General features: G+C 36.2%; 1 long non-coding RNA gene and 3 pseudogenes across 1 annotated transcript; all 4 read left to right on the top strand.

The window, feature by feature from the left end:
- The first annotated feature begins 67,125 nt into the window (after window positions 1-67,125).
- On the top strand, window positions 67,126-84,600 carry LOC137223006 (kinesin-like protein KIF3C; annotated as a pseudogene).
- A 2,455-nt stretch (window positions 84,601-87,055) lies between these two features.
- Window positions 87,056-221,094, top strand: LOC137223163 (uncharacterized). The gene is made up of 4 exons (XR_010942741.1): window positions 87,056-87,125; window positions 88,683-88,832; window positions 159,768-159,901; window positions 220,920-221,094. It is a non-coding gene; the product is annotated as an uncharacterized lncRNA (long non-coding RNA).
- LOC137224125 (mitotic spindle assembly checkpoint protein MAD2A pseudogene) lies at window positions 121,669-156,240 on the top strand (annotated as a pseudogene).
- Window positions 201,654-203,435, top strand: LOC137223676 (KAT8 regulatory NSL complex subunit 2-like; annotated as a pseudogene).
- Window positions 221,095-288,358: the final 67,264 nt, after the last annotated feature.

The raw sequence follows: 288,358 nt of genomic DNA, 5'->3' as shown, positions 1-288,358 counted from the left end.
CAAGAGATTTCTGTGCATTAATTTTGTATCCTGCAGCTCTACCAAATTCATTGATTAGCTCTAGTAGTTTTCTGGTGGCATCATTAGGATTCTGTACGTATAGGATCACGTCACCTGCAAACAGTGACAGTTTTACTTCTTCTCCAATTTGTATTACTTTTATTTATTTTTCTTCTCTGATTGCCATGGCGAGGACTTTCAAAACTATGTTGTACAATAGTGGTGAGAGTGAATGTCCTTGTCTTGTTACTGATCTTAGAGGAAATGCTTTCAGTTTTTCACCATTGAGAATAATGTTTGCTTTGGGTTTGTCCTATATGGCCTTTATTATGTTGAGGTAGGTTCCCTCTATGCCCACTTTTGGAGAGTTTTTATCATAAATGGGTGTTGAATTTTGTTGAAAGCTTTTTCTGCATCTATTGAGATGATCATATGGCTTTTAAACTTCAATATGTTAATATGGTGTATCACATTGATTGATTTGCATATATTGAAGAATCCTTGCATCCCTGGGATAAATACCACTTGATGATGGTGTATGATCCTTTTAATGTGTTGTTAGAATCTGTTTGCTAGTATTTTGTTGAGGATTTTGCATTGATATTCATCAGTGATACTGGTCTGTAATTTTCTTTTTTTGTAGTATCTTTTTCTAGTTTTGGTAACAGCATGATGGTGGCCTCATAGAATGAGTTTGAGAGTGTTCCTTCCTCTGCAAATTTTTGGAAGAGTTTGAGAAGGATGGTTGTTAGCTCTTCTCTAAATGTTTGGTAGAATTCACCTGTGAAGCCATCTGTTCCTGGACTTTTGTTTGTTGGAAGATTTGTAATCACAGTTTCAATTTCATTACTTGTGATTGGTCTGTTCATATTTTCTGTTTCTTCCTGGTTCAGTCTTGGAAGGTTATACCTTTCTAAGAACTTGTCCATTTCTTCACAGTTGTCCATTTTAATGGCATACAGTTGCTTATAGTAGTCTCTTAGTATACTTTGTATTTCTGTGGTGTCTGTTGTAACTTCTCCTTTTTCATTTCTAATTTTATTGATTTGAGTCATCTCCCTCTTTTTCTTGATGAGTCTGGCTAATGGTTTATCAATTTTGTTTATCATCTCAAAACCAGCTTTTAGTTTTTTTGATCTTTGCTATTTTCTTTTTTTCTATTTTATTTCTTTCTGCTCTGGTTTTTATGATTTCTTTCCTTCTACTACCTTTGGGTTTTGTTTGTTCTTCTTTCTTTAGTTCCTTTAGGTGTAAAGTTAGATTGTTTATTTGAGATTTTTTCTTGCTTCTTGAGGTAGGCTCGTATAGCTATAAACTTCCCTCTTAGAGCTGCTTTTGCTGCATCCTAAAGGTTTTGGATCATCGTGTTTTCATTGTCCTTTGTCTCTAGGTACTTTTTGATTTCCTCTTTGATTTCTTCAGTGATCTCTTGGTTATTTAGTAACATATTGTTTAGCCTCCATGTGTTTGTGTTTGTTACTTTTTTCCCCTTGTTATTGATTTCTAATCTCATAGTGTTGTGGTCAGAATACATGCTTGATATGATTTCAATTTTCTTAAATTTACTGAGGCTTGATTTGTGACCCAAGATGTGATCTATCCTGGAGAATATTACGTGTGCACTTGAGAAGAAAGGGTAATCTGCTGTTTTTGGATGGAATGTCCTTTAATTATCAATTAAATCCATCTGGTCTACTGTGTCATTTAAAGCTTCTGTTTCCTTATTTATTTTCATTTTGGATGATCTGTACATTGGTGTAAGTGAGGTATTAAAAGTCCCCCACTACTATTGTGTTACTGTCGATTTCCTCTTTTATAGCTGTTAGCTGTTGCTTTATGTATTGAGTTGCTCCTATGTTTCATGCATATATATATATAATTGTTATATATTCTTCTTGGAGTGATCCCCTGATCATTATGTAGTGTCCTTCGTTGTCTCTTGTAACATTCTTTATTTTCAAGTCTATTTTATCTGATATGAGTATTGCTACTCCAGCTTTCTTTTGATTTCCATTTGCAGGAGTATCTTTTTCCATCCCCTCACTTTCAGTCTGAATGTGTCCCTAGGTCTGAAGTGGGTCTCTTGTAGACAGCATATATATGGGTCTTGTTTTTCTTTCCATTCAGCAAGCCTGTGTCTTTTGGTTGGAGCATTTAATCTATTCACGTTTAGGGTAATTATCGGTATGTATGTTCCTATGACCATTTTCTTAATTGTTTTGGGTTTTTTGTTTTTGTTTTTCTTTTGCTGCACGCCGGCCTCTCACTGTTGTGGCCTCTCCCGTTGCAGAGCACGGGCTCCAGATGCGGAGGCTCAGCGGCCATGGCTCACAGGCCCAGCCACTCCACGGCATGTGGGATCTTCCCGGACCAGGGCACGAACCCATGTCCCCTGCAATGGCAGGTGGACTCTCAACCACTGCGCCAGCAGGGAAGCCCTTGGGTTTGTTTTTGTAGGTCCTTTTCTTCTCTTGTGTTTCCCACTTAGAGAAGTTCCTTTAGTATTTTTTGTAGAGCTCATTTGGTGGTGCTGAATTCTCTTAGCTTTTGCTTGTCTGTAAAGCTTTTGATTTCTCCATCGAATCTGAATGAGATCCTTGCCGGGTAGAGTAATCTTGGTTGTAGGTTCTTCCCTTTCATCACTTTAAGTATATCATGCCACTCCCTTCTGGCTTGTAGCGTTTCTGCTGAGAAATCAGCTGTTAACCTCATGGGAGTTCCCTTGTATGTTATTTGTCATTTTTCCCTTGCTGCTTTTAATAATTTTTCTTTGTCTTTAATTTTTGCCAATTTGATCACTATGTGTCTCGGCATGTTTCTTCTTGGGTTTATCCTGTATGGGACTCTCTGTTCTTCCTGGACTTGGGTGGCTATTTCCTTTCCCATGTTAGGGAAGTTTTCGACTATAATCTCTTCAAATATTTTCTCTGGTCATTTCCCTCTCTCTTCTCCTTCTGGGACCCCTATAATGCGATTTTTTTTGCTTTTAATGTTGCCCCAGCGGTCTCTTAGGCTGTCTTCATTTCTTTTCATTCTTTTTTCTTTATTCTGTTCCACAGCAGTGAATTCCACCATTCTGTCTTCCAGGTCACTTATCCGTTCTTCTGCCTCAGTTATTATGCTATTGATTCCTTCTAGTGTAGTTTTCATTTCAGTTATTGTATTGCTCATCTCTGTTTGTTTGTTCTTTAATTCTTCTAGGTGTTTGTTAAACATTTCTTGCATCTTCTCGATCTTTGCCTCCATTCTTTTTCCGAGGTCCTGGATCATCTTCACTATCATTATTCTGAATTCTTTTTCTGGACGGTTGCTTATCTCCACTTCATTTAGTTTTTTTTCTGGGGTTTTATCTTGTTCCATCATCTGGTACATAGCCCTCTGCCGTTTCATCTTGTCTTTCTTTTTGTGAATATGGTTTTTGTTCCACAGGCTGCAGGATTGTAGTTCTTGCTTCTGATGTCTGCCCTCTCGTGGATGAGGCTATCTAAGAGACTTATGGTGGGAGTTTTTAAGTCACAGATTCAACTTCAGTACTTGTAATTGGTCTATTCAAATTTTCTATTTCTTCCTGGCTCAATCTTGGGAGATTGTACCTTTCTAAGAATTTGTCCATTTTTTCCTAGGTTGTCCATTTTCTTGACATATTGTTTCTTGCAGTAATCTCTGTATTTCTGTAGTATTAGTTGTAACTTCTCCTTCTTCATTTCTAACTTTATTGATTTGAGCCTTCTCTCTTTTGTTCTTTATGAGTCTGGCCAAAAGTTTATAAATTTTGTTTATCTTTTCAAAGAAACAGCTTTGAGCTTCATTGATCTTTTTATTATTTTCTTAGTATCTATTTCATTTATTTCTGCTCTGATCTTTATGATTTCTTTCCTTCTACTAACTTTGGGTTTTGTTTGTTTTTCTTTCTCTAGTTGCTTTAGGTGTAAGGTTAGGTTGTTTACTTGACATTTTTTTCTTGTTTCCTGAGGTAAGCTTATATCACTATAAACTCTCCTTTTAGAACTAGTTTTGCTGCATCCCATAGGGTTTCGATCACTGTGTTTTCATTTTCATTTGTCTCTAGGTATAGCCAAGACAAGGAAGCAATCTAGCTGTCCACCAACAGATGAATGGATAAAGAAGATGTGGTGTATTTATAAAATGAAATATTACTCAGCCATAAGAGAGTATGAAATAATGCCATTTGCAGCAACATGGATGGACCTAGAGATTCTTGTATGAAGTGTAGTAAACTAGAAGAGAATGACAAATATTACATGATATAGCTTATATGTGGAATGTAAAAAAAATGATACAAATGAACTTATATACAATACAGAAATAGACCCAGAGACATAGAAAACAAACTTATGGTTACCAAAGGGAAAAGAGGGGGATAAATTATTGGTGTGGGATTAACATATACACACTACTATATATAAAATAGATAACCAATGAGGACCTACTGGGAACTATACTCAATATTTTGTAATAACCTATAAGGAAAAGAATCTGAAAAAAAATATATATATGTATGTATAACTGAATCACTTTGCTGTACATCTGAAACTAACACAACATTGTAAATCAAATATATATCAATAAAAAAAGCCAACATTGACATACTGCTATTAATGAAATACATATATATATATATATATATATATATGAATGTAAAAGTGAAAATTCCATCACCCAGAGAAAACCACTATTATTTTGGTACACTATTCCACTATTTTTTCCTGTACACATATGTAAATATGTAATTTACCTAACCTAAAATCTATTCAAAAATGCTTTTTCACTTAACATTATATTGTATTTCCAGGTCATTTTTTTTTAAAACAGAAGGTAAAACTAAGAAAAATTGGTGTTCTATTTGATATGAGATTTCAAAGTGAAGGACATGCCAACTACGATTCCTGGGTTTGCACTTATGGATACATATAAATACCATTCAATAGGCTAGGGACCATTGGAAAATAGGAACAAAGTTATGAAGAGAAATAATATTGTCTGCCATTCCAGTAAATAACGAATGTTGCCCACCATCAAACCATCAGCCACTGCAGCTATCCCTGACAGTGTGCCCTGAGGGAGATTCAGGATGGAGACAAACAGGATAGTGGTCCTAGATAGTTAAGATGCACATCAAAGGAATCATTTGAGCCCAGATTCTTGCATTTTCCCATACACAGAAAACTGGTAAAATTATTGAGATGTCTGTTTTCTGATTAGCAGTAATCTTCTGATGTCTGACTATATATTTTGTTTTGTTTTGTTTTTCAGCAAAAATCTCCTATATATCCTGGCTCCTCCCTTACCTCTTTGGAACAGCTCTTCAGAGCTATCTAAGAGGCTGTCTCCTGGGCTTTAGTCCTCAGTAAGGTCCTGGGATAAAACATAAGTCACAACTTTCAGACTGTGCTTTTTTTTTTTCAGTTAACAGTTATTGGGAGGGGTATAAGAAAGGGAAAGATGGAGTAAATGATTTTTATCATAGAAATGTTTAGATTTGAGGTACATTAAAATATTCAAGTAAATATAAATTTGCTATTCGTGGTTGGAGCTAAGAGTAGAAATTTGGGATGCAGATATAAATTTAGTAGTCATAAATATCTGTATCTTAATTGAAATTATGGATATGACTCACAGAAGAAGGATAGATCTAGAATATTTCAGGCATGACCTCTATTTTTGAAGACATTCTGATTCACCTTGCTGTACACCTGAGACTAACACAACATTGTAAATTAACTGTATTTCAATTTTTAAAAGTTTAAAAAAACAACAAAAAAAACAAAATAAAAAAGTGAAAAAAAGACATTCAACTAACTTTAAAATATTGAATTTTTTGGCTTAAGTTAAATATTCAATAAAAGATCTCCTTTTAAGCCTGGCTTAATGCACAGAGTCACATAATATTCCAAATCTACCTTTTCAGCTCTGACTTAAACTTTGAAGTTTTAATTTTAGGCAGGCATTATGCATTTTTGATGATGTCCTCAGTACCTCCAGGACTACATGTGAAAAGAGGAAAAGAGTTTTCTCTTCAACCAAAACTTTGCACTGGAAAAATAACTGTGGTGACCATGCCAGTTCATGGGGGAATCATGACCTGTTAATTGAAATCTCTACAGATGAGAAGTTCCTCAGAGAATAACTGGCTTGTATTTCCAAAAGACAACAGAAGGTTTGTTGGACAGGGAAAAGCAGACATCTACCACAGATTAATTCAGAATATCAAATTCCATGGGATTATGTGCTTGGGGAATTAGATAAATAGGGCTGGAAACAAACCCTGAGCAACTGGAAATGGTAAAAACAATCATTTATAACAGATTGATATAAATTTTTTATAAAGATCTCTGAATCAATCATTTTACTGAACAAAAAGAAAACTAACTTGATTTGTTCTCGGTGGATTATTCAAAAGGTAGTCTTAATAAATATTTTCAATATCTTTAACAAAATCAGAAATTACTAGTTTTATCAAACTAAATTATGACAGCACTATACTCAAATGATTAATCACAAATTCTGCCTAAAAATGAGGTTACACTAACATTTTTTAATGCTAGCACAATTGTGGACCAGATAAACAAACAAAAATACTGGATAAATACAATAACTGCCCTTTCAGTCTATTGTTGGACTGAAAAGAAAGAAAATCTTCAGATGCCAAAAATTAGAAGTAATTTAAAAGCAGAGTGGTGACCTTAAATTTCAGTTACCCTGCTGATGGCTGAAAATATTGGCTAAAAAGATCTGAAGGTTACACAGAAACCACTCAGGAGAGATAAGTCATTTGGCTCATGCAAAGATGCGGTAAAAGGAATTGAGACTGAGATCCCCTATTTAACGTGGAGACTCCTTGAAGTGCTACATTTTCAGTCAGCTCACAGGCAAAGAGAGATGACAGCTATATTTTTTTACAAAATTCTATGCAGTGAAACAAAAAGATTATCATGTGAGGATTTAAAACAACAGCCTTGTGTTCATGGGGTTTTGAACTATGCATTTACAATACCTATAAAGTCTAGGAATCTTAATCTGGAAAACTTAATTTTTAAAGACCTGTGTTTGGAAGCCTGAGAGGAATAAAAGAAGAGAATAGAGTAATTCACTGTCAATTCAGGCCCTAAGGATTTCTCAAGATTGTATTTACCTTAGGAAATGCTTTGAAGCCTCCTTAGTTATCTCAGACCTTTAACTGTCCTCTCATTAAATCTCTACCTATTTATATGATTGTGTATGACCTTGATCATTTATGTACAACCAGAAAAAGCTAGGTATTTATTCATGACATAGGACAATAATTGAATAGTGTGTAGGAAAGAAGCATTTTCCAGATAGTCTCTCATAACCAAGGTATTCATGATACTCAAACACAGAGACATAGCTGTGTCCCATTTTCTTTCAGTTCAAATTTTCCTTCTTGTAAACTGTGTTTAAAGAAAAGTTCTATCAACTTGTAAACTCAAAAGTGGCTTAAAGCAGTACATTGCATTTCTTCTAATTCCAAATTTAAACTTTTTGATGAATATAAAACAGCAGAGAAAGTTATAATTCCTAACTCAAGTGACAATAATTTTTTAAAGCAGCTCTAGGCTTATTTAATGACAATTGGTATATTATACCATTTAATTTAATTCTCATCTATTGTAAATGTCTTAGCACTAAGTCAAGTGAAGCTACATTGCTCTTTTTTAGCTCCAAACGATAGATAAAAAATAACATCATTCGAATTCATAATAATAGCTGTAATTATAACAGTATGTTCTTCTATGTGAACTAAAATAAGAGATTTATGTGACAATAGAAATGAAGCAGATTTATGAAATAATTTTTCTAAATTAATTTCACTGTGAGATTATTTGAAATGTCATATGTATTTTTATTCAACAAGTATTGTTTTAATCTCTACTATATGTCAGACATTGTGCTAATAAGTGGGACATAGTCTTCTGAATTAAGTCATTACTTGTTTCTTTGCATTTCTTTTAGTAAGCGTATGATTCTGAAATGTCACTGAGGTAATTTAGGTATTATTTCACACCTTTTCAAGTAGGGATCGATTATGGGTTCATCATCCTGCCTTAGCACATATTCAAGTATCAGTAGAAAAGTTTCAATTTGGAAAGCAAGTGCATGCTGCCTGGGTCCATATAAAACAGGGATATCTTAATTTCTGTGCCATAATGTGATACAGATTCACAGGTTAGGAAATTTCACTGTCTGTTACAAAGGTCAAATTTAGTTGAGTCATGAGAAGATTTTGAAGGACTTAATTTGAAAAACATATTCATAATAATTCCATAATGTGTCACCTAAGAATATTCCAAGTTATTAAGTTAAGATAGAAAGTACAATTGGAGAATATTAGATAAGACTGAAATGTGGCTCTGATACTAGCTGGTTCTATTAGTTTCCAATTGCTGCAACAAATTACTACAAAATTAGTAGTTTAAAATAAATTTATTTTCTTAAATTTCTGGAGATTTGAAGTAGAAAGTGGGACTTACAGGGCTAAAATAAAGGTGACGGCAGAGCTGCTTTCTTTTTGGTGGCTGTAGAGGAGAATCTGTTTCTTTACCTTTTCCAGCTTATAGAGGATGTCTATATTCTTAGGCTTGTGGTCCCTTCCTTCATCTTTAAAGTGTAACATCACCAAATCTCTCTTTTCCTCTAATTTCTCCTCTTCTGTAATCACATCTTCCTCCTTCACAGAGCATCTTTCTCTGTCTGACCCTCCTGCTTCCTGTCTTATAAGAATGCTTGTGATTATATTGGATCCACCCAGATAATCCAGGATAATCAGTCCATCTCAGGATACTTAAATTAATCACATCTTTTGCCATAAGATATTCACCCCTTTGCCCTATAAGGTAAATACTCACAGATTCCAGGGATCAGAATGTGAACATCTTTGGGGCATTATTCAGTCTACCACACTGGTTGAACTTGTACAAGCCATTTCAATTTCTGTGGTCTTAATTTTCTTATCACAAAAATGAAGGTATTTAATAGCACTGATGTTTTGAGTAAAGAATGAGGATATATGTATATACACATGTATGTATATCACTGATTACATAGCTATACATATATCTATCTCTCTATTTATATTTCTGTATTCAATATGTCTAGTTAGCTATCTACTGTCTAGCTATTATCTATCATAAAACTGTGCCTGACTCATAGTGTGACCTATGTAATTGTTAACTATTTTTATTAAAAGTTTGAATACATGCTGAATTTTACTTTTAAATAACTGAGGATTTCTCAAAATCAGAAAAAATATTATCTTAACAATAGATTATTTATAAATATGTCTGACTCTGAAAAATAAATTATTCTAATTACTTAATAATGATAATGGCCAGCATCTTGAGCACTTCTGCTTGTATTATTTTATTTGAATACTTTTACTCTTTGTGTCCCATTCCCATCCATCTCCACCACTCCTTATGTATTTAATATTCTTACATTTGTATTTATCCTTGAGATTATATAGCACTGGTTAGAGTGTACATTTATTTTTAGTTTATATAAATGGTACTTCTCTGTAGTTTTCAACATCTTGTTTACATTTTTCACACAAAGCTAGTTTCTTTGAGAGCTGTGATTAAAAGTACAACCTCTGAAATATGACAAAGAGTTTGTAATGATTCTACTTCTTAATAGTCATATAATGCTAGAAAAATTGCATAATCTCTCTGTTACTTGGTATTTTTAGGTTATTTCATCTAACTGCATCCTCAACATTTAACTTGCTTTTTTCTTCTAGTGATGGACACATAAGCCTCCTCTAATTCCCTTTTACCATAAACAATATTATAATGAACCTACTTGTTCATGTTTTATATGAATCTGTGCTTGAAATATTGTGAGATACATACAAAAGAGTGGAACATCATGGCCCTTAACTTCTGTACATAATTTCAGTAACTAATACCAGTTTATCTTCATAATGTTTTCATTAAAAAGACTGGAATTTGATGTCTCCTAATGTCCTGAACAATTTTGATTCTGTAACACTTTTATCCTATGCCAAAATGATAGGTGTACATCGGTGTCATGCCATTATTTCAAATTTGCACTTTACTTACTTCTAGGCAGTTTAAGTAATTAGTCAAGCATTTATTAGCAATTCAGGTGTTTATTTTTGAGATTTGATTGCTTACTATTCATTTTTCTTTTGGGTGTTTCTTCTTTTTTGATGTTGATTTGCAGCAGTTCTTTATATACTGTACACACTAATATCTTTAGAGTCTTGATATTGGTATTCTTTCAGCTTTTTCTATTTATGTTGCCTACAGTTTCTTTTGTAGATCATATCTTTTAATGTAGAAAAAGATATATTCTGATATCATGTGTTGTAAACTTGGTCAATATTAAGCCCTTTCTATAAGGCCACAAAATACTGTAGGTGCAATTTTTTCTATTGACTTTACAATTTTACAGATTTAGTCTTCACCTTTAGGGGTTAGTTTGTTTTTAGTAAGTGGTATGAAGCAGGATTCTGGCTATAGTTCTTTTCCATGAAGACAGAACTTGTCTCAACCATATCTATGAGATAGTCTGTCTTTTTCTAACTATTATATAATGTCATCTCTACATTAATTTCCACTATATTCGTGGATGTATGTCTAGTTTCTCCACTATTTTTCATTGGAAAATTTATTGTAATGTGTTAGTAACTTATTTCTTAAATTATTTTCATTGTTATTACATCTTTGCAGATATAGGGTAAGTCTGTCTCTTCTTGATTTCTCTCAAAGTTCCTTTAGCTATACATGGACATTTATTTTTTCCAACCATAATTCTAATTAGAATAGCATTGAATGCATGGATTGATTTGGGGAGACTTAGCATATTCACAATTAATATATTTAAATATTAGGCCTGAAAAGAGTATATCTCTTCCTGTGTTCAGGCATTTTATGTCCTCAAATAGTTTTGAAAATTTTGTTCACCAAGGACTTAGGAACTTCTCATTAGATAAAAATTAGGCACAATATTTATTTTATTGCTTCTGAGAAAGGCATCTAATTTTCCATTACATTTTCTATTTGGCACTTACCGGCATAGAAGAATGAAATCTATTTAGGAGTTGATTTAATATTATTTTAAATAAATCTTATTAGTAGTTTGTGTGTGGATTTTGTTCTGTTTCTTTGCAGCTGTTATGCAACTTATTCTTATCTTTGTAATGATTTTGGCCAAGTCCTCTCACAATGAAAAAGGAGAGGCAAACCTGATTCCAAAACTTAAAGAAATGTGCCTTAAAAGTGCTCTTTTAAGAATACATATGTGGGGAGAGACCTTCAAGATGTTGGAGGAGTAACACGTGGAGATCACCTTCCTCCGCACAAATACATCAGAAATACAACTACATGTGGAACAACTCCTACAGAACACCTACTGAATGCTGGCAGAAGACCTGAGACTTCCCAAAAGGCAAGAAACTCCCCACATACCTGGGTAGGGCAAAAGAAAAAACAGGGACAAAAGAATAGGGATGGGACCTGCACCTCTGGAAGGGAGCTGTGAAGGAGAAAAGTTTCCACACACTACGAAGCCCCTTCACTGGCGGAGACGGGGGTGGCGGGCGAGGGGGAAGCTTCGGAGCCTTGGAGGAGAGCGCAGCAACAGGGGTGCGCAGGGCAAAGCAGAGAGATTCCTGCACAGAGGATCGGTGCCAACCAGCACTCACCAGCCCGAGAGGCTTGTCTGCTCACCCGCCGGGGTGGGCGGTGGGTGGGAGCTGAGGCTCGGGCTTCGGAGGTCAGATCCCAGGGAGAGGATCGGGGTTGGCTGCGTGAGCACAGCCTGAAGGGGGCTAGTGTGCCACAGCTAGCCAGGAGGGAGTCTGGGAAAAAGTCGGGACCTGCCTAAGAGGCAAGAGAAGATTGTTTCGAAGTGTGCGAGGAGAGAGGATTCACAGCAATGCCTAAACGAGCTCCAGAGACTGGTGTGAGCCGTGGCTCTCACCCCTCCCAGGAGCCGGTGCAGCCTGCCACTGCCAAGGTCCCATGATCCAGGGACAACTTCCCCGGGAGAACACACGGCATGCCTCAGGCTGTTGCAACTTCATGCTGGCCTCTGCCGCTACAGGCTTGCCCCACATTCCATACCACTCCCTCCCCCTGGCCTGAGTGAGCCAGAGTCCCCTAATCAGCTGATCCATTAACCTGTCCTGTCTGAGAGAAGAATAGATGCCCTCAGGTGACCTACATGCAGAGGCGGGGCCAAATCCAAAGCTGAATCCCAGGAGCTGTGCGAACAAAGAAGAGAAAGGGAAATCTACACCCAGCAGCCTCAGGAGCAGCAGATTAAATCTCCACAATCAACTTGATGTACCCTGTATCTCTGGAATAACTGAATGGACAATGAATGATCCCAAAATTGAGGCAGTGGACTCTGTGTGATTATGTCTATATAGCCTAGCTTTTGCCATTTGTCCTAGGCTTCTGTCTGGTATTGTTTTTTTTTGTATAGTTTTTAGCACATCTTATCATTGGTGGATTTGTTTCTTGGTTTGGCTACTTTCTTTCTTTTTTTTATTACTTTTTTTTTTCTTTTTTTTTTTTTTGTGGTATGCGGGCCTCCCACTGTTGTGGCTTCTCCCGTTGCGGAGCACAGGCTCCGGACACGCAGGTTCAGAGGCCATGGCTCATGGTCCTAGCTGCTCTGCGGCATGCAGCATCTTCCCGGACTGGGGCACGAACCCGTGTCCCCTGCATCGGCAGGCGGAATCTCAACCACTGCGCCACCAGGGAAGCCCTACTTTTTAATTTTTAATAATCTTTTTATTTGAATAACTTTCTCTTATTTCCGTTCTTTCTTTCTTTTTCTTTCTTTCTTTCTTTCTCCCTTTTCTTCTGAGACATGTGGCTGACAGGGTCTTGGTGCTTTGGCTGGGTGTCAGGCCTGTGTCTCTGAGGTGGGAGAGCCAGGTTCAAGACACTGGTCTACCAGAGACCTCCCACCTCCATGTAACATCAAAGAGCGAAAGCTCTCCCAGAGATCTCCATCTATACACTAAGACCCAGCTCCACTCAATGACCAGCAAGCTACAGTGCAGGACACACTATCCCAAACAACTAGCAAGACAGGAACACAACCCCACCCATTAGCAGAAAGGCTGCCTAAAATCATGATGAGGTCACAGTCACCCCAAAACACACCAACGGACGCAGTCCTGCCCATAAGAAAGACAAGATCCACCGTCATCCAACAGAACACAGCACCAGTGGCCCCGACCAGGAGGCCTACACAACCCACTGAACAAACCTCAGCCACTGGGGGCAGACACCAGAAACAACGGGGATTATGAACCTGCAGCCCGTGAAAAGGAGACCCCGATAGCAGTAAATTAAGCAACATTCTCTGAGAAGACAGAGAAACACACAGCAGATGAAAGAGCAAGGTAAAAACCCACCAGACCAAAGAAATTAAGAGGAAATAGGCAAGCTACCAGAAAAAGGATTCAGAGTAATGATAGTAAAGATGATCCAAAATCTTGGAAATTGAATGGAGAATATACAAGAAACATTTAACAAGGACATAAAAGAACTAAAGAACACACAAGCAATGATGAACAAAACAATAAATGCAATGAAAAATTCTCTACAAGGAAGCAATAGCAGAATAACTGAGGCAGAAGAATGGATAAGTGACCTGGAAGATAAAATAATGGAAATAACTACAGCAGAGCAGAATAAAGAAAAAAGAATGAAAAGAATTGAGGACAGTCCAGAGAATTCTGGGACAACATTAAATGCAACAACACTCGAATTATAAGGGTCCCAGAAGAAGAAGAGAAAAAGAAAGGAACTGAGAAAATATTTGAAGAGATTATAATTGAAAACTTCCCTAATATCGGAAAGGAAATAGTCGATCAAGTCCAGGAAGCACAGAGAGTACCATACAGGATAAATCCAAGGAGAAACACTCCAAGACACATAATAATCAAACTTTCAAAAATTAAACACACAGAAAAAATATTAAAAGCAGCAAGGGAAAAGCAACAAATAACATACAAGAGAATCCCCATAAGGTTAACAGCTGATCTTTCAGCAGAAACTCTGCAAGCCAGAAGGGAGTGGCAGGACATATTTAAAGTGATGAAAGGGGAAAACCTACAACCAAGATTACTCTACCCAACAAGGATCTCATTCAGATTTGATGGAGAAATCAAAACCTTCACAGACAAGCAAAAACTAAGAGAATTCAGCACCACAAAACCAGCTTTACAACAAATGCTAAAGGAACTTCTCTAGGTAGGAAACACAAGAGAAGGAAAAGACCTACAATAGCAAACTCAAAACAACTGAGAAAATGGTAATAGGAACATACAGATTGATACCTACCTTAAATGTAAATGGAATAAATGCTCCAACCAAAAGACACAGACTGGCTGAATGGATACAAAAACAAAACCCGTATACATGCTTTCTACAAGAGACACACTTCAGACCTAGGGACGTATAGAGACTGAAAGTGAGGGGATGGAAAAATATATTCCATGTAAATGGAAATCAAAAGAAAGCTGGAGGAGCAATTCTCATATCAGACAAAATAGACTTTAAAATAAAGACTATTACAAGAGACAAAGAAGGACACTACATAATGATCAAGGGATCAATCCAAGAAGAAGATATAACAATTGTAAATATTTATGCACCCAACATAGGGGTACCTCAATACATAAGGCAAATGCTAACAACCATAAAACAGGATATGGACAGTAACAAAATCATAGTAGGGGACTTTAACACCCCACTGTTTCCAATGAACAGATCATCCAAAATGAAAATAAATAAGGAAACACAAGCTTTAAATGATACATTAAATAAGATGGACTTAATTGATATTTATAGAACATTCCATTCAAAAACAATAGAATACACTTTCTTCTCAAGTGTTCATGGAACATTCCTCAGGATAGATCATATCTTGGGTCACAAATCAAGCCTTCGTAAATTTAAGAAAATTCAAATCGTATCAAGTACCTTTTCCAACCACAATGCTATGAGACTAGATATCAATTACAGGAAAAAATCTGTAAAAAATACAAACACATGGAGGCTAAAAGAAGTACACTACTAAATAACCAAGAAATCACTGAAGAAATCAAAGAGGAAATAAAAAAATACATAGAAGCAAATGACAATGAAAACACAGTGACCAAAAACCTATGGGATGCAGCAAAAGCAGTTCTAAGAGGGAAGTTTATAGCAATACAATTCTACCTCAAGAAACAAGAAACATCTCAAATAAACAGCCTAATCTTACACCTAAAGAAATTGGAGAAAGAAGAAAAAAACTCCCAAAGTTAAGAGAAGGAAAGAAATCATAAATATCAGATCAGAAATAAATGAAAAAGAAATGAAGAACAGTAGCAAAAATCAATAAAACTAAAAGCTGGTTCTTTGAAAAGATAAACAAAATTGATAACCATTAGCCAGACTCATGAAGAAAAAAAGGGAGAAGACTCAAATGAATAGAATTAGAAATGAAAAAAGGAGAAGTAACAACAGACACTGCAGAAATACAAAGGATCATGAGTGAATACTACAAGCAATTATATGAGAAAAAAATGGACAACCTGAAAGAAATGGACAAATTCTTAGAAACGCACAACCTTCCAAGACTGAACCAGGAAGAAATAAAAAATATAATCAAGACCAATAACAAGCACTGAAATTGAGACTGTTATTAAAAATCTTCCAACAAACAAACGCCTAGGACCAGAAGGCTTCACAGGCGAATTCTAACAAACATTTAGAGAAGAGCTAACACCTATCCTTCTCAAACTCTTCTAAAATATAGCAGAGGGAGGAGTACTCCTCAATTCATTCTAAGGCCACCATCACTCTGATACCAAAACCAGACAAAGATGTCACAAAGAAAGAAAACTACAGGCTAATATCACTGATGAACATAGATGCAAAAATCCTCAACAAAATAGAAGCAAACAGAATCCAACGGCACATTAAAAGGATCATACAACATGATCAAGTGGGGTTTATCCCAGGAATGCAAGGATTCTTCAATATACGCAAATCAATCAATGTGATAAACCATATTAACAAACTGAAGGAGAAAAACCATATAATCACCTCAATAGATGCAGAAAAAAACTTTTGACAAAATTCAACATCCATTTTTACTAAAAACTCGCCAGAAAGTGGGCATAGAGGGAACTTACCTCCACATAATAAAGACCACATATGACAAACCCACAGCTAACCTCATTCTCAATGGTGAAAAACTGAAACCATTTCTTCTAAGATCAGGAACAAGACAAGGTTGTCCACTCTCACCACTATTATTCAACATAGTTTTGGAAGTTTTAGCTGCAGCAATCAGAGAAGACAAAGAAATAAAATGAATCCAAAATGGAAAAGAAGTAAAGCTGTCACTGTTTACAGATGACATGATCCTATACATAGAGAATCCTAAAAATGCTAACAGAAACCTACTAGAGCTAATCAATGAATTTGTTAAAGTAGCAGTATACAAAATTAATGCCCAGAAATCTCTTGCATTCCTATACACAAATGAGGAAAAATCTGAAATAGAAATTAAGGAAACACTCGCATTTACCACTGCAACAAAGACAATAAAATACCTAGGAATAAACCTACCTAAGGTGATAAAACACCTGTGTGCAGAAAACTATAAGACACTGATGAAAGAAATTAAAGAAGATACAAACAGATGGAGAGATATACCATGTTATTGGATGGAAGAATCAACATTGTGAAAATGCCTATACTACCCAAAGCAATCTACAGATTCAATACAATCCCTATCGAACTACCACTGCTATTTTTCACAGAACTAGAACTAAAAATTTCACAATTTGTATGGAAACACAAAAGACCCCGAATAGCCAAAGCAATCTTGAGACAGAAAAATGGAGCTGGAAGGATCAGGCTCCCTGACTTCAGACTATACTACAAAGTTACAGTAATCAAGACAGTATGGTACTGGAACAAAAACAGAAATATACATCAATGGAACAGGATAGAAATCCCAGAGATAAACCCATGCACATATGGTCACTTTATCTTTGATAAAGGAGGCAAGAATACACAATGCTGAAAAGATAGTCTCTTCGATACGTTGTGCTGGGAATACTGGACAGCTACATGTAAAAGAATGAAATTAGAACATTCCCTAACACCATATACAAAAATAAACTCTAAATGGATTAAAGACCTAAATGTAAGGCCAGACACCATAAAACTCTTAGAGGAAAACATAGGCCAAACAAGGTATGACATACATCACAGCAAGATCCTTTTTGATCCATCTCCTAGAGAAATGGAAATAAAAACAAAAATAAACACATGGGACCTAATGAAACTTAGAAGCTTTTGCACAGCAAACGAAACCATAAACAAGACGAAAAGATAACCCTCAGAATGAGAGAAAACATTTTTAAACAAAGCAACTGACAAAGGATTAATCTCCAAAATTTACAAGCAGCTCATAAAGCTCAATAACAAAGAAACATCAACCCAATCCAAAAATCGGCAGAAGACCTATATAGATATTTCTCCAAACAAGATATACAGATTGCCAACAAACACATGAAAGGATGCTCAACACCACTAATCACTAGAGAAATGCAAATCAAAACTACAATGAGGTATCACCTCACACCAGTCAGAATGGCCATCATCAAAAAATCTACAGACGATATATGCTGGAGAGGGTGTGCAGAAAAGGGAACCCTCTTGCACTCTTGGTGGGAATGTAAATTGATATAGCCACTATGGAGAACAGTATGGAGGTTCCTTAAAAAACTGAAAATAGAACTACCATACAACCCAGCAATCCCACTACTGGGCATATACCCTGAGAAAACCATAATTCAAAAAGAGTCATGTAGCTCAAAGTTCATTGCAGTTCTATTTACAATAGCCAGGACATGGAAGCAACCTAAGTGTCCATTGACAGATGAAGGGATAAAGAAGATGTGGCACATATATCCAATGGAATATTACTCAGTCATAAAAGGAAACGAAATTGAATTATTTTTAGTGAGGTGGATGGACCTAGAGTCTGTCATACAGAGTGAAGTAAGTCAGAAGAGAAAAAGAAATGCTGTATGCTAACACATATATATGGAACCTAAAAAAAAAATGGTTCTGAAGAACCTGGGGACAGGACAGGAATAAAGATGCAGATGTAGAGAATGGACTTGAGGACAGGGGGAGGGGGAAGTGTAAGCTGGGACAAAGTGAGAGAGTGGCATGTACATATATGCACTACCAATTGTAAAATAGGTAGCTAGTGGGAAGCAGCCACATGGTACAGGGAGATCAGCTCGGTGCTTTGTGACCACCTAGAGGGGTGGGATAGGGAGGTTGGGAGGGAGTCGTAAGATGGAGGGGATATGGGGATATATGTGTATGTATAGCTGATTCACTTTGTTATAACGTAGAAACTAACACACCATTGTAAAGCAATTATACTCCAATAAAGATGTTTAAAAAAAAAGAATACTTGTGTGTGTATAACTAAACTGCTGTGCTATACACCTGAAACTAACATGATATTGTAAATCAACTGTATTTCAATAAAAATAAATAAAGAACGTATCACTTAAATTTTAAAAAAGAAATAGGAATGAGAACAAGGGATAAAAAATGAATTTATTTTGAAAATGATCAGGCACAGTGCTGAAAATTAAAAAACAACCAACATTCTACATCCAGCCTATCTATCATCCAATAGCAAAGGTGAAATTAGCCCATTTCAGAGATTTTCAGGCTTCTACTTTTACCTCAAACAACTGGGCTGAATTGCTGCATGTTATGCTACTTCAATAGAGAAGAAAATTTCTACGGAGTATCTATATCTGGTGTTGTCATTCGCAATTTAGAAGGGACTACTGTTAAAAAATTTTAATTAACATTTTGTTTTACAATAAATTTAGGTTTACAGAAGAGTTCTAATGATACTATGGAGAGTTTCCATATATTCCTCACCCAGTTTCCCACATCCTTAACATCTTACATTACCATAGTCAAAACTATGCAACTGACATTGGAGTATTTCTTTTAATTGCTTTCCCAATTTTTTTCTTTGATTTGAGCTTTTCTATTGATGTCTTATTTCTATTTCATCAAGTAGCAGAAAAAGACTCATCACCCACAACCATCAGCCCTGAATCTGAATTCATGTCCCTCTGTGCACTTTTTCTTATTTTGAGGAAAAATCCAGTGCACTACTTTGTAATTAATCATCACATCTTCTAACCTTCTACTGAGTTTCTAATCGTTTCCTTGTTTTTCATAAACTTGGCAGACTTAAGGAATATGGGCCAGGTATCCTGTAGAATGTTGCCCACCTGGGATTTTGTTGTTATTTTCACATCATTAGATAATGGTAATGGATTTTTGGAAAGAATACAACAGAGATGAAGTACCCTTCTAGTCATATCATATCCAGGTAATTGATATACACATGATATCACTGGTGATGTTAACCTTCATTACCTGGGCAAGGTCATGTTTGCCAGGTCTCTCCATTATACAGTTAATATTTAAGTTCATAGTTTTGTCCACTGTACAGTTAATATTTTCAAGACCCATCACCCACAACCATCAAAGACTCTCAAGATCATGAAAATAATAGAGTCGATTATTTCCTACATCCTTTGAATGACTTGGTATTTCAAACTCATGATAAACTGATTAGTTAGGAATGAGTTGTCATTTGAGAGCTGAATAATAAGCAAGGAAATGTTAAATATCACGGTCAAGGACCAAGTTACAGAGCAAGCAGAGGAAGTGCACAAAAATCAGAATTTCCATTTCCACACCAATCCTGCCTCATAAAAAAACCTCACTTTAGTATTTCTATACATGACAATCATCATCCTGCTCTTAGGGATGCTTCCTCAGCATGATCACCATAATTTGAAAAGCAATTGTGCCGTCAAGTGAGGTGTATGTAGTGTGGGTCCTTCATAGAGTGTCCATCAGGTAGCAGAAAAAGACTCATCACCCACAACCAGCAGCACTCAATCTTTGAATTCATGTCCGTCTGTGCACTTTTTCTTATTTCGAGTTTAACTTTATATATATGTCAAAGTTGTGGCTTTTCATGGAGCCAAAAGCTTTTTCCATGTTATCAAGATTAACCTTTTTCTATATTGTCAAAACGAACTTTTAAGGAACAGACAACCAATAATAAACTGCCACTACCAAACAATAAAGGGGGAAAACCCCTCAGCTTCAAGTTTATGAAGAAAAATGCAAGTTTAAGGTGTAATATTCTAAAATCTCATTTTTATCTAAAATGTATGTAGTATAAAAACAAAAGAATACATTAGAAAATACTTGTCTAATTATTTCCATGTAATACAAGAAGACATTTACTCTTTCCATTAAGAACAAAGCTGTTCAGTGATGTCAAAAGGTTGTAGGGAAGACTGCATTAAAATGAAAATCATGATTGTCAAGGTAAAAACCACACTGTGAGTAATGAGTGGAACTGACACTGTAGAAATTCCAATGAGAAATTCACAGACTCACTTAAAAAACATCCTGAAAACACAAAAGAATAAAGTGGAGAAATGTTATTAAAAAAATAAAATTAAAATGATATTATGGCCAGATCCTGGAGACTCAATTTAAATATAATAGATATTCACAAAGCAGAAAGTATCCCAAATGAATGCGGCAATAATCAAGGGTACAAATCTGGGGGAAAATTTTGTAAATTCGGAAGGATAACTATCCTATTTCATGCAAATTTCATTAAAAGATAGATATATACACAAATAGTTATTTAATAAAAAAAAAAAGAATTCTGAAAATATCAAAGAAATATGGCAAAGGAAGTATACCAGGTTTTCCTCCTTAATTCTCTTCAATATTTTCCTCAGTATTAAAGGACAAAAACATTGAAAAATATCATTTTTAGATAAATTTCTATGTCTGTGTTAAGACCCTAGGGAAAAAATATTTTAAAAAGTTTTAAATGTGATTTTAAAATGTTATGACTATTTTAGTTATTTTTAATCAAGAAAATAAACTGATAGACTTAAGATATTTCAGAATTTTGGCTGGATACCAACATTTTCAATAGATTTTGTATATGCTAATTTGAAATTAGTAAATATATTAGAAAACAAGTTAATTTGATAACCTGTATATGGCAATACAAAAATTATTAAATGCTTATCCTTATAGATGTATAAATTATTATATGAAACATTACAAACTATTACTGAATTATTTAAAAATTTAAATGAATGGAAATGTTCACTATATTTGCAAATATTAAAACTGATTGCATATATTATTAATTCTTTCCATATAAACCTTTAATAAGAAAGTTTGCTTTATAAATATTTATAAAACTTTTATATTAAATGTTTATCTAAATAACAAGTTTCTAAAGTAACATTTGTAAGAATAAAAAAAAATGAGAAAAAATAAAATAAGAAACTTAAGGGATGAATTATCTTGTAAGATATTACATATATAATGTTTCAATATAAGTAATAAAATATTTGCCATGCAATATAATATTTAATAATTATAAATACTGTCAACAGAATGATAAAGTAAGAAGCCATGAGCCCAGCACCCACTCAAGACAGAGTATTACTGTCAAAACTGAGGCTCCCTCCATGGTCCAAGCTACCAGACTCTTACCTTATCCCAACTATAGAAGTAATAAGTATTTTATAATTTATTTCTTATTTCTTATTTTTCTTTAAAACATGACTAACAAGATGTCTCCAAAAACAAAATGCTAGTTTAAAAAGTGTTAAAGTATAGTATCATACTCTAAGAATGCTTCAGAGACGTGTTTTTTCACTGAATACTGTTTCTAAGATTTATCCAAATTGATGTGTGTAGCCATAGTTATTTGCCATATAGTTTTATATTTTATGAAGGACAATGCATTTGTTCATGTTCCTATAGATGAACATTTGTAACTACTAAAATTGATAAGATGAGCATTATATGCATGCACTGTTGTAAACGTGGAAAAGCTGATGTAGATGAAATAACTATAAATGAATTAGCTTGTCTTAGAGTTTAGTATGTGTGCGTGCATGTGTCTAACTTTAAAATGTTTTCCAAAATTGTTTTACCACTTTACAGATCCACCAAGACTATGTTAAGAAACCTTCTTGCTCCATGTAGATAAGGATGATAGACAACCTTAGACTTTAAATTTGCCATTCTGGGACTGTGAAATAGTATCTCATTATGGTTTTACTATTTGTTGTCTTTTTAAAAAATTTGCTCATATCCCTAACTGTGTACAAGATTGAACATCCTCGTTGTTTAACTATTATATGTGTTCCCTTTTATGTGAAATGCCTGCTCAAGACTTTGGTTCATTTTTCTGTTTAATTCTTTCCATGTTCTTATTCATTTTAAGAGTTCCTTATATATTCTGCAAACAATCTGTTGTCAATTACCGCTGCAACTCTCTCTCCCAGTTTATTACTTGATTTTTTAATAGCATATGGTATATTTTGATGGAAGGTAATAAAGCAATAAAACATTCCCTATCAAAAGGTAATAAAGTTTTTTTTTTGATTTTTTATTTTTTTGACATAAGGGGTTTTTTCCCTACCTAAATTGATACTCATGTTTACAGTGAAGAAAGGATTCAGTATTTTTTTCCTTATTTCTAAACAGTTATTCTGGTACTACTTATTGAATAGTGCATTTTTACATTGAACTTCACAATTTGTTGATTAAATATTTTTTATGTAAGTAAATTGGTTCTTGGGTGCTCTTTTCCATTCCGACTGTCTGTCAATCTCTGCACTCATGTCACAGTTTTTGTTTTAAAACTACTTATGGAGGTATGATTGACATGTAAAAAGCTGTACATATTTAATGTATACAACTGGGTGAGTTTGCGGGTAAGTATATACCTTGAAACTATCAACACTATCAAGGCCATAAACACATCCATCACCTCTCAAAGTTTCCTCCCATCTCTGTTATTATTATTATTACTGTTATGATTAGTTAAGAATACTTAACATAAGACCTACTCTCTTAGTAAATTTTAAGTATACAATACAGTATTTTTAGCCATAGGCACTATGCTGTATAGCAGACTTCCAGAACTTATTATCTTACATACCTGAAACTTTATACTCTTGACCATCATCTGCCCATGTTCACCTTCCCCCAGTCCCTGGTAACTACCATTCTCTACTTCTATGAGTTGGACTATTTTAAATTGCACATATAAGTGAAAATACATAGTAGCTGTCTTTCTGTGTTTGGCTTATTTCACTTAGAATTATGTCCAAGTCCATCCACATTGTCACAAATGGCAAGACTTCATTCTTTTTTAAAGGTTACATAATATTCTATTTTATGTGTATACCACATATTTTTTTATCCATTCATTGTCAGTGGATAGTTAGGCTGTTTCTAAATCTTGGCTACTGTGAATAATGCTACTATGAACATGCAAATGCAGTTATCTCTTTGAGATTTTTACTTTAACTCTGTTGATAAATACCCAGAAGTGGGATTGCTGAATCATATGGTAGTTCTATTTTTAGTTTTTTAAAGAACCTCCATACTGTTCTCCATAGTGGCTGTACCAATTTACATTCCCACCAACAGTGTAAGAGGGTTCCTTTTTCTCCACATCCCCTCCAGCATTTATTGTTTGTAGACATTTTGATGATGGCCATTCTGACTGGTGTAAGGTGATATCTCATTGTAGTTTTAATTTGCATTTCTCTAATAATTAGCAATGTTGAGCATTTTTTCATGTGTCTCTTGGCCATCTGTATGTCTTCTTTGGAGAAATGTCTATTTAGGTCTTCTGCTTATTTTTCTTATTGGGCTTAGTTCTTTTTTTTTTTTTTTTTGATATTGAGCTCATGAGCTATTTGTAAATTTTGGAGATTAATCCCTTGTCGGTCGCATCATTGGCAAATATATTCTCCCATTCTGTGGGTTGTCTTTTCGTTTTGTTTATAGTTTCCTTCGCCGTTCAAAAGCTTTTGAGTCTAATTAGGTCCCATTTGTTTACTTTTGTTTTTACTTCCATTAGTCTAGGAGATGCATCGAAAAGGATATTCCTGCAATTTATGTCGAAGAGTGTTCTGCCTATGCTTTATATTATCTGGTCTTACCTCTAGGTCTTTAATACATTTTGAGTTTATTTTTGTGTATGGTGTTAAAGAATGTTCTAAGAGTTAACACCTATCCTCCTGAAACTCTTCCAAAAAAATTTCAAAGGAAGGAACACTCCCAAACTCATTCTAAAAGGCCAACATCTCCCTGATACCAAAACCAGACAAAGATACCACAAAAAAAGAAAATTACAGGCCAATATCACAGATGAACATAGAATGAAAAATCCCCAACAAAATACTAGCAAACTGAATCCAACAGTACAATAAACGAATCATACACCATGATCAAGTGGGATTTATCCCAGGGAGGCAAGAATTTTTCAATATCCACAAATCAATCAGTGTGATACACAACATCAACAAATTGAAAAGTAAAAACCATATGATGCAGATCTCAACAGACGAAGAAAAAGCTTTTGACAAAATTCAACACCCATTTATGATAAAAACTCTCCAGAAAGTGGGCATACAGGGAACATACCTCAACATCATAAAGGCCATATATAACAAACCTACAGCTAACATCATACTCAACGGTGAAAAGCTGAAAGTATTTCCTCTAAGATTAGGAGCAAGACAAGGATATCCACTCTCATTACTTTTATTCAACATAGTTTTGGAAGTCCTAGGCATGACAATCAGAGAAGAAAAAGAAATCCATGTTGGAAAAGAAGTAAAATCGTCACTGTTTGCAGATGACATGATACTATACATAGAAAATCCTAAAGATTTAGGATTTTCTACCAGAAAACTACTAAAGCTCATCAATGAATTCAGTAAAGTTGCAGGATACAAAATTAGTACACAGAAATTTCTTGCAGTCTTATACACTAACAATGAAGGATCACAAAGAGAAATTAAGGAAACAATTCCATTTACTATCACATCAAAAATAATAAAATACTAGAAATAAACCCACCTAAGGAGGCAAAAGACTTATACTCTGAAAACTATAAGACACTGATGAAAGAAATCAAAGATGACACAGAGGGAAAGATATATCATGTTCTTCAACCGGAAGCATCAACACTGTCAAAATGACTATACTACCCAAGGCAATCTACAGATTCAATGCAATCACTAACAAATTACCAATGGCATTTTTCACAGAACTAAAACAAAACCCCATATAGCCAAAGCAATCTTTGAGAAACAAAAATGGAGCTGAAGGAATCAGGCCCCCTGACTTCAGACTATACTACAAAACTACAACCATCAAAACAGTATAGTACTGGCACAAAAACAGAAATACAGATCAATGGAACAGGATAGAAAGCCTAGAAATAAAAAACCCACTCACCTACCATCAATTAGTCTATGACAAAGGTGGCAAAACTATACAATGGAGAAAAGACAGTCTCTTCAATAAATGGTGCTGGGAAAAGTGGACAGCTACATGTAAAAAAAATGAAATTAGAACATTCTTTAACACAATACACACACAAAAAAATGGTCTTTTGAGACAAAATTGACAAACCCTTAGCTAAACTAACTAGAGAGAAGCTTCAAATAAATAAAATCAAAAATAAAATAGGAGACATTACAACTGACACCACAAAAATGCAAAGGATTATAAAACAGTACTGTGAACATTTACATAAAAAATATTGGATAACCTAGAAGGATAAATTCCAGAAACATAGAAATTACCAAGACTAACTCAAGTATAAATAGAAAATCTGAGTGACCAGTAATGAGTAATGAGATTGAATCAGTAATCAAAAACCTCCCATCAAAGAAAAGCCTGGGATCAGACAACTTTCAGGGTGAATTCTAACAAACGTTTAAAGAAGAATTAATGCCATTCCTTCTCAAAATCTTCCAGATAATTGAAGAGGAGGGAATACTTCCAAACTAATTTTATGAAATCAGCATTACTTTCACATTAAAATCAGATAAGGACACCAAAAGCAAAGAAATTTACAGGCCAATACCACTGATGATGATATATGCAAACATTCTCAAAAAATACTAGCAACCCAAATTCACATCGATTGATCACACACCATGACCATGCAGGATTTATCCCTGGGATGCAAGTATGGTACAACATATCTAAATCAATAAAAATGATACACAACATTAACAGAATGAAGGATAAAAACCATGTGCCATCTCAATAGATACAGAAAAAGCATTTGACAAAATTCCGTATATACTCATGATAAAAACTTTCAACAACCTGGGTATAGAGGGAACATAACTAAACATAATAAAAGCCATACATTACAAGGCTACGGCTAATATTCTCAATGGTGAAAAGCTGAAAACTTTTCTTCTAAGATCAAGACAATGATGCTCACACTTGGTATACAGTTTTAACTAATGTACTAATTCTGGGACCTCAGTAAGGCAAGCTGCCCTTCTCCTCCTTCTTCCCTGTGTATTACAACTGTGTTGGATATTTTTGGCATTTTGCTCTTCTATATATGCATATATTTTTAAATTATCTTGTAAAGTTCCACAGATACTGTCATTGAAAATTAGATGTGAATTATACTGATTCTTTAACACATTTAATAGAGAACTGATGCCTTTATTATATTGCCTAGCTATCAATGAACTTTTTAATCTCTCTTCACTTACTTAGGGCTTTTAAAAAAAGTTTTTCAGTAAAGTTTAACAATATTCTTTGTATATTTATTGCACATTTATGTTAGATTTATTCTGGGTGTCCTTATCCTATTCCTATACATAGTAACTTTACTATAATTAAAAAATTTCTTATAAAATTTTATTTTGTGGCCCTTAGTTTCTCATGAATAGAAATTAAATGTTGAATCTTTATTTTATATTCAGAAAAATGCATAAGCCATTTATTAATACTAAAATTTATTTCAGATTGATTGTTCTAAGTGCATACATTTATAACCTGCAAATAATTATCATTTTATATTTTCCTCAATGAATTGGTAATTGAATATTTTCTACATTTATGGAGATATATTATCCATGTGTTCTTAAACACTTATTTGTCTGCTTGTTTACTGGTTATATGCTTTATTAATATAAACACAACCCAGTCATGGTATATTGCAGTTTTATTATTTTATACCCAAGTTGGAGTACCTTGACTAACGGTTCAGTGGGGTATTGGCTTCTATACTGAGTGAGATTTGCCTCTAGATCTCTGTTGAAATAATATATTTTAAGGTTAGAATAAATTTCTTATTATTGAAGCAATAATAGTTAAATAAATAGGACATATTTAAGCATTTTCAGTAGTATCTAGTATGTGTAAAAATGACATTCATGCTTACAGGGAATTTACAAAATTAGTGGAATGTCAGAATAACTCATTAAATAGTGTTATTTATTCTGTGTAATTTGGGAGAATGTGTTTTAAAGAGAAAAATCACCATAGATCACATCTCAAATCAAAATTAATTGTATGGGAATAAAACAAAAATGTAAGTAAAATTGTATAAATAAGAAGAAAACAGTATGGATGTTTATCTTATCTTTTGAGGGAAGAGGACATATGAGCTTGGTTCAACTACTGCTCAACCTGGTTAATGTAACATGCCTAATCGTGTATTAAGCAACTAGTACCATAATGTAAATGGAATCCCAGCACTTGTAAAGAGTTCAATATCATTATCTTCAACCTATTGTGATCAGGCCATCACATATGGCCTGATACATGCATCTATATGCCCATTTCTTTCAAAGGGCTTATAAAAATCTATTTTCTATAGCACTGAGTGTTTATAAATCTGATCCTTGAGGACACGCTAGATTGAGTGATCTTTTTTTTCTTCAAGATTTCCAGAAAGCAAAGAGAAATATTATGATTATTGTTATTGAGAAAATATTATTATTGAGAGAAATAAAAGTTCAAAAATTTATGCATCACCTACAAGAAATGGAATCAAGCTCTAAGTAAAAAATAAGTAGTTAAATAGAGAAAGCATTATTATATTCAGAAAGTAAGTAACCTTTGCTAACTTTCTTCATTAAAGATGCTACAAATACCTGTCTAAATCGTGTTTGTTTCCTTTACTGCATAAAGTTTAATATATTTAACAGTGTCTAAGATTCATAAACCTCTGAAAGCTGAAGATTTTGTTTCTTTTATAAATTTGGTAAAATTACCATTCTTTATCAATACAAACACCACTCAGTTACATTTTTCGTCATGAAATATCTGGGGTTTTTTTCCTTCTTTTTCATTTTTATCATATATCTGATCATATATATATATATATATATATATATATATATATATATATATATTCCAAATCTTTCTAGTCTTCAGTAAATTATAATATCCTTAGAATTATATATAGCAAACAGTATTTCTTTTATTTTCTATCCATGATTTTATATGTCTTTACATTATGGTAATTATAAAAATATATCCAGTCTGATAAAAATATTTGCTTCAAAATATTATTAATTCTTACTATTTCTAAAAAATAGTTTTAACTTTAAGTTATCCTCATCATGATCTCTTTGCCATTCATATTTGTGAATGTTATTGGTATCTATAAAAATTAATTCATATCAGGAGAAATACTTCACCTAACTATATTTTGTCTGAAAAAACCTATTTTGCTACATAATTTAGCTTTACTCTCAACTACAGGATATGAGAAAATAATCCTTTATTTTCCTTTATGATTAGTTTTTTTCTAACTCCCTACCTGTCAGTGAAAATACCATTCAAAATAACATTCAAGGACAGAATTAAAAATAATGAAAATAATGGGTACTAAAAATCAACCAGGATAGAATCCACAAAGTTTAAAAGAAGAACAAACTAACACATTAAATGAAACTTCACCAAGTTTTATTTGAATTAGATTTAAAGTATCATAAATGCCATCAGGAGATGCCTAACAAATCCTTTAATAAGCATTTAACCTTCATGTGTAGGAGTTACAGTTATTAATTCCAAGGTTCTACAAGAGTAGAAAAATTACATTTTTATAATGTCAAGCACCGAGTTTACAGAATTTACATATTTACTTTATTTAAAAAATAACATATGGCATTCAATCTGATGTTATGACCTATATTTATGCATATTAGAAGATAAGTCACTTTAGCTATATTTATATTAGAAATGTTAATGGAAAATCACATGGGCATCTGGCATTGAAGAGAGATGTGTTACAGGCTGTTCTGCCATCCTAACAAACAATTCTTTGAAACAGAAACCAGATAGTTTTTACCTGCCATTATTTCAGTATATTCTTCCTGAAAAATCAACTTTTATAATTTCACCATCAGAATAATTGAAACTGTGATATTTATTCTTTATACAAAATTGACACAGAATATTGGTGCAGAACAGGAATAAAATGTATGCATTGTTTTTGAAGTGCAATTCTCAGAAGTTAATATAAGTAATTCTATAATTATAATTATTCTATAATTATATTAATTATAATTAATATAATATATTAACTAAAAGAAAAATCAAGTCATAGCTTGATGTACATTTTTTTGTCTTTGTATCCAACGGAAAAAGATGGGTACAAAACTCCTAAATTTACCATGATTTGCTTTGTATCTTGTATGCTTTACCTTGATAGACCATATATTTTGCCAGTTTTTCCATTCTGGGTCAACATGGCTTAGGATGCAAGAAAACCAAAGAGTAGTTTCCAAATGGTCCATTTCTGAGTGTTTTAGCCAGAACTTTTCAGAATTGTGTGTGTGTTTAAGAGGCAGAAGTTATAGCACTGCACTCACATTTGAAAGCAAAGTGCCATACACTTTGTGATACCATTGTTTGCCTTTCCATTCTTTTAAGAGTAACTCAATATTAATATTCTTCATTTCAATCCTTATTAAAATGTTACTAACCTCTGTGTGACAAATCTAGTAGAGAAAGCCTGTTTTGTTTTTCCATACTTTATTATTTTTTCTTTGTTTTTAGCCAACTGTTAATTTAAAATCCATCCAGGTTTCGATACATTTCTTCTTGAAGGAAAAATGTAATTAGTTGAACTTGATATAGCTGTTTTTGGAAAATGGAATAATTTTAGTTTTTAGATATCACAGAATAAAATGTGCTTTCCCTTAGAGGACAAGAAAAGAGCTGTCAGTTTGAAGAACACATACTCTTGGAAAACACAGAGCTAGCTGTCAGAAACAGTTCTGTGTTAATGCTAATAGCAGGAAGTCATCATGATGTTTTAGGAGGGCCTGCTAACTAATAGCACTTCATAATTAATATCCCAACGTAACTGAAATGAACGAATTCCCAGTTAAAGAGAAAGGGAGATAGGTATAAAGTAGAAAAACTAAGGCTGAAGCAAAGACACTAGACAATGAGTGCAACAGTCTATTATTGTTTTTAAAAAATGGAAGAATTTTTTTTTTCTGAAAATCAATCTAAAGCATTATAGGTAAGGGGCCTCTATCTCTGTCTGAACTGACCATTGCTCCCTGCTGTTTCTGTCAAGAAAAGAGACACTGTGATTTCCAGTGTAATTTCAAACTTTGTGTTATAAGGTTGGCGGTTTGCCCCTCCAGCAAGCCGGAAGATTTCACACATGATGGAAGGCAATTTTACCTCTGACATGGGGTGATGTTATAAGATGTGCTCTTCTCAAGGAAGCATAATACACAATCTTATCTTACAACATATTGCAAGATGCTGATTGAATCTTAACTTCAAATCATTTTATTATGTCATATCTACCACGCTTAATAGACCACCCAGGAAAAAGGATGTATTAAGAAACGTGTCAGGAAATCTGTCAATCTTAACAAAATCACTGCTGTATGATTTTAAATAGTTGTCCACATACTGACTCTAAGGGTACATATTGTTTGATTATTTTAAAATTAATAGCAGAGAGAAGGTTAATAATTAGATTCAAAATTTATGAAAATGGGGTGCCTTTAGTTGTAACACTAAAAACCAGGAGTCTAGCAATTAGGTAAGTCACCTATCATAAGACTGTCTCTAAAAATCTATTTTAAATATGAAAATAAGGATTAGCTGTGTCTACTTGTGAATTTCTTCAGACAACATTGACTGGCATGCTTTAGACATATTAAGTTTTAAAATATGAGATTATAGACAAGTTATTTTTAATAATTAAAATTTCTTACTCTGTACAGCCCTTCCCTCAAAGTATTTCTGAATCATTTGGATTTTAAGAAATTTATATTTAATTTTCTTTTATTGTGCTAATGTAGAAAGGGTGCAAAACAGTACCTGCATTATGGGAAATAGATGTTTTTAAAAGAACTGGTTTTTCAACATATTTTCAGCATTCCTTCATTTAATTCACACAAGAACTTAATGAGTTATTAGTAACTTCATTTTACAGATGAGAACACAGCATCTCAGAAAGAATGCAGACTTTTTCATACTTAGAGAACGAGTAAGTAGAACCTTAGCAAATACCCACAGACTCTGATACCAGTGATTTTCTAGGTAATCATTTCCCATCAAACCATACACAGTTACTCAAAATTTACTGCATATTTAAGAATAAAATGGGCTCTGGAATCTTTGTGAGACATTGTGTTAAGATTTAGATAAAGTTTGTTACTTCAAGTTTTCTAAGCACTTTTTCTATTCATGTGTATTAAGATTATCCCACACATATTATACCATGTAGTCCTTTTGTTTTTCTCCTTGGAATATTTTGTCACTCTGATAGTCAATAAAACGCAATCTAGAAAAAAGCTGAGCCTAGGCAATTCAGTGATTTATCTAAATTTTATTGTTTAATATGTGCCAAGTACTTTGCCAAGCACTAGAAAATCAGTTTCATAAGGCACAGTCCCGCAAAGAATTTACACCCTAGAACTGAAGACTAAAAACTCTGAACTGTAATAAAGGTAGAAATAAACTCAGGGAATTGTGGTACCGCAGAAGATTAGCACCTAACACAGCCTGGGTTCAGGAAGAAATTTATGCTAGAAGGTGATATTTAAGATAACCATAAAGAATGATCAAAATGAGCCTTTTTATATACCACATAATTAGCATAACTAATTTATTAATATTATTACTTGGATTTTGTATCATATGTTAATGAATATTATACTGAGAAATGTCTGAATTTGAACTTGTATTTCTGTTCTTTTATTTTGTATAAAGTGTGAATTTCATATAAATACACACACACACACACACATACACACATATATTTTTTTTGTTTTTTTTCAGAAGCAAATCATTCATTCCTCATGGTGACACGGGCCAATATTTTACATTCAGGTATGAAATGCTCTTTATACTATCTTTAGTTAAACTACAATATGAATAAAATGCAAAAAAAAACTTTACAAAATTCCTATTCATTGTATCATTTGTCACCTAGAAACCTAACAACAATAAAGCAGTTTAGGAATAATGTTACAAACCAGAGACATAATGCATAACTTCTATTCATTTTCTTTAATTTATATTAGAATTATAATTCCAGTTAAGATTAACATATGGTGGCTACAGTGGAGTGAATAGATTTATGTGTCTTACCTTCCCCAAAACAACTAAAATACTGGACAAAATTGCCAAGAACAGACATTTCAGAGCTCTGGAAATCGACCAGAGACAAACAACAAATTTAGAAGAATTTATTGATGAAAAACTTTCAAATTTCCAGGAAGAACAGTGGTGTTCTTGCCTTTGGCTGCTCTACAAGAAATTCTACAGAAATTGTCCAGGCTGAAATGAAAGACCCTAGTCAGAAATGTGAATCGACATGAAGAAAGTAACAGTACCCAGAAAGGTAACTACATAGACAAATACAAAGAAAGTATAAATGTATGTTTGTTTATAATTAATTTCTTCTCTTATTTGATTTCAAAGTCAACAGCATAATTCAATAATTTTTAAGATGTATTGATGGGTTTATAATTTATAAAGATGTAATTTACATGACAATGATAGCAAAAAGGAGGGATAACAAAACTATACTAGAGCAACTTCTTTTTATACTATCAAAATTAAGTTGCTGTCATCAAACTATATTGTTTTAAGTTAATATATTAATCCCCGGGGCAACCATTAAAAAAATAACAAAACAGCTAAACAACAAGGAAATTATAATGATACACTAAAAAATATCTGTTTATCACACACCAAAAAAAAAAATGGTATAATGGAAAAAGAGTGGTAAAAAAGTACTTCCTGATTTCGAACTATACTATAAAGCCATAGCAATTAAAACTGTGTTTTGCTGGCTATTCATCAATGGAGCAGAACTGAAAGTCCACTAATAAATTCTCATATTTATGGTCAATTGAGTTTTAACAAAGATTGTTAAGACAATTCAGTGTGGTAATAATATAGTATTTTGAACAAATGGTGCTGCAATAATGGAATAACTGATAACTGCAACAAAAAAAACACATACAAAATATTAATTTGGACCCCTCCCTCACACAATAAACACAAATCAACTCAAAATGGATCAGAGACATACTTGTAAGAACTAAAACAATAAAACTATTAGAAGAGGGCTTCCCTGGTGGGGCAGTAGTTGAGAGTCCACCTGCCGATGCAGGGGACATGGGTTCGTGCCTCGATCCGGAACGATCCCACATGCCGTGGAGCGGCTAGGCCCGTGAGCCATGGCCGCTGAGCCTGCACATCCAGAGCCTGTGCTCTGCAACAGGAGAGGCCACAACAGTGAGAGGCCCGCGTACCACAAAAAAAAAAAAAAAAAAACTATTAGAAGAAATCATAGGAGTAAATCTTTCTGGCATTGAGTCAGGAAAAGCGTTCCTAGATACAACACCAAAAGCACAAGCAACCAACAGAAATAGATAAATTGGACATCACTAACATTAAAGGTTTTCACCAAAAGACAACCCTAAGAATGGGAGAAAATATTTGCAACTGACAAAGGATTAATCTCCAAAATTTATAAGCAGCTCATGCAGGTTAATAACAAAAAAACAAACAACCCAATCCAAAACTGGGCAGAAGACCTAAATAGACATTTCTCCAAAGAAGATATACAGACTGCCAACAAACACATGAAAGAATGCTCAACCTCACTAATCATTAGAGAAATGCAAATCAAAACTACAATGAGATATCATCTCACACCAGTCAGAATGGCCATCATCAAAAAATCTAGAAACAACAAATGCTGGAGAGGGTGTGGAGAAAAGGGAACCCTCTTGCACTGTTGGTGGGAATGTAAATTGATACAGCCACTGTGGAAAACAGTATGGAGGTTCCTTAAAAAACTACAAATAGAACTACCATATGACCCAGCAATCCCACTACTGGGCATATACCCTGAGAAAACCATAATTCAAAAAGAGTCATGTACCAAAATGTTCATTGCAGCTCTATTTACAATAGCCTGGAGATGGAAACAACCTAAGTGCCCATCATCGGATGAATGGATAAAGAAGATGTGGCACATATATACAATGGAATATTACTCAGCCATAAAAAGAAACGAAATTGAGCTATTTGTAATGAGGTCAATAGACCTAGAGTCTGTCATACAGAGTGAAGTCAGTCAGAAAGAGAGAGACAAATACCATATGCTAACACATATATATGGAATTTAAGGGAAAAAAATGTCATGAAGAACCTAGGGGTAAGATAGGAATGGAGACACAGACCTACTAGAGAGCGGACTTGAGGATATGGGGAGGGGGAAGGGTAAGGTATGACAAAGCGAGAGAGAGGCATGGACATATATACACTACCAAACGTAAGGTAGATAGCTAGTGGGAAGCAGCCGCATAGCACAGGGAGATCAGCTCGGTGCTTTGTGACCGCCTGGAGGGGAGGGATAGGGAGGGTGGGAGGGAAGGAGACGCAAGAGGGAAGAGATATGGGAACATATGTATATGTATGACTGATTCATTTTGTTGTAAAGCAGAAACTAACACACCATTGTAAAGCAATTATACTCCAATAAAGATGTTAAAAAAAAAGACACTTTAAATAAAGTGAAAAACAACACACATAATAAGAGAAAACTTTTATAAATCACTTATCTGAAAAGCAATTGTATGCAGAAAATATAGAGAACTCTTTACAACTCTATAATAAAAAGACAACCCAATTAAAAATGGAAAAATGATATGAAAAGATAGTTTCCCAAAAAAGATGTGTCCAAAAATTACCTGTAAAAATGCTCAACATTATTATCAGGGAAATGCAAATGAAAACCAAAAGGAAACACCATTTTTACACACTCTAGAATTGCTAAAATCAAAAAGACAGACAATAACAAGTGCAGATGAAAACACAGATAATTTAGAAACTCCTAAATTGTTGGTGGGATTGTATAATGGTGCATCCACTTTGGGAAACAGTTTGGCAGTTCCAAGAATGTTAAACACTGAGTACCACATAACTCAGCAATTTCACTCCTAGTTATATACCCAAGAGAAATGAAGGCATATATCCACATGAAAACAACATATTCATCTTCATGGCAGCATTTATCGTACTAGCCAAAGTTAGAAACACCCATGATGCCCATCATCTGATGAACAAATAAACAAAATTTGATATACGATCGAATGTTATTCAGCAATAAAAATGAATAAATGTTATGATATGGATAACTCTTGGAAACATTTTGCTAAGTGGTAGAGAAGCCTATCACAGAGACATATGCTATATAATTCCATTTACACTGAAAGTTCAGAATAGGCACTCCATAGACACAGGAAGTAGATTAGTAGTTTCCTGGTGTGTCTGGGTAGAAAGGGAGAAGACATCGACTTCTAATGGGTACAGGGTTTTTTGGAGGGTGATAAAAACTTTCCAAAATTTGGTAGTGGTGATGGTTGTACAACTCTGTTAGCATATTAAAATATATTATAAGTATAAATTTTATTGTATGTGAATTATATCTCGATAAAGCTATTTTCAACCTTCTCCCAACACATACACGTACTGAGATACTGCAACATAACAACTTGAATGGCTATATTTAAAAACACTAGCAATGGTGGGTTTGAGAGTTTATAGAAAAATTAGAATCCTTAACTACTATTGGTGGGAATGTATTGGGTTGGCCAAAAAGTTTGTTTGGGTTTTTCCATAAGATGGTACAGAAAAACCTGAACAAAATTTTTGGCAAACCCAATAAACGTTTTAGCCAATTTAAAAACTGTTTGGCAGTTCTTTAAAAGATTAGATGGCCAGTTCAAGATGGCAGAGTAGAAGGACGTGCTCTCACTCCCTCTTGCAGGAGCATCGACATCACAACTAACTGCTGAACAATCATCGAAAGGAAGACACTGGAACTCACCATAAAAGATACCCCACATCCAAAGACAAAGGAGAAGCCACAATAAGATGGTACGAGGGGCGCAATCACAATAAAATCAAGTCCCATAATGGTTTGGTGGGTGACTCACAAACCGGAGAACACTTATACCACAGAAGTCCACCCACTGAAGTGAGGGTTCTGAGCCTCATGTCAGGCTTCCCAACCTCGGGGTCTGGCAACTGAAGGAGGAATTCCTAGAGAATCAGACTATGAAGGCCAGCGGGATTTGACTGGACTTAACAGGACTGGGGAAAACGGAGACTCCACTCTTGGAGGGCACACACAAAGTAGTGTGTGCACCAGGGCCCAGGGGAAGGAGCAGTGACCCCATAGGAGACTAAACCAGACCTACCTTGTTCAGTAGGTGTTGGAGGGTCTCCTGCAGAGGCGGGGGGTGGCTGTGGCTCACCGAGAGGATAAGGACACTGGCAGCGGAGCTTCTGGGAAGTACTCCTTGGCATGAGTCTCCCCAGAGTCTGCCATTAGCCCCACCAAAGAGCCTGGTGGCCGTCAGTATTGGGTCACCTCAGGGCAAACAACCAACAGGGAGGGAACTCAGCCCCACCCATCAGCAGACAAGCAGATTAAAGTTTTACTGAGCTCTGCCCACCAGAGCAACAGCCAGCTCTACCCACCACCACTCCCTCCCATCAGGAAACTTGCACAAGCCTCTTAGATAGCCTCATACACCAGAGGGTAGACAGCAGGCGCAAGAAGAACTACAATCCTGAAGCCTGTGGAACAAAAACCACATGAACAGAAGATAGACAAAATGAAAAGGCAGAAGACTATGTACCAGATGAAGGAACAAGATAAAACCACAGAAAAACAACTAAATGAAGTGGAGATAGGCAACCATCCAGAAAAAGAATTCAGAATAATGATAGTGAAGATGATTCAGGACCTCAGAAAAAGAATGGAGGCAAAGATAGAGAAGATGCAAGACATGTTTAACAAAGACCTAGAAGAATTAAAGAACAAACACCTAGAAGAATTAAAGAACAAACAAAAAGAGACAAACAATACACTAACTGAAATGAAAAATAAAGGAATCAATAGAATAACTGAGGCACAAGAACAGATAAGTGACCTGGAACACAGAATGGTGGAATTCACTGCTGTGGAACAGAATAAAGAAAAATGAATGGAAAGAAGACAGCCTAACAGACCTATGGGACAACATTAAACGCAACAACATTTGCATTATAGGGGTCCCAGGAGGAGAAGAGAGAGAGAAAGGACCGGAGAAAATATTTGAAGAGATTATAGTTGAAAACTTCCCTAACATGGGAAAGGAAATAGCCACCCAAGCCCAGGAAGCACAGAGACTCCCAGGCAGGATAAACCCAAAGAGAAACATGCCAAGACACATAGTTATCAAATTGACAAAAATTAAAGACAAAGAAAAACAAGGGAAAAATGACAAATAATATACAAGGGAACTCCAATAAGGTTAACAGCTGATTTCTCAGCAAAAACTCTACAAGCCAGAAGGGAGTGGCATGACATATTTAAAGTGATGAAAGGGAAGAACTTAAAACCAAGATTACTCTACCCGGCAAGGATCTCATTCAGATTCAATCGAGAAATCAAAAGCTTTACAGACAAGCAAAAGCTAAGAGAATTCAGCACCACCAAACCAGCTCTACAACAAATGCGAAAGCAACTTCTCTAAGTGGGAAACATAAGAGAAGAAAAGGACCTACAAAAACAAACTGATTACAATTAGGAAAATGGTAATAAGAACATACATATTGATAATTACCTTAAACATGAATGGATTAAATGCTCCAACCAAAAGACACAGGCTTGCTGAATGGATACAAAAACAAGACCCATGTATATGCTGTCTACAAGAGACCCACTTCAGACCTAGGGACACATACAGACTGAAAGTGAGGGAATGGAAAAAGATCTTCCATGCAAATGGCAATCAAAAGAAAGCTGGAGTAGGAATACTCATATCAGATAAAACAGACTTTAAAATAAAGAATGGGACAAGAGACAAGAAAGGACAGTACATAATGATGAAGGGATCAATCCAAGAAGAAGATATAACAATTATAAATATATATGCACCCAACATAGGAGCACCTCAATACATAAGGCAACTGCTAAGAGCTATAAAAGAGGAAATCGGGGCATCCCTGGTGGCACAAGTGGTTAGGAGTCCACCTGCTGATGCAGGGGACATGGGTTCGTGCCCCGGTCTGGGAGGATCCCGTATGCTTATAGGCAGCTGGGCCCGTGGGCCATGGCCACTGAGCCTGCGCGTCCAGAGCCTGTGCTCCGTGACAGAAGAGGCCATGGCAGTGAGAGACCTGCGTACCACAAAAAAAAAAAAAAAAAAGGAGGAAATCGACAGTAACACAATAATAGTGGGGAACTTTAACACCTCTCTTACACCAATGGACAGATCATCCAAAGAGAAAATTAATAAGGAAACAAAAGCTTTAAATGACAAAATAGACCAGATAGATTTAATTTATAATTATAGGACATTCTATCCAAAAACAGCAGATTACACTTTCTTCTCAAGTGAGCATGGAACATTCTCCAGGATAGATCACATTTGGGTCACAAATCAAGCCTCAGTAAATTTAAGAAAATGGAACTCATATCAAGCATCTATTCGGACCACAATGCTATGAGATTAGAAATCAATTACAGGGAAAAAAACGTAAAAAACACTAACACATGGAGGCTAAACAATACGTTACTAAATAACCAAGATATCACTGAAGCAATCAAAGAGGAAATCAAAAAATATCTAGAGACAAATGACAATGAAAACACGACAATCAAAACCTATGAGATGCAGCAAAAGCATTTCTAAGAGGGGTGTTTATAACTATACAAGCCTACCTCAAGAAACAAGAAAAATCTCAAATAAACAATCTAACCTTACACCTAAAGGAACTAGAGAAAGAAGAACAAACAAAACCCAAAGTTAGTAGAAGGAAAGAAATCATAAAGATCAGAGCATAAATAAATGAAATAGAAAAAAAGAAAATAGCAAAGATCAATAAAACTAAAAGCTGGTTCTTTGAGAAGATAAACAAAATTGATAAACCATTAGCCAGACTCATCAAGAAAAAGAGGGAGAGGACTCAAATCAATAAAATTAGAAATGAAAAAGAAGAAGTTACAACAGACACTGCAGAAATAAAAAGCATCCTAAGAGACTACTACAAGCAACTCTATGCCAATAAAATGGACAACCTGGAAGAAATGGACAAATTCTTAAAAAAGTATAGCCTTCCAAGACTGAACCAGGAAGAAATAGAAAATATGAGCAGACCAATCACAAGTAATGAAGTTGAAACTGTGAATAAAAATCTTCCAACAAACAAAAGTCTAGGACCAGATGGCTTCACAGGTGAATTCTATCAAACATTTAGAGAAGAGCTAACACCCATCTTCTCAAACTCTTCCAAAAAATTGCAGAGGAAGGAACACTCCCAAACTCATTCTGTGAGGCCACCATCACCCTGATACCAACACCAAAGATGTCACAAAGAAAGAAAACTACGGGCCAATATCACTGATGAACATAGATGCAATAATCCTCAACAAAGTACCAGCAAACAGAATCCAACAACACATTAAAAGGATCATACACCATGATCAAGTGGTATTTTTCCCAGGGATGCAAGGGTTCTTCAATATACACAAATAAATCAATGTTAACAAATTGAAGTTTAAAAGCCATATGATCACCTCAATAGATGCAGAAAAAGTTTTTGACAAAATTCAACTCCCATTTATGATAAAAACTCTCCAGAAAGTGGGCATAGAGGGAACCTACCTTAACATAATAAAGGCCATATAGGACAAACCCAAAGCAAACATTATTCCCAATGGTGAAAAACTGAAAGCATTTCCTCTAAGATCAGGAACAAGACAAGGATGTCCACTCTCACCACTATTATTCAACATAGTTTGGGAAGTCCTCGCCATGGCAATCAGAGAAGAAAAATAAATAAAAGGAATACAACTTGGAAAAGAAGAAGTAAAACTGTCACTGTTTGCAGATGCCATAATCCTATACATAGAGAATCCTAAAGATGCCACCAGAAAACTACTAGAGCTAATCAATGAATTTGGTAAAGTTGCAGGATACAAAATTAATGCACAGAAATCTTTTGCATTCCTATACACTAATGATGAAATATCTGAAAGAGAAATTAAGGAAACATTCCCATTTACCAGTGCAACAAAAAGAATAAAATACCTAGGAATAAACCTACCTAGGGAGACAAAAGACCTGTATGCAGAAAACTATAAGACACTGATGAAAGAAATTAAAGATGATACCAACAGATGGAGAGATATACCATGTTCTTGGATTGGAAGAATCAGTATTGTGAAAATGACCATACTACCCAAATCAATCTACAGAGTCAATGCAATCCCTATCAAATTACCAATGGCATTTTTTACAGAACTAGAACAAAAAATCTTAAAATTTGTATGGAGACACAAAAGACCCCGAATAGCCAAAGCAATCTTGAGAAAGAAAAATGGAGTTGGAGGAATCAGGCTCCCTGACTGAGACTATACTACAAAGCTACAGTAATCAAGGCAGTATGGTACTGGGATAAAAACAGAAATACAGATCAATGGATCAGGATAGAAAGCCCAGAGATAAACCCATGCACCTATGGTCAACTAATCTATGAGAAAGGAGGCAAGGATATAAAATAGAGAAAAGACAATCTCTCCAATTAAGTGGTGCTGGGAAAACTGGACAGGTACATGTAAAAGTATGAAATTAGAACACTCCCTAACACCATACACAAAAATAAACTCAAAATGGATTAGAGACCTAAATGTAAGACCGGACACTATAAAACTCTTAGAGGAAAACATAGGAAGAACACTCTTTGACATAAATCACATCAAGATCTTTTTTGATCCATCTCCTACAGTAATGGAAATACAAACAAAAATAAACAAATGTTACCTAATGAAACTTAAAAGCTTTTGAAAAGCAAAGGAAACTACAAAGAAGATGAAAAGACAACCCTCAGAATGGGAGAAAATATTTGCAATCGAATCAATGGACAAAGGATTAATTTGCAAAATATATAAGCAGCTCATGCAGCTCAGTATTAAGAAGACAAACAACCCAATCAAAAAGTGGGCAGGGGACCTAAATAAACATTTCTCCAAAGAAGACATACAGATGGCCAAGAAGCACATGAAAAGCTGCTCAACATCACTAAGTATTAGAGAAATGCAAATCAAAACTAAAATGAGGTATCACCTAACACCAATTAGAATGGGCATCAGAAAATCTACAAACAACAAATGCTGGAGAGGGTGTGGAGAAAAGGGAACCCTCTTACACTGTTGGTGGGAATGTAAATTGACACAGCCACTATGGAGAACAGTGTGGAGGTTCCTTAAAAAGCTAGAAATAGAATTACCATATGACCCAGCAATCCCACTACTGGGCTTATACCCAGAAAAAAACATAATTCAAAAAGATACATGCACCCCAATGTTCACTGCAGCACTATGTACAATAGCCAGGTCTTGGAAGCAACCTAAATACTCACTGACTTACGAATGGATAAAGAAGTGGTGGTACATATATACAATGGAATATTACTCAGCCATAAAAAGGAACAAAATTGCGTCATTTGTAGAGACGTAAATGGATCTAGAGACTGTCATACAGAATGAAGTAAGTCAGAAAGAGAAAAAGAAATATTGTATATTAACACATATTTGTGGAACCTAGAGCAATCGTACCGATGAACCAGTTTGTAGGGCAGAAATTGAGAGACAGATGTAGAGAACAAACATACGGACAACAAGGGTGGGGGGAAGTGGTGGTGGTGGTGGTGTGATGAATTGGAAGATTGGGATTGACATATATATACTGATGTGTATAAAACTGATGACTAATAAGGACCTGCTGTATAAAAAAATAAATAAAATTCAAAAAAAGAAAAAAGAACAAAAAAGATTTTATGGAAACTCACTATATGAGTCTGCAATTCCACTCCTAGATTTCTATCCAGGAGCAATGAATATATGTCTACTGTTAACACGAAGCCTGAACATGTGAATGTTCATAGTAGGATAACTCAGAATAGCAAAAAATCAGAAAATAATTCAAGTGGCTATCAACTGTGAATGGATAAATAAAATGTTACATGTCTCTGCAAAGGCATATGATTTAGCAAAAAAGGAACAAACTATAGATATGTTGTCTAACATGGATAAATCTCAAAAACCTTATGCTGAATGAAAGAAACCAGACACTAAAGACATTACATTTACATGGAATTTCCTAGACAGGCAAACCTATAGAGACAGAAAGAGATCAGTAGTTGCCTGGAGCTAAGGATGGGAGTGGAGACTGACTTAAAATAGACACAAAGGAACATTTCAAGATGATGGAAATGTTTTAAAACTAGATGATGTTCTGGTTACATAGCTTTATAAATTTACTAAAGATATTGAATTTTATTCTTATTGTATATAAATTGTACTTCAAGAAAGTTTTAAAAGGAGCAAATTGTTCATATCATTTTTATCTCTAAAAATTTAGGTAACTAGTACACATTATCTTCCAATCTCGTAATTTCTTTGCCTATTCATAAATTGCTGCTTCTAGCTCCATGTCACATACACAGAGAAGGCTCCTGATGAATGAGATCCTCATTATAACCTATGGAACAATTAAAAATCACAAAGTGTAGCCTCTATTTCGCATAGAATCATAATTAAGAATCTGATTTCCTATAACAGCATAAAAAAGGGTTAACTGCTGCTTTTGTATGGTATACTACTCAAGATTATTTTTCATATGATAAATGCTATTCCTTGTAACGTGAATTATTCTAAGCCTTATGAAACAGCCCTGAGTTTGTAAAATTATACTCAAGTTGAGGATGGAAAAAGTTTGTCACGTGAATCTCACTATTCATGTGATCTTCAAAGATTGCTGAAGTCAGCGGGGGAAAACATTCCTCTGTTTCAACATTTTCATGGAGCAGAAGGAAATAGATCAATCCTGGTCTGTTTTTCAAGGGTGTTCCCTACTCTTTCCCTTGAAAGGAGGAGAAACTAAGCAGAATTTTGGTGAGAGCCTAACACCTATTAGGACTTGTTTTCCTTACTTAGCATCATTGCAACAACATAGCTAACCCAGTTAACTCAACACTCATTCGAATCTTCTGCCAAAAAGAAATCATCATCTTATTTCCCTATTTTTGACACCACACTACTCAATCCCAATGTTTAAGTTGAATTTGGGTAGGTGTAGGAAGCTTTGTTATATTATCTGTGTCAGTTATCAATTTATTGCCTCTCATCTCAAAATACACACACATACATTACACATGCATGCATGTATGTATAATATATGTGTGCCTTTGTATACAATATATAATATATATTATTTATATGTGTGTGTGTATATATACATATATATATATATATATATGTTTTCCCATCATGTAGAGTTCCTTTTAACCATCTCTCCTTTATAATGAGCATAATACATATCAAGTTTTCTCAATAGAGGGCACTAGAGGGACATTGCAAAAGAAATACCTCACCTTAGGTTTCCAGTTGTTGCTTATTAAGTCAGTGGTGGGGGGGGGGTGAAGACATCAGGTGGAGTTCTGCCCAAGCCTGTGGCCAGTAAGCATGCTCACTTAGTGACATTGCAGCCCAATGTGTCTAGTGATTACCTTCATGTGGTCCTTTTGACACAGAAATCAGTGTCCCAAAGACCTTCTACCCACACTGGCACTCTTGATTCCTTCTGCATGTCCCTGAACTGCTTGCCTGCAGTCCAGAGGGTTCCCTCCAAACCACTACCCCTTCTTGCTAACTGCACAATTAGTTATTGATGAACGGTACCCCTCCTGCTCTTTGGTGGGTTGCTTACTTCTTGCCCAGTGACTTCAGACTAGTTCTGGCCTAGGCAAATCAGTGAATATTTCTGATTCCCAGTAGAATCAGAACTACACCTTCTCTAATAAAATCAGGATCCCAGCCTTCAGGAGTAGGGAGGTTCTCTTTTAAATTTCTCCTTTTTCTCTCCCTCAGCTGTAAGGTAACAAATAGAGTTTCCTTATATCAAGTGTTCCCTGCTTTACTCACTGTGTGGTTTCTGTCTTGATTCAACACAGACACAGCTGGGCTTAACATAGCTTAATTAGTATAGCTGGATGTATAATGGTATTTTTTCTTTTCTCCTCTTTTTTTTTGCTGCTGAAATTGGCACCATTTATTACTTTTCTAATGTTAAAATATGAGAATATTTAAATTATTGCTTAAATAAAAGTGGGAATAAACTTTGTAAGGATGTAGAAGAAAATAATGAGTGGTTATCTGATTGTGGTATGGAGTGTTCAGGGGTGGAGAGACACTTTCCACTATATACCTTTTATTTGCAGTAAAATATACATAATTGTTTTCTATGTTAACCATTTTTAGGTATACAATTATACAGCATTAAGTACATTTACAATGTTGTATAACCAACACTATTTGTTTTCAGAATTTTTTCATCATCCCAAAAAGAAATTCTATATCCACTAAGCAATAACTCAAGATTTACCCACACCTCTAGCCTCTGGTAACCTCTCTTCTATTTTCTATCTCTATGAATTTGCCTATTCTAATAGACACCCAATGTAAGTAGAATCATATTTGTTCTTTTGTGTCTGGCTTATTTCACTTTGCATATTTTCAGGGTTCATCCATGTTATAACATGTACCAGAACTTCATTCCTTTATATGGCTGAAATTTATCCCACTGTATGAATATACCACTTTTTTTCAATCTGTCATGTATTGTTGGACATTTGGGTTGTTTCCACCTTTTGGTTATTTTGAAAAATGCCGCTGTGAACATTGGTGTACTAGTAGCTGTTTGAGTCCTTGTTTTTAATTATTTGGGGTATATAATTAACTACGAAGGGGATTGTTGCATAATGTAAATCTATGTTTAGGTTTCTGAGAAATGGCCAAACTGTTTCCACAGTGGCTGCAACAGTTTCATCAGCAATGCATGAGGGTTCCTTTCCTCTGCATCCACAACGCTTGTTATTTTCCAGACCAACCAAAATGTATAATCTCAAATTCTTGGAGGACAAGGTCCTTAATGTCCAACCTGGTACTGGTCACTTGCTCCAGTAATGTGGGCTCCTATTGGCACAGCAGGCTGAGGAATGGGTTACGGTAGCTCCTGGTTCATGCACACCACTCTCTTACCAAAGAACAGCAGTCTCTCCCTTCATAAAGCACTACCTTGATTGTTATAACTGTCCATCCAGGTTGCATGGTTCCAAAGTAGTTGATTCCAATTGATCTTTCCAGATAAATGGTTGCTTCAGTGAGAGGACAAACCATTAGAGCTTTCTACTGTGTCATTTTCTGTGGTATCATTTGGCACCTTTTAAAAATGCTCTCAATTGAGAATCTGGAATGAAGGGCTTTTGAGTAGGTAGTCCTTAACTTCCAAAATATGAACCATTACCTGAGATATCTTCAGGACCATTACCCAAGATATCTTCAGAATCTCTAGCATCTTAGAGACAAAATACCTATCAGGAAGCCCAAGGCTTTGAATAAGGCAATGGTGATAGATCTATCATGTACAAACTATGTGGCTTTGTGTTCCATATTGGCAGTACAAACATTAAGAGCAACATTGGCTGGTGTCCTCTGGAATATGGCTGCAGAGTTTGCTTGGGTAGAAAAGTGATATCTCTTGAGTGTCAAGATAAGCTACTATATTACTTCAAATGAATGAGCAGGAGTATGGTGAAGTGAAGAAAATGTTCTCTCATGATCCTTCAGCAGGTGAGCAATTTACTTTTTCCAGGGATTTTCAAATCCCATATGGAAAGTCACTGTGACTCTGGTGAGTATTAGCTGATGCTTACAGTGAGTGATTTGGGGATTACTGGGCATTTTCTTAGAAGTATAATAAATTTGGTGGTTTTTTCTCCTTAAAATTAATCTCATTCAGGACTAAAGCCTGGTATTTGAACCATGAAATCAGATGAAGTCAATGTGGTTAAGAACCTTAGTGTTGGATGTACACAATGCAATGCTAGGGAGTGCTCTTTATGTCATGGTGATTGTGACAATCTTGGATATTTATTGTATAATTTTTTTTCAGCAGATAGCTACAAAGTATTTTGAGGAATAATTAATTTCTCTTAATTTGTATGAGATAAGGAAGATGCTACCCAGTGGAAATCTTTTTAAGAATATTTTTTCTTGAATTCAAAATGGGAAAAAAAGTGAGAAAGGGAAATTGAGCCTAATGACTGTATTAGTCATTGATAGGCAATGCCTGAACACCTATTCCAAACTGTGTTTCTTTTCCCTGTCAGCAACTGCATCTAAGACTAAGGATGGAGCAGTGGTAGTAAAACTTGCCTTGAGTCCACAGATTTATAAGACATATTTCCCAGTGTCTCTGGGGTTTCAGTCATAGGGTGTGAAAATTTTTATCAATGAATACATAGAGACAGTGGGAGAAGAAACTGCCTGTAAAAGATATATACCATTTCATGAGTTAAAGAAGTCAATCTCTAGAGTTTTATTAGAAATGCAAAGGCACAGGAGGTTATTGAAAATATATGTCTGTCACAGACAGAGAACAGACTTGTGGTTGTCAAAGGGGAGGGTGGAGGTGGGGAGGGATGGAGTGGGAATTTGAGGTTAGCAGATGCAAACTATTATATATAGGATGGATAAACAGCAAGATCCTACTGTGTAGCCCAGGTAACTACATTCAGTATTCTACAATAAAGCACAATGGAAAAGAATATGAAAAAGAATGTAGATAGCTGAATCACTTTGCTGTACAACAGAAATTAACACATTGTAAATCAACCATATTTCAGAAAAAGAAAGCATAGAGTCTGAATGTGTTTCTAAGAATCAAATTTGTTTTAAGATTAAAGGGTGAATATTTTTCAAGAAAAATTTTTGTTAAACTCAAAAAGGGAACAACAGTGAAAAGGGGAAATGGAATTAAGCAAACAAGCTAATTATGTTGGCAGAAGAAAAAAAAATCCTTAGGGGAATGGTAAAAATCTCAAAGACCAGGTTAGACAAATGTGAAAGGGAAAAGAAAATATTCTTTACTGCACTTGTTGATGGGTCCAGTGAAGTTTTTTTGGTTCTGAAGCTATATAGCCATTTGACTCTAGGGTAAAGGAGGGAACAAGAGAAGCCTAGGTGAGAGATCATTTAATGTTGGAGGTAATTCACAGGAGTGGGCTGAAGGTGCAACTGCTTCTATAATACATACATACATGCATATGTACATAAGCAAACAAATAAATAAATGTCTTCTGAGTAAGATGACATCATTGGACCCGAGCAGATAAAGAAATTGAAAAAAAATTATAAACATTGATTTTTTTTTTGAACTTCAATTTTCAAGGAGGAGAGGAGATATTTTATACTTTATTTCTATAAGTTTAATGATGGGGAAATTCACAGTCCTCAAGTTTGAGAATCATTTTATTACTTGTGTCATATTATTTAGGATATTATGCTATTATTTGAGTTATATAATCAACACAAGTGAGTTACTGAATAACATGGCTGCTTTTACATGAGATGAGAAACAAAATGCATGGTAAAATTGTGGTATATGATTCACTTCAGCTTTCTGGAGACAACCGTTGAATAGTCCTACAGGGGTTCTGAAAGATAAATAAGAAGTTGTGGTAGATATAGGGAGAGGAGTCCCAGAGTTGGGCCATGACTTTTGGTAAGTAGTTATTTATTTCCCACAAGTGGGCACAGGTCCAGGTTGACCGTAGGTTTCGTTATTAACCCCAGTGTTCTGAAAATATGATGGGGAGTGTTCAGAGGGAATTCTCATTCACCTTACTGTTTATTTCCTTAGCAGGCATTCATTTCCTTGTCCACTGCTCTGGAGGGAGTTCTGAATTAAATAGTATTTAATTTAAAATGTCTATTTCTCCTCAAACATATAAAGTGAGGCATAACCCACATAAGTATGTGATATCAGTGCAAGTCTGTATTCATTGAGCCATGCATCTGGGTATTGCACTGAAATTGGGCAATGGTAGTCTAATTCTGATTTTTTCTTTTTTTCCTAGACACACTCCCAAAGCACAGTGTTTATCCCCTCTAATTTTATTTGTTTTTGTGGTAAGATCTCCTAATAAAGCCCTTTCCCCTCACTGTGAAGAAGGATAACCATTCACAAATTGTTTTGGCTATAACTAGGTAAGTTCAAATCAAGGCAAAAGATAGATGCTTACTTGCATTTTCCAAGCTAAAATTACCAATAACACACACTCATACACACACACACACACACACACACACACACACACACATATACTTTATCTCAGTCCATTAGTGAATTCTCATTAGGTCAGATGAGAGGAAAAGTGAATTTTTGGCACCATCAATCCATCAGAAGCTGGGTACATTTTTTTTTAATGTATTAAAATGTACTCTCCTAAATCTTATACAATTCATATGAGATTATTAAAATAAAAATGAAATTAACTAAGGTATAATAAGTTTTTTGCCATATAAATTTTCTCCAGAGAGTTAAAATCCCATTTTTATAACATATGTTATAAGGAAATATATGCAATAATATTTTTATAATGAGAATGTGTAATGCATCAGACTTAAAGATTAACAAAGACACAGTCAGAAACTCCACACAAATTTGTTGACTCCACTTTGCCACATTTCCCCATAAAATTAGAATGCTTTTCTAAACAAACTCTGTATTTACCTTGCTTCTTCACTAATGGATGATTATCACCTGCAGGTTTCCAGTGGGCTATAATTTGAGCACACAAGTATCTCCCCTAAACTTGAACAATTTTAAAAACTGCTTGTCAAAATAAGGCAAACTTATTTTAGAACAAAATATATTTCTATAGTCATGGAAGACTTATCAGTATGTGTGTCCTTTTAAGCTACAAGGGGAAAAAATATCTCCAAACTAGGGAATGGTTTATGTAAAAATTTTAGTAGCACAAAGCTATGCTTTATTTCCTATTATTGCTACTGTGATTCTATAATCATTTTCATTAATTTCCAAAGATTATAAATAATTTAAAAATTACACAAGCTATCCATGTTTGTCATCTGATAATCAAAAAATAAAAATAAAAAACCACAAACCATTCACATTCTTACCACCTAGAACTATTACTATTATAGTTAAATGTTAAATTGAGATGGGATTTTTATGAGAGCCTTGAGATCTAGGTAAGCCAGCCTTTGACCCATTGATGTCTGTGAATATGTCTGAAGTATTGTTATAATTCACATGGTCACCTTTGCCTCTGGGTCCTGTTTACAAATACCATATAGTGTATTTATTCTGAAATTTAATTTCTGTTCTGCAATCTATCAACCCAGATTTGAAAGTCAGGCATTCCCATACAAAAAGTCATTCACTAAAAAATTTTGAATTCAGTAGACTCTCTCAAAGACTTTATGCATGTTGCGGACAGAGGACTTGTAGAATATGTAGCTGAAGTCATTTTATATCTTAGCAATGCAAATTGATTTGATTTCAATACTATGCACTTGTTTTTATTAAAGTTCTTTGGGAGATAAAGAACAGTGTTGGACATGTAATAAAAACTATTTATGTGTTTTAATTTTTATTTTGGTCATGTCACACCTATGGTTCTCTAACTTGCCCTTCCCCAGGTGACCTCCTCTCCCATAGTCTGACTGTCCCAGGCTCATAAGTCCCCAAATAGTTGTCTGACTTTATACGCTTCCTCTCCTATCCAATGTAGAGTTTACATTGTGAAGAGGTTGGCTCTTTTATCCTCTTTGCTAATTCCAGATCCTTTAGGTTTCTCTCTTCTGCCAGTGTTAGTTTCATCTAGACATCCTTCTCAATGTTCCTGACAAATAGAAATTTCTGTATCAGCTATTAAATTAAAACTTTTTACACTCATTATTGGTGTATATGTAAAAAACAGTATCTTACTGTATCTTCTTATCTGTAATCTAGTTATGTTTTTTAATTTAGCCATATATTTGAACCTTTTTCCACAACCATAAGGAAAGGCATAAGGGCATACATCTCACAAGCATAAGGGCATACATCTCACAAGAAGTAAAGACAATAATGAATGTGAGGTTTTCTTAAGATCAAGAGAGTTTTAACTTTGATATTACTGGGAGTTTTATAAAAATAAGACATTCATCCAATTGTGTGCTTAATATTGATATCTACCTATATGTAAAATGTATACAATTATTCTAAGATGTATTTACTATCATTAAACAGCATGTGAAAACTGTTCTCAGGCCACCCCATCTAAAACTGGTCTTTAGTATTGGCTTTGACTTTCACAGGATTGTATGCAGACCAGTTTCTTTCATTCTTGCTCTCTTTATACACAAATAAATGTGCTTCTAGGAAAATGATACATCTTTCATAATTCTTTCATATTCAGTGGTACCATTAATTATAAATGAGTTATTTGCATAAATGATGTTTAAGTAAATAAAAACATTACCTGACTCTGAATATTTGAAAAAGTAAATTTTAGTTCAAATTGATATTTTTGGCAAAAAGACAAGATGAAAACACCTACTGGAAACAGAATGGCTGAGGTAAACAGAGCAGGCTGACTGTGTCCAATTGGTATCTGGAAATGTATTTTTTAACAAATTGCAATGTCTGACATAAGCTAATTTAGTACTTTAAAGTCTATGAATGGAAAGACATTTTATAAACACTGGTAATAGGATTTATCAGGCAGGATAGGTTAGATTATGCTGCAATAACAAGACAATCCTCGCAACTCTGTGGTTCAATATAACAAAGATTTAATTCTCATTCATATCAAATGTCTATCATAGACCAGTTTTGCTTTTGTGATTTTCATCTTTACTCTAGGACTGAAGGTGATGACACGTCACTATCTGGAAGATGCTCATGACCTTGGTAGAGGGAAAAGAGAGTTCTGGAGGGTCTTGCAAAAGCAATTACATAATCTGGACCAAATTTGATATGTTAACACTTCTGCTATCACTCATTGACCAGAAATAATCACAGGGGCTCACTCAACCACAAGGGGGCAAGAAAGCTCAATTCAGTCTAGGAGAAATAACCAGAATTAACTGATTGGCAAGTAGATAATTCATTAACGTTAAATTATATCTATAACCAGAGGTATGCTGAAATTTGCTCATCGCAGTTTGGAAGAGTTGGTTTTGTGAATCTCTTCCCAACCCTGTATTTAGTGATATATCTTTGGAAGCTTGGATGTTTATATCATGAATATTGGCAAACACTACAAATTAGGGCTTTTTCCTCCCCCGAGAGCCAATTGTTAAACATTTATAGCACACCAGTGAGTGTAACTTTATGAAGACAAACAAAATATGCTAAAAAGTAGGACTAGCAAAAAGAGAGCAATTATTTCAATGTTCATACCTTGACAGTTTCAAAGATATCTGTACCGCCGTGTTCCCTACATTTGTAGAAGGTGCTTATGAATAAGAAAATAATTTAATTGAAAAATGCATTAGTTCTACCTAAGTTCTTTTCTGAGCTAAGATCCTTAGATAAGCAGATGTCCCTGACTTACTCCTTAGTTAATAACAGCCAGTTTCAGCTTCCTTACAAAAAAAAATAACATATTGAGACCTTGATGAAACTGAACATTTTAAACTCCATGATATTGTAGACTAGATCTACATATGCTAGCAAAAGACTTCCAGTGCTGGAGAGAACTTATTTTCAGAGCCGAGCTAATATTATCTGTAGCGTCTTACAAATTTCATTACAACATGTTATGTCACAGCAAGAGAAATTCACTATTAAATTTCTTTAAATTTTAACTATATATATTCAACTACTTCAAAGTTATTTTCCCTAGAAATTTGCTTCTGTAAGTTAAAGCAAATAAATATATATTTCCAAAATTGTTTATAATGTCTTGGTTCTTACAAAATTAGATGCTTATTAATTAAATACCCTCTGGTCAAAGAAAAACTGAACAGAATAAGTTAAACAGGCAAGGAAGACTGAATTTGAGATTATCATAATAGGGAAGAGAGATTGAACTCTATCCCACAGAAACAAAGGCTCATGGGCTTTTAAGTGCTTGCCTGAGTTAGTGGAAAAGTACTAGAGGATGCTGGGCTGAGGGAGGGAGATTAGTCAGTGTGATTAGGCCATCTATACTTGCCAACTGGCACTTTGTTTGGTTCCTACTCTCCTTCAGAGACAGAAAGAGAGGGGCACTATCCTCCTTGATGATTATATTGGAAAAGATAATCCAGGTCCTTCAGAAAGATATTCCTGGGTTATAAAACTGGCAAGAGATTGAGAGAACATTCACATCCCAAAAAGGCAGACAAAGAATTTGTACTTAAAGGTTTTCTAAAGTAAGTGCTCTAAGAAAAGGAAGACAGCCTTCTTCCTGTTTAGTCAAGTTGAGGCCTTTAAGGCCTTTGTGGTCACTTCTAATACTTTAAAATAATAGAGTGTGCCCAATAAGTTTGGTGTTAGTCAATGGTCACATAAAATTGTATTTAATTATTTTTTGCCTAAACTACTATTCCATCACTTTTCTATTTTCATTTGTCATTCTCATGTATAAGACTGTATTTACAAGTTGGTTCAGTAAGAAGGAAAGCAAAGACTGCAGCCCTGGAATACAGTGGAACTAAATAACTGTCTAAAGAATTACAGCTCTAAGGCACTCCTTGATTTTGATGTTTCTATGGACTAAATATTTCTGCCCCCTCAAAATTCGTATGTTGAAATCCCAATACCAAATGTGACTCTGCTTGGAACTTGGGTCTTTATAGGGCCCGCGTGCTGCAACTACTGAGCCTGCGTGCTGCAACTACTGAAGCCCATGCACCTAGAGTCCATTTTCTGCAACAAGAGAAGCCATCACAATGAGAAGCCCGTGGACGGCAACGAAGAATAGCCCACTCCCGCCACAACTAGAGAAAGCCTGCATGCAGCAACAAAGAAACAATGCAGCCAAAAAATAAATTTAAAAAGAAAAAAAAAGAAGTGATTAGGTAATGAGGGTGGAGTCTTAATGAATGGGATCATGCCTTTAAAAAAGAGAGTCCAGAGAGATCCCTGACTTTTCTGCCATGTAAGGACACAGCAAAAAGATGGCTGTTTATGACCTAGGAACCAGACACTGAATCTGCTAGCAACTTAATTTTAGACTTCCCAGCCTCCAGAACTGTGAGAAATAAATTTCTGTTGTTTAAAAGCCACGCAATTTGTGGTATTCTATTATAGTAGCCTGAATCAACTAAGACAGAAATTGTCATAGTCATGAATGGACCTTTTTTTTTTTGAATTTTATTTAATTATTATACAGCAGGTTCTTATTAGTTATCCATTTTATACATATTAGTGTATATATGTCAATCCCAATCTCCCAGTTCATCCCACCACCACCACCACCACCCCGCTTTCCCCCCTTGGTGTCCATACATTTGTTCTCTACATCTGTGTCTCTATTTCTGCTTTGCAAACTGGTTCATCTGTACCATTTTTCTGTATTCCAGATATATGCGTTAATATACAGTATTTGTTTTTCTCTTTCTGACTTACTTCTCTCTGTATGACAGTCTCTAGGTCCATCCACGTCTCTACAAATGACCCAATTTTATTCCTTTTTATGGCTGATGAACGGACCTTTAAAAATGATTCTAATGAGAGCTCAGAAAGAAAAGACATACCTAAGAAAAAGCCTCAACTTTTCCTAAAGAATATCTAAGACATTTTCAACAGTGTTGGTAGGAATATGGATGGCAAAGACCATTCTGATGAGGTCTCAGATGAAAATGAGGAAAATGTTATTGGAAACTAGAGAAAAGGTAATACTAGTTATAAAGAGGCAAAGAACTTGGCTGAATTGTGTTTGCCCTTTCTGGATGATAGAACTTGTGAGCAATGAAACTGAATATTTATCTGTAGCTATTTATAAGCAGTGTTGACAGTATGGCTTAGCTTCTCCTGACTCCTTCCAGTAACATTCAAGAAAAGAGCAATGACTTAAAGATGGAATTGTTAACCAAAAGAGAAGCAGGATTTAAAGAGTTAGAAAATTTTCAGCTTATCAATATTGCAAAAAAATGAGAACACTAAGGGTGTGGCCAAGGATCCTTTGATAATGAGATTAGTATGGATCAGCTATTTCGACAGAAGCCAGGAGTTATTCTCTAAAATGTGGAAGAATGGCCCTGAAGACAATTCAAAGATCACCGAAGTTGCCACTCCCATCATAGGCTCAGAGTGCAAGCAAGCACCCAGGAAACAGAGCAATTTCAAAGGAGGGGCTGCCAGTGCCTGTGGGACCTCAGTGAGCATGGCCTGGCACTGCCTCCCATCACAGGCTCCCTGCACTCTGGTTCCATGTTCCTTGGCCACTCCAGATGAGGTTCTTATAGGCTCTGTTGTGAGATGGGTCACAGTGGCCACCCCTCTGGAGGGTGCAAGCAGCAAACTTTGGTAGCTTCAGTGTGGCATCATTTTTCCATCAAGGAGATACATAAGCCCTGTGGAGCTTGACCTTCATTTCAAGAATAGAGCTGCCTGGAGTCACAGGTGTGCAACCCAGGCACAGAACTGCTTCCAGATGGGATCACTTCAGAGAAACATCATGGGGGCAAGGCCTAGAAACAGAGGCACTTTGAAGGCAGGGTCACCCAAAGCTGGGGCTCAGGGCTGCCCAGCAAGCTACATGATCAGGACTGCTACTTCAGTGTGTCTAGGAGATGATTCTTCCACCCCAGTGAGCCTGGAGGGTAGAGCATCAAGACAAAGAGGATTATTCTTGGGCCTTAAGGTTTAATGAGCATTGTTGGCCCCATTAGGTTTTGAACTTAAAGGGAAATGTCACTCCTTTTTTCTTTCTCATTTCTCTCATTTGGAATGCGAATGTCTATCTTAGGCCTGTCACACCATTGTATTTTGGAAGCACATAACTTATTTGGGTTCCCCAGTCCACAGCTGGAAAGCAATTTGCTTCAGGATAAACTGCACCTTAAATCTTACCCATATCTGATTTAGATGATATTTAGAAGAGACTTTGGACTAAGACTTTAAAGTTGATTATGGAATGAGTTAAGACTTTTCTACTGAGATGGAATAAAAGTATATTGCATGCAAGAAGGACATGAATTTGGGAGACCAGGTGTAGAATACTATAGATTGGATGTTTGTACCCCCCCAAAATTTATATGTTGAAATCCTAATGTCTAGCACAATAATATTTGCTGGTGGAGCCTTTGGGAAGTTACTAGGTAATGAGGGTGGAGCTCTCATGAATGGGATTAGTGCCCTTATAAAACAGAGTCTAGCTACTCTGTCCTTCTGCCATGTGAACACAGTGAAAAGACAGTCATCTATGAACAAGGAAGCAAGCTCTAATCAGACACCAAATCTGCTGAAACACTGATCTTGGACTTCCTAGCCTCCAGACCTTTGAAAAATAAATTTCTGTTGTTCATAAGTCACCCAGTCTATGCTGTTCTAACAGTCTGAATGGCCTAAGATATATATTGAGGCTTGCCTTTTCCATAATTATGTATCATGGTTTAGCTACTAATAATAGTTATGGCACCTATGCTGTGAAATATTTATTTTAAAATATAAATTGGAAAAACTAGAAAAGCTGAGTTAGAAATTCATTTGGAGGTTAAAATGGCTGAGAATAACCAAGGAACCCTTGGAGAAGAATAAGGTGCTGATAAAGACAATAACATATAAATAGAAACAGTTCCATGCACAGATGGTCACTTGATATATGACAGAGGTGGTACTAGAAATCATTGACAAAAAGGGGACTTTTCAATTAAAAGCTCCTTCAAATACTGGGTATTCATATATGAAAATAATTAAACTGTTTCCTTACTGTACACCATACATAAAAATCAATTTCTTGTGCATCAGAGCTCTACAAGTGAAGAGAATAATTATGAATATTTTAGAAGATAATAAAAAATATTTTCATAACTTAAGGGTAAGAAATAATTTCTTAAAACTAAACACAATTAGTTACTAATTATAAAAGAAAGGACTAATGCATTCAATAGCATTATAAGTCATTCTTATACGAAGAGTGTAAAAACACTGTATGAATAAAGATTTGCAACATCTTTAACCAACAAATTAACTGACAATTAAAATATATTGAAAACTCCTACATTTAATTGCAAAAAGGAGAGAATCTATTTAAAAATAGGCAGAAGCCTTAAATCACCACTTAACAAAAGAGGAAATCCAATTAGACAACCAACAAATGAAAAGATGTCAACGAGTTAGTAAAAATTCAAATTAAAATCACAATGTAAATCTATTCACAAACATCAAACAGGAACAGATTTAAAATTCTAATCTGAATAGAATGTAGATCAAGGGAAACATATGCTGTTTTGAGTATAAAAACTGTTATTGTCACTTTGGAAAATGAAGTCATCTCATAAATTTGCATTGTCACATACACTACAACCCATCAATTTAAGTCATAAATTTATACCTTAGGTAAGTTCTCATACATCTGCTATACAAATCTACTAGGATATTGGTATAAGAGTATACAAAACAGCATTATTTGTTACAGGAAAAGCAGGAAACAACCTGCCTCCACCAATAACAGAATGGAAAACATGCTACTTTATACTATGAAATAGTCTAGTGAGATGGTGTATAACAAAACAAGAGTACTGTACTTGGAGCTAGATTACAGAGATTCATATCTGAGCTCCATCTCAAATAAACTCAACTTGATATTATTATATTTAATAATAATATCTACAGTTAATATGAGAGTATCATCATTGTTAAAACAATGAAACTGAATGAACAACAGTCACATAACAGCATAGATGGCTCTAGTAAATGTAACACAAAGCTAAGAAAAAGACAAACATAAATGTGTACAGTGTAATTCCATTTGTATAAACTTCAGAGACAGAAAACTAGATATTGTTAGGGGATATACACAGAGACAGTAAATCTAAAACAAAGTAAAAAGAAATGTAACCCAAGTGTCAACACAATGATTACTTTTAGGAGTGGTGGGCAGATGTGATCACAAAAACAACAAAAAACAAAATGAAAACAAAACAAACAATAAAAAACAACATCAGGGTTATTGGGAAGTTTCTAATTTGTGGACTGGACGGTAGTATATGATTATGTTCTTATATTACACATTAGTCTGCTCATTTAGATTTTACTCACTATTCTATGCATATATCTCCCAATTAAACATACACTAACAGAAATAATTATATAGACAAATTTAATTAGAGTAAATGTGAGGTTTTTTTCCTACAATAACATAGAAACTTGCAACCAAAATGCTTCCTTGAATAGCAGAGGAAAAAGTGTTCAGCCAGGAACTAGGTATATGTCAATAGCTATATGTGACATGTGATCAGCTGGGTTCAGATAAGAATGTGAGGGAATACCATTTCTGATTTAATTTTGTTGTTTTGTAGACCTAGTGAATACACTCATGGATCCCTTAGAGAGATGTTTCAGATTAATAATTTGTTTTCCCTTGTCAATAATGGCCTTTCCATGAATCCTTCATTACACTCAGCCTGTAAAATTTGCTTTTGAAGTACAGGTAACGTGTGCTAAGCATGTGCAATGCTCACTGTAAAACCATCCATTGTGTGAAGAAGTCATTTTTAAAGAGAAGACAACTTGTTACAATAGGAAATTTACATGAGTACTAATTTAAATGTTACTATCGTAAGTTCAATTTATAATTGTGAAAATATCTTACACGGTAAAACACAGTGCCTCAGGTAAACTGGGAATTGAAATTATTTTGATGTATACAGTTTGGGCATGAGCCAGGTGAACAGGCTAGCATTCAGAGATGCTTCACCTAGCACTACTCTGAAATGGTTCTAATTATGATTTTCTTACCATCATCGAGTACATCTGGACGGCATCAGACACTTTAAATTTGCCTTTTTAATATTTTTATATTATGTATGCTTATGTTTTGGTGATCAAAACAAATGTTGACATTGGTTTAAATCCTGAAATAAAAGTCACATTTTTTTAGAGGCTCTTAATCCAGAGGTTAAGCGTGTCACACAAAAAGATACAGGAATAACTCCTAAATTCCTACAAAAAGGGAATTTAGTCTGTGTTTATATGACTGTTACATGATACCACCAGCACTACCCACAAAACAAATGAATAAATTATGTTGACCTAATATATTTCTAAAAGAGTCAATTTATTATGATGGTTGAAAGTTTAAAAGCCCTGAAACAGAATCTCTCAATATACAAATTGAATTTTTTTCACTGGTGATAAATAAAAATTTTAAAATTAGAAGGTATGACCTTAGAATGTATGTTTGTACTGTAAGCCTGAAATTTTTTCTGAACCAAACGGGTTGTCATGAATATCAAGAAGAGAATGCAATGGAAATTCTTTTCAGTGTTTATACTCACAGTGCTGTGAGGGATATTGGAAACTGTCGGCTTCAAAAATCTCCCTCTTAATGAAGCTGAGCTTCTAACAGGATAACAATTTGTCCAAGATAAATAGTTACTAAATTGATCAGGACCAGAATCTGAGTCTGCTAACTCCTAATTTATAGCTTTCTGTGACAACGTGTTGTTGATGACTGCATTTATCTTATGAAGCTATGTAGTTGTTTTCCAGAAGTAACATTTTTTCTAAGCTTCTTTTGCTCTTTTCTTCAGGAGTATTCTTTTATGGGATACAATATAAATTTAATTATCATTTTAGCATTATATAAAAAGTTATAAAAATGAGGCATGCCACAACCAGAGATTCTATTTTGAACTCAGACTTGATAACCATACAGAAATAGCATGATGACTCACCACCAGTGGCTCTTCAGAAAGGCTGAGAGCCTGTTTAAAAGTTAATACAACTTCTTCACCTTATTCTCAATAGTCTTGGCTGACAGTATCAATCACAATTCCATACAGACAAAAATAAAATCATGGAAAATCAAGGCTGCACAACCAGAGTTAAAATCTACCGATGCAGAGAGCAAAGTCTGTGAGTTTGCAACATTTATTGAGTGCCTGTTATGGGACAGGTTAAAACCCTATGACAATGGTGAATGAAACCAACCCCCACTCCTTCCCCCTGAAAATAACCAAAAAGTTCACAGTCTAGAGAGAGAGAATAATAACTAGCATCTGTTGAATTCTTATATGTTACCAATTGGCATCACCTATATCACCATATTTCATGCTAACTCAATGATATATATTTTTACTCTCATTTTACTAATGAATAAATCGAGGTACAAAAAATGTTTTAAAAAACAAAAGAAATTGAGGTACAGATTATTTAATTGCATTGCCCAAGTCAATTAGCTATTCTAATTTTTTCAGTTTATATATTTCCCATAGGCTGAAGATAGTTAAATATAAAATTGTAGTCAGCTTCGGAGATGCTGTTTCCTATAATTTCCAAATATTTTGGAAATCATAAGTATTATTTCTTTTTCTCAATAATTTACATTAAAACTGTCAATTAAGGTACCAATCACCAATTCTTACCAAATTACAATTCTCCTGCAAGTCTTTCTCTGGTTCTGGTATCTATCTTTAATTTTTACCAAACTCCTGGTATCTATGCCTAGACCTAAGTAGTACTCATCAGAAAGTTTACCATAGATATTTAAGACTGAAAGTTACCCTAGAAACCTTTAGAACTAATATTTTCATTTTGTTTCTTCAGGTGAGGAGACTAATCCTAGAAAAACAAAGCACTTTCAGAAGATGACAAAGCTGGATAGTTAATGGAAAAGTTTGGGGTAGGGGAAAGGATGAGGAATAAAATCTGAGCTCCTGACTCTAATCTGGTATTGTTTTTCTATATTTTATTGCTTGCTAGCAGCTACTGAGATAAACGTTTGCACTGTTTTCTAAAATAAATGTTGATAGATTGTAGGTGTACGTCTGTCTTCTTACTACTTTATTTCCATCCAAGTTTATTTTCAGAACAATTCATTTTGAACACATATAACAGCTATTATTTTCACTTTCAAGCCTCATGCTTTACTTGCAAGTTTATTAATTTAACAAATATTATTTATGAATCATAATACATATTGAGTATTATAGAAATATAAATTTCTATTAATCTCTATCTTAAAATTTTGTGTCTTAATTACTCAAGATGTCAATTCAACTAACAGTTCAACATAATTGCTCTTATCTTCAAATCAAAGTAACAAAAGATTTAAGTAATGTAGGCTCATTAGAGAATAGCAAGTTTAATTTTTTGAATAATTAAACTGAGTAGAATTCTATGTTAGTAGCAATAATAGCTAAAATTTATATAGTATATAATAGATGCTGGGAAGAGTGGTAAACAGTTTACAAATATTTTCTAATTTATTCCTCAAAATAAGCTATGGGACTGGTATTAATTATATTTTTATTTTATAAATGCAGACACTGAAATCCAGGTAGGTTAAATAATTTACGCAAGGCCATGTGTGGCTCCCTAAAATGTAGAAACTCAAAATTTTTCATTTTTATAGAAATATCAATTTCCTTTGCTTTATTTTCCCAAAAGAGCACTGATTATTTTCCACAATCTAATATGTTTAGATTACTGACTTAAATATCTATCGCTAGTGGCAACAACTTGGAATACAAACTACTTTCTCTAAAGATGATATGTCACATGGAAAATTAGAATTTTAAAAATAATAATCTAATTTCATTACATGAAGAATTTGTACAGAAAACAAATTCTTTGACAAGCCATTCCAACCAGGTGGCTCTTGGATACAAGCCAGAGGGGGAGAAGGTATAAACTAGGCATATGTCATCCATCCTTGCCAATCAAATTTGCAAATATTCAAACAAGATCAGTTAAAACATAGAAATGTATAAACAGATCATATTGCTTTAATGCCTATCTTTAAAGGAGCTTTCAAGCTATGTCATCCAATTTGTCAACTATATTATTTTCCAAGATATAACACTTCATCTGTACAGCCACAGATCTTCAACAGAACTTTCTACTAAGTTAAAAAGATTTTTTTGATAGAATATTCAATAGATGAAAATGTTACAAAAGACATGGAGAGAGTTCTTTACAATTAGTTGATTTTAGCTTCAGGCTTGAGAAAAATTTTAGGTCCTCAGAGTTTATTTGCTATATTAGGGTTGCTAAGTGGGGATATGCTAAGCTTTAATAAAATCTTCCTGCTTTAATAAATACATGTACTTATTTTCTGTAACTATTTCCTTAAGGTTAGGATTTGCAGGTAGAATTGAGGTTTTACCTTGGATTGAAAATATTTCCCCAAGGACTGCCTGATATAAACTTTTAAAGAGCTTCCTCAACTCTGAATTATCAGGCCTAATACATCTATAGAAAAATATGAAATGCAATAAATATCGCTGCATTGGCAATCATATTACAACACATAAATGTATCAAAGTAATATGCTATCTATCTTAATCTTACACAACATATAACTGTGTCAAATTTATTCAATTAACAAAAAAGAAACAAAAAAGTAAGCAAAAGAGAAGAAAGGGAGAAAGATGGTTCATGAAAAGAGTAATTTCTCTTTGCAATTCTGGTGGGGAGCATATTATTTTTCTCTATAGAATTGGAAGATAAAATTAGACTAGAAAGAGTTCTTATGTCTGGAGAAAATATGCTATTCTTGAAATCAAATCAGAAGTTGAAGAAGAAACTCAAATAATAGTGCTAAATAATTAAAAGTGCCCATTGTTGGGTAGTATAATAAGGTGTGGGAACTTGCCTTTTATTTAATACTCCAGTGAAATGAAGTATTACATTATCTATCTCAGCAGTTGAAAATGACTCAGCTCTATTTTAATATTTTCTTTTAACCATCATGAAAATCATGAAAGCAGCAGTCATGGATACACATGCTGTTAAGATCTTAATAATAGAAAGTGACTTAAAGTTAAAAAATACAATAATGGGGCTTCCCTGGTGGCGCAGTGGTTGAGAGTCCACCTGCCAATGCAGGGGACGCGGGTTCATGCCCCGGTCCGGGAGGATCCCACATGCCGCGGAGCGGCTGGGCCCGTAAGCCATGGCCGCTGAGCCTGCGCGTCTGGAGCCTGTGCTCCGCAGCAGGAGAGGCCGCAACAGTGAGAGGCCCGCATACCGCAAAAAAAAAAAAAAAATATATATATATATATATATATATATATATATATATATAAAATAATGAATATAAAATGAATAATTCTATAACTAACTTCTTATTGAAATGTCTATAAATACTGAACATCTGTTTTTTAAGTAACACTTAAAAACGTCAACTATTTATCTCATATCACCTCACTGAGACATGTACATCACTAGCGTGATAGTAGTAAGAACTCATCTCCAAATATACAGCTTTACCAGCGTGAGCATTTGACAAATGATCTAATTTGTGTGGGATGATTTACCATGGATCCAGATGTTGTATGCCGAACAAACACAACTCATGGACTCAGATAATCATACAATGTTGTCTTCTATTCTCCCACTAAGTGCATTCAGTAATGTCAGTTTTTCTACTGATTGAAAGGGAACTATGGCAGAATGCTTGTATTTATTGGTTACTCTTAGATTTTTTCTCAAATTACAGTTTATTTTCAAAAATAAAACTGTCCAGTCTCAGTTATATTTCTATATAATAGCAACAAAAAATTAGAAAACTCAGGTAAAAACATCACAATAAGATCAATAGGCATTAAATAACTACTAAATTCAGCAAACTTTGTGATGACATATACTCTAAACTATTTAACATTACTGAGAGAAATTTATGCAACCTATTTTAATCAGACGTAAACCACACTGATGAACTCAAGGTTAAACTGTGCATTTTCTATAACCTACTCTTTAGATTCAGTGCAATTCCAGATAAAAGTACTATCGAAATTGACTATAAAGTTGATAAAGAAATTGATTATAAAAGTTCACACAGAAATGCAAAAAGCCAAGAAATGAGACAATATGAACAGGAAAGTTGGAGAATTTATTACAAAACATCAATAATTAAGGCAATGGGAACAAATAGAGAGGGGACAAATAGAGTATAGATAGATAGACAAATGCAACAGATTGTAGAGTGCAGAAAGAGACCTACACATATATGTGTGATAGATTTATAACAAAGGTACCACTGAAATGCAGTGAGAAAATGTTCTTTTCAACAAAAAGTTCTGGATTTAGCGAAGTGCCAAATTACAGATAAAAAGTATACCTTGACCCCGCCTCATGTCATACACAAATATGAATCCCAGGTATGTTATAGATCTAAATATACAAGTAAAATCATTAAACTCTTAAGAGATAACACAGGGAAAATGTCTTCATGAACTTCAAGTAGGCAAAGATTTCTTAAACCAGATATAAAAATCAATAATCATATAATGTAAAAGCTGATTAATTGAACACCATTAAAATCAAAAACTGTTGTGCATTAAAAGATTCCTTTAAATAGTGAAAATATTCACAGAATGTGAGAAGATATAGCAATACATATACCTTAAAAATAACTCATATCCAAAACACATAGTGTTTTCCTATAAATCAGTGAAAGAAAGGATAAACTCTCCTGACTTTCCAAGAAAAATCGAGCAAAATATTTCAGCAGCTACTTTACAAAAGAGAATATACAAATGTCCTATAAGAATACCAAAAGATGCTCAGTCTCTTTAGTCAGAGGAAAATAAAAATTAAAGGGACAATGAGATAATCCTCCAACTACAACTACAAGAATCTTACTCATTAGGAACGGCTACAAAGGGAAATAACACTGGTAATATCAAATGACAGTGGGATGTATACAACTGCAACTCCCAAGCATTGTAATTGTGATTTCTAATTGTTAGAATCCTTTTGGAAAACTATTTGGCAGGGTTTACCAAATGTAAATATATGAATATCCAGTAACCCATCCATTCCACCTCTAGTCATTCTACTACTAACTAAAAGTAACGTGCAAATTGTGTATCAAAAGACTCTTCATTGGGGCTTCCCTGGTGGCGCAGTGGTTGAGAGTCCGCCTGCTGATGCAGGGGACACGGGTTTGTGCCCCGGTCTGGGAAGATCCCACATGCCGCGGAGCGGCTGGGCCCGTGAGCCATGGCCGCTAGGCCTGCGCATCCGGAGCCTGTGCTCCACAACGGGAGAGGCCACAACAGTGAGAGGCCCGCGTACCGCAAAAAAAGATTCTTCATATCAACATAATTTACAGTAGCCAAAAACTGAAAACATTTCACTTGGCAATTAATAATTATTATAAATAATTATTACATATATGTATTAATATATTAATATTACAAAATATATAGAGTAGAATGTTCAGTAATACAACATGTCAATGGGTGAGAAACAACTTACTGCTACAAGCAATAAAAATAATGAATGGCACTAAGGTAACATTAGGTAAAATAGGGACTTCCCTGGCAGTCCAGTGGTTAAGATTCCACGCTTCCAATTCAGGGGGCGCCGGTTAGATCCCTGGTCGGGGAACTAAGATCCTACATACCACGCAAGCAAATTTTTTTTTAATTTTTTAAAAATTAAAGAAATTATACTACATGCCACACAGCCAAAAAATAATTTTTTTAATTAAAAAAATAGGTAAAATAATCAGTTACAAGTAAGTATATGCAATTTTACTACATTTATATAGGTTTCAAAAATGGCTTTAAATAAACTAATGTGGGCGAAGTCAGAAAGATAGATTCTTTGAGGAGGGTACATGGCAAAGAAGTATGGAATTCCTTACATATTTGCATAGTTATAATAGTTCTTTTCTCTAACTACCTTTTCCTGCTAGTTCTACTATATCTGTCATTTATAGATCTATTTCTCTACTTATTGCTTCCTGGTTTTGAGTCACATTTTCTTCTTCTTGACCTGCAAAGGAATTTTTGATTGGATATTAACATTGCAAATGCTATATTTTTACTGTCTGTATTTATGTCTTCCTTTAAAAAACATAATGATTTGTTTTGACAGAGAATTGAGTTATATACTGAGTACTTTAATCATTTAGAGCTTCATTTTTAAAATTTGCTGGGGTGGGTTTAAAAGAACCTTTACTTCAGACATAGTTCACTCCCACTACTAACTCATGACTCTTCTGGGCTCTCTAGGAATGATATGAGTGATCTCTGAGGATGTTCCATTCTGTCTGGTCAGGGATGATGTTCCATTCTGTCTGGTCAGGGATGGAACATCTTCTCACCTTGTGAGGAGTTCTGAGAATTTTCAGTTATAATTCTCTGATTTTTCTTTCTTTGTCTATATGTGGGAGTGTCATACTTCTCATGTGTCATCTGGTAGTTAGCAAACACTCAACAGTACACAAGTGTGAATCTCTGAAGTTCTTTTTCTACACAGATCCCTTATGCCCAGAACACTATGCTCAAATTTCCAAGCACTTCAGCTTCCCTATTACTGCTAATTCCTCAACTCAGTAAACCTTTGTTTCTTTTTAAAACATTTTTATTGGAGTATAATTGCTTTACAATGTTGTCTTAGTTTCTGCTGTATAACAAAGTGAATCAGATAGATGTGTACATATATCCCCATATCCCCTCCCACTTGTGTCTCCCTCCCACCCTCCCTATCCCACCCCTCTAGGAGGTCACACAGCACCGAGCTGATCTCCCTGTGCTATGCAGCTGTTTCCCACTAGCTATCTATTTTACATTCGGTAGTGTATATTTGTCCATGCCACTTGCTCACTCTTTTGATACCTCGTTGTGGTTTTGATTTGCATTTCTCTAATGATTAGTGATGTTGAGCATCCTTTCATGTGTGTGTTAGCATGTATATCTTCTTTGGAGAAATGTCAGTTTAGCTCCTCTGCCCATTTTTCGACTGGGTTGTTGGTTTTTTTCATATTGAGCTGCATGAGCTGCTTGTGTATTTTGCAAATTAATTCTTTATCAGTTGCTTCATTTGCAAATATTTTCTCCCATTCTGAGGGTTGTCTTTTCATCTTGTTTATGGTTTCCTTTGCTGTGCAAAAGCTTTTAAGTTTCATTAGGTCCCATCTATTTTTGTTTTTATTTCCATTTCTCTAGGAGGTGGGTCAAAAAGGATCTTACTGTGATTTATGTCAAAGAGTATTCTACCTATGTTTTCCTCTAAGAGTTTTATAGTCTACAGTTGCTCCCAAAGTCCACCACCTCAATTTTAGGTTGATTCATTGTCTATTCAGGTATTCCACAGATGTAGGGTACCTCAAGTTGACTGTGGGGATTTAATCTCTCCTCCTGAGGCTGCAAGGAGAAATTTCCCTTTCTCTTCTTTGTTTGCACAGCTCCTGGCGTTCAGCTTTGGTTTTGGCCCCACCTCTGCATGGGTTGCCCTCAGGCTTCTGTTCCTGCCCAGACAGGACATGGTTAAAGCAGAGGCTGATTAGGGGGCTCTGGCTCACTCCGGTTGGGTGGAGGGAGGGGTACAGAATGTGGGGCGAGCTTGCGTTTGTAGAGGCCAGCGTGATGTTGCAACAGCCTGAGGTGCACTGTGTGTTCTCCCAGGGAAGTTGTCCCCGGATCACAGGACCCTGGCAGTGGTGAGCTGCACAGGTTCCCAGGGGCAGATGTGAATCATGTGGATAGTGACCTGTGCTTGCACACAGGATTCTTGGTGGCTGCAGCAGACGCATTAGCATTTCATGCCCGTCTCTGGTGTCCAAGTTGATAGCTGCGCTCATGCCCGTCTCTGGAGCTCATTTAGGCGGTGCTCTGCCTTCTGTGGGCAGAGAAGGAATCCCCTCTCCTCGTGCACCCCAAAACAATGGTCTGTTGCCCCTTAGGCAGGTCCAGAGTTCTTCCTGGACTCCTCCTGGCTACCTGTGGTGTACTAGCCCCCTTCAGGCTGTGTTCATGCAGCCAACCCCAGTCCTCTACCTGGGATCTGACCTCCGAAGCCCGAGCCTCAGCTCCCAGCACCCACCTACCCCGGTGGGTAAGCAGACAAGCCTCTCAGGCTGGTGAGTGCTGGTCGGCACTATCCTCTATGCGGGAATCTCTCCACTTTGCTCTCTGCACCCCTGTTGCTGTGCTCTCGTCTGTGGCTCCAAAGCTTCCCCCCCCCCAGCCCACCCCTGATTTCCACCAGTGAAGGTGCTTCCTGGAGTGTAGAAACTTTTCCTCCTTCACATCTCCCTCCCAGAGGTGCAGGTCCTGTCCCTATTCTTTTGTCTCTGTTTTTTCTTTGTTCTTTTGCTCTACCCAGGTACGTGGGCAGTTTCTTGCCTTTTGGGAAGTCTGAGGTCTTCTGCCAGTGTTCAGTAGGGGTTCTTTAGGAGTTGTTCCATAGGAGTTGTGCCACATGTACATGTATTTTTGATGTATTTGTGGGGAGGAAAGTGACCTCCACGTCTTACTCCCCCGCCATCTTGAAGGTCCCCTCAGTAAAGCTTTCTTGTTCAGCTTGAGATTCCCCTCTTTGCACTGTGCCCTGGAAAATGCCGTAAAGATGAAAGCCAGGATAATTACAGGTCTTATCCCATTGTCTCTCTTCTCTCAGGGATCACAGCCCTGTATTGCCTGTTGTCCAATGTCTGAAGAGAGTTATATTACACATTTTGTTTGTTTGTTTGCCAGTTGTATTGCAGGACGTCAAATCTGGTCGTAGTTAAGCCATCATGTTCACTAGCAGAAGGCCTCACATTTATTAATAGATTTTAAAAATTGTTTAAAATTGTTTTTATGTATTAAATAGTTTTTGTTTTTTGATTTATTTGTGAAAATCAGGTATCTAGTTGACTCCTATTTAATATACCTCAAATAACTGGCTTTAAAGTACTTAGATATTCAAAATTTGTGACTATCTGCCCTTTGCTTCATATCATTCCTTATAAGGCTGGTAGGTTCTTTATTCATTAATCCTCTTATATACTCCTCATGGAAGAGAGAGTCCAAACTCAATTTGTTAAAGATTTAAAACTGTTCTAACTATAAAGTGATAAATAATAAAATAACATATAAAATTTACTTAAAGACAAAGGTAAATAATATTTTCAAAGTAGCATGGCATAATTTAATACACACAAACCAAGGCTTGAATCTCAGCTGTTATTATTAGCTTTGTGTCCCTTTCCAAGTTTTAGTCCTTTATGAACCACAATGTTCTCCTCTCTAAAATGGAATTAGTAATCCTTCACTTAATGGGATTAAAAGAAATAAAGTATGTACTTCATAAACAGTCAATATTATGATAACACCATTATTTCTTTTTACTGTTATTTCTATTTTTATTGCAAGTTTCCTGAAAGCTATGTTACCTGATTTCTAAATACAAAGGAAGAGAACAAACCTACAAAATGAATTTTTAAATTGAATTTTTGGTATTGTGTAGATACCACAATAATCAGGGACTTTAAATATATTACTTTTTTTGTTATTAATACCTCTATAGGCCAACACATCAAATTTAAAGACAGTTATGTGTAGCAGTGTAGTTTCTGAACTATTTCATGTGTCTTGTGTCTCTGATCCAACCACTAATATGTGTCTTGAGCATAACAAGCAAGAACACTGATACTGTAATACTATATTCAGAGAAATCAACTTTATTGGTAATGTGTATGTTATCGAAAAGATGAGTAAGATGAATTATATTGTGAGATGAAGGACCTTGTTTTTAAGGTCCCTGCAAAAATGTAGAAGCAGCTACTTTATCATCCTGACACTTTCTGTTAATGGTAACATGGTTCAATAAATTAAAACATTCTCTAGTGGGCTACACATACACTATGTTAATGCAGGTATATAAGCATAATCACAAAAGACACAAACTGTGTCAAACTTGCCTGATATATGCAAGGATGATTTTATGTACTATTTAATTCTAACTGGCATTGCAGTATATATTAATTGGATGATTCATTTTAATATAGGAAGACACAGTGAAATTAGAATTCATTAAATGAAAGATATAAACAGAAAGTCCTTAGTTATCTGCTGAAATCAAATATAAGAAAAATCTCAAGAGATTCAGTAATCATAGAGAGTGATTTGGGGATATACGAAAGGTATTTTCCATTTCAAAGATAGTATGTGTCTTAAACCCTACATAATAAAGTTTTCAATTTTGTTGTAATAATTATTATAAGATTCTTGGCCTGATTGCTAGATATAAAGGGCTAATTTGCCTCTGAAACATTTGTTTCTAATTATCAGCATTGGAGAGAATGAATTACCTTTTTTCTTTTTCTTAATGAATGTTAAGCGTGTTCTTATACGAACTAAAGGACATTACATTGTCTCATTTCAATCAGGTGAAACATGACCCAAAGCTTTACAAAAAAAAAGAAAAGAAAAGGAATGTTAGAATGGGTATTAAAAAATGACACAAAACAACAAGTGTTGGTGAGCATGTAGAGAAAAGAAAACCCTTGTGCACTATTGGTGGAAATGTAAATTGGTTCAGCCACTATGGAAAACAATATGGAGTTTCCTCAAAAAAATTTAAAATAGAACTACCAAACAATCCAGCAACCCCACTTCTGGATATATATCCAAAGGAAATAAAAACAGGTTATTGAAGAGATATATGCATTTCCATATTTATTGCAGAATTATTCACAATAACAAAGCTATAGAAACAACCTAAGTACCCATTAATGAATGGATGGATAAACAAGACATGGCATTGGGAATTCACTGGTGGTCTAGTGGTTAGGACTCGGTGCTTTCACTGTTGTGGGCCCTGGTTCAATCCCTGGTTGGGGAACTAAGATCCCACAAGCTGCACAGCACAGCAAAAAAAAAAAAAAAAGTGAGAGAAGTCAGACAGAGAAAGACAAATACTATATGGTATTACTGGCATGTGTAATCTAAAAAAAAAACTCCTAAAAACAGTAAAATTGTAGTTGCCAGGGGATGAAGAGTGGGAGAATAGAAGAAATGGTGTTTAGGGGAAAAACTTGCAATTAGTAGATAAATAGTCCTTGAGATCTAATGCACAGTACAGCAACTATAGGTAAAAATATAGTTGACCCTTGAACAATGTGGGGTTTAATCTGCATATAAATTATAGTTAGTCCTCTTTATCCACGGTTCCTCCACATTCTCAGATTCAACCAATCACTACCAAGCAGTACTGCAGCATTTACTATTGAAAAATATTCACATATAAGTGGACTCCTGCAATTTAAACCTGTGTTGTTCAAGGGTCAACTGTACTGTATTATAAACTTCAAACTTACTAAGAAACTAGATCTTAATTATTCCCACAACAAAAAATGAAATGATAGTTACGTAATGTGACAGAGACGCTACCTAACACTACAATAGAAATCATACTGCAACATATAAATATATCAAATCAACATGTTGTACACCTTAAATTTGCATAATGTTATATGTCAGATATATTTCAATAATCAAAAAATAATAATTTGTGAAGTTTCTTTTTTTTTTTTTTTTTTTTTGCGGTACATGGGCATCTCACTGCTGTGGCCTCTCCCGTTGCGGAGCACAGGCTCCGGACATGCAGGTTCAGCAGCCATGGCTCACGGGCCCAGCCACTCCGTGGCACGTGGGATCCTCCTGGACCGGGGCACGAACCCGTGTCTCCTGCACTGGCAGGCGGACCCCCAACCACTGCACCACCAGGGAAGCCCCAAAGATTCTTTTTTATAGTCCTAATTTTTCTATCGAATTTCTATTTTAAGTAGCATTTAAACAATAACTAACTTATTTCTAATTTTATTAATTGTAACATTCCCAATGTATTTTTAATTATGCTAGCTTGAGAGATTTCCTTTTTCCTGTATTTGTTTTTTCTTCACAGTACATAGGTATGCTCATCAAAAATATGTAAGAGTACTTGTGATGCTCAAATAATATCTCATAATTTAAGTATCTGTAATTTCAACATGCAACTTCCCATTAGTTTTTACTTGTATGATTTAATTATTTCAAATTCTAAATATTAGATCTAGTTACAGGTAAAGTAAAACTAAAGATCACTCTGTATTGAGGAAATTACTAGTAATATTCACAATCATTTTGGATATAAGAATTATACTGTTTAGATACCCATTAAGCCACATTTTTCAAATATTCAGATTTTAATGCATACTACTTGAGCTGACACAACTATATCGTTTTGTAGTAAACTAATAGAATATTTATAAACAATCTATACATTATATTTGGTGCTGGGGGAAAATGACTCTCATTACTTTTACTAGAAATTCAGTCTGTTGCTGATATTGAATATATAGCAGTATTAACTTTTAAAATAAATAATAATTTAATGACAGAAGTTTGCTTCCTTTAGGTAAGAGGCTCCATCCAACAGATGAATCATATGACATAAAAACAGACTGAGTAGACAATAAGTGATTACCTTGACTGTTAATTTGACTAGGACTCATCAGTCTATCTCTCTTTAGAAATGAAATGAGAATTGGGGTATTTCTCAGACACAAAGAGGAATGCAGTCTAAGATGAATCAAACCCATTGCAAATACATGCACATGGACTCTGTAATTAATCACTGGAAAGTGAAAAAGTTATGTCTTAAAAGGGAAAATGGCATTTTTTTTAGGTCACGTGAGCTATTAGCATGATTAGGTGCAAATGCAAATTGAAGCAATAATTTTATATAGAGGCAATATAAAGATGTAGTTTTTAATATTTTAATATTGATGAAAGCCAAACATATCTTACATTTGGTGCCAAAATAAATGTTCCAGACAGAGGTGTAAGATGTGAATTTCCTATGTGTTTGCTAACTTATTAATTCATAGAATTTATATGCTAATCTGTCATCTGAATTCATTTATTTGTATTGATAGTACCACAGGATATTTTCCTTTTAATTAAATATGAATGTTTAATGAGACTTATAATATCTTCAAAAATTTTAAACTCTGAAGCACCTTTGAAATAAAACTGCCAAGCATTTGGATGTTACCAGTTGAGCACATGGTAATACAATTAAAAACAGCAAAAATTAGTGTTGCAATGAACACTGGGGTGCATGTATTTTTTGGAATTATGATTTTCTCTGGGTATATGCCCAGGAGTGGGATTGCTGGGTCATATGGTAGTTCTATTTTTAGTTTTTTAAGGAACCTCCACACTGTTCTCCATAATGGCTGTATCAATTTACATTCCCACCAACAGTGTAAGAGGGTTCCCTTTTCTCCACACCCTCTCCAGCATTTACTGTTTGTTGATTTTTTTGATGATGGCCATTCTGACCTGTGTGAGGTGATACCTCACTGTAATTTTGACTTGCATTTCTCTAATAATTAGTGATGTTGAGCATCTTTTCATGTGCCTCTTGGCCATCTGTATGTCTTCTTTGGAGAAATGTCTATTTAAGTCTTCCACCCATTTTTTGATTGGGTTGTTTGTTTTTTTGATATTGCCAAAATATCTCAGAATTAGAGCTTTCTGAATGTGGGAGTTTGGAAAAACGTAATTCAATTGAAGAGACCTAGGGATAATAGCTAAATAAGAAATACAAGAAAACTCATGTTTTTCAGTATACATCAAATTTAAATATTGGTTTTAAAAAGTTTTGCATCATTGTAATATCATGCACAAACAAAAGTGATTTTCAGAGTCTTTCAGGTTAGAATACACAGAAAGCTTAGACTCGTACTGCATTACTAAATCTGTGTGCTCCTGTCTAGACTTTCACTCCTTTCCCCCTCATAACACTAGTAATATCATGGTCACCATTTAATTTGTAATCATCATTATTAATCTCAGTATGCCTTTTATCTGTTTATATCCATCCCAAAATATAACTGCGTGGCTCCCAAGGCATTTCTAAGCCTCTGAATTCTAACTCCCTATAATTCTATGGAGAATAAGGAAACTCTGTGCACCAAATCTCTATCTTTATTTTTCTCCGTATTACCTAAAAGCATCTAAAATAGAATATATTTTACTTTTTTGAAAATTTATTTTCTGTTTTCACTCAGTAGAATATAAACTCAGTGGAGGCAGTTTCTATCTGTATTGTCCACTGCTATATACCACCACCTAGAATAGTATATAACCTATAACAGGTGCTCAATAAACATGGGTTAAATGAATAGATGAATCCTGAAGAAAAAATATATTTGCACAGATTAATCCTAATCATTAAACATATATTTTCAACTTAGTGTTTTTCCCCCCAGAAAGAAAACCTGAAATATGCCTCTGTCATAGTCAGTTTATATCACAGACTGGGTGGCTTATAAACAACAGAAATTTATTTCTCACAGTTCTGGAAGCTAGGAAGTCCAAGATCAAAGCATCAGTCCATTCTGTGTATGGTGAGAGCTCACTTCCTGGTTCACAGACAAAGCCTTCTCGCTGTGCCCTCACAGGGTGGAAGGGGCCAGGGAGCTCCTGAGCCTCTTTTATAAGGGCACTAATCACATTCCTGAGGGCTCTACCCTCACGCCCTAATCATCTCCCACCTCCTAATGCCATCAATTTATGGATTAAATTTCAGTATATGAATTTTGGGGGTACAGAAACATTCAGACTATAGCATCTTACAAATGATCAGTAGTATCATATAGATTAAGCCAAATTAAAGAGAAAAATGATTACAAGGAAAGCAAATAATTTCCAATATCTCTGAAAGGAGAGGGGGAGGAAAGGAGAATTGAGTACAAGAGCCTCAAAACACCTTGCAACTCCACAGTGGATTTCTTAACTGACGAGAAATGGTGAGTCCTTGTACTACTGTAGTACTCACTCATTGACGAGGACTTTCTGGGATGCACAAGGCCTAAGCTGGCAAGCTGAGGTAGACCCTTAAGGCAATCACAGCTGAAGACCGTGGTTTCAATCCCAGCTGGTTTTCTCTTTACCAGCATCGCAAGGCACACCTCTATGGCTGTCATATATTACAAATTTTAGTTGAGGGGCTACATCTTTGGGTGGAATATGGGGAATAATTTTCTTCTAGGGCAAGATGACACAGTAAGCCTTGCATGGCAACAGTACCATCCTAACAGATGTATGTCAAATGACTGTATTTGAAGAGAGCAATGAGAAACAAATTCTGAGGCCTAGAAAGCCTATCATATGTGGAAATCATATGTCCCAAACCAAGGTTGGGCTTTAGCTAACACACACACACTCTCAAAGTTAAAAAGATTAAAAGAACTAAGCCTGGAAACTATTCACGGGGTCATCCAAACAGTATGTAATTGGACTCTCCTTGAGGTAAAATTTTAAAAAGACTTTTTTCCCCCAATAATGCATTCATTTCTTTATTTTTGTTTCTTTGTTGTTGTTGTCGTTGTTGTTGTTGTTTGGGGGGGGGGAGAGGGTGGGAGGGTTAGTCTTCAACTCATCCTGAAAAAAATATACAAATTTTCCAGAATGAGATCAAAATGATTAGGCAAAGAGGTATAGAGATGCAGCCACCTATATTGGTCCAGTATAGGAGTTGTGATGGGGGAACTAACAGAGGGGTAGAAACAGTAATGACTATGGATGGTCTTCCATTTGGGCCATGCTCCTACAGGTAATTATCACATGAACTATACTTCCACAGTGCTGAGGAACTAACATGAAAATTAGCTAAATAAAACAGACTAAATTACATCTCTGTCTGTCAGGTTAAAACGTGTATTAGTGTACTATTGTTGCAGTAACAAATTACCACAAATTTAGTGGACTAAAACAACACAAATTTATTATCTCACAGATTTTGTAGGTCAGAAGTTAGGGTGGGGTGGGGTTTCATAAGGCTGAATCAAGGTGTTGACAGGGCTGCCTTCCTTAATGGAGGCTCTGGAGAATAGTCTGCTTCCAAAGTCATTCAAGTTGTTGACAGATTCCATTTCCCTGTGATTGTAGGACTGAGGTCCCCGTTTCCTCCCTGGTTGTCAGTCAGAGATTTGTCATTGCTCCTAAATGCTATCTGTGGTCTTTCTCACGCTTTCCATGTGGCCTCCAATAAGACTGGATCAAGCTGCTCTTATGCTTTCAATATCTCTGATATTCATCTTGCTACATCTGACTCCAGTTTAGAAAGTTATCTGCCTTTAGGGACTCACGTGATTAGACTGGACCCAGTGAGATAATCCAAAATAATCTCCCTATATTAAGGTCCATAACCTTAATGACAATTGTAAAATTCCTTCTGCCATATAAATGTAAGATATCCATAAATTCTAGGGATTTTGGTATAGACACCTTTGTAAGTCTATTCTGATATACACATACAGCATATTTCCTAAGTATACTTTTAAAAACAAAATGAAATTACCCAAATTACTCAAATCAAATTTGAGTGCATGTAAAATATTTACATATGTATATATACATATATTCATATAAATTCATATGCACATGTATTCCCCCAAATGTCTAAATCATTGATGCCAAGACACATTTTTCCATCTACTTCCTAATTGCTTCAACCCTACATTTCATTTAAGTGTGTGGAAAAACTCAAAACATATTTTAAGAATTCAAACATCTTTGAATGAATGATTTTGATTTAAAAAGTCACCAAAGCGGGCTTCCCTGGTGGCGCAGTGGTTGAGAATCTGCCTGCCAATGCAGGGGACATGGGTTCAAGCCCTGGTCTGGGAAGATCCCACATGCCGCAGAGCAACTAGGCCCGTGAGCCACAACTACTGAGCCTGGGCGTCTGAGGCCTGTGCCCCGCAACAAGAGAGGCCACAACAGTGGAAGGCCCGCGCACCACGATGAAGAGTGGCCCCCGCTTGCCGCAACTAGAGAAAGCCCTCACATGAAACAAAGGCCCAACACAGCCAAAAATAAATAAATAAATAAATAAATAATCCTTCCCTCTACTTTAGAAAAAAAAAAGTCACCAAAGCAATCTCATTAACGAAATTACAATATCTACATTTAATTCTGTACCTGTTCCTCAACATAGACAATAATTCTTCCCTTTTCTATTGAAGGATATATTTGCTGGCTCTGAATTATGGTTACATCTTATGGCTTAAATCCAGGGAAACAATACTGTTTTAAAATAGACTGCATTACCTTGCATTTCTCTGCGGGAAATTCTGGGAAGAAAAAAAATGATTTTAACTACTCTACCACTGCCTACATCAAAATAGAATTATAATTATGCTGCAGGTAGCAAACTGCTCAAGGTATCTGCAGCATACAGATAAAGTGGTTCATTGGCCATCCATTTCCCAGGGGGTTTAGCTTAATCTACAGAGTATGTATAATGCATATTAATCCAAATGGCCCTGAACTCCAGCCATTTGGAGAAAGCACACAATCTTCCTTTAAGAATAGGTTTTGTAATACAATTTTTTCCTGGTTCTAATCATTAGCACTGGGTACTTTTAAACCTACCTGGAAGCCCACATTGTTACTCTAAAATACTTATCCAGAATTTTCACCATTCTGAGATCACCCTACAATAAAGGGAGTAATGATGTCCTGCGTGTGTGCCATGTCAGATGTTCAAAGTATCACATCATAGCTAAAAATATGTAAATTCCCAGTCAGCATAATTATATCAGGTAGGTAGCTCAAGTTAAGTAGAAAATTCCCACAGTATGAGATACTATATCTTTCTTTAAAAAAACATGGTGTCAAAAAAAAAAGAAGTATAGCTTGACCATTCCTACAATAATATTTATGGTCTACATACCAAACTTTCACATATATTTTAAGATTCTACGACATTATGCCAGATGGGCTTGTTCATTTGCTCTGTTTATTACACGCCATATATAATGGGTTGACAAGTAGCTTGTGGCTTGGAACACAAATAAAATCTAACAACAAGCAAATATAATGCCAACTATCATTTATAAATCAATGCTAGCTCTAATTCATTGATATTTACAGATTGGCAAAATATTCTTCAGACTTCTGATTACGCCTATGTATTTAAGGTAAAATATCTACAAAAGTTCCATAATTCCCAATGTTATTTTTAATACTTAAAGTTAACATTTCTTGAATTAAGCTATATAGCAAAATAAAATAAAGTCAGCATCAAATTAAATATATGTTATCTGGAAGAGAATTCTAAATAAAAATAACTTACAACAGACTTCTCTGTAAGTCTCACATACTATTTTATGATATATAGTCAAAGTAAGACCAAATGATTTGAGTTAGTTATGGGAAAAATTATTTTTTTACATCAGCCTTGAAAATTATATTAAAAAACATAAAGTTTTTATATAATTCAAAAAGTATCAATGGATGCCACCAATATACACAAAGGGTACTTTTGGCTAATATTAGCCATTCCCATTTCCTACTCAAGGATCTTGTATTAGGAGGGAAACATTACATTAATTAAAGTTTTTTTTTTTTTCGGTACGCGGGCCTCTCACTGTTGTGGCCTCTCCCTTTGCGGAGCACAGACTCTGGACGCGCAGGCTCAGTGGCCATGGCTCACGGGCCCAGCCGCTCATGGCATGTGGGATCTTCCCGGACCGGGGCATGAACCCGTGTCCCCTGCATCGGCAGGCAGACTCTCAACCACTGCGCCGCCAGGGAAGCCCTAATTGAAGTTTTTAATAAATATATGCCATTAATAAATGAATGCAAAATTTCAAATAGGTAAATGTTAAAAGGAAATTAAGAAAAATTATTGCTTTTTTAATTTGACTTGAGACGACACTCTTATTAAACGCATCTTATTACTTTTATTCCTGTACTTACAGGCTTATATTTTTGACTGGTATAAATCTTTACACAGAAAATTAATGAAACACAAAAAGCTTTATCTAAGCTATTTTTTTCTCTCTTAAATTAAAAAAATAATCTACAGTGGTCTTACTTTAATAAATTTTAAAAGGATTTAATTTCTATAAATAATTTAAATATATGCTATAATACACAGATTTTTAAATTTTTTAACTTAATTCTTATTTTTGTTCTGATTTAATTTGAAAACTGAAACAAAACTTAGTTTTATGAATAATCCCAGGAAAACAATGTTACATATGAACTAACTAAGCATCTGCCCTGATGCACAATTTTTACTTTCATACTTCTTAAATAATGTGAAGGAAATCTCTCCAAAGTAGTCAGTGAGAATTTTTACAGCTGGCATCTTTGCTGCATAATTTGAGGGTTTGCCAGATGTTTGCGTGACAGTGAATGGGCCTGCTATATCTCCATCTAAAAGGTAACATTCTAATTGAAAATTAAATGTTATTACCCCTAATCATTAAATGTTCACCATTTAAAACTTAACTGGCTTGGGCTTCCCTGGTGGCGCAGTGGTTTAGAGTCCGCCTGCCGATGCAGCGGACACGGGTTCGTGCCCCGGTCCGGGAAGATCCCACATGCCGCGGCGCAGCTGGGCCCTTGAGCCATGCCGCTGAGCCTGCGCGTCCAGAGTCTGTGCTGCGCAACGGGAGAGGCCACAACAGTGAGAGGCCCGCATACCGCAAAAAAAAAAAAAAACTTAACTGGCTCAAATTTCTAGAACAGGCATTCTCAATGGATTTTGTTCAGGACAAAATTCCAAAAACTAGAATTTTTGCGAACACAATGGAAGGGCTTCAATCTCAAAAACACTAAACAATCAGTAATAACTGTGTTGAAATCATTATTTTCTGGTATGTTTCATGGTTTCTATAAACAGTGACAATGCTTTCTTTGTTCATTTGACCATCCTTCAACCCTGTCACTAAAGTTTAAGGTTTGAGCTCCGATCCTTTTCTACTGGATTCCAGGGAGGAAGTTTTTAAATTTGTTTTTTAAACTCTTGCCTCTTAATATTAGTAAGGAACATAAAATCTAGACAAATTCTTGGCAGACATATCCATAGCATTACATATAGTTAGTTGAGACAAAAATACATTTTGAATACTTATCAATATTTGGCATCTATGAAAGATTTTAATGCATAATTATCTAGGACACAGTGCCTGATATTGTTGCACCAGAAACACCAATGACCAGCAAACACTGAGTACACATCAGAATGGTAGCTTTTAATAACCTCCTTTTTATGCTTTATACAAGTGTGATTCTTATCTTTAAACATTATCTTAGGATACATAATGAAGGATATTATCTTTCCGATACCTTTTATTTCCTTAAAAGTTATGCTCGAAGTGTTTATGGGTGTTAATCTATGATTACTTTTTCAGAATATTTATATAATTTGAAGTGTTTCACAGGATTTTCTAATTTTAAATTATAACTTTTATATATTACTGTATCTTTCCATTGTTGGACAATTACAAAATTGGACCTGCACTAATGTTAGAGAAGATTTGGTTTTAAGTTTAGTGCATAACTTATAACTTTTCTCCCCTATCTTTTTCTAATTGCACAATTAACCTATCATTGTATAATATTATATATATTATATATACATATATAGATGACATATACATATATATTAGTGATATATACATACATATAAAGGTATTTGTTATAAGGATTTAACTCACATGGTTACAGAGACTGAAAAGTCTAAAGATCTGCAGATGCAAGCTGAAGATCCAGGAGAGACCACAGTATAGTTCTAGTTAGAGTTCAAAGGCCTGAGTACCATGAGAACCAAAGCTGTACATTCTCATCTGAGTTCAAAGACCAATGTCCCAGCTCAAAGACAGGCAGAAAGAGTGAATTATTCTTTACTCCAACTTTTGGTTCTAGTCAGGCCTTCAGTGGACTGCATGAGGCCTACCCACATCCTCAGTGTGGGTAGGTCAAATGATTTTACTCGGTCAAATGATTTGAATGTTAATTTCATCCAGACACACCAAAAATAATGTTTAACTAAATATCTGGGCATGCCATGGCCCAGTCAGGTTGATACATAAAATTAACCATCACACTTGGATAAAAGTAAAAGTAAAAGTAAAAGTAAAAGTAAAAGTACATAAAATTAACCATCACACTTGGATTCATAAATATTGGAAAATTATTTGACTATGTGGCCAAGAGCATGGAAGAGGTAACGTTGGAATATTGAGTTCAAGGACATCTGGGGAAGAAACATTTAATTGAACCAATAGGAGTTGACATAAAGGTTAGGATCTTTGTCTCACGTATTAATGACTGCCAGAGAACATCCGCTGTAGAAAAGATGTGATTGGAAACCCCAAGACAACAAACTGAAAATTACTAGGAGAAACTCCTTAAGCTAGTATAAAAGGCAGGATAAGTTATTTTAATATTAAAACCCAACAACTTTTATTTATACAAACAATGGGTAGAAGAGAGCAAAAGGAAACTCCAGTTAAAATAGCAACGAGAAGTTAAAATGTCTAGGGATAAAACCAAAAAGAAATGTGTAATGTTTTTAAAAGTAAAATTTTAATGAACTCAAAAAGAACTCTGAATAATTGAACAAATGGGTAAGTTACTGCCTCTAGAGGGGGATTTTATGATTTATGCAATTACTGGCACCAATTCTTTAGCCTTCATTGAATTCCTATCCATGCCATGGCCTCATCATGAATGTAAGGTTCCATTCCACATTGTGATTGGCCTAGTGACTTACTTGGACCACATCTTTCTCTTCCCCTCTAGGAACACTATGATAGGAACATATTCTGGTTAGACACCAGTTTAAGAAGAATGAGCTTTCTCTTCTTTTAGAGGGGCAAAATGCCTCCTAAAAAACATTAAGTACCAAATAAGAATAATAATATCAGAGTACTAATAACTAAGTCCAACAAAAATACTCATTTAAAAAAATTGTGTATGTGGCCTTTGGCACAGAACTGGGTATGCTCAGACACATAAAACCCTGCAAAGTTTCAGAGAGAATTTTATAAGCAAAGCACTTTCAATCTAGACCCCAAAACAACAAATGCTTGGCCTGGGCCCCAAAATTTCAACTGTCAGGAATTAGGGGATGGTGGGAGCCACCAGACACACACACACACACACACACACACACACACACACACACACACACACACACACACACACACACACACACCCTGATGCATTCTTTATAAGTGGCCATGTAAGATGATAGAAAAGGAAATTTTCCATGATGTCAAGCCAAGAGCCTTAAAAATATGGATCTGGGAAATCATCCCAGGATTTAGAATTGAATGCCTAAGCAAATAATATCCACTACCCAAGAGTCTGGGTACCTGGTAACACTTGCCTAGTGTTTCAAAATTAATATAGAGTAATGACTGTTATAAGTCTCTAACTGTTCCTTTGTAAAATGAGAGTGTGTATTGTGTGTGTATTCTTTCCCTGTACACCATTTTATATAGGGTATGTGTAATACAGATAATTTTTTTTAGTTCATAGGTCTATGGACCAAGAGAAATTGCATTCTACCCAATGAGACTCACAATATCTTAGATTTCTAACTTGATGCCATGATTAGATGAGACATATGGTAATTATGGAATGGAGATGAGTGTGTTTTACATGCAGGAATGACATGAATAATTGAAACCAAGGAGGCAGACTGTGGTGTATTGAATGTTTTGATCCAATATTCAATTATTCCTGCATTCACACAATGGCCTCAAAGTGGTCATAGTGTGCTTCCCTATCTGACTTCTAGCTTGACTATGACTTGCTTTGGCTAATGTCATATATCTGGAAGTGACAGTATGCTAGTTCCAATGCTAGAAATTAAGTCATCTTACATGTTTCCATTTGCTTTACTTCATGCCACTGCCCATGAATAGAATATCACGGTGTATTGGTCTGTTTGGGCTTCTGTAACAGAATACCATAGGCTAGGTGGCTTATAAATAACAGAAACTTGTATCTCACTGTTCTGCAGGGTGGGAAATTCAAGATCAAGCCACTAGCAGATTGAATGTCTGGTGAAAGTTCCCATCCTAATTCTTAGATAGCCATCTACTTGCTACACCCTCACATGGTGGAAGGGGTGAGGGGGCTTTCTGGGCCTCTTTTGTAAGGGCACTAATCTCAATCATGAGGGATCCACACTCATGGCCTAATTACCTCCTAATACCATCACCTGGGGGTTAGGATTACAACATCTGAATTTCGGAGGGACAGAAACATTTAGACCATAGCACCTGGTAATACTGTTATCTAAGGAGAATGAGGAGAGTTGCCCCAAACAACCCATAGTTGATTTCCATGAGAAGTGTAGTGCCACACAAGGCAAGCCCAGTCTGAAATCATTAAACAAGAATCCTGAGACTACATGATTTTCATTTTAAACAAACGAGAATAGAGGAGAATTGTCATATAGCACTTTCATGACAGTCTTTCAAAGAGAATGTCATAAAGATTCAGGTCCTTCTTATTTACTTTCCATAATGAACGTGATCCTAAAATAATACAAACTTTAAGAAAATGGAATTAGACAATCCATGCTAATATTCATCTAGGAAAAAATGAGCAAACAACTACCTTAGGGAGTTCTTCAAAAGAAGAGCAAAATATTTAGATGGACTAGCCCAAATATATCCAATTAAAGTAGTAATTAAAAGTGTGCAAGGTACCACACAAATAGGCAGACAGATCCATAGAACACAATAAAAAAGAGGCTAATGAAAATATACATAAAAATTAAGGATATAATTAAGGAAATATCTCAAATCATTAAAAGTTTTTTTTTTTAAAGCAAGAAATCATCTGAAACAGTAGTTCATATGACCTCTCTGAACATACCACATGCAACCCATAAACTGCAGTCTGTTTAGCATTGTACTTCTCTTTGTTCTCCCTTCTTTCTTTCCTCAGTCCCTTTTGTCCTTCACTTCTATTGATACTTCCCTGGAGCTATAAGCTTTCCCTTAATAAAGTATTAGCACTTTATATTTTTGCCTCAGGTTCTATTTTCTAGCAATCTAAGTTAAGCTACGGGTCAATGACCAGATGGTCATGGCAGCCACACTGGGGCCAGTTTCTTGCTGGCTACAACGAGAGCCTTTCCAAAACCAAGCTTTGCCCACCGAGCCAAGAAGATCAAGAACAAGCTCTGAGTGCACGAGGACCCCAAGGACACACTGCTGTAAGAATTCCAGGAAATCACCCACCTGAAATCTCATCCGGAGAAGATTCTGGAAAAGTGGCTCTGGAGGAAGAGCAGCAGCATAAAGAGCTATAGCATAAAAAGCAGCAGCATAAAAAGCAGCATGTCAGCCCTGGTGGGATACCATGAAGGACCAGTAATCAAGGTCTGGGAGGCCAAAGAGCAGGCTAACAATAACAACAACTACCACCTACCCAGCCTCCTGGAACTAGCCTTGGATAAAAACATGGATAATTACCTGCAGGTGCAGAAGTAGTAGAGGATGACTGCAGCCTGGTGAGTGAGGAGAAGCAGAAGCTGCTGGAGATGAAGGAGAAGATGCTGGAAGACCTATGGCAGGAACAGCAGGCCACAGAGCTGCTTGCAGCCAAGTACAAGGCCATGGAGAGCAAGCTTCTCCATTGGGGCAAGAACGTCATGGATCACACCAAACAGCAGCAGAAGATACTGAAACTGAAGAGTGAGGAGACTGCCAAGCAGAAATGCCAGGAGCAGGAAATACAGCAGGAGGTGATGATCTGAGATGAAGAGATCATGTAGTTCTGGGGCAGAAGTCAAATCCAAGAAACTCGAGAAGCTCCATGCCAAGCAGCAGGCAGTGAAGGCGGAGATCCAGGACCAGTATGATGAGTACATCTGCATGTAGCAGGACCTGCAGAAGGCACAGAATGAGGAGACCTGAGAACTCAAGTTCAAGTACCTAATCATCAAGAACTTCATCTCCCCTGAGGAGAAAGACAAGATCATAAACCAGGTTTTTCTGGACTGTGAGGAGGAGCAGTAGAAGGTCCAGCCACTTGTGCCAGCTGGGTTTAATAACAGCCAAAAGAAGCAGTAGCCCATGTCTTCAGTGGACTACAAGAGGCCTATCAGCTGGCACACTCAGTTACCATGGCAATGGGGTCCCACCCCAGCCACAGGGCTGAAAGTATAACGTTTTGGAGTTGGATACATCCCCTTCAGATGCGTTTGTGATGGAATCCTCTCATGACTAAGAACAAGAACCCATGCACTATATATGGATAGGCTCAAGCAGCTAAAAGAGCTTTCTGGAAATAACATCCAGGTCTAAAGTCTGAAAGTCCAGGTCCTGGTGCCAAAGTCCTCACTGGCCTCCATCCTCCACCACACATACCTCACTGGCCTCTGCTACTCTGCACCCTGCGACAGTGCTAGACCAAAATGACAATCTGCAGTCAGGCTGCCCATCCGACAGACTCCTGGGATGGGGCAGCCAACCCTAGATCATCTCATCACCTGCTTGGTGTATATGTGCATGTATGTGTGCATATGGGTGAGAGGGTGAAAATCTGGCAGACCATGACTCCATCTGTTCTTCTTAGCCCCCTTTATTTCATTAATGTTTTATTTGTGGAGCTCAGTGTGGGAAGAGATGTCCTTGCCTGAGCTTTCTGGGCCTTCCATGGTCACTGCATAGCCTCCTTTTCTTCTGACATTAGACACCCCCAGTGATACCTTAAGCTTCTCCCCACCATCTGCCCCTAGAAGGGAAGGTGGCTAGTGCCTAGGAAGAAAGTAGTTTTTCAAACTGGTTTACTCCATAATCTCCATATCCTTCAGATTGACAGTGAGCATCTCCTAAGCACTTTCTGGGACTAGAGAAAAATCTAGGTGTCTACTGAGGACAAGAGACATCTTGACAGGGTTGGGCCTGTGCTCCCAACAGAAAGAACTTCACTCTCAACTTTCCTGGCATCAGACAACCTCTTTCAGCTTCTTAGGAACCATTTCAAGGATTTAAATGACCTTACCACAGAGCCCATGCTTGGCAAGAACTCATAGCTTCCCAAATTCTGCTTTCTGCTCACCTTTCCAACCCATGGGTGGAAATTGTGCACCATCCAGTTGCTGCCTCCTTGGGACCTGGAAATGGAATAGCAATGGAGACAATGTGGACAATCATAAAGGGAAGTCCCTCCTCCAGGTCCCTTTGTTTCTATCCTCTCCAGGAAGTAACTTTGGTCAACAAATGATCAAGCCAACTCCCCATGTTTGAGATGTTGCTCCTTTCTGCTTTGATCACTTTCCCTGCAGCTTCCTGGATCCCACTTCACAGTGGGATGGATCAAAATCATTTTCCCCCTGGCTAAACATAGGTATTGAAACCTGTTGCTTTCCCCCCCTCATTTAGTACAGGAGACTGAGACCCAGGCACAATCTACAACTTTGCTTATCACCCGTTTCTGAATCACATTTGATGGGCATCATTTTGTTGAAAACTGACCCTTTCTTCAGCATTGTGCAAACTGATCCCTAGGTAAGTACTCCTCACCTTCTTTTGTGACATCCCAAGATGTCTCCACGTATCTCAGGTGATAAGCAAATTTCTACCAAAAAGGGAGGGGGGGAGGGTAACCCAGAACACAGCTGGAGGGGCACAAGCACGGCTGTGCTCATGGCTTAGGGACACAAGTTCCAACTTGATGTTGATGTAGGGGTGGGTGGTGACCATGAGGGCAACATCCATGTGGAACAATAGTGTAAGGTCCCTATCTGCCTTCTACAGGGACTCAGAGTAGCAGGTGTCCCTGTGCTGACACTGACCCTCAAGTAGGCTGAGGGTCAGGTGGGTGGCCTGGACTTAACACATTGGACATGGGCTCCTATAATCGTCTACCCAACCCGAGTTTGCATCTCTGTTTCCAGTGCTCCGAGGGGTCCCAGAGAGACGGTCCAGGAGAGGAAGACAGGCAGGGTGCCATGGAGGGCAGAGGGAGTGTTCCTTTTGCCCACCATGGTTTAAGGCATTCCTCTGAGGTGGCCTGTCCTTCAGAACAGTCTGCATTCTGTGCCAGGACTGGCACTAGAGTGGTGGCTAGAGGTTGGGCAGGTGGGCAAGAAGAGGGAGACGCAGGGTCCCCCAGCTTAGGGATCTTCCCTGAGAGCACAAATATCTGCTTCGAACTGACCATCCACTGACCCTTGGGGCAGACATTCAACTCCACCTGCAGTGGCCTGGGGCCGTGTCCCCAGTGTGTTCTCGGAAACTCGGGAGTGCCATTCTATGTTCCTAGTAAGGCAGCAGGAGCGGGGTGGGGGGGGGGAGGCGGAGAGCCTCCTTACCGACCCCTGGAACACGTCCATCCCTAAGAAAGTGGGGTTCAATACCGCTGACTCTCACCTTCGTGGGTATGTGTACTGTGCTCTTTGCGCATGGTGTTTTTTGCGGTTGTCGCTGCTGTTTTACAAGTTTACTTTGACCCCTGAAGTGAAGAAACTTGTTTTCATTGTTGTTGACTTCATGAAGTTCTCCTTCTTCTTTCTCATTACCGAAGGAAAAGACACGGAATCCCGAGAGGAAGGGAGAGCCCCTCCCCACGGCGGTAACAAGGCGGGGAGGGTCCTCAGGCCTCGGGCCCACGGGATGAGGGGCGGGGAGCGCGGAGCTCGCGGAAGAGGCTGACGGAGGTTGCGCTGCCACAGAAAATCGGCCCCAGCGGCCTGGCAGCCCAAGCGGGCGGCGCTCTGGGCGAGCTGGGGGCGCTGACGGTGGTGCTGCTGAGGTCGGAGCGGCTGTAGTCGAAAAGGGAGAGAGAGGGTGCGGGTCCCGCCAGGGCTGAAAGCCGTGCGGCTGCGCGCGAGCTTCCTCTGGAGGTCCTCGGCTGCGCCCGACGAGCTTCCCACAGGTGGGCCTCGCAACTTCTCGCGCGTGCGCAGTGAGGCGGTGCTGCGCCAGCTCGCCGGAGGCGCGGAATTCGAACTTCAGCAAGCCGTGCTGCCAGCCGCCAGCGAACGGCAGTGTGCCTGTGTGAGTTCCCAGCCCCAAAACTTTCTCGCAGCCTGCGTAGTGGCACTTGTGCTTCCTCTTCGGGCTCCGGCCCCTTCCGTCCCCTTGTAGGAGGCTGGGCTCGCTGCTGCCTGGCGTCTTGCTCAGGCTTCGGCTTCAGCTGGGCTGGCGTTCGGGCTTGTTGCTCGAGGGGCGGGGGAGGGGTGGCGCCTCTGCGTCTGCGCCGCCGCCTTGAGGCGGGTTGCGGGGTGTTGGGGGGGCGCGGAGGGAGGGCAGGGGTCCCACTACTGGACCCCACGCTGCGCTCTGCCGGGGCGCGCACCTGCGCTCGCCGGTTGAAGTACGCCGGGACCCCTGCAACTGGGAAGTGGAAAGCCCTGTCCTTGCCTTCCTGGCCTCCCTGGAAGCGGGACAGCATGGCGGGTCAGCAGCTGGCTGGGCCCTTCTGACCTTGTGCAGCCGAGTGGCTGGGCAAGGACAGGAAAGAACCAGAACAAACTTGTAGTTATAAAATAAATAACTAATGGGGAATGTAACAGTACAGCATGGTGACTTGAGTTAATATTGTATTGTATATTTAAAGTTGCTAAGAGAGTGGATCTTAGAAGTTCTCGTTACAAGGGAAAACCCCAGCTGTTTTGAATTCTTTATCAGGGATGCTTTTGGGATCGGTTACTAGCAGATTATTGCGATCCCCTGTTGGTGTCATGTTTCCATGATTTTTTATGTTTCTTGTACTTCTTGCGGTTGCTGTCCTTCCATTAGAAGTAACAGTCACTTCTAGTCTTTACTGACCGATTTTAGGAAAGAAATACCTTCCCACTGCCTGCTAGGAATTCTTAGGCTTTCTCAGTCCTTCAGTGGATACACCTGCCTCACACTTCTTGCTTCCCCTTGTGGCAGAATTCTTAAGCTTATGTGCCTTCTCTCCATCCTGCAACACACTAGGCAGGTTGCTAGCCTCCCTTTTGCTTTCCCAGTGGTGACGCTAGAGCTCAAATTAGTGGTTGCTTCCTGGCCTGCAGATTGAGACTGATTTTCTGCAGTGCTCACTAGCCATCTGCCAAAGCTTGTTTGCCTCCATCAGGAGTGTGCACAAGGAGCTCGCCACACAGTTTGGGGGGTGTGTGGTGAGTTGCACAGAGCACTAGGGGTGCCCATGGACCAGTTGGGAAGATCCACGGTGAGGCTTCCCCAGTGGCTATTGGGCAGGCTTCTTGATGGAGTCCAAGATGCAGTAAACAGGATCCGGATCCACGTCCCTCTAAGGCCCTCTGAGACTCCTCTCTGCCACTCTCACAGCATCTTCCCTACCCCAAGTAGTGCTGCTCGTGACTCAGTTCTCTGGATGGGGTGAAGAAGAAATGGGCCTCTTGGGCAGCATCTCACTTGGCTAGGGAATCTGAGTACTCATTCATATGCTTTCACTTTCTCCATGTGAGAAATCGTGGGCCAAGATGGTCTCTTTTGGCACTAATCTGTGCTGCCTTGAGGGAGGGGTTATGCAGGTAAAGTCAGACTGTCCCTTTTACCCTCTCTAGTGCATCCAAACTCTTTTTTTTTTTTTTCCTCCAACAGTATGCTGGAAGTACGCTACAGGGTTCCTGGACTTCTACAAAGGCACTCTCATCCTTGGGTCTAACTCTGTGTTCTCCAGGGCCTCCCAGACCACACTGAAGGATGAGAGCCAGTTTACAGGGCACTGCAGGGTCCACAGCCAGGACCAAGGTATGTATGAATATGACCTGAAGCATGGTGGTCAGCAATTTATGATGGTTGATGTGGTCTGGGTCCCAACGACACCGAAGTTCTAAACAAACAAAAAATCGAGCGCATTCTGGATGTCCTGATTTGATTTGTGATTGATTGAACTTTGAATCATAGAAGTGTGATAACACTCATAACCACTGAAATTAATATTTCATGGATCATTAAAATCAAAACAAAACAAATGAAGTTCAAACAATGTTATTTTTTTGCAATAGTTCTATTAGTAATTTGTTAAAAATATAACTAGATTATTTAAAATTAAGAAGTATACTTAATATTGCTTTTGTGTTTTCTACGTGTATAACCATCATTGGTGCCATACAGACTTGAGTTAAATTAATAAATATTTTTATAGACTCCCACTGTCATTGATTCAATAGAGCCATGAACATTCAGACAGTGTTTATTACTTTTAATGAATTTTGCTGTTAGAATATCATGTTAGGTGTAATTCATTGAACTGAAGATGATTTTCTTTGACTTTCAAAAAGAAATAGATTTTGTTTTTTATTATTTTTAAAAATTATATTGGATTATAGTTGATTTACAATGTTCTGTTAGTTTCAGGTGTACATCAAAGTGATTCAGTTATACATATACATATATTCATTCTTTTTCAGATTCTTTTCTCATATAGGTTATCACAGAATATTGAGTAGAGGTCCCTGTGCTATACAGTAGGTCCTTGTTGGCTATCTAAATATAGTAGTGTGTGTATGTTAATCCCAAGCTCCTGATTTATTCCTCCCCCCGCCAACATTTCCCCTTTGGTAACCATAAGTTTGTTTTCAATATCTGTTTCTGTTTTGTAAATAAGTTCATTTGTATCATTTTTAAAAATTAGATTTCACATATAAGTGATATCATATGGTATTTGTCTTTCTCTGTCTGACTCACTTCACTTAGTATGATAATCTCTAGGTACAGTCATGTAGCTGGAAACGGCATTAGTTCTTTTTTATGGCTGAGGAATACTCCATTGTATATATGTACCACATCTTCTTTTATCCATTCCTCTGTCGATGGGCATTTAGGTTGCTTCCTTTTCTTGGTTATTGTAAATAGTGCTGCAATGAACATTGGGGTGCATGTATCTTTTCAAATTATGGTTTTCTCTGGATATATGCCCAGGAGTGGGATTGCTGAATCATATGGTAGGTCTATTTTTAGTTTTTTAAGGAACCTCCATACCGTTCTCCATAGTGGCTGTACCAATTTACATTCCCACCAACAGTGTAGGAGGGTTCCCTTTTTCTCCACACTGTCTCCAGCATGTATTGTTTGTAGACTTTTTGATGATGGCCATTCTGACCTGTGTGAGATGATACCTCATTGTAGCTTTAATTTGTATTTCTCTGATAGTTAATGATATTGAGCATCTTTTCATGTGCTTTTTGGCCATCTGTATACCTTCTTTGGAGAAATGTCTATTTAGATCTTCTGCCCAGTTTTTGATTGGGTTATTTGTTTTTTGATATCGAGCTGCATGAGCTGTTTGTATATTTTGGAGATTAATCCCTTGTCAGTCACTTCATTTGCAAATATTTTCTCCCATTCTGTGGGTTGTCTTTTTGTTTTATTTATGGTTCCCTTTGCTGTGCAAAAGCTTTTAAGTTTAGTTAGGTCCCATTTATTTATTTTTGTTTTTATTTTCATTACTTGAGGAGGTGGATCAAAAAAGATCTTGCTGTGATTTATGTCAAAGAGTGTTCTGCCTATGTTTTCCTCAAAGAGTTTTATAGTGTCCAGCCTTACATTTAGGTCTTTAATCCATATTGAGTTTATTTTTGTGTATGGTGTTAGAGAATGTTCTAATTTCATTCTTCTACATGTAGCTGTCCAGTTTTCCCAACACCACTTATTGAAGAATTTGTCTTCTCCATTGTATATTCTTGCCTCCTTTATCATAGATCAATTGAACATAGGAACGTGTGTTTATTTCTGGGCTTTCTATCCTGTTCCACTGATTGATATTTCTGTTTTTGTGCCAGTACCATACTGTTTTTATTACTGTAGCTTTGTAGTATAGTCTGAAGTCAGGGAGCCTGATACCTGCAGCTCCGTTTTTCTTTCTGAGGTTTGCTTTGGCTATTTGTGTTTCCATACAAATTTTAAAATTTTTTGTTCTATTTCTGTGAAAAATGCCATTGGCAATTTGATTGGGATTGCGTTGAATCTGTAGATTGCCGTGGGTAGTATAGTCATTTTCACAATGTAGAGTTAGTGTGCTAGGTCCCACTGTATGTGTAACCTTGTGTGTGCCCTTCAAGAGTGGAGTTTCTGTTTCCCCTAGTCCTGTGGAGCTCCTGCACTCAAGCCCCGCTGGCCTTCAAAGCCAAATGCTCTGGTGGTTCCTCCTCCTGATGCCAGAACCTCAGGCTGGGGAACCTGACATGGGGCTCAGGACTCTCACTCTTGTGGGAGAACCTCTGTGATATAACTATATTCCAGTTTGTGGGTTGCCCACATGGTGGGGATGGAATTTGATTATGTCGTGAAAGTGCCCCTCCTACAGTCTTGTGGTTTCTTCTTTGTCTTTTAAATGTAAAATATCTTTTCTGGTAGGTTTCGGTCTTTTTTGTTGATGGTTGTTCAGCAGTTAGTTGTGATTTTGGTGTTTTTGTGAGGGAAGGTGAACTTTGGTGAAATCCTTATACTTCACCATCTTTTCTGGAATTGAGGGGCTGCTCTTAGTTTGGATGCTTGCTGACTCCTCAGCGTGTGCTGTTATTCCCTTGATATGGGGGTGTGCAGGTGCAGTGGCCCTTGTGTGCTTCCAGCATGGTGGGGACAGGGCTTGGATCCTGCTCACCAGTCTCATATGGGCAGCTGCTTGCTGTCCGCACACTCTGGGACAGCAGGGGCAGCACTTGGCGCCTGCTCACCGGTCTTGTAGCGGCGGCCCATGTCCACCTCTGGAGACCATGATGGCAGCGGTGGCAACTCTGAAGATAATATTCTTATTTTACTCTCTTGGGAAATAGAAAAAAAAATAGGTAATGTTGGTACCATAACATGCATTTCCCAAAGTGCTTCTTTTAACCAAACAATTAGTGAACTATTCAGGTGTAGTCACTGCATGCCTCATTACAGAGTTGGCATATAATGTTTAATTTGTGAGTGAGAGCAAGATATGTCGCCTGGAATACAGTGATATGCACTTTGACCTTCAAAGCAGTCTTCACAGAAGACTCAAAAAAATCCTAAGGCCCCTGCAGTAATCTTGTATGGAATGCAAATAATACTTTTTAAAGGTTGTTCTGCTTCAGGACAAAATATTTTTGACCTAATGCTAAAACAGGACTTCAATACAAAGATGCAAGTGAAGGTTCTTAAATAAACACACAGCAATACATTTCATGGATTTTGCATGTGTTTTAAATATTTGTATATACCATTAGGGTGTGACCTTAAATTGTTAAAATGTATTAGTTCATCTCATTTCTACATTTCAGCACATAATGTATACTCAGTATATGATTTTAATTACTTTGCGTATAGTTAATATCCTCTGATTATTATTTTTTCTATTGTAAATTATAAGTTGTCCTGAGTTATACCATATATACATATATTTAATGAAATTATAGATAGTTTTATATCAGAATGTTATTACATTCTGATGCCAAGTAAATTTGTTTTTCTATTAATACACAGATCAGCTAGGATATATTAATACACATATCAGTTAGGATATTTGCAGTGGTGACAGCACTAAATCTCAAAGTAAGTTAAACAAAATCAATTAATTTCTGTCCATATTATGGCAGAAATTGCTAATAAAGCTTTTAGACTTATAGTGCTCTTTTAGCTGACAATTAAAAAATAATGAGAGCTAATCTCCTCCCTCAGTATGCATCTTAATTGCCCCAAATAACTGCTTTTGCTTAATTTATATGTCTACCTCTGAGCTAATCATTATGTATATTCTGATTGGCCAGTCTGGGTTTTAGGTTCATCTCTGTAGGCATGAGAGGTAAGTTTTTTTGAAAGAAAAAAAAAAGAAGCTTTCATTATAAGGAAAAAGGATATTGAATTTTCAGAGTTCATAATATTAAGTTTCCACAGTCTAACTCTCTAGCCTTACAGACTTCAGCCTACCCCTTCAGGGATTTGGCCTCAAACTTCACATATAACCTCTGACAGTCATGGGAGCTTTGATCTCTCTCAATCTACTTCTGCTACTTCCTGTACTTAGTAATAGTAGATGTGAAGAAGTCTACCCTAGGTCCCAAGACTGAAAGTTTCTCAGTTTCTCCAGTACAGGAAGATCTGAACATTCCATTGCCTTGATGAAAACCCATGAGTCCTTCATTGCTCTTAGTATAAGTCAAATCACAATCCTTTTCTCTGGTTTATTTTCTTGTTCTTATATCTCTCCAGCTACATCTTTCAAAAACTCTTCATCCAAAGCTCTATTCTTCAGTAATATTGAATGTTTTTTTGTTCTTTAAAAGTACTATTTTTTTTAACTTATTCATTATTTATTTATTTATTTTTAACATCTTTATTGGAATATAATTGCTTTACAATAGTGTGTTAGTTTCTGCTTTATAACAAAGTGAATCAGTTATACATATACATATGTCCCCATATCTCTTCTCTCTTGCGTCTCCCTCCCTCCCACCCTCCCTATCCCTCCCCTCTAGGTGGTCACAAAGCACAGAGCTGATCTCCCTGTGCTATGTGGCTGCTTCCCACTAGCTATCTATTTTACGTTTGGTAGTGTATATATGTCCATGCCACTTTCTCACTTTGTCCCAGCTTACCCTTCCCCCTCCCCGTATCCTCAAGTCCATTCTCTAGTAGGTCTGCATCTTTATTCTATGTTATTTCACATGACATCTGAATATGCTCTTTCCTCTGCTGGAATCCACCTGCCTCAGTGCCTTCACTAAGCTAACGTATAGTCATTTGTATTCTTTTATTATATATCATTTACTCTGGAAAGTGCATTCCTCCAAAATAAAGCTGGCAGCCAATTGGTCAGATTTTCCGGTTACACTCTAAATCTGATCCTTTGCCTTTTTTCTCCCAACATTGCATATGAACGTTATAAAATAAAACGAAAACACATATTAGGGCCAAGAGGTTAAAATGCCTATGAATATGACCACATGCCCAAGTCTGAAGTCTAGATACTAAAAGTTTAGGACAAAGGTCTTCATGTTATCATTAGCAGAAGTTACACCATGAAGCAGTTTTCAAATTCTGTAAGGTAAACTGTGGGACTTCCCTATCTCTCATAATTCTGGTCAATGACGTAGTTGCTTTAACTTATAAAATTATACAAATGGGTGGATATTTTTCCAGTTATGCCAAAATGTAATGTTTAGAGTCACAAAAGTAACAGAATCAAGATAGGTGAAGGGAGAGGTAGTGGGGAGAGATGCTTAAAGTAAAGCAAGAGGCTTGTTTGCTAATTAGTATTTCTTTGTTGCCTGCTCTGATCTCCTCTTCATTCTGACAGTGCTTCATGAACAATTTTATCTATGTCTTTGTGCTATTTTTATATCCTTCACAATCCAGTGTAAGAGTTCCCTCCCACATGTTAAAGTTAATCACAGTAACTCACTGTCCTCCTGATTTAGAGATAAGCAAATATCTTGACGTTTCACCCACTCAGGAGTTAATAAATGTTCCTCAAATTATTGATAGAATCAGTTGTTCACTCTCCCTTGCAAAATTTTTAGAGTAGTAAATTCATTCCTCAGCTATGCTCAGAAACATTATTAAAACAAAATAATACAGGCTGGCAGTGATTATTGCTCCACTGACTTGCTCTGACTGACCACCTTCTGTTACCCAAAACAAAGAAAATTGTTTCATTATTGTTTGTGACTTTTCATTTGTTCAGAAGCTGGGGTGATTTATAATCAAATTTCAGCAATGGTAAGGCAAAATAAAGGTAGCAAACCGCTATGGAGCCAACAAAGAACACCTCTGAGACCAAGGGTTGCTATCTCACTGCTTCCCAGATTATGCACCTCTTTGAGATGTATCGTACATTCAGGCATAAATATAGTGAGACCATGATATCTTTATAGGACTTGACCATAGTGAAAGGATAAACCTTACTTTCACCTCTGTGCATTTTGTCCTACCCACGTTGCCTAGAGGCAGTGTGATGATTTGCCTATAAGATTAAATGATCAATGAATTGATGAATCATATTTCTAGTTTATTAAAGTATAATTAACTATATTTTAATTGTGTAGTTCCATGAGTTATGACAAATACACATACTGATGTAACCATAACCACAGTCAAGATACATAACATTTTCCATCTCCCCAAAAAGTCCCTGTATGTCACTTTGCAGGCAACCCTTCCCTTATCCCTGATTCAGATGATATCTGCTGTGACTATAGATTAGTTTTGCTTCCTCTAGAATTTTATATGTATGATGTATTAATCTCCTGAGGCTTCTGTAAAAAATCACCACAAACGTGGTGGCTTAAAAGAGCAGAGCATGTCGAATTTATAGTTGTTGTGGGAAAATGGTTATCTTAAATAGAAAATAAAAAAAATAAATGTAGCAAAATAGATGCAAGTACTGGACACTGAAAATACTAAATATTGGTAAGAAAAAAATAAGGCAATGCTTTCCCTTTTATTTGGGGAATCCATCAGAAGGGTACACCTGAAGGGGAGATATATGAAGCATGAGAGAGATTCCACCTGCCATTTTTGGAGGAAGTGGGGTTATATGGAAACATGAGAAGGAAGGTGGGTGGCCTCTAGGAGCAAAGACCAGCCCTTTGCTGACAGCCAGCAAGGAAATGGGTTCCTACAACAAGTGAAAGAAAATGAATCCTGCCAGTTGAATGAGCCTGGGGTCAGATTCCTCCCTAGAGCCTCCAGAAAGGAGCACAGCCCTACTGGGTATTATAAGCAAAAGCAGAGAGAACTTTGTATATTAGACATCTGTAATATAAGAGACAATAGTCAGAAGTTACAATGTATTTATTATGGTCTTAAGTATTTTGCCCCTTTTATCCCATGGTAAAGCCAATGCTTATATTCCAGGTGCTAGAGGGAAAAAAAAAAAAGGCATAGCAAATTTTGGCTCTTACGTGTCTTTCCTTCTGTTCCACTTTTTCTCACACAGTTGATTTGTTCCAAATCTATGCCAATAATGGACACTCTTTAGATGAAAAAGAAACAGAAACTGTGCTTGCCTATGTAAACAAAAGGTTAAAATGAAATAGCAAAAGGTAGCTGAACAAAATTAGCTATTCAGGCTGATTTATTTGCATTGTAAAACTGGTTTTTTTCCAAACTGCTTATAATTTACATTATAGAACTTTGCTTAAGAAGGTTTAATATACCTCATTTTATTGCTGTAGAATTTAGAAGGAAATAATATATGATGGCTTTCCTAAAATCTCTACTAGAGAGTACTGTAATCTGTAATAGAACCTAGGACCTCTTATTTCTCTAAAAGTTAATATCTGTCCCCAATTTTAACAGAAATTTAAATTATATTTCTATACATTATATTTTGTTAGAATGAATCTTATTTATATTCAGTAGTTAATCTAAAAGAATATGTTACTTTGAATTGTATGTTAAAAAAGCTAAACATTAATACAAAATATATTTAAAACAATCTATTAATTGCAAAATAATAGCCATTAATTTTTCAACATACTATGTGATTCTCTTTTTTGCCTGTTTATTGAGGCTAGTATTTAATTATAGTAATAAAATGCATTATAAAAATTATTACAATAATTAGTCATGATGCAGTTAGTTTGGAAACCAAACCAGGCATAAATGTAGCAATAATCACAAAGAGTCTAGAGTACTTTAACCTAAAATAAAAAAATTCTAAACTTTCACATTTAATCTAAATTGAATTTATATGGTTAAAGAGTGTATCCAGGGAGTTTCTTTCATTAAAGTTATCATTAGCTTTAATTTTTAAAGGTTTCTCCCTTATGTGACAGAGTATCTACTTAGAGACTTCTTCTGTAAACCAATATTCATACCACTGTCAGGATTTATAATTGAAGTGCTCTAAACTAAATTATTGTAACTTCACTGCACTTGAGAGTGTCATTGTGATTAGAGCTGACAAGAGCTAGTGTACATTTTGTGTCTGCTGATAGAGATTCCTGTATGTTGCCAATGTAGCATAATGTTCTGCTTAAGCATAGTTCTTTGGGAAAAAGGACAGAAATATGAAAAGCAAATGAGATAAGGAGAATAGAAAGAAAGTGAGAAAGGAAAAGAAATGAGAATGAAAGCTCTTCCTCTTAGGAAAAATGAAGCAAACGATTTATGAACTTCAAGGTCTAATTGCTGCCATAAGACTGCATAGGTTACATTAGTCTAATGTGGATTGCAAGCAAATGGAAAGTATTGGTTTGAGCAGACTTACACACAGTGTGAACATTTCTGATACAGAAACATTTCCTTAAAGAAGAACCCTCTAAAATGTGCCTTTAGAGATATCTTAAATGATGTACTCAAGCGTAGCACTAGGTTCCAGATGAACTTTAGTATTAAACACAATGTCAAGATGTGCTTTATCAAGGCAATCCAAGTTTTATATCAAACTATAGCATAAGTATTTTATAGTTTGATACATTTGTATTATGTTACATTGAATATGCCTATCTGATAGAGGAAGGATGAGCATGAGAGTGATCTTATATATGATAAAAGCTAGTAGGTTTTCTTCTAAATGTTCTAGAAAAATCCTTTACAGATTTATTTCATTCTTTCCCTTGAAATTCATCTCTCAAGAATTTCCTGAATTACTGCTAACCCTGCATTTTGCTAAAATATTAAAATTCTTATTTCAATATACTAATAAATTGGGAACATAATAATAAAATAATAAATTTTTTAGGACATGGAATCCAAAAGTGAGGATATAGTTTAAAAATAAAATAGCTGCAGATTTTAATGTTGGTATTTTTAAAAGTTCCAGATATTTACAGCATGAGTTTTACCGAGAGAATAGTCAAATGATGAATCCAGTCTAGCATTACATAAGAAGTTTTCATTTTTTCACTATTATCACCATATTTTGGGAGGGCAGCATAGTGTAATAAATAGTTCTTGGGACTTGGCATCAGTAAGATCTCAATTAGTATCCCACTTCTGCCATTTATTGACTTTATGAACGTGATCAAGTTACTCATACTCTTGGGAGATCTGTCTCCTCAAATGCAAACCATGGTTAATAAAGACTAGATTATGTGGAGGATTAAATATGTGAAGCAGATGGTGCATGAAAGTGTGTCTATTTCCCTTCCCTTTTACTTTCTTCACTGGGATAAAGAGCCCCTGTAAATCTGAGAAAGAATGTACCCTTTTAATTTATGTGACCCTTAACACGATTTTTAAAATTATATGCCTTGAGGGCTTCCCTGGTGGCGCAGTGGTTGAGAGTCCGCCTGCCGATGCAGGGGACATGGGTTTGTGCCCCAGTGGGGGAAGATCCCACATGCCGTGGAGCGGCTGGGCCCGTGAGCCATGGCCGCAGAGCCTGCGTGTCCGGAGCCTGTGCTCCGCAATGGGAGAGGCCACGACAGTGAGAGGCCCACGTACCGCAAAACAAAAACAAAAACAAACAAAATTATATGCCTTGAGAAATCAAGGGAAATATTAAGAATGATAAGTCGAAATACTCACTTAATGAATAAATAAAAATTACCCTGTCCTCAACATTGGAGGACTTGAATCATAAGGATTCACCTGGGGAATTTGTAATATATGAATATTTTGGACCCCATTCAAGCTTCTTAACTGAGGGTGGGAGGAAGCAAGTGACCAGAAACTGCTTATTGATCAAACTGCCAGACTCTGACCCATTGGGGACAAAAAGATAAAAGAGGCTCTAAGATACACGCATGGTAACAAAACTTAAAGTGACTAGTTATGCTGATTCTGTTTCTTCTGACTCCTGATATGGAGCTCATATAGTTAACATTTTGTTCGGAGCAAAGGTTCTCAAATGTTTATATTCAAACTAATCATTTGAGAGAACTTGTCATATATTGTGAAACAGCTCCCAAACTGCTGAATAAAAACCACAGTAAATCAGGGAAACATCTAAATATTTATAAAGATTCTGACATAATTCTAATACAAGTTTATATTTGAGGCCCATTGTCTAGACTAGAGAATGACTTTGCCAAGAAACAAATTTGTAACCTATATCTGACTGAATAATATATTGCCAATAATTGACCCCCAAATCTCAGGACAGGTCTTCAACTGAATGACAAAAATACTCAGGAATCCATTAGTTCATATACTCATGCACTTTGACAGATGGTCTTATTATAGTACATGGGTAATGGGATTGTTAGCATATTAAATTTTGAAGAGATATGGTACCATAGATGCTTGGTTGCTCAGCTCATTGACTACCCTGCACGTGAGGAAAAATTTAGAAGCCTCACCAGGAAGGTTTGAGTTGATTCCTTGGAGCGTATTTGCTGATACTGGACAAAAAAATAGCCTAATTAAATCTGAAAACATTTGACTGCGAAAGAACAGTTTCAAACCTACTCTATATTAGTCTTCAAAGTAAAGAGAGCTTAGAATAAAATATATGGTTAGAAACTTTGACATATTTAATTTCCATTTTAAGAAACAAAGATATTGCTAGTCCTGATTTGGGACATAAAACAATCTTGAAAAATATTCGAAAAGGCTCTTCTTCAACTAATTGTGAGTTCTATGACTGTCTCATTGGTGATCAAATTTTGGGGTAGGAAGGTCTACTTTTTAAATTAATATTTAATAATATAGAACCAAAATGAATTAAAAACTAATAGTACCTTTGCTGTTTCAATCAAATGGGTTCCATATTTAAGTAATTATTGTATATCTACTTCTTTATGTAAAACAAATATGTAAAATAGGTAAAAGAGTCCAGCTTTTGTTGGTGTGACTCAGAGTTAGGGAACAGAAACAAGTGCCTACTTGCTTATCCCTCTCTGCTAGAGGGATGAGAATAGTTTGAAATCTACCCAACCTGTATTAAAAGAATATGTTAAATCCAAATACACTACATTCTTGGTATTCAAGGACATTATAAACAACTGTTTTAGTATTGAGCAGAGACTAAGGAATTCTAGGATGTATGTGTGTTTAAGTTCCCTTGTATATTTGTAATGTGATATTTATATATTTGTAAATTTTGGTAGAACACCTGAGACTCTATTACAGGCTTGTTTCACTTAACTAATGAGTAAATCTGCACACGTCTGTGTTTCATCACAGTGTTGCTCATTCAGTTATTCATTCCATATCTAGTACCCTGGATAGATAAAAGTAAAAACTAATAAATAATAATACGTATTTCTGAGAATTACCTAGAAAAGCAAGATAGTTCTCCTTGCAAGATACGAAAATGGAACTGAAAGCAAAACTTCTTAACTAGAACATAGATGGTTTCTATAAATCTGGTTTGTGACTCAGAAAGCTCTACATGCTCTATACAGAAATACAGAGAAAATCTTTCATAAATGTTCTAGCCTGTGCATGGTTGTTCATAGCTTAAAAGAGAATACTTTATGAGAGTTAAAAAGATAATTATTGTGTGGTATGAAGATGTGCACAGGAAACATGTGATTCTGGATGGAAATATAATTTAGGAAGAAGCCAGAAGCCTGTAAAAAAAAAAAAAAGTTTCCATGTAACCACAGGTGCTGAAGGTACCAGCACAGCATCTGAAGAAACCAAATTTATGAGCAAAGATTGGTTCAAGAATTTTGAGAACCATTTTAATTTGCATAATGTGAAGTTAGTAGGAAAGGAGGCATCAGTTGAATACATAACTGAGAAAGTATTCCCTACTAAGGCAGAATTCTAACACAAAGGGATGAGCCGTAGGCAGAACAAATTTCACTTAGAATTAAACCATTCAAAAATGGAAGAAAATCTGTTTCTAAATATACATTCATGCTGTTTTTAGTGAACACATAAACACATAGGATACAGCAGCAATCACAATTATTTACCAAGTTATAGGTTTGCCAATTCAGCTCATAATTATATTACTATAATAATCATACATTAAATTATAGAAGTTTATTTTACAAGAAAAAACAAATTAATTCAATATCAATTCAATTAAAATCAAATTAATATTTCCTACCTTGCAGTTTGAAGCTTAATTTAAATGTTTGTTAAAATATAATACTTTATGAGGGGGTTTAAATATATTAGTGATTTTCACAAATTTGGAGATTTGCAAAGGTCTTGTAAAATATTGCTCACAAATGTTGCCAGCTGTTCATCTTTTAAGATACTAATTAAAAAGTAGATTTCTACTTTAAATAGTATATCATTTTATTTGAAACTTTCTATATAAAAAATGTGACTTCCAGAAGGATAAAAGAAGCTTTCAGTTTGCTAATTGCATTATGTATGTGGACTTTCCTTTAATTTTTTCACTAAAGAACTTTACCAGTTTAATGATTTTATGAGTTATGCTCTTAAAGTTTGTTTTTGTTTATCTGTGAAACATAGAAGCCTATATACCTATTCTTGCTCTGAGAAGATTGTTTCACCCTCTAAACCATATATATCAGAATAGGCTAGACCTATGCTGTAGTACCAATTTTTCTGCTAAATCTCAGTGGCTAGACAAAAGTGTATTCTTTGCTCATTCTATAATAATTTCTGTGCAGTTTTGGGTGTTTCTTAGTAAAGTATGTCTTCCACGTGGAAGCTCAACGGAAGTTTAAATAATTTCCATCTTATGGCTCCACTCTTTCGAGGTAAAGCCTTATCCATTATTGTCTTGGCAGGGGAGGAGCGAGAGAACAGAACTCTCCAATGACTTATTTTCTGTCTTAGCCTAGAAATGACACATTTCTCCCTCTCACATTTTAATGACAAGTGAGTACTTCCTAATTAAAAGAAATATTGAACTGCAGTCTCTTTTGTACAAGGAAAGGAAAAATAGATATAACGATGAGCACTAGTAATCTCTAACTCAAAAACTTAACCTAAATTTACAGTGTTTCTTGCTTAAGAAAGTAAAATCAGTTAAATACTAGGGCAATGACACGAGGAACTAGATAAAACTGGTTTGTAGGATCATTTAGTATATTTTCCACAATGAATCTAATAGATTTGCAAAACAAATGAGGGGAAATATCCTATTTTAAGTAAAATATTGGCTAGCAAAATGATTGGCTCCTAAATATAAAGTTTTCCACATAACCTCCACATAAATAAAGCCAACTATAACCCATGCCTAGAACATAATTAGGAGACACAGTCTGCTAAAAACTCCAATCTACGTATGGGGGAAAACATCCAAAATCAATGTAGCCTACTCTGTAACCTTTTTCTAAGTAGAGAAACAGGAAGATTATCTGTGAAATAGATTGAGTAACAGAATCTTTATAGTAGGAGACACAGATAGCATTATCCTTGAAGGAGAAAGTCTGACACTGAGTGACAGAAATATTGGAACGTGGTCAGTGCCTGTGGATCAGTACAATGACTATTGGGGAACCAAAAGGGAAGACTGGAACGTATGTGTGGTCAGAGATAAAAAAAGTAGAAAAGCATCACTTTGGTGGATGATAGAGGCTACATGAAGAGGAGGGATTATTGGAAGCTTGGTAGTAAAGAGATAAAGGGGTACAGGAAAAGCAGTGAAAAATATGGAACCTTCAGAAACAAAAGAATATCACAGGATCAGAAGACATTCTACATTTCCCCTACCCCCAACACACATACAGGAAAAAGACAGCAATTAGTAAAGAAGCTTCACTGTGCCATCCAAATATGGTAAGCTTGAACTAAGAATCTTAGCAAACCAAACCATTCAGCCTCATCTATAATTAACTATAATTAATGTTTAAGAACAATAAAAGGTACTTTAAAAGTATACAGAAAAAATCACATAGCATCCACTTCAGATCTACTATAAGGAGAAGGAAGGTGACTGTCAAAACCTTTGAGCAGATGAAAACACACACCATAAACAGTTATGGAGCAGAAGAAAATTATAATACAACTCTAATATAAATTAAATAACATTAAATAAGCAATGACAAAAATGAAAGAACACTATGAATCAAAGTCAACAATTCAGAGTATAAATGGTTCATAAATAAGGTAAAAAACAGGAAACGTATTAACCTTGAAAACAATGCACTAAGCGAAAGAAGCCAATCGCAAAAGACAACATATCTTTTGTTTCCATTTATATGAAATGTCCAGAATAGGCAAATTTTTAGAAACAAGAAGTAGACTAATGGTTATCTAGGGCTGGAGAGATGGTTGGGAAGTAACTGCTAATGGGCATTTTTTTGGGGGGTGAAATGGTACAAATGGTCTGAATTTATATTATGGTGATGGTTGCAGAATTCTGTGAATATCCTAAAAACCACTGAATTACACACTTTACATTTGTGAATTTTGTGGTATGTGGATTATTTCTTAATAAAGCTATAAAATACACACACACACACAAAACTTGAAATTAGATTTACTGAACTGAGGAAAGAAATCAAAGGAAAAGACAGAAACAAAGACTGAATTTAAAAATTCTCAAGGGAGAATAATTTGAAAGTATAGTAAGGGAACTTGAAGAAAGGAGTAAAAACAAAGACGAGAACTATAATGAAATAAAATAAGAGAGAAAAACATGAGAGATAGCCATCATTTTGGAATATAGGGAACAAAGACACATCATAAGTATCATGGGAATGTCTGAAGAAAAAATCACAAGAATAAAACTAAACTAATGTTCAGCATTATAATCAAAGAAAAGTCTCTGGAATTCAAAGATGGCCTGAATCAACATTTTGAAAGGGTTCACTTAAATCTTGTTAAATTGACTCAGAGTGATGAATCTTGAGATAAAGGTATGTAACAAATAGATTAAAAATAAACATAACAGAAATCTCTAATCTTCCAGATAAAATGACTAATCACTTACAAAGGAAAGAAAAGAAGGATGATATATGTAGCAACATGCAAACCAAATGATAATGAAGCAGTATTGTCTATTTATGTCAGTGGGGTGTTAAAGTCTTGTACTATTATTGTATTATTGTCAATTTCTCCATCTGTGTCTGCTAGTATTTGTTTTATATACTTATATGCTCCAATACTGGGCGTATATTATATTACCGAGTGTAATATCCTTTTCTTGTATTGATTCCTTTATCATTATATAACACCATTATTTTTTTTTAACATCTGTTTTGGAGTATAATTGTTTTACAATGGTATGTTAGTTTCTGCTTTATAACAAAGTGAATCGGTTATACATATACATATGTTCCCATATCTCTTTACTCCTGCATCTCCCTCCCTTCCAGCCTCCCTATCCCACCCCTCTAGGTGGTCACAAAGCACCAAGCTGATCTCCCTGTACTATGCTGCTGCTTCCCACTAACTTATCTATATTACCTTTGGTAGTGTATATATGTCCATGCCACTCTCTAACTTTGTCACAGCTTACCCTTCCCCCTCTGCATGTCCTCAACTCCATTCTCTAGTAGGTCTGTGTCTTTATTCCCGTCTTACCCCTAGGTTCTTCATGACATTTTTTTTCCCCTTAGATTCCATATATATGTGTTAGTATATGGTCTTTGTCTTTCTGACTTACTTCACTCTGTATGACAGTCTCTAGGTCCATCCAACTCACTACAAATAACTCAATTTCGTTTCTCTTTGTGGCTGAATAATATTCCATTGTATATATGTGCCACATCTTCTTTATCCATTCATCTGATCATGGACACTTAGGTTGTTTCCATCTCCTGGCTATTGTAAATAGAGCTGCAATGAACATTTTGGTACATGACTCTTTTTGAATTATGGTTTTCTCAGGGTATATGCCCAGTAGTGGGATTGCTGGGTCACATGGTAGTTCTATTTGTAGTTTTTCAAGGAACCTCTATACTGTTCTCCATAGTGGCTGTACCAATTCACATTCCCACCAACAGTGCAAAAGTGTGTTCCCTTTTCTCCACACCCTCTGCAGCATTTATTGTTTCTAGATTTTTTGATGATGGCCATTCTGGCCGGTGTGAGATGATATCTTATTGTAGTTTTGACTTGCATTTCTCTAACGATTAATGATGTTGAGCATTCTTTCATGTGTTTGTTGGCAATCTGTATATCTTCTTTGGAGAATGTCTATTTAGGTCTTCTGCCCATTTTTGGATTGGGTTGTTTGTTTTTTTGTTATTGAGCTGCATGAGCTGCTTATAAATTTTGGAGATTAATCCTTTGTCAGTTGCTTCATTTGAAAATATTTTCTCCCATTCTGAGGGTTGTCTTTTGGTCTTGTTTATGGTTTCCTTTGCTGTGCAAAAGCTTTTAAGTTTCGTTAGGAACCATTTGTTTGTTTTTGTTTTTATTTCCATTTCTCTAGGAGGTGTGTCAAAAAGGATCTTGCTGTGATTTATGTCATAGAGTGTTCTGCCTATGTTTTCCTCTAAGAGTTTGATAGTTTCTGGCCTTACATTTAGGTCTTTAATCCATTTTGAGCTTATTTTTGTGTATGGTGTTAGGGAGTGTTCTAATCTCATACTTTTACATGTGCCTGTCCAGTTTTTCCTAGCACCACTTATTGAAGAGGCTGTCCTTACTCTACTGTACATTCCTGCCTCCTTTATCAAAGATAAGGTGACCATATGTGCTTGGGTTTATCTCTGGGCTTTCTATCCTGTTCCATTGATCTATATATCTCTTTCTGTGCCAGTACCATACTGTCTTGATTACTGTAGCTTTGTAGTATAGTCTAAAGTCAGGGAGACTAATTTCTCCAGCTCCGTTTTTCATTCTCAAGATTGTTTTGGCTATTCAGGGTCTTTTGTGTTTCTACACAAATTGTGAAATTTTTTGTTCTAGTTCGGGGAAAAATGCCAGTGGTAGTTTTATAGGGATTGCATTGAATCTGTAGATTGCTTTCGGTAGTAGAGTCATTTTCAAAATGTTGATTCTTCCAATCCAAGAACATGGTATATCTCTCCATCTATATCATCTTTAATTTCTTTCATCAGTGTCTTATAATTTTCTGCATATAGGTCTTTTGTCTCCTTAGGTAGGTTTATTTCTAGATATTTTATTCTTTTTGTTGCAGTGGTAAATGGGAGTGTTTTCTTAATTTCACTTTTAGATTTTTCATCATTAGTATACAGAAATGCCAGAGATTTCTGTGCATTAATTTTGTGTCCTGCTACTTTACCAAATTCATTGATTAGCTCTAGTAGTTTACTGGTAGCATCTTTAGGATTCTCTATGTGTAGTATCATGTCATCTGCAAACAGTGACAGCTTTACTTCTTTTCCGATTTGGATTCCTTTTATTTCATTTTCTTCTCTGATTGCTGTGGCTAAAACTTCCAAAACTGTGTTGAATAAGAGTGGTGAGAGTGGGCAACCTTGTCTTGTTCCTGATCTTAGTGGAAATGCTTTCAGTTTTTCACCATTGAGGATGATGTTGGCTGTGGGTTTGTCCTTTATTATGTGGAGGAAAGTTCCCTCTATGCCTACTTTCTGCAGGGTTTTTGTCATAAATGAGTGTTGAATTTTGTTGAATGCTTTCTTTGCATCTATTGAGATGATCATATGATTTTTCTCCTTCAATTTGTTAATATGGTGTATCACGTTGATTGATTTGTGTATATTGAAGAATCCTTGCATTCCTGGAATAAACCCCACTTGATCATGGTGTATGTTCCTTTTAATGTGCTGTTGGATTCTGTTTGCTAGTATTTTGTTGAGGAGTTTTGCATGTATGTTCATCAGTGATATTGGCCTGTAGTTTTCTTTCTTTGTGACATCTTTGTCTGGTTTTGGTATCAGGGTGATGGTGGCCTCGTAGAATGAGTTTCGGAGTGTTCCTCCCTCTGCTATATTTTGGAAGAGTTTGAGAAGGATGGGTGTTAGCTCTTCTCTAAATGTTTGATAGAATTCGCCTGTGAAGCCATCTGGTCCTGGGCTTTTGTTTGTTGGAAGATTTTTAATCACAGTTTCAATTTCAGTCCTTGTGATTGGTCTGTTCATATTTTCTGTTTCTTCCTGATTCAGTCTTGGCAGGTTGTGCATTTCTAAGAATTTGTCCATTTCTTCCAGGTTGTCCATTTTATTGGCATAGAGTTGCTTGTAGTAATCTCTCACGATCCTTTGTATTTCCGCAGTGTCTGTTGTTACTTCTCCTTTTTCATTTCTAATTCTATTAATTTGAGTCTTCTCCCTTTTTTTCTTGATGAGTCTGGCTAATGGTTTACCAATTTTGTTTATCTTCTCAAAGAGCCAGGTTTTAGTTTTATTGATCTTTGCTATCGCTTCCTTCATTTCTTTTTCATTTATTTCTGATCTGATCTTTATGATTTCTTTCCTTCTGCTAACTTTGGGGATTTTTTGTTCTTTTTTCTCTAATTCCTTTAGGTGCATGGTTAGGTTGTTTATTCGAGATGTTTCCTGTTTCTTAAGGTAGGATTGTATTGCTGTAAACTTCCCTCTTAGAACTGATTTTGCTGCATCCCATAGGTTTTGGGTGGTCATGTCTCCATTGTCATTTGTTTCTAGGTATTTTTTTGATTTCCTCTTTGATTTCTTCAGTGATCACTTCATTATTAAGTAGTGTTATTAAGTTATTTAGTAGTTTATTAAGTAGTTTAGCCTCCATGTGTTTGTATTTTTTACAGATCTTTTCCTGTAATTGATATCTAGTCTCATAGCGTTGTTGTCGGAAAAGGTACTTGATACAATTTCAATTTTCTTAAATTTACCAAGGCTTGATTTGTGACCCGAGATATGATTTATCCTGGAGAGTGTTCCATGAGCACATGAGAAAAATGTGTATTCTTTTGTTTTTGACTGGAATATCCTGTAAATATGAATTAAGTCCATCTTGTTTAATGGATCATTTAAAGCTTGTGTTTCCTTATTTATTTTCATTTTGGATGATCTGTCCATTGGTGAGAGCGGGGTGTTAAAGTCCCCTACTATGAATGTGTTACTGTTGATTTCCCCTTTTATGGCTGTTAGCATTTGCTTTATGTATTGAGGTGCTCCTATGTTGCGTGCATAAATATTTACAATTGTTATATCTTCTTCTTGGATCGATCTCTTGATCACTATGTAGTGTCCATCTTTGTCTCTTATAATAGCTTTTATTTTAAAGTCTATATTCTCTGATATGAGAATTGCTACTCTAGCTTTCTTTTGATTTCCATTTGCATGGAGTGTCTTTTTCCATCCCCTCACTTTCAGTCTGTATGTGTCCCTAGGTCTGAAGTGGGTCTCTTGTAGACAGCATATGTATGAGTCTTGTTTTTGTATCCTTTCAACCAGTCTGTGTCTTTTGCTGGGAGCATTTAATCCATTAACATTTAACGTAATTATCAATATGTATGTTCCTATTACCATTTTCTTAATTGCTTTGGGTTTGTTATTGTAGGTCTTTTCCTTGTCTTGTGTTTCTTGCCTAGAGAAGTTCCTTTAGCATTTGTTGTAAAGTTGGTTTGGTGGTGCTGAAGTCTCTCAGCTTTTCCTTGTCTGTAAAGGTTTTAATTTCCCCATCAAATCTGAATGAGATCCTTGCTGGGTAGAGTAATCTTGGTTGTAGGTTTTTCTCCTTCATCACTTTAAATATATCCTGCCAGTCCCTTCTGGCTTGCAGAGTTTCTGTTGAATGATCAGCTCTTAACCTTATGGGGATTCCCTTGTGTGTTATTTGTTGTTTTTCCCTTGCTGCTTTTAATATGTTTTCTTTGTATTTAATTTTTGATAGTTTGATTAATATGTGTCTTGGTGTGTTTCTCCTTGGATTCATCCTGTATGGGACTCTGTACTTCCTGGACTTGATTAACTATTTCCTTTCCCATATTAGGGAAGTTTTCAAGTATAATCTCTTCAAATATTTTCTCAGTCCCTTTCTTTTTCTCTTCTTCTTCTGGGACCCCTATAATTCGAATGTTGGTGTGTTTAATGTCGTCCCAGAGGTCTCTGAGTCTGTCCTCAGTTCTTTTCATTCTTTTTTCTTTATTCTGCTCTGCAGTAGTTATTTCCACTATTTTATCTTCCAGGTCACTTATCCGTTCTTCTGCCTCAGTTATTCTGCTATTGATCCCTTCTAGAGTATTTTTAATTTCATTTATTGTGTTATTCATCATTGCTTGTTTCCTCTTTAGTTCTTCTAGGTCCTCGTTAAATGTTTCTTGCATTTTCTCTATTCTATTTCCACGATTTTAGATCATCTTTACTATCATTCTGAATTCTTTTTCAGGTAGACTATTTCCTCTTCATTTGTTAGGTCTTGTGGGTTTTTATCTTGCTCCTTCATCTGCTGTGTGTTTTCCTATCTTTTCATTTAGCTTATCTTACTGTGTTTGGGGTCTCCTTTTTGCAGGCTGCAGGTTCGTAGTTCCCGTTGTTTTTGGTGTCTGTCCCCAGTGGCTAAGGTTGGTTCAGTGGGTTGTGTAGGCTTCCTGGTGGAGGGGACTAGTGCCTGTGTTCTGGTGGATGAGGCTGGATCTTGTCCTTCTGGTGGGCAGGTCCACATCTGGTGGTGTGTTTTGGGGTGTCTGTGGACTTATTATGATTTTAGGCAGCCTCTCTGCTAGTGGGGGGGTGTTGTGTTCCTGTCTTGCTAGTTGTTTGGCAGACGGTGTCCAGCACTGTAGCTTGCTGGTTGTGGAGTGAAGCTGGGTCTTGGTGTTGAGATGGGTATCTGTGGGAGATTTTTGCCTTTTGATATTACATGGAGCTGGGAGGTTTTTTGTGGACCAGTGTCCTGAAGTTGGCTCTCCCACGTCAGAGGCACAGCATTGACTTCTGGGTTCAGCACCCAGAGCCTTTCATCCACAAAGCTCAGAATGAAAGGGACAAAAAGTAGAAAGAAAGAAAGGAAGGAAGGAAGGAAGGAAGGAAGCAAGGAAGGAAGCAAGGAAGGAGGTAAAATAATATAAAGTAAGATAAAATCAAATAAAGTTATTAAAATAATAAATAATTATTAAGAAAAAAATGTTTTTTTACGTTAAAAACAAACAAAGAAACGACGGATAGAACCTTAAGACATATGGTGAAAGCAAAGGTATACAGACAAAATCTCACACAGAAGCATACACATACACACTCACAAAAAGAGGAAAAGTGGAAAAATTAATATATCTTGCTCTTAAAGTCCACCACCTCAATTTGGGATGATTCGTTGTCTATTCATGTATTCCACTGATGCAGGGTATATCAAGTTGATTGTGGAGATTTAATTCGCTGCTCCTGAGGCTGCTGGGTAAAATTTCCAGTTCTCTTCTTTATTCACACAGCTCCCGTGTTTTAGCTATGGATTTGGCCCCACCTCTTTGTGTAGGTCGCCTGAGGGCGTCTGTTCTTCGCTCAGGACGGGGTTAAAGGAGCAGCTGATTTGGGGGCTCTGGCTCACTCAGGCCGGGGGTAGGGAGGGGCACGGAGTGTGGGGTGAGCCTGTGGTGGCAGAGGCCAGCATGACGTTGCACCAGCCTGAGGCATGCCGTGCATCCTTCTGGGGAAGTTGTCCCTGGATCACGGGATCCTGGCAGTGGTGGGCTGTGCAGGCTCCTGGGAGGGATGGCGTATAACACATTTCTTTGTGTTTCCTTATGGTCTTTGTTTTAAAGTCAATTTTGTCTAATGTGAGTATTGCTACCCATGCTTTCATTTTTGTTTGCGTGAAATATCTTTTTCCATCTCCTCACTTTTGGTTTGTGTGTGTGTTTCACCCTGACTAGTGTCTCCTGTCTGACACTAGTGACTTTCACCCTGACTAGTGTCTGTTGTAAGTGGTATATTGAAAGGTCTTGTTTTCTCTTTTTTTAATCTTTTTCTTTTTTTTAATCCAGTCTACTGCTCTATGTCTTTTGATCAGACATTTAGTCTGTTGACATTTAAAGTAAGTCAGTATAGGTATATATTTATTGCTATTTTATTCCTTGTTTTGCAGTTGTCATTCTAGTTCTTCTTTGTTCACTTCTTCTTTTTGTTTTTCCTCCTGTAATTTGATGATTTTCTTTTGTAGTATGCTTGAGTTTCTTTTTGGTTTTTGTGAATCTGTTTTAGGTTTTTGACTTGTCATTACCCTGGTTTTCAAGTATGTTAACCCATAGCTATATCTACTTGCTTTAAACTGGTATTCATTCAAGTTCAACACATTCTAAAACATCTACATTTTTATACTCCCCTCCTCTGCATTTTGTGATCTTGATGTCCTGTTTTATGTCTTCATGGTTACCCTCTTACTGTTTATTGTGGTTATAATCATTTTTATAATTTTTTGATTTTTAAGAAATCTTTATACGGTCTTATTTATGTGATCTTCAATTCTTTTACATATTTGCCTTTCCTATTACGATTTTCCCTTTCTCATAGATTTTTATGTCTTTTCTACTTAGAGAAGACTCTTCAATCTTGTTTTGGGGGCGGGTTTAGTATTGCTGAATTCTTTTAGTTTTTGCTTCCCTGAGAAATGGTTTATCTTTCCTATTCTAAATGATAATCTTGATGGGTAGAGTATCCTAGGTTGCAAGTTTTTCCCTTTCAGGACTTTGAATACATCATACCACTCCCTTCTGGCCTTAAAAGTTTCTGTACATAAAGCAGCTGATAGCCTTATCGGGGTTTCCTTGTAGCTGACTGTTTCTTTTGTTGCCTTTAATTTTTGCCATTTTGATTATGATATTCCTTGGAGGTATGTCTTGGGTTCATCTTGTTTGATTTGTGCTTTCTGTACCTGGATATCTGTTTTCTTCTTTAGGTTTGGGAAGTTTTCAACCATAATTTCTTCAAATACATTTTTGATCCCCTTCTCTTTCTCTTCTCCTTCTGGAACCCCTATTGTGCATAGGTTGGCATGTTTTGTATTATTGCATAGATCTCATATGTTACTTTATTATTTTTTTAATTTCTCTCTCTGTCTGCTGTTATGATTGAGTAATTTCCACTATTCTATCTTCCAGATCACTTATTTATTCTTCTGTGTCATTTAGTGGGCTACTCATTGCTTCTAGATTGGTTTTTATCTTGGCAATTGAATTGTCTATTTTTGATTGGTTCATCTTTATGGTTTCAAAGTCCTTGTTACAGTGATTTGTGGTTTTATTGATGTCTTAATTTACTTAACATGTTTACTACCACCTTTCCTAACTCAGGGTCTAGTAGACTGATGAGCTCTGTTTCATTATTTCTTCTTTCAGGGGATTTCTTCTGTTCTTTTAATTGGGAATACTTCCTCTGCTTTTTCATTTTACTTACCCTTTTCTGTTATTATATATTTAGGAGAAACAGTTATCTACTGTGGTCTTGAAGGAATATTTTATTTGGGAGCATCCCTGCGTAGACTGTGTGTGTCCAGTGGTTTTGGCATGAGGGCTGGTTTTTGTAGGATACAAGCCAGGTCTTTCCTCAGGGTGTTCTGGCCATTATCTCCTTGATAGGACGTGTGGTTGTTGTTGTTGGTATATCTGAATCTTGTGTCAGGTGTGAGTTGAGGCTTCCTCTCTGCTCCATGACTGCTGCTGCCCTGTCAGGGGTGCAGTCTGCTCCCCAGTTGTTGGAATAGAACCCCTGAGGGTCAGGTTCAGTCAAGCTCCCTTGCCCTTGAGTGCATACCCTGGCCCCAAGGAGGTGATTGCAGAAGCAAGTGAGGCCTGTGCAGTCACAGACGACCTATGCGCTGCCTCTGTAGGCATCTGTGGTTCCACCCAGAAGAAGCCCAAGGTCACATCTCTTTCTGTTTTGTTAGTCCCAGATCTAGTGCAAGGCTGCATTGTGGAGGAGGCTGGGCCTGGGGGTAGAAGCATTGTGGCTACAGGAATTGAAGTAGCTGCACTGCCACCAGAAATTTGGGCTGTTCCTCTGGCAGTCTTCTCCCAGGACCTGTCTGCCCCAGATCTAGTGCTAATGTGGAATGTGTAGTGGCGGATCTGGGGTACACTCACTGGGAGAGGAGTCGCTGTGTACTCCTGAGTGTACTGACAATGGCTGCTGTTGCCCTTCCTAGATCACATCCCATGCCTCCTGGGCTTTCTCTATGAGCTAGATCGAGTCCTCTCCCAGAGTCCTCTCCTAGGGTCTGTCTGCACAATATTCAGCACTTCACCGCCTTGCACTCCTGTGGTGCCCCCCACCCCTACCCCATGCACACTCTGACAGTGTCCACCATGACTACACCAGGATCACACTCCAGGTCCCCACAGTCTGTCCCTGCACAGCTAGACTGAGTATTTTCTCAGTGCTTGGTTGGCCCAGACTTTGCACCAGGCTATGTTGTGTAGTGAGCAGGGCCATGGTGTTAGCTCCATTTGGATTGAGAAGTGTGGTGAGGAGGCAGTCACCATTGCAAGGCTCTCTCTGCCCTGATTGTTGTCAAGTCAGCGTGTGCACACTTCTCACAAGTAGCGTCTAGGCTTCTCCAGCCCTTCTGTCTGTCCTAGCAGTTATCCCTGCAGGTAAGTGGGCTGGTCTGTTCCATGCAGGACCCTAGGACCAGGATGTCAGAATGTTGCTCAACCTGCTTGCTTGCCAGGTGAAGGTCCACTCATGTGGACCTTCTCTGCCTTTCAGATTTCTCCCAGGGGTTCAGGTGCCGATCAAATGCCTCTTTTTCCCCATCTTACCCACCTACATGGAGATCTTTCCTACAGCTTTGGGTTTATAGGAATTATTCTGCCAGTTTCCAATTTGTTTTCCACGAGATTTGTTCCACATGTAGATGTATTTTGTGTGTTTGTGGAAGGAGGTGAGCTCCATGTCCTCTTACATCTTGATCCCCCTCTGTGAAATGAAGAGACTCACTTTATTTCTAAGCCATGCATAGGTTGAAGGTGAAAGGATGGAGAAAGATATTTCATGCAAATAGTAACCAAATGAGATTAGGGGTGACTATATTATTTTCAGAAAAAAATAAACTTTAAATAAAAAATTGTTTTAAGAGAGATAAAGGGACCTTGTATATAAACGGATCAGTTATATAAAAGGGTCAGTCCTTCAAGGAGGTATAAAAATTTAAAATATATATGCAGCAAATATCAGAACTCCTAAATATGTGAAGAAAACATTGTGAGAATTGAAGGGAGAAGTGTACAGTTCTACAGGAATAGCAGTAGACTTCAGTACCCTAGTTTTAATAGTAGATAGAACAACTGGACAAAAGATCAGTAAGGAAATAGAAGACTTGAACAACATTATGGAATAATTGGACATAACAGACATTTATAGAACACTCCATGCAACAACAGAACAATACACAGTGTCCAGGATAGACCAAATGTTGTGTCACTAAATAAATCTTAATAACTTATAAAAGATTGAAATCAAAGTATATTTTCTGATATCAGTGGAATGCAACTAGAAATAAACTGAAATGTGTGGAAAACTGGAAAATGCACAAATATGTGGAAATTAAAAATACATAGATTTAAACAACCAATGGATCAAAGAAGAAATAACAAGAGAAATTACAAAAATATCCTGAGATAAATGAAAAGGAAAATAAAACATACAAAACCTTATGGGATGCAATGAAAACAGGGAGAAGATGTAACACTTCAAAAGCCATTTTATGAGGCCAGCGTTACTCTGATACCAAAGCCAGACAAAGATATTACAAGAAAGGAAAGTTATAGGCCAATACATCTGATGAATGTTGAAATACAAATTCTCTACAAAATACTAGCAAAGAGAATTTAACATAACCAAGTAGTATTTATTCCTGGAATGCAAGAATGGTTCAACATATGAAAATCAGTCATGTAATATACCACATTAACAGAACAAAGAAAAAAACCCCATAAAATCAGCTCAACTTATGTGGGAAAAGCATTTGCCAAGATTCAGCACCTTTTTGGGATAAAAATGTTCAGCAAACTAGGAAAAGAAGAAAACTACCTCAACATAATAAAAGTCATGTGTGAAAAACCCAAATTAATATCATACTTTATGGTGAAAGATTGGGAGCTTTTCCTCAAAGATCAGGAGAAAGACAAGGACGCCTGCTATGACCACTTGTAGTAAACACATAACTAGGAAGTCCTAACCAGAGCAGTGAAGTTAATATATATATATATATATATATATATATGTGTCCAAATTGGAAACAAAGAAGTAAAATTATCTCTGTTCACAGGCATTTTATATTTAGAAAACCCTAAAGATTCCATACACACAAAAAAACCCTGCTAGGTCTACTGAATTAATTCAGCAAAGTTGCAAGAATCATTTGCAATTTTATACACTGTCAAAGGACAATCACAAAAGGAAAATTAAAAAGAAATTTTATTTATAAGAGCATAAAAAATAAAATATTTCAGAATAAAATTAACCAAGGAGGTGAAAGCCTTTGTATACTGTAACAAACAAAATTTTGGTGAAAGAAATTAAAGAAGAAATGAATAAATGGAAACATATCACAGGTTCATGGCTTGGAAGACTTAATATTATGTCAGTACTACCCAAAGCAATTTAGAGATTTAATGAAATCCCTATCAAAATCCTAATGATGTTTGTGCAGATGTAGAAAACTTCATCTTAAAATTTACATGGAATCTCAGTGGACTCCAAATGGCATAATAGTCTTGAAAAAAGAAAAACAAATTAGGAAGTCTCATGCTTCCTGATTTCAAAATTTAATACTAAACTACAATAATTAAAACAGTGTAATATGGCATAAATGCAGACATATGGACCAATGGAGTAGAATGAAGAACCCAGAAATAAACCTTTGCATATATGACCAAATGATTTTTGGCAAGAGTGCCCATACTATTCAACAGGGAAAGGACACTCTTTTAAACAAATTGTGTTGAGAAAACTGGATATCCACCTGCAAAGGAATGAAGGTGGATTTTTACCTTAAACCACATACAAAAAATAACTCAAAATGGATCAAAACCTAAATGTAAAAGCTAAACTATAAAACTATTAGGAGAAAACATAAGGGGGAAGCTTCATGACATTGGGTTTGGCAGTAATTTCTTGGATATGACACCAAAAGCATAGACAACAATAATAAAAAAAATAGATAAATTTGACTTCATCAAAATTAAAAACTTTTGTGCATCAGAGGGTGCTATCAAAAGAGTGAATAACCCATGAATTGGGAGAAAATGTTTGCAGACCATGTATCTGAAAAGGAATTAATATCCAGAATATAAAAGGGACTCCTAAAACTATACAACATCAAAACAAAATCCCTAAGAACCCATTTACAAAATTGGCAAAGCTCTTCAATAGACATTCCTCAAAGTTATGTAAATGATCAATAAGCACATGAAAGATGTTCAACATGTCTAATTATTAGGGAAATGCAAACTGAAACCAGAATGACACACCATCTCACAACCATTAAGACGGCTATTATGAAAACAAAGAAACAAACAGAAAATAACAAGCGTTGGTGGTGCCAAGGAGGAATTGGAACCCTCCTACGTTGCTGGTGGGAATGTAAAATGGAGCAACTGTTCTGGAAATCAGTATGGTGGTTCTTCAAAAAAACATAGAATTACTGCATAATACAGCTATTCCCCTTCTGGGTCTATAACCAAAGTAACTAAAAATAGGGACTCTTAACATATTTGTATACACGTGTTCACAACAGCATTATTCACAATAGCCTAAATAAGGAAGCAATCCAAGTGCACATTGACAAATTAATAACTAAGATGAAGCATATACACATTGTAGAATATTATCTACCATCTACCATATCTATCTACCATTATCTACCATAATATTTGGTAGAATATTATCTACCAAAAACCAAGGAAATTCTGTTTTATGCAAGACACATATGATCTTTTTAGACATTATGGAAACTAAGCCAGTCACGAAAGAACAAATTCTGTATGATTCCACTTACATGAGTTACCTAGAGAACTCAGATTCATAGAGACGGAAATTAGAATGGTAGATTCCAGGGCTGGGGGAGTTATTGTTTAATGGGTATGGAATTTAGTTTAGGAAGATGAAAAAAGTCTGGAGTTGGAGTGTAGTGATTTTTTAAAAACAACGTGAATGTATTTAAGGCCACTGAAATGTACACGCAAAAATAGTTAAAATAGCAAATTTTATGTTTTGTATATTTTACTAAAATTTAAAAAATTAAAAGAATCTAATACATATATAGTTGAGCTGTAGTAAACAAGTAAGTAAATACACAAGACTCATGGAATACTATTTCTAAAAATGTTTTCTAAAGAACTGAGTAAGGACAAGATTTATCCTATTAAATTCTGGCAGTGCAGCTGAGTTTCAGCATTGAATGTATTAACTGAATACTTATAAAAGTAGGGACAACATTTCAGAATAGCATGTAAATATTACATATTTGATAAAAATACAATGGAAAATTTGGGTGAACTGAAAGAGACAAGGAAAATAGGATATTCTTTCTAATAGTAAGTAGTCAAAGAAATCTTGTAAAAAGTGTGCTAATAATCCAAATATTAGAAGCACAGGAAAATTCTAGTATGTACAGACATACCTTGTTTTATTGTGCTCCATTTTATTGCACTTCACAGATATTTCATTTTTTACAAATTGAAGGTTTGTGATAACTGTGCCTCAAGCAAGTCTGTCGGTGCTGTTTTCCAGCAGCATTTGCTCACTTCATGTCTCTATGTCACATTTTAGTAATTCTCACAGTATTTCAAACTTTTCATAGTATTATATTTGTTGATCTTTGATGTTACTATTGTAATTGTTTTGGGGTGCCACAAACTGCACCCATATAAAACAGGGAACTTAGTAAATGTGTGACTGCTTCACCAGCTGGCCAGTGTCCTATCTCTCTCCTTTTCCTAAGGCCTCTCTATTCCCTAAAATACAACAATATTGACTTAGGCTAATTAATAACCCTACAAAGTCCTCTAAGTGTTCAAGTGAAAGAGTCACATGTCTCTCACTTTAAATCAAAAGCTAAAAATGATTAAACTTAGTGAGGAAGGTATGTCTAAAGCCAAGAGAGGCTGAAAGTGAGGCCTCTTGTGCCAAAAAGTCGAGTTGTGAATGCAAAGGAAAAGTTCTTAAAGGAAATTTAGTGATACGCCAATGGACGTACAGATAAGAAAGGGAAACAGCTCTGTTGCTGATACGGAGAAAGTTTAGTGGTCTGGATAGAAGATCAAACAAAGTACAATATTTCCTTAAGTCAGAGCCTAATCCAGACTGAGGCCCTAACTCTCTTCAATTCTGTGAAGGCTGAGAGAGGTAAGGAAGCTGCAGAAGGAAACTTTGAAGCTAGCAGAGGCTGGTTCATGAGGTTTAAGGAAAGAGATCATATCCATAACATAAAAGTGCAAGGTGAAACAGCAAGTGCTGATGTAGAAGCTGCAGCAAGTTATCCAGAAGATCTAGCTGAGATAACTAATGGAGATGGCCCCACTAAACAGTAGGTTTTCGACGTAGGCAAAACAGCCTTATATTAAAAGAAGGTGCCATCTAGGACTTTCATAGAGAGGAGAAGTCAATGCTTGGCTTCAAAGCTTCAAAGGACAGGCTGAATCTCTTGTTAGGGGCTAAGGCAACTGATGACTTTAACTTGAAGCCAGTGTTCATTTACCATTTGGAAAATCCTCAGGACCTGAAGAATTATGCTCAATCTACTCTGCCTGTGCACTGTAAATGGAAGAGCAAAGCCCTAGATGACAGCATATCTGCTTACAACATGGCTTGTTGAATACTTTAAGCCTGCTGTTGAGATCTACTTCTCAGGAAAAGATTTCTTTCAAAATATTACTGCTCATTAACAATGCACCTGATCACTCAAGAGCTCTGATGGAGATGTACAGTGAGATTAATGTTGTTTTCATGCCTGCTAACACACATTTATTCTGCAGCCCATGGATCAAGGAGTCAAGTTTTATTACTTAAGAGACACATTTTTTAAAGCTGTAGTTTCCATAGATAGTGATCCATCTGATGGATCTGGGCAAAGTCAATTCAAAACCTTCTGTAAAGGATTTACCCATTTAGATGCCATTAAAAATATTCACAGTTCATGGGAAGTGGTCAAAATGTCAACATTAACAGGGGTTTGGAAGAGGTTTATTCCTACCCTCCTGGGTGACTTTGAAGGGTTTAAGACTTTAGCAGAGGAAGTATCTGGTGGGAATATCAGAACTAGAATTAGAAGTGGAGCCTGAAGATGTGACTGAATTGTTGCAGCCTCATGAGAAAACTTTAATGGATGAGGAGGTGAATTTCTTCTTCTGGATGAGCCAAGAAAGTGATTTCTTGAGATGGAATCTGCTCCTGGTGAAGTTGCTGTGAAGATTGGTGAAATGATAACAGAGTGTTCAGAATATTACATAAAAATAGTTGATAAAGCAGCATGGTTTGAGAGGATTGACTCTGATTTTGAAAGAAGTCCTGTGAGTAAGATGCTCTCAAACAGCATTGCATGCCACAGGGAAATCGTACGTGAAAGGGAGTAAACTGATGTGGCAGACTTCATTGTTGTCTTATTTTAAGACACTGCCACAGCCTCCCCAGGCTTCAGCAACTTCCACCCTGACCAGTCAGCAGCCATCAACACTGATGCAGTATCCTCCACCAGCAAAAAGATTATGACCTACTGAAGGCTCACAGGATGGTTAGCATTTTTTAGCCTAAAGTATTTTTTAAAGGTTTGTACATTGTTTTTTAGAATAATGCTATTTATTACACACTTAACAGACTATAGTATAGTATATACATTCATTTGCACTGGGAAACCAAAAAATTCATTTGACCTGCTTTATTGCAATATTCGCTTCATTGTGGTGTTTTAGAACCAAATACACAATATCTCCAAGTGATGCCCATAGTCTTAAATATTTTATAAATGAACAGAATTTCATAACAAAGCTGTTGGAACACATACACATTCCAGTGTAAACATAGAGAACAAACAAAAAAGGTGGGATACATACAAACGAAAGTAGAAATTAACTAAAAGAGAAAAGTAGTAGAACTATTGAATAAATCAAAAATTAGTTCTTTGACAAAATAAAAAAATCAAACGTTGACAATTAAGAAGAGATAGAAAATACAAATATGCAAAATAAGAGGGAAATGAGAGGGAGAAATAAATGAGAAAATGAGAGATAAGGAAAATTTTGAAAAACCCATAAATTTTCATAAAAGCTTATAAATACTATGTAAACTTAGATTATAATAAATACTTTCTAAGTAATTTAATTAGTATTTATTAAGTGGACACTAGTAGAGATACAGAGATAATAAAAAATTTCCACAGGAGAACTATAGAAAGTTATCACAAAGAAACACATTAAAAAGCACTAGGCTGGATGTTTTTCAGGGGAATTTATTAAACCTCAAAGAATAGATGATTCCTGGTTACCTGACTTCTTTCTATAGCCTAGAAGACTAGAATCATCCAGATTCTGTTTCTTAAACAGGTATATTTGATGCCTAATCCTAATAAAGATTGCACAAGACAGAAAAATACACATTAATTCCATTTGTGAATATCAATGCAAAGTCCCTTAATAGGAACAAAGCAAGCAGACTTTACATTTAAAAAATCAATGGAACAATATAGAAAGCCCAGAGATAAACCCACGCACATATGGTCACCTTATCTTTGATAAAGGAGGCAAGAATATACAATGGAGAAGAGACAGCCTCTTCAATAAGTGGTGCTGGGAAGACTGGACAGCTACACGTAAAAGAATAAAATTAGAACACTTCTTAGCACCATACACAAAAATATACTCAAAATGGATTAAAGACCTAAATGTAAGGCCAGAAACTATCAAACTCTTAGAGCAAAACATAGGCAGAACAGTCTATGACATAAATCACAGCAAGATCCTTTGTGACCCACCTTCTAGAGAAATGGAAATAAAAATAAAAATAAAAAAATGGGACCTAATGAAACTTAAAAGCTTTTGCACAGCAAAGGAAACATAAACAAGATGAAAAGACAACCCTCAGCATAGGAGAAAATATTTGCAAATGAAGCAACTGACAAAGGATTAATCTCCAAAATTTATAAGCAGCTCATGCAGCTCAATATCAAAAAAACCAAAAAACCCAGTGCAAAAATGGGCAGAAGACCTAAACAGACATTTCTCCAAAGAAGATATTCAGATTGCCAACAAACACATGAAAGGATGCTCAACATCACTAATCATTAGAGAAATGCAAATCAAAACTAACTACCATACAACCCAGCAATCCCAGTACTGGGCACATACCCTGAGAAAACCATATTCAAAAAGAGTCGTGTACCACAATGACCAGGACAGTGGCGGACGTGGGGAGGCCAGCATGGAGGTTGTGATTCAGGAGTCCCAGGATGGGGCTGGACCAGGAGGCAGAGGTGTTGGGGGCGGAGAAAGGGCTGGAGTCTGGTCGTAGCCAAAGGAAGAAATAACAGGATGGCTGGGGGAGAAAGCTGAGGCCTGAGAGGTGGTGGCCCTGCCTCTTCCTGCCCATCACGCGCTCCTGTGGTCCCCACCTGCTCAGCACCAGGATCGGCCAGGTGAGTGGCGGCCCCAGGCTCAGGTGTCTGGATGGCTGGTCGGAACCAGGGCCTGCACAGAGGGATACGGGCCGTTGAGGCCAAGTCCCGGGCATCCGCCCTCCACTGGATAGGCGGGAGACCTATGTCCAGGTTGGGGAGAGCATGGCCTTGGCCCATGCCCTGGCTTTCCATGGGGGCTGTGGACGGGCAGGAGGGCCGTCTCCTTCAAGGCACTTTCCTCTTTCCCTGAGGGCCATGGTCTCCCAGGCAGGAGACAGTAGAGCTGGAATTTGAACCCAGCACCTCCTCCAAGCTCCAGACACCCACGCCCTCTGGTCCCTAGATGGCTGAGATGTGGGACGCTGGCCAACCCTGCTTTGCTGAGCAGGAGGACCAGGGACCAGAGCTGCAAGCCGGGGGTCCCGCCTTTACAGCCAGTCCTGCAGACCCCTCGGAGGGGCTCAGAGCAAGGGCTCCCCACCCAGGGGACCCAGGAGCCCCATCTCACCCACTCCTTGAAAGCCTAGTTTTCTCTATCTGTCAAATGGGAATCAGAAGAGCAAGTATCCTGGTATCTTACTGAGAATTGTCTAGATCCGTGGCTTTCAAGCCTTTTTGAGTATGATCTATAGTGAGAAATACATCTTATATCCTGCCCCCCCCCCAAAAAAGCTGTTCATTGCAGCTCTATTTACAACAGCCAGGACATGGAAGCAACCTAAGCGTCCATCATCAGATGAATGGATAAAGAAGATGTGGCACATATATACAATGGAATATTACTCAGCCAAAAAAAGAAATGAAATTGAGTTATTTGTAGTGAGGTGGATGGAGCTAGAGTCTGTCATACAGAGTGAAGTCAGAAAGAGAAAAACAAATACCGTATGCTGACACATATATGTGGAATCTAAAGAAAAAAAAATGGTTCTGAAGAACCTAGGGGCAGGACAGGAATAAAGATGCAGGTGTAGAGAAAGACTTGAGGAAAAGGGGACAAAGTCCCAGGAAAGCTGGGACAAAGTAAGAGAGTGGCATGGACATGTATACACTACCAAATGTAAAACAGATAGCTAGTGGGAAGCGGCCGCATAGCACAGGGAGATCAGCTCGGTGCTTTGTGACCACCTAGAGGGGTGGGATAGGGAGGGTGGGAGGGAGAAGGAAGAGGGAGGAGATATGGGGATATGTGTATATGTATAGCTGATTCACTTTGTTATACAGCAGAAACTAACACACCATTGTAAAGCAATTATACTTCAATAAATATGTTAAAAAAAGAGAAAAAAACACTACATTAAAAAATACAATGCAACCATAACAACTAGTCAGTGTTTGTTATAGTTCGGTTTTCTGGTCATGGAATATCTGTTTTAACTTCCCTCCCACACCACCTTCTCAAGTGATGCAACCCTAGCATACATTATCCAAATGGAAGTTCAGGGTTTCTGGGTGATTTACAGTCATTTTCTTTACAACTGAAGGTTGTGCTTTATGACAGAATAATATATGCATGATAAAGAGAACTTATCTGCACCCACCCTCCTCAACACACACCCAGAATACAATGCTGTAGTGAAAACAGGATAATTGCAGTGAAAACTTCCACTACAAAAAAAAAGAAAAAAAAAGGAAATATTTAGAAATACACAGCAGTCTGGATCATAGAAATACTAAATTACTGCTGGGCCCAATGTGGAAAATCTCTCAACCCTGGCATAACAGGATCTTAATTCTGTTTTGTGAGTAACTCACCAGTACACTATTCTCCAAGGCTTTCTAATGCCACCCTGTGGGACTGTTCCTGTTCCTTTTCCATTATTATCCATAGACATGTATGAAGTGGCTGCTAGGGTGTATCCTTCTTTGGGGGCTTCCCAGTTTTTAGAGTCCATTTCTTACTGGTTCAAGTTTAGAGGTGGAGGGTTGATTTAAGATTAAAATAAGCAATGCATTTTAAAAATTGGCTTTGATCTAATGACAAGAGAATTCCTCAAAGACATTGAGCTTCAGATCCATCTGCTTCCTATCCATTTATGTACCAGCAACTACCTAACCACATCCAAAATAATTTCCTAATTCTAATCGTAAATTCTTTCCTCTCTCTCTCTTAAATGCTGAACACCTTTGAACACCTCGAGGTTATCAGAAATAATAGGCTTATCTATTTAGAAAAACTGTTCATCTAAGCTTTGCACAAAGCTGTGTGATTTTGTTTTCCTGATAATCTGTTGCTCAAATCTGACTGTTATAAGTCCAGAAGCAGCCAGAATTTTCCTAACTTTTGAGAGTCTCCAAATGTTAGGACTCTTTGTTTGCTTTCATTTCATTTTGTAAACCATATAATTATTTCTTGAACTTATCTCTTTCATAAAATATATTCCGGAAGCATAAAATAAAAGCCAGTGCATACTATCATTTTAATTTTCACATTTCCTAGAACTACAACTTAGTAGGCGTGTGGTCAGTCTACTATATCAAGGGCAACAGCCTTAAATGATGTACTGCCACTGTCCAAGGAGTTGACATGTTTCTGAGCTCTGGTATCAATTTCTCAGATACTGTATCTGATTGCTAGGCCAATGCCATATAGTTTATGTTTATACTGTGAAATTGTTTTACTTCAAAGTACCATTTTTATAATTAAGAAAGCACTGTTGCTAGATAACAGACAAAAATGTGTAGTGGCACAATCATAACAGGATTTTATTTTAAGCTCATATAAAGTTCATTTGGTGTCCCCAATCTGTTAGTTCTTCTCTTCCGAGACATGACAAAACACCAAGCTGCTTCTGTCGTGAGGGAAGATGCCTATGCTATCTTTACCATGTGTCTTTCAGAGTCACTGTACATATTAATCTCAAGACAGTACAAGGAGAAGGAGAGTGGAAAACTATTCAGGGTCATTTTTTATCACCCAAGGTTAGAAGTGGCCCCATCCCTTCTGTTCACATTCTGTTTGTTCAGATTCTTCCAGCAACACGTTATTGTTACCTTGTGCTTAGCATTAGCCCTGAGGTGGCTGGAAGGCTTCTCTGTGTTCCTTTTCCATTTTCTGCTTTCAGTTGCCTCTGCACAGCTGTGCACAGAGGTAGTTTCTCTTTCCATGCTCTGTCTGCAGCAGCACACTGCATTTCTCCTGGTGCAACCTCAGTCTTAGTAAGGGTTTATGTGTCTAGGCTGTGGGAAGCCTAGCACCTTCTCAGGGTTTCTGGCAGCACTCTCTATGACTAGAAATTGATTTCTATCTGTGATAGGTTTTAGAAAGAAGAGAAGGAGAAAAAGAGAATTCCCTGTTCCTCCCTAAATAGTAGCAAACTTCTGTTTATATCAGTGCTGGGTCCAGGGGTTTTTCATGGACCTTTCCTAGGCACAAAGGACTTTTATCCTTCCTCTAGAAGTTGTATATATTTGCTTGCTTTATGGCATCAGTGAAGAGAATTTCCTATCCTTAGACAGATTTCGCTTCTACCACTCCCCAAAAGACCATAGGGTTGAGAGGGTGTTTTTCGCTGTCACCTCCCCTTCAGTAGCTAAAGACTTGCTTCCTATGGGAAGAAGTTCCAGGGCAGGCATTGTGGCTGAAAATCATCTCATGCATGCCTGTGCCACTGAGGGAATTCACTCTTGTCTTCAGCCCTGCCTAATCTAAGTATCTGGAGGAAGCCTGGGGGAAGAGCTCTCCACATGTCTGTGGCTCCCAGTTATGCTAAACTGATAGGATAGCCCAGCTCGGTCACAGTGATTCATCATTTCAGCCAATGTCTCATCCTTCTATTGAAGCACCTATATCTTCTCTGCTTTGAGAAAAATGAAACAGTTCATTTGTCCCTTTTCTCCTGGGAGAGGTTTGTCACTTGAAATTAAGTCCCTTGGTGGTCTACAGACAAGTATTCTGTACTTTCCAGGAAAGTTACGCTTTTGTAAATGGTATGCCTTTTTTGGTTGTTAGGATAGAAGTCACATTCCCTTGCTTTCCACATCTTAAGTGGAAGCAAAACTCTGTTGATTATTTGCTATGTCTTTTTAACTACACTGTAAGCACCATAAAGGTTTTATTTATTACTGTAAATTGAAGTATGTAACACTTCAGATATAACAAGAATTAGACTCAAAATTTTAATGATTGAATAAATAGTACATTAATGAGAATATATAATGTTCTAAAAGGAAAATAAATAATATTTGTTTATACACACACATATCCTCTCTTCCCCCCAAAGCTACATACTTCTTTTTTACTCTCATATCTCTGAATTTTATGCCTCCATGGCACTTGTTACAATTATATCATATGTGTTTGTGTGGAGATGTAGGTATAAATATTGGATTAATGTTTTTTTCTCTCACCAGACTACAGAGTTCACAAGGATATATTTTTGTTTACTACTGTTTTCCTAACACTTAGAACACTATCAAAAGCAGGCCCTCAAATACTTGTTGAATGGATCAATAAATGCCAATGACTCAAAATAGGCAACATCAGGGAGATAGCAGAAAAATCATAAAATAACAGAGTATTTTCATTTCAAACGTGACAAGAAAAGTTTAGGCAACTGTATTTGAAAGAGGTATTTAAAAAATTCAGTTCAGACTCTTCGTTGTATACAGGAAGAAATTAAGGGCAGGAGAAATTAAATAACTCAAAGTCATCAATTTCATTAGTGGCTGAGTCTGGAATAGAAACTAGGTCTCCTGACTCTAAATGCATTGCTCTCTTGACTAGTTGCTCTGAGCAAAACACTTTAAGTCATTGGTTTATGGATATAAATTGCCCATGTTGAGAAATAGGGAAAAAGGAAGATAGGCTTCTAAAATATGTCTCAGCCATGATACCCAATCAGATGGCTATGTTGCAGCAGCTGTCTCAGGGAAATTATATTCAGAAAAAGCAACACATCACCAGGTCTCTTAATCCCATTGGGCAGTAAATGATTTCACAGTGTATCGGGCAGCACAGCAACTGGCATTTCAATATTTCCTCCTGAAGGGAAGATGAATGCAAAATAGCTCTAGCTTCATGCTCTAGCTGGTGATTTCCCTGCTGTGCCCTTTATAACATAGGTAGGGAAAAAAAAAAAAAAAGGAAGGGCATGAATAGAGTCTGCCAGCTATTCCAGGTATTCATAAGCTCAGAAAAAACTAAAGTTTCTACTAATAACAATAATAGTAATAATATCTAATAATAATTCTTAACATGAACTGAATGTAATACAAATTGATTATTACTTAAATTCTTAAAACCTTCAACCAGCAATCATAAAAGACCAAAAGTCTTTTTTTTTTTGTGATTAACTGATAAATACATAGGCTTAGAGAGTTTAAAGGTCTCAGCTGGAAAGTGGTATCTAATTGATTCAGTTCAAAGTTACTATAATATACATAAACAATACAGGCATAGACTGTAAAAATGTAATTAATGTAAGGATCTCTAAAGTATCATCTGGATGCCTTTGTTAGTTTCTTGATTGTCATGGTCAAGGCCTGAATTCCGTGTCATGAAAAGAAATCAACTTTTAATTCTTTTTAAGAGTACGTGAAATCATCTCCCAAGAAACTGTATGATGGTTTTCAAACTACCATCTCTATCAGCTCTGACCAATTAAAAGATAATTAGACCTAGCTCTTTAATTTCACATTTTTTTTTGTTAACCACACAAAAATAAAAAGGAACAGGTAATATTAAATTTTGTAATATATTTTATTTAACCCAATATGTTAAAGATGTTTTTCAATTCAACTTGTAATCAACAAAATACCACAGGGACTTTCCTGGTGGTCCAGTGGTAAAGAATCAGCCTTCCAATGCAGGGGATGCAGGTTTGATCCGTGGTCGGGGAACTAAGATCCCACCTGCCATGGAGCAACTAAGCCCACATGCCACAACTACTGGGCCCACGTGTCTCAACTAGAGAGCCTGCATGCCACAACTACAGAGCCCACGCACTCTGGAGCCCATGTGCCACAACTAGAGAGAGAAAAACCCACATGCCACAACTAGAGAAGCCCACATGCCACAACTAGAGAGAAGCCTGTGTGCTGCAAGGAAGAGCCCACGTGCTGAAACGAAAGATCCCGTATGCAACAGTGAAGATCCCGCGTGCCACAACTAAGGCACAATGCAGCCAAAAATAAATAAATAATAAAAATTAAAACAAACAAAAGCCCCCAAACAAAGCTTGGCTCATTAAAAAAAGAAAAGTACTACAAATAAGATGTTTTACATTTTCCATACTAAGTCTTTGAAATACACTGTATTATTTTACAGTTATCATATTTTAGTTACTTTCCAAGTAAGTTTTTTCTAATATATAATGTCCACTAATGTATGTTGCATTTATATTAAAAACATCATCACAGTAACTGGTGTCTTTAAAATGCAGACATTTGAAAGAAAATGTCAAACATATATAGTTGTTTATAGGTTTGCCAGTAAACCATGCTTGAATTGTCTTTTGATCTGAATATTAGATTTTTTACGACAGCGTTTCTAGAATAAATTGCGTCTTCTCTTTTTTCTCATATGTTTTACAATTAAGAAAAATAATTTTGAATAATGCATCTCTTCTCTGCTCAAGTAGCAGCTAACACCTACACTGCTGTCTGCTATTAAGTATAATTGTTATTTCCATTACCTGGTGTCCGAGTCATTTTCTGTGTCTGTGAATACTGTCTTCATTACCATCTTTGACTTATTTAACATTGCTTCTCAACCTAATTTTTAGACTGTATATCACATTTGTTTCCATACTGTGAAAAATTTTCTGTAGTACTGTTTACTCTAATAATGATTTTTCCAAAGGTGATAATTCTTCCATGAAGCCCATTGTTAATTATCTCCTGAGATCTACTTTTCAGTTGTTCCTAATATGTTTTGCCTTCAAATGAATCAATACTTTCAGTTAATCACATGTCATTATGTCATAATATTGCTTGAATATATTTTTGTCACATCCCCTTACTGGTACTGATTTTCACTAGAAAAAATAGTTGAACTTCTATAATCAGAGTAGGACCATATCTTTCAACATTCTGGAATGCAGTTTTTGCAAAATAATAGAAAATCAATTAAGAAGAAACAATAAATAAGTACCTCCCATAATACAGTTTTACTTATGCGAAACAAGAATCATTTTTATAGCAAATGGTATTTTATGAAGGTCAAATTTATTTCATAGCAATGAACTAAACAAGTGAGGTAGGAACTGTAATGTTGCTTGGTACTGACTATGTTAGGATGCTGAAACTGACAATTCAAGTATCACTCATAAGCAAGTGAAAATCAGTTCAATATATTTAAAAAAAATCTATTTCATTACCGTTTTATGAATCCTACAAGTAGCCCATCTTGTACAGTAGATGTTGTATATTTCAGAACTAGGAATTCTGAACCTGTAAGGCTGTAACTCCATGAAATTATTCATTCAAATCCATGTCTTTCTTTTTTCGTCTGAGCATTCATGTGTACTTTTCTTTCTTCTCATTCTTTGTTTTCTTCTTCCCTCAATCTCTGATTCTAATATCACATGTCCTAAACTTATCTTTGTCCACACACTGCTTCTCACGATAGACAAGGTGAAAGAAAGGAATAGGAAAAAAGAATATATTGTGGAAAATATATTAAAAAAAGGAGGTGAATAAAGATCCAGGTTGCAAAGGAAGCCCTCCCATTTTCTAGATGTTTTCCCTGCTTGCTAGTGAGTGATAACTCCAGCAGCTAACATGCATTGTGTGATAGCTCTGTGCCAGGCACTATTCAAAGTCTTTTATAAATATTAGCTGATTTAATTCTGAAAAGTCTATGAGGTATATCAAATTATTATTTCTATCTAATAGATACTAAAGCCTAGAAGGACTAAGAAATTTTTCCAGAGTCACATGACTAGTGAGTGCCAGGGCCAGGATTTGATCCCAAAGTTTGGTCCCAGAGCCTGAGCATGGTTAATAACTCATGATCTTCTGCTTCTTAACTGCTCTGGAGTTGGGAAATTGTTTATATAACAAAGTATTTAGTGACAAAGTTTTACAAAAAATTTCTTTTCATTAGCTAAGTGATTGAGAGCTAACTGTAGATATGTAATTTTATTTTGCAACAACCAAATATTTCCTTTACTGCACTGATGTATATTGTGAATCTCCAGGAATGCTATATAAAACATTTCATTTTAGAAATACATTTGACCTCAGATCTCTTTTATTGAAGAAATATTATTCTATTATGGCAAGCAAATACACAAAAATTGAAAGAATACCGAATTTATAGATAACACATCTTGATTTTGGACTTATAACACATTATTACAGTGGCCTTTGATTATCACTTAATTTTCTTAGTGAAATTCCTTCACCAAGCTCTGTAGGGTGAATTTGCTTATTTAGCATACATTTATAATACACAACTAATTTTCTATCAAAAAAGCAGTCATTGCTGACATTGACACTTCTCAAATAAGACATTGACGTTTTATAGATGAAGACTGACATACAATAGCTATGTCACTTGCTATAAGTTACTTAACCTCTCTGAGCCTGTTTCCTTACTCCCACATTAAGAATGTTGCTCTAGATAACTTATAAGGGACTTCATAGCAGAGAATTGAACAAGTTGGTTTGGAGCCCTTACTAGCTCTCGTCCCACTTAAAGGCAAATCCTGGAGTATCCCAGAAAATGTCCCTGTAGCTACACAGACACCACAGAAAATCACCTATCCAAATTCACGTAATAGTTGTTTTTGTTTATTTTTTTTCAAATAGGCTTTTTAAAATCATCACTAGGTTCACAGCAAAATTAAGTGGAAGGTACTGTGATTTCCTGATATACCCCCTACCTCCATAAATGGATAGGCTCCCCCATTATCAATATCACCCACCAGAGTGGTATATGTTTCAATATATGGCCTTACATTGACACATCATTACCCTGCAAAGCTCATAGTTTACATTATGACTCACTCTTGGTTTTGTGCATTCTATCGGTTTGGATAAATGTATAATGACATGTATCCAACATTATGGTACCATACAGAGTATTTTTACTGGTCTAAAAATGCTCTGTGCTCTGCTTATTTATCTTTCCCTCACCCCTAATTCCTGGCAACAACTGATCTTTTTACTGTCTCCAAGGTTTGTCTTTTCCAGAATGTCATAGAGTTGGAATCATAAAGTAGGTAACCTCTTCAGTTGATCTTTCATTTAGTAATATGCATTTAAGTTTCCTTCATGTATTTTAAGGGCTTGAGAGCGCATTTCTTTTTAGCCCTGAATAAGATTCCATTATCTGGATTCAAAACAATTTATCCATTCACCTACTGAAATACAACTTGATTGCTTTCAAGTTTTGGCAATTATGAATAAGACTGCTATAAACATCCGTATGCGGGTTTTTGTATAGATATAAGTTTTCATCTCTTCTGGGTAAATACCAAGGAGCATGATTACTGAATCAGAACATGTTTAATTTTGTAAGAAATCACCAAACTTTGAAAGTTTCTGTACCATTTTGCATTCCCATAAGCAAAGAGTGAGAGTTCCTGTTGTTCCACATCAGTGTCAGAATTTGTAATTGTCAGTGTTCTGTATTTTGGCCATTCCAGTAAGAGTGTAGTGGTAGCTCATAGTTGTTTACTTAAGTTTTGTGTCTGTTTCCATCCTAAAAGCTAGCATTTAGTTTCTGCCTTTAAATCCAGAGCATTTGGTTTGATGTTCTGGCTTTACTCTCTGCCTTTACTTTCTGTTTTGCCCTCCAATGTAGTCATTCCCATTTTCCTTGACTCTTCAAGGGGCTGTTTTAATATCATTTCTGAACCACTTTGACACCCAGCTCAGTTTACTATAACCCTTATCTTTTACCTCATATCCCAAGTCATACATACCTAGGAGGGTAAAATAAATAACCACTGCCTACCTGAAAATGATACAGCCAATAGAATATCAATTAGGTGCCCTGCCAGTTTTTGAGGAAAATAACTAGGCTCCACAACCAGGAATAAAGGGTTTTATTTATCGGTTGTTTGGTACACTGAACACAAAATACAGACAGATTTTGGCTTAACAGTAGTTTTCAACTGTGAAATTATTAACTGAAAAGAATAATGGCTTAGGGCTCAGAGTGACTGGTGTTGAATATAGAATTTACCACTTACTAGCTCTTTGGTCTTGGACAACTTAATTTGCTCCTCTCTACCTCAGTTACCTTTTCTATAAGTTTGCAGTACTAATTTTTTTAATTGAAGTATCACTGATATACAATGTGTTAATTTCTGCTGTACAGCAAAATGATTCAGTTATATATATATATATATATATATATGTCTTTTTTATATTCTTTTCCATTGTGGTTTATCACAGGAGATTAAATATAGTTTTCTGTGCTGTACAGTAGGACCTTGTTCATCCATTCAATATATAATAGTGTGCATCTGCTAAACCCAAACTCCCAATCCCTCCGTCCCCCACCTCCTTGCCCTTGGCAACCACATGTCTCTTCTTTATGTCTGTGGGTTTGTTTCTGTTTCATAGATAAGTTCATCTGTGTCATATTTTTGATTCCATGTATAAGTGATATCATATGGTATTTGTCTTTCATTTTCTGACTTACTTCACTTAGTATGATAATCTCTGACCATCCATGTTGCTGCAAATGGCATGATTTCATTCTTTTTTATGGCTGAGTAGTATTCCACTGTATACATGTACCACATCTCCTTTATCCATTCATCTGTTGATGGATATTTAGGTTATTTCCATGTCTTGGCTATTATAAATAGTGCTGCTATGAACATAGGGGTGGATGTATCCTTTTGAATTATAGTTCTGTCCAGATATATACCCAGGAAAGGGATTGGTGCATCAGATGGCAAGTCTATTCTTAGTTTTTGAGGAACCTCCATACTGTTTTCCATAGTGGCTGCACCAACTTACATTCCCACCAACAGCGTAGGAGGGTTCCCTTTTCTCCACACCCTCTCCAGCATTTGTTGTTTGTAGACTTTTTAATGATGGCTATTCTGACCAGTGGGAGGTGGTATCTCATTGTAGTTTTCATTTGCATTTCTCTAATAATTAGGAATGTTGAGCATCTTTTCATCTGCCTGTTTGTCATCTGTATGTCTTCTTTGGAGAAATGTCTATTTAGGTCTTCTGTCCATTTTCCGATTGGGTTGTTTATTTTTTTGTTGTTGGTTGTATGAGCAGTTTGAGTATTTTGGAAATTAAGCCCTTATCAAGTCTCATCATTTGCAAATAAAATATCTCAGTCTGTAGGTTGACTTTTTGTTTGGTTTGTGGTTTCCTTTGCTGTACAAAAGCTTGTAAGTTTGATTACATCCCATTTGTTTATTTTTGCTTTTATTTTTATTTTCTTGGGAGACTGACCTAAGAAAACATTGGTACAATTTATGTCAGAGAATGTTTTGCCTATGTTCTCTTCTGAGTTTTATGGTGTCATGTCTTATATTTAAGTCTTTAAGCCATTTTGAGTTTATTTTTGTGTATGGTGTGAGTATATGTTCTAACTTCATCGATTTACATGCAGCTGTCAAACTTTCCCAGTACTACTCCCTGAAAAGACTGTCTTTTCTCCATTGTGCATTCTTGCCTCCTTTGTCAAAGATTAACTGACCATAGGTGTGTGGCTTTATTTCCAGGCTCTCTATTCTGTTCCATTGATCCATTTGTCTATTTTTTGTGCCAATACCACACTGTTTTGATTACTGTAGCTCTGTAGTATTGCCTGAAGTCTGGAAGGGTTATGCCTCCTGCTTTGTTCTTTTTCCTCAGGATTGCTTTGGCAATTCTGGGTCTTTTATGGTTCCATATACATTTTTGGATTATTTTTTCTATTTCTGTGAAAAATGTCATAGGTAATTTGATAGGGATCACATTAAATCTGTAGATTGCTCTGGGTAGTATGGCCTTTTTAACAATATTAATTCTTCCAATCTGAGAGCATGGGATATCTTTCCATTTCTTTGAATCCTCTTTAATTTTCTTTATTGATATCTTATAGTTCTCATGTAAGTCTTTCACCTCCTTGGTTAGGTTTATTTCTAAGTATTTTATTTTTTGGGGTGCAATTTTAAAAGGGATTTTTTTTTTACATTCCCTTTTTTATATTTCATTGTTAGTGTAAAGAAATGCAACTGATTTCTGTATGTTAATCTTGTTTTCTGCTACCTTTCTGAGTTTGTCTGTTCTAGTAGTTTTTGTGTGGAATCTTAGGGTATTCTATATATAATACCGTGTCATCTGCATGTAATGAAAATTTTACCGCTTTCCATCCAATTTGGATACCTTTTATTTCTTTTTCTTGTCTGATTGCTGTGGTTAGGACTTCCAATACTGTGTTGAATAGAAGTGGTGAGAGTGGGCATCCTTGTCTTATTTCCAGATTTTAGCAGGAAGGCTTTCAGTATTGAGTATTATATTGACTTTGGGTTTGTCATAAGTAGCTTTCATTATGTTGAGATATGTTCCGTCTATACCCACTTTGGTAAGAGTTTTTATCATGAATGGATGTTGAATTTTATCAAATGTTTTTTTTCTGGATCTATTGAGATGATCATGTGGTTTCTGACTCTTCTTTTGTTAATGTGGTTTATTACATTGATTGATTTGCATATGTTGAACCATCCTTGTTAACTTGGGATGAATCCCACTTGGTCATGATATATGATCTTTTTTATGTGTTGTTGGATTTGGTTTCCTAGTATTTTCTTGGGAATTTTTGCATTTATATACATCAAAGCTTTTGGCCTGTAATTTTCCTTTTTGGTAGTGTCTTTGTCTGGTTTTGGTATCAGGGTGATGGTGGTTTCATAGAATGTCTTTAAGAGTGTTCTTCTTCTTCAGTCTTTTGGAAGAGTTTGAGAAGGATCAGTATAAGTTCTTCTTTGTGTGTTTGGTAGAATTCACCTGTGAAGCCATCTGGCCCTGGACTTTTGTTTGTAAGGAGTTTGTTGTTGTTGTTGTTTTTATTTCTGAGTCTAATTTGCTTCTAGTGATCAGTCTGCTGAAATTATCTATATGTTCTTAATTCAGTTTTGGTGGGCTGTATGTTTCTAGAAACTTGTCCCTTCTAGGTTGTCCAATTTGTTGTCATATATTTGTTCATAGTATTCTCTACTTTTTTTAAATTTCTGAGATATTGGTTATTATTTCTTCTTTTGCATGTCTTATTTTATTTGGTTCCTCTCCTTGGTGAACCCAGCCAGAGGTTTGTTAATTTTGTTTACCCTTTCAAGAACTAGCTATTGGTTTTATTAAGTTTTTCTACTGCTTTTTAATCTTTTAAAATTTATCTCCTCTAAGATCTTTATTATTTCCTTCCTTATGCTGACTATAGGTTTTGTTGTTCTTCTTTTTCTGATTCTTTTAGTTGGTAGGTTGGGGTGTTTCTTTGAGATTTTTCTTGTTTTTTGAGGAAGGCCTGTATCACCATGAGCCATGCCTATATCACCATGAACTTCCCTCTAAGAACTGCTTTTGCTGTGTCCCATATATTTTATATGGTTGTGTTTTCATTGTCATTTTTCTCAAGGTATTATTTAATTTCCTCTTTAATTTCACTGCTGACCCATTGCTAAACAACAGTAGCATGTTGTTTAGTCTCCACATAATCGTTTTTTTCTCATTTCTTTTTCTGTGGTTGATTTCTGCTTTCATGCTGTTGTGGTCATAAAAGATACCTGAAATAATTTCTGTACTCTTAAATTTGCTGTGGCTTGTTTTGTGCCCTAGTATGTGGTCAGTCCTAGAGAATGTTCCATGTGTGCTTGAAAAAAATGCGAAAAAAATGCATGTTTTGGGTTTTTTTTTTTTTTTTTGGATGTAGTATCAATTAAAAGTCTACTGTTCTATTGTATCATTTAGGATTTCTGTTGCCTTATTGATTTTCTGTCTAGAAAATCTGTCCATTTATGTGAGTGGGGTGTTACAGTCTCCTACTATTATTGTATTCCTGTCAATGGAGTAATCATTCTTAATTCACAAAGTTATAAGTGCATATAAGTGGGAAAAAATATTTTAAATACCCAGTTCAGTGCCTAGCATGTAGAATGTATCTAATGATACTCATTTCCTTTGTCTTTCTGAGCCTTCTTTCTTAGATCATCAGTCTTTCTACTTTTCTAGACTTCTCAGAACTTGGCACCTAATCTGCCTGATAACACTTTCTATTGAGATTTCAGTCCTCGTTCACTATGTAAATTCTTTTTGACTGAGCTTTGATATCTGAACATTTTTTGACTGAGCTTTGGTATTGTCAGCTTTTACGAGAATAATCAGACTTCTAACATGTTTACTATATTTAACTAAGAAAAAAGTATATCCATGACTGTTTATGTACAGTATATAATATTTTATTGCATAAAGATGTTTAAAACAAAGTTTCAAGCCTCAAAGGGAACAGAAGTACCATGTGCCTCAGAAACTCTTTATGAGAAAATTATTATCCTTGCTGTTTTACATATCGGTTAAGACCACAGTGGCTCAGGGAAATGATGTGAATTCCCAGAGAGCAAATTAGGCTGACTTGGGACTTAACCCTGTGGCATGTATCAATAAATAATGCCAGATGTGTAAGACTGACTTAAGAATACTCCTCAGGACAGGGCACATTACCATCATTAGATACCTCTTATGTTATTTTCCTTTCCTATTCATTATTTCCATTTCATTTCTATCCTCATTATAAGTACTGTGATGGAAACAGAATCTCTCAGATTACCTGCTCAAGAAGTACTTGTGACCCCAGCTGTCAGCACATAGACTCTAACTGTTAATATCATTAGGATCTGACTCAGCTGCAGAGAACCAGGGACCACCCACATTGAATAACCAGTCAGAGCAGGAGTATAAAGACCTGTCCTTTTCAGCTTCCAAAAGACAATTCTTAGGTATTAAATATGTTCCAAGTCTTCCTGCAGACTGGCTAGATTTTACTGGTCTTGCATCATAGACTTCTTCCTCCATCCAAATTTGCTTTCTCTCTCCTTTTTTCACAGGTCTTGATCCCTGCATATCACATTCCATCATGGTATCTGTTTCCTGAGAGCCCAACCTAACACAATAGGCATCAGCTTTAATATTTATGACATATGAAAGTACCTCTTTCCCCAGGCCTCACAAACAGAATGTGTTTTCATGCTTTTTACTTTTAATGAACTGTGGATATTATTGTGTGGAAGCAGGTATCAGGGAATTAGTCAGACCAGCTGCCAAGAGTAAGTTTTCCTAAAGAAAAAAAAAAATGTGTGTATGTGAGAGAGAGCATCTCTCTTCAGCATACTTTTAAAATCCCCTCCCAGTTCAAACTACCAGTTTACAACACGTTATATTTCACACATTCCGTTATAAGCCATGGAGACATTAAACTGACAGATGGGAGCATTCTGCTTTCAAATACAAGCTTTTCTCCAATTTGGTTCAGCAGCGTCATCCCAGATATGTATGACTTACCATTGAGTGAGCTTGAATATTTTTCCATATATTTGAGGACAAATTTTATATGTATTTTTGTAAATTATCTGTTAATGTCTTTTTTCCATTTCAGTATCAGTTTTTTGAACCTTTGTCCCTCAATTTCTAAGATCTCTTCAAGATCTTATTTTCATTTCCTTTGAATATATACTCGAGTTGGATTGCTGAATCATATGGTAGTTTTAATTTTATTCTTCTCCATATATTGTGCACCTTTTCTTAATAACATCTACTAAAATGTCCATCATTTCACCACTTAATTATGGAGCTTCATTAATAATATATCAATTTCTAATACATGGATTTTTAAAAATTATCTGCTTGTCTATTTGTATATTTTCAGAGCACACTACAGAACATTAAATTATCTAGAAAAAGGATTGCTATGATCTTATAGTTTACATTTAGTATGGGATTGATGCTTTCCCATATTCCATTCATTCTGTAGTAGACCTGTCCAGTAGAACTTTCTGCAACATTGGTAATATTCTATATCTTCACTCTTCAATACAAGATTCATTAATCACATATGGCTATTGAACAGTTGAGATGTGGCTTAGTATGGCTAAAAAACTAAGTTTTTAATCATATTTATACTTAATTAATTTACTCTAATTCGTAGAAGTCCAGTGTTGTTAGTGGCTACCATATTGGACAAAGAAATTCTGTAAAATAAGTAACAGTGAGAGATAGAAACATTTTAATGTTTTGTACTTCATAGGTATCATTTTTTTTTCTTTTTTTTTTGCGGTACGCGGTCCTCTCACTGCCGTGGCCTCTCCCATTGTGGAGCACAGGCTCCGGACATGCAGGCTCAGCGGCCATGGCTCACAGGCCCAGCCGCTCCGCGGCATGTGGGATCTTCCCAGACCGGGGCACGAACCCGTATCCCCTGCATTGGCAGGCGGACTCTCAATCACTGCGCCACCAGGGAAGCCCCGTAGGTATCATTTTTGAACTAGGATTTTGAACTAGAAACTTCTCTCTTCGAGTGTTCTGTATTGTATCCCATATCTTTCTTTCTGCTCGTGCTGGAAAGTATATGGCATCTTGTGCAGAAGAATGGAAGAGTATTCTAAAGAGAATAGAGAAATTTAGGAAAAGTGCTATTACATTTGGCTTAAAACACTCAGTTTTTACTCTCTCTAGTTTGATGTCAGATCTGATTCCTTTATCAAAAGAAATATCTTCCAAGATGACACAACCTTTGTTTTCCTTTCTATTTATTGTTTGTGTGCATATTTTTGAGCGTGTAGTATAATAAAAACTAAAAAAAAAGATAATTATTTTAAATGTGTTCTAAAACATTGTTTTTAACTTACTGCTAAATTTAAAAATACAGTGATAGTAGTGATAAGCCTTTTGATCAGTGTTCTCCCCACCTAATGCTCAATATTGTTTTATTATTTTTTATGATCATGAAGTATTCTGGTGATTTTAAAGTCAGCAGGAATTAATATCTGAATCTTATTATACATTCTGTTACTAGTTCCAATTTTTTTTTATCTGTTTCTTAGGAAACTAGACAAAATAGTTCCCTCTCCCAATTCATAAACTTTTTTTGTAGATACTCAGTGACATAGAAGGAGTACAAATACTCAATTAGCTTTGGCTATCTGTGTTTGGACCTTTGTGCATCTATTAAATGTTATCTTTTCATTCTATGGCAAGAATTTAAAAGTCCTGAACCTGAGATGTTGAGAGAAGGCATGATCTTTCCAGTCTTCTGATTTTTCATTCATCTCTGTGTCTTCACCACCCAGAACTACATGTCCATTTTTGCATTTTCTCCGAGGAAATGTGTGTGGCTGTTGGATTTTGTGCATCTTTTTAAATCTTGTATTTGCGTTGGACACCACCACTTTCACTTCCTTTTCCACACTGATTTTTCTCGGGATACTTCTTTTTTATCATAGCATCACACAAAACTCAGCTTTGCAAAATATAGACATATCAAAGACATGGAGCACAGTCAGACGTTAAAACTGCCAACTACCTGAAGCTTGTTAGTTCAAGGTGTCTGACAGATGTCACTGTGTTTCCCTTCTTTAGATTTCTTGAATGTTCCAAGATGTTCACAAACTCAGAGTTTTCATTTGCTCTTCTTGCTTCTTGGAATTCTTCCTGTTCTTCTTCACATGCTGGCTAGTTCTCTTAGCCCATGTCTTCTGCTTAAATTTACAAAGCATTTTTAACATACCATGGGATTCACTTAACTGAAAATTTTATCTAAAATTTTTGAATATATGTTCATAAGTGAAAAGAACTTTGATTTCTATTCTCATAATTTTCTTATGGTTCTGAAATGAATGCTACACAAGCTTAAAAAATGCAGTGTGTATTACAATGGGTTTATATAATCCTTGTGTATTAGGTGAAATTCACCAGGGGAAAAAAAAGGAACACGTAGGACTAAGGAATTTTAGGGTGGTGTGGTGACATTTTAATTTTTTATTAGTTACTAAAAAGTCAGTAGCTGATTCATGATTTCTATTTTCCTGTAAATTTTTGTATTTTATACTTTTACGTAAATGCTTTCCTTTCAAATATATTTGCAAATTTACAATGATTAAATTTCTTATATTCTTTTATCATTTTATAAATCTCTGATATGTCAGAAGCTATTTTACATTATTTATCCTGAATTTTGCTCACTCTTATTTTCTTTCTTTTTACCTTTATTAATGCTGCCAAAGATTTATAAATCATACTAAGCATTTTAAAGAACCAGCCTTGTTTTTTTATATTTTTGCTATTGTCTACTTCCCTATATAGTTCATGGATTTACTCACACAAATATACCTCAACAGTTTCTAAGCTTGCTATCTTTATTCCACTCTTATTATTTCAGAAGAATCTGTTATATTTACACATTAATCACTACCACAGAACTAAAAAAATCTGTCACAGTAACAAGTGTCCTTCATCTTGCTGAACATAAGGGGACATTTTCTATAAATCCTCTTAACCAAATATCTTACTATAACTTACACTCTTTTCTTCTTTTCTGATCCCTTTACACTAAAATCCTAAATACATTTATCTATACTATCGTCCCTATTTTGTCTTCTCTCATTTTGCCTTGATCCCATTCCAGTAAGAATTTTGACCCCATTAGAATGATGAAATATACTTTGTCAGTGTCAACAGTGACATATCACTATATTCAAGGTCAAGTTTCAGTTTTCATCTTACCTGGTTGTAGCTATTGATACAATTGCTCATTCTTGAAGCACATCCTTAGCTTGGCTTCACAGATGCCACTGTCAGTCCTCTAACAATACTAACCTTATCTCTTAGTTGGTTTACTTGTTTCTTAATCTATGTGAAACCATGCCCACAGGGTTAAAAATTCCTTTCTGAAGCCATGCCCCATAATGTTAACAGAAACTGGTGACCTACAGAAATCCTTGAGCTTGTCTTACAGAACAGCAAATAAAGGAACAGCTGGTTAAAAACCCCTCTGTTTGTAATACAACAAAACTGGCTGAAACTGGGATGGAACCAGTGTGTCTGAACCAAGTCTGCACAATAGACTTGCTTGTCTATAGATGACCTTTTGATGTCACAGCGCCAAGTTCCCCCACATGTTTAATACCAACTCCCAAAATTTGCACATGTGACCCAAGAAGAGGCATGAAACCTGCTTGTACCTGTGCATAAGAACTTAGCAGCACTTCCTGGAACTTTGTATCCAGCTGCTCTCCTCCTTTCTTTACCACTCCAAAACCCTAACCCTTAAATATCCACCTCACTTGCCACCGTGGAGACGGATTTGAGCCCTACCTCCTGTCTTACCAATCAACTTTGCAATAAGGCTTTTTCTTTTCTTAAAAGCCAGTGCCATAGTATTGGCTTCTATGTGTGTCAGGCAGTGAGCCCTTTGCTGACATGTACACATGTAGTAATACTAAAAATTACTTGAGTCTAATGGCTGTACATTTATTCGTGTGCTAATAATTGCCTATATTTATTTTCCTTTAATTCAGGCTCATATTCATTTCCTATTCAGTATCTCCAGTTTACTATCCAATAAACTTCTCATACTCAACACATTCTAAGTCATTCTCTGATCTTTTCCAACCCGTGGCCCCAGCCTGTTCTGTGTATAGACTTCGTCATCTCAGCAAATTTCTCTACTCCTCATCCAGGTGCTCAGGACAAAAAACATTATCCAAATCCAAAGACTCGAATATAGAAAAACATAGTTTAACAAATTAGGTCTATTATGTTTTAGAAAGTTTCATAAAAGTAGAAACCCTTGAAAATGCAGGTTGCTTGTAGTTTGGGGAAAATACATTAACTTTTTTATAACACAAACAAGGCAAAATTTTTGACCTAAAAATAAAAAGAGTATTATGTTTTAGAAGTACTCATGTATTACGTATTTTAAAGTGCTGGGACCAAGTATAGTTTCATAAAAGGAGTAATAATTTGGGCCAGGATGACATGAGGGGCTTTTCCTTTGACAGGGCCATAAGAATTTATGTTTTTCCCAAATGCAGCAAGATGTTGGCTATGTTTATATAGTAATAAATTCAGTTTTGTCTTCTATGTATAAACAGATATTAAATATTCTAATATCAGTAAAAGCTATCTAAAATACTGCCTGAGCTCAGGAAGACAGCCATAACTTGAAAATTTAGTAGAACTTGCTTATTATAGCATAAATTTTTACTTTAAATTTAAATAATAAGCAAAGTCAACAAATTAACGATACTGAAGAGACCAAACAGTGGGAATCTATAAAGTAGCTATAAAATATTAATTTCTGTATTACTCATAATCTATAGTTCTGGCTCTATTTCTATTAAATTTCACTACTTTTATGTAATTATAAAGTAATTACATGAAACATGCAGTTGTGAAATCACTGGAGCCCAAGTGATTATGTTTCTAATCAAGAGGAAAAGCGTTAAGAAGGCATCATTTCATATATCTGAAATTGTGGCAAAATATAAAACTGGCTAGAATCCTAATTTTTCAAAATGTTTAACAATAATCTAATATATTGACAAAATTTTACAACCTTTTAATCTAAAACTGGTCATGAAATGAAACTCAAAACTTTACTCAGTACTAGGCCTTTTTCTGCCACAATTCTGTAGTAGACAACCTCTAAGATGGTCCCCAATAATCCCCACCCTATGTTTTTCAAGTTCTTATAAATCCTCTCCCCCTTGTGTGTGGGCTGATTTTAGTGATGCACTTTATTTATTCATTTCTAATGAACACAGCAAGTGATGGGATGTTATTTCTGGGATTAGGTTTCAAAGTACTTTGACTTCTGTCTTGCTCTCCCTTCTCTCACTTTCTTACTCTGATAGAAATCAGTTGACATGTGAGACGCTCTATGGAGAGGTGCACATGGCAAGGAACTGATGTTGCTGGCCAGTACCCGTGAGGACCTAAGTTCTGCCAACAATTCTGCTTGTAGGTGAAACTTCAGATAAGCAGCCTTGTGAGAGACCCTGAGACAAAACTAACCTGTGCCCAGATTACTAACCCAGAAAAACTATGAGAGAATAATTATTTGTTATTTTAAGCCACTAATTTTTTGGAGTAATTTATTATGTAACAATAAATAACTAGGATAAATCCCAACAGAGGTAGTATTTCCATATCTGCTTTTAATCCATAAATTCAGGATAAATAACTTTGTGATGCTTCAGGTAATATTATCTACAACTTATTCACTAGTGTTTGTTCTGTGGCATGTAGTTCATGATCAGTAAGTATCATTAAAATTCACTAAAGCAAAAAGCATATGTTATTTAGATTTAAAACTAGGAGGGACAAAGTTTTACCTTCACAATTCTTCTGAAATGTAATGTTTATGTATGACATTTAAAGGGCTGGGTCAGTATATGTTTCAGAACTGGTTAAACTTAAAGAGTAGACTAGTAGAAAGTTTTAAAATAAACAGTGACGCTATTAAGCAAAAATTGGATAGGGGTGAAACTGTATTACTTTTAGGATGAACATAATAAACACCTTTCTAATTAGAAATTTTGTTTTTTTTCCCTAGTATTGATACATTTTGAGATTGTGTGGTTTATTTATTATATACACACAAAGGGTGGAGAGATTGAGAGAGAGAGTAAAAACAAAATAGGATGAGATTTGACTTTCAAAATAAGTTAATCATTACAGGATAACATTAACAAAGGTGTGCAGTACCATATATATATATTTTTTTAATTGAAGTATAGTTAATCTACAATGTTGTGCTAATTTCTACTGTATAACAAAGTGACTCAGTTTTACACATATATATATTCTTTTCCATTATGGTTTATCCCAGGAGATTGGATATAGTTCCCTGTGTTATACAGTAAGACCTTGTTTATCCATTCTAAATGTAAGTGTGCATCTACTAACTCCAAACTCCAAACTACCACTCCATCCCTTTCCCTCCCGCACTCCCACTTAGCAACCACAAGTCTGTTCTCTATGTCTGCGAGTCTGTTTCTGTTTCATAGATAAGTTCATTTGTGCCATATTTTAGATTCCACATATAAGTGATATCATATGGAATTTGTCTATCTCTTTCTGACTTCACTTAGTATGTAATTTCTAGTCTCATCCATGTTGCTTCAAATGGCATTATTTCATTCTTTTTTATAGCTGAATAGTATTCCATTTGATATGTGCAACATATGTTCTTTATCCATTCATCTGTTGATGGACATTTAGGTTTCTTCCATGTCTTGGCTATTGTAAACAGCACTGCAGTGAATACTGGGGTGCATGTATCTTTTTGAATTACAGTTTTGTCTGGATATATGCCCAGGAGTTGTACTGCTGGCTCATATAGTAATTCTATTTTTAGTTTCCTGAGGATCTTCCATACTGTTTTCCATAGTGGCTCCACCAACAGTGTACAAGTGTTTCCTTTTCTCCACACCCTCTCCAGCATTTGTTATTTGTAGACTTTTTAATGATGGCCATTCTGACCAGTGGGAGCTGGTACCTCATTGTAGTTTTCATTTGAGGATTTGTCTAATAATTAGTGATGTTTATTGTCTTTTCATGTGCCTACTGGCCATCTGTATGTCTTCTTTGGACAAATGTCTGTTTAGGTCTTCTGCCCATTTTTTGGTTGGGTTGTTTATTTTTTTGTTGTTGAGTTGTGTGAGCCGTTTGTATATTTTGGAGATTAAGTTTGTGTTAGTTACATTGATTGCAAATATTTTCTCCCCTTCTGTAGGTTTTCTTTTTGTTTTGTTTATGGTTTCCTTTGCTGTGCAAAAGCTTGTAAGGTTGATTAGGTGCCGTTGGTTTATTTTTGTTTTTATTTCTATTGCCTTGGGAGAGTGACCTAAGAAAACATTGGTACAATTTATGTCAGAGAATATTTTGCCTGTGATCTCTTCTAGGAGTTTTATGGTGTCATGTCTTATGTTTAAGTCTTTAAGCCATTTTGAGTTTATTTTTGTGTATGGTATGAGGGTATGTTCTAACTTCATCAATTTACATGCAGCTGTCCAACTTTCCCTGCACCACTCCCTGAAGAGACTGTCTTTTCCCCATTTTATATTCTTGCCTCCTTTGTCAAAGATTAATTGATGGTAGGTGTGTGGGTTTATTTCTGGGCTCTCTATTCTGTTCCATTGATCCATATGTCTGTTTTTGTACCGATATCACACTGCTGTTTTCATTACTGTAGCTTTGTTACTATAACTTTGTAGTATTGTCTGAAGTCCAGGAGAGTTTTGCCTCCTGCTTTGTTCTTTTTCTTCAGGATTGCTTTGGCAATTCTGGGTCTTTTATAGTTCCATATATATTTTTGGATTATTTTTTCTAGTTCTGTGAAAAATGTTATGCATAATTTGATAGGGATCACATTAAAACTATATAGTTCTTTGGGCAGTATGGCCATTTTAACAATATTAATTCTTCCAATCCAAGAGCATGGAATATCTTTCCATTTCTTTGCATCCTCTTTAATTTTCTTTATTAATGTTTTATAGTTCTCAGCATATAAGTTTTTCACGTCTTTGGTTAGCCTTATTCCTAAGCATTTTTTTTTTTTGGTGCGATTTTAAAAGGTATTGTTTTTTTGACTTTTACTTTCTGATATTTCATTATTATTATAAAGAAATGCAACCAATTTCTGAATATTAATCTTGTATCCTGCTACTTTGTTGAATTTATTATCAGTTCTAGTAGTTTTTGTGTGAAGTTCTTAGGGTTTTCTTTATATAATATCATATTATCTGCATATAGTATCAATTATACCTCTTCCCTTCCAATTTGGATACCTTTTATTTCTTTTTCTTGTCTAATTGCTGTGGCTAGGACCTCCAATACTGTATTGAATAGAAGTGGTGAGCGTGGGCATCTTTGTCTTGTTCCAGATTTTAGTGGGAAGGCTGTCAGCTTTTCACCATTGAGTATTATATGGCTGTGGGTTTGTTATGAATGGCTTTTATTATGTTGAGATATGTTCCCTCTGTACCCACCTTGGTAAGAGTTTTTATCATGAAGGGATGTTGAATTTTGTCAAATGCTTTTTCTGCATCTATTGAGATGATCATAGATGTTACACTGATTGATATGCATATGTTGAACCATCCTTGTTAACTTGGGATGAATCCCACTTGGTCATGATATATGATCTTTTTTATGTGTTGTTGGATTTGGTTTGCTAGTATTTTGTTGGGAATATTTGCATCTATATGCGTCAAAGATATTGGTCTGTAATTTTCCTTTTTGGTAATGTTTTTGTCTGGTTTTGGTATCAGGGTGATGGTGGCTTCATAGAATGTCTTTGGGAGTGTTCTTCCTCTTCAGTCTTTTAGAAGACTTTTAGAAGGATCAGTACAATTTCTTTTTATGTTTGGTAGAATTCACCCTTAAGCCATCTGGTCCTGGACTTTTGTTTGTAGGGAATTGTTGTTGTTGTTGTTTTTATTACAGAGTCTAATTTACTTCTAGTGATCAGTCTATTCAAATTATCTATATGTTCTTGATTCAGTTTCAGTGGGCTGTATATTTTTAGAAACTTTTCCCTTTCTTCTAGGTTGTCCAATTTGTTATCATGTAATTGTTCATAGTATTCTCTTTTTTTTAAATTTCTGCATTATTGTTTATTAACTCTCCTTTCGCATTGCTTATTTTGTTTATGTGGTTCCTCTCTTCTTGGTGAGCCTAGCTAGAGGCTTTTCAATTTTGTTTAGCCTTTCAAAGAACCAGCTCCTGGTTTTATGATTTCTTTCTATTATTTTTTAATCTCTTATTGATTTCCTCTCTGATCTTTACTATTTCCTTCCTTCTGCTGACTGGCTTTGTTTGTTCTTCTTTTTCTAATTATTTTAGGTGACAGGTTAGGTTGTTTGAGATTTTTCTTGTTTTTTGAGGAAGGCCTGTATCACTATGAACTTCCCTCTAAGAACTGCTTTTGCTGCATCCCATAGATTTTTGTATGGTTGTGGGTTTTTTGTCCTTTGTCTCAAGGTTTTTTTTTTTTTTTTTGCGGTACGTGGGCCTCTCACTGCTGCAGCCTCTCCCGTTGCGGAGCACAGGCTCCGGATGCACAGGCTCAGCAGCCATGGCTCACAGGCCCAGCCGCTCCGCAGCATGCGGGATCTTCCCGGACTGGGGCATGAACCCGTGTCCCCTGCATCGGCAGGTGGACTCTCAACCACTGTGCCACCAGGGAAGCCCTCAAGGTATTTTTTTAATTTCCTTTTTGATTTCCTCATTGACCTATTGGCTTTTTAGTAGCATGTTGTTAGTTTCCACGTAATCATTTTCTTTCCTGTGGTTTATTTCTAGTTTCATGCTGTTGACGTCAGAGAAGACACTTGAAATAATTTCTATACTCTTATATTTGTTGAGCTTAGTTTTGTACCCTAGAGAATGTTCTATGTGCATTTAAAAAGAATGTGTATTCTGGTGTTTTTTTGGATGTAATGTCCTGAAAATATCAATTAAGTCTAACTGTTCTATTGTATCATTTAGGATCTCTGTTGCCTTAAGATTTTCTGTCTAGAAGATCTGTCCATCGATGTGAGTAGGGTGTTAAAGTCTCCTACTCTTATTGTAGTCCCATCAGTTTCTCCCTTTAGGTCCGTTAGTATTTTTTTTAATGTATCTGGGTGCTCCTTTATTAGATGCATATATGTACAGGTGTAAAATCCTCCTCTTGTATTGATCCTTTCATCATTTTAGTTTCCTTTATCTTTCTTTATGGCCTTTGTTTTAAAGTCTATTTTGTCTGATATGAGTATTGCGACTCCCACTTTCTTATCATTTCCATTTTCATGAAATATCTTTTTCCATCCCATCAGTTTTAATCTATATATGTCCTTTACCCTAGGTGGGTCTCTTGTAGGCAGCATATTGTAGGCTGTTCTTTTTTTTTTTTTTTAAATCCAGTCCGCCAGTCTATGTCTTTCTTGGACAATTCAGTCTGTTGACATTTAAGGTAATTATTGATACATCTGTATTTATGGCCTTTTTAAACCTTGTGTTCCAGTTGATTCTGTTTCTTCTTTGTTCCTTTTTTTTGTGTGTGTGGTTTGATGATTTCCTTTCATTTTATGCTTGTATTCTCTTCTTTTTTTGTTTTTTGTCTGTTTTTGATTTGTGGTTACCCTGTTTTACAAGTATGTTAACCCCTTCCAATATCTGCTTGCTTTAGACTGATAGTCATATAGGCTCAAACAGATTCTGAAAAAAAAAAAAAATTTTATTTTCTTACCCTCCTTTCCTGGTTTTATGATTTTGATGTCCTTTTTTACATCTTCATGTTTATCCTTTTGCTGTTCCTTGGGTTTTTCATCGCTTTCACAAGTAAGTTTTTTTTTCTTTTTTTTAATATGTATATTGTCTTATTTAAGTGATTTATTTTCCGATTGTGACTTCTTCTTTCCTATATCTTCTTGCTTCTTTTCTATTTAGGAAGACCTCGCAGTATTTCTTTTAGAATAGGCTCTGTATTGCTGTATTCTTTTAGTTTTTGCTAGTCTGAGAAATTCTTTATCTCTCCTCCTATTCTAAATGACAATCTTGCTGGGTAGTATATTGTAGGTTTGCAGATTTTTCCCTTACAAGACTTTAAATGTATTTTGCCATTCCCTTCTGGCCTGCAATATTTTTATAGAGAAATCAGCTGGTAGCCTCATGAGGGTTCCTTTGTAATTCTTTGTTTTTCACTTGCTGCCTTTAGAATCTTCTCTTTATCATCAACTTTTGCCATTTTTATTATATGTCTTGGTGTAGGTCTGAGTTCATCTTGTTTGGGACCTTCTGCTCTTCTTGTATCTGGATATATGTTTCCTTCTTTAGGTTTGGGAAGTTTTCAGCCATAATTTCTTCAAATACATTTTCAATCCCCTTTCCTCTTTCTTCTCCTTCTGGAATCCCTATTATGCATAGACTGGCATGTTTTATATTATCCCATAGGTCTCTTATATTGCTTTCTTTTTTTTTTTCATTTTTCTGTCTGCTGTTCTGATTGTGTAATTTCCATTATTTCTACTTCCAGATCACCTATTCTTTCTTCTGCATGATTAATTCTGCTATTCATTGCCTTTTTCTCAGCTTTCTTCTAGGCAAATGAATTTTCTAATATTTTTTGGCTCCTGCTTATAGTTTCTAGTTCCTTTTTACAGTAATCTACATTTCTGTGATAGCCTTAATTCCTTCAGTATTTTCTTTACCTCCTCTTTTGAACTTGGTTTCTATTAGACCAAAGAGGTCTGTTACATTGTTCTTTCAGGGGTATTCTCTTGGTCTTTTAACTGGGAATGGTTCCTCTGCTTCTTCATTTTACTTATATTTCTTTTACTTTGTGAGTTTAGGAGAAACAGTTATCTACTGTAGTCTTGGAGGGCTATTTATATGCCGGAGTGTCCCAGAGTAGCTTATGTGGGTATAATATTTTTTTGGTGCAAGGGCTGCTTTTAGTTTGGATGCTTGCTATCTCTTCCTTTAGCACGTGCTGGCCATTATCCCCTTGAGTAGGGGGTGTGCAGGTGCGTTGCTCTTGCAGGCTCCCAGGAAGGTGGGGGCAGAGACTGGCACTGGCTCATGGGACCCTTGGCAGTGGCAGAGGTCTGCACTTGCCTCTGGAGTCTGAGATGGCAGCAGCGGCTCGCGCCTGCCCCTGGAGCTCTTGTAGGCAGTACCCTGCCACTTGAGAGTACATACGTGCAGAGAAAGAAGCTCCTATGTTGGTCCTGCCCCTCTCCTCCTGTGCACCCCAACAATGGCACCTTGCTTCTCTGGCAGGCCTGTGTTTCTTCCTGTACTCCCTTGGTTGGGGTGCACCACACCTCAGCTCCCTCAGGCTGTCTCCACATAGCCAACCCCAGTCCTTTCCCCAGGTCTGCTCCAAAGCCCGAGCCTCAGCACCCAGCCCCCGCCTGCACAAGCACAGGAGCGTCTCAGGCTGGGGAGCGCAGGGCTGTGGCACCAACCATCTGTGCAGGTGTCTCTCTGCTTTCCCCTCTGCAAATTGGTTGCACTGCTCTTCTCTGAGGCTTCAAAGCTCCCCCCTGCCATCCTGTCCTGGCTGATTTCTCCACTGGTGAGGGGACTGCCCAGCGTGTGGAAATCTTTCCTCTTTCACAGTTCCCTCCCAGGGGTGCAGGTCCTGCCCTGATTCCTTTCTCTTTTTTTCTTTTTTCTTTTGTCCTACCCAGTTATATGGAGATTTTCTTGTCCTTTTAGAAATCTAAGGTCTTCTGCCAGCATTCATTAGATGTTCTGTGAGAATTGTTCCACATGTAGATGTATTTGTGGGAGAAGGTAAGCTCCATGTGCTACTCCTCCGCCATGTTAATCTGATTCCTGGCATATTTTTTTTCCTTTGTGACTTATTTTATTGAAAGTCAACTAATCATAGTGGCTGTAATGAGATATAAATACAAACTACTTGGAGAATTGGTTTCTTTTTTTAATGCATGCCTTAAACCCTCAATCAGTGAAGATATATTTCATGACCTATAATTCTTCCCTCTAGGAGTCTATCCACATTTAAATTTCCACATTTTACTTTTAAGTACCTGCTATGGTCATAAATTTATTTTGTGACTTTACGTGTCAAGAACAAATCTTCCTAACTTACAGCTTTGGTTTATATAAGGAGTTCAAAAGGCTGTCATCTATTTTAATGTTTTTAGTGATTTTCTTTTTTCTTATTTTTAACTGGTTAAATAATTAAACCAGTTCAGAATATTATGTGGAAAAAAATAGGAATAAATTGTACAAATGTCACCATAACAAATACAAGGTAATGAATTCTCATGTATATATCTTCATTATATTTTTAAAATATCTTTATATTTTGGAAGAGGCACTTTATTATGAATTTCATCAGTACTAGTCACATTTATACTTTCACATCTATACTAAACATATCACCTACTTACAAACATCTACTTTTTTAGTTCTACAAATGATAATGTGAGCCTAAAGGACAAGGGCTTTTGAGTGGTAGAGGTAGAAATTGAACCCACTTCACCTGCTCTCAATTCAGTGCATCTTATGCATGGCTCATATTGTACATTTTATTATCTGTCCCAGTAAGTCTCAGTAGTTGAGAACCTAATCATATTTTTAGTAGAAAAGCATATAAGGGATGGAGAAAAGAACACTTGCCAAGAATTTGTATTTCTAGCTTTATTGAAATATAATTGACATGTATTATACATGTATAAAACATTGTATAAGTTTAATGTGTGCATCATGTTGATTTGATACACATATATATTGCAAAATGATTGCCATCATAGCATTAGTTAACATCTCAGTTATTTCTCATAATTACCATTTCTTTTTGTGGTGAGAACATTTTGGATCTACTCTTTTAGCAACTTTCAAATATATAATACACTGTTATTTTGTATAATCACCATGCTGTACGTTAGATACCCAGGACTTATAATTTAAGTTTGTACCCTTTGAATAACATCTCCCGATTTTACCCATTCCCCAGTCCCTGGCAACCATCAGTCTACTCTCTGTTTCTACAGGTCCAGCTTTTTTTGATTGTATAAGTGATACCATACAGTATTTTCTTTCTCTGTCTGATTTATTTCACTTAACATAATGCCCTCAAGGTACATCTCTGTTGTGCAAATTTCAGGATGTTCTTTTTACAGCTAAATAATATTCCATTTTATATATATACACACCATATCTTCTTTATTCATTCATCCATTGATGGGCACTTAGATTGTTTCCACATCTTAACTACTGTGAATATTGATGCAGTGAACATGGGTGTGCAGATATCTCTTTATAATCTGTCTCATTTCCTTTGGATATATACCCAGAAGTGGGATTGCTGGATCATATGAAAGTCCTAGTTTTAATTTTTTTTTTTTTTTTTTTGTGGTAGGTGGGCCTCTCACTGTCGTGGCCTCTCCCGTTGCGGAGCACAGGCTCCAGACGCGCAGGCTCAGAGGCCATGGCTCACGGGCCCAGCCGCTCCGCGGCATGTGGGATCTTCCTGGACCGGGGCACGAACCCGTGTCCCCTGCATCGGCAGGCGAACTCTCAACCACTGCGCCACTAGGGAAGCCCCTAGTTTTAATTTTTTGAGGAATCTCCACACATTAAAGATACATACTCATGTAGCTGGAAATTAAGTTTTTTTTAAAAAATGGGGCATTTAATGTATACTAGATAATTTCCAAGTACTTAAAATCATTAACTCGTTTAATCTTCACAGTAACCCCATGATATGCATACATATATTTTTGTATGATTTGCAGATGAAGGGATACCGAGAATTTAAATAACTTGCCAAAGGTCACCACGTTATTATATTGCAGACACTTTGAGCCTAGCACTCTGGTTCCAAACCAGTGATCTTAATCATTACACTGTATTTATCATTCTTAAGCCTGCTAATTTCAGGGCAACATGTTTGATAGTCTGAATAAACTTCAGGCTCAAATAAGCCAATTTTTTTTCTTTTTTTTTTTTTTTTTTTTTTGCGGTACGCGGGCCTCTCACTCTTGTGGCCTCTCCCATTGCGGAGCTCAGGCTCCGGACGCGCTGGCTCAGCGGCCATGGCTCATGGGCCTAGCCACTCTGCGGCATGTGGGATCTTCCCAGGCTGGGGCATGAACCCATGTCCCCTGCATCGGCAGGCGGACTTTCAACTACTGCGCCACCAGGGAAGCCACTAAGCCAATATTTTTGTTTAATTTTAAAAATTATTTTGGCTTATGTGCTCTTGTTATAACCAAGAAACTGAGAATTACTCTAAATATCCTGATTATGGGTTTAGAATCCTGTGCATTTTATGATTATGTTCATTCTTTCAAATTCACAGCATCTTAAAATAACAACAATTAAAAAAACCGCACAAAACCTGCGAATGCATTTTACAAACACAACTTAGGAAGTTGGGCTACTATTTTCCTCTGTTTAAATCTTTCTGGGCTGCTGATTAGAACAATATGATTTAGGGTTTTCCCCCTAAGGATTAGGAAGCAATTAGTCCTAATGTGAAGGAATGACGGTCAATGCACATTGCACATGGGAAACATAGGATTTAATATTTGTCCTTGATAAATACAACTTCCTACTCAGTATTTCTGACATAGTTTTACAATGTTACTTGTAAAAAAAACTTCCTAGGGCTAGTGACTACAGGGTTTGTTACCAAACCAAACTTTGGCCTACTCACCAGACGTGGAAAAAAGCCAATCTACTGACACCGGGTTGTGAAGGAAAGTACAGTGTTGATTGAGGGCACCAAGCAAGGAGAATGGGCAGTTTGTGCTCCAAAGACCTGAACTCCCTGATGGATTTCAGGGAAGGGTTTTTTAAAGACAATGTGATCAGCTCATGCACAATTCTCTGATTGGTTGATGGTGAGGTAACTAACAAGGTGATGTTTCAGGGATCTCAGACACCAACCTTCTGGTTCCACCTGGCCTGGGGTCTTTGTGCTGGTGGTCAGCATGCAGTTAACTTCCTCCACCTGGTAGGGGTTTTAGTATCAGCAAAACAACTCAAGGATATGGCTCAAGATATTATCTATGGCCCTTGAGAAGGAACTAAAGGTCCTTGACTTTGTTTTATGGCTAAACTGTTATTATTTTGTCTTGCTTGACTGCTTTCCTTTATTTTTGCATTTGCTCACTTCTCTGATTAAATTTGCTCTTTGTAACTCATGGAAGGCAGAGGAGGCTAAAACTTTCTACAAACAAGAGCTGGGGGATCTAAGGTGGGGGGAGGTTGTCTGTCCCCAAGAGGGCCCCGCAGGGTCCTGCTTGGTTTCAGTTTGAATAGTTTCCTTTTATGTATGTAAAACTGAGACCTTTGTATTTTAAAATATTAGTGCTAAATTTGAAGGAGTTGACATTTAGATAACTAAGGAGGGAATGTTTTCAGCAAGACTGGGGTCAAATTCTTCTTAGACTAGACTGTTTCACATAGAATGGAGCTGCCAGTGGAAGTCTAATGTGAACACATGGCATTTAATTTCCATGAAAGTTTCAATATTCTGAGTAAAATGTGGCTATGAGTAAAATAATAAAATATAAGTGGAATAGCATTACAATAGTACCCTGCTGGGTTTCAGCCACCAGCAGTGGAAGGGGCTGTTCTAAGAGCATATGTCTTTTTGGCAAAATTCAAAGGCAGCTGCTCTGGTTAGTTTCATAATGCTCGTGAGATTTCCATTTGATTATAGAAATGATGTCTGCCCTCTGTTGCTAGGCCTGTCATTTTGCATTTGCCCTACCTGTGATGTTATTTGTTAAACTGCTTTTAATGAGAAAAAATACTTCCTGAGAAAAGCTTTAGCAACCCGCATATATTCTTTTTCCATATCTCATCCTTATTTGTATTCCCAACATGATGGATGACAACAGTTGCAAACTCATAATATGATTGTTCTTATCATGCCATGGTCTCTTGTAAATGCTGTCCTTTTTTGAGGTGGTGACCTGTTATATTTCTCTCTGCTGTCCAATTATTTTCTTGTAAAGGACTGATAAGTTAAATATGTGCCTGCTGTTTTTCTCTCCAAGAGCAGTTGCTCCTTTTTACAAATATTTAGAAACTCTGGACTTCCGTATCATAACAAAATGGAAGACTTACTAATATTTTAATCTCTAAAAGTGAGATGCTAAGAGTCTCTGTACACAAATCTTAAATATGTATATATACAGTGAAGTATGTGCAAATTATTGAGACAGTAAATCTGGCTGGAATTGCTATTTTGTCATTTTTTGCTGATTATTTGGGCAGTATACATAGGATTTCTGAGTTTCAATTTACTCATCTACAAAACGTTGAGACAAGTTAACATATATGTTGAAAAAATATAATATGCAGATATATATTAAAATTTCTACATACAGAAAATAGGTGTATTAATCTGACATTAGTATTTCCCTGAGGACACCAAAGAAGTACAACTGACTACTAGGTGAGGAATATCTTATTTAAGTGGTTTGTCTTTTGAAGAACACTTTCTATCAACGTAACTCATTCTAGTTATCTAAAAAAAGTGACTTGTGGAAAAATTCTCTCTTGAAATATTTGTTTTGTTCTGGATTCACAATTTTTCTGTGACAAAAGGAAAACATACAGGACAGATTACAATTTATAAATAAAAGTCAGTAAAACCAGTCAGGATTATAGAACATTACTCAAAAGAGAAAATAGTTGGTTATGGAAATTGAAAGAGCAACACAGGTGCAGAAGTTAAGTGGAAATTATGCAGCCAAAATTTAAAAGAAACATTCAAGAAGTATTTGAAAATGAAGGATTGTTATGGCAAATCAGAGTACCAATAAGAGTATGATCAGTGAACTAATTATATTATGTAAATTAAAGCATAATGAGTAAAAGAAGCTTCTAAAGCTTCTTATTTTCAAATAATGTAAGAGGTTGAGAGAACGGAGCCCAGGCCGCCCGTCAGGCCCGCGGCTCGGCTTCCGAGGCGAGGGGAAGCCGGGTGGGCTGGAGTGGCCCCGAACCCAAGCCCTCTCAGCCCCGGACTCCTGCCCGGCAGGAGGAATCTGGGAAGAGGCGGATGCAGGCGCGTCCTCCGGATGCGTTGCTAATGATGGAGGAGGACGCCTAGGTGCTGCTGAGGCCTGCTTCGCGGTACAGCCCCTTCGCCGGGAGAGTTTCTTTAAAGTGCAGAGCTCACCCCTCACCGTCACCCCTGCGAGGTGAAACTGGTCGACGGTGATGGACTAGAGTTCAGGAAGCGCCATTCTGGACCAGCATTTGGCATCAACAGCATTTTATATCAGCGTGGCTTATATCCATCGGAAACCTTTACTCGAGTGCAGAAATATGGACTCACCTTGCTTGTAACTACTGATCCTGAACTCATAAAATGCCTAAATAATGTGGTGGAACAACTGAAAGAATAGTTATACAAGTGTTCAGTGCAGAAATTGGTGGTAGTCATCTCAAATATAGAAAGTGGTGAGGTCCTTGAAAGATGGCAATTTGATATTGAATGTGACAAGACCACAAAAGATGACAGTGCCCCCAGAGAAAAGTCTCAGAAAGCTATCCAAGATGAAATTCGCTCAGTGATCAGACAGATCACAGCTACAGTGACATTTCTGCCACTGTTGGAAGTTTCTTGTTCATTTGATCTCCTGATTTATACAGACAAAGATTTGGTTGTACCTGAAAAGTGGGAAGAGTCAGGACCACAGTTCATTACCAGTTCTGAAGAAGTTCATCTTCGTTCATTTACTACTACAATTCACAAAGTGAGTAGCATGGTAGCCTACAAAATTCCTGTCAATGACTGAGGATGAGCTAAAGACAGTAATGTACTTGTATTCTCAAATGTGGTTTTCCTGAAACCAAATCAACTTTAGTTGATATATTTCATTGGTTAATTTTTAGATGGGGAAAACTTAACATTATACTTTACTGAATCTGTGCATAATTGTTCCATTCCTTGGTACCTGTTTCACTTTCCATATGGCTGATGTAAGTTATTGCACACTGTTCCAAAGGGAACTAGCAGATTTCATTAACATTGTAATGTCAATTCCTTTGAAGGTAGTACTGTAGATGGAAAAACTTTTGCCATAAAAATAAATGTCTTTCTAAATCAGACCTTTTGGTCAAGCAGCTTGACTCAGAATGTACAGAAATATTTAAATATAAAATAGAGCTAAAGAAATATGAATATTCAGAATGTTTGTTTAGATCCTGAAAGTAACTAATGATAGTCCATAAGTAATAAAATATTGCTCTTATTAGGTCCTTTTGCCATTTATTTCATTTGTATAGTTTCCATATTGAAAAATTTTCCAATTATTTGATTTTAATTTATATAACTTGAACCCATGAAGCTATGGATATTCCTACTGTTCAAATTGCTATGATACCAAACTTTTAAGAATGTCCTTTTATGTTTTATAAAATCAAGCTTTAAATGACAATGATGAAATAAAGTTAAATGTGTATGTTTTAAAAAAAAAGAAAAGGTAATCCTTGGTGGCTTATGTGAAATAATGTCATTAGTGCATAAAATATTCAGAGTATCACATCCCTGCAATTAGCAGTTATGTTGAATATTTTTTATTTACCCTTTCCAATCCATTTTCCACCTTTCTTCAATCTACTCTGTGCCCTGGTAATGCCAACTTCCATGGAATAAATAATTAGAACTCCCTTACCCACATCTAGTTGTGTTTAGCAACAGGGTTTGTTTGGCATGGTACAGAGGATAGGAATACAGCAAAGTCAGAACATGTTATCTGCCCAGCTTCTTCCCTGCCATGTTGTGGGTTCCTCCCCTAGACCTCAGCCCTCAGCTTCTGTTGAGCTAAGTATTCTGAGCATGTATATGCAAATTGGGAGAAACTATTTGTATTAATGTAATTATTGTATTATTCCAACTATGCTAGACTAGTTCAGTATATGTAAACCTAGAAACAATGCCATAACAACTTAAAAAAGTAAATAATATAACAACAAAGTATCAGAAAGAGAAATTAAGGAAACAAGTCCATTTAACTTTGCATCAAAAAGAATAAAATACTTAGGAATAAACCTACCTAAGGAGGCAAAAGACCTGTACTCCAAAAACTATAAAATGCTGATAAAAGAAATTGAAGACAACATATTTTCCATTATAGAATGGAAAGATCACAAGTTTTATATTTAACACACCAAAGGGTAAATTGTTCCTGCAGTATTTACTTCCTGTGTAATTTTCATGTCCATTAACCTCAGTTTTCTAACCTGTAAGATAGTTTTGATAATACTAACTTTTCATAATAGTTGTAAAGACATCATTTGAATAGGATTTAAGAATATAAGACAGATGGTTGGAAAGCACTGTTTTGGTGTACAGTAGGAAGCCCCTATGCCTGAGACACCTAGGATCCATTTTACTAAAAATAACTTTTAACGAAATTACTTAAAATTTATTAGTTTTTCACATTTCTCTTTTTATTCCTTCCCCTTGCAAAAATTATGTTTCTATAATCTTGTGTTTGATATGTTTTACTTTCTTGTTATCCTTTAAATAAAGCTCTGAACAGTCACCATTTTTCCTCTAAGTATAACTTTGACTATTTAGAATTGCTTTGATGTATGCAATTCTAATTTTGATTCATTTACTCCCAGATTTTCGTCCAAGAAAAATTGTTTTTTGAAAGGCAGAATTTTTTTTGAGATTAGTTTTTTTTCTCATTTTAAATTATATTTATAGATTAAACACAATTATATGATTCTATTCTGTTATAGCAGTCATATTATTGGGTTTTGACTTACAATTTATAAACCAAAACCAATATGTAATAGAATTTCCAATCCCATTCACCAGTCAAAATAGAGCTAAATCATTTCTGAATCTAGGATATCTAGAAATGGAGTTATAACTCTAGCTTTCCAGTAATTAAACTTCATTATCCAATTATTAATATGTTTTGATGTTCATAAAGTAAATAATATTGCTATGCATCTGGATTTTCGATGCTAAGCGATGAAACAGAAGTTTCAAAAGGATATTCACCTGAGTAAGAATAGTTCTGTAGGAACGTATTTTGTGATCACTGTTTTATTCTTCTGGGTAGGCAACTCTTCCCATGCTCTGTGCTCAGTTCTCTTTTGTAGATCCCCTTCTATTATTTCCATCTCCTTTCCTCTGCCTTTCTTTGCCTTCCAATTTCATTCTTCACAGTGCTTGGTCTCATCAGGTTTCATTGCCTGAACTGTCATTGTGTGTGTGTGTGTGTAAGTATGTGTGCATATATATGTATGTGTGCATATATATGTGTATGTGTGTGCACACACATTCTGTGTATCTGTATATCTGTGTCCTTCTGGCTCTTTCCTTGATATATGGACCTATAAATCTGTGAAATCAGCATCTCCACTTAAAAGTTCTCAGGAACCCCAAAAACTCAGCATGTGTCAAACTGAAATCACTCTACCTGAATTTATTATATTGTGAATAGTATCACTCTCACTCCACTGTCCAGCCAAAATTCCAGTCTTCTTCCTTGTCTTGTCCCTCCTTCTTATCTTTCCCACATCAAGTAAAGCACTCCAACCCTCTAATCCTTTGAATCCTACCATCCAAATATTTTTTTGAACCTATCCACTCTTCTATCGCATCTCTCCCAAAATTTCCACTACCATGATTTAGAACACAACCACTTCTTTCCTGGATTAATGTTTAGTCTTCTAATAAGTCTCTCTGCTCTGAGTTATTTCCATGTCCACATGTTCTCCACACAGTAGCCTATTTCTGTTTTATTTCTAATTATCATTCATTTGTTTTGAGTTGAAAGGAAGCTATTGTTGGATATTAATATCTCCAGTTATTAAAAACTACTCTGAAAAGAAAACCTACTCTGCCAGTTCAGAGGCTGTTGTTGTGAGGTGGTGGTGGTGGGGGCAGTGGTGGCAAAATAATCTGAGCATTTGAGGTACCCATTCCTCCATTCCTGATTCACCCAAGATAGCTCTGCATTTATCTTCTTTGTATATTATAAGTCTGCATTATTTTTATTGAAGAAAAGATGTGACAATGGTTGGAAACCATTATTATATCATTTTTCCAAGTAAAATTGTTCTCTATTGCAAATTCAATACAAATATGCTTACTACAGAATATCCCAATAAACAAATCCATATATCATGTTCCATCCCCTCAGAGTCCCAGAATTTCTCTGGAAATTATTTTTGTTTTCAGTAGAATGTCGTTTACTCGCTTTTCTTATGTTAGGTCTGTTCTTTCTCTCTTTTGATGAGCAGATTTAGCAGACCCAGACACAAACTTCCCAATCAAATTAAATGATTAAAAACGAATTAACTTATTAAATGTGTTCTTAATAGAGAATGCAAAGAGAAAATTTTCAAAAATATTTCCACAAGCATACACTCAAAATAAAAGCAATTGATTTTATAGCTAAAACCCAAGAAGTAGTCCAAGTGAGCTAATTTTTTAAAAAGTGCTATCTCACTTTTTATAAACTCAGAAATTTCTTTCTTTTTTTGTTTGTGGTTTTGTATGCTGGTATTTTAGGTATGAATAGCTCTGGGCTAGGGGCACTGGTTATAGATAATACTAAGTTGCTTGGGGGTTTAGGCTCTTGTATACACCATTACTTCTGTATTGCTGGTTCTGTTTGCTGAAAAGCATGATTCTTGTGTGCCCTCCCTGGCTCACATTCCAGAGGCAAACAGGAGTACTTTCAACTCCTGTCTCCACAACCAGTGACTTGTCTGTTAACTACTGCATTCTTTTATGCTGAGTGGAGCATAAAAGTGTAGCTCACTGCACTACCACTTCAGGCATCCATGATGAATCAATTAAGGATGTACTCGAGATAAAATCTCAGCTCAACTTTTAAATTTTTATTAAGTATTTGCCCCATCACTTGGACTACACAATTTTGGAGTCGCCTTCTGCTAATATTTTCTGGATTAAAGAAGAATTTTCTCATTTGTAAGATCTTCATGCCCTCCCTGACCTTCAATCTCTCCATCTTTTACTAGGACAGACAAGTTGGAGAAAAGAAAGATTCCCAAAGATATCCATCCTCTGTGGCCTCTGTTAGTTCTGAGATACGTTCCTTTCAATCAACACCAGTGTGGATGTATCCTGTCACTATAGCAACCATCTGCTTTCAGTAAGTTATTTCTACTATCTCTGATTTTCATTACAGACTCTATTTTAGTAATTCTTTAGAAAATAAGATTGCCATATTTAGCATATTCCTAACCTGAGTGCTCTTATTTCCTAAATCAGCAATTTTCTGCTTTTAAACAATTCTGAATACAATTTTACTTAAGTAACTCAAGATTTAAACAAACAGTAGAATTTTGTGAAAAGGACAAAATTTTGTTCAGTGGCTCAAAAGTAGTTGATAATTGGATTTAAAGATCAAGACAGAGTCAGTGTTTTATTGGAAATGAAGATCTTCAAAATAGTCTTTATTTGGTATTAGTAAGTAATTCCACCAACTCCTGCCCCAGTTTTAGAGTTAACATTGGCTGCTACTCTAGATGATCTGACTAGATTTCTTGGTTACTTATTAACTAGTACAAGGATGAAATTTCCAGGTGGTTCTCACAGTGAAAATTTATGATTCTTCGTGGCAAGCACAAAACAGTAGTTAGCCACATAAAAATTAGTGAATAATAAATTATGTCCAATATAAAAATTAGATGGTATGAATAAGCTATATATTTTAAAATATAAATAAATTATGCCTGTAAACTGTTATTTTATTTGAATAATCAATGAAAAGAAAGCAAAAGATAGTGATCAATGGATTTTATTACACTTAATCTTTTTAAGATTAGTTTCTCTTTGGAACAACCATTTTCTCTAATCTCAGAGTAGATACATATGAAATTACCAGCCATCCTTCTTTCTTTTTCTATTTGTTACCACAAAGTATCATGATTTTTAATCACATGGCTTTGTAATTTAGTGTTGGGAAATCAAATTTTCCAATTCTGATTGAGCAGGCATTTTTTAAAAATTCAGCAAATGTGTATTTTTATTAGCAGGGCAGGGAATAGAGTGCAGTTGAGTTATGCAAACACAGGGTTAGATCTTTTCTTTATTTAAAAGTTTTATATTTTGCTCATCGAATTTTTGCATTAAGTTGGATTTTTAAAATTGCATGAAAACATTCATCTTGAAAACTGAGTTTTTGCTACACCCTAAATTCTATACCTGAAGTGAGTACCTAAATTCTCTTGCCCTAACCACAGTCCTGTTATTATCAAGATCCCTTGAGAGATTTGACATATTCATTCATAATATTTAAAGATTTGTTACTAAAAATGCTAAATAATAATTTATTATTCCATGAAGATATGTTATTTTTAAAGAACATTTTCATTCCATAGTCAACGATAACAAATTGTTCATAATAACAAATCATTTTGGCTTTTCTTTGGATGATTTCCTAGGAAAGTGTGAAATCATAGCAGATAAGAAAATAATTGTCTTACATGAGCATTCTAATTATAAAAATCGAAATTATTTCTATCTGATGCATTTTTCTAAAGAGAAAACCCATTTACTTACATAAAAGTTGTATTTTTATCTAGGATGGGCTTTTCAAAATGAATGAAAGTCTAGATATCAAGTCAGTCTTATGTTGTTATGCCACAGATATTCACAGAAGAAATACAGTTTTAAAAATGATTTACTCTAATTAAACCTATAACATTTTTTAGTGGTCTCTTCCTCTAAAAGTAGACTTCCACATTTAGTTGCATGTTTGACTAGCCTTGCCGTAAGTGAGGCAATAAAAATAAGGTAAGGGGAGTTTAACATATGGTGAATTATGTGTTGGATTTGTCTATTCTGCTGGAGTGACACAGGGAGAGAAAAAAAATTTCCTGTAAATAAATATTTCTTTAAGACTTGAAGCTTTATATTTGTAGTTAGAAATAAGTAATTACTGAAAGACCATAATGTCCCTGTTGGATTTTATGAATCTAAAGATTATGTGATTTAATTTTGATATTTCATACATTGCTTGATATTTCATAATTCCTATGAACATTGGTACATCTCTAGCATCTTTAATTATTTGATAAATATATTAGAGTATTTTACATTTATAGCAAGAAATATGGCATGGGCAAAAGTCCATGAGAAGGAAACAATTATATCAAGTAAAACATAATTGAATTCTGTTTCTCTGAGGCAGTGTATCGGGTATTTGACTTACTAGTAGAAAATCACTTAACTTAAAAGAGCTATGTAAGTGAAAGCAAGTTTCTTTAGCATCTGGCTCTTACTGTTCTTACAAAAAGTTATGTGCTGCTGTTTTTTTCTTCAGTGTTAATGTGAATAGAAGGAATTAACTAAGTGCAAATGTATTTCACAGCATGATATGCTACAGGAAATAATGCCAAATACATGACAAGTAGAATTAGCAATTAAAATTAGGCATATAGTTATTATCACAGTATGAGTAAATATATCTACATTCTTACTGACATCAATGAAGATAGCACTGAGAATAAGTGAAAAGTTCATTTCACTATTCAAGACAAATTATAATCTTCACTGAGGACCTCAATAACAATTGAACAAATTTTTCTTTGTGTGTGTGTACCTGTGTCCTGATTTTCATATAGGACAGTAATGCGAGTAGTTACCTGATTATGTTAATTTCTGAAGTCACCAAGGACAAATCCTTTATACAGAATAAGTCTTGATTAATAAAACTTTGTTACTGTATGTTCACTTACTAGTTAAGTGGCAACTGCTGCCACACCAACTCTTGGCATTTAAAAGCTGAACTGGTGCCTCAGCAGAACTGTAGGGTTAGCAACTTTGGAGTTTCTCACAATAGTCAAATGCTTGGAATAATAAATACTTAAATTCCACAATCGTCTTCTATCATCTTTTTGACACTGCCTTAAAGAAAAACCACATTAGATATCACATGATAATATGTCTGAATATCTATATAGATATATAGAGAAATCTCTCTCTCTATATATATGGAGAGAGACAAAGAATATTAATAAATAAAAGTTCAGTAATCTATATAAGCATCATTCTTTAGTGCATATATTTAGCTAGCTCTTCACACTCACTTCATGTAAATCACAGAAAGTTTTCTTCAGTCAACCAATAAATATTTGTTGATTATATGTGATGTGGAACTTACAAAGATTAAAAATTTTGTTTCTCATTAGTATCGATATTTTCATCCAATAAATATTTTTGAGTGCTTATTCTGAATCCTTATGAAGAAATACTTATAGAATCCCTGAAAATTATCTATGAGAATATGTGAAAGGTGAACTATAGGAGGATTTCTTTATTTTTATATATCCAATATTGCACCTATATACACACATAGAAACACACATAGATACATCCTTCCATATACACACATAAATATTGATACTTTCTACTTTTTTGTATCACTTGAACTAAAAAAATAATAATCCCCATTTACTAAGTCATAAATCATACATAAATCTGACTTTACAGTCTGCTCTCACTTTGTTATACAGCAGAAACTAACACAACATTATAAAACAATTGTACTCCAATAAAGACGTTTAAAAAAAAAAAAAGAAGAGTGAGAATTTCAAGTCACAGATTTACCTCTTCAATGAGGATGTGTCCTAATCTTGGGGACAGCTGAGAGATTGGAGCTAACAGAGACAGATGCATAACAAGGGCAAAAAGCAATAGAAAAACTTTCCTTTCTATTATATATGCCATAGTACTGTAGCTGAGATAGCTTTCCTGTCAACAGCAACTTGTCTAAAATGCAATAAAGATAAAATCTATTGTGTAACATTAACAATATATGAAATATCTAGTAAGAAAATAATAAGTTGCCTAAGATAAAAAGTCATTAAGGAACAGAAAAATTTAAAACATGGCAGAACAATGCCATTGTAAGTCACATAGTAAACACATTAAAAGTATAAATCTGTAATTTACTGTGATCTCAGTAACAAAGCTATTCTTATTTATTTTTCCAGAATTAACATGGTGGAATACCTATGTGAGAAACCCTCAAATTATGTGGTTACTGAAAATTATGAAGTGTTTTTTCAAATATTAAAATGTATTCCATATCAGCGATAACCAAAATACAATTCTACCATAAGGATATACAAGCAGATTAATAAATCAACAAAAAGTCTAAAAGCAACACAAAGTCCATGTAGAAATATGATAAATGAGGCATCTTCTTATAATGTATCTACATCATAAATTAATATTAAAATATATATCCCTGCCCCATTTTATATAGTACTAAATGCTTGATGGATTTTAAAATGTGTCATGGATTTGAAATATAAATATAAAAAATAAGCTTTAAAAAAGTACTAAAAGATTAAATATGTGCTTGGAATATGTATGGTATTAGTGAAAAGAAGGACACAACAAATAGAAAACAAAAAACTGGTATGTGTCTTACAGAAAAATGTAAATGCTATTAAAATAACTAAACAAGATAAGTAAAATTTTAATTACAAACAATAATTTGGAAAATTGTATAAATTATGATCTAAATAAATCATATCCATAATACTTAAGTAACTCTTATAAATCAATACAAAATAGAAACAGGCACTTCACAAAAGAAAAAAAATAAAATGTTCAATAGGAATAAATCCCAGTATGAATCAAATAGATGTGCAGTTAAAATGATGATAGAACATGCTCCCCATTAGTAAAATTTTAACCGTAATGAAAATAAGCAGGTTGGTGAGCTGGGGAAATTGAATTCCTTATAATTACTAGTGGGAGTATGAATTGTGGAACTCTTATAACTGTCAATACATTTAAAATACATATACACTTTTATCTAATCATTACCGTTCTAGAAATGTGTCCTATTAGAAATACAGTTCAGATATAGAGGTAAAATAAGTTTAACTCAATTTTATTTTAACATTAATGTATAATCATAAATGTAAAGGATCAATAGTCTAATGTATAATTATGTAAAGGAATAATACGAAATTTTTAAAAGCTGGGCTGCTATTATAGGAGCAGACGTGAATAGTAGATATTCTCTGAAATGAAGAAAATAATAATGTAAACCAATACAGGGATAGAGGTTTTTATTCTGTAAGGTATCTCTGCTTAATCCACGTCATGTTTGTATGTGTATGTGTACGTGGAGGCCAATGGCGTCTATGGCACAAAGCCATAGACTGCATACAAACGTGTCCATTTACATATCTACCATGAAGAACCATGGACAATAGTCATTGTTTTAGTGATATTGAAGGAAAATCAAAAGAAGTCATCTATACAACTCAAGACTTGAAAGGCTAGATATTTCACAGAAATCTAGTTTCTACTTTACTGAAAATGTTTATTATTAAGGCTATACTTACTAGTATTTTTTCAGAGTTTATTTTAATTTCCCACATCCATTGACACAGCTGAGCGCATCCTATATCTTTTTTTTTTTTTTTTTTTTTTTTTTTTTTTTTTTTTTGCGGTAAGTGGGCCTCTCACTGTTGTGGCCTCTCCCGTTGCGGAGCACAGGCTCCGGACGCGCAGGCTCAGTGGCCATGGCTCACGGGCCTAGCCGCTCCGCGGCATGTGGGATCTTCCCGGACCGGGGCATGAACCCGTGTCCCCTGCATCGGCAGGCAGACTCTCAACCACCGCACCACCAAGGGAAGCCCGCATCCTATATCTTAATATGTTTCCCACCCTTCCAACATTCAGCAGGCTTTGACACTTTTCTACTAAATATTCCCTCATCTCTTTTATCACATCTTAGTCTTCTTTGTCCCTGTTTTTTCATCCAAAATTTTGACAATTGATGTTCCACAAGATTTCAAAATAAACTCTCCTATTTGCACCTAAAACACCCAAACTTTGCCACTGTTCTACTTCTGTTAACTTTCTAACCACCTTTGCACCAATAATTATTGACTTTATTTCTTTGCTCTAGAATTTCCAGTCAGAGTCAGCTACATATTTCCAACTACTAGTTTTCAATACCCAGCTCAAAATTCTTTACTCTGAGCAGTCTGACCCCTAAATTCCATGTCTTATATTCTTAGTCTTTCTTTCTCCTGTGATCCTATGATCCTTTGAACATATTTTAATATAGTCTCTCATAATCTGAAAATGACTTATTTATACATTTATCTCCACATGATATAGAATGACCTTTTTGTAGCAAATGCCTGTTTTGTTGTCCTATACACAATACCTAGATCACATTTAGTCATTAAATAATCATTTAAAGGAAAAAGAGTTTCCTAGTAAAATATCAGTGACAGTCATTCAGACAGCACAACTTCCTATGTCTATTCCACTAGAAGAAAACCTAAAATGATAGTTTACCTAGAAATATGGTTCTTTTATATATTAAAGATATCAATAAAAGCGTGCCTTCCTAATAAATCATTTTGCAAGAAGTTCATGCCACTACGAAGGAAGCGTAAAATGTCTTGGAGCAAGTCACTGAAGAACACAATAATAAAAGAACCATGGAATAAGAACAAAGAATATTTTCTTGCTTTAAAAAAACCCCCTATTTTTAGTGGATCTAGCTTAATTGAGTTGCTTTCTGAACACTTAACTCTAATGAAAACTAAATTTTGATGATTGAAGAGGAAGTATTCCAGTGATTACTTTCAAGGTTTTCGATAATTCATCAGCAGAGGTCACAGAGATCTGAGAAGGCAACAAGGAGAGAAATAGTATTGCACATTTGATACTTAAAATGAATGTACCATGAAGAATCCAACCCTTGAAAAACACTTGCTGTATGTAATCTGCTCAATGACCAACCTTGAGGAAGTCAAAGCAGGTGCTGTTCATCTGCCAAATCACACTCTCCTTTTCCTGATGAAAGAAGAGAAAAGGGAGCATGGAGTCGGTCTCCATGGACCAAGGGCTGTGAAATGCTAAGAAATAGAATGAAAACAAAGGAATACCAGTGCCTAATATTCTGCTTTGCTAGTAACATGTGCCAGATGTAATGGTGCATTAGTTGCCAAAGAAAGTTATTCCCAAATGGAGATATGTGTCATTTATAATAGGGAATTATATAATAAAGTAAGTACTCAAGGAATAAGAGTAATCAGCTGGAGAATTACTTACAGGACTTATTGAAGGGCAGACAAAATATGAAGCAACTTAAAACAGAAGGGAAAAGATCAGCACAAAATACTTCTTTGTCACTAATATTTTGGGACATTCTGATCAATTTTATTGATGTATTCTGGAAACGATTACACAGATAAAATGAGCCATAAAAATATTAAGTGATCCCTTTATACTGTGGGTTTAATATTCAGTCATTTTTAGAATTTTATGAACCATTACAATCAAACAATTTATGAACATTCAAAGACATAAAAATCAGGGTCAGCATTCTGAAGAGTGGCTATTTTCCCAGCTATGATAATATATCTGCTGAATAGTCAAGTAAGAGTTTTGCTCACATATCTCTATGAACAGTTCTTCAGCATATGGAATGTTGAGAGATTTAAAAGCAAAGTCATATAGACTTGACTAGATTAATTGTCAGAGCATCTTGAAGTTCTCTTTTACTTACAAATTATTACTTTGGGATTATTTAGGATGCAGGATAAGGTTTCCATCAATCACAATCTAGCAGAATTTCATCAGGCAGTTGGACTATCAAATAAAATACTGTGCAAAGATATTTCAGGATAATTATGAAGAAAAGTATCATTAGAATCTCTATAGTTTTTATTAATAAACAAAATACTACTTTGATACAAAATGAAAATGTTCTAGCCTCATTGTGATATTCATACAGATTTAGTCAGTGTACATAATAATTTTTGGCTTCATAAGTGAAAAGTTTCATCTGGAACACATTAAAGAAGAGACCAGACACTCAGTAGTAGCAGTACGATAAATGTAAAGGTCCAAAGATTTTCACTAGGAAAAAAGTATGTAAAAATATTATAGTTGCATGCATTTATAAAGTAAAAGAAATTGAGACGCAGAACATTTAGCTCTTATCTCAAAAAACTTCTGTATGTGACTAAGATTATTGAAACAATAGTCTTTTGCTAAGTGGGTACATATATTTCACATTTATCTGACAGAATTATAGCTTTTCATACTGTGCAAAGCACTCTTCTAAACAACAGAACTCAAAATGAATAAAATATGATTCTTGTTTTCATAGAAGAAAAATAGTTAAGTCCATACATTTTCATGTAACTATATGTAACTTGGAAATATGTGCATGCATACATATGTTATAAAGATTAAAACCATTCCTTCCCTATTTTATGAATAAAAGAACCTATATATATCATTATGATTGAGCATTTCTCAAGAAGCTCAATAAGTTGGAGAGAAAGTACACTTCATCACTGCTTTTCAGCTTCCTGCAGTTTTTTGTCATGTAGTAAAACCAGCAAAAGCTTCAACAGCGGAGGAGTGTCAGTAGGTATGTAGGTGACCAGGAGGAGACTGGCATGATTAGAATAAATGCTGCTTAATGGGAATTAGTGGGAATTGCTGTTCTTGAGAAAGGCCAGGAAAAAATGGAGGGAACATTGAAGTTTGTTAGCTCAAGATTGCTTTAAGTTTTATGCTGATTCAATGGCTTATCAGTAAAATAGTGACGTAGCTAGATAGACACGTGTTAACTTGGTTTTGGTCAACTTTAGTTCCAAATGCAGTGCCACATTAACATATGTTTATTATTGATTTATTTGTATTTTGATTTTTAGCTATAGTCAAATTTTTTTTATTATCCAGACCAATAGAGGGGAGGTTTGACATAGACACACCAAAATTTAAAAATATATCTATATATGTATATATATACACAGACACACATATTCATATTTCCCTTTAGTGTGTGTAATTTTGTTCAAGCCCTAGCTGAAAAATTCTTAATTATGTTTAGCTTAGACAATATTCAAATTATTTGGCATTCACTGAAAACACATAAATCACCAACGATAGCCATTAAGCCTCCTGAGAAGCAGTGGGGAAACAGTAATTATTATTTTAGGGTACTGTACGTATTGATTTTTAAGGCAGAAAACATTGTATAACTTTGATCAAGTTAAAGATGGTAGTATAGGAAGATTCTGGACTCACCACTTCCCAGGGACACAACAGATCTACAACTAAATATGAAATAATTCCCTCAAAAGGGACCTGAAAGTTTGAAGAACAGCCTCCACACCAGAGGGTAAAAAGACATTGTTGAGGTGGGTAGGAGAGGCAGAGATATGGTCTCTTCAAGGAAAAATCCACACCTCAGCCACAGTGATCTAGAGTCAAGAGAGATCACACAGGTATAGATCTTTTCCCTAAGGAATGAGGGATTCAATCTCTATATCAGGCACCCCCACCCCCTAGATTCTTAACAGGAAAGACAAGCTCCCCAAACACCTAGATTTGAAAAACAAGAAGGAATATACCCAGTAAAACTATAGAACTGCAGGGAACAGAAAATCCTCTCTTAAAGGGCTCACTCGCAGATTCACTCTACCCCAAAACCAGGGCAAAAACACCGTTTTGAAAAGCTCATGGACCATAGGTGGAGAAGACCCACTTATTAATATTGAAGCATCTTCCAGAGAGGCAGAAACCAGTTGGGACACTCCCTGGGAACTGAGACACTGGCAGGAGCCATTTTCATGATTTCAGGCTATTTGCTAATGCCAGTGCTGGTGGGCACCATTTTGGAATTTTCCATTTAACTTATTAGCACCAATGAATGCACCCCACTGAGATCCCTGCCTACCTCTACACCTTGGTCAAACCTCCCAGTAAGCCAAACAATAGCCCTGCCCACCAACACTCGGCAACAACTGCAGCCCTGCCACAGCAGGAAGATGCACACAGCCCACATAGGGGACATCCTTTGAGTACCTGGCTCTGGTTAGCCAGGCAGAATTGTGCTTCTGATCCCCACAGGCCACTCCTTCAAGACTGAGATAACTGATTTACCTAATACTTTGATACAAACAGAGAATTAGGCAAAATGAGGAGGGTCTGTTCATATATTCTATTTCTTCCTGGTTCAGTCTCGGAAGATTGTTCTTTTCTAAGAATTTGTCCATTTCTTCCAGGTTGTCCATTTTATTGGCATAGAGTTGCTTGTAGTAATCTCTCATGATCTTTTGTATTTCTGCAGTGTCAGTTGTTACTTCTCCTTTTTCATTTCTAATTCTATTGATTTGAGTCTTCTCCCTTTTTTTCTTGATGAGTCTGGCTAATGGTTTATCAATTTTGTTTATCTTCTCAAAGAACCAGCTTTTAGTTTTATTGATCTTTGCTATTGTTTCCTTCATTTCTTTTTCATTTATTTCTGATCTGATCTTTATGATTTTTTTCCTTCTGCTAACTTTGGGGGTTTTTTGTTCTTTCTCTGATTGCTTTAGGTGCAAGTTTAGGTTGTTTATTCAAGATGTTTCCTGTTTCTTAAGGTAGGATTGTATTGCTGTAAACTTCCCTCTTAGAACTGCTTGCTGCATCCCATAGGTTTTGTCCTCGTGTCTCCATTGTCATTTGTTTCTCGGTATTTTTTGATTTCCTCTTTGATTTCTTCAGTGATCACTTCGTTATTAAGTAGTGTATTGTTTAGCCTCCATGTGTTTGTATTTTTTACAGATCTTTTCCTGTAATTGATATCTAGTCTCATAGCGTTGTGGTCGGAAAAGATACTTGGTACAATTTCAATTTTCTTAAATTTCCCAAGCCTTGATTTGTGACCCAAGATATGATCTATCCTGGAGAATGTTCCATGAGCACTTGAGAAAAATGTGTATTCTGTTGATTTTGGATGGAATGTCCTATAAATATGAATTAAGTCCATCTTGTTTAATGTATCATTTAAAGCTTGTGTTTCCTTATTTCTTTTCATTTTGGATGATCTGTCCATTGGTGAGAGTGGGGTGTTAAAGTCCCCTACTATGATTGTGTTACTGTCGATTTCCCCTTTTATGGCTGTTAGTATTTGCCTTATGTATTGAGGTGTTCCTAAGTTGGGTGCATAAATATTTATAATTGTTATACCTTCTTCTTGGATCGATCCCTTGATCATTATGTAGTGTCCTTCTTTGTCTCTTCTAATAGACTTTATTTTAAAGTCTATTTTGTCTGATATGAGAATTGCTACTCCAGCTTTCTTTTGGTTTCCATTTGCATGGAGTATCTTTTTCCATCCCCTTACTTTAAGTCTGTATGTGTCTCTAGGTCTGAAATGGGTCTCTTGTAGATAGCATATATATGGGTCTTGTTTTTGTATCCATTCAGCCAATCTGTGTCTTTTGGTGGGAGCATTTAATCCATTTACATTTATGGTAATTATCGATATGTATGTTCCTATTCCCATTTTCTTTTCTTTTCACATTCCTTGGCTCATGGGCCCTTCCTCCATCTTGAAAGTCAACAGTGTTGTATTTCTCTCATCTTTCTTTAATCTCACATCTCTCTCTGACCATAGCCTGGAAAATTTTTAACTCCTGTGATTAAATTGGGTCCACATGAATAATTCAGGATATTCTCCCCATCTCAAGGTCAGTAAATTTAATTACTTCTTCAAAGTCCCTTTCGCCATGTAAGGTAACATATTTATAGGTTGCAAGTGTTAGGGTGTGAACATCTTTGAGCGAAGGGCATTATTCTGCTTCCCATGGGGGCAATAGAAAATAATTGGAGTGATGGTTCAGTCTTTGGAGAACTAGGCATGTTCATCTTGATCTGAAAATGTACCTGACTGACTGACTACCAGAGAAGGAGCTAGAGTAGGCATAGAAGACTACTTTGCATGGAGAATGGATAATGAAGATACAAGCTTTCAGATACAGTACCATCAGTTCTTTTGTGTTCATTTTCAAAATCATCTGCTATCTCAGTAGTGTGGTTATGAATGTAAATCAACTTTATCTATAAAAGTTAACATTCTGGCAAACTGATGTCTGTCTGAGGGAAAAAAATATTTCCCTCCAACTCTGGTAAAAGAGAAGGCATTTCTATATACTGAAGCTCACATTAATACATTTTTTAAATCCCTTAATATAAAATTAATTTGCTTTCTCTATTTGGTTGTTTTTCATGAAAAAAAGAAAAAAGCCTCCAGGAATTTTGCCATCATGAAGTCAGTGGGGAATTGTGCAGGGAGAGAGTAGAGGTAAAACTAGGATGTAGATAGAAGAATAGGACCTGAAGAAAGGGACTCACTCTTAGCATTATAGTTCTTCTCCCAGAAATAATAAATTTTGAGTATATATATAGGTAGATTATTGACTTTGGGCTATGTTAAATAGAAGTTAAATAAAATGATGCCAAATGTTGATTCAGTTTCTTTTAGTATTACGATATATGCTTCCTTACTTTCCAAAAGCAGAGCAGGAAAATTTTAAAAACAATCCAGTATTCAGAAATATTTTACTTTCTTAATAAACCTTTTCTTCCCCCAGAGCTGCCATGAAATTATGAATTCTGCCATCAATTGCCAAACATTAATATACAGCTCACTAGGGACTGGTGTATATGCAGTGATTATTGCTGGGTATTTCAGTTGGGGCTCACTCACTACTCTGTTTAGGCACAGCGACTGGAAAGATCTTTTTAAAGTATGTGCTTCATTTAAGTCCCAAGCATTTTTTTTTTGTACTTAGAGATGCATAGCTATTTATGATATGAATCAAGTAACCACAATAGCAGCCTTTAAAAACTATTTGAGGCATCTTTAGAATTTTTTTACATGATTACAGTAGAGGATATTTTAATTTTTTAATATGAAATGACTAAAAATAGGGTAACGAATGTTGAAAAAAACATAAAAAAACTGCACTGACTATTTCATATGTATTAGAAAAGACACTGTTTTTTCCCTCTATACTCCTTTTGGAAGTGCAGGATGTATGTCATGTATACCAGTATTCCCTCTTCTCTATGGCATAGGGAAAGCATGTCAGAAACATGATTTCCATGTTTGGATGTGCAAATTGTGCACTACCCCATCAAGAGGACTCCATTTATGTGGGCTTTGTAAATTCATATGTTTGGTTGTCACAATATCCCAGAAAATGACTGTAATGTATTTTGGATGACAATACTTACACTACAAATATTTTCTCAGAAAGAAGGGGGAGACTGTCTATATTCAAAACACAATATCAACTAGAATTCTTGTCCTAAACCACCATCCTTGTATTTTAAAATGCTTTTGTTTTGGTTCTACTAGAAATTATTAAATGTACTAGGCACAAGAACTGTGAAAAAACTTTAAGGAAGACATTGTCTATTCATCAAGGTACTTGAAATCTTTCCGAGAATGTAAAGATGCATGTTAATAATTTATAGTAGGAAACTAAATAAATATTGTGGAGAAAATGTGTATCAAGACTCAAATTATGAAAAAATCACCATTGTGTTGTACTAATTTAGAACCCATAGAGCATTTAGAAATTATTTAGACCACAGTCACACAGTAGCACCAGGACTCAAGTTGCTAAAATCAAGTCATACACTACTTCTAACACTGTGTCCCTGGTTATTTCACTGGAAAGTCAAAGTTGAGTCAGAAAAAACTCAAAAAATGAAGACACTAAAGTTTCACAGATGCTCATCTTTCACATTTTAAAAGATATCTACTTCTTTTAGCTGATGATATGACTTCATAATCTAGGAGTAGTGTCAGTAAATAAGATAGGTTTGTATCTAAAATATGACAAGTAAACATAAATGACTTAGATAACTCTTCTGAAACCAAATTTGGTCTTTGGGGGCAGGAGATTTCACTAGCCATTTACCATAGATCTGCTTGTCTGGCCTTTCCTCACAGTTCTTCTTCTGCACTTCTCTCTTTTCCATTGGTAGGGATTGTCACCCTGGCCTCTTTGCCACACCTTCTTTTTTCCACTCCCCTGAGGAGGAGTAACCTACCTCTCTATATTCAGATGGTATTAATCTAGCAAAAATCCTAAATGTGGCAAATATGCTTTTTTTTTTAACATCTTTATTGGAATATAATTGCTTTACATTGTTGTGTTAGTTGTTGCTGTATAACAAAGTGAATCAGCTATACGTATACATATATCCCCATATCCCCTTCTTGCATCTCCCTCCCACCTTCCCTATCCCACCCCTTTGGTGGTCACAAAGCACTGAGCTGATCTCCCTGTGCTATGCAGCTGCTTCCCACTAGCTATCTATTTTACATTTGGTAGTGTATATATATCCATGCCATTCTCTCACTTCGTCCCAGCTTACCCTTCCCCCTCCCCGTGTCCTCAAGTCATTCTCTACGTCTTTATTACTTCTTCATTGTGACTAGGGGCAGTTAAGAGAGGGAATGGTAGAGAGACTAACTCAAACTTTCTATTTGCTGTTGTTTTACATTGTCTTACTTGGAGAATTTGGGAGTGGTGGGAGGAGAGAAAGCAAGACTATTTTAGCCCTTGGAGTGCCTTTGTCCTCTAATATAGCTTTTATACCTAATCTCACAATCTCCAAATGCATTTTCTTGTTTGTTTGGGTTTTTTTGTCTTTTTTTTTTTTTTTTTTTTGCGGTACGCGGGCCTCTCACTCTTGTGGCCTCTCCCATTGCGGAGCACAGGATCCAGATGCGCAGGCTCAGCAGCCATGGCTCACAGGCCCAGCCACTCCGTGGCATGTGGGACCTTCCCGGACCGGGGCACGAACCCGGGTCCCCTGCATCGGCAGGCAGACTCTCAACCACTGTGCCACCAGAGAACCCCTCCAAATGCATTTTCTAATTTAGTTCTTGGTCACTGGCTGAGAACATCCTCAGATTCCCACCTATTCATGCATTTCTCAAGATGTTCATCTAGTTCCTCTGCTTTTCCTCCAATTAAGTTAGATGACATATACATGCACTTATATGTTATCAGCCCCTTCATTTATGCAGTATACCCTGTATTGTCTTATCTACTCAAGATCATTGCTCCAGAAATTCTCCCTGATTTATCCTACACTTTATTATCTTTCACACTTTATTCATTTCATCATTTTAAAACATGCTGGTGTTTTTCCCCTCCTAAAATGAACACACCACAGATGAATAAATTTTCTCCTGACTCCATTTTCCATTTTTGCCCACCAACTACTGCCCCATTTCTGTGGTCATCTCCCAAGCAAACTTCCTCAAATTGTGTGTTTTCACTTTTCCAGTTTTTCTCTTTCATTTCTCATAAGCCTATCCAATTAGGCTTTCTTACCTACCATGCTACCAAAACTGATCTCATCAATGACTACTCAGCAGTATTTAAAACTATTGACCACTCCTTCCTGTTTAATATACTTGCTTAATCTGGATTCCAGAATACCATGATTTTATTTCTACCGTACCAGTAGCTCTTTCTCAGTGTTATAGAAATTAAGTTTAAATCCTCTTTTAAATTGCTTCAAGAGTGCAGGGACCATGACTATTTGGTTCAACAGTACATAGTGCCTGTAATGAATATTCTGCATGCAGAGCCCAACAACAAAGAAAAAGTGAGAAGTGCTTATTCTAGGAGAAAGAATCATGATAAAATATTAAAGCCAAGCTTAAGACTTTATGATCAGTAAAAGAGGGTTTTTTTTCCTACATATATTGTGTAGACAGTGGACTGTTACGCTTGTAAATGATCATTAAGGATATTAGAACAGTTTATGTGAGTAACTGCAAGTTTGTACATACTATGCTTGTTTTCATAACTCAGGTTGAAATGTATAATTCTATCAAATCTAATTATCCTTCTATGGAGGTCTTACCCTAGCATTTTGCAAAATGCTGGAGATTAGAAAAGAGTTACATGATATTTTTTCTTCATTAGACCATTTTTGGAGTACACTCAATGCAAAAGTCATAAAATTTTCTGTAGAGTTTTATGATTTTATTAGACAGGAGCCACAACTGTTGAAGAAAAAATCATTCTGACACTTTTAAAATCATGAAGACTTTATTCAGGACTATTGTATTAGGTGTCAAGACTTTCACAGTAAGGGAGAGAGATGGGGCTCAACTGCAAACACAGCAAAGACAGCAGGTGATTTATAGTCAGTGAGCAGAATGAGGAAGGACCAGTGGCTGGAATATTACTAGGAGGAGACATCAAGAATATGGAGATTCTTGCTAAACTGACTTAGTAGGATTCTTGTCAAAACGCCTATGCAGCTGAAGATAAGGCCCACGGATGAGGTCTAGTCAAAAAGACATCACAGAGAAGCCTGTCTAAAGTTTGGCCAAGGAGAGAATCTTTGACCTCCATTTATCAAAGATTTAAGGGCTTCCAGATGTCCTATTGCTGTTATTGTTTCATAATATTACAGTTGACCAAAATTATCCAAATATCATGATGCCTTTAATAGCTCTATATTGAACCACATTACTTCTGCCTTCCAACCCAGACATATCACTCCAGGATAAACATTTATCAACCTCTCCAAACCCACTTCAGCTACTTGTTTTTCAGTTGTATTCCCGAGGTTCGTTTGCAGTGTTTAACCTTTGTCATCTCTTTGGATTAATACTTTGTTCTCTGCCTAGGACTTCTCTAAGTTGCTAGATTTTATACTAATATCATAGACCAGCATCTTTTGTTAAGTGTTCTCAATAGAAATATTCCTCATAAGCCCTGTATTTTTTCATTACCAAGGCTTTCCCCCTGTCTCAGAAGGGTATCTTGGCAAAATTGTTGGGCTGATATGATATTTTAGTTTATTTAACTTAATAGTGTTATTAATTATAATAGTGATTTTAATTGACTTTTACTTAATAATCAATTGATGTTCTTAAACTTTAAAAAAATGCCCTAGTTAACTGACTTCCTTGATAGAATGTTTTATTAGTTTTTAAAATAAATTATGAAACAGTGTTTTGTCCATCCCTGATTCCATAACTTCTTCCCTCACCCTGTGAAGCTCTAATCCTGAAGGCTTTTACCAATAAGCTCAGCCTCACATTGGTTGTTAAAGAAAGAAAAAAACACTTTGAGCAGAAGAGGAAGTACATAAGTAACTTAACAAGTCAAGCTTGTGAGATATGGATCTATTATCTAGCATGGTTCCTTTTCCAATGTGCCTGTAGCAATTTGTAGACATGAAATATGTTCCCAGTTGCCATTCTAACCCCCTGTATTGATTCAGTTTCTGAGTGTGATTTTTATACCAACACCTCACTGAACAATGAGTTCTTGTAATAATCAAAGACCAAAGGTATTTTCTGAACCACAGATGATATGTTTAAGACTCAATTTTTCCAGTTTCTTCTGTATCCTTCCTCCTGTAGAATGGAATCTATTCAATATCCTAAATGAATAATCTCTCGAGTCTGGCTATATTATGGAGCATATCTAGGATCATGATGATACTGCTCACTAGACAATGCTTCTCTTAGCCTATGTCACAGTGTTGTGTAAGAGCCTATGTTTTCTAGCTATTCATCCAGTAAAATGTAATTTTCTTGAGAGCAAGATATTCTTACATCACAAAACTCAATCAAGTAATAATAGATAACCTAAATATTCCTATAAACATTTTAAAAAGTGGATCCATATTTTAAAATCTTCCAAAACATAAGGCCCAGATATATTGACTGGTAAATTCTACCAAACATTAAAAGAAGAAGTAGCACCAATTCTATATAATCTCTTTCAGATAATAGTAGAGGAGGGAATATTATACTAAATCTGAAGCAGACAGTATAAGAAAAGTCCAGTATACTTTTTGAACATAGCTTAAAATATCTTCAACAAAATATTTGCAAACCAAATCCAGCAATATATGAAAAGAATAATAAATCAAGACTAAGTGATTTTGAATTGCATTTTTCTGATGATTAGTGATGTTAAGCACTTTTTCATATACCTGTTGGCCATTGGTATGTCTTCTTTGGAGAAATGTCTGTTCAAGTCCTTTACCCATTTTTTAATTGGTTTACTTTTTTTTTGCTATTAAGTTGTAGGAGTTTCTTATATAATCTGTATGTTAACTTCTTATCAGATATAGGATTTATGAATATATTCTCCATTTCCTAGGTTGTCCTTTTGCTCTGTTGACTGTTTCCTTTGCTATGCAGAAGATTTTTAGTTTGATGTAGTCCTACTTGTCTAGTTTTGCTTTTGTTACCTGTTCTTTTTGTGTCATATATAAAAAATCTTGCCAAGACCAGTATCAAGAAAATTTTCCCCTATGTTTTCATCCAAGAGCTTTGTAGTTTCAGTTTTAATGTTTAAGTTTTTAAACATTAAAAACTTTGATGTTTTAAATTTTGAGTTAATTTTTGTGTATGGTGTAAGGTGAGGATCCAGTTTCATTCTTTTGCATGTGGATATCAAGTTTTCCCACCACCATTTGTTGAACAGTATATTATTTCCCCATTATGTATTCTTGGCTCCTTTGTCAAATAGCAGATATATGTGTGGGTTGATTTCTGAGTTTTTTTATTCTATTCCATTTCTCTATATATCTGTCTTTATGCCAGGAAATGTAAAATGGTGCAGCTTCTATGGAAAATAGTATGGAGGTTCTTCAGAAAATTAAAAATAAAATTACTATATGATCTGTCAACCGACTTCTGGGTATAAATTGTAAAGAATTGAAATCAGGATTTCAGAGAGGTATTTTGCACTCTTATGTTCATTGCAGCAATATTCACTAAATGGCAAAAATTAAAAATAAAGAAAGAATCTTAAAAACAGCAAAAGAAAAGCAGCTAGTTACATACAATGGAACTTCCATAAGACTATCACTGACTTCTCAGTAGAAACTTTACAGGCAGAAGGGACTGGTGCAATATATTTAAACTATTGAAAAGAAAATACCTACAACCAAGAATATTATACCCACCAAGGCCATCATTCAGATTTTAAGGAGAGGTAAAGAGTTTTACAAACAAGCAGAAACTGAAAATTCAGCCCCATTAAACCAGCTTTACAAGAAATGTTAGGACTTTACTAAGTGGGAAAAAAAAAAAAAAGATGACAACCGGAAATATGAAAATAAAGGAAAATCTCATTAGCAAAAGGAAACATACAGTAAACATAGTAGATCAACCACTTACAAAACTAGTAGGAAGGTTAAAAGACAAAAGTAATAAATCATTATAACAACAATAAGTAGTTAAGGGACAAATAAAACCAAAAGGTATAAAACGTGAAAAAGAAAATGTGGGGGTAAAAATGCAGGTTTTAAAAAATGTGTTCAAACTTAAAATAATCATATATATGATTATATATAGTTATATATGAACCTCATGGTAACCACAGACCAAAAGTCTATAATAAATATACACAAAAAAGAGAAAGGAATCCAAACAAACCATTAAAGATAGTCATCAAATCACAAGGTAAGAGAGCAAAAGAAGAAGAAAGAAACAAACAAAATCTACAACAAAACCTGAAAAAATTTAATAAAATGACAACAAGTAAAGACTATCAATAATCACTTTAAATGTAAATGACTAAATGCTCCAATCAAAAGACATAGAGTGGCTGAATGGATTAAAAAAAACAGGACCCATATACATGCTGCCTACAAGAGACACACCTCAAATCTAAAAACACATCCAGACTGAAAGTGAGCAGATGTAAAAAGATATTGCATGTAAATGGATACAAATAGAAAGCTGGGTAGCAATACTTACAACAGACAAAATAGACTTTCACACAAAAAAAAGACTGTTTAATTAAAAACAGGACATTACATAATGATAAAGGAATCAATCCAACAAGAAAGAAGATATATTCCAACATGGGACTACATAAATACATATAGAAATGCTACACTATGTAAATATTAATAAACAAAAGGGGAGGAATAGTCACATGATATTAGTGGGGGATTTAACACCCTACTTACCTCTATGGAAAGATCATCTAGATAGGAAATAAGAAAACACTGGCCTCAAATGACACATTTTACCATACCAACTATACATATATATATATATATATATAAAATCTCCATTCGAAAGAAGCAGAATACACATTTTTTTGCAAGTGAACATGGAACATTCTCCAGGATAGATCACATGCTATGCCACAAAACAAGTCTCAATAAATTTACAATGATTGAAATCATATCAAGCATTTTGTCTGACCACAATATTATGAGACTAGCAATCAACTATAAGAACAACACTGCAAAAGATATAAACATGTGGAGGCTAAAAAATATGCTACTAAGCAACCAGTGGGACACTGAAGAAATAAAAGAGGAAGTCAAAAATACCTGGACACAAATGAAAATAGAAACACAATGATCCAAAATCTATAGGGTGAAGCAAAAGCCATTCTAGGAGGGAAGTTTATAGCAATACAAGCCTATGTCAGGAAAAAACATCTCAAATAAACAATGTAACCTTACAATTATGGAACTAGAAGAAAATAAACAAAACCCAAAGTTAGTGAAGGAAAGAAATAAGAAGTATCAGAGCATAAATAGAGACTAAAAACATCAAGAAAAGATCAGGGTTTCCCTGCTGGCACAGAGTCCACCTGCTGATGCAGGGGTCACAGGTTCATGCCCCGGTCCGGGAGGATCCCACATGCTGCGGAGTGGCTGTGCCCGTGAGCCATGGCCACTGAGCCTGCGCGTCGGGAGCCTGTACTCCACAATGGGAGAGGCCACAAAAGTGAGAGGCCCACGTACCGCAAAAAAAATAAATAAAAAGTTACCACAGAAATACAAAGGACCATAAGAGATAACTATGAACAATTATAAAATGGAAAACATAGAAGAATGAGTAAATTCCTAGAAATATACACTCTCTCGAGACTGAATCAGGAAGAAATACAAAATATGAACAGACCAACTACCAGTAATGAAATTGAATCAGTAATTAAAAAGATAAATAAAAGTCCAGGACCAGATGGCTTCACAGGTGAATTCTACCAAACATTTTAAAGAAGAGTTAACACCTACCCTTCTCAAAATATTCTGAAAAATTAAAGAGGAAGGGACACTTCTGAACCCATTCTATGATGCCAGCATCACCCTGATACCAAAACCAGACAGTAACAACCCGAAAAAAGAACATTGTGGGCCAGTATCACTGATGAACATAGATGCAAAAAGTCCTCAACAAAATATTAGCAAACCGAATCCAACAATACATTAAAATATCAAACACCATGATCAAATGGGATTTATTCCAGTGATGCAAGGATGGTTCAAAATCTGCAAATCAATCACACAACCACAGATACACCACATTAACAAATCCAAGAATGAAAATCAATGATCATCTCAATAGATTCAGAAGGCTTTGATAGAATTCAACATCTTTTTATGATATAAACTCTCAGTAAAGTGGGTATAGAGGAAACATACCGCAATATATTAAAGGACATATATGACAGGCCCACAGCTAACACCTTGCTTAATGCTGAAAACCTGAAAGCATTCCTTCTAAGATCAGGAACAACACAAGAATACTCATTCCCACCACTTTTATTCAGCATAGTATTGGAAGTCCTAGCACAAAAATAAGACAAGGAAAAGAGTAGTATGCAAATTGAAAAGCAAGAAGTAAAACTCTCACTATTTGTAGATGACATAATAATATACAGAAATACTGTATAGAAAACCCTAAAGAATCCACTGAAAATCTCTTAGAACTAATGAATTTAATAAAGTTGCAAGATCCAAAATCAATATACAAAGATCTATGGTTTTTCTATACACTAATAATGAACTATCAGAAACAGAAATTAAAAATCAATCCCATTTACAACTGCATCAAAGAGATTAAAACACCTGGAAATCAATTAAACCCTCCCACCTGGGCGGCCTGCTTGCCCCGATCACCACCTCGGCTCCTTCCTACCTGATGGGCTCATGTGCTCCAGCAACCTCTGGAGGAGATTCTGGTGGGAGGAACACATGCAGAGGTGGGGCTCAAACCAGAACTGAGACCCCAGGGGCTGTGTGACTGTGGAAGAAGAGCTGAAATCTCTCCTCGCAGCTGCACAAACTGTAGAGTTACACCTCCGCTGATAGCATCCTAAATTCAGTGCCTGCGAAGCATCCAAAAGGACAAGTGTGCTGCAGTTGGGACAGGTCTGACTTTAGCAGCTGTGGGCTTTGTGGGGACATACATGTGGAGGTTGGGCCAGGCCAGAGTCTGAGCTGCCTCCATAGCTCCCACAGCGGGTCCAGGTGCACGACTACTGCAGTCCTGGGACCTGACTTCAGTGGATCTGTACCTGTAGCATGGTTAAAACAACACGTGAGAGTCACCAGGGCCAATTGCCAGCATACCCACAGTTAAGGTGAGATCAAGAGCAGTGCCAACAACATTGTACTTTCTCAGCCTACACAGTGGGCGAAAGGGGGCACAGCAGAGCTCATTCACAGGTGAACAGCTCCAGAGGAGGAATACTCAGCGGCTTCTCTCCCAGTGGGAGTGCTCTAATCCTGCCTACTTCACACAGTAGATCAGAAACACAGCTGAAAAACAGATCTGGGGCCTCTAAAAGCTAGGGAACAGACCCCACCCCTGACAGGGCAGTGACAACCACAGAGCAAAGAGGCCCTGCTCAATATCCAGGGCAGGCTCTGGTCACCACAACACCAATCAAACCCCCTATCAAAGCGATAATGGCACAGGCCTCTAGACCAACCTCACCCACCAGGGGTCAGACACCAGAAGCAAGAGAAACTACAATACTGCAGCCTGCAGAAAGGAGACCACAAACACAGCAAATCAGACAAAATGAGACAACAGAGAAATATGTTGCAAATGAAAGAGCAAGATAAAAATCTACAAGAACAAGTAAATGAAGAGGAGGTAGGAAATCTACCTGAAAAAGAATTCAGAGTAAAGATAGTAAAGATGATCCAAGATCTCAGGAAAAGAATGGAGGCATGGATTGAAATGTACAACAAATGTTGAATATAGAACTAGAAGAACTAAAGGACAAACAGAGGTGAACAATACAATAATTGAAATGAAAAGTACAATAGATGGAATCAATAGCAAAATAACTGAGGCAAAAGAAAAGTGAGCTGGAAGACAGAATGGTAGAAAAGACTGCTGCAGAACAAAATAAAGAAAAAAGAATGAAAAGAATTGAGGACAGTCTAAGAGACCAATGAGACAGCATTAAACACACCAGCATTCGAATTATAAGGGTCCAAAAAGAAGAAGAAAAAGAGAAAGGGCCTGAGAAATATTTGAAGACATTATAGTCAAAAACTTCCCTAACATGGGAAAGGAAACAATCACCCAAGTCCAGGGAGCACAGAGAGTCCCATATAGGATAAACACAAAGAGGAGCACAACAAGACACATATTAATCAAACTATTAAAAATTAAATACAGGGCTTCCCTGGTGGCGCAGTGGTTGAGAGTCCGCCTGCCGATGCAGGGGACATGGGTTCGTGCCCCGGTCCAGGAGGATCCCACATGCCGCGGAGCGGCTGGGCCCGTGAGCCATGGCCGCTGAGCCTGTGCGTCCGGAGCCTGCGTGTCCGGAGCCTGTGCTCTGCAATGGGAGAGGCCACAACAGTGAGAGGCCTGCGTACCGCAAAAAAAAAAAAAAAAAAAACACAAAGAAAAAATATTAAAAGCAAGGGAAAAGCAACAAATAACATACAAGGGAATCCTCATATGGTTAACAGCTGATCTTTCAGCAGAAACTCTGCAAACAAGAAGGGAGTCGCAGGATATATTTAAAGTAATGAAAGGGAAAAACCTATAACCAAGATTAGTCTACCCAGCAAGGATCTCATTCAGATTCAACAGAGAAATTAAAACCTTTACAGACAAGCAAAAGTTAAGAGAATTCAGCACCACCAAACCAGCTTTACAACAAATGCTAAAGGAACGTCTCTAAGCAGGAAACACAAGAGAAGGAAGAGACCTAGGATAACAAACCCAAAACAATTAAGAAAATGGTAATAGGAATATACATATCAATAATTACGTTAAATGTACATGGACTAAATGCTCCAACCAAAAGACATAGACTAGCTAAATAGATACAAAAGCAAGACCCAGATATATGCTGTCTCCAAGAGAAATACATCAGACCTAGGGACATATACGGACTGAAAGTGAGGGGATGGAAAAAGATATTCCATGCAAATGGAAATCAAAAGAAAGCTGGAGTAACAATACTCATATCAGACAAAATAGACGTTAAAATAAAGGGTCTAGAAGAGACAAGCTAGGATACTACATAATGAACAAGGGATCAATCCAAGAAGATATAACAATTGTAAATATATATGCACCCAACATAGGAGCACCTCAATATATAAGGCAAATGTTAATAGCCATAAAAGGGGAAATCGACAGTAACACAATACTAGTGGGGGACTTTAACACCCCACTGACACCAATGGACAGATCATCCAGACAGAAAATTAATAAGGAAACACAAGCCTTAAATGACACATTAGACCAGATAGACTTAATTGATATTTATAGGACATTCCATCCGAAAGCAGCAGAATACACTTTCTTCTCAAGTGTACATGGAACATTCTCCAGGATACCTCGCACTTTGGATCACAGGTCCGAGGTATCAAGCCTAGGTAAATATAAGAAAATTGAAATCACATCGAGCACCTTTTCCAACCAGAACACTGTGAGATTAGATATCAGTTACAGGGAAAAAATGTAAAAAGCACAAACACATGGAGGCTAAACAATATTTACTAAATAACCAATGGATCACTGAGGAAATAAAAAATTACCTAGAGATAAATGACAGTGAAAACACAATGATCCAAAACCTATGGGATGCAACAAAAGCAGTTGTAAGAGGAAAGTTTATAGCAATACAATCTTACCTCAAGAAACAAGAAAAAATTCTAATAAACAGCCTAACCTTACACCTAAAGCAACTAGAGAAAAAAGAACAAACAAAACCTAAAGTTAGTAGAAGGAAAGAAATCATAAAGATCAGAGAAGAAATAAGTGAAACAGAGACAAAGGAAACCATAGCAAAGATCAGTGAAACTAAAAGCTGATTCTTTGAAAAGATAAACACAATTATTAAACCTTTAGGCAGACTCATCAAGAACAAAAGGGAGAGGACTCAAATCAATAAAATTGGAAATGAAAAGTTACAGTGGACACCACAGAAGTACAAAGGATCACAGACTACTACAAGCAACTGTACACCAATAATATGGACAATGTGGAAGAAATGGACAAATTCTTAGAAAGGTACAACCTTCCAAGACTGAACCAGGAAGAAATAGAAAATACATACAGACCAATAACAAGTACTGAAATTGAAACTGGTTCAATTCTGAAACTGATTAAAAAATCTTCCAACAAAAGTCCATCACCAGGTGGTTTCACAGGTGAATTCGATCATTTAGAGAAGAGTTAACACCTACCCTTCTGAAACTCTTTCAAAAAATTGCAGAGGAAGGAACACTCCCAAGCTCATTCTGCAAGACCACCAACACCCTGACACCAAAACCAGACAAAGTATTACCAAAAAAAAAGGAAATTACAGGCCACTATCACTGATGAACCTACATGCAGAAATCCTCAACAAAATACTAGCAAACAGAATCCAGCAACACATTAAAAGGATCATACACCATGATCAAGTGGGATTTATTCCATGGATGCAAGGATTTTTCGATATCCGCAAATCAATGTGATACACCACATCAACAATTTGAAGAATAAAAACCATATTGTCACCTCAATAGATGCAGAAAAAGCTTTTGACAAAATTCAACACCAATTTATGATAAAAACTCTCCAGAAACTGAGCACAGAGGGAACCTACCTGAACATAATAATGGCCATATGTGACAGACCCACAGCAAACATCTTTCTCAGTGGTGAAAAACTGAAAGCATTTCCTCTAACATCAGGAAGAAGACAAGGATGTCCAATATTGCTACTATTATTCAACATAATTTGGAAGTCCTAGACATGGCAATCAGAGAAGAAAACAAAAGGAATATAAATTGGAAAAGAAGAAGCAAAACTGTCACTGTTTGCAGATGACATGATCCTATACATAGAAAATCCTAAAGATGCCACCGGAAAACTACTAGAGCTCATCAATGAATTTGGTAAGATTGCAGGATACAAAATTAATGCACAGAAATCTCTTGTATTCTTATACACTGACAATGAAAGATCAGAAAGAGAAATCAAGGAAACAATCCCTTTTACCATTGCATCAAAAAAAAAAAAAAAACCCTAGGAATAATCTAACCTAAGGAGGCAAGAGACCTGAACTCAGAAAACTATAAGATACTGATGAAAGAAATAAAAGGTGACACAAACAGATGGAGATATATACCATGTTCTTGGGTTGGAAGAATCAGTATTGTGAAAATGACTATACTACCCAAAGCAATCTACAGATTAAATGCAATCCCTGTCAAATTACCAGTGACATTTTTCTCAGAATGAGAACAAAATAATTTATAATTTGTATGGAAATACAAAAGACCACAAATAGCCAACACAATCTTGAGAAAGAAAAACTGAACTGGAAAAATCAGGCTCCCTGACCTTGGACTTTATTATAAAGCTACAGTGATCAAAACAGTATGGTAGTGGCACAAAAACAGAAATATCAATCAGTGGAACAGGATAGAAAGCCCAGAGATAAACCTGGGCACCTATGGTCACCTAATGTATGACAAAGGAGACAAGACTATACAGTGGAGAAAAGTCAGTCTCTTCAATAAGTGGTTCTGGAGAAACTGAGCAGCTACATGCAAACGAATGAAATTAGAACACTCCCTAACACCATACACAAAAATAAACTCAAAATGGATTAAAGACCTAAATGTAAGGCTGAATACTATAAAACTCTTAGAGGAAAACATAGGCAGAACGCTCCATGACGTAAATCACAGCAACATCTTTTTCAATCCTCCTCTTAGAGTAATGAAAATAAAAACAGAAATAACCAAATGGGGCCTAATGAAACTTAAAAGCTTTTGCACAGCAAAGGAAACCATAGCAAAACGAAAAGGCAACCCTCAGAATAGGAGAAAATATTGGCAAATGAAGCAACTGACAAGGGATTAATCTCCAAAATATACAAACAGCTCATGCAGCTCAATATTAAAAAAAAAATAAACAACCCAAGAAAAAAATGGGTGGATATCTAAGTAGACATTTCTGCAAAGAAGACATATAGATGGCTAAAAAACACATGAAAAGATGCTCCACATCACTAATTATTAGAGAAATGCAAATCAAAACAACAATGAGGTATCACTTCACACCAGTCAGAATGGCCATCATCAAAAAAATCTACGAACAATAAATGCTGGAGAGGGTGTGGAGAAAAGGGAATCCTCCTACACTCTTGGTGATAATGTAAATTGGTACAGCCACTATGGAGAACATTATGGAGGTTCCATAGAAAACTAAAAATAGAGCTACCATATGATCTAGCAATTCTACTCCTGAGCATATTTCCAGAGAAAAGCATAATTTGAAAAGATACATGCACCCCAATGTTCATTTCAGCACTATTTACAATAGCCAGGACATGGAAGCAACCTAACTGTCCATCAACAAAGGAATGGTTAAAGAAGATGTGGTACATTTATATACAGTGGAATACTACTCTGCCATAAGAAAAAATAATGCCATTTGCAGGAACATGGATGGGCCTAGAGATTGTCATACTGAGTGAAGTTTGTCAGAGAAAAACAAATACCATATGATATCACTTTTATGTAGAATCTAAAAAAGGGGAACAAATGAACTTATCTACAAAACATAAATAGTTACAGATGTAGAGAACAAATTTATGGTTACCACGGGGTAAAGGGGGGAGGTATAAATTGGATGCTTGTGATTGACATATACATATTACTATATATTATAAAATAGATAAGTAATAAGGAACTACTGTATAGCTCAGGGAACTCTCCTCAATACTCTGTAATTGCCTATATGGGTAAAGAATCTAAAAAAGAGGAATATATGTATATGTACAACTGATTTACTTTGCTGTACACCTGAAACTAATAACACAACATTAAATCAACTATGCTCCAAAAAATCAAAAAAATAAATAAAAATGAAATCTGCTGAAGTTAAAAATACTATACTAAAAAGCTACAGTAATTGAAACAGTATGGTACTGGCAAAAAAATGGACACATAGGTCAGTGGAAGAGTATAGATCCCAGTATAAAACCCATGTGTATATGTTTAATTAATCTAGACACAGGTAGCAGGAATATACAGTAGGGAAAATATAGCCTCTTCACTAAGTGGTTTTGGAAAAACTGGACAGCCACATGCAAAATAATGAAACTATATGACTTTCTCACACCATATACAAAACTAACCTCAAAGTGGATTAAAGACTTTAATGTAAGACGTGAAACCATAACACTGCTAGAAGAAAACATAGATACTACATTATTTGACATTGGTCTTAGCAATATTTTTGGATGTTTCCTCATGCAACGGACAAAAACAAAAATAAACAATGAGACTACATCAAACGAAAAAGCTTTTGCACAGGAAAGGAAACCATCAACAGAATAAAAAGGTAGCCTAGTGAATGGGAGAAGATATTTGCAAACTACATATCCGATAAGGAGTTACTATCCAAAGTATACAAGGAACATGTGTAACTGAACATAAAGAAAAACAAACAACCTGATTAAAAAATGGGCAGAGGACCTGAACAGACTTTTTTCCAAATAAGACATAACAGATGGCCAACAGACACATGAAAGGATGCTCACTGTCACTAATCATCAGGAAAATGCAAATCAAAACCATGAGATACCACCTCATACCTGTCATAATGTCTGTCATCAAAAAGACAAATAGCAAATGTTGTTGTAAATGTAGAGAAAAGAGAACCGTTATACAGCATTAGTGAGAATGAAAATTGGTCCACTCACTACGGAAAACAGTATGGAATGTCCTCAAAATTAAAATAGAAATATAACTGTCATACTATCCAGAAATTTCACTCCTTGGCTATTTTTCTGAAGAAAACAGAAGCGCTAATTTGAAAAGATAAATGTACCCCATGTTCATTGCAGCATTATTTACAATAGCCAAGACATGGAAGCAACCTAAGTGCCCATCAATAGATGAATGAATAAAGAAGATGTGATATTATATATGAATATATAGTTACTCAACCATAAAAAAGAATTGAACCTTGCCATTCTTGACAACAAGTATGAACCTGGAGTATATTATAAGAAGTGAAATAAGTCAGACAGAAACACAAATATGATATGACTTATACGCAAAATTAATTTAAAAATAACTCTTGAAAAAACAAATCAGAAACAGACTCATAGATGTAGAGAAAAAACAGTTGGTTGCTAGAGGGGAGGGATGTGAGGGGATGAACGAAATTGGTGAGGGAGTTTAAGCAGTACAAACTTCAAGTTACAAAATAAATGAGTCATAGGGATAAAATGTACAGAATGGGGTGTTTAGAGCCATTAATATTGCAGTAGCTTTGTATGACAGATGGTAACTAGACTTATGATGGTGATCAATTTTGTAATATATAGAAATATTGAATTATTTTGTTGTGCACCTGGAACTAACATAGGTTTTTGGTAAATTATACTTCATTAAAAAATAATAACAAAAGACAAATTTAAAACATAAAACAATGAAATTTTAGAGGAAAACATAGGATAAAGTTTTATAACCTTGGGTTAGGCAAAGAATTCTTAATGTGGCAACAAAAGATAAATCTTTAAAAGAAAAATATTGATAAATTAGATTTCAGAATTAAAAACCTTTGCTCAATGAAAAACACTATAAAGAGAATGAAAAGATAAGGAACAGGCAGGGAGGAAATACTTGCAGCCATATATCTAATAAAGAACTTATACCCAGAATATATAAAAATTTTTCAAAACTCAGTGATAAGTAAGTACACAACTCAATTTAAAAATGAGCAGAGGGCATGAGGAGACACTTGACCAAAAGAGGTGTGCAGGTGGAAAATAAGTACATGGAAAGATGTTCAATCTCATTAATCATTAGAGAAATACAAATTAAAACTATAATGAGATACCAGTATACATCTATTAGAATAGCTAAATTCATAAAATCTGACAGTATCAAGTGTTGTAGATACAGAGCCACTGTGACCCATATACTTTGCACAGAATTATACGACTGCTCTAGAAAAGTTTGAGAATTTCTTATAAAATTACATATGCATTTACCATATGACTCAGAAATCCCACTTTTACTTAGAGGAGTGAAATGAGAATTCATTTTCAAATCAAAGCCTATAAACAAAATTTATACCTTTTTCATTCATAACTTCCAAAAAACTGGCGACCATCAAAATGTCCTTCGTTGAGTGAATGTTAAAGAAACTGGTACATTCATACAATGGAATCTTTACTCCACGATGAAAAGAAATGAGCTGTCAATTACATGTAACACAGGGGTGACTCTGAAAGACATTATGCTGAATGAATAAGCCAGTCTCAAAATGTTATGCACTATATGGTTCCATTTTATATGACTTCCTAGAAAAGATAAAACTATAGGACCTGAGAAAATATTGATGGTTTCCAGGGATTAGGGTGGGGGAGAGTGTTTGACTACAAAATGAATAGCAAGAGGAAAATTTTGGAGGTGATGGAAGTGTACTGCATACTGACTGTTTTGGTGTTTATGCAAATCTATATAAACTCATTATAAACTCATATAGCAAACAAACAACAACAAAAAGTTAGTTTTACTGCATGTTCCACATGTATGTAGGGTAGAAAGGTGCTTTGCTTATCATATCACTCTGTCAGTCTGTATTGAAAGAACAGCCACCGTCTCTAACATTGCCAGTCACCATGCCAAGGGGAAGAAATTAAGAGAAGAAAAAAGAAAAGAAGCATGCACTGTTGCTTAATGCTTCATCCTGAATGTTAAACTTGCCATTTCTGCTTATATTTCTTAAGAAAAAAGTCACATGGCCATATATAATTACAAGTTAGGCAGTTTAATACAGCCTTGTCATTAGAAAGAGACAGCTGGATTATTGAGAACAGTCTTAATGACTACCACACTTACTAAATAATAGAAATACTCAGAACAAATATATTGTACTCTACTATTCAAAAAAATGTGTTTCTTTTCCCTTGTTTTTCTTTTTGGAAAGGTAATGCAGAGATGTCTGGCCACTTGTCAAATTGCAAATGCATGATAGTACTTTTTGTAAGCTGAATTGGTGCTTTGTGATGAGAACTAAATGTTTGGTCGTGTTCCACAATAGCAATGATTGTTGGTCTGGAGTAGGAATAATCTCAAACTGGCCTCAAAATCTCCTCCTTTATTAATTTAAAATAAGTATTACTCTACTTCCTACAATACAGAATTACTTTGGGTGAAATTTTGAGATAATAAAGGTGAAAATAATTAGAATTTTTAAATGCTATTCAATTATGGAAGTTAATCATTAATATTTTATTATATTATTATAATTATAGTCATTATAATCTTAAAATTTGCATAGTGCTTGAAGAGTTGTAAGTAGTTTTACCTATATGGCTTCTTCACATTTCAGAATAGTAAATGCATTTGTTCTGTCTTTATAAGCAGAGAAAATTAGATTCTTTAAAAACAGATATTTTTGAAGATTTTTACTTCCAAGCCTGCCTAAAGAAAGTTTCTTTGATTTCCTTAGAGAAATATTCTTTCAATTTGTATCCTAATAAACATTCTCTTTTTGGTAATGTATATTCATTTCCTACTGGTGTTTATCAGTTAGTTATCTTTGGCTTCAGAATACCAGTATTTAATATCTGTAATCTCAAAAAAATCAATTTTCTTTCCTCCTTGCTATCCTATAGCCTTGTGTTCTTATAAAGGATTTTCTTATAAGTAGAAATTGAAAGATTAAAGAGACAGGGGAACAAGCAGATCATAGAATTGTATGCTCTTTTAAAGTGACAATTGGAAAAGATCAAAAGAATTTAGGAAAACTTTTCTGTTTTTAGAAAATTTGGTCATATTGATAAATCTCACATACAAATAAAACATTTAGAGTGATTTCTCCATAAGCTTTGAACAAACTAGCATTACAGAACATTTTCAAGTCCTTTTCCTTTGTATATATCAATGCCATGTCTCTCCATGTTTGAACTGGACAACAAGGGGTGATGAATTTGCTCATGTACTGTATAAAACCACTGACCTGAAACACAATAGTAAAACTCAGCTTTGCATCAAATAATGTTTCTTTTGTGTCTTTCTCTTTCTCTGTAAGATTAATTTCTTAAGCATGACAGTGTTTGCTTTATAAAACACTGCTGGCTTATTCCCAGAATAAGACTTTAAATAGGATCCTATGGAAAATCAATTTCTTGAGTAAGCGATCCTGATAATGTTTTTATTTACTGTGACCCATGGTGTATTACTAAGAAAATAGGAATCCTCCATCAACATAAAGTAATCAATTGACATCTCTAATAAATCATATAGGTCAATAATGGCTTTTTTAAAATTAAAGATCAAATCATTCAGTTTAGAGATTGCAGAAAGCATACAATGCACAAAGACTAAATTCCAAATATATGGCTGAAGACTTTTTTTTAGTATCATGACTTGCATATATTAGAAGCAGTGTTTCTGAAGTCCATTAGGAAAAAGACCACAAGAATGATGATGAGAGCTGTTTACTGAAATATTTTAATTGCTGGTCCTTGTTTTGTGTTGAGTCATTTAGTTCTAAACTGTCATGTTCACCAGCAATAACTGTAATCCAGAAGTTGACTTCAAAACTCTACTTATTCCTATATACTGACCCCTGCAACTGATGGTTGAACTTTGTAGCTTTGCCTGGAGCTACGATCACACATGCCTTTTAGACTCATTTTTCTTTGATTAGTGAGACTGACTACTGAGGAAACTATAACAGTCAGCCAGGCACAGAAAAGCTCATGGCACCAAAAGTCACAAATAGTGCCAATCAAAGATTGCAGGAAATTGCTCCAATCAAGATTAGAAAGAATGCTCTTTACCTATGAACTAAGTTTAGTGCACAGCATATGTATCATTTAAAAAATACATACGAATTTTAAACATGTCTCATAAACAGACATTTCTGTATTGTCAAACACTTTCTATGTAGGCCACCTCTACGTGTTCCTATAAATTCTTGACAAAGCACTGCTTCTTTAGGTCTCAACATCTGTACCTATGCATTGTTGACAAATGAAAAGATAATCTCTTAAATTCCCTCTAGTGTTAACATTCTTTAATTCTGTGTCATTTTATTGTGCCAAACAGTTATTGAGTGAGGATTAAATCCAACCTTGAACTAAACAAAGTGTAGTAGGAAAAAATTGTAACTATGCAAGCCCTTTATCATAAACCATGAATTACATAAAATTGTATAGAAATCGGACAAAGAAACTACAAATATGTAGGTGATACAGTTTATTTGGCTTTATTTCCACAAACTAAAGTGGCTTTGATATACAACTGGCACAGATATTTAATTATGGTCAGATAGAATGGCTTACGACTAACATTTCCCCTCCCACCCCAAATGAAATTTGGGGTAAATTTCATCTAATATTTAAATAATTTATATTTAACAGTATGGCAATAAACCTATTAATTAATGGACCATGGATTATATTTAACAGGTGTTCATAGTTTATGGGCATTTTTAGTTCATTTTCTCCTGCTTTTCCTCGTCCCATCCTTCTCTTCACCCCCGCATCACCCTTTCTCACTCTCTCCACTCCCCCCACCATTCACTATTAGACTTTAGAAATGACCAAATATTCCATGAAGTTATGGAATCATGTTTATATAACATGACACTATCCATTCAATTCTTAGCATAAAGTATAGGTAATGAATAAATACTTGCTGCATGAGTGAAGGACATACTTCTTTGTGGGTATTTCTAAAAGTAAAAGAGCTTTGAATTGCTTACGAATATTTTCTCAGCTCCTCCCTACATGGGAAATTAATATTCTTGCATTTAGAAATATGTGCTTATCAGGTTTTTCAAATTTCAAAAGTCCTTATCATGCCTACTTCTAATTCAGTTTGTTTTTAAAGTACATTTTTGTTCCCTTAAATAAAGCATTGACTATTTGCATGCCACATCTTGCCAGGAAATGTGATTTCACTAATGCTCAGGGATTACAGAATTTCAGATATAAACCTCAGTGTTTAGGAAATGTTATCTAAAAATATGTGGTTATCCTTACCTTTCATCAGAGGGCAAGAGCCTGAAGTGTGAGCTGAGACTGATCAACAGACATTTGTGTACGCGTATTACAGTGTTTTAAAATTGCCGAGCTAACATTTAAAAATTGGGAAAGTTTACATAAAGGTCTAGATTTTTGTTTCCTATTAAATTACAGAAGAGCTGGCAATGCTGGGCTCACATTTCCAGGTTGGAAACTTTTATCTAACTTAAGCAATCATAATTCCTTCCTGGAACAAATCTAGGTAAAATGAGAGTGAGGGAGGAGGTGGAGATGAGAGAAGAACCATTTTAATAAGCTAACCTTTTCTAATCTGCTAGTTTACTCTTTATTAATAGCTACTTACACTTCTTTCTTAATTTTCTGTGTTTGTATTTTCCTCTCTTTTATTAAAATTGCAGGTGTATTAGCCTGGGTTCAAGATAGAGGCAAGAGAAAGACAGAGACAGAAACAGAGAGATTATAAGGAATTGGTCCATGTGGATATGGAGACTGAGAAGTCCCAAGTACCTACAGCCTGAAAACTGGAGACCCAGGAAAGCCAATGGTATAGATACAGTCTGGATCTGAAGGCAGGAGAGGATCAATGTCCATTAGGCAGGTGAAATGGGAGAGTATGGAAAAACATCAGGCAGAGATAGGAATTCCCTCTTATTTGTGGAAACTTTCAAGTCCTTGATGGTGTCACTAATCCCTGAAATCCCTCCAGAAATGCAGTATTGCTTTCAATTTATTGTTTTCCTAGGTAGAGGCAGTTTAATTGGATTCAAATCAGCCTCTCCCACCATAATAGCCCTCATTCCAAAGGTCAAGGAACTAATTAAGGAATTTTGCAAGCTGCTAAGTATATTTATTCCAATTATGTATTCTGGAAAAGGGGAAATAACCACAGGATAGGTTCAGGGAACCACTGGGCCCACTGTGAGATGGACCTGAGCTAAAACCCCATTGATCACTTGACCTCCATAAGCCCCTACTCTGACTGTTGGACCATAGTGATATTTTAGGTCTACTAGAATTAGTGTCAGTTCAGATCCAGTGTCAGGTAGTCCCTGAAATGTGTATTTCCAGTCCTGGAATACAAAGTTAACCTAGCAAAAGACTGTAGGTCCCTTTGGAGAAGACGGAGAGAAAGATTAATAGTATATATTTTTTGCAGTCCTCAAGGGGTCCTGGCCTCCCCTGAATTCAAGGAGATCTGGGTCTCTTTCAGTGCACTCAGAAACCTCAGGTTATTTTTTTGGTGCTTGAGCTGGAAATTCAAACCTCTGAGCTCATCTTTTTATTTCTCCATTTTGTCCAGTGACAGAAGGAACAAACAGCCAATCTTATTATATTTGTTAGTTTTCCAAAAATGGTCAAAAGTATCACATACATAGTTACCAGTTCCTTGCTCCTTACAAGTGGTTCATTGGACGTATCCAGTTGAGATACTTTGCAAATCTCTATTGACAGATTACACAATGGACTGTCAGTGCTCTCTCCGCTACTGGAAATACAGTCATTAGTATTTTCAAATCTAATCAGATTACAGAGTCAATTCCAGAAACATAAAAACCAGAACACTCAGCCATAAAATCCTGTTCCTCTGGAACCACACTTGAGATAAAAATCTGTTTTAGTATGGTTCTCCAGAGATATAACATCTGTAATATATCTCGTATATTATGTGTATATATAAATGTGTATAATATGTACATGTATAATATATATTTATATATATGAAAATAGGTAATACATATATTTATTTCTCCTTATATTTTTTTCTCCTTATATTTTAATTAATTTTATTTCTGACAAGTTTTACCTGCCCAAGATATTATAATCATTAAGAGAGAGTGACTGGAGCTAAACCACCAGGGTGTGAACTCACCTCTGAATTACTAGCTATTTTATTCCGACCAAGTTGCTTAACTCTGTATGTCTGTTTTCTCCTAAGTAAAAGAGAATGACACTAGTGGAGCTACCTTCATAGGGTTATTGATAGTATACAACAAGTGATACTTGTAAAGCACTAAGTACAATGTTTGGCATAGACTAAGTGCTCTCCATGTTTGTTAATGATTGATTCACATATACATATATACTCCACATCAATGCTTTATGGCTTTTCAGTATTGTTGAGTTTCATTTTGAACGAGACTGTGTGTGTATGTGTGTGTCTGTAAACCCATTGAAGATAACTGTGTTTCAGAAAATCAAGTTACAACAAAGAAACAAGATAGAAAGAGAGAGAAATAAAGAGGAGAAAGAGAGAGAGGCAGAAAGGCAACCTGCACTAAGTTGAGATGCCAGGAAAAGCAGAATCTAGAATAGAAACCTGTAAGTGTTTGAGGATATCATGTGGAAAGCTTTGAACATTTAAAGATTATGGAACTAGGAGTATTAGCCAAATTTACATATAAGGACGGAGTAGTGATGTGGTTTAAATGTAAATTCTGGAGCCAGATTACCTGCATTTGAATTTTGACTGTCATTTACTAGCTTTGCAAATTACTAAACATCTCTGTACCTGAGTTCCCTATTCGTAAAATGGGGATAATAATAATAGTTACCTCATTGTATTGATTTGAGGTTAAAATAAGTTACTGCATGTAAAGTTATTAGAATAGTGATTGGAACATTACAAGTGATAGGTTAGCCATATTAGTAGTATTTTCAATTATTTATTGTTATATATGAGGGGAAGAGGAATTCCAACACAGACTAAGTTAAAAACCACTATTTTAATCATCATTGCCTACTTGCAGAATCATTAAATTTCCATTGTCCTTAATTACTTCATATTGATCTTTGTTTTAAAAAGAGTACTTCTTACTATATATCTTCCATATTAAAGACACTTTATTAATTTAAAAATATTTATTGGAGATTTATTACATCCTAGACATCTTTTGAGATACCATGGACTTAGGAAAAAAAGAAATAGAAAAAAATCTCTGACTTTATGGAGTGGAAGAGATGAAAAACAAACATAATAGATAAAATTTAGGATACATTAGACAATGATAAGTTTTTAAGTTTTAGCCACAGGAAAAAAAGAAATAGAAAAAAATCTCTGACTTTATGGAGTGGAAGAGATGAAAAACAAACATAATAGATAAAATTTAGGATACATTAGACAATGATAAGTTTTTAAGGAGAAAAAATAAAACAGAAGAGTGAAAGAAAGTGTTGAGAAGTTATGAAATTGTATATAAGATGGTCAGGGAAGTGCTTATTAAGTAGATAATTTTAAAATGAAAATTTAAATGAGGAGGTTCCATGTATGTTTTGGGGTAGAGCATTCCAGGTAAGAGGAACAGAAAATACAAAAGTCCTGAAAGGGAAAAAGTGTAGCTGTAGTATAATGAAAATGAGTGGGAATTGGAGGAGATAAGGTAAGAGAAGTAAAGGAAGTCTAAATGACCTTGTAGGTTATTGTAGAGTTTGACTTTTACTCAGAATGAAATGGGAATCACTCAAATCATTCTGAACAGAGGATGGCTATGACCCAACTTAAATTTTTAAAAGATCATTTTGCCTACTCATTTGAGAATAGACAGTCATGTGACATAACCAAGAAAGTAAGAGTTTAGCTCAAAGGCAATAAAATACACTGGGAAAGTACAATGGCTGCCTGGATCAGGGTGGTAGCTTTGGAAATGATGAAACACCAAGTGAAGGAGTTGAAGTATATGTTTGTTTCTTGTCAATTAACCGTGTTGCCAAATGTTCACATCAAATATATATGGAGAACAGGGAATTATGTAGCAACATCCAAAACCAAAATTCTAATGGATATTTTGAAAGTCATTTGGCACGTGAATCCACTTATGTCCTAACCCTCACCTCACCAAAAAATTTGTGTTCTGTAGGTATAACAATATTCAAATCTTTCTTGAGGCATATGTTTGTACATACTATACCCTATGCTTACAATACATTTCCTTATATACTTTGCTTCTATATTAACTTTAAGCACCTTGATACCCTCTAGTCGTAGCCTTTTTCTTACACTATCTGGATCCAATTGTCCTCTGGTGTGCTACAAAGTCAACTTATATATATTTCCATTTTAACTTTCTTTATAGACTCGAGAAATTCTTTCTTTACCTACTAATAGGAAATTTCCTGGGAAGTAAGATTAAGACATTGTGCAGCCTTAACCTAGCATAGTTCTTGGCAAAAACTATTAATTACATTTAAGTTATTGTAATAAATATTAACACTAAATACGGCAGAGAAGTGTGTGAAGGGGTCATATTATTTCAGCAAATACTTTTGGTTTTCCGCCATCTCTTTCCAGTCACCCTTTCCATGCATGACAGTGAGGCTTCTTCCCTAAGATTGGACCCAAGGGTTTTCTCTATTATCAAGAATATGCTTTCTTTTTTTTTTTTAACTATGGTGTACTCTGATAATTTCATTTTTTAAAATTTTATTGGTAATTGGTATCTAGTCTCATAGTGTAGTGGTCAGAAAAGATACTTGATACAATTTCAATTTTATTAAATTTACCAAGGCTTGATTTGTGACATGAGATATGATCTATCCTGGAGGATGTTCCATGAACAATTGAGAAGAAAGTGTATTCTATTGTTTTTGCATGGAATGTCCTATAAATATCAATTAAGTCCATCTTCTTTAATGTGTCATTTAAAGCCTGTGTTTCCTTATTTATTTTTATTTTGGTTGATCTGTCCATTGGTGAAAGTGGGGTGTGGAGACTAAACAATATGCTACTAAATAACCAAGAGATCACTGAAGAAATCAAAGAGGAAATCAAAAAATACCTAGACACAAATGACAAAACATGGCAACCCAAAACCTATGGGAGTCAGCAAAAGCAGTTCTAGAGGGAAGTTTATAGCAATACAGTCCAACCTCAAGAAACAAGAAAAATCTCAAATAAACAACTTAACCTTATACCTAAAGTAATTAGAGAAAGGAGAACAAAAAAAACCCCAAAGTTAGCAGAAGGAAAGAATCAGATCAGAAATAAAAAGAAATGAAGGAAACGATGGCAAATATCAACAAAACTAAAAGCTGGTTCTTTGAGAAGATAAACAAAATTGATAAACCATTAGCCAGCTTCATCAAGAAAAAAAAAGACTCAAATCAACAAACTTAGAAATGAAAAAGGAGAAGTAACAACTGACACTGCAGAAATACAAAGGATCATGAGAGATTACTACAAGCAACTATATACCAATAAAATGAACAACCTGGAAGAAATGGACAAATTCTTAGAAAAGCACAACCTTCTGAGAATGAACCAGGAAGAAGTAGAAAATATAAACAGACCAATCACAAGAACTGAAAGAGAAACTGTGATTAAAAATCTTCCAACAAACAAAAGCCCAGGACCAGATGGCTTCACAGGTGAGTTCTATCAAACATTTAGAGAAGTGCTAACACCTGTCCTTCTCAAACTCTTCCAAAATATAGCAGAGGGAGGAACACTCTCAAACTCATTCTACGAGGCACCATCACCCTGACACCAAAACCAGACAAAGATGTCACAAAAAAAGAAAATTACAGTCCAATATCCCTGATGAAAATGGATGCAAAAATCCTCAACAAAATACTAGGAAACAATCCAACAGCACATTAAAAGGATCATACACCTTGATGAAACAGGGTTTATACCAGGAGTGCAAGGATTCTTCAATATATGCAAATCAAACAATGTGATACACCATATTAACAAATTGAAGGATAAAAACCATATGATAATCTCAATAGATGTACAAAAAGCTTTCAACAAAGTTCAACACCCATTTATGATAAAAACTCTCCGGAAAGTGGGCATAGAGGGAACTTACCTCAACATAATAAAGGCAACATATGACAAACCCACAGCAAACATTGTTCTCAATGGTGAAAAACTGAACGCATTTCCACTAAGATCAGGAACAAGACAAGGATGCCCACTCTTGCCACTGTTATTCAACATAGTTTTGGAAGTTTTAGCCACAGCAATTCGAGAAGAAAAATAAAATGAATCTAATCAGAAAAGAAGAAGTAAAACTGTCACTGTTTGCAGATGACATGATACTCTACATAGAGAATCCTAAAGATGCCACCAGAAAACTACTAGAGCTAATCAATGAATTTGGTAAAGTAGCAAATTACAAAATTAAGACACAGAAACCCCTTGCATTCCTATACACAAATGATGAAAAATCTGAAAGAGAAATTAAGGAAACACTGCCATTTACCATTACAGCAATAAGAATAAAATACCTAGGAATAAACCTACCTAAGGAGACAAAAGACCAGTTTGCAGAAAACTATAAGACACTGATGAAAGAAATTAAAGATGATACAAACAGATGAGAGATATACCATGTGCTTGGATTGGAAGAATGAATATTGTGGAAATGACTCTACTACCCAAAGCAATCTAAGATTCAGTGCAATCCCTATCAAACTACCAATGGCATTTTTCACAGAATTAGAACAAAAAATTTCACAATTTGTATGGAAACACAAAAGATCCTGAATAGCCAAAGCAATCTTGAGAAACAAAAACAGAGCTGGAGGAATCAGGCTCCCTGACTTCAGACTATACCAGAAAGCTACAGTAATCAAGACAGTATGGTCCTGGTACAAAAACAGAAATATAGATCCATGGAACAGTATAGAAAGCCCAGAGATAAACTCATGCACATATGGTCACCTTATCCTTGATAAAAGAGGCGAGAATATGCAATGGAGAAAAGACAGCCACTTCAATAAGTGGTGCTGGGAAAACTGGACAACTACATGTAAAAGAATGAAATTAGAACACTCCCTAACACCATACACAAACATAAGCTCAAAATGGATTAAAGACCTAAGTATAAGGCCAGACACTATAAAACTGTTAGAGGAAAACATTGGCAGAACACTCTATGACATAAATCACAGCAAGATCCTTTTTGACCCACCTCCTAGAGAAATGGAAATAAAAACAAAAATAAACAGTTGGGACCTAATGAAACTTAAACGCTTTTGCACAGCAAAGGAAACCATAAACAAGACGAAAAGACAGCCCTCAAAATGGGAGAAAATATTTGCAAACAAAGCAACTGACAAAGGATTAATATCCAAGATATACAAGCAGCTCATGCAGCTCAATATCAAAGAAACAAACAACCCATTCCAAAAATGGGCTGAAGACCTAAATAGACATTTCTCCAGAGAAGTTATACAGATTGCCAGCAAACATATGAAAGGATGCTCAACATCTCTAATCATTAGAGAAATGCAAATCAGAGCTACATGAGTTATCACCTCACACCAGTCAGAATGGCCATCATCAAAAAATGTACAAACAACAAATGCTGGAGAGAGTGCAAAGAAAAGGGAGCCCTGTTGCACTGTTGATGGGAATGTAAATTGATACAGCCACTATGGAGAACAGTGTGGAGGTTCCTTAAAAAACTAAAAATAGAATTACCATATGACCCAGCAATCCCACTACTGGGCATATACCCTGAGAAAACCATAATTCAAAAAGAGTCATGTACCACAATGTTCAATACAGTTCTATTTACAATAGCCGGGACATGGAAGCAACCTAAGTGTCCATTGACAGATGAATGGATAAAGATGTGGCACATATATAAAATGGAATATTACTCAGCCATAAAAAGAAACGAAATTGAGTTATTTGTAGTGAGGTGGATGGAACTAGAGTCTGTCATACAGAATGAAGTTAGTCAGAAAGAGAAAAACAAATACCATATGCTAACACATATATATGGAATCAAAAAAAAAATGGTTGTGAAGAACCTAGGGAGAAGCCATGCGCAGTCTGCCCAGATATCGTGGAGCAGGAATTTTCGGGAAGGGGTGTCCTTCTGTGCTGAACATGCCCGTAGGAATGCCCTTGCACTTCATGCTCAAATGAAGAAGACCAATACAGGGCCTGTGGGTGAAACACTCTTATGCCAGCTGAGCTCATATGCCAAGTCAGAGCTGGGTCCTCAGACTCCAGAAAGTAGCCGCAGTGAAGCCAGCCGAATTCTGGGCATGCTGGTGTCTACACAGCGGAAGAAGTGGCCCTGATTATGCGTGAGAAGCTTATTCGTTTGCAGTCTTTGTACATTGACCAGTTTAAACGACTTCAGCATCTACTCAAAGAGAAGAAGCGACGTTACTTACACAATCGCAAAGTGGAACATGAAGCTCTAGGTAGTAGTCTCCTGACTGGCCCAGAGGGACTTCTTGCCAAAGAACGAGAGAACTTAAAGCGTCTAAAATGTCTTCGGCGGTATCGTCAGCGCTATGGAGTGGAAGCCTTACTACATAGGCAGCTGAAGGAGCGCAGAATGCTGGCCACAGATGGTGCCGCCCAACAGGCCCATACCACTCGTTCCAGTCAGAGGTGCTTGGCCTTTGTGGATGATGTTCGTTGTTCCAATCAGTCTCTTCCAATGACCAGACACTGCCTTACCCATGCGACTGCCATTGGTGACCTGTTAACTCTTTACTCTGGTCTAATGGAGACACCACTGGACTGAAAGTGAAGGACCCAGACTCTAGTTATATTTGTCAGGACACGAATCAGGTTCTCTTCAAATGCTGCCAGGGGTCTGAAGAGGTACCCTGCAACAAACCAGTTCCTGTAAGCCTCTCTGAGGATCCCTGCTGCCCACTGCATTTCCAGTTGCCTCCTCAGATGTATAAGCCCGAGCAGGTACTGTCTGTGCCAGACGATCTGGAAGCCGGCCCCATGGATCTGTACTTGAGTGCTGCTGAGCTTCAGCCCACTGAGAGTTTACCTCTGGAGTTCAGTGATGACTTGGATGACTTGTATGCAGTGCCCTCCTTCACCCTTGCTTTTTGATCCTTCAGTAACCCTTGAAGATCATCCTGTAAAAGAAATTGCTGAAGGCCCAGTGGATATTTTGGGCCAGATGCAGATGGCTGGAGATGGGTGCAGATCACAGGGATCCCGAAATTCTGAGAAAGCCTCTGCGCCATTGCCTCAGAGTGGAGTGGCTACTGCAAACGGAAAGCCAGAACCCGCTTCTGTCAGTTGATAGTTTGCTTTGGGAACCAGTTGACTTTGGAGGATTTGTATTTCCCATTTAAACAAGTATTTCTGACCGTCTCTCACTAAAGGACAACCTGGACTACCTTGTTTTTCTTCTGGGTTACTGAGTGCTATAGTCAAACCACATGTTGGGGGAAGGGACCAATAGTGTCTAAAAATTGTGGATGTCTTCCCACTCTAGGCAAGGAAGAGAGACAGGTGATTCCCATCGGAGCTGCTGAGATTGAGAGTATTTTGGGACTGTGCCTAAGGGGAGAGAGAGTTTTGTAATGCTGTTTCCCAAGTCTAGGGATGTTCATGGACCCAATGGCTGTTTATCTCTGTCTAGCAGCCTGTTTTAGCCTTTCCTCACTTCTCACCTAATTGGGTAATCTGAAGCCCCTCCCCTCAGTGAACTCTGACCTATAGCCTCTGAGAAAATAGCCCACAGGACTGGGCCCTCCTTAACCATCCATCTTGCTTCTAACCTATGTAAATTTCTGTAGTGGCTATCTTATGTAAGATACAATAAAAAATTATCGTACATAGTTTCTATTAAATGTTAAAAAAAAAAAAAAAAAAAAAAAGAACCTAGGGACAGGACAGGAATAAAGACCCAGACATAGGGAATGGAGTTGAGGACACAGGGAGGTGGAAGGGTAAGCTGGGATGAATTGAGAGAGTAGCATTGACATATATACACTACCAAATGTAAAATAGATAGCTAGTGGGAAGCAGCCACTTAGTACATGGAGATCAGCTCGGTGCTTTGTGACCACCTAGAGGGGTGGGATAGGGAGGGTGGGAGGGAGACACAGAGAGAGGGGATATGGGGATATATGTATACGTTTAGCTGATTCACTTCGTTATACAGCAGTAACTAACACAACAATGTAAAGCAACTATGCTCCAATAAAGATGTTAACAAAAAATTTTTATTGGAGTACAGTTTGATTTACAGTATTATGTTAGTCTCTGCTGTACAGCAGGGTGAATCAGTTATACATATATCCACTCTTTTTTATATTCTTTTCCCATATAGGTCATTAGAGAGAGTATTTAATTGAGTTCCCTGTGCTATGGAGTATGTTCTTATTAGTTATCTATTTTATATATAGTAATATGTATATGTGAATCCCAATCCCCCAGTTTATCCCTCCCCACCCCTTCCCCCTTGGTAACCAGAAGTTTTGTGACTCTGTTTCTGTTTTATAAATAAGTTCATTTGTACCAGTTTTTTAGATCACATATAAGTGATATCATATGATACTTCTCTTTCTCTGTCTGACTTACTTCACTCAGTATGACAGTCTCTCTCTGTGTGCAGAGTAGGTCGATGATGCTACAGACAGCCATTGCCAGGAGAACGACCAAAGACTAGCAAGAATTGTTGAATGAGTGCACCATCCTTCTTGAGTGAGGCAATTCTGGAAGAAGCTTTACACAATTTCTGGTCCCCAGCATGATTGAGGTCCATTTGCTAATAATGATAATACATTCTTTAATTCACCTGTTTTAGTTTCTTACTGATGCTCAAACAAATTGTTCCCAAGCTTAGTGGCTTAAAACAGCACAGATTTATTATGGTACAGGCTGGTGGTCTAAAGTCCAAAGTAGTTCTCAAGGGCTAAAATCAAGGTGTCAGCAGGGCTGCATTCCTTCTTGAGGCTCTAGGAGAGAGTCCATTTCCTCACTTTTGCCAGCTTCTAGAGGCCACTTGCATTCCTTGACAGGTGTTTCCTTCTTCAGTCTTTAAAGTCAGTAAGGTATTACCTTCAAGTATCTCTTTGACTCTAATACTCCTGCCACCTTGTGGTATATTATACCTACCCAGATGAACCAGGATAATCTTCCCATTTCAAGATCCTTAACTTAATCACACCTGCAGAGTTCCTTTTTCCTGTGAATATGAGCTGACATATTCACAGATTCACGGATTAGAACTCAGACCTCTTTAGGGAACTATTATTTTTCCCAATACCACATTTTAAATTGACTTCTTTTTTCTCCCTGAATTCTCTACTTTCCTAATAGTTCTGCCTGAGATCATCTCCCCAAAATCTCTTTCACTCAAATTTTAGTCTTATCATCTGCTTTGCAGAAACTAACCAGACAAATGTCACTAAAAAATTAAGTCATTCAATATTGAGTCAATACATATTTATCGAGCAACTGTTAAAACTTCTGGGGACAGATCACAAACAAGATATAAAAATCTCTATATTTTTGTAGTTTATACTCTAGTGAGGCATAAGTAATAAACAGATATATAACTTCATGAAATAATCAAGAAAAAATCAAATAGTCACATGTGCTTTCTAGAAAATTTAAAGTAAGTGAATGTGATTGTAATGCAAATAATGGTTAGGTAGCCATTTTAGATGGGGTGGTTAGAGAAGAGCTGTCCGGGAGGTGGCATTTAAGGTAAAATCAAACAACATGAGGGTGTTAGCATTGTAAGATTTAAAAGGAAGACTCTTCCAGGCAAATTAGAAAGCTAGGTTAAAAGCTTTAAAGTAAGAATTATATTGGCTTCATCAAGGACCAGAAATGTACTGCTAATGGGACTAGATTATAGTGGTAAAGGAGTATTAGAAAGAGATGCAGTCAGAGGAGTAAGTAACAGCCAGGTAATGTAATGTTATGTGTTTTAAATGTGCTGGGCAAGTGTCAGAAAGTTTAAATAATAGATGAGTCTGTTTAAAAAATTTGTTTTGAAACAAATCACTTTGGCTCTGCAGAAGCAATGGATTTTCGGGTTTAAGAGTGTAAACAGGGAGACCAGATAGCAGCCTATTATAAAGAATGAGGAGAGAGATTTGGGGAGCTTGAATTAAGCATGCAGTGGTTAAGATAAATGGACAATGGAATAAGGGAAGGCCAGAGAATTCAATGTAATGATCCAAAAGAGGAGATACAATTAATTGGGTAAAATGGAAAGGAATAAGCCTTGGTGATACTACTAAAGATTAGAACAGGTTTAGAAGGCGTATGAGAGTAAAATAAAAGTAACTTGTCATAGGGAGTTTGTTCAAAATTGAAGATCAAAACTATCAAAATAGTAAAGAGAAAACTTTTAGCTATGAAATGAAATGAATATATTTTCACTCAACAGTGAAAATCTGAAAGATTTTACACTAAGATCAAGACAAGGATGCCCGATCTTACCACTTTTATTCACCATAATACTGGAAGTCCTAGTCAAATCAGTTAGACAAGAATAAGAAATAAAAGCCATCCAAATTGGAAAGAAGTAAAACAACCTCTATTGGCAGATGCTATAATATAGTATATAGAACACCTGCAGACTCCACCAAAAAAACTATTGGAATTAAGAAGTGAATTCAATAAAATTGCAGGATACAAAATCAAAATAGAAAAATCTATTGCCTATCTATACACTAATAACAAATTATCTGAAAGAGGAATTAAGGGGAAAAAAACATTTACAGTTCATCAAAAATAAGAAAATATCTAGGAATAAATCTAACCAAGGAGGTGAAGGACCTGTACTCTGAAAACTATAAGACATTGATGAAAGAAAGTAAAAATGAAACAAACAAATGGAAAGATACACTGTGCTGATGGATGGGAAGAATTAATATTGTTAAAATGCCATACTACCACAGGCAGTCTACAGATTCAGTGTAATCTTATCAAAATACCAATGGCATTTTTCACAGAAATAGAACAAATAATTCTAAAATTGTTATGGAAACACAAAACACCCTGAACAGCCAAAACAATCTTCAGAAAGAAGAAGAAAGCTGGAGGTATCGTGCTTCCTGATTTCAAACTATACTACATAGCTACAGTAATCAAAGCAACATGATAACTGGCACAAAAACTGACATATAGATCAATGGAACAGAGTAGAGAGCCCAGAAATAAACCCACATTTATATGAGCAATAAATCTATGCTATGATAATGGAGACAAGAATATAGAATGGGGAAAAGACAGCCTCTTCAATTAATGGTGTTATGAAAACTAGAGAGGTACATGCAAAAGAATCAAACTGAATGTAAGATCTGAAACCACAAAAGTCCTAGAAGAAAACATAGGTGTTTACAAGCTCCTTGACATCAGTCTTGGTGATAATTTTTTGGATTTGACACCAAAAACAAAGCCAAGAGAAGCAAAGATAAACAAGTGAGACTACATCAAACTAATAAGCTTCTGCACAGCAAAGAACACCATCATCAAAATGAAAAGACAACTTACTGAATGGGAGAAAATATTTGCAAATCATAGATACGGGTAGTTAATATCCAAAATCTATAAACAACTCATACAACTCAACAATAACAACAACAAAAATCAAACAACCTGATTTTAAAATGAGCAGAGGATCTGACTAGACATTTTTCCAAAGAAACCACACAGATGACCAACAGGTACATGAAAAGATGCTCAACATTACTAATCATCAGGGAAATGTAAATCAAAACCACACTGAGGGCTTCCCTGGTGGCACAGTGGTTGAGAGTCCACCTGCTGATGCAGGGGACACAGGTTTGTGCCCCGGTCTGGGAGGATCCCACATGCAGCGGAGCGGCTGGGCCCGTGAGCCATGGCCACTGGGCCTGCACGTCTGGACCCTGTGCTCCACAACGGAAGAGGCCACAACAGTGAGAGGCCAACGTACAGCAAAAAAAAAAAAGAAAAAAGAAAAAAAAAACCCACAATGAGATATCACCTCATACCTGTTAGAATGGCTGTTATCAAAAGACATGAAATAATAAGTGTTAGTGAGAATGTGAAAAAAAGGGAACCCTCGTGTACTATTAGTGGGAATGTAAATTGTTGCAGCCACTATGGAAAACAATATAGAAGTTCCTCAAAAAATTAAAAATAGAACTATCATGTTATCCATCAGTTCTCCTTCTGGGTATTTATCTAAAAGAAATGAAATCACTAACCTGAAAAGATATCTGTACTCCCATGTTCATTGCAGCAGTATTTACAGTAGCCAAGACATCAAGACCATCTACATGTCCACCAGCAGTTAAATTGATAAAGATGTGGTATACACACACACACACAAAAGAATATTATTCAGACATAAAAAAGAAAGAAAGCCTGCCATTTTTGACACCATGGGTGGATCTTGAGGGCATTATTCTAAATGAAATAATCAGAGAAAGACAAACACCATATGATCTCATTTATATGTGGAATCTTTAAAAAAAATCTCATAGATGCAGACAACAGTTTGGTGGTTGCTAGAGGCTGGAGATGGGGAATGGGCAAAATGAGTGAAGAGGGTCAAATGGTATAAACTTCCAGTATAATATAAATAAGTCATGGGGATGTAATGTTCAGCATGGTGGCTATAGTTAAAATACTGTGTTATACATTTGAAAGTTGCTAAGAGGGTAGATCTTAAAAGTTCTCATCAGGAGAGAAAAAATTGTAACTGTGTGTGATGATAGATATTAACTAGATGTATTGTGGTGATTATTTTGCAACATATGCATATATTGAATTATTACATGCACCTGAAACAAATATATGTCAATTATATCTTATTAGAAAATATAGTAAGAGTGATATTATTATAATAAAACAATATATCTAGTGTTATATTAATAGTATTACAATAAAATAACGTATCTCAGAAAAATAGTATTATAGTGTTATATTAATATTATAGTATTATAATATTTATTATGATAAATTATAGTATTATAGTAAAGCAATATATCTACAGAAAAATGGTTCAAAAACGATTTGAGGGCTTCCCTGGTGGCACAGTGGTCGAGAGTCCGTCTACCGATGCAGGGTATATGGGTTCGTGCCCTGGTCTGGGAAGATCCCACATGCCGCGGAGCGGCTGGGCCCGTGAGCCATGGCTGCTGGGTCTGCGCGTCCGGAGGCTGTGCTCCTCAACGGGAGAGGCCGCGACAGTTAGAGGCCCGCGTGCCGCAAAAAAAAACAAAACAAAAAAAAAACTATTTGATTTTTAACTATTTTATTTGTATTATAATAGTATTAATATTAGTATTGATTAATAGCATTATTATAAAACAATATATCTACAGAATAGTCATTAGTATTAATAGTATTATAATAAAATGTTAATAGTATTATAATAAAACAGTATACAGAAAAAAGTTCAATAACTTTACCTACTGATTAATTTTCAAAATATTTTAGTTCAGATTCTTAAGTACTAAGAGAAAATGAAACATCCTTCATGATAAAAGCTCATGTATGTGATAGCAAGAGTGCATTATTTTAGGCATCATAGATATAGTGAGCAAGGCATTGATTTTTTCAGAGTCCCTTTAAAACTGTTAAGATTGTCTCAAATTGATTATTTTTTAAATTTATTTACTTATATTTAGTATAGTAATTAAATAATGTTTTTATGTGCCTAAGCACATTTTATGTGCCTGTTCTAGAAAATTTATAAATCTTAATATTCATAAGAAGCCTATGATATAGTCATTGTTACTATTCTTACTTTAGTAATGAGGAAACTGAGATACAGAGAGTTGGAGTGATGTCTCCCAAAGTCAGAGAGCAAGGACATGACACACCTGGGATTTGAATTCAGTCTCCAGAACTTGTTTCTTAATAACATATTTATATGTTAAAGAAAACAGCAAAATGAAAACTGATAGGTGATAATTTTCTTATCAAATAACATCATTAGATTTTTATACAATAAATTTCATTTTGTGTAAGGAAATATGTGGATTAAATTTTTCCCTTTCTATGCATTCCCATAGCTGAAAAGTCATATAAGGTTAAATTAAATTAGATCATCATGCTCAAATAATTTCAAAGACAATATTATAAAAACATTTTCAAAATTTATAACAGAAGTATTATAATGTTTGTTATGAGTTGGAATGGAGTCTCTAGAATAAGTCTTCTAGGGCAATGAATGTATTAAAGTACTATATTTGAGAATTAAATAAAATGAATTTCAATACATCTGGCATCAGCTATTTAACAAGGCACTTAAAGTTTTAAAACATTGCTACTTTTGTTTGAACTATCCATTATTTCTATGAATATTTATATGTGTTGCTGATTTAATATCATACTGAAATAACAAAACAATAAGAAATTAAAGTAATGTTAAAATATTCAATGTATGCAAATGATTTGCATTCTTTGGAAACAGTATTAAAACAAGAAGCATTTATAATAAAATGTATTTTATTTAAATGTATTTTATTTAAAAATTAAAATATAAGACTAATAAAAGAAGATAATACTTTACATATTTTAGGGAGGTAAAATAATAGATTACGATTTACAGTATAATAAAAACCAGAATTAAATCATATAAAATGCCAGTTGCAAAATCTTAAATCGCATATTAAAGTGTCAAGTCCTTGAAATAAGATGTGAAGCAGCGGTCAAACCATTATAGAAAACAAGACAAAATAGTCATTTTACACAAGATATTGCCTCACAAACACATATACATAAAATCGACTAGAAATTTATTAGAATTCAACTTTTTTGTTATTAGTGTTTTTAGGATATGTAAATTAAAAAGTATTTCAAAGTATTAGTAGATTTTCTACATACCAGTTACATGATTTAAAATAAAATGAAAACAAATAAGAAGGCTTGTTCACAATAAAAATACACATATATAAAACACATAAAATGTTAAAACATTATACATTTACATATAAAGAAAAGTCTACAGTTTTATCAAGAAGCAAAAAAGGCCTGAATAAATAGAAAGTATTTGAAATATATTCTTAATTTCATTTTGGATATTAGTATCAGAAATTATTTTAATACCTCTTAAGCATCTTAAATATTATTTAATAAGAAAATATAAGAATATAATACATTGAGTCATCAATTCTTATTATTTTTAAAAGCATCATAAAACAATGTAGTTTTTAGGTGTTAACTTGACACACTCAGTTTTCCTACGCTTCTAAAAAAGTATGAGATCAGTTTGTAGCATCTGGCTCTCAGGGAGTTATATCACCGTGCAAAAGAATTGAGTGATGAATGAAATTCATTATTTCATAATGATGAAATTAATTTTTCATCATTATACATGTTTTTTTTTTTTTTTTTTTTTTTGTGGTACGCAGGCCTCTCACTGTTGTGGCCTCTCCTGTTGCGGAGCACAGGCTCCAGAAGCACAGGCTCAGCAGCCATGGCTCACGGGCCCAGCCGCTCCATGGCATGTGGGATCTTCCTGAACCGGGGCACGAACCTGTGTCCCCTGCATCGGCAGGTGGACTCTCAACCACTGCGCCACCAGGGAAGCCCTACACATACTGCTTAAATTTTTCAGAATAACTATCTTCACAAATTAACACATTCCAAATTACTAAAAAACATTTTTAAACATCTTACATTTTTATTTTTTCCAAATTTGCAAAAACTTCCACATATAATTCTGATTTCCATATACAAAGGAATAGTTATTAACTTGATTAAATAATGTAGATTTCTATTAGTTTTCTAAATCATGCCTATCAATAGTTTTCCTTAAAACATCCTCCATAGGGAAGAACTGAACTATTTCTGGAAATTTGAATTCCAAAATTAAGTTACAGTTTTGTTTTATTTTTATGGAAGCTTCATAATACTGTTTTCTAAATCACTATGGGTGAGTCTTGAAGAAAATAAGGTAATTGTTTTTGTTGGTGAACGTTCTTGTCTGTCTCCTTCTTCTGCTATGGAGGTCAATAAGAATGTGCCCTGTTGGGAAGGAAATGATTAATAGCAGGGCTGTTACTCACTTCTTCCACACAAAGATACCCAGAAGAATGAATTGCTCCAGCAGACTACCTGGTAAAAGTGCTGATAACCAGACCTTCCTGATAAACAAGTTAATGATGTTTGCTAAAAGAAAGATACCAAGGAATCCCTAACTCTGGAATATTATTTTAGCAGATGTACTTAGTCTTTCTAGATTGCTTATCACCTTTAAAATAGGAGGAATGTATACATTTATGGGGCATGACTGGCTGGAGAATGGGAGGCGTCACATAGCATTTTCCTATCTATGTAATTAATGGAGTATAAAATAGAGCAGTTACAAAACAGAAATGGCTTTGTTTGCGAACAGTATTTTCACATGTGCTGCTCAAAATTTTCCTTTAATCTGAAACCAAATCATGTCTTAGGCAGGAGAAAAGAGAATCTTGGAAACTGCGTCTGATGGTTTGGGGCTCTTCCAGGAAAGGATTGTTTAATCTGTGCCTGGTGCTTACCTGTACCCTTTAAATCACTGTTAAAGTTTGAAGTTGGAAGAGATCTGTCACCGTAATCTGATTTGACATTTAAACCTTTGTGGTAAAAAACATTGGTAGTAGCTATAGGCCCATGAATTATAATGGCTAAGGTGCTACTTGACAAGAAAAATGATGAGTTTGGAAACATGATGTAGTTTTGATGTTATAAGTGGCTCTCTATGCATCTTTGGAATGAAGTGGTAAAAGTCTCAACAATATTACAGTGGACAAGTCTTACCAATGGAATCAGGAGTAAATGATGTTAGACACAGAGGAATTGGCCAAGAAGATAGATAATGCTAAGCAAAAAAAAGTTAGCAAACACTGCTATTATTTCATGTTCTTATAGTATCCATGCTGAAAACCAGATTTCTATAGGAGGGGACTAGGACCATGCAGTAGCTACATGGAGAGAGAATATAATCACTTGCAAAGTAACTTACCTACCACCTTTAATCACCCCAAATATAAGTGCCTGGGGCCATGACTAGGAGACCCTGAAAAACAAAGTGTATTCTGTTAAAGAGCTGAGCCATTCTGCAGAGAAACTAGCAGATGTCTGATAAATCCTCGCTAGCATGGAGTCTAAGAATAAATGATCGGGAGGGCATAGCACTAATTTTAAACACTGCCAAATAGGGTGATATTTGTGTAGGGTCCTGCAGAGAGACAAAACCAACAGGATGTTAGAGAGAGAGAGAAAAGATATATTTTAAGGAAGTTGGTTCATGGAATTGTGGAAGCTTGGTAAGCTTAAAATCTGCTGGGTAGAACAGCAGCCTAGAGACCCTGCTAGTAGGAAGTTTCAGAATTCTGCTGTCAAATTCCTTCTTGCTCAGAGGAGTTTAGTCTTTGTTCTATCAGGTCCTTCAACTGGTTGGTTGAGGCCCACCTGCATTATAGAGCATAATCTTCTGTCTGCACGTGGAACAAGAGGGAATCATGGTGTCTCTTTCTCTTCTTATAAGGACACCAGCCCTGTTGGATTAAAGCCCCACTCCTTTGACCTCACTTAACCTTTATTACTTCCTTGTAGGGCCTCCCACCAAATATAATCATAATGGGAGTTAGGACTTAAACTCCCAGTTGTAAGGAACATAGTTCAGTCCATAACAGTAGATATCAAGGATTAAATAAGGTAGTTCCCTTGATTGCTTCATCATACCTTGTATAGTAAAACTCTTCAAGAATTACAACACACTAAGGGTGTTTAGTATACTATAATACATTTGGCAGCTGTGTCCTTTTTCTTTTCTATCTCATAGTCCACTAAGGCACAATTTGCATTTTCATGGAAAAATATTCAACACACATTTATGGTTTTTTCATGAGTATGTTTGACCTTATCACCGTACTATCATAATCTGGTACTGCAGGGTTCCAAATGAATAACCTTTAAGAGAACTTAGTGCAGGGGACTCCCCTGGTCGCACAGTGGTTAAGAATCTGCCTGCCAATGCAGGGGACACAGGTTCAATCCCCAGTCCTGGAAGATCCCATATGCCGCAGAGCAACTAAGCCCGTGCGCCGCAACTACTGAGCCTGCGCTCTAGAGCCCACGAGCCATAACTACTGAGCCTGCATGCCACAACTACTGAAGCCTGCACGCCTAGCGCCTGTGTTCCACAACAGAGAAACCACTGCAATGAGGCAGTGAGAAGCCCGCGCACCACAATGAAGAGTAGCCCACACTCGCTGTAACTAGAGAAGAGCCCGTGCGCAGCAACAAAGACGCAATGTAACCAAAAAATTAATTAATTAAAAGAAAAAGAGTAACTTAGTGTAAGAGTAACTTAGTATAATACATTGATGATTACCTCCTTGGGAAGTAGGATAAAAGAAGTTGAGAACTCTAGACACCCATGTGGCCATGTGACAAATAGAGGCTGCTGAACTTAATTGCAAGTACTTGTCCAGTCCCATGGGTTCTTCACTAGAATGGAGCAAACGGAAAGCTCTGGCCATACTGATGTTACTGTATACCCTATTAATAAGCAATATAGCCAACCCAGAGAATCCCACCAGAGGAGGAAGGGTATGAATGAAAATGGGTAATAAATGAAAACAGGAGCTCCGTGCAGACAAGAAGGCAGTGGGTTATTGTTCCAGGAAAGGATGCAGTAAAATCATTCCCAAAAGACAATCCCCAATTAAGAGATTAAGATTAAGACCCTTAGCTATCTCCCTTAGATCTGGAGCTAATTGTTGATATTGGGAAAAGCCATCAGATATTTTTGCTTCAGTTAAGGGAACTTTTACTCATGCTGATTTATGGATTTTGCCTTAAAGAATCCATCTAGATAGCTGGAGAAAAGTAACACAATACCCACTAATATCTTAACTGACCCATATGTAGCCCAAACTACCATATAGCTTATAAGTTGTAGACTGTTTTACCATTTTGTTCATCATGCAACAAAAATACTTCTCCTTTACACAGCTTCCCAGAAGGAGTCTGACCTTTGCTTCTCTTTGTTAAGGAAAAGCGTGATTGCTTTTCACAGAAGGATTCCCCATCATCTCCCAATGCCAGAGACTCTACCTGGTGACTGCCCCTCAGTACCTTACCAGGGACCCCTAAGTGATAAACACTGACCTGTGATCAGCTCGTCTTCTGGGAATTCCAGAGCTGTGTGCGTCTTTGTGATGAGCATGTGTCTGTGAACCCAGATGACAGGCATGCAGAAATCACACCTCATAAAAATATTTTCAATATTAAAAAAAAAATACTTTTTTTTACTCTGGGCAGTTTACTCCTGAACTGTCTAAAGTGAAGTTTCTTGAACATCAAAGCACATTATGTGGTCATGAATCAAGTTGATTCATCAAGACAGCTGCTTTGTTATTTTAAGAAGCAGATTGCTGGGACCTGCCATATCTGCTAGAGCTTGGTGTGTTCTGTGAGTGTGGATGGAATTTCTTTAATAGCAGTATTAGAACCTGTGGAATTTTATGGGAAATGGTCTTACAGACAGTGTGGTAGCCATGTATCATTTATGATTCTCTTTGGAGCTTCAGAGGCACAGTGATGGGGCAACTCTTTGGCACACACAGTGTGAACTACAGAATAAAACCAAATGATATTTTCATGTAGGTCACAATATTCTTGAGTGCATATGCACACCTAAGTGTACCCATATAATGAGTCATCAAAGATAACAACAAATATTGCAGTATGACTTCCAAAGACCAAACCAGGCCACATTACCTTTTCTTTCTTTTTCTCTCTCTTTTTTTCCCCAAATTCTTGTCTTTAATACTCGATGTGATATCTAATCAAATAGAAGGGATTGTAAAACTATACTGGAGGGAGACATTTCAAATTCATGTGGGTCAGTTCCATATGATAGATGAATCAGTTAACTGAGTCTTAAAGAGAAAAGGTTATACTTTTAGAGTTAAACAAATACATGTACTCACCTCTTCTTTCATTTAATAATTGTTGAGGACTGATAGTATGCTAGATGCTGGGAATGCAATGGTGCAAAAGCAGACATGGTATTTCTGTTAGTTTTCATGTCTACTGTAACATTTTACCATAAATTAGTGGCTTAAAACAACACGACTTTATTATGTTACAGTTCTGAATGTCAGAAGTCTGAAATAGGTCCTACTGGGCTAAAGTCAATGAGTCAGCAAGGCTGTGTTCCTTTCTGGATGTTCTAGGCAAGACTCTGGCTTGTTTTTGTTTGTTTGTTTCTTTTCCAGCTTCTAGCCACCTACTTTCCTTGGCTCACACCACTCTTCCATCTTCAAAGCCAGCAATGGCTAGTTGAGTCTTTCACATCACATCCCCCTAACACAGACTCTTCTGTCTCCCTCATCTGCATTTAAGGACCCTTGTGATCACACTGAACATGCCCATATAATCCAGGAAAAGGTCATGAAGTTCAGCCGATTAGCAACTTTAATTTCATCTGCAACTCCAATTCCCCGTTGTCATGTAAAATAACATATTCCTAGATTCTGGGAATTAAAACATCTTGGGGAACCGTAATTCTGCCTATTACAGTATAATCCGTAAATTCCAAAGGCACCCCGATTTTATATTCATCTTTCTGACTCTAGTGGCTTTGTTTTATTTAATAACCACATAATTGGTTTTGTTGTTTCAAACATAATGTATTATACAAATGAAGTTAATAATCTTAATTTTATTGGCAATCTATAAATTATCATTTGTATGTCTTACAAATTGTGTGTTGCCAACAACATTATAGTACTAAGTAACCTTCCTATAGCACCAGCAATGCAAGTCAGGATGGTATTATTTTTGACTCTATTTTAAGAAGGAGAAACTAGCACAGAAGAGTTTTACCATAGTTTTCTGTTTTTAAAGCCTTTGTATTCCAATCTAGCTTCAGATGTTCTGTATATTTTCATAGACTGACTTTCATTAATCTTTATATGGTAGCTAGGATAAATCCATAGCTACTAAGGAAACCCAAAGTTACCTTCAAATTTTTGCTCAAAGGTTATCTCCTCCAGATAAACTTCTTAGATCCTACCCATACAAAACTAGTGTTTCCTTTCTGTAAAACCCCATAGTTTTGGTATTTATATAAGGGTACATCTGATTAATGTTGATCATACTGTTTCCAAGGTTTAACTTAAAACTCCTTGAACCACGTACAGTGCTATGCAGTAACAGCAACTGATTAAATACAGTGTTTATAAGTTTTGATAATAGCTGCAAAACTTTTACCTGTCTTATTTAAATGGCATAGTCCTGCTCAACTTTGAAAATCAGTAAAGTTGAGAAGAATTATTTTTACTTACCATATGAAGTCAGGAAGTCAAGACAGACTTACTAATTCTTGTTATCCTCACCCATTTTTTTACTCTGTGCCTTCTACTTGAAAAAGACCAAGCATACAAACATTTACAGAAGAAGAAAAAAAAAATAGGCCTTTTCAAAGAATAATGTAGGCAATTGTGTTGCCTGTCACATGCTTATGTCTTTTGTATTACTTATGTCTTTGGTGATTATTTGAGAAAATAGGGGAATTGGGATACCACATTTTAACTTATCATCTTGCAAGCAACCTAGAAAAAAGATATTGATAATGTAACACTTAAATAAGTTTCAACAAAATCAGCAATAGTCTACTATCCAAAAGAGAATACTGTTTGTCTTGAATTATTTTTGAGATTGTTAAGAAATAGAAATATTTTAAAGCTCATGTTTAGTTGTCGGCAATATTGATTTAACAGGAATTTTGCCCTCACATTATTTCTTGTATGAAAGATTGCACTCTTAGGTCTTTTCAAGTGGATTATTCTTAAATATCAGGGCAACTAAGTGTGATTATAATGTAGCTTCATGGTGCTAGATAAATTAATCCAGTTCAATACAAAAACAAAAAAATAGCATGTAGATTTTCCCTTTTCCATTTATATAAAAGTTGGTTTCTCAACCTGGAAGAGGATTTTGATAGATGTATATAGTTAATATAAGATTTAAAAAAAGGAAATAGAAAATAGATTTTACTGTCCAGAACTCCAACTGTGAGATATCAGAAACCCAGCACAATTTATCCCTCCTCCTCTTTTGTAGAGTCCTAAGTTGTTCATACATTATCCTAAATAAGTTATACATTTCTTCTTTATTGGTGCTGATGACTGCTCTGTTGCATCACGGAAAACCTTATAACATGACCACTGATGTCACCATGATTTCTGCCTCTGGGAAGTGCTACATTACTGTTGTTATTGTTACTCTGAGGCTTGCATGGTCACCAGCGACCCAGACTCCAGTAATTCTTCCTGATGTTATATAGAGATTCAGGTTGTTACTAACGTAGGTCACGTTCACTCCTCATACCCAATCTCTTAGATCAGCTAATGTTAAACTGTTTAATCTCATAGCTGCCTTTGCTGCTCTTACTGAATTAAGGGAGCGCCCTCTCCCAATTGACTTAATCATGTGGTCAAACTCCCCCAAATGATACTCTTTGTTGTATTAAAGTGATTATATTATTATGCTATTTTTATGTACTTTCATTTAATCCCCTTCCTTAAACAAGATAGCTTTCCTCAGAAAATGACTGGCATTGCACATTTTAATGCCCCAAATTATACACCCAAATACCTACACACAAATATAAGACTCATAGTCCAAGAAACAGCTCTAGGACATTAATTCTCCCTTATCTGAGGTTCATATGAGTATTTTACTTCTCAAGTATTCATCCCAATGTTTAGACATCTCTCCGTTGACAAGCATACCAAAATGGTTAGAAGGCATAATGGTGGAACGATTAATAGCCCAGGTTCAGAGACAGGTCCTTTCAGTTCAAATCCATGGTATATTCTTTGCTGGATATTTGGGGCACATTCCTTGAACCCCCTGTGCCTAAGTTTCCTTATCAGAAAACCTATGTAATAATAAACTAAGGGAATAAAAAGAAGCTGTGAAATACAGTATGCTTAAAATATCTGACATAGTTAGTGCTCAATAAACGTCAGTTACTTTTATGATTTCCAAGTTCAAGACAAAATCTTTTGTAACCTGAATTTTACCATTTTGTTATATAAATTATCAGTGAAACCAAATTTTTAATTAAATATTCACAGTGAGATCAGCACTTTATTAGGCATCATGAGACCATAAGAAGTTCATAAATTAGCACATGCCACATTCCAAGCTTGGCATTATGAACTTGCAGGATCGGCTAGAATGGTTTCTTAGAATGAATTCAGCTCAACCATATTGCAACTCCACAGGCTGTAGCACAGATCCTCCGGGCAGGACATGTGTGCACGTTCAATACCAGCAAGATATCCATTCACTTCTTGTATGCTGGACTAAAGTAGAATCAGTCAGCAGGGAAGATTGATGAAACATTCTTAAGATTCGCTGTGGAAGAATTTCAGACAGACGTAGACATCGACTGCTAGGAAACTGTGTCTTCTGGCAGCCCATTGCAGCAGGGAGTTGCCATTTGGAGCCAAGTGTCTCAAAGCTGATGGAAGAAGAAACAGAGCCTACAATAATAATAGGTTGTATCAGGCATGACTCTCCAGGGGCCAGTGGATGGATGAACACAGCCAGTGTGGAGACCACTGAGAGATGCTGCCAGGCACAAGTTCATACGGACAGAATCACTATTAAATATATTACTTGCAATCACGTGGCAAGTTATAATTAACAAAGCAAGTTCCTAACACTTATAATAACCTTACAATAATACTGAGAGCTAGATTGACAGTTCTCATTTTGTAAACTGAGAAGGTGAAGCTAAGAGAGTTCAAGTTAGGTGCAGAGTCCAAGAGCTAGTAAGCCGCCAAACTATATCTAAAGCCAGGTTTTTAAAATTCTTAGAAATTATTTTTATTACACCAACTTTTATTTCATTTGAGAAAACAACTATGAATGCATCAATAAGAAATGACACAGATAAGGAAAATTAATAAAAGTAAACATTATAAAGTATAGAAGAAATCAAGGTGTCAGGGAAAGTATGATTATTGACAGTACTTCAGACTGAATCTTTAGATGTATTCTTCTCAGTTAATGAAAGTATTTTTATTCTAGCAAATAAAGGAAATTGATCCATACTCAAAGTTCCTCTCCAGCTATCACACTGACATTATTACTTACCTTTGACAAATTCAATTTTAAGAGTTGTCATTAAATAGTAATTAGAACGGTTCAATAGAGTTTACCTGTGCAATTTTTACATCCGTTAGTTAGTACAGAAGGAACCTTTTTTAAAGCCTCTATGTGTAATGCGAGGAATATTTTTTTCTCTTGCCTGAGACATCATTTATAGCTGCTCTGTTTGCAAGCTCTTTGGATTGCACGTGGGGCTATGTACCTACCCCTAAACCTTCACCAAAATAAAGACATGGTCCCTAAAGTATTCTGTATTGCTGATTTGCCTTGCTTTTAGGATCAAAGTTTTCAGTAGTTCTCTGAACTATACCAACTAACCACTGGAAAGAAAAATGACAATTTTGGTCCAGCTAAGATATAGCTTAAAGAAATAAACTTAATTGGGTTAATAATATATCTTTCCAGGAATCAAAGAGCAGTTTTTCTTTACCTCTTACCATGGATAGAGCTACAGCTCGTTTAGCAGAATTTTTCCCCCTCCCCTTGTTCCACCTGGTAATAGGACCTTCACTTACTCCTTCACCTAATAGAGCTGCAGTTTACCATCCTGAGAAATGTGAAGGATTCTTTAAACGTAAAGTTTAGGCTTTTGAATATAGGTTTACAAATTTAGTCATCTTTAACATTTTGTAAAATTTAAATCTACTTTAACAGAGATTTTTTGATAAATTAAGATTTTAATATCAGTTAAATTAAATGAATTGACATTGCACTTCTTCCTGTTTTCTTAACAGCCATGACATTACTCATCGCTACAAAACTCTCACAGGACAGACCTACAGATTCCTAAACATGTTTACAAAGCTAAACCTTGACTGCTTTTGAGTATTAAATGGATATATTTTCCCTAACGTCTTTGTAGAAAGTAATTCTCAGCTTCATTTTTAGCAACATCTCCCTTTTACACATCATTCTTTCCATGTCATATGCCAGAACTTCTGTTATTGTATATATCTCTATATAATTGCTGCTGCTTGGGTTTTAAGGAGTTTTATTGCAGAATAATAACTATTTAAATGTCTATATAATTTTTTTCATTGCTTTCTTTCCACAACTTATGGAAATAAATACTTTACATTCATATTTTCCTGTACTAAATTGTAAGATATGTTCCGTATCTTCTATTTTATTCCATTTTATTATTTATTTATTTTTAAATTTATTACTTTTTTTTTTTTTTGCAGTACGTGGGTCTCTCACTGTTGTGGCCTCTCCCGCTGCAAAGCACAGGCTCCGGACGCGCAGGCTCAGCGGTCACGGCTCACAGGCCCAGCCGCTCCGCGGTATGTGGGATCCTCCCAGACCGGGGCACGAACCTGTGTCCCCTGCATCGGCAGGCGGACTCTCAACCACTGCACCACCAGGTAAGCCCTCCATTTTATTTTTTTAAATCTGCTTGATACCCAAAATTGTAGACTGACGTGACACCAGTTGCATTTATTTTATAAATTAATTTATGGAAAACAAGCATTACTCATTAGTCCTCTCATATAGGAATACAATGCATCTCTGACTTTATTACAATTTCTTCTGCTCTTAAGGTTTTTTTTTTTAACATTTTTTTTTTCTTTTTTTTTTTTTTTTTTTTTGGCGGTACGCGGGCCTCTCACTGTTGTGGCCTCTCCCGCTGCGGAGCACAGGCTGCGGACGCGCAGGCTCGGTGGCCATGGCTCACGGGCCCAGCCGCTCCGCTGCATGTGGGATCTTCCCGGACAGGGGCACGAACCCGTGTCCCCTGCATCGGCAGGCGGACTCTCAACCACTGCGCCACCAGGGAAGCCCTTTTTAACATCTTTATTGGAGTATAATTGCTTTAAATTGTTGTGTTAGTTGCTGCTGTATAACAAGGTGAATCAGCTATAGGTATACATATATCCCCATATCCCCTCCCTCTTGCGTCTCCCTCCCACCCTCCCTCTCCCACCCCTCTAGGTGGTCACAAAGCACCGAGCTGATCTCCCTAGGCTATGCGGCTGCTTCCCACTAGCTATCTATTTCACATATGGTAGTGTATATATGTCAGTGCCACTCTCTCACTTCGCTCCAGCTTACCCTTCCCCCTCCCCATGTCCTCAAGTCCATTCTCTACCTCTGCGTCTTTTTTCCTGTCCTGCCCCTAGGTCCTTTAGAACCATTTTTCTTTTCTTTAGATTCCATATATAAGTGTTAGCATACAGTATTTGTCTTTCTCTTTCTGACTTACTTCACTCTGTATGACAGACTCTAGGTCCATCCACCTCAATATAAATAACCCAATTTCGTTTCTCTCTATGGCTGAGTAATATTCCATTTTATATATGTGCCACATCTTCTTTATCCATTCATCTGTCGATGGACACTTAAGTTGCTTCCATATTTTGGCTATTGTAAATAGTGCTGGAGTGAACGTTGTGGAACGTGACTCTTTTTGAATTATGGTTTTCTCAGGGTATATGCCCAGTAGTGGGATTGCTGGGTCATATGGTAGTTCTATTTGTGGTTTTTTAAGGAACCTCCATACTGTTCTCCTTAGTGGCTGTATCAATTTACATTCCCACCAACAGTGCAAGAGGGTTCCCTTTTCGCCACACCCTCTCCAGCATTTATCATTTGTAGATTTTTTTGATGATGGCCATTATGATCGGTATACGATGATACTTCATTGTACTTTTGATTTGCATTTCTCTAATGATTAGTGATGTTGCGAATCCTTTCATGTGTTTGTTTGCAATCTGTGTATCTTCTCTGGAGAAATGTCTGTTCAGGTCTTCTGTCCATTTTTGGATTGCTTTGTTATTTTAATATTGAGCTGCGTGAGCTGCTTTTATATTTTGGAGATTAATCCGTTGTCAGTTGCTTTGTTTGCAAATATTTTCTCCCATTTTTTTAACATCTTCATTGGAGTATAATTGCTTTACAATGGTGTGTTACTTTCTGTTTTATAACAAAGTAAATTAGATATACATATACATATATCCCCATATCTCCTCCCTCCTGCATCTCCCTCCCACTCTCCCTAGCCCACCCCTCCAGGTGGTCAAAAAGCACGGAGCTGATAGTATATATAAGTATATATAAGTCCATGCCACTCTCTCACTGCATCCCAGCTTACCCTTCCCCCTCCCCATGTCCTCAACTCCATTCTCTATGTCTGCGTCTTTATTCCTGTCCTGCGCCTAGGTTCTTCAGAACCTTTTTTTTTTTACATTCCATATATATGTGTTAGCATATGGTATTTGTTTTTCTCTTTCTGACATACTTCACTCTGTGTGACAGACTCTAGGTGCATCCACCTCATTACAAATAACTCAATTTCATTTGTTTTTATGGCTGAGTAATATTCCATTGTATATATGTGTCATATCTTCATTATCCATTCATCTGTCGAAGGACACTTAGGTTACTTCCATGTCCTGGCTATTGTAAATAGAGCTGCAGTGAACATTGTGGTACATGACTCATTTCTGAACTACAGTTTTCCCAGGGTATATGCCCAGTAATGGGATTGCTGGGTTATATGGTAGTTCTATTTTTAGTTTTCTAAGGAACCTCTATACTGTTCTCCATAGTGGCTGTATCAATTTACATTCCCACCAACAGTGCAAAAGGGTTCCCTTTTCTCCACACCCTCTCCAGCATTTATTGTTTGTAGATTTTTGATGATGGCCATTCTGACTGGTGTGAGGTGATACCTCATTGTAGTTTTGATGTGCATTTCTCTAATCGTTAATGATTTTGAGCATCCTTCCATGTGTTTGTTGGCAATCTGTATTTCTTCTGCCCATTTTTGGATTGGGTTGTTTGGTTTCTTGATATTGAGCTGCGTGAGCTGCTTGTATATTTTAATCCTTTGTCAGTTGCTTTGTTTGAAAATATTTTCTCCCCTTCTGAGGGTTGTCTTTTCATCTTGTTTATGGTTTCCTTTGCTGTGCAGAAGCTTTTAAGTTTCATTAGGTCCCATTTGTTCATTTTTGATTTTATTTCCATTTCTTTAGTAGGTGGGTCAAAAAGGATCTTGCTGTGATTTATGTCATAGAGTGTTCTGCCTATGTTTCCCTCCAAGTGTTTTATACTGTCTGGCCTTACACTTAGTTCTTTAATCCATTTGAGTTTATTTTTGTGTATGGTGATAGGGAGTGTTCTGATTTCGTTCTTTTACATGTAGCTGTCCAGTTTTCCCAGCACCACTTATTGAAGCGGCTGTCTTTTCTCCATTGCATATTCTTGCCTCCTTTATCAAAGATAAGGTGACCATATGTGCGTGGGTTTATCTCTGGGATTTCCATCTTGTTCCATTGATCTATATTTCTGTTTTTGTGCCACTACCACACTGCCTTCATTTACTGTAGCTTTGTAGTATAGTCTGAAGTCAGGGAGCCTGATTCTTCCAGCTGTGTGTTTCTTTCTCAAGACTGCTTTGGGTATTCGGGGTCTTTTATGTTTCCATACAAATTGTGAAATTTTTTGTTCTAGTTCTTTGAAAAATTCCATTGGTAGTTTGATGGGGATTGCATTGAATCTGTAGATTGCTTTGAGTAGTATAGTCATTTTCACAATGTTGATTCTTCCAATCCAAGAGCATGGTATATCTCTCCATCTGTTTGTATCATCTTTAATTTCTTTCAGCAGTGTCTTATAGTTTTCTGCATACAGGTCTTTTGTCTCCTTAGGTAGGTTTATTCCAAGTTTTTATTCTTTTTGTTGCATTGGTAAATTGGAGTGTTTTCTTGATTTCTCTTTCAGATTTTTCGTCATTAGTGTATAGGAATGCAAGAGTTTTCTGTGCATTAACTTTGTATCCTGCTACTCTACCATATTCTTTGATTAGCTCCAGTAGTTTTCTGATAGCCTCTTTAGGATTCTCTATGTATAACGTCATGTCACCTGCAAACAGTGACATTTTTGCTTCTTTTTTTCCAATTTGGATTCCTTTTATTTCTTTTCCTTCTCTGATTGCTGTGGCTAAAATTTCCACAAGTCTGTTGAATAATAGTGCTAAGAGTGGGCAACCTTGTCTTTTTTCTGATTTTAGAGGAAGTGGTTTCAGTTTTTCACTGAGAATGATGTTGGCTGTGGCTTTGTCTATATGGACTTTATTATGTTGAGGTAGGTTCCCTCTGTGCCTACTTTCTGGAGAGTTTTTATCATAAATCACTGTTGAATTTTGTGAACAGCTTTTTCTGCATCTATTGAGATTATCATATGGTTTTTATCCTTCAGTTTGTTAATATGGTGTATCACATTGATTGTTTTGCATATATTGAAGAATCCTTGCATTCCTGAGATAAAGCCCACTTGATCTGGATGGATGATCCTTTTAATGTGCTGTTGGATTGTTTGCTAGTATTTTGGTGAAGATTTTTGTATTTTTGTAATATTGGCCTGTAGTTTTCCTTTTTTTTTTAATATCTTTGTCTCGTTTTGGTATCAGGGTGATGGTGGCCCTGTAGAATGAGTTTGGGAGTGTTCCTCCATCTGCTGTATTTTGGAAGAGTTTGAGAAGGATGGGTGTTAGCTCTTCTCTAAATGTTTGATAGTATTCGCCTGTGAATCCATCTGGTCCTGGGCTTTGTTTGTTGGAAGAATTTTAATCACAGTTTCAATTTTGGTGCTTATGAGTGGTCTGTTTATATTTTCTATTTCTTCCTGGTACAGTCTTGGAAAGTTGTGCATTTCTAAGAATTTGTCCATTTCTTCCAGGTTGTCCATTTTATTGGCCTATAGTTGCTTGTAGTAATCTCTCATGATACTTTGTATTTCTGCAGTCAGTTACTTTTTCATTTCTAATTCTATTGATTTGAGTCTTCTCCCTTTTTTTCTTGATGAGTCTGGCTAATGGTTTATCAATTTTATCTTCTCAAAGTACCAGCTTTTACTTTTATTGATCTTCTCTGTTGTTTACATCATTTCTTTTTCATTTATTCTGATCTGATCATTATGATTTCTTTCCTTCTTCTAACTTGTTTTTTTTGTTGTTGTTCTTCTTTCTCTAATTGCTTTAGATGTAAGGTTAACTTGTTTATTTGAGGCGTTTCTTGTTTTTTAAGGTAGGATTGTATTGCTATAGCCTTCCTTCTTAGAACTGCTTTTGCTGCATCCCATAGATTTTGGGTCATCATGTTTTCTTTGTCATTTGTTTCTAGGTATTTTTTTATTTCCTCTTTGATTTCTTCAGTGATCTCTTCATTATTTAGTAGCGTATTGTTTAGCCTCCATGTGTTTGTATTTTTTACAGTTTTTTTCCTGTAATTGATATCTAGTCTCATAGCATTGTGGTTGGAAAAGATACTTGACATGATTTCAATTTTCTTAAATTTACCAAGGCTTGATTTGTTACCCAAGATATGACCTGTCCTAGAGAATGTTCCACAAGCACTTGAGAAGAAAGTGTATTCTGCTGTTTTTGGATGGCATATCCTATAAATATCAATTAAATCCATCTTATTTAATGTGTCATTTAAAGCTTGTGTTTCCTTATTTATTTTCATTTTGGATGATCTGTCCATTGGTGAAAGTGGGGTGTTAAAATCCCCTACTATGATTGTGTTACTGTTGATTTCCGTTTTATGCCTGTTAGTATTTGCCTTATGTATTGAGGTGCTCCTATGTTGCGTGCATAAGTATTTACAATTGTTGTATCTTTTTCTTGGATTGATCCCTTGATCATTCTGTTGTGTCCTTCTTTGTCTCTTCTAATAGTCGTTATTTTAACGTCTATTTTGTCTGATATAAGAATTGCTACTCCAGCTTTGTTTTGGTTTCCATTTGCATGGAAGAACTTTTTCCATCCCCTGAATTTCAGTCTGTATGTGCCCCTATGTCTGAAGTGGGTCTCTTTTAGACAGCGTATATACACCTATTTTTTTTGTATCCATTCAGCCAGTCTGTGTTTTTGTTGGAGCATTCAATCCATTTACATTTAAGGTAATTATCAATATGTATGTTCCTATTACCATTTTCTTAATTGTTTGGGTTTGTAATCATAGGTCATTTCCATCTCTTGTGTTTCCTGCCTAGAGAAGTTCCTTTAATATTTGTTGTAATGCTTGTTTGGTGGTGCTGAATTCTCTTAACCTTTGCTTGTCTGTAAAAGTTTTAAGTTCTCCATCAAATCTGAATGAGATCCTTGCTGGGTAATCTTGGATGTAGGTTTTTCCCTTTCATCACTTTAAATATGTCCTGTCACTCCCTTTTGGCTTGCAGAGTTTCTGCTGAAACATCAGCTGTTAACCTTATGGGGATTCCCTTGAATGTTTTTGTTGGTTTTCCCTTGCTGCTTTTAATATATTTTATTTGTATTTAATTTTTGATAGTTTGATTAGTGTGTGTCTTGGTGTGTTTCTCCTTGGATTTATCCTGCATGGGTCTCTCTGTGCTTCCTGGACTTGACTATTTCCTACCCCATGTTAGGGAAGTTTTCAACTATAATCTCCTCAAATATTTTCTCAGTCTCTTTCTTCTAGTCTTTTTCTTTTGGGACCCCTATAATTCAAATGTTGTTGCATTAAATGTTGTCCCAGAGGTCTCTGAGACTGTCCTCAATTCCTTTCATTCTTTTTTCTTTATTCTGCTCTATAGTAGTTATTTCCACTGTTTTATCTTCCAGGTCAATTATCCGTTCTTCTGCCTCAGTTATTCTGCTATTGATTCCTTCTAGAGAATTTTTAATTTCATTTATTGTATTGTTCATTATTTATTGTTTGCTCTTTAGTTCTTGTAGATCCTTGTTAAACGTTTCTTGTATTTTCTCCATTCTATTTCTAAGATTTAGGATCGTCTTTACTATCATTACTCTGAATATTTTTTTCAGGTAGACTGCCTATTTCTTCTTCATTTGTTTGGTCTGGTGGGTTATTACCTTGCTCCTTCATCTGCTTCCTATTTCTTCCTATTTCTTTCTTCCTATTTCTCTTCTCATTTTGTTTAACTTAGTGTGTTTGTGGTCTCCTTTTCACAGGCTGTGGGTTCATAGTTCCCGTTGATTTTTGTGTCTGCCCCCAGTGGGTGTGGTTGGTTCAGTGGGTTTTGTCAGCTTACTGGTGGAGGGTTCTGGTGCCTATGCTCTGGTGGGTGTGGCTGGATCTTGTCTTTCTGGTGGGCAGAACCGCATCTGGTGGTGTGTTTTGGGGTGTCTGTGAACTTAGTATGATTATAGGCAGCCCCTCTGCTAATGGGTGTTGTTGTGTTCCTGTCTTGCTAGTTTGTTGGCATTGGGTGTCCAGCACTGCAGCTTGCTTGCCGTTGGGTGGAGCTGGGTCTTAGCATTGAGATGGCGATCTCTGGGAGAGCTCTCGCTGATCGATATTACATGGGGCCGGGAGGTCTCTGTTGGTCCAGTGTCCTGAACTCGGCTATCCCTCCTCTGGCACACCAGGCCAGAGTATCAAGACCCTGTCAGCCACATGGCTGGTTTGTAGGCTACATCCACTGTGGAGGTGACCCTGAGTCTTCAAAGAGGAACTGGAGTTCTTATCCTGGTGTGGTTCTTTGAACTTTTACTCCTGGATACTCCAAGAAAAACAACACGACAGCCAAGGCCAAGAAAAAGTTTCCCTGTGGGGCATTTCACTGTTTTACTGCACAAAACATGCATGATACTTTAAAATCCCTCAGGCTTTGGGATGAAACAGTCAAAATGAGAACACCAAAGTGACCAAGACAATAAACAAGTTTCAGGAGGAGTTTAAGATTTTGAAAATTATCTTTTAACATGTGCTTTTTACTGTTTTGATATATACTAAAATATGCTCTGGATACTATTTTTCCAAAATTTTAAAGACCTATTATTATTAAAGTCTATTCTTAGATATTTATTTTTTTCATTTTTAGTGTGAATAAAATGTTTAATTTATATTTTCTATATTTCCATATTTGTAGAATAACTATCAAATTTTGATAATTATACTTAAAAGCAGTCTCACTGTACTCTTAGTTTTATTTGTTCCTTCCACTGATTTTTCTAAATAATCCTATTATACACTTATAATATGTTTTGTCCTTTTTTCTTTTCAATAACTATATATTTTATTTTTTAATAGCATTTGTTAGAACATTCAGAACAATTTTAAGTAATACTGTCAAAATATGTCACTTTTGTTATATGTGCAACTATAGTAGGAATGTCCATGGATTGTAATTGTTATGTATAATGTTGACAATTGCATGAAAGGTATTTATTCACTCTAAAATTCAGTTAGCCCCAACTCATTATCAATTACTCTGCAGGCTATGTTTGATAGAGTAACTGCCATAAAAATAGATCAAAAAATGTACAGTGGATCAGACAGAAGTTCGTTTCTTCTTCTCATAACAATACTGGGTGAGCTTCATAGTGTGGTTGTCCTTCTCAGTGCAGCTATTGAGGGTCCAAAGCTGTTGGAGAGTGAGCCATCATTCTCATGTAATTTCAAAGTCACCCTGAAGGTTTAATATATTCCAGGTTGTACAAGTTATAGTGATCATAAGTGTTTTAATGGCTAAGTCTTCAAAAGGTGTACGTATCTTTTACTCATAGTCCATTAGCAATACTTCAGTCACAGGGTTCGCATCTTACTGGAGGGAGGTTAGAATGCCCAGGGAAAAATAGGAGAACATGAACTAAGAGAGAAACTAGCAGTCTCTGCCATAGAGGCCAAGGAAGAGACTTACAAAAGTGATGCTGTGGGAATTTGAGGCTAAGTCATAAAGGAAATAGTTTAGTATCTTGGTTTCTCTGTCTCTCTCTGTCCCCTTCTTTCTGTCTCTGTCTCTGTCTCTCTCTAGAACCTAGACTCCATGCTAAGAGGAAAGAGCCAGCCCACCTGGAGGGAATAGATGTTCTGGCTAACAGCTCCAACTAAAGTCTCAGCTAACTACCAGTATCAACTTATATACCTGTGACTTAATGAGCTTTCATATGATTCATGCCCCCAGCATTCATGTCCTCCAACTGAAGTTGCTGACAGCAACAAAGAAAAACTGTCTTTACTATGCCCTGTTTGAATTCTTAACCACAGTAATAATTAAATATCTACACATATTTTCTTTGGAAAACTTACCTCAATTGTTCACCTCACCTATAACTTTTTTTTCTTTACATCTTTATTGGAGTATAATTGCTTTACAATGCTGTGTTAGTTTCTGCTTTATAACAAAGTGAATCAGTTATACATATACATATGTTCCCATATCTCTTCCCTCTTGTGTCTCCCTCCCTCCTACCCCTCTAGGTGGTCACAAAGCACTGAGCTGATCTCCCTGTGCTATGCAGCTGCTTCACACTAGCTATCTATTTTACGTTTGGTAGTGTATATATGTCCATGCCTCTCTCTCGATTTGTCACAGCTTACCCTTCTGCCACCCCATATCCTCAGGTCCATTCTCTAGTAGGTCTGTGTCTTTATTCCTGTCTCACTCCTGGGTTCTTCATGACATTTTATTTTTCTTAAATTCCATATATATATGTTAGCATACGGTATTTGTCTTTCTCTTTCTGACTTACTTCACTCTGTATGATACACTCTAGGTCTATCCACCTCATTACAGATAGCTCAATTCCATTTCTTTTTATGGCTGAGTGATATTCCATTGTATATATGTGCCACATCTTCTTTATCCATTCATCCGATGATGGACACTTAGGTTGTTTCCATCTCCGGGCTATTGTAAACAGAGCTGCAATGAACATTTTGGTACATGACTCTTTTTGAATTATGGTTTTCTCAGGATATATGCCCACTAGTGGGATTGCTGGGTCATATGGTAGTTCTATTTGTAGTTTTTTAAGGAACCTCCATAGTTTCCTCCATAGTGGCTGTACCAATTCACATTCCCATCAGCAGTGCAAGTGTTCCCTTTTCTCCACACCCTCTCCAGCATTTATTATTTCTAGATTTCTTGATGATGGCCATTCTAACTGGTGTGAGATGATATCTCATTGTAGTTTTGATTTGCATTTCTCTAATGATTAATGATGTTGAGCATTCTTTCATGTGTTTGTTGACAGTCTGTATATCTTCTTTGGAGAAATGTCTATTTAGGTCTTCTGCCCATTTTTGGTTTCGGTTGTTTGTTTTTTTGTTATTGAGCTGCATGAGCTGCTTATAAATTTTGGAGATTAATCCTTTGTCAGTTGCTTCATTTGCAAATATTTTCTCCCATTCTGAGGGTTCTCTTTTGCTCTGCTTTATGGTTTCCATTGCCGTGCAAAATCTTTGAAGTTTTATTAGGTCCCATTTGTTTATTTTTGTTTTTATTTCCATTTCTCTAGGAGGTGAGTCAAAAAGGATCTTGCTGTGATTTATGTCATAGAGTGTTCTGCCTATGTTTTCCTCTAAGAGTTTGATAGTTTCTGGCCTTACATTTAGGTCTTTAATCCATTTTGAGCTTATTTTTGTATATGGTGTTAGGGAGTGATCTAATCTCATACTTTTGCATGTACCTGTCCAGTTTTCCGAGCACCACTTATTGAAGAGGCTGTCCTTTCTCCACTGTACATTCCTGCCTCCTTTATCAAAGATAAGGTGACCATATGTGCGTGAGTTTATCTCTGGGCTTTCTATCCTGTTCCATTGATCTATCTTTCTGTTTTTGTGCCAGTACCATACTGTTGATTACTGTAGCTTTGTAATATCGTCTGATGTCAGGGAGCCTGATTCCTCCAGCTCCGTTTTTCGTTCTCAAGATTGCTTTGGCTATTCGGGGTCTTTTGTGTTTCCATACAAATTGTGAAATTTTTTGTTCTAGTTCTGTGAAAAATGCCACTGGTAGTTTGATAGGGATTCCATTGAATCTGTAGATTGCTTTGGATAGTAGAGTCATTTTCACAGTATTGATTCTTCCAATCCAAGAACATGGTATATCTCTCCATCTATTTGTATCATCTTTCATTTCTTTCATCAGTGTCTTATAATTTTCTGCGTACAGGTCTTTTGTCTCCTTAGGTAGGTTTATTCCTAGGTAGTTTATTCTTTTTCTTGCAATGGTAAATGGCAGTATTTTCTTCATTTTACTTTGAGATTTTTCATCATTAGTGTACAGGAATGCCTGAGATTTCTGTGCATTAATTTTGTATGCTGCTACTTTACCAGATTCATTGATTAGCTCTAGTAGTTTTCTGGTAGCATCTTTAGGATTCTCTATGTATAGTGTCATGTCATCTGCAAACAGTGATAGCTTTACTTCTTCTTTTCCAATTTGGATTCCTTTTATTTCATTTTCTTCTCTGATTGCTGTGGCTAAAACTCCAAAACCATGTTGAATAAAAGTGGTGAGAGTGGGCAACCTTGTCTTGTTCCTGATCTTAGTGGAAATGCTTTCAATTTTTCACCATTGAGGACGATGTTGGCTGTGGGTTTTTCATATATGGCCTTTATTATGTTGAGGATAGTTCCCTCTATGCCTACTTCCTGCAGGGTGTTTATCATAAATGGGTGTTGAATTTTGTTGAAAGCTTTCTCTGCATCTATTGACATGATCATATGGTTTTTCTCCTTCAATTTGTTAATATGGTGTATCACATTGATTGATTTGCATATATTAAAGAATTCTTGCATTCCTTGAATAAACCCCACTTGATTATGGTGTTGATCCTTTAGTGTGCTGTTGGATTCTGTTTGCTAGTATTTTGTTGAGGATTTTTGCATCTATGTTCATCAGCGATATTGGCCTGTAGTTTTCTTTCTTTGTGACATCCTTGTCTGTTTTTGGTATCAAGGTGATGGTGGCCTCGTAGAATGAGTTTGGGAGTGTTTCATCCTCTGCTATATTTTGGAAGAGTTTGAGAAGGATAGGTGTTAGCTCTTCTCTAAATGTTTGATAGAATTCGCCTGTGAAGCCATCTGGTCCTGGGCTTTTGTTTGTTGAAAGATTTTTAATCACAGTTTCAATTTCACTGCTTCTGATTGGTCTGTTCATATTTTCTACTTCTTCCTGATTCAGTCTTGGCAGGTTGTGCATTTCTAAGAATTTGTCCATTTCTTCCAGGTTGTCCATTTTATTGGCATAGAGTTGCTTTTAGTAATCTCACATAATCTTTTGTATTTCCGCAGTGTCAGTTGTTACTTCTCCTTTTTCATTTCTAATTCTATTGATTTGAGTCTTCTCCCTTTTTTTCTTGATGAGTCTGGCTAGTGGCTTATCAATTTTGTTTATCTTCTCAAAGAACCAGCTTTTAGTTTTATTGATCTTTGCTATTGTTTCCTTCATTTCTTTTTCGTTTATTTCTGATCTGATTTTTATGATTTCTTTCCTTCTGCTAACTTTGGGGGTTTTTTGTTCTTATTTCTCTAATTGCTTAGGTGCAAGGTTAGGTTGTTTATTCGAGATGTTTCCTGTTTCTTAAGGTAGGATTGCTATAAACTTCCCTCTTAGAACTGCTTTTGCTGCATCCCATAGGTTTGGTGTCGTGTCTCTATTGTCATTTGTTTCTAGGTATTTTTTTATTTCCTCTTTGATTTCTTCAGTGATCACTACATTATTAAGTAGTGTATTGTTTAGCCTCCATGTGTTTGTATTTTTTACAGATCTTTTCCTATTATTGATATCTAGTCTTATAGCATTGTGGTAGGAAAAGATACTTGATACGATTTCAATTTTCTTAAATTTCCCAAGGCTTGATTTGTGACCCAAGATATGATCTATCCTGGAGAATGTTCCATGAGCACTTGAGAAAAATGTGTATTCTGTTGTTTTTGGATGGAATGTCCTGTAAATATGAATTAAGTCCATCATGATTTATGTATCATTTAAAGCTTGTGTTTCCTTTTTTATTTTCATTTTGGATGATCTGTCCATTGTTGAAAGTAAGGTGTTCATGTCCCCTACTATTAATGTGTTACTGTCGATTTCCCCTTTTATAGCTGTTAGTATTTGCCTTATGTATTGCCATGCTCCTATGTTGGGTGCATAAATATTTACAATTGTTTTATCTTCTTCTTGGATTGATCCCTTGATCATTATGTAGTGTCCTTCTTTGTCTCTTCTAATAGTTTTTATTTTAAAGTGTATTTTGTCTGATATGAGAATTGCTACTCAGGCTTTCTTTTGGTTTCCATTTGCATGTAATATCTTTTTCCATCCCCTTACTTTCAGTCTGTATGTGTCTCTAGGTCTGAAGTGGTTCTCTTGTAGACAGCATATATATGAGTCTTGTTTTTGTATCCAGTCAGCCAATCTGTGTTTTTTGGTGGGAACATTTAGTTCATTTACATTTAAGGTAGTTATCGATATGTATGTTTCTATTCCCATTTTCTAAATTGTTTGGGGTTCATTATTGTAGGTCTTTTCCTTCTCTTGTGTTTCTTGCCTAGAGAATTTCCTTTAGCATTTGTTGTAAAGTTGGTTTGGTGGTGCTGAACTCTCTCAGCTTTTGCTTTTTTGTAAAGGTTTTAATTTCTCCATCAAATCTGAATGAGATCCTTGCTGGGCAGAGTAGTCTTGGCTGCAGGTTTTTCTCCTTTATCACTTTAAATATGTCCTGCCTCTCCTTTCTGGCTTGCAGAGTTTCTGCTGAAAGATCAGCTGTTAACCTTATGGGGATTCCCTTGACTGTTATTTGTTGCTTTTCCCTTGCTGCTTTTAATATGTTTTCTTTGCTTAATTTTTGACAGTTTGATTAATATATGTCTTGGCATATTTCTCCTTGGATTTATCCTGTATGGGACTCTCTGTGCTTCCTGGACTTGATTAATTATTTCCTTTCCAATATTAGGGATGTTTTCAACTATAATCTCTTCAAATATTTTCTCAGTTCCTTTCTTTTTCTCTTCTTCTTCTAGAACCCCTATAATTCGAATGTTGGTGCTTTTAATGTTGTCCCAGAGGTCTCTGAGACTGTCCTCAGTTCTTTTCACTCTTTTTTCTTTATTCTGCTCTGCAGTAGTTATTTCCACTATTTTATCTTCCAGGTCACTTATCCGTTCTTCTGCCTCAGTTATTCTGCTACTGATCCCATCTAGAGTATTTTTAATTTCATTTATTGTGTTGTTCATCATTGTTTGTTTCATCTTTAGTCCTTCTAGGTTCTTGTTAAATGTTTCTTGCGCTTTGTCTATTCTATTTCCAAGATTTTGGATTATCTTTACTATCATTTTTCTGAATTCCTTTTCAGGTAGACTGCCTATTTCCTCTTCATTTGTTAGGTCTTGTGCGTTTTTATCTTGCTCCTTCATCTGCTGTGTGTTTTTCTGTCTTCTCATTTCACTTATCTTACTGTGTTTGGGGTCTCCTTTTTGCAGGCTGCAGGTTCGTCGTTCCTGTTGTTTTTGGCGTCTGTCCCCAGTGACTAAGGTTGGTTCAGTGGGTTATGTAGGCTTCCTGGTGGAGGGGACTAGTGCCTGTGTTCTGGTGGGCAGGTCCACATCTGGTGGTGTGTTTTAGGGTGTCTGTGGACTTATTATGATTTTAGGCAGCCTCTCTGATAATGGGTGGGGTTGTGTTCCTGTCTTGCTACTTGTTTGGCATAGGTTGTCCAGCACTGTAGCTTGCTGGTCGTTGAGTGAAGCTGGGTGATGGTGTTGAGATGGAGATCTCTGGGAGATTTTCGCCGTTTGACATTATGTGTAGCTGGGAGGTCTCTTGTGGACCAGTGTCCTGAAGTTGGCTCTCCCACCTCAGAAGCACAGCAATGACTCCTGGCTGCAGCACCAAGAGCCTTTCGTCCACACAGCTCAGAATAAAAGAAGATAAAGTAGAAAGAAAGAATTAGTGGAAGTAGAAAGAAAGAAGGGAAGAAAGAATGAAAGAAGGGAGGGAGGGAGGAAGGAGGGAAGGAAGGAAATAAAGAAGATAAAGTAAAATAAGTTATTAAAATAAAAAATAATTATTAAGAAAAAAATTATTTTAAAAGGACAGATAGAACCCTAGGACAAATGGTGGAAGCAGAGCTATACAGACAAAATCTCACACAGAAGCATACACACACACACTCACAAAAAGAGGAAATGGGGAAAAAAATCATAAATATTGCCCTCAAAGTCCACCTCCTTAATTTGGGATGATTTGTTGTCTATTCAGGTATTCCACAGATGCAGGGTACATCAAGTTGATTGTGGAGCTTTAAACCACTGCTTCTGAGGCTGCTGGGAGAGATTTCCCTTTCTCTTCTTTGTTCTCACAGCTCCCAGGGGCTCAGCTTTGGATTTGGCCCCGCCTCTGCCCTGTAGGTTGCTGGAGGGCGTCTGTTCTTCGCTCAGACATGACAGGGTTAAAGGAGCAGCTGCTTCGGGGACTCTGGCTCACTCAGGCGGGGGGAGGGAGGGGCACGGAGTGTGGGCCTGGCCTGCAGCTGCAGAGGCCAGTGTGACGTTGCACCAGCCTGAGGCTCTCCATGCGTTCTCCTGGGGAAGGTGTCCCTGGATCCCGGGGCCCTGGCAGTGGCGGGCTGCACAGGCTCCCCGGAAGGGGGGTGTGGATGGTAACCTGTGCTCGCACGCAGGCTTCTTGGTGGCGGCAGCAGCAGCTTTAGCATCTCATGCCCGTCTCTGGGGTCCGCGCTTTTAGCCTTGGCTCGCACCCATCTCTGGAGCTCCTTTAAACAGCACTCTTAATCCCCTCTCCTCGCGCGCCAGGAAACAAAGAGGGAAGAAAAAGTCTCTTGCTTCTTCGGCAGGTCCAGACATTTCCCTGGACTCCCCCCCGCCCGGGTAGCCGCGGTGCACCAACTCCCTGCAGGCTGTGTTCACGCCGCCAACCCCAGTCCTCTCCCTGCGCTCTGAAAGAAGCCTGAGCCTCAGCTCTCAGCCCCTTCCGCCCCAGCGGGTGAGCGGACAAGCCTCTCGGGCTGGTGAGTGCCAGTCAGCACCGATCCTCTGTGCGGGAATCTCTCCGCTTTGCCCTCTGAACACCTGTGGCTATGCTCTGCTCCGCAGCTCTGAAGCTTCCCCTACTCCTCCACCCGCAGTCTCGCCCGCGAAGGGGCTTCCTAGTGTGTGGAAACCTTTCCTCCTTCACAGCTCCCTCCAACTGCTGCAGGTCCCATCCCTATCCTTTTGTCTCTGTTTATTCTTTTTTTTTTTTTCTTTTGCCCTACCCAGGTATGCAGGGAGTTTCTTGCCTTTTGGGAGGTCTGAGGTCTTCTGCCACCGTTCAGTAGGTGTTTTGTAGGAGTTGTTCCACGTGTAGATGTATTTCTGGTGTATCTGTGGGGAGGAAGGTGTATCTGTGGGGAGGAAGGTGATCTCCGCGTCTTACTCTTCCGTCTTCTTCCCCTCTCTCTCCTCACCTATAACTTCTTAAAATTATTATTGAAATATTTTATATAAAAATCATTAATTTCACAACTACTTAATACTTTGTGAGCCTATGAAAAATCTTGAGCAAGAAGTTCTCTTATTATAAAATGAGTTTCTAAGCAAGGTTTTTGCAAGGATTTCGTAATATGAGATCCATAAAGAGTTTAGGCTCCTTGACTTTAACATAGTAGGCTTTTAATGGTAGGTATCATCAGTATTAAAAAATGGATGATTTTCATCACATGTGTAGACTTAACCTTAGGATCTTTTCCTGTTAGCGAACTGCATTCCACAACAATATTTAAACTCCTCAAACACCCACTCCATTTAGTAACAACAGAAGTTATTGTAGACTGAAAACATGAGCCTCTAAGGCTGAGAGGGGTTTGTGTGGCTGGGCAGGAGCGCCAGCATGGGCGACTCTTCCTGTGGCTGTGCAAGATTGAGGAGATGGCTCGCAAGGGTGAGGTGTTTAGGTGCATGGCCTCCCCACCCTCATTTGGTGACATAACACAGACCTTGGGGCGAGATTTGCTGGGTTTGTAATGTAGCCCCAACATTTAAGCAGTCTATGGCTTTGGGCAACTCGGGTAGCATGAATCTCATCAGCACAGAGAGAAAGCTTCATGGAAAACTCACTGTAGAGCAGTGGGGAAGCCAGATTCCACAACGGCAGCAGCAGGGTTCATGGCAAGAATCAGCTTGCAGGCCACCCTGGGCGGTCTCGTCTTCTGCAGCTGGTAGACCCTCAGGCTTAGGAGCTGTTTCAACCACAGAACCTTGACAGTAAGGTGTTTTTGAGACCATCTGTACCAAATCTGTGACTGAACCCAGTGAAGACCTCTATATAAACGTTAAAGATTCTGGCAGCACATGCGAGACCTACTCTTTTAGCCACCAGATGCTGAAGATAGCCTCGTAGACAAATTGCTCCCAAGTCAACCTGTTCTAGCTGAACTATTATAGACCCTCGTAATATGACTGCATAATGGAGTCTGCCATATTCACTGCTGTGTGACAGAAAGGGTCTTGGTGCTCTGGCCGGGTGTCAGGCCTGAGCCTCTGAGATGGGAAAGTCAAGTTCAGGACATTGGACCACCAGAGACCTCCCAGCCCTATGTAATATCAATTGGTGAGAGCTCTGCCAGAAAGCTCCATCTCAGTGCTAAGACCCAGCTCCACTCAATGACCAGTAAGCTTCAGGATGGGCACCCCATGCCAAACAACTAGCAAGAGAGGAACACAACTCACCCATTAGCAGAGAGGCTGCCTAAAATCATACTAAGTTCACAGACACCCCAAAACACACCACGAGACATGGATCTGCCCACCAGAAAGGCAAGATCCAGCTTCATCCACCAGAAAACAGGCACCAGACCTGCCACCAGGAAGCCCACACAACCCACTAAACCAACCTTACCCACTGGGGGCAGACACCAAAAACAACGGGAACTATGAACATGCAGCCTGCGAAAAGGAGACCCTAAATGCAGTAAGTTAAGCAAAATGAGATGACAGAGAAATACGCAACAGATGAAGGGGTAAGGTAAAAGCCCACCAGACCAAACAAATGAAGAGGAAATAGGCAGTCTACTTGAAAAAGAATTTAGAGTAACAATAGTAAAGATGACCCAAAATCTAAGAAATAGAATGGAGAAAATACAAGAAACGTTTAACAAGGAACTAGAAGAACTAAACAGCAAACAAACAATGATGAACAACACAATAAATGAAATTAAAAATTCTCTACAAGGAAGCAATAGCAGAAGAACTGAGGCAAGAGAACAGGTAATTGACCTGGAAGATAAAATAGTGGAAATAACTACCACAGAACAGAATAAAGGAAAAAGAATGAAAAGAATTGAGGACAGTCTCAGAGACCTCTGGGACAACATGAAATGCACCAACATTCGTATTATAGGGGTCCCAGAAGAAGAAGAGAAAAAGAAAGGGGCTGAGAAAATATTTGAAGAGATTATAATTGAAAACTTCCCTAATATGAGAAAGGAAATAGTCAATCAAGTCCAGGAAGCGCAGACAGTCCCATACAGGATAAATCCAAGGAGAAAGACACCAAGACACATATTAAACAATCAAATATTAAATACAAATAAAAAATATTAAAAGCAGCAAGGGAAAAACAACAAATAACATTCAAGGGAATGCCCATAAAGTTAACAGCTGATCTTTCAGCAGAAATGCTGCAAGCCACAAGGGAATGGCAGGACATATTTAAAGTGATGAATAGGAAAAACCTACAACCAAGATTACTCTACCCAGCAAGGATCTCATTCAGATTCAATGGAGAAAGTAAAATCTTTACAGACAAGCAAAAGTTAAGAGACTTCAGCAACATCAAACCAGCTTTACAACAAATGTTAAAGGAACTTCTCTAGGCAAGAAACACAAGAGAAGGAAAAGACCTACAATAACAAACCCAAAACAATTAAGAAAATGGTAATAGGAATATACATATTAATAATTACCTTACGTGTAAATGGTTAAATGCTGCAACCAAAAGACATAGACTGGGTGAATGGATACAAAAACAATACACATATATATGCTTTCTACAAGAGACCCATTTCAGACATAGGGACACATACAGACTGAAAGTGAGGGGATGGAAAAAGATATTCCATGCAAATGGAAATAAAAAGAAAGCTGGAGTAGCAATTCTCATATCAGATAAAATAGAGTTTAAAATAAAGACTATTACAAGAGACAAAGAAGGACACTACATAATGATCAAGGGATTAATCCAAGAAGAAGATATAACAATTGTAAATATTTATGCACCCAACATAGGAGCACCTCAATATGTAAAGCAAATGCTAACTGCCAAAAAAGGGGAAATCAACAGTGAAACAATCAGAACGGGACTTTAACACCCCACTTTCACCAATGGACAGATCATCCAAAATGAAAATGAATAAGGAAACACAAGCTTTAAATGACACATTAAATAAGATGGACTTAATTGATATTTATAGGACATTCCATCCAAAAACAACACAATACACTTTCTTCTCAAGTGCTTATGGAATATTCTCCAGGATAGATCATATCTTGGCTCACAAATCAAGCCTTGGTAAATTTAAGAAAAGATACATCCAACCACAATGCTATGAGACTCAATATCAATTACAGGAAAAAAACTAAAAAATACAAACAAACACATGGAGGCTAAACAATATGCTACTAAATAACCAAGGGATCACTGAAGAAATCAAAGAGGAAATCAAAAAATACCTAGAAACAAATGATAATTAAACATGATGACCCAAAACCTATGGGATGCAGCAAAAGCAGTTCTAAGAGGGAAGTTTATAGCAATATAATCCTATGTCAAGAAACAAGAAAAATCTCAAATAAACAACTTTACGTCTAAAGCAATTAGAGAAAGAAGAACAACAACAACAAAACCCAAAGTTAGCAGAAGGAAAGAAATCATAAAAATCAGATCAGAAATAAATGAAAAAGAAATGAAGGAAATGATAGCAAAAAACAATAAAAGTAAAAGCTGGTTCTTTGAGAAGATAAACAAAATTGATAAACCATGAGCCATACTCATCAAGAAAAAAAGGGAGAAGACTCAAATCAACAGAATTAGAAATGAAAAAGAAGTAACAATTGACACTGCATAAATACAAAGGATCATGAGAGATTACTACAAGCAACTATATGCGAATAAAATGGACAACCTGGAAGAAATCGAGAAATTCTTAGAAAAGCACAACCTTCCGAGACTGAACCAGGAAGATATAGATGATATAAGCAGACAAATCACAAGCACTGAAATTGAAACTCTTATTAAAAATCTTCCAACAAACAAAAGCCCAGGACCAGATGGATTCACAGGTGCATACTATCAAACATTTAGAGAATATCTAACACCTATCCTTCTCAAACTCTTCCAAAATATAGCAGAGGGAGGAACTCATTCTACAAGGCCACCATCACCCTGATACCTAAACCAGACCATCATATTACAAAAAAGGAATACTACAGGCCAGGCCAATATCACTGATGAACACTGATGCAGAAATCCTCGACAAAATACTAGCAAACAGAATCCAGGAGCATATTAAAAGGATCATAAACCATGATCAAGTGGGGTTTATCCCAGGAATGCAAAGATTCTTACGTGTATGCAAATGAATCAATGTGATACACCATATTAATAAATTGAAGGATAAAAACTATGATAATCTCAATAGATGCAGAAAAAGCTAGTCACAAAATTCAACACCCATTTATGATAAAATCTCTCCAGAAAGTAGGCATCGAGGCACCTTACCTGAACATAATGAAGGCCATATATGACACACCCACAGCTAACATCGTTCTCAGTGGTGAAAAACTGAAACCATTTTCTCTAAGATCAGGTATAAGCCAGGGTTGCCCACTATCACCGCTATTATTCAACATAGTTTTGGAAGTTTTAACCACAGCAATCAGAGAAGAAAAAGGAATAAAAGGAATGCAAATAAGAAAAGAAGAAGTAAAACTGTCACTGTTTGCAGATGACATGATACTCTGCATAGAGAATCCTATAGATCCTACCAGAAAATTACTGGAGATAATCAATGATTTTGATAAAGTAGCAGGATACAAAGTTAAAGCCCAGAAATTTCTTGCATTCCTATACACTAATGATGAAAAATCTGAAAGAGAAATTAAGGAAACACCCCCATTTACCACTGCAACCAAAAGGATAAAATTCCTAGGATAAAGCTACCTAAGGAGACAAAAGACGTATGCAGAAAACTATAAGACACTGCAGAAAGAAATTAAAGATGATACAAACAGATGGAGAGATATACCATGCTTTTGGATTGGAAAAGTCAACATTGTGAAAATGACAATACAGCCAAAGCAATCTACAGATTCAATGCAATCCCTATCAAACTACCAGTGGCATTTTTCACAGAACTAGAACAAAAAATTTCACAATTTGTATGGAAACACAAAAGACCCCAAATAGCCAAAGCAATCTTGAGAAAGAAACACGGAGCTAGAGGAATCAGCCTTTCTGACTTCAGACTATACTACAAAGCTACAGTGATCAAAACAGTATGGTACTGTCACAGAAACAGAAATATAGATCAATGGAACAGGATAGAAACCCCAGAGATAAACCCATGCACATATTGTCACCTTATTTTTTATAAAGGAGGCAAGAATATGCAATGAAAAAAGACAGCCTCTTCAATCAGTGGTGCTGGGAAAACTGGACAGCTACATGTAAAAGAATGAAATTAGGAGAGGACTAGGGTTGGCGGCTTGAACATAGCCTGAAGGGGTTAGTGCACCACGGCTAGCCAGGAGGGAGTCCGGGGAAAAGTCTGCACCTGCCGAAGAGGCGAGAGACTTTTTCTTCCCTCTTTGTTTCCTGGTGCACGAGGAAAGGGGTTTAAGAGCGCTGCTTAAGAAACTCCAGAGACGAGTGCAAGCCACGGCTAAAAGCGCGAACCCAAGACAGGCACAAGCCGCGGCTAAAAGCGCGGACCCCAGAGACAGGCGCGAGCCGCGGCTAAAAGCACGGACCCCAGGGACGGGCGGGAGACGCTAAGGCTGCTGCTGCCGCCACCAAGAGGCCTGTGTGCGAGCACAGGTCACTATCCACACCCCTCTTCCAGGGAGCCTGTGCAGCCCACCGCTGCCAGGTTCCCGGGATCCAGGGATAACTTCCCCGGGAGAACGCACGGCGGGCCTAAGGCTGGTGCAACGTCACGCAGCCTCTGCCGCCGCAGGCCCGCTCCGCACGCAGTGCCCCTCCCTCGCCCCGGCCTGAGTGAGCCAGAGCCCCCGAAACAGCCGCTCCTTTAACCCCGTCCTGTCTGAGCAAAAAACAGATGCCCTCCAGTGACCTACACGCAGCAGGGCCAAATCCAAAGCTGAGCCCCTGTGAGCTGTGAGAACAAAGAAGAGAAAGGGAAATCTCTCCCAGCAGCCTCAGAAATAGCAGATTAAAGCTCCACAACCAACTTGATGTACCCTGCCTCTGTGGAATACATGAATAGACAACAAATCATCCCAAATTGAGGAGGTGAGCTTTGAGAGCAAGATCTATGATTTTTTCCCCTTTTCCTCTTTTTGTGAATGTGTCTGTGTATGCTTCTGTGTGAGATCTTGTCTGTATAGCTTTGCTTCCACCATTTGTCCTAGGGTTCTATCCATCCCTTTTTTTTCCTAAATAATTATTTTTTAATTCAATAACTTTATTATACTTTATTTTATTTTACTCTATCTTCTTTCTTTCTTTTTTCCTTCCTTCCCTCTTTCCTTCCTTCCTCCCTCACTCCTTTCTTTCCTTCTTGCCTTCTTTCCTTCTTTCTTTCTTTCTTTCTTCCTTCCTTCCCTCCTTCCCTCCTTTCTTTCTTTCTTTCTTCATACTTCTACTAATTCTCTCTACTTTTCCTCCCTTTTATTCTAGCCGTGTGGTTGAAAGGCTCTTGGTGCTCCAGCCGGGAGTCAGGGCTCTGCCTCTGAGGTGGGAGAGCCAGCTTCAGGACACTGGTCAACAAGAGACGTCCCAGCTCCACATAATATCAAACGGTGAAAATCTCGCAGAGATCTCCATTTCAACACCAGCACCCAGCTTCACTCAACGACCAGCAAGCTACAGTGCTGGACATCCTATGCCAAACAACAAGCAAGACAGTAACACAACCCTACCCATTAGCAGAGAAGCTGCCCAAAATCATAATAAGTCCACAGACACCCCAAAACATACCACCAGACGTGGACCTGCCCACCAGAAAGACAAGATCCAGCCTCATCCACCAGAATACAGGCACTAGTCCCCTCCACCCGGAAGCCTACACAACCCACTGAACCAACCTCAGCCAGTGGGGACAGACACCAAAAACAACGGGAACTACGAACCTGCAGCCTGCAAAAAGGAGACCCCGAACACAGTAAGATGAGCAAAATGAGAAGACAGAAAAACACACAGCAGATGAAGGAGCAAGATAAAAACCCACCAGACCTAACAAATGAAGAGGAAATAGGCAGTCTACCTGAAAAAGAATTCAGAATAATGATGGTAAAGATGATCCCAAATCTTGGAAATAGAATAAATGCAAGAAACATGTAACAAGGACCTAGAAGAACTAAATATGAAACAAACAATGATGAACAACACAATAAATGAAATTAAAAATACTCTAGATGGGATCCATAGCAGAATAACTGAGGCAGAAGAATGGATAAGTGACCTGGAAGATAAAATAGTGGAAATAACTACTGCAGAGCAGAATAAGAAAAAAGAATGAAAAGAACTGAGGACAGTCTCAGAGACCTCTGGGACAACACTAAACGCACCAACGTTCGAATTATAGGGGTTCCAGAAGAAGAAGAAAAAAAGAAAGGGACCGAGAAAATACTTGAAGAGCTTATAGTTGAAAAATTCCCGAATATGGGAAAGGAAATAGTTAATCAAGTCCAGGAAGCACAGAGAGTCCCATACAGGACAAATCTAAGGAGAAATACGCCAAGACACATATTAATCAAACTATCAAAAATTAAATACAAAGAAAACATATTAAAAGCAGCAAGGGAAAAACAAGAAATAACACACAAGGGAATCCCCATAAGGTTAACAGCTGATCTCTCAGCAGAAACCCTACAAGCCAGAAAGGAGAGGCAGGACATACTGAAAGTGATGAAGGAGAAAAACCTGCAGCCAAGACTACTCTACCCAGCAAGGATCTCATTCAGATTTGATGGAGAAATTAAAACCTTTATAGAGAAGCAAAAGCTGAGAGAGTTCAGCACCACCAAACCAGCTTTACAACAAATGCTAAAGGAACTTGTCTAGACAAGAAATACAAGAGAAGGAAAAGACCTATAATAACGAACCCAAAACAATTTAGAAAATGGGAATAGGAACATACATATCGATAATTACCTTAAATGTAAATGGACTAAATGCTCCCACCAAAAGGCACAGATTGGCTGAATGGATACAAAAACAAGACCCTTATATATGCTGTCTACAGGAGACCCACTTCAGACCTAGAGGCACATACAGACTGAAAGTGAGGAAATGGAAAAAGATATTCCATGCAAATGGAAACCAAAAGAAAGCTGGAGTAGCAATTCTCGTATCAGACAAAATAGACTTTAAAATAAAGTCTATTAGAAGAGACAAAGAAGGACACTACATAATGATCAAGAGATCAATCCAAGAAGAAGATATAACCATTGTAAATATTTATGCACCCAACATAGGAGCACCTCAATACAGAAGGCAACTGCTAACAGCTATAAAAGGGGAAATCGAAAGTAACACATTCATAGTAGGGGACTTTAACACCCCACTTTCACCCATGGACAGATCATCCAAAATGAAAATAAATAAGGAAACACAAGCTTTAAATGATACATTAAACAAGATGGACTTAATTGGTATTTATAGGACACTCCATCCAAAAGCAACAGAATACACATTTTTCTCAAATGCTCATGGATCATTCTCCAGGATAGATCATATCTTGGGTCACAAATCAAGCCGTGGGAAATTTAAGAAAATTGAAATTGTATCAAGTATCCTTTCCGACCACAACGCCATGAGAATAAATATCAATTACAGGAAAAGATCTGTAAAAAATACAAACACACGGAGGCTAAACAATACACTACTTAATAATGAAGTGATCACTGAAGAAATCAAAGAGGAAATAAAAAAATACCTAGAAACAAATGAAAATGGAGACACAACGACCCAAAACCTATTGGATGCAGCAAAAGCAGTTCTAAGGGGGAAGTTTATAGCAATACAAGCCCACCTTAAGAAGCAGGAAACATCTCAAATAAACAACCTAACCTTGCCCCTCAAGCAATTAGAGAAAGAAGAACAAAAAAAAAAAAACCCAAAGCTAGCAAAAAGAAAGAAATCATAAAAATCAGAACAGAAATAAATGAAAAAGAAATGAAGGAAACAATAGCAAAGATCAATAAAACTAAAAGCTGGTTCTTTGAGAAGATAAACAAAATAGATAAGCCACTAGCCAGACTCATCAAGAAAAAAAGGGAGAAGACTCAAATCAATAGAATTAGAAATGAAAAAGGAGAAGTAACAACTGACACTGCAGAAATAAAAAAGATCATGAGAGATTACTACAAGCAACTCTATGCCAATAAAATGGACAATCTGGAATAAATGGACAAATTCTTAGAAATTCACAACCTGCCAAGACTGAATCAGGAAGAAGTAGAAAATATGAACAGACCTATCAGAAGCAGTGAAATTGAAACTGTGATTAAAAATCTTTCAGCAAACAAAAGCCCAGGACCAGATGGCTTCACAGGCGAATTCTATCAAACATTTAGAGAAGAGCTAACACCCATCCTTCTCAAACTCTTCCAAGATATAGCAGAGGGAGGAACACTCCCAAATTCCTTCTACGAGGCCACCATCACCTTGATACCAAAACCAGACAAGGATGTCACGAAGAAAACTACAGGCCAGTATCACTGATGAACATAGATGCAAAAATCCTCAACAAAATACTAGCAAACAGAATCCAACAGCACATTAAAAGGATCATACACCATGATCAGGTGGGGTTTATTCCAGGAATGCAAGGATTCTTCAATATACGCAAATCTATCAATGTGATACACCATATTAACAAATTGAAGGAGAAAAACCATATGATCATCTCAATAGATGCAGAGAAAGCTTTAGACAAAATTCAACACCCATTTATGATAAAAACCCTGCAGAAAATAGGCATAGAGGGAACTTTCCTCAACATAATAAAGGCCATATATGACAAGTCCACAGCCAACATCATCCTCAATGGTGAAAAACTGAAAGTATTTCCACTAAGAATAGGAAGAAGACAAGGTTGCCCACTCTCACCACTCTTATTCAACATAGTTTTGGAAGTTTTAGCCACAGCAATCAGAGAAGAAAATGAAATAAAAGGAATCCAAATCAGAAAAGAAGAAGTAAAGCTGTCACTGTTTCCAGATGATATGATACTATACATAGAGAATCCTAAAGATGCTACCAGTAAACTACTAGAGAAAATCAATGAATTTGGTAAAGTAGCAGGATACAAAATTAATGCACAGAAATCTCTGACATTCCTATACATTAATGATGAAAAATCTGAAAGTGAAATCAGGCAAACTCTCCCATTTACCATTGCAACAAAAAGAATAAAATATCTAGGAATAAACCTACCTAAGGAGACAAAAGACCTGTATGCAGAAAATTATAAGGCACTGATGAAAGAAATGAAAGATAATACAAATAGATGGAGAGATATACCATGTCCTTGGATTGGAAGAATCAACATTGTGAAAATTACTCTACTACCCAACACAATCTATAGATTCAATGCAATCTCTGTCAAACTACCACTGGCATTTTTCACAGAACTAGAATAAAAAATTTCGCAATTTGTATGGAAACACAAAAGTCCCCGAATAGCCAAAGCAATCTTGAGAATGAAAAACGGAGCTGGAGGAATCAGGCTCCCTGACTTCAGACTATACTACAAAGCTACAGTAATCAAGACAGTATGGTACTGGCACAAAAACAGAAAGATCAATGGAACAGGACAGAAAGCCCAGAGATCAACCCACGCACATATGGACACCTAATTTTTGATAAAGGTGGCAGGAATATACAATGGAGAAAGGACAGCCTCTTCAATAAGTGGTGCTGGGAAAACTGGACAGATACATGTAAAAGTATGAGATTAGATCACTCCCTAACACCATACACAAAAATAAGCTCAAAATGGATTAAAGACCTAAATGTAAGACCAAAGACTATCAAACTCTTAGAGGAAAACATAGGCAGAACACTCTATGACATAAATCACAGCAAGAGCCTTTCTGACACACCTCCTAGAGAAATGGAAATAAAAACAAAAATAAACAAATGGGACCTAATGAAACTTCAAAGCTTTTGCACAGCAAAGGAAACCATAAACAAGACCAAAAGACAACCCTCAGAATGGGAGAAAATATTTGCAAATGAAGCAATCAACAAAGGATTAATCTCCAAAATTTACAAGCCTCTCATGCAGCTCAATAACAAAAAAACAAACAACCGAAACCAAAAATGGGCAGAAGACCTAAATAGACATTTCTCCAAAGAAGATATACAGACTGCCAACAAACACACGAAAGAATACTCAACATCATTAATCATTAGAGAAATGCAAGTCAAAACTACAATGAGATATCATCTCACACCAGTCAGAATGGCCATCATCAAAAAATCTAGAAACAATAAATGCTGGAGAGGGTGTGGAGAAAAGGGAACACTCTTGCACTGCTGGTGGGAATGTGAATTGGTTCAGCCACTATGGAGAACAGTATGGAGGTTCCTTGAAAAACTACAAATAGAACTACCATATGACCCAGCAATCCCACTACTGGGCATATACCCTGAGAAAACCAAAATTCAAAAAGAGTCATGTACCAAAATGTTCATTGCAGCTCTATTTACAATAGCCCAGAGATGGAAACAACCTAAGTGCCCATCATCGGATGAATGGATAAAGAAGATGTGGCACATATATACAATGGAATATTACTCAGCCATAAAAAGAAATGAAATTGAGCTATTTGTAATGAGGTGGATAGACCTAGAGTCTGTCATACAGAGTGAAGTAAGTCAGAAAGAAAAAGACAAATACCGTATGCTAACACATATATATGGAATTTAAGGGGAAAAAAATGTCATGAAGAACCTAGGGGTAAGACAGGAATAAAGACACAGACCTACTGGAGAACGGACTTGAGGATATGGGGAGGAGGAAGGGTGAGCTGTGACAGGGTGAGAGAGAGTCATGGACATATATACACTAACAAACATAATGTAGATAGCTAGTGGGAAGCAGCCGCATGGCACAGGGATATCGGCTCAGTGCTTTGTGACCGCCTGGAGGGTTGGGAGAGGGAGGGTGGGAGGGAGGGAGACGCAAGAGGGAAGAGATATGGGAACATATGTATATGTATAACTGATTCCCTTTATTATAAACCAGAAACTAACACACCATTGTAAAGCAATTATACCCCAATAAAGATGTTAAAAAGAAAAAAAAAGAATGAAATTAGAACACTCCCTAACACCACACACAAAAATAAACTCAAATGGATTAAAGAACTAAATATAAGGCCAGACACTATAAAACACTTGGAGGGAATTATAGGCAGGACACTCTGTGACAGAAATCACAGCAAGATCCTTTTGACCCATCTCCTAGAGAAATGGAAATAAAAAGAAAAATAAACAAATGGGACCTATTGAAGCTTAAATAGCTTTCTCACAGCCAAGGAAACCATAAAGAAGTCAAAAAGACAACCCTCAGAATGGGAGAAAATATTTGCAAACGAAGCAACTGACAAAGGATTCTTCTCCAAAATATACAAGCAGCTCATGCAGCTCACTATCAAAAACACAAAAAACCCAATCCAAAAATGGGCAGAAGACCTAAATAGACAGTTTTCCAAAGAAGATATACAGATTGCCAACAAATACATGAAAGGATGCCCAACATCTCTAATCACTAGAGAAATGCAAATCAAAACTACAATGAGGTATCTCCTCACACCAGTCAGAATGGCCATCATCAAAAAATCTACAAACAATATATGCTGGAGAGGGTGTGGAGAAAAGGGAACCCTCTTGCACTGTTGATGGGAATGTAAATTGATATAGCCACTATGGAGAACAGTATAGAGGTTCCTTAAAAAACTAAAAACAGAACTACCCTACGACCCAGCAATCCCACTACTGGGCATATACTCTGAGAAAACCATAATTCAAAAAGAGTCATGTACCACAGTGTTCATTGCAGCTCTATTTACAATAGCCAGGACAGGGAAGCAACCTAAGTGTCCATCGACAGATGAATGGATAATGAAGATGTGGCACATATATACAATGGAATATTACTCAACCATAAAAAGACACAAAATTGAGTTATTTGTAGTGAGGTGGATGGACCTAGAGATTGTCATACAGAGTGAAGTAAGTCAGAAATAGAAAAACAAAATACCATACGCTAACATGTATATGGAATCTATGGAATCTAAAAAAAAAAAAATGGTGCTGAAGAACCTGGGGACAGGACAGGAATAAAGTCGCAGACATAGAGAATGGATTGAGGACACGGGGAGGGGGAAGGGTAAGCTGGGACGAAGTGAGAGAGTGGCAGGGACATATATACACTACCAAACGTAAAATAGAAAGCTAGTGGGAAGCAGCTGCATAGCACAGGGAGATCAGCTTGGTGCTTTGTGACCACCTAGAGGGGTGGAATAGGGAGGGTGGGAGGGAAACGCAAGAGGGAGGAGATATGAGGATGTATGTATATGTATAGCTGATTCACTTTGTTATACAGCAGAAACTAACACAACATCGTAAAGCAATTATACTCCAATAAACATGTTAAAAAAAAAGTATGGTGGAAAGCTATTGGAGAATTTTAAACAGGAAAATGACATAATTTATATTTTCAAGATTAATATGGCTATTGTGGTGATACTATAACACCAAATTTGAACCACCTTCTTTTTATGCAAAGAAGATGTGATGATGGTTTAGAGTACACCAGATTGCTAGCTTCGGAGGTAGCAAGAAACATTTAGATTTGGGCTATATTTTGCTGGTAATTTCACATGGGGTATAATTTCAATGAAGAAGTTCCTAAGGCTAGGTAATATTCTCCTCTTTTGACCTCTTATAATCCTCAGTGAAATCACTATTATTGCATTTTAAAACTTTTTTTATTATCTGTTTATGTGGCTGTTTCTCCTACTATATATTGAACTCTCTAAGGATAGACTGTATTTTCATAACCCTGGGTTTTAGTACACTGCCTGATGAATTGGAGCACACAATTATTTTTTATTGAATCGAATGAGGAAACTTGCCTATAGACACAAAACAGTTACAATGTCAGAGATGGTACTGGAATCCTTATGTGGGTTATTACAAAACCAAGGCTCTTTCTACTACTTTATTATCTAGCAATTTATGTACAGCAAAGGAACAAGGTAAATTTGTATTTAATTCTAGCTAGTTGATTCCCCTAGGTATCTACTCTGGAGGTTAAAATGTGACAATGGAGTTTGCAAACTCATAGCCACATTTTATATTAGATAGAAATTTTTGTGCTGTTTATTCCGTCTGCAACAAAAGTTCAGACAGAATTCAGGGGAGACAGATGGGATCTAGATCCCTAAAAGTCAGCACTGACCTGAGTTTAATAAACAGAGTATCAGATCTCAGTTCAAAACTGTAAAGGCACAGAGGAGTAATATTGGTATTCACTGGTTGATTCATTCAACTAATATTTATTGTTGTTTACTATGAATGAAGCATTGCCATATCTGCTGGAGTATAGCAGTGGAAAAAAAGGTTAAAATATCCTACCATCATGAAATTTGCTTTCTTAACTGAATTTGATCTTGAATGTCTAACAGAACTCCAGACAAATGATATGAGAAAACACAACAGACAATAGGACAGTTTATCTCAGCGGGAAGAAAGGTACAGATTTACTCCAAATGTGCACTATACAAAGATTAATATGAATGTAGGAAAAAACCCTCCTGCTTTTTTCCAGTCTTGGTCAGGGACTATGCTAGTCTAGTCGAAGGTATTCAGTGTTTAAATCTGAGTGGGACTAGAGAAGGGGAGTGTGACAATTGTGTTCTTTTCATTCAGTGCTTGCTAAAATGGGAAAGATGTACAGGAGCAAATATCAAAGAGTTGTAAGGAAAGTTGCAGGTTGTGATGGGGTTTCTGCTCACGAAAAGAAACCAGGAAAAACATTATTTCATTTACCATACCTCATTTTCACCATCACGTATTCGGAGTATCTTTGGCTAGATGTTATAACTGATGTGCAATAAACCGTGGATGCACTGCTCCTGTGTCTCCAATCAGAAGCTAGAATAGTAAACCTGAACTTCAACCTTCCTCTTCCAAAACTCTTCCCATTTGGAGTTTTAAATTTGTCCCCTACAGATGTTTAAGGTGTTCATTTTATTCATCTTAATTCTAGCATTGACTTATTTGATCTTCTAGGTATTCTTTAAGGCTAAATAACAAATATTTTCCTGTGATTATATATAATATTGTTTTTATTCCTCTTTATAAATACTTTACCTAATTATTTAACTTTATATTTTAATCAAGAAGAGGAAGGACCAGCCAGGTTGACAATCCTAGATATAACCCTTACCCAAAAGAAGCAACGGTTGTATTTTCCAGTTAACTTCAAAGAAACAGTTCATCTCTATGTCTGATCTAGAACACCTGGGGTATTGTCCAAAAAGAGTTTGTGTTTTCCAAAAAAGGAGGTTAGGTTTTTGAACTATTCAAATTATGATAAAATGTTATATCTAAAATAAGAAAATTCTGTATCAAAAATAATTTACCAATTGTTTGAATATAAAATATAGATCAAGGATAAATATTTTCCTCTGTTGGATCTGTCATATATACATTTCTTTATTAAGGGAATGCATCGCTCTTATCATTATACAATTACATACTTTTCCTGCAGCAACTATGGTTTATTAATGAAGCTGAAAACAAGAACTTAAGGAATCTAGTATATTATATAATATTTAATATGAAAATATATATCACATCTGTATATTAATAATCCTGGTGTAGACGGTGTGATATAACTCACCTCACCTCATGTAATTCCTAACCACCTACAATAGAATCACCTGGAGTGCTGGTTAAAAATTCAGATTATGGAATTCCTCTTTAGACATGCTTCCTTTGTCAAAAAAATTGGGTAATAATAACAAGTAACTCATGGGATTTTTGCAATCATCATGTGAGAAAATCCATGTAAATTACTTAGCGCAGTGTGTAATATCTAGTTATTATTATGTTGTGTTGGGCCTAAGAATCTACCTTTCTGTTTACAACTAAATTGTAAGAACCACAGGTAATGGATAGTACATATTTATTATGCTATCTTTAGCCAAAAGAATCTTGGCTAGAATTATTAGCTGGGATGCAGCTATTCTTTATCTGTAACATGAGAGTTCCCAGCTGAATTATTTAACAGAGAACTTTACAATGAGAACAAATTATTAGAACCTCACCTAAAATAGTATACAGGGAGCCATATAAAGAGTTTAGTATAACTGTATTATCATAAATTATAAGTAAACATTTCTAAACATAGCAGAAAATATTGATAAAATAAACTTTATAAAATTCACAACTTTTATCAAAATGTAACATTAACAGAATGAAAATTATAGTAACAGAATTGGATAAGAGAAAAGGATAGTTAGATGATAGATAGATACACAGGTGCATAGATGCATGCATACACACGTATATACATAGAAGAGGTCTCTTGCATGAATCAGGAGTAACATCGTGCCCTAAGAAGTATGATTAACGTAATCCCTTGTAACTAAGGCTAAAAATGTAAAGATAGTTATATGGCTATGAATATAGATACAAACTGTCTAAAGATTTCTGTCTGAAAAACTTTTCTTCAAAAGAATTATTAAGATGATCCTAAGAAAACTGTGGGTTTTTTCCTTTATTTTCTATCATAAAATTGATCCTCTTCTATGTCCCATATTATCCTTGCATTTTACCTTACTGTGGTGATATTCACTAATTACTAAATTCCAAAATTTTTGAAGCTCAGTATATGCCTCTGTTTACATTTAAAATTTTAATTAAAGATGTGTCATCAGTCAAATACTTAAGGGCTGCTTCATTTTTACACTAAATTAGAAAATGCCTCTGAACGACTCCCACTTCTTGTAGGAAGCACATGCTACACTTTCATATTGATGCCTCTCTATAATGACATGGGCTAAACTGGTGGAATTGGTTTTATATCCTGCCACATTTACTGGAAAGAACTATATTCAAAATGAATGTGGTGTACAAAAGGTACCCCATGCCCAACTCTATTTACAAGAACTTCACTTCAAATATAATAAAATGTGTTGGATGTAAAAAGATGATAAGGTATACCATGCAAAAGTGAATTATAAAAAGCACGGAAGTGACTACATTAATATCAGAAAAACTAGTCTTCAGAGCAAAGAAAATTATCAAGAACAAAAAGAAATAATAATCACATAACTATAACTCCTGTATCTATTAAAAGGAAAATAAGGGAATACTACCAACAATTCTACACACATAAGTTAGAAGAGTTAGGGAAAATGGCTCAATTCCTTAAAAACACAAATTGCCAACCCTCCCTCAACATGTAATAGATTAACTGAATAGTTCTATAAATATTAAAGAAATTGAATCTGAAATGTAAAAGCTTCTAAAACAAGAAATCTCTAGGCCCAGATAGTTTCAGTGGATAATTTGTAGAAAAAACTTTGGAAAACTTTCTGGCTGTTTATTTGTAGTTTCTATGAAAGTTGAACATATGATTATGATCCAGCGATTCTATTTCCACATATATTATCAACATAAATATATATGAAATATATATATGTACATGAACATATAAATATATATCTACCAATGTTCCTAGCAGTTCTATTTGCAATAATTAAGACCCCAGGAAGAAGTTCAGAACTAAGTTCAGAACAGCAACACTCCCTTGCCCCAAACATGCACATACACACACACACACAGTGATTCCTCAGGCTTCTCTTCAAAATGATATAGCTGCACAACAGAATTTGAAAACCTGTGATATTAGGTATCTTAAGGAAATCAACATTCACTTCAAATTTAACTAAGCTTTTTGAAAAATGTTATTGTTTGCTTGTTTTCTTTTTAAAATATCCTTCTTTAGTGAAATAGGATTAACACAAGTTTATATAAACATAATTCTGTTCCTAAATTCATGTCTTCTCCATTAAACTACATTGTGAAATTGCAAATTTATTTACATTTCTGAAACAAAAATGAATTACTTAAGAAAGAAGCAAAACTTAAAAAAATCTTTCAACCAAATAACTTTATGAAAAAATTAAAAAGAATAGAATCGATATTTAAAATAACACAGTGGTTTTTGAAGCCAGAATTACGTTTCCTACATAAGCTGTGTGGCAGATGATTTATTGTTCCACAGAAATATAGATTTCTCCCTTAGTGAAAAAATTTTAACTGTATCTACCCAGACAGAATGTTCCTCAACCTCTCTGGAACTAGTGATGATTAACAGACACATACAGTGGGTAATTCTGAGTCACTCCATTAAAATGAAATCTGTTTTCTTGGACTTAAATTCTTACCTCCATACACAGGACCTGAACATCATGACAATAACTCAGCTTTGACCACATAATGAAACAAAAGGGAGGCTGAATGAAAAAAATATAAGAAATTACTATTCCTGGATGATTCTGTGGAGTAGAGCCATCCCACCACCTGCCCCACCTACACCTGGAAGTAGGTAGGAAGGAAATGTATGTTTTTATTCATTATATTCTGTGGTTCTTTGTTGTAGCCACTTGATTTACACCTTAATGTGGACTGTAGATGGCAAATATTGATAATGACTTAATATATAATGAAACCAATTTCAGTCACCACCATAAGACTTTGCTTCTGGTTCATCAAAGTGCTCTCACAGGCAAAGTCAGTACACTGGCAGACGAGTATTCCCTTATAATTTACTTTCAAACAGTTTAATTTCACATTCCACTCCATAATTTGACATTCCTTGTTTTCCTTAAATCCAATTTCATTTAGCAGTTATTTTATACAGATTGCTTTTAGATACTTCATCTACCTTCCAAATATTTCTCACCTGTACAATTATGAATATACCTCTTTAAAATATTGAAAATATTTAAAAATATTTAAAATACTAGCTTATGTACATTCTGTATACATTCTACACACTTTTGTATGTGTAAATAATGTATCAATATAATGAATACACAATATATATTATGTGTATATTTGTACATTTTATGTACTTTGGCATATATGTAGACATGTGGATGTGTGTGTGTTTCTGTGTGTATATATATATATATAGAGAGAGAGAGAAACAGCTCCACTATGCAAGACACAAAGAATAGATGGTGGGGCATCCCTGGTGACACACTGGTTGAGAGTGTGCCTGCCGATGCAGGGGACACGGGTTCAGTGCCCCGGTCCGGGAAGATCCCACATGTCGTGGAGCGGCTGGGCCCGTGAGCTATGGCTGCTGAGCCTGCGCGTCCGGAGCCTGTGCTCTGCAACAGGAGAGGCCACAGCAGTGAGGGGCCCGCGTACCACAAAAAAAAAAAAAAAAAAAGAATAGATGATGGATAAAACAGGCATAATATTATTCCTGGGATACAGGCATTAATAAAATTAATTACACAACAAATATAAAATTACAAACGTGGTTAATACATAAGAGATAAACAATACAATAAAAAAGCTTTTAATAAAGAAAACTGATCCAGTTAAGGAAGCAGAGAAGGTATAACTGGGGAAATAGCTATTGAGTTGAGATTTGAATGATGAATAAGAGAATAGATGACTGTTTAATTCAAAGGAAATAACATGTTCATATGCCTTCAAGATTAAATACAGGAATGCAATGTGTAGCTGGAGCAGAAGGTAGGGACCAGATGGAGTCTTTGCAGGGCAACAAGCAAACAAGTCTTCTTCCCCATCCTGTTTATTTACAAGTAGGGGTGCTGGTACATTCCTGGCCTTTCTGCCCTTTATCCTCTTAATGTCAGGGGAGGTGAAATAACTTTACCTAATTAGAAAATCTGGTACCAGTAAAACTGGTCATGTTCAACTGGTTTCCTCTCCTCTCCTTTTTGGTAGTGAATCTGCCAGCAAGGTCCAATATTTCTCACCATCCCCCCATTCCTTAATCCTTTCTTGAGAAGGTATTCCACGTAGGGATTTCAGCTTTACATGTGGCTTGGAAGGAGGAAGGAGTTTGCCTATTTTTGAGGTTACTTACTAGTTCCATTTTCTTCCCCATACTTAAGCTTAGATTTTATCCCTCACTTTAGAGTTTACTAATAAAATAAGTTGATATTTTAAAATCACTTGTCTTGTTTCTCAAATTTTTGAGGATTTAGAGGTTCAACCAAGGTAGGCTTAATTATATTGCCATAACAACATCACCGAGAGATCAGAACCTTTTATAATTTTTATTTTATATTCGAGCGCAGTTGATTAACAGTGTTGTGTTAGTTTCAGACTGACATGTACGGAAACTTTTAAGTAAAGTTTCTTTCTCAATCATGCAGTCTACTGTGTGTCTAGATGACTCCCTAGAGCAGCCGTCTTCTAAGTTTTCACTCATCATCCCAGGTTGCTTTGACTTCATGGCATTACATATTAACATGTGCTTTCACTATTGCTGCAGCAGAGGAAGTGTGCACAGTTAATCATTCATAACTCTTAAATTCTTCCACTCGGAAAATATATATGTCATTTCACGTTCACATTTCATTGGCCAACACAGATCATATGGCCATGGTCATCTCCAAGGGACATGTTCCCCCAAACAGAATAAAATCAGATCCCTCAGTGAGCTCTAGTAATGTCTTCCGTTATCTTCCCTTTCAGATCATTTTTGCCTAGTCAAATTTAATATGAGTAGCCTAAGGCAAAAGCTAAATCGAAAAGTCTACTCTAAATATATCCATGCCAGATCCTAAATCTAAATCCCTTATCTGTGTCTTAATATTCTAGCATCTTACCATTCCATTCAACAGTAAAAGTGAGAAGGCAGGAGCAATAGTTTGGTAGTTGTTGTTTCTACAGTGCTAAGACTGGAAGATCTTTCTCACGAGTTTAAATGTAAGGATGTGCATTTTCTAAGAGCATATCTAGGCCTATCATACTAAATAATATAGGGGATATGTGAGCATCTAAAAGTATCCAATCCTCATTCATCTTTTCCTTATACCTTTGTAGCGACTCCCCTTTAGGATTTTAGTGCAAAAACATTATCCCTAATATTTTAATCAGTACAGCCTATCCCTCCATGTCCTGGAGCTGGAATTAAATTGGGCAGGTTCACACCACAGTTACGTGGAAAGAGCAGAAATTAATCTCAAACTGTCTGTGAAGGCCAGAAATAGCTAATGCCTATTAAGTCTATTTTGAGTAGCAAGAAAAGATGGGGTGAAATGACAAGAGTATCTCCAAAAATCTAATTTCAAATGTATTATTTTAGTGTAAATATAAAATATTACTCATATATTTCTAAAGTTCCTAATATTATTAGCTAAATTATGTTAATCATTTGATGGCTATAGTAAATAAAATTTCTCCTCCAAACCACCTTGAGTAATTATTTCTGGATATTTTAAGAGTGGTTAAAATATTAATTTAATTGATCAGTGTTACTAATACTCTGAGCAATGCTGTATTCTGGAAGAAAGACAAAAACGAATAAGTGGTGATTTTTTTTTCTGAGAAACTAAAAATTTACTTATTTTGATTCTATAACAGACATAAGGCTTCAAAATGAAGAACAAGCAAATCTAAGCAAATATATGGTTTGCTACCATAACTAGGAATAAGATAAAAACAATTTTTCCATATCTACTAGGGAGCAAGTTTCATTTTACTCTAGTGCTCAATTATGTTCTGAAAGTGACTCATTCTCTTCTAATTAAAAGGATAGCATTTTACTTAATAAACTATGGAACACATTGGGTGGACTTCTCAAAAGCTATGTTCAAATTAATTTCCCTTGTCTTCCTCTATTAACCAAACAGTAAAACTAAAATGCATATTGTGCAAGACTCCCTTGCAGCTATTATCAACCACATGAAGCACTCCACGGAGAACCTATCTTCCTTTGGTACTTTCCCTTTTTCTTAATTTAACTGAGACATGCTCTTCAATGTATATCAATAATCCTGTGATCATGGAAACCAAAATCACAGGTTCAAATTAGTGAAACAGGAAGATAAAGTATACCAAGTTGGCAATGCACTGTCAAGTCACACTAATGGCTCTGAATAACCTCCTCTGAATTTCCTTAATATGAGAAATGTAAGCCTATATGTAGTATAAGTCACAATAGTAGGATTTTCTATAAGTTAGAGCCAAATGGAACATTTAATATACAGAGAAGGTTGGTACCCCAAAGCAATTTTGCACAGCATATGGGAAATTAATGAGACTTCTTTTGAAATAAGATGCACAACACATCTTCTCAAAGAGAATTTTCTAAAAGACAGTATTAGATCAAGGATATTCACTCATAGTCCAGCTGCTGAGGGATTATATCCAAATCTTAGTATTTGACCTCTTGTTATCCTTCTGAAACATTACAGATTACTTCCTCTTATGGATTTACTGAAAGCAAATTTGCCAATCTAAACCATCTGTCACTTATCCAAGAAAAGATTTATTATTTTCACTGAAAAATGATTTGTAACAAAAGACATACAGTCACTAAAGATAGGTTCCCAATATGATGTGCTTTTCAGACTCTGCATCTCACTAACTGCACTTTTTTGTCCTTGCTGCAGTTATCCAAGGTCTAGCAACTTCCTGAAAAATTGCATCTAGGAAAGTCAAATTAGAGGCTAATTCTTTAATGATGGGAAGACAAAGATATCTGTAATAATTGACCGAGGATATAATAACAAAGCCTTTTCTGAATGTTCCACAGAATGTTGCACAATCTCTGACTTCCTGTTAACCTAAAAGGTCCCTCACCACTTATTCACTGAGGAGTTCCGGAAAGGGATGCTATTGATTTACAGTCACTAGTGAGAAAGGAAGGTGCTGAGGAAATAAGCAATTGGCTGGAATTGGAGCAGCAGAGAAACTTTGTCAGTGATAATTACCACTGTCACAAGTGTGATGTTACAGACTTGCATTCACAGTCAAAATGAAGGATATCATCCAAACAGCAAAATCCCTTTCAATTATGAACTTGTTCCATGTCCTGGTTTATAAAGGTCCACTATTTGAAAGGCTGGATATTGTGTAATTGAATGTTGTGTTATCCCAGATGTTTTTATTGGCTTATATCAAATGTGTGTGTGCCTGTATGCACACATTATCTATTTTAAACAATTTGCAGACCATAACATAGGGAAGTATGGACTGTAGAAACCTCAACCATATTTCTGCAAACCTATTTATTACCATGAATGATTTGCAGAACAGTAACTCAAAAATAAGTTCTCAAGGGTAGGTCTATGCTCCATCTTGTCAGACAAAAAAAAATTACACTGAAAGGATACGAAGAAGGATCAGTCACGGAAAAAGCCCCATCAGGCAGAGTCTGGGGTTATCAGGAACAGACGTACAGGCTTCCCCTCTCGTGTTAGGGCGTGTTGGCGCTGTAAAGCACACGTCACTGCAGTGGCATGCAGCAGCATTTGTAAAGTGTTCTTGCCCAGGGAAGCCAACTTGAGGCTCACAATATAGAACTTCTAATGGGGGCTGACCATTCTCTGCCAGAGTTATAATTACAAAATTTACAGACTCCCAGAAGGAAAAGGCGTTTACCACAAATCAAATTTTTGCACAAATAATCTAGTCATCTTGGTATAGCAGGATTCAGTGCCCAGGCATACAAAACAACCTTATCAATTAGTAACATAGGGAATACTCCAAAGCCAAGTTCCCAAATATCAGCCAAGGCCAGCTCCACAAACGTTCCCTTATAAAGAGCAACATCAGGCCTGCTATGTTAATTCTTTGCCACACAGAGAAAACTTCCTAAATATTTACACGTCTAAGATATCTGATGTTTTGTCTGAGTGTATAATTCTAGGTTAGAAAGAAAATTCCTTTGAAAGAATTTTTATAGGCGAAATTCTAAGATGGTCCCCAAGATGGAATTAAGGCCCCTGATCAGTAGACTTTGAATTAATCAAATGTGAGAGTATCCTGGGTGACCCTGACCTTATCAGGTAAGGCCTTTAAAAGAAGTCTGAGTCATTCTTTGAAGGTAGAGATTTGAAGCAGTGAGATATACTCATGCTGACCTTGAAGAAGCAAACTGCCGTGTCCTAGAGAGGTCCCCCTGGCAGCAAACAGAAGATGCTTTCTATCAGCTGAGGGTCTCAGTCCTACAGCTATAAGAAACTAATTTCTGGCAGCAACAGTGAGAAGAAAACCTCAAGTCTCAGATGAGACCACAGCCCTGGCCAACTCTTTGATTGCAGTCTTGTGAACCTTCAGCATAGCACCCAGCATACTACCCTTCAGGCCCTCAGAAATTTTGAGATAAAATAGTGTGCTGCTCTAAGCCACTAAATCCATGGTAATCTGTTATCCAGCCATATAAAATAGTGTTACTCCTTTGTCTTGTAGTATTCTGCATGTCTGATGAGAAGTGAGTCAGAGTCTTGTTCATTAATAAAAGTCTGTTAATTTTTTTTCCTCCCTGGAAACTTCTGTAATACTCTATTTTTGGTGTTCTGTAATTACACTACGATGTATCTATATATTCAAAAACTATGTGCTGGAAGTTTATTATATGCCATGTTCCATTTTAATTGCTGGGAATCAAGTAGTGAACAAATAGCAAAGACTCTACCACCATGGAGCTCATATGAGCAAAATGAAAATATATAAGGTGTTGGGTATTACATTTTATTAAGTAATAGAAAATGCTCTAACAAACCTCAAAATCTTAGTGGTTTAACTCAACACTTTGTGTGAGGTGTTTAATATAATTTTTTTTCATTTTCCTGCTCTTTCTTTTCATGTTTAGGAGTCACTTGCTTTTCATAATCTTGATAATACTTTCATTCCACTAGCTTTCAATGAGAAGTGAATATTGTTCACCTAATTTTACTTCTCTCATAACAGGAATAACTTTCCATAGACCACCTCTGAAACCATGCATTTCAAACCTGATTTTTTCTTCATCCACGTAAGTCTGATGCTGAGTGCCATGGGACATAGTCATATCATGATAAGAACTCTGTCCTCTTATCTCTGTATTATGATTCTGGGTGAATGGGCACAGCTGGTGATTAAAGAACTTAGGAAAGCCATTTATACTTCTGGATGGCTATGAATTAAGTATAGTTGGGAAGAAAAGCAAAACATGCATACATCTTCCCAAAGCCCATCCACATTTTTTTTTTTAATTTACATTTTTTTAATTTTATTTTATTATTATTATTTTTTTAACATCTTTATTGGAGTATAATTGCTTTACAATGGTATGTTAGTTTCAGCCTCACAACAAAATGAATCAGTTATATATATATACATATATTCCCATATCTCTTCCCGCTTGCGTCTCCCTCCCTCCCACCCTCCCTATCCCACCCCTCCAGGCGGTCACAAAGCACCGAGCTGATCTCCCTGTGCTATGCTGCTGCTTCCCACTAGCTATCTGCCTTACGTTTGGTAGTGTATATATGTCCATGCCTCTTTATCGCTTTGTCACCGTTTACCCTTCCCCCTCCCCATAGCCTCAAGTCCATTCTCTAGTAAGTCTGTGTCCTTATTCCTGTTTCACCCCTAGGTTTTTCATGACATTTTTTTTTCTTAAATTCCATATATATGTGTTAGCATACAGTATTTGTCTCTCTCTTTCTGACTTACTTCACATTTAACATTAATTCAACTTTCCCCTTTACAGATCCCAAAATACCTGCTATCACTCCAGCTTCGCACAACAAAAGATGAAATGTGACAGATGGAGTCAGAGTAGAAAGAGACCAGTTTCTTAAAGGGTTGAAAATAATCTAAAATGTCTTTCACAAGAACATTTAGGTACATTTCTAAGGCCCTCCAGATGTCTTCAAAGAAGGTGGATCAAGTGAGATCCCTGAGTATTAAGCTTCATTAGGTTCACAGTAAATCCATCTCTGAGCATCTGGAGGTTATCATATGCCAGGCTTATAAGTGATTCACATCATTTATGACCATGTGCCATTGGACAGAAGTCAATTCCATGGCCAACTAACTGCAAACAAGATTAGGAAATGTAGTTGAGTTGTGCACTTAAGAAGAAACAAAAACAAGTTTTTAGGAGACACTTGACATTCTCTGCCATGTATGATAATAAAGGCTATGCAGGTACACAAAGTTGTGGAGGAGAGACAGGGTAAGGGGTGATGTTAGTTAATTAGTACAGGGAGTCTGGGAAACCCATACAGCCAGTATGGTTTAGGGCTTAAGGTCATATAATACAGTTTGGGTTTGATTTGTGGTGTGGCACCACTCTTACTGACAGTGTGACTTTGGAAGAATTAATATACCTCTCTGTGCCTCAGTTTCTCCATCTTAAAAATTGGGCTAATATTAGTACCTGAAGTATGTAAAATCATGTTTGATAGATAATAGTCTATCATAGTATTTGCTATTAACATTAAGCTATATTAATAATGTTATATTTGAGCAGAGATATGAAGATGAAAGGGAGTGACTCATATGGAAATATGGCAGATATTCTAGATAACAGAAAGAGAATATAAAGAGGCCTGAATCAACTTGTAAAACTGATTACAAGTGATAACATGAGGACTAAAAATTGATATATTCGCTATATTTAGCAAGGTGGAGAACACTGGTTTCCTTCACAAGAGCTGTCTTGTAGAATGGTACAGAGAAAGCCTAATTAAAGTAGGTTAGAGAGAGTGGGAGGAAAGGAATTAGAGATATTGAGTATATATTCTCTTTTTAGCTGTTTTGCTGTAAATTGGATCACTGAAATAGAGAGGTTGCTAGAGATCAAGGTCAAGGTGCTATTAATTGTTGTTGGAGACATTACAACATATTTGAATGCTAATGGAAATGATTCAGTGGAAAGAGAACTGATGATGTTGAAGAGAAAGTGAGACAGATACTTAGGGAGGATAAAATCCAGGGCACAAATGGGTCATAGCAAAAAGGAGCACAGGCAAATAATATATGGGCACAAGTTAGAAGTGTGGGCAAAAGGGAGCTTAGGGAAGTTCTTTCTAATTACTCCTGTATTCTCAGTGAAATAAAAAGCAAGGCCACTGACTGAGAAGAAAGATGGGAGCAGTGTTACTAATGATTTGAGTAGAAGAAGGGAACATGTAAAGTAGATATCTAAAAGATTGTGAGGATGAATAGTCAAGAACAGTCTCTCACACTTTGACATGCATCAGAATCACCCAAAGAGCTTGTTAAAGCATGGATATACAGGTCCTCCTCCAGAGTTTCTGAATCAGTCGATTTGTAGTTAGATCTGAAAGCTTACATTTCTAATAAGTTCCCAGATGGTGCTGATCCTACGGGTTCAGTGACCACAGTTTGAAAACCAATAAACTAAGGAATTTTAGTAGAATTTCTGGGCAGCAGATACAGGTGCATTGGTCATGAACTTAGTGTGAGGTTTGTGTATTTTTTTTTTCTTATCATATACAATTGAAAGAACTGAAGACTTGGATTTGGATTTAATCATGATTTGTTCCCCCAGTGTCACATAAGTAGATAACAGGAAGGGGATCTAGTGTATATACAAGAGTGCTTATATTGATAGACCATTAACTATGATTTCAGGAAGACAGAATATGAGAATGTGACAGGGTGAAGGACATGAAAATGTTTTAGTGTTTGCAGAATATAGTTAACATAGTTCACCTGACACTGCTATCCTCTGAAAGTCTTACAAGACTGACTTTTGGTTGGCATCTGGGAGCTCAGATTGGGGGAGGCTTTGCATCATTCCCTGATGGAAGTACTATGGTATATCCTCTTCTATACCCGTGCAGTTAGTGTGGAGGTGTGGGGATGAGATGGTAGTTGGATAAAGGATCATTCATTCTTTCCAGGTTAATTGAGGACTAATCCAACAGACCTATTCATAGAAATTGAAGGGACCTGAAATAATGGAAATCTGGTGTCTCTAGCTGAAGCAGCCATGGAGGTTTTAGCTCCAATTTCCTTCCAGAAATGAACTCCTCATTCAACTTCAAGGAGTGTTTTTAGCTGACAGCCTTCAACTGTTAATGCCTTCAGAGTTTACCTCATCTCTCAGAATGAATCCATGTGCTTTTCTGTCCAGGCACAACAACCAATGACTGAACATGCTGTATTACCAGAGTCTAGCCATTGTGACATATATGGGATTCTTTTAACTGGAAACCTCTGCTCTAGTGCTCTCCGTGGGACTAACACGTTTGCATATCTGAACAGGTGTCTGATCTTTTCCCTGTCAATTCTGCTTCCTCAGGTCTTTCCTTTCACAGATGTCAGACCTGCATCTCTATCAGAAAGCTTTTTGGCCCAGCCCTGCTTCCTTTCCCTTTGAACTTGCGTAAGAATTTACATACCTATGAATATATGTATACACACACACACACACACAAAGATGCCCACTGTCTCTTTCCCACTTGGAAATGATTTTAAGATTCCCTTGGGCAAAGCAGAAAAGGTAACCAAGCTTGTGTTATATTTAATACACTTTGCCTAAGAGTAGCCTGCTGCAAGAGGAAGGTAACACCACCCTCAGCAGTAAGAGGCTATGGGATGCAACTGACGTGGGAAACTGCTGCGGGGTATATGGCATAGACAAGTAGCTGACCAAACGTGTTACGCGTGACTTTCAATGGTGTAGGACTGTCAGTGAAAATTTGCTGACCAGCCTGGGACTACATTTCTCAGCTTCACTTACAGTAACGTCTGCCTATTTAAATGAGTCCAGGTCCATGAAATACCTTGTGGTGGCACATTCCACTTCCAGGCCTGATCCATAAAACTCTCCCATACTGCACGCCACCATGTTTTTCCCTCTTCCACTGGCTGTACAGCAATGCCCAAGAAATTTTATGAAGTTACATGTTGAAGAGGTCAGAGCCTTTGACAGTGTGGGTTTAAATGAATGCAAACCAAAAGCCTTCACACTCATTCCTAATCCCCACCACTAGGGATATTTGCATTGGCAAGAAATAAGATGATATTTTATTACACCACTTATATTCCAGAGTTTATTTGTTACAGCACCTAGTGTTACTCTGTGGAGTACAGAAGGCAACCTGAAGGAAGTGAGTTAATTGCCCATGTTGAGTAATGAGACAGCCAGAGTTTTAATGGCTGTGACAGCAGGGCAATGATTTGCAAACTCCAGTAAGAACTCTATCAGATTTCATCAAAATTCATCAGATATGGCCAAATTTCTTTCCCATTATTTTAACAAATGTAAACTCCAGGAATAGTATATAAATTTCCTTGAAAAGCTCATAAGACTTTTCTTTTTATTTAATCCTTTATTTCCCTGCCTCAATTTTAGAGGAACTAGCGGCAAGTGGGAGGAGGTAAAGGGAAAATGAATAAATGGATCTTACTCTTACTCTCTTGCCTACTGTAAGTCCTCAAGCTGCTGCTCAGATCTGAACTAGAGGAAGGGGTGAAGCTTTGAATTAGATATGAATGAAAATTTAAATTGAATTAGGTAGGATTTATTTGATTTTTAAAAATGAATAATGTATGAATACAGTAAAAAATTCAAAAGGAATAAATAAGTATACAGTAATAAATAAGTTGTTTTTACATCCTCATCATAGAAATAATCAACTTCCCACCCATGAGGAAGCCACTTTTAATATTAATGAGTTTCTTGAGCATTGTTTCAGAGATTCTTCATAAACAGAGGTTAAAAAAAAAATGGTAGTGTGCCATATACATTGTTCAGTACCTTGCTTTTTTCACTTAAAATATATTTTGTGTATCATTTCATATCAGTAGCTAAAGATCCATATCATTCTTTCTAAAAGTCTTTATCCTTTGAATAGCATTATTTAACAATCCCATTGTTAAATCATTTGTCAATCTGTTAATTATAAACAAAGCAGTACTTAATAATTTTTTACATATGTCATTTTTCTCAAATGCAAAATTATCTGTAGGATAATTCTAAGGAAAGAAATTGCTAGGACAAATGGCATAAACATTTGATACTTTGAGAGAGATTGATAAATTGACTGTCATAGATATTTTTCCCATTTACAGTCCAGCAATAGGTATGTGAGTCTGTTTCTCATTCTACCACAGACTTTTTGTTCTTTGATAATCTGAAAGATAAACATAGTATCAAAGTATGAGTTTAATTTGCATTTCGCTTCTTATGAGGCTTGAAATCTTTTCACGTTTAAGAGCCATTTGTAATTTTAGCACTCTGTTTATATCATTCACCTCTTTTTCTATGGGGCTAGATGTCTTTGTAAGACATGAAAGTGCCAGAGTATAGGAAATGAACTCTGTAATGATTCAGATGCATAAGACATTGGTGAAGTTTTGGGGAGTCCAGAGGTCTTAGTCATGCTGGGGCATCCCCAACAAGTCAAAAGACAAGTTGTTGCTCTCCAACCCCATTCTCTGCCCAGTACCTCCTACCACTGTGAAACAGTCAAAGATCTTAGTGAACTTAGGAACACAGACTGCACTTGCAAACATTCCTCTAACCTATTTATTGGACGCCACAGAAGGCTGCCAGTTTCAAGTAGGATCCAAAGCAAGAGAGAGCTCTGTAGCAGGTCCATGCTCTAGTGAAAGCTGTCCTGTAACTTTTGACACAAGGCCTAGCAAATAAAATGCTACTTTATGTATCTAAATTGGTTAAGAATCATGAATGAAATTTTTTGAAAGCCTTAACATGATAGTTGTAGTACACATCTGTAGGTTTTTGGAGCATGGTAGAACTATGTACTATTTGCAAAAACGCCCTTGGCCTGGTATTACACCCTAGTAAAGATTGAGAACCCACAGTGGAACATGATATGGCAACATGACTTGCCCATCTTGGTCTAGCCATCATTAGATCCAATGAATTACAGAAGTCAGTTAGGCAGAGAGGCAACACATTCTATAATATAAGTGAAGCCCTGTGTTCTAGATTGGCCTCTAACAGATGGTTCAGGCTCAATGGCAGCTATTGCTGATGCCACAAAGCCTTTCGCTCAGTTCACACCCGTGGGCTGAGGGGCTGTTTCTGATGACCAACTGGCAGACAAGGAAATGTCGTGGGACTAATGCTCATTAATGGATATGTTTGCACTAGTGAAAAATGAACTGCTGCCATATTAGAGCCCCACCGAGTAGCCCCTTCCCCTCTGCAAACAGTGTTGGAGGGAAGTTCTTCCAAAAGAGAAAGCTATGGGTTCTGTCTAAAGAAAGAGATGAATGAGTTATATACACCAAATTCTGGTGATTAAACAGACTGGCTCATTGACCAGAGACATGGAATGAAGATTTAAAAACCAGAAGCATGGAGTTATGAGGTTGAAGAGGCCACAAAGAATGTCTGTTGTGTCTCATGTCTTTGTCCCTCAGCACCCACTTCTGAGGATACTCACAGGAACCAGAGGAAGATAATGACTCCGTCACCTTCTCTCTTCAACCACTCATATTCTCACATAGTTAACCTATTAAGAGAATGGCCATGGGGGCAGGGATAAAGGATATATATGGGATCAACAACATGGCTGTTTCACATCATGGCTAAGCTATCTACTATCACTGCTAAGTGCACCAATTTGCCATAGGATAGGACTGATGCTGATCTTTCCAGGCATTTGGAAACTTGTTGATTATATCAGGTCCATTTCACCCTAAAGCAGACAGTCATCTTCACAAACCAAAATTATTCATATTCCAAATATGAGTCTATCTTCTCTGCCTGTAGGACCTCTAAGAACAATATCACCTAAGGGCTTACAGAACTCCTGATGCTTTGATATGGTATCCCACACAGATTGCTTCAGACCAACAGATGCAACAATGGGCTCATTACCAAGTGTGCCATCACTCTGACAGCTGACCTGATAGAATGGCCGAATGGAATGCTGAATGCCCAACTAAGGAACAACCTCAAGGACATCTTACAATGTTGGAGGGCTCTTCTGTGTGATGCACCCAGTCAATATAACAATGATCAAAATATGGCACTGTATCACCAGAATATACAAGTCTACAAAGAAGTGGAAGAAGGAAGAGTGTCCCTTTCCTAAACATTTCCTATTTGAACATCTCTTCCATGCATCCTTAGAATCAGATAGATTTGAGATTCTAATTCCTGATGATAGTGGTGGGATATAAGGAGTGGATCATTTAGCTAAGGGATACCTTAAGAGTTTGACTGAACCCTAATACACAACTAACACCAGAGAACCAGAGGGTAAAGGAAGAAGTCATTGCTTTTCCTGGGACAACTGACCCCAATTATCATGAGGAGCTAGGGTTGCTACTACACAGAGGACAAGGAGATACACACCTGGGATTCAGGGCATTCTTTAGGGTATCTCTTGATGTTTCCAACTTCAACGATAACTGCGAATGGGGAGATTTCAACAACTGCAGCCTTACAAGAGCAATGCAATTAAAGCTGAAGACACCCTGGAGATGAAGACCCATATTAGCCCTCCAGGCAAGCAACCTACAGACTTGGTTCTTTCTGGAGAATCCAGATGGTTCATGTAGGCAGAGATGATAATTTATAGGCTTGGGAGAGCTGCAGCAGTGAGGACCTTACTTTTTTTTTTTTTTTTTTTAACCATTTTTAAGCCTTCTTGGGACATTACAACTGGCCACCATCAAGGAGCATTAGATTTTTACTGTTCCTGTGAGGGATGAAGTGATAGTATCTTATTTTCATAAATTTGTATAAGATCAAAAATCAGAGGATACTGGATATGAGTAGTGAGAGGGATTAACTCTTTGGACACAATTTATGAGTCTCCCAGATTAATCTGGCTGTACCTGCCTTTTAGGCTTTGGCTTCTTTATTCATCTATTACTGCTTCTGTTTATTTCATCATCCCCTGAGAGGATAGCCAGTCTCCATTTCTCCCACCATAATGGGAGCTGAGGGAATTCCAGTATCCAAGCCAACCAACTGGCCTGATGGAGGCTCTGGTTTCTCTCAGCCCTTCTAGACTCAAAAGAAGTGCTGTATCATAAGACACGGGATTTGGCGTGCCCAGAGACTTCTTGGTGGAGTCATGATGCACGAACCAGAAGTGAAACCCATGAGCCTAATTTGGGCAATAAGAAAAGGAAGACTAAAAAGTATCAGCACATAAATTTCTCTCCCTCAATTCCCCTTAACTGAATGCTCTGAGTCATAGTAGTCCCATACAGCCTTAATGTAAAGGTCCTACACAAACAACCAGCTATAATTTCTGTGAAACTCAGCAATTCACTATCATGTACTTGCTTTCTCTCCTTCTCTGCCCCTATGGCTTCTTGCTACTCTGGAATACACACCTCAATAAGGTATTAGCACATTTTTCCACCCTTAGGTTCTATTTTCTAGAGCACCTAGACCAAGACAAAGTCCATTACTATAATTTCAGCCACATCTATTCTCATATATGCTCATCTTAATTCATCTTTCATTTTTTAGAAGTCAGTTTGTTTCCATAGGCATCTATTATTTTTTTTCCTCTCTTTGGAAAGCTTTTCTTCATCTATTTTATCATTTTAGAAACAATTTTACATTATCTCTCCTTTATATTTTTATTCTTGGTGAGGTATTTGGTTAGTTTTCATCTGATCTGTGGGAACATTTTTTTTTAATGTTGGTGCTATTAATCTATTAGGTTTGTGTGTGTTTGTACTCTTTTCCTACTTTTATTTTGTAGTACCTCTGTAGACCTTCTGTGATGGTTCTTTTTTATTAGACTTGTTTTAAAGTTTAGTTCTTTCACGTGTAGATGAGAGCCCAAGCTGGCATAAATGTACTATAAGTTTCAAGGTGTTGTGTTAAGTGCTTTTTTTCCTTTAAGCCATACTTACCACCTGCAAATAGGTACAATAACTGTAAGTGGATCACATGCATAATTCTCAGCACCCCCCACTTCACTAAAATTTTGTTTAATACAGAAATTTTCTATGGTATATATCATTTGGTTCTGTAACAATTTCTTCTCTTAAGAAAATAACAATAACATAAAAACCAATACCTAACAACAGCATGTCAAACTACATGAGACAAAAAGACTTGCAAAAAAACCAGATGACTCCATTATCATAGTTGGAGACGTCAACAACCCTTTTTCAGAAAGGGGCAAATCTTGCAGGCAGAAAATAAGTAAGGGCACAGCTGCATTAAACACCATCAATCAACTGAATATAATTGATACGTATAGACTACTTCATCCAACAACAGCAGAATACACATTCTTCTCAAGCTCATATGGACTATACAGAAAGACATCACAGTCTGGGCCATAAAACACACCTTAACAAAAGTTTTAAAAATAGAAAGGATGCAGTGTTTATTCTAAGAACACAGTGGAATGAAGCTAGAAATCAATAACAGAAAGATAACTGGAAAATCCAAAAATATGTGGAGATTAAATAAAACACTTCTAAATAACACTTGGGTCAAAGAAGAAATCTCAAAAGAAATTTTAAAACACGATGACTCAAAATCTATGGAATGCAGCAAAAGCAATTCTAAGAGGGAAGTTTATAGCAATACAATCCTACCTCAAAAATAAGAAAAACCTCAAATAAACAACCTAACATTACACCTAAAGCAACTAGAGAAAGAAGAACAAACAAAACCCAAAGTTAGTAGAAGGAAAGAAATCATAAAGATCAGAGCAGAAATAAATGAAATAGAAACCAAGTAAACATTAGTAAAGATCAATAAAACTAAAAGCTGGTTCTTTGAGAAGATAAACAAAATTGATAAACCTTTAGCCAGACTCACCAAGAAAAAAAGGGAGAGGACTCAAATCAATAAAATCAGAAATGAAAAAGGAGACTTACAACTGACACAGCAGAAATACAAAGGATCATAAGAGACTACCACATGCAAATATATGCCAATAAAATGGACAACATGGAAGAAATGGACAAATTCTTACAAAGGTACAACCTTCCAAGACTGAACCAGGAAGAAACAGAAAATATGAACAGAGCAATCAAAAGTAATGAAATTGAAACTGTTACTAAAAATCTTCCAACAAACAAGTCCAGGACAAAATGAAGAATTCATCTTCACAGGTGAATTCTATCAAACATTTAGAGAAGAGCTAATACCTATCCTTCTGAAACACTTCCAAAAAACTGCAGAGGGAGGAACACTCACAAACTCATTCTACAAGGCCACCATTATCCGGATACCAAAACCAGACAAAGATATTACACAAAAAGAAAATTACAGGCCAATATCACTGATGAACACAGACGCAAAAATCCTCAACAAAATACTAGCAAACCAAATCCAACAACACAGTAAAAGGATCATAGACCATGATCAAGTGGGATTTATCCCAGCAATGCAAGGATTCTTCAATATATGCAAATCAATGTGATACACCATATTAACAAGTTGAAGAATAAAAACCATATGATCATCTCAATAGATGCAGAAAAAGCTCTTGACAAAATTCAACACTCATTTATGATAAAAACTCTCCAGAAAGTAGGCATAGAGGGAACTTACCTCAACATAATTAAGGCCATATATGACAAACCCACAGCAAACATTATTCTCAGTGGTGAAAAACTGAAAGCATTTCCTCTAAAATCAGGAACAAAACAAGTGTTCCCACTCACGCTAATATTATTCAACATAGTTTTGGAAGTCCTAGCCATGGCAATCAGAGAAGAAAAAGAAATAAAGGGAATCCAAATTGGAAAAGAAGAAGTAAAACTGTCACTGTTTGCAGATGACATCATACTATACAGAGAAAATCCTAAACATGACACCAGAAAACTACTAGAGCTAATCAATGAATTTAGTAAAGTCGCAGGATAGAAAATTAACACACAGAAATCTCTTGCATTCCTATACAATAACAGTGAAAGATCAGAAAGAGAAATTAAGGAAACAATCCCATTTACCATTGCAACAAAAACAATAAAATACTTAGGAATAAACCTACCTAAGGAGGCAAAAGACGTGTACACAGAAAACTATAAGATACTGATGAAAGAAATCAAAGACGACACAAACAAATGGAGAGTAACACCATTTTCTTGGACTGGAAGAATGAATACTATGAAAATGACAGTACTACCCAAAGCAATCTACAGATTCAGTGCAATCTCTATCAAATTACCAATGGCATTTTTTCACAGAACTATAACAAAAAATTTTACAATTTGTATGGAAACACAAAAGCCCTCAAATAGCCAAAGCAATCCTGAGGGAAAAAAAAGCAAAGCGGGAAGAATCAAGCTCCCTGACTTCAGAAGTAGGGCTACAGTAATCAAGACAGTATGGTACTGGCAGAAAAAGAGAACTATAGATCCATGGAACAGGATAGAAAGCCCAGAGATAAACTTACGCACCTATGGTAAATTGATCTATGACAGAGGAGGCCAGAGTATACAAAGGAGCAAAGACAGTCTCTTCAATAAGTGGTTCTGGGGAAACTGGACAGCTACATGTAAAAGAATGAAATTAGAACACTCCCTAACACCATACACAAAAATAAAGTCAAAATGGATTAAAGACCTAAATTTAAGGCCAGACACTATAAAACTCTTACAGGAAAACATAGGCAGAACACTCTATGACATAAATCGCAGCAAGATCTTTATTGACCCACCTCCTAGACTAATGAGAATAAAAACAAAAATAAACAAACAGGACCTAATTAAACTTAAAAGCTTTTGCACAGTAAAGGAAACCATAACAAGATGAAAAGACAACCCTCAGAACGGGAGAAAATATTTGCAAATAAGCAACTGACAAAGGATTAATCTCCAAAATTTACAAGTAGCTCATGCAGCTCAATATCAAAAAAAACAACCCAATCCAAAAATGGGCAGAAGACCTAAATGGACATTTCTCCAAAGAAGATATACAGATTGCCAACAAACACATGAAAGAGTGCTCAACATCATTGATCGTTAGAGAAATGCAAATCAAAACTACAATGAGATATCATCTCACACTGGTCAGAATGGCCATCATCAAAAAATCTACAAACAATAAATGCTGGAGAGGGTGTGGAGAAAAGGGAACACTCTTGCACTATTGGTGCTAATGTAAATTGATACAGCCAGTATGGAGGTTCCTTAAAAAACTAAAAATAGAACTACCATACGACCCAGCATTCCCACTACTGGGCATATACCCTGAGAAAACCATAATTCAAAAAGAGTCATGTACCAAAATGTTCATTGCGGCTCTATTTACAATAGCCAGGACATGGAAGCAACCTAAGTGTCCATCAACAGAGGAATGGATAAAGAAGATGTGGCACATATTTACAATGGAATATTACTCAGCCATTAAAAACCGAAATTGAGTTATTTGTAGTGAGGTGGATGGACCTAGAGTCTGTGATACAAAGTAAGTCAGAAATTGAAAAACAAATACCGTATGCTAACACATATAAATGGAATCTAAAAAAAAAAAATGGTCATGAAGAACCTAGGGGCAAGACGGGAATAAAGACGCAGACCTACTAGAGAATGGACTTGAGGATATGGGGAGGGGGAAGGGTAAGCTGTGACAAAGTGAGAGTGTGGCATGGACATATATACACTACCAAATGTAAAATAGATAGCTAGTGGGAAGCAGCCGCATAGCACAGGGAGATCAGCTTGGTGCTTTGTGACCACCTAGAGGGGTGGCATAGGGAGGGTGGGAGGGAGGGAGTCGCAAGAGGGAAGAGATATGGGGATATATGTATATGTATAACTGATTCACTTTGTTATAAAGCAGAAATTAACACACCATTGTAAAGCAATTATACCCCAATAAAGATGTTAAAAAAAAATTTGAAATTTCAGTCAACCACTTGTCAATGTGCAAGAAAAAAAAAGCGTGATGGTGTTTTTCATTTATTATTATAATGTTTCAAAAAGGATCAAAGGCATGAAAACCTTTTTAAGGTGAAGAAGATAATTTCAGTTTCAAATTTATACTTTTTTGCACAGAATATTATAACTCAATTTTATTAATCTTTAAGACCATTTACTTTTGGACTTTTATAATATATAGTAATGAAAATTGTGGCTATTTCCAGATAAGTGTCAGAGGAATCTTATTATTCTTTGGATTCCTTGCTGATTTCCTATTGACGTATTTTTTTTTTTTTTTTTTTTGCCTCTGACTTACCACAGCATGGCATCTTTTAGCCTGAGGAGGTTAAGTAAGACAATAATAATTCTTACAGGTTCATTTTTAGGATTGAGACACACATCAGTGGATTTTGAACTTTGCAACCGAAAGTCTCTTGGAGTGTTCTAAGCAGGGGAAAATCATTGTTTCAGAAAAAATATATATACACACATATGTATATCACTTGGGTTTTTATTTTAAAAATTAGACTTCTGATCCAGATGATCAGTAAAAAAGTAATAGTTCAAAAGCTGTGGTAGGTAAGAGAGGAATGCATTATTAACTATAAAGGTAGTAGGTACTGCTCCTGCTCAGTAGACTGTCCTATAGTTTCTTACCTAAAGCTAGTTAATTGGCTGAATCTTATTGCGGAGAGGAGAATTTGTGGCATATTACCACCACAGGACATTTATAAATTGTTGCTATTCACTTGAGCACACATAAAAAGAATCAAATGTGAAATTGCATATAAAGAAAGACTTCAGATGGTAAAAATCCATCTTAGCCCTGATTTGCTGATCTTAGGGGGAGCCACAAGCCCCTTGTTCTCAACTGGTTTTCTCTTACTTTACAGGACTGGTATTTTGGGAGAGAATTGGGTTTGTCTTCACTTGAGTATCTTAAAAAACTAAACTGACGGTGATTTTGGTTTTTAAGCCCATGGATCTTTTGGATTAGAAAAAATATATATTTTTTCTGAAATGAACTGAAGATTTACAGAGTTTTGGTTATTGCCACTAAATACTGTAATTATAACATTTATGTGTAAAAGTTATTATGGGCCAGGCTTGATGACTTATGCTATATAGATTGTCAAATTCAGTTCTCATAATAGCCCTAAATAGGTAGATACTATTATTATCCCCATTTTATAGATGAGGAAATGAAGAACCAGAAAAGTCAATCAGTTTCTAAATTTATAGAACTGGGTGGTGGAGCTGAGAAGTAAACCCAATTCATGTATCACCAAAGACAGAACTTCAAAATATGTCTGAGCAGTGATTGATTGAGAGTAGTATCATGCTACCTTTCTAATTTACCTGAAGATCTTTTCTACTTATTGAAAAATTCACATGCCTTGCACAGCAATTTCCACTCCACTGTACTCTTATTGCAGTTAGGATCACCTGATGATTATTCTTCCAGGACCCCATGTGGTACATGCTTTATGACACTCACTTGATAGTTTCTGCTGGAAGACAACTGAGGAAGGTTTATTTCATTGGAACCCTTGCCCACTATGCACATAGTACATGTCAGGTTCTGACTCTCTTGAGTTCCTTCATTTCTTAATCCTGACTTGTTCTCCAAATGCCCATTTCACCCCAGTGGGTGAGTGTGTAGCCACTTTGAATTAGTTAATTTATATGGGCCATAGTTTTCTTGACTGAAAATGGGGGCTACTAAAAGAAACTTCATATGAGTTTGTCATGTTGATGCCATGAGTCAATAAATGTAAAGTGCTAAGACCACTGCCTGTCTAGCCAGGAGTGGTATCAGCAGAAGTAGAAGAAACAATGTCAAAATGGTGGTGATGATAGACAACACCGTGGTAGTTGTAGGTAGGTGATCTTCTTTATATATTTTCTCTAATTCTAATATTAAAAGACAAGAAAGGATCATGAAACAAAAGGAAAAAAAAGAAAGAATGAAAAAAGGGGGGGAGATCTTATTTAAAGGAGACAGAGAACATGAAACAATTTACTGTAAATTTCTCACTGTCTGATAATATTAATCTGTTTCCCTAGGATGCCTTCAGGAACAGAAATAAAGTTCTTAAAAATAGAGGTGAGGAGATGAGAGAAGCCCTGCTCAAAACAAAGAATTGATTACAAAAGTAAGTAAGTATTGCTGGTCAACGTAGAATTCAGCTGAATAAAGTGGTAACAAGAAGACTTAAATTTGTGTGATTCCAGTGGAGCTATTCTGTCGAATACCAATCTGTATCATGATTTTCAGTTTTAAAAGTACTTTCTCATATATTTTGTCCTTTGCTCTTTGCAACACAATTGAAAGTCTAGGGAAAGACTGTGTATCTATTTTTCATCAATAAATTGAGGCTTAAAACAGAGTGTCACTTAACCAACATCAGAGAAACAGAATGTATCAGAATCAAGGCTACAGTTTTTCTTATGTATACGCAATATTTTTCTATGTTGCTTTACACTCTGTCACTCATGTTATAGAGACCAGATGATTAATGTATGTTGTCCTATAACTTTTCTATAATAGACCATTTCCTAAGCTCATAAAAGAAAATATGAGGTAAATGCATAAACACAGGTAAGGTGAAATCTTTGCTAAATATTAAAAACTCTATTGTTATTTTTCTGAGAATCAGTGAGTGTTTTTCAACTGTGACATTTTTCTGGTTTCCATGAAGGGAACCAAATACAGATTCAATGACTTTAATCTATAATCAAGTAGATTTCAAAAAGAAGTCAAATGCTTCTTCACAAACCATTATCATATATCTTATTTTTTAGACTCTATAATAAAGGCTCTACTGAAAGATGAAGGAGAAAGCAGAATGAGCTTTAATGACTCATCAGCATACATTTTTAAATTTAAAATATCAATTATGTATGTGTGTACACATATACAAATACTTCTTTATTAATGTGTTTTTTCCTTCTTCCATCAGTCTATATTTTTTTTCAATTAAGGAGCATTCATTTTTAGTACAATCAGAGGTTCTGACCAGAAAATACAATGCAAAACTACTATCTTAAGCATAATAGACATATGTCTATGAAATCACTGTGCAAATCTAAGCTTTTAGTTAGTAACTTTCAAGTCTAATCAGGATTTTCAAAATTCTACTGCATTATTATATTTTCTTTGTTTGCATGTGGTAGTATTAAGCCAAAGTATTTGCCTTGATTTGGGAGTTTCATGAATTTTAAGAAACCAATGTGTCTATATTTTCTTATGGAAAAATAAATCTAATATTAAAAGAGAGGTGTTAATTGAAAAGTTAAATCTGTGTGGCTAATCCCAGAAACCATAGCCTGGCAGGTATATGACTTTTTCTAAAAGACTTCAAGCATTGTTTAATGTTTCCTCTTGTGAGTTTTGGTAAATTACTAGGTAATATATCTGCTGACACTGAAGATGAGTTTCTTCTCAAATGGCCCTTTCCTATGCTATATTTTCTTCAGTCATAATAATAGTTTATTTCTTAAAGTGTCAGCATTTGCCACACACTAAAAGAAAAGGTGCTTCTCAATTATATTTTCATCCTTGTGACTGATAAAATATGCAAGAATATATATTCTTCAGATTTACTTCTAAACATTTCTTGGTTATTTTATTCATTGTCATATAAAATCATAAGAACAGTAGACTTTTAAAGATTACTTACAGCCCTGTTATCGATCAAGTCAGTTTGACAACTATTTTTGTTCCAATCTTATTCATATGACTATAAAATTTAAATAGTTATAATTATGGATAACTTTCCAGTAGGTTTTCAAATTCTTGATATTTTGAACAACTCAGCTCTCAAAAGAGAAACAAATTTTAAACTAATTCCAGGGAAATAATAAAACTGAGATCATTTTGGACTTGTAGGTGATCATTCATTTTAAAAAATAAAGTAAAATAAATTTAGTTAGACCCTGGACTCACTGCTTCATTTGACCTTTATCAGTGTAGCAGCTATACTCTGGCATATAAGGCTTTATATAAGGCTATTTTATATATATATATATATATATATATATATATATATATATATATATATGAATATAAGGCTTTTGGTTTTTTACTTTCAAAATAAAAATATCATTAAACATCATTGCTCAGTAAGAATAAACCTGTAAATCTAGCCATAGCTATAGCCACAATAAAATAAGCAGTTGGAATACTAATGAATCCATTTTACAGCAAAGTGAAATGAGAATTCTTAAGTGACTATGCAGCAAGGGTGAGCTGAATATCTCAACTTGCCTTTCAGCAGCTCAATCATTAATTAATTTTTTAATCCTAACAGAGAAGTCCGCTTCTGTTGATAGACATCTCTGGAGATTCCCTTTTCAATTCGACAGGATGCCAAGCATCCAAATAGATTGTTTACCTGAATCCTGTATTCAGAGGCTCTCATCTGAGATGCAGAACAAATTTTTAACATCATAGTTAGTATGAGTATGTTGTCACACTCTAAAAACTTGTTGCCTAGGTAGTCAAGCCTTGTCAAAGTTAACCCAGAGCAGTAATTATTTCACAGTTTATGCTTTTCCCTAAAATTTCCCCAGGTTTTCTTTTTTTCAGCAGGTGACACCAAAAGCTAAGGCAGAGATTTAAGTGGCATGTATGACACATCTAAGCCTCCAGAATCTCAGGTTATTCTACAAATCATTTAGTAACCAGTCTCCATGAAACTTTCTTAGTTTCTTCCTTTTTTTTTAATTTTTCTTGTTCTGAGTTCCCATAAGTTTACTAACTAATTTATGTTAAGGAACAAAAAATAGCCCAGTGATTAAGAGCACAGCATTTAGAGATAGACCTGGGTTGAAAACCTTGTTCTTCTGTTTACTAGCTAGCTAACTTCAGGTGAGCATGGAAGGTGTTGCTATGTTCAAATGGTTCTCTTCTAGGAAATAGAGGATTGTGCTTCTTGTCCCCTTGAGGATAGGAATGAACTTGAGTCTGTCTTCAACTAATGAAATATGGGCAGACATGATGTATACTACTTCTGAGTGGGAGCATTTAAGAGCCAGTGTTCAGTTCTTCAGGAGACCACATATTTGAGAAGCTACAGGATTTAGAATTTCCTTACCCTGAATAATCAGATTGCTAAAGCAAGGACAATAGCCCTGCAGAATCAGCAGGATCTGGAGCGTTTTTTATAAGCTAGAAAATAAACTTTTATTGTGTTAAGACACTTGGATTTTAGAGTTATTTGTAATCACACAGCTCGGTGCTTTGCGATGACCTAGAAGGGTGGGATAGGGAGGATGGGAGGGAGGCTCAAGAGGGAGGGGATATGGGGACGTATGTATGCATATGGCTGATTCACTCTGGTGTACAACAGAAACTAATACAGTACTGTGAAGCAATCATACTCCAATAAAGATCTATTAAAAAAATATATATATACATAGGGCTTCCCTGGTGGCGCAGTGGTTGAGAGTCCGCCTGCTGATGCAGCGGACATGGGTTCATGCCCCGGTCTAGGAAGATCCCACATGCCGCGGAGCGGCTGGGCCCGTGAGCCATGGCCGCTGAACCTGCGCGTCCGGAGCCTGTGCTCCGCAACGGGAGAGGCCACAACAGTGAGAGGCCCGCGTACCGAAAAAAAAAAAAAAAAAGTATATATATAACCTTGTCTAATCTGACTTTACTATAAAATGCTTTTCTACAAAATGGTGATAATAAGACTTAACCTTCACATGACTATTTTAATAGTCTATTAATTTGAAAATTTATACTTAAAATACCTTGAAAAATAATTTCCCTTATTGAAGAGTCAAAGGTAGCTACCCTACTCATTACTATAACATAATTATACCTTATTCTCATGATACATACACAGCTTCAAGATAGAGGCTTTGTTATCATGCCTGGTAATAATCTCTGAATATTAAAAACAGCTTGATCTTTTGAGCTCAATCCTGAATGATCTACCACATAGAAGTAATATCTGTGTTGTGCTTTTAATTTATGAAATATCCTTCAGCCTTACTGACATTTCCAATATTTTTAATAAATACAACTTGGTTTAACCTGGTGGAAATATTGCTTGAGCCTTTTATCCATTAACTAAACAAATGTAACTGAACACAAATTATGTGCAAATAAGTCCAGGAGTATTAAAAAGTTTACTCTTGCTATTGAATAAGTGCTGTGTTAGTTTCTTCAAATGAAAAATCAGGGCGGTAAAATTTAGTTTCCACTATTTCCTGGGAAATTCTTGATAATTTATACTGTTATAGTGATAATAAGTGAGCATTAGAGAAAAGAAAGAAAGAGAAAGAAAAAAATCTGCTATTATAAGAACAAGATGATTGTAAGAAAAGGAGAATTGGGAGGAAGTGATTAAGCCGGATGTTAACATTCCAAGAAAGCACAGGAATTCCAAAATGTATTATTGCCAAAGAGTAGGCAGAAATAAAATGGTAAAGACAAGAAAAGGGTGAATAAGCATGACACATAACTTAAGGGGTTTGGTTTTAGTCCACATACGTTTTATTTGCCTATATATTCTTCAGGTTCTGGATATGCAAATAAGATACTTAGTCAAAATGAATTTAAAATCCATGTCTCAATCTTAAAATAGAATACAGTCATCTCTAGGTATCTGCAGAGGATTGGTTCCAGGACCCCCCGCAGGTACCAAAACCCATATATCAACTCAAGTCCCTTATATAAAATGATTTAGTACCAGCCCTCAACAGCTTGGGTTCCACATGGCTGATTCAACCAACCGCAGATGATTGAATTTCCATCCATGGTTGTTGGAAGCCACAGTTGCAGAGGGTGGACTGTACTTTGTTCCACATCATAAACATAAATGAGAAGCAGGATGTGGTTGTATGAAGAGAAAGGAAAAAAATAAGATCAGTGTGCAGGCAATAGAAGAAATGGACAAAAGTAGTGATTATATAAATCTCCATATATCTATATAAATCTCTATACACAGATGTATCACATGTATCAGTCAGCTATTTTTACAATAATATTTCATAATAAACTACCTCAAAACTCAGTGGCATACAACAAGTATTATACTCACAAATATTTGAGTTTCTAGGAGAGGCTCTGTTTCAAATTGCAGTTTTAAGAGTCTGCTGGAGTTTGACTGGTTAAGGCTGTGTCCAGCTAGGCTTGGCACCAAACTGTGGGTCCACACCAGCTTCAAATGGTAATCCTTTTAGAGTAGAGGATACTCAAGGCAAGATTTTTTTTTCAGGCAGAGGTTCCAGAGAGACAGATGGAAATACACAATGCCTCTTCTTAAGGCCAAGGTACAAAACGAATACATGTCAGTTTTTCCCATATTCCATTGATTATCAAAAGAAAATCACATGGTCAAGTCCAACATCAATGGATTAGTGTCCTCCCCACATGTAAGTCAGTGGAGGGCGAGAATATTTGCTGAACAGTAATATAATCTACCACATCAGACAAAACTCAAAAGTAAAAGAAAGTTGGCTGGATAAGATTAAGAAGTCTTGGAACAGAATTCATTTCAGACTCAAGGTAGATTATATAGAGCTGCAATTATTCATTCTTGGAAGTGCAATAGAGTCTTACTCCATTTTTGATATTTAACAGCTAAGTTTTTAAGGCACACCCATCTCTCTTCCCCTTCAACCTCACATCTAAGCATGATGTTAAGAAAGTAAGTTGGTGCAGCCACTATGGAAAACAGTGTGGAGGTTCCTCAGAAAACTAAAAATAGAATTACCTTATGATCCAGCAGTCCCACTCCTGGGCATATACCCAGACAAAACCATAATTCAGAAAGACACATGCACCCCTATGTTCACAGCAGCACTACTGACAATAGCCAAAGCATGGAAACAACCTAAATGTCCATCGACAGATGAATGGATTAAGATGTGATACATATATGTGATGGAATACTACTCAGCCATAAAAAAGAATGAAATAATGCCATTTGCAGCAAAATGGCTGTAACTAGAGATTATCATACTAAATGAAGTAAGTCAGAGAAAGACAAATACCATATGATATAACATATATGGAATCTAAAATATCATACAAATGAACCTATCTACAAAACAGAAACAAACTCACAGACATAGAGAACAGACTGGTGTCTGGGGGAGGGGAGGACTGAGAGTTTGGGATTAGCAGATGTAAACTATTATATGTAGGATGGATAAACAACAGGATCCTACTATATAGCACAGGGAACTATATTCCATATCCTGTGATAAATCATAATGGAAAAGAATATACAGTAAGTCCCCTACATATGATTGAGTTCCATTCCAAGAGCTTGTTCGTAAGTCCAACAAAGTTAGCCTAGTGTAACCCAACTAACATAATTGGCTATATAGTACTGTACTGTAATAGGTTTATAATAATTTTCACACATTAAAAAAACAAAAAAATAAAACATTTTTAATTTTATAGTACAGTACCTTGAAAATACAGTAGTACCAACTACATCACCTCTGCTTTTATGCTTACTTCCAGACATCCTGGGCTTGAAATAAAGATACCGTACTACTGTACTGTATACAGCACTGTATAGTAAAGTATACACAAAAGCACAACCACCAGTAGAGGATTCACACACATGACAGTGTACGCCAGACATGTGAACTAACTTACATGACTGGACATGCAAACAGACGTTAGCATCTTTGAAAGTGCACACCTTGAAGGTTCATGTGTAGGGGACTTACTGTAAAATAAAAAAAAAAGAATGTCTATATGTGTATTACTGAGTCAGTTTGCTGTGCAGCAGAGACTGGCCCAACACTGTAAATCAACTATACTTCAGTAAAAAAAAAATAATAAAATTTAAAAAAGAAAGCCCAGGTACTTCACCCTTTGATGCCAGTAGAAAGTCAAGACCCTTACCCCAGTCCCTCTATTTAACCACCATAAAAATCCTAAGCAAGTTCCCTTTTCCTGCTCTCTGAAGCCATTTTTGAATCAGCTTGGTAAGCCTGCCCTCCTCCTCCCAGAGGGCCTTATTATGATATTTACATTCTGTTTCAATGGGTGGTTTCAATATGTGGTTTCTCAAAGTGTAGTCCAAAGGCCATTTGGGGATTGATAAAAATTTGTATTATTAAGGCCCACTCCAAACTCAATGACTGAAATCCCAACTTTGGATTATATATTAAAAAAAAATTGCCATCAATAATATTAATACAAAATAAAGTTAGAGAAATATTGCTGAAATACTGCTTTAGGGTACATCTCATCTTTCTGTACTTCATTTTCCACATCTTTACAGGGCGAGAGAGAGGCATGGACATACATACACTAACAAATGTAAGGTAGGTAGCTAGTGGGAAGCAGCCGCATGGCACAGGGATATAGGCTCGGTGCTTTGTGACCGCCTGGAGGGGTGGGATAGGGAGGGTGGGAGGGAGGGAGACGCAAGAGGGAAGAGATATGGGAACATATGTATATGTATAACTGATTCACTTTGTTATAAAGCAGAAACTAACACACCATTGTAAAGCAATTATACCCCAATAAAGATGTTAAAAAATTTTTTTTAATAAAAAATAAATTTAAAAAAATAGGGTATAGTCAATGTCCTTGTGTTGATGAGTGATACAAATCTTCAAATTTCAGCACACAGTGTGCTTCCTGAGGATATCCATGCCTGGTTATCAAGGCATGCCACCATAATACCCTATTCTACTTCTCTGCATTGCAGTTATTTCTCATATTTTTATTGCATAGGTGTTTGTTTGCTCTCCATCTCACCCCATGAATGTACATTTTAAAAGATCAGAGGCTGGGCTTCCCTGGTGGCGCAGTGGTTGAGAGTCCGCCTGCCAATGCAGGGGACACGGGTTTGTGCCCCTGTCTAGGAAGATCCCACATGCCGCGGAGTGGCTGGGCCCGTGAGCCATGGCCACTGAGCCTGCGCGTCCGGAGCCTGTGCTCCGCAACGGGAGAGGCCACAACAGTGAGAGGCCCGTGTACCGTAAAAAATAAAAAAAAAAAATAAAAGATCAGAGGCTTCCACTGTCTAATTTATTTGTCTCCAGCACCAAAAACAATGCTTAGAACATGGCAAGCCCTCAGTTAATATTGATACTGATGACTAAATACATAAATAAGGCAAAAAACACCTACTTTTATTTTTCAGAGTAAATTCTTGATACTCATATGAAGAAACAAGCTTGAAGGGACTTTATAAGGGCTAAATTATTTAAACAGGAAAGTGATTTATAGTTCCAAACAGGCTAAGAACTAAATGAACTCAAAGCATGAAGTCAAATTATAAAGCCCAAGTTAATGAGAATGCACGATAAGCTAAGTTTTTTTTAACCTATAATAAAATAAAATTTAACCAGTTGAAAAGAGGAGGAAACTATCAAGTGGAGCAAGACCAGATAATATTGATAGATTGTTAGGGCCCTGACTTGTGGTGCTGACTCTGGAGGGACCAGCATCACAGGCCAAGCAGGCTTCATGCAAAAGAATAGTATCAATAGTTGAATGGGAGCAGAATTAGCCTCTACAGCTGATCCTGTCCTCATTCAGAGGAACACCACATACATACCCGGGCATCTACGGCAGTCAATATCTCACTCATATAAAGATGATACAATGTATTTAATAATGCAGCAGTGACATCTATCTGTGCCCCAAAATGTTGTTTAGTCCCATTCAAAATTCCCATTTCGACCTCCCCTTTTTAATTGATCCAGACAAACATATATTCCTTGATGCTGAAGTTGAGGCTTGGATACTTGAGGTGGGGGGGTCTTTGTGTTATGAAAAGGGACTTAATGAAACTACTTTAAGTCTTCACCAAAGGTTTGAAAATAGTGAAACATACCTCTACTCATCATGCATGTATACCATAATTAGAGACATAACATAGAAATAGATCCAATCCATTATATTAAAGATTTTCACACTCTCACTTCTAAATGCTTAATAGTTGACCACACATAAGTCCAAATAATTATCATTAATTTTAGTTTTCTTGGTAGAAGCTGGCAGAGCAAACATACATAACTTGCCAAGATGTAATGACTCACTTGAAATTCAGTGTAATATACAGCACCTAAGGGGAGAATACATGACTTGTGGAATCAGTGAGGGACACAGGAAAGGAATAAGTAGCATAATATTAAAAAAATACAAATAATCAAACACACAGGAGAATTCATAACAGCACAAACAAGCCTAATGTTTACTCAGATAAAGAAATAAACATAATGTTGATTTTGCTAAAGGCAGTGGCATATAAGTCAGGTTGTTACAGTTAAGATTTTCAGTATGCAATTGCCATGAATTTGAAAATATTTTTGTGGCAATAAGGGACCATTTTGTTACGAACTTGCTGAGTCTATACCATTAATTATACTGCCATCTAATATAATGTTTTTTATTAAACATCTTTATTGGAGTATAATTGCTTTACAATGGTGTGTCAGTTTCTGCTTTATAACAAAGTGAATCAGTTATACATATACATATATCCCCATATCTCTTCCCTCTTGCGACTCCCTCCCTCCCACCCTCCCTATGCCACCCCTCTAGGTGGTCACAAAGCACCAAGCTGATCTCCCGGTGCTATGCAGCTGCTTCCCAGTAGCTATCTGTTTTACATTTGGTAGTGTATATATGTCCATGCCACACTCTCACTTTGTCACAGCTTACCCTTCCCCCTCCCCATATCCTCAAGTCCATTCTCTAGTAGGTCTGCGTCTTTATTCCCGTCTTGCCCCTAGGTTCTTCATGACCATTTTTTTTTTTAGATTCCATTTATATGTGTTAGCATACGGTATTTGTTTTTCTGACCATCCACCTCAACTACAAATAACTCAATTTCGTTTCTTTTTATTTCTGAGTAATATTCCATTGTATATATGTGCCACATCTTCTTTATCCATTCATCTGTTGATGGACACTTAGGTTGCTTCTATGTCCTGCTATTGTAAAGAGAGCTGCAATGAACATTTTGGTACATGACTCTTTTTCAATTGTGGTTTTGTCAGGGTATATGCCCAGTAGTGGGATTGCTGGGTCATATGGTAGTTCTACTTTTAGTAGAGCTCAACTGTTAAGGAAAGTCCATACTGTTCTCCATAGTGGCTGTATCAATTCACATTCCCACCAACAGTGCAACAGGGTTCCTTTTCTCCACAGTCTCTCCACCATTAATTGTTTCTAGATTTTTTGATGATTGCCATTGTAACCAGTGTGAGATGATATCTCATTGTAGTTTTGATTTGAACTTCTCTAATGATTAATGGTGTTGAGCATTCTTTAATGTGTTTGTTGGCAATCTGTATAACTTCTTTGGTGAAATGTCTATTTAGGTCTTCTGTCCATATTTGGATTGGGTCATTTGCTTTTTTAATATTGAGCTGCAGGGCTTCCCTGGTAGCACAGTGATTGAGAGTCTGCCTGCTGATGCAGGGGGACGTGGGTTTGTGCCCAGGTCTGGGTGAATCCCGTGTGCCTCAGAGCGGCTGGGCCCGTGAGCCATGGCCACTGGGCCTGCGCGTCCGGAGCCTGTGCTCCTCAACGGGAGAGGCCACAACAGTGAGAGGCCCGCGTACCGCAAAAATAAAAAAATAAATGAAAATAATAAATAAATATTGAGCTGCATGAGCTGCTTATAAATTTTGGAGATTAATCCTTTGTAAGTTGCTTCATTTGCAAATATTTTCTCCAATTCAGAGGGTTGTCTTTACGTCTTGTTTATGGTTTCCTCTGCTGTGCAAAAGCTTTTAAGTTTCATCAGGTCCCATTTGTTTACTTTTGTTTTTATTTCCATTTCTCTAGGAGGTGAGTCAAAAAGGATCTTGCTGTGATTTACGTCATAGAGCGTTCTGCCTATGTTTTCCTCTAAGAGTTTTATCGTGTGTGGCCTTACATTTAGGTCTTCAATCCATTTTGAGTTTATTTTTGTGTATGATGTTAGGGAGTGTTCTAATTTCATTCTTTTCCATGTAGCTGTCCAGTTTGCCCAGCACCACTTATTGAAGAGGCTTTCTTTTCTCCATTGTACATTCTTGCCTCCTTTATCAAAGATAAAGTGACCATAGGTGTGTGGGTTTATCTCTGGGATTTCTATCCTGTTCCATTGATCCATATTTCTGTTTTTGTGCCAGTACCATACTGTCTTGATTACTGTAGCTTTGGAGTATAGTCTGAAGTCAGAGAGCCTGATTCCTCCAGCTCCGTTTTTGTTTATCAAGATTTCTTTGGCTATTCGGGACCTTTTGTGTTTCCATAAAAATTGTGAAATTTTTGTTCTAGTTCTGTGAAAAATGCCAGTGGTAGTTTGATAGGGATTGCATTGAATCTGTAGATTGCTTTGAGTAGTAGAGTCATTTTCACAATATTGATTCTTCCAATCCAAGAACATGGTATATCTCTCCATCTGTTTGTATCATCTTTAATTTCTTTCATCAGTGTCTTATAATTTTCTGCATACAGGTCTTTTGTCTCCCTAGGTAGTTTTATCCTAGATATTTTATTCCTTTTCTTCCAATGGTAAATGGGAGTGTTTTCTTAATTTCACTTTCAGATTTTTCATCACTAGTGTATAGGAATGCCAGAGATTTCTGTGCATTAATTTTGTATCCTGCTACTTTACCAAATTCATTGATTAGCTCTAGTAGTTTTCTGGTAGCATCTTTAGGATTCCCTATGTATAGTATCATGTCATCTGGAAACAGTGACAGCTTTACTTCTTCTTTTCCAATTTCGATTCATTTTATTTCTTTTTCTTCTCTGAATGCTGTGGCTAAAACTTCCAAAACTCTGTTGAATAATAGTAGTAAGAGT

The sequence above is a fragment of the Pseudorca crassidens genome, chromosome 4, assembly GCF_039906515.1.
Source record: "Pseudorca crassidens isolate mPseCra1 chromosome 4, mPseCra1.hap1, whole genome shotgun sequence".
Classification (NCBI taxonomy): Eukaryota; Metazoa; Chordata; class Mammalia; order Artiodactyla; family Delphinidae; genus Pseudorca; species Pseudorca crassidens.
Note: the sequence above shows the minus strand (reverse complement) of the source record. Positions and strands in the feature narration are given on the sequence as shown.